This window comes from Melanostigma gelatinosum (genome assembly GCF_949748355.1).
Source record: "Melanostigma gelatinosum genome assembly, chromosome: 16".
Lineage (NCBI taxonomy): Eukaryota > Metazoa > Chordata > Actinopteri > Perciformes > Zoarcidae > Melanostigma > Melanostigma gelatinosum.
The window spans coordinates 19421775-19707417 of NC_136649.1; the positions used below are offsets into that span (position 1 = coordinate 19421775).

Here is a 285643-nt window from a genome sequence, read left to right on the forward strand (position 1 = left end):
AACTACAATCCTGTCCTCAAAAATGTAGCCTATTGGAGTGGGAGTATTAAGTAGCATCAAATGAAAATATTCTTCTTGGTAGAAAAATCTGTTCAAATGTGTCAGAAAGCCATCCTGTTATAAAGAGATTTTCTCATTATAATAATAAACTGAGCAGATTTATTTCTTACAGCGGCACTCATTCTACCTGCCACTGCTCTCAGTCTTCTTCAGCTGGCCCTTGCTTGGGCATTAACCACCCCTCATATGTTCCCCCCCAGGAAAAGAACGTCATTGACGGTCTCTCCAAACTGCATTTCTGCCCATTTCTCTGGCAGGTGCATCGGGTGCAGGTCTGGGCGGATCCATGGGCACGAGCTGTGTCGCCAGATCGATTCCCCAAATGTATTACTGCACAGTACTCAGACACACAGGTGCACTGCTGCAAAATCACCCTCCTTTAATTGTCACTGTGCTGCTTTAAAAAAAAAGGTTCAATCCTCTCCTTATTGTGCAATTTGGTGTACATTTTTAACAACAAACGTTTACAAACTATACTGTTCCCACACCAGACAACAATTTTCAAATCATGAATGAATAAATGAATATTTATTACAATAATGAACACTGATAACTCATATTTATTATGCACACACAGCCTTGTATTCTGGGGTTTGACGACAAGCAGGTACTGCCACCGTGTGGTGATCCGTGTAGTTGAAGTTGAGGCCCTGAAGAACACAATTTCAAATAATTAACCCTGTCGTGTTTTGCAACAAGTTTAACTCTTGCTTTTGGGAGGAGGAACCTTTCACCATCAATGTTTTCAGCACTGCATGACATGGATTTAGTCACTTTAAGGATTAATATGAGTTGATAAACTGTTCATATTAATCCATCAATACTTGTCAAGGAAAACACAGTTTACTCATTAGTTTTTTAACTTACATCTCTGACCCCCAAAACAATTATTGTATGTTTTTTTCCTCTGGACTTCCACCTTTTTCTATTCCAGACGTGCTGGCTGACCCTCTGGGCTACCCCCCTACAGGACCCTTCAGCTGCTCCCTTGCAGCCAACAACAGTGCAGTGTAAAATAAGTGTTTGCATAAATATTCACCCCCTTTAATTAATGCACGATCAAAATATTATAGTATAGATTTGTTTAAGTTTATCAATCGACTAATTGTTTCAGCTCAAACAAGTAGTTTAATTCATAAGAAAGCAACATATTTCATAAACTCTTAGTATGTTTGGAGAAGTCAATTGCAGGCTGTCAAATAAAAGTGGAGTAGAAGTATAAAGCAGAATGAAGACACAAGTACCGTAAATTTGCACAAACAGTACGTGAGCTGGTGTACTTCGTTACAGTCCAACAGCGCAGGTAAGAAACGCTCCTTAAAAATATGTTTCGGATACAAACTTTCCAAAAATGATAAAGCGCTCCACGAGGTACATCTGCATCAAGCTCTCAGGTCTGTCACCCGAGTTTGAATAGTCCACCAGCACAGAATATTAAAATGAAATGTATTAATTGAGTTTTTCATATACGGCATTGCTTGTTGTATTCTAGTCAACCACTAGCTTAGTTTCGATGCAAAGTTGAGATACATATCCAACAACTCTGTCAATAAGTTTAAATTATGTGTACTGAGATTCATTTGTAGTTGTAGCTTATTTGGTGTTTATTTGTGATAATTGCAAGAAAGAATGAACATCGGATCACAGATTTAACAGTTTGTGAAAACTTTATTCGGTTGAACTGCAAAACTTTAACATTTGAGTCAATCGAACCATATTCACAAAACATTAAAAAAAAATAAAATCATTGTTCTTTCTGAACATTACTAAAAAAATTAAATGACAATATGCAGTGAGAGTTTTATTAGTATCAAATTAATAGTTATTTAGAGACATTTCTTCCTGCTGTGTACAGACCCACAACACGCTTCAGACCGAGGCTGCAGTTCGTTCATAAAAAGCAAAGATGAATCACAACGCGAGACGAGGTCCTGATACAGCAGAACTGAATAAAATGAATGCCAGATTCCAACATCATTACACAAGAAAGCTGAAGTAAACTACAATCTGAGACGCTGCCATTATTCTGTTCACACAGCAGGGCAGTGAATGCAACACGTGTAGATCAACAGAAGCAGAATCACAGTTTCACGGCAATGCCAGGCGCTAGCGTTGCAAACAAAAAAAAAACACCCATCGACACTTTGGGGAACAAATACCATTCCCACCTAACCATTAACTGCTGTGAACACCCGCAGAGCACAGGGGAGCGGATGGAATCAGAACATGGGAGACAGCTATGACAGTATCATCACTAATCAAAAAGTCACTCTGCAAAATATAAAGGGGGTTTTATGAGGGGGCAAAAAAAATGAAGTAATAGGAACATAAACATTTTCCTGTCCTCCAGGAAAGTCATCCAAACTAACAAAACAACCTAAAATAAAAAAAATCGACGCCAATGAGGGCACAATAATGACTGAACATGGCGTTTCAAAAGAAGCCATGTAAATGGGGATTTCCTCCCCTTTATTAAAAGGAAACAATAAATCACATGCCACCATACAGGCCTGTGGTGAGCAACTATCAGTCTATTTTACGGCCAACAGGTGCACCGGTCTCAGTGCTTGCTGTCTGCAGATGCGGAGCGGGAGCGTGAACGAGAACGAGAGCGTGAACGAGAGCGAGAACGGGAGCGGGACTGCTTGTTCTGAGCAGGAACAGGTGAACGGGGGGAGCGGGATCTGGAGCGGGACTTGGAGCGAGACTTGGAGCGAGACTTGGACCTGGAGGGGGATCTGCCTGACGCCCTGCCCCCTCCGGATGTCTTCTTCTCTGGAGTGCGACTCATAGACCTGGAGCGGCTCCTGGAGCGGTTGCGGCTCCTGGAACGACTCTTTGAGCGCGAGTAGCTGCGGGAGCGGGAGCGGCTCTTGCTGTGGCTGTTGGAAAAGAGAAGTAATTTTAAAATGCATCCTGTGGACGTGCGTTTGTGGAGAGTCTGGTATTGACAGATCTCTACAACTGTTCTGGTTGGTGCGAATGGTTTGATTACTGGTGGGAAATACAAGCGATTAAGGGCAAACAAGAACTGGTCAAAATGATATCTTTAAAATATTCCCAACATATTGATCTGTTCCTGTACCAGCCCCTCAAGATGTCCAATTGTCCAGTTTTAGGTTTCAACATGATGGCACAAGAGTGCAAAAAAAAAAAATGTAGCACACGAGTCTTAAATAAAATGTGTAAAAACCAACTCACCTCCTGCTGTCCTCAAAGATCTTAAGCTTGCGTCCATTCAGCTCTGAGCCATCGAGCTTGGAGATGGCGTTCTTCAGGTCACTGCGGGATGCAAACTCAACCACTCTGCACAACAGAAACAATCGTTAGGCACCCGCACCAACCCCGAGGACAAAGACCATTTAAACAGTTTAATAGAAAAGCAACTCACCCTTCATTTTTGTTGGGCCTGTGTGCGTCCACAAAGGTAACTTCACCTGCTTTTCGCATCAGGTCTTTCAGGTCCTGTTTCAAAGCATAATGTCGGATTACTGACAAAGAACCAAACACGAGATGCCGGCGAAAGCCTGTTTAGACCTGGAGGGAGAGAAATGAGCAGGCAGCAAATAACCAGCACACACTGAAACTTGGGTTATCTAATGCTGACTTTTGTCACTCTGTGATAAGCTCAAATTTCAGTGGGGGGCATGTAAACAAAAGAGCCACTGGAAGTGTTGTGTGGACAAGTGTTGCCTTTACTCAAACAGTTTTAAAGCCCCATTAATTGGCTCCATGAAGTTACATCTGCAAACAAAGTCAACTCCATAGTGGAACGCCTGACAGGTTACAACAGCTAGGACTTTTATGTATTAAGTTTGAAACTTGATGCATTATTAGCGTACAATACTGGATTTGTGTCTGAGTATGTGAGATGAACCTGTGTATTACTTGGTGGTCGGATGACAATAGTACTCTGGGTAATTTGTTCATCTTTAAGTGTTTACATAGTAAAACTGCCTCCTTCTCATTTGAGACTGTAACTCTACACCCCTTTACCACCCGACCCTGAACAAACCCAATCACATGAGTTTTATGCTACTTACCGCTCCATACCCAGGAAGATATTATCATAGAGCCACTTGTCCAAATAGCAAATGGGAACCAATGCAGTGTTAAGCCCTTGAGAAACGACCTCGGCCTTGACCAGCATCCGGCCTCCACAAGTAAGGAACCACCAGAGAGCAAGTAGGGGGAGGGGTGTGCGCCCGATTCAACACCGCCCCCAGCTCCATCAGCAACAGAAAAAGACCCAAACGGGAGAGTGTAGGGACCGTGGATTTGAGGGGGGTTACAGCAGTCGGGGGTGCCAGCCCACAGAACCTCCAGACTGTGGCTACGGACCTCCTAAGGCTACCGTATCCTGCGCTAGACCACTTTCACCCGCTACGGGGCCCAGCCAAGACTTTAGACCGGCGGCAACTGCGTGTAAGGAGAGGCACCAAATGGACACTATTCAGAAAAACAACCAGGAGAGGGCGCTACACACTGCTGACACCTCCATGGAGGGTGTGCATTCACCTCTGCTATAAAGGAAACTATATCAGAGCAGCGGTTAAAAAAAAATATATATATAAAAATAAAAAATAAAAAAAAACTATAAAAAAAAACTAGTAAATGTTTTTGGTCAGAATACGTATCAGAAAAAAATATATAAAAAAGTATTTGGGGGACAAATAAACAAACTAAAATACTGAGGGTTCTATTGTAACTGGCCGTTTACCTAATGAGTTTTAAGTAATCTGACGAGAGAAAAATTGACCCGGCCTGATCAAAAGAATGCTGCTCCAATAAATAAAATAAAAAAACATGTCCTTATAACGTGATATCAACATTTCTTTTTATCTTGCGTTATAAGATAAATAAGAAAGTTTAGTTATCGCTTACCTGCCAGCTGATTCGTGAAGAGAGGTTCTCCACAATGAGTCTGTGATCTGTCCGCACAGGGGGGCCATACCTGTCCAGTCAGCGCAAACCAAAAAGAAAAGGCGTTAATACAATATTTTCAGTTCAGACAGGAGACCAATATACCCTCTCGTTTTGCTTCATGTTCACCTGTTGCATTTACGCATTGTCTAAGGAGCAGTGTCAATATTGAAATTTGATTAAGAGGTAAAATAACAGGTTCACATTAAACACCTGATCTTAGTTAAACCTGCTCAAGAGACTAACACTTCACCAGGCTTTGGCACAACCAGATGAAATTAAAGATATATAGCCTGAATGATGATTATTCAGAAACAAAGTAGAACTGAATGATGTTCTTTTAATATGAGGAGGAAAGATAGTCTTTTAATTGTTTTGTTTACTCATAGTTTACTTAGTTGGCTAATACAAGCCTGCTACTTAAATTTGGCTGGCTGGGTGTTTTCTTATGATAGTTCAGACAAGAACAACAACTTAACATGTGACCATATTCACTAGGGACCAATAACGGGATAAGAAACATGTAATACTAGTTTCACGAAAACTATTTTCCAGTTTGACTGAAACGCAACCTAAGTAGAAGCTTCAACTAACTAGTAACGGTTTCAGGAAGTTACCTGGATCCACTGCTGCGAGATGGACGATAGCCACCTCCGCCGCCACTGCTGCTTCCGCCGCCGCCTCCTCCGCCACCACCACCACCGCCGCCTCCGCCGCCACCGAAACGTCCTCCCATTCCTCCGGGGCCGCCACCTCTTCCTCTTCTGGAGCGAGCGTGCTCAATAGTGACCCTGAAAAGAACAGCGAGAAATTCTTAGGATAATACAGTGTGCCTAATAAACTCAATGTTTCTAATATGTCGATGAAGCAAGTCCATGATAGATATGAAGCTATGGTATTTACAATTCTGTGTGGGCTGACTTAGAATAAATAATTCAAAATCAATCCTACAATATTGTGGCAATATCACCATCAATATATTTGGTAAAAACCTTTTTACCAGATCTGGTTCTTACCTTTCACTGCACAACTCTTTGCCGTTCAACTCGTACACGGCATCATCTGCATCTCTGTGGTCATCAAATTCCTGAGAAGAGACATAATCAACGGTGATTCTCTAAAACACAAAAAACAGGATAGAAATGTTTATTTTGTAGTTACTGGTGAGTCACTCACCACGAAGCCAAAGCCATTCTTCAAGTTGATTTCCCGAATACGTCCGTATCCCTTGAAAAACTTCTCCACATCCCTCTCCCTGGCGTGTGGGCTCAAGCGGCCGATGAAGACACGACACCCGCTCATTGTATCCTGCTGAGATGGGAAAACACAAGACACATTAATCATTAAACCAGGCCAGGAGGAAAATTGCACAATGTTTGCGGCTAGGTATGTTGACTTCATTAACCAAAGGTTAATTATAGACATTTAACAGTGCAAGTTCCAAGCTAAATCAGTATTTACTGATTAGAATACAGACAAGAGTTTTGAAGTTGAGCATTACATTTTGCATCTAGAAGGATATAGTCACCAACACTCGCTGAACTGTGGTTCCTCAGACCTTAAAAAAAAAAAAAAAAGGAAATAAACCACGGTGTGTCACATTACCCCAGGTCTGGAATGAAAACTGCTCAGGTGAAACAGAGCACACCTGATCAAGATCAAAGACACGTGATAAGGCAGCTCTGGTCGATTAGTATGTTTACATTCAACAGTTGTTTTTAGTCAAATAACACGAAATGTATCGTACAAAATCTTGAAACATCAATTTCCCTGCCTATGTTATGTGCTAACAAAAAGTATTCTTACACAAAAGGTTATAATATTAAAGTCAAGACTGTTTCAGAGAGGCATTAATTCAACACAGTTTAAGGTTAGTTGTACAAACAAGTACTGCAATTTGAAATGTGTTACAATACGTTAACTTAGTTTATAACGTGGCATTTATCAAAACATCTGACGTTAGACACCTAGCTTAGTTATCTCGGTGGTAATAATCAATTGGGCCTAGCTACAGCGTGCTAACCTTAACTACGAGAACACACATGAAGCGTTGCTCAGCGAACAGTTAAAATGCTTTAATTACATCAATGTGTCGTTGAAAAGATGATATGTGAGAAGTAAAAATGCCCAAAACTCATAATTTAGCGGTCCAATATTAGTACAAAGGCTATCTTTAGCTAGCTTAAAAATAATTTCGCTTCTTGCATAACGGTTGTTAGCTGCCTCGAGGTCGATTACTGTTAGCATAGGCGAGCTAGCTACTGTTAAATTAGCTACAAAGACATCATTCTCTGTTCAGAAAACACCAGTTAGCTATTTGTAAAACAATCGTACAATGAATGCAATTATTTAACACCAAGTATATTACAGTCTCACCTTTTATAACTCAAGGAGTCTCCGGTTTCGATGTTTGCGTCAATGGTAAAGCTGCAATTTTGTGCCGTATGGTCTCAGCCCTGCTCGACTAAATCAAAATGGCGAGTGGGTCCAATGCCAGACCAGGGGACCGGAAATGCTGCTTCTTCTTCTTCTTTTGCTTTTTATGGCGGTTGGCAAACAGCTTTTGGGTGCATTACCGCAACCCACTCATCTGGAGTGTGGACTAAGGATACCCTCTCGAATACGACAAAAAACGGAAAGAAAAAAATATATATAGATATATAGTATTTATTTCTACTTTTTCAACCCAATTCTCTCTTTGATCTCAGCATTATATTATTGGCCAACATATACAATGACATTAGCTGATATATTGGCCCAGTTGATATATCTGTCGAGTTCTATTTTGAGATCTGGAATCTATAAATAGTTTATCTACAAACTAAAATGTCTGTTCTTTAAAAGTTAAACACCTGGTAAATCAAAGAACTTAAAATAAATCATATAATCACAGTTTACATCCTCAAATTGCCCAACCATAGGCTACAACAGAAGAACCCAAACATGTCTTTGTTATTCTGTCTCTTTATTCTAGTACTATAGAATCATTCTTGAAATTGTCCTGGGTTAGGAAAAGGGAAATACAGGGTTACGGTTGATACATAATGAAAACATTCCTGTCTGGTCTGCTTTATAGAAAGTGCAAAAGACTTCTGAGCATGGATAACTGATCCCTGCACAGCTCCTGTCGCCTCAAAATGGACTAAAAAGGTCTGAACGCAATACATTTGGTGAACTGTAAGACGACACCAAAAATAAATAGGAATATATTTAAGAACATGAAGAAGTACAATTTGCACATTCAACCCCATTTTAACAAGGTCAGCAGGAATGAGATGACCGCCACTGTTACGAGTCATGTGATTTCTTTCCTGAGAAAGGGTGTCCAAAAAAACACTACAGCAGGAGGGATGGGACAAGACTCAAATCACATGTGGCCTGGTTCACTGAGCTTTTGCTTTAAAAAAAAAAAGCAAGCAACATGTGTTAAAATTTGTAGAACTACCAGGAGCCGACGTTTGTCATCATCAATATTAGGGGTCTTTGTGTGGGTGGGTGGGGGGGGGGGGGGGGGGTACTTGCATGCTTAATACAAATAACTTCATGACATCATATTTTCCCTTCATGAGTATCTGCTCTTTTCCCTGCAACAAACCTCAGCAGTATGAGCAACTTCTTAAAAGGTTGGTTTATTACAATTAAAATGCTTTGTGTCTGTAAACATGTCATAGTTCAGGTCACAGTTTAAATAAATCAAACATAAAGTGGTCATAGTTTGATATTTTGGGAAATACACTTTATTAATAATACGTTTGATAAGCTTCATCTAGCATTCAGTTAGCTTAGCCTAGCATAAAGACTGGAAACAGCTAGCCTGGCAAAAAAACAACAACATACATCTGTCAAATTGTCGGTTTTCAACTTTTTTGTTTGAGTTAAACAAATAAGATATAATGTGTTCAGTGGGGAGTTTTCAGTCTGCTGGTGGGTGGATTTCTGCTATTTTTGGACAGGGTCAGGCTAGCTGTTTCCCCCTGCTTCAAGTCTTTATGCTAAGCTAAGCTAACCAGCTTCGGCTGCTCAATCATTTTTACAATCGACACATGAAAATGGTATTTATCTTCTCATCTAACTCTCGGCAAGAAAGCGAATAAGTATATTTCCCAAAATGTATAACCTATTTCTTTAAGGACTTCTGTAACTTCACGGAGAATACTGATTTTCTTCTTCTCTTTTCCATGGCTGCTTAATCTTCATGGGTTTAATGGTGAAAAAGGCGATAAGACCAGTATCACAGAGGAACATTCTCTGGGCGTAAATATACATTTCCTTGCCTTTAAGTATCGCATTGTTGTAATATAAAGACTATTTGGATATAAAAGCGTAGACAAATATTGTACTGGATCACAAAGTCAATAATTGTCAGTGTAGCAGCTTGAGTTTCTTTGTCTTTGTGTCTCTGAGATGTTCACACATAGTGATTGGGCCGCACAAGCGAGGCTGTATGAACAGCGACTGTTTAAACTGAACAGCATTTGCCCTTGATTGTTTACAACTGTCTAACAACTGGTTACACTGGCAGCTCACTGCCGGTTTATTGATTTAAACAAGCCCCAGGTTGTGTCATTCGTTTTACAAAAGGAAAAGGAGGAGAAATACTTGATAATATGATCAGAAGTCTGGCGTCTCAGTTTAGTTGGACGTTTTGTCCCAGTCTTTCAACATGCAACATTTTTACAAGTTCAGACTGAACTCGAGGAACAATCAAATCCTCTTTAAACCCTCTAAAATGGCCATCGGTAACTACTTAGGTTCCACAAAATGAAAGGCCACATAGAGGTTATTGAACGAGAACTTGTTGAAATTGAGCTAATAAGCAGTTTTCTGGTAATGCCACTATAAGTAGCCTCAGATGTCTATATAGTTATTCTACAAAAGCAGCTCTGAAGGCAGGGAACAAGGCTGACAAAGGTTTAAAAGTTCATGGAAAAGACCAATAATAATGTACTACAAACTTCAGATCTACAAGTGGTTGTGGTGGAGTCTGAGCCACGCTTCAGGGCTCTAGTCAAAGTTTGTCATCCTGTCGTCTGCAGGACAGACAGGGTCTCTGCAGGACTGATGTCTCTGGCATCTTTTCATGAAGAGTGGACTTCTTCTTTTCTCAGAGGACAAACAGTATGAGGTCAGCTGGTTGTTCAAGCCTTCTAATGCCACGGTCACGAGCAGAGGTGACAGGGGGGGGGGGGGTTCAGCGTATGTCGAGCAGTTCACACCCTCGTGTGGCGACAGCCGCGGGAGGAGCCGGTGGCGGCGGCTCCGGACGGGGACGAAGGGTCCTCGTCGCTCGACTCGTTATGCTCGTCTTTGTGGAGGCCGAGGCTGATGTGGCTCTGCAGGGCGGCCGGGGTTAACCACTCCTTGGGTAGGCAGCTCTGCAGGAAGGGGATGCAGGAGCTGAAGTACGCCAGTCTGTTGACCCAGCGAGGGATTTCACGTCCACACAGCAACTGAAAAAAAGTCGGAATACAAACATATTGCCTTTATTGTATTTCCATAAAAGTCAAAGCCCCTAGAACTGTTGATCCTACATTTCCCATAACTCTGAAGGGTCATTCTTTTGTTTCAGGCAAAATTTTTACAATGTTCAGCAATTAGCTTAGGATGTTAGCATGCTAACATTTAAGTGCAGCTGAGGCTGATGGGAATGTAACTAGTTTTGCAGGTATTTGGTTGTAAAGCAAAGCATTGGACAAGATGAAAATTCACTGATTATGGAGCAAGAGAAAAAGTTAAGCTGATATAACCCTGACGACATCAACAGTCATTTTTCCATTTTTGCCACAGAAGACATACAACTGTTTTCACACCTTCACATGTGAAATTGGTAGAAAGCCCCTTTAAGTCTCTGTACAAACTTTTATGTCATAGGATATGCATGTCTAACCTATGTAGCTATATCAGAACTGGTCTGTATCTTATGGTTTCTGTACAATACGTACATGTAGGAACAAAACAAACAAACAGTAGAAACCGTATCAGACGGACCTCAGACAGCGAGGAGGAGAAGTGGTTGCAGTTTTTGTGCATGAGATGGTAGGCGTTGCCTTTGAACTCTTTACCCAGCTCCTCCGTGATTTTATCAATGTCCTCCTCCGTGAAGTCGGTGGTGCCCAAAGCGATGGCCTCCCTGTTTGAAAGCAGCAACAGACCAATCAGCACATATTAACATTAACAACCTCTCAGAGCACTATCTGCTATAATTAAGCACGACTCACTTGAATTTGAATGTCTCTCCCAGTTCAGCGGCGTTCCCCGGAGTGATCTCAAAGATGCCACTGAAAGGGTACGGATGACCCCCGTATGCAAATTCTGTGTGGACGAAGACGCAAAATACAAATGAACTCCTTGAACCGAAGTACCAAACTACTGTAATTACAAAGAAACGAGCAATTAATCACTGACACACTGTGTTTAAATCATTAGGCCGGGCTGATTACAGACCTCTCTGCTCTGTATTTACAGCAGTACACCAGAAAACAGTGATGCATTCTGGGGCCACAGCATATTGAATAGAGCGCCTCACATTGTTAGCTGTGGATATACTGAATTCAATTAGAATTTATACATTTTGACAACAAACATATGGGAAATCAACAAATAAACATGGGGGACATAAACACAGTCATTTTATCAATAACATGTTAAAGTATATATTTTACTGAGATGTATAAGATGTTACTGTTGGAAAGTAACTCAGTACATTTAGGCAAGTGTTGTACTTAAGTACAAACTTGAGGTAAATCTACTTTTTATGTCTTCTTCATTACAATTCAGAGGGAAAACACGTATCTGGTTTTGTATGTTAGAGGTTGATTTGCAAGCTAACAAGTAACTAAAGCTGTCAAATACACGTGGAGTAAAAGAGTACAACATTTGCAATTGGACTGTAGCGTGTAAAATGATAAAATAGCAGAAAATGTTGCTTTTAATAACAGTACTTGAGTGCATTTATTTAGTTATATATCCCATCACTGTCTATGAGTTATGAAGTTACAGCAAACTCATGTATAAATCCCTTAAAAACTCCACTGAAGAAACACAAAGATGCTTGGTACTAAAGTCTTTTGATACAATCGACATTTAAAACATAACTCTTTCTGAAAAACCTGTGCCACCTACTGTATGTCCTTGTTGCTTTTAGCTCTCAAAACATCTGGAGTCAGAGTCTTGTACCTGACAGTGATCGTATATTAAATTCAACATGATTAAATCCACGCAGTCAAAATCACACGCTAAAATTACACAATGAGAAGTGATTTCTGGCCCTAGTAAGGAATGTTTTTTCACTATCATCATATTTCACAGAGACAATATTTCTGGTTGCAAGGGCATAATAGTATTCCCAGAGATCTAGTTTCACGCTGGTTTCTGCCTCTCATTCTTCATACAACACACACACACACACACAATACAGAGTGAGCTAATGGTGACTCAACCCAGACAAATGAGGTCATGTTATTAGGAACACGGTTCCATATTCCATTTTTAAAACCAGACTTCATTGGCGTCTGTGAAGGCCGCCTCGTTCAAACCTCACAATCAGGTCCGAGTGCGGCCCGCTGTGCTGTGATGGGATTTCACAGACATGAAGGAAACAAAAGAAAAGGTCTTACCTCTGCCATATATCTCAATGCCTGAGTGGAAGACTCCAATACCCAGATTGGAAGTGTATTCATTGATCCAGTACTGCAGAGAAAGAGAGGGAGAAGAAGAAGAGAGTAAAGAAGAGGGCTTCGTTTAGGATCAATATCAAGAGGTATTTGTGTTTTATCAGGAATTAAACAACACAAAATACCTGATTGCAAATTCAATTATATATTACAGGAAAGATGCTGATAACTCGGACTTTTAAGATGCCTCGACAGAGAAAAATAAACTCCCAGTTACATATGGCCATCATTTAATACATATTAGGCTGTGAAATGTGGGCATTAAAACACATAAAGGGATAGTTTGACATTTTGGGAAATACACTTATTTTGGTTATGTATGTGCATATGGGCAGACAAATATGCCAAATAAACGCAATGAATCTTACAATCCTTTGTTTGTAACTCATTGTTTTTCATTTCACCAGAACGACGAGGCTTTCCTGCTGAAATAAAAGTCAAATAAATAAAAACGTTTGATAACCTGCATTTTTAAGCAAATATTCAACAACTAGTTTCCTCTGTCAGTTTATTCCTTCTCAGGATTGTAACAGCGGTGGCGTCCCAGCATGCACTGGGCAGAAAAACAAGGGAAACACCCAAGACTGATCCATCGAAAGGGCAGATAAACAACCTGATCTGTTCGACCTGCAAGTCCTGAGATGGAGGAAAATTCACCCACGAGTGATCTATGAGCCACCGTGTCGCCCTTCACTGCAGACAATCGACACATAATTGATGGCAGGACCACAGCTCTACAAACCCCCAACGCCCACTGACACGAGACATCCCTGCGGAAACACGCTAAGAGCTCTGCACACTGCCCCAGCCGTCCCATATTAATAATGGAGCACATTTCCGGGCTCAGAGCGATACAATAAAAGCATATCCACCTCTTTACTTTGTGTCAACAGAGTCGTATTCCTACAGTGACTTCTACCCGATTCAGCTCTCTAGCGGTTGCTTTTTCTTTCACACCATGGGAAACTAATCTCAGCTTCCTGGAGGGAAACAATGCACAAGGACAAGTGAAATGAGATGATGACGAGCTGACTATCAAATTACATGGCTTCACTTTCGCCTCAGTACATAATCAAGAGAGTCCTGGCAACACTAGTGGAGCAGTCACAAATGTTGCAAAATCACAGTTCTCTGATGATGCGCCTCATCTCTCTCTTGTTGCATGCCAACAAATTGCTGCAACGATCCACGCAGTCTCCCCCTACAACATCCTGCCTATATGCGCGTGCAGCATCCACCGCTGCACGCATCAGTTACATTGGCTTCACATTGAAGACGATCGATTCATCATGTTTCTGCTCGCATGATTCACTCTTGCCGCCTTCTTCGTGTTTGATTCTCGGGTAAAAGTAGTTAAGGCTGGCTCCGACTGGCACCGGCACAGCAGAGCCACACTGGAATGAAGTGTTTGAGCAGCTGTCACTGAGGTCCACATCTGTGAGAACAGTTAAAGATACCAAAGAACGCCCCCTGGCTTTGTGACCGAGTGATTCAACAGTTATGTGTGTGAGTATTCTTACAAATCACATCTTTTGGCAGCATGACATTTGTACAATCTCTTAAAATATGGAGCAAGCTGACTCACGTCTGGGAAGCTAACAGATGAGCACTTCAGGTTATTATTCTTTTAACACTATCTGAACCCCCATCCACCCTTTTACCATGTATAAGCAGTATAGCTGGTGTAGTTGTAAGCACCTATAAGAACATTTTCAGTGTTGATTTGTCAACAACTATAACTCCTCTCCTGAAGCATCTGTAGCCGGTGTGTCAACAGGAAATGTTTGGTAATATAACACAGTTGTGATCATATACACTGGGGGAGATGGTGTTTGTCAAAGGCTGCTAAAAACATAAACACTGAATAAACAACTATATTAGACAGGTTGTTCAAAAAAAACGACCATCCTTATCCAAACACATGAAACAAGCCAAACGGCATATTGTTGGGAAAGACTCGTTCCACGGCTGTATTTGCAGTTGTTATAAATGTAAATGGGCTTTTGAATGAGTTTTCTTACTTCTGAAACAGAGCCAAGAAGTTCCGGCTTCACTTCTGCCCTCTATTATTTGTTTCTAGTGCCATTAAATGTATTTACACTCATTGGTTTCCTCTCGATATAGTAGTTTTCATTGTCAGTGGCGGGGTCCGCCATGCCCACACACGATTCAAATGACCACACAAAGTACTTCTACATTTGTACATGAAGTACTGATCATAATAACCAGCTCAGCATGTCTTTTGTACACAGCTTAATACACGTTTTATAGTAGTAGTGTGTCATCATATAATTAAATATGATTACAGCTATGTTATATCATTCATTATATATTACAGATAGGTTGTAATTGTTGACAAATACATTAATAAACGCTTATAACTTCTGTATATCTGCTTGCAACTACATTATTATAGTGTGTTCGTGTGTTGAATTTCTATGTACTGCTTAAAAATTCTAAATATGTGGATTTGAAGTAAAGTGTTACCAGTATGGATGCACTCCACAATATCACAACTGTTTTGGTGTAACTGGAGTATTTCTGTGGATTTACAGCAACATGTTGCATAATATTCACACAGGAGGCTGTTCAGCAGTACTGAGTGAAAAGACCAGGCACATGTCTGAATAAAGACCCTTGTCCTTTACTGGTATGTGTGGGTTCATGTGAGTGTGTGTGTGTGTGTGTGTGTGTGTGTGTGTGTGTGTGTGTGTGTGTGTGCGTGTGTTTTTGTATGAGTGTGCGTGCATCATGTGAGCTGTGTGCACAGTGACAGAGGTCAGAGGGAAGCTCTTGTTTCGAAGGAATTACAGAAGTTTCTTATCTACTTTGATTTCTTATGTTTTAAATGTCACTTGACCTTCTTACTTCCTCAGATAAGAGCATTAACACTGGACAGCTGTACATACCGCCCGATCTTTGAAGATGGGTGTGACTGCGCTCACCGAGTTCCATTGACAATTCTTTTAATTTAACACTCTTTAGACGTCCATGGGAGTAGAATTAAAGTACCATTTGTTAGCATTGGGAAATGATTCACGCACAACTGTGGATTTACACAAACAGTCTTATGCTGCAGGCAAAACACTACCTGTTTCTCATCTGCTATTTGAGTCGAACTGGACTCTTTCCAACATTAAAATAGCTGTGAAGTGCACTTGTGAAACAGGTGTGTAGTGGGCCTGCTATTTCTGGTGGTGGGTCCACTTCCTCTGCCGGTGTCAGATTACAAACTGCAACACGCACGCGCGCGCGCACGCACACACACACACCTGAGTAAAAAGTAAGCAAGTGGTTTAGATGATTCTTACCATATCATAGACGTTAAGGATGACAGGTTCATTGGCCATGGTTTAAACCTGAGCTGGAAAGGCAAACGTCCCTCACGATTGTCAGGACCACCCCTCTGAAGTCACAGGGCCACACGGTGGACAGCAGCAGCAGCAGCGGCAGCGGCAGCAGCGGCAGCGGACGGACGGACGTCTGCTGGAGGGGTGGTGGTGGAAGCTGCTCAGGGGAAACTACTGCATGGAGGCTGGAGAAAAGCGTCCCGAAAGAAACAGGACAAGTGAAGCTTATTCCCAGAGCCACTATGGCAAGTGAGGTTGGGCATGCATGAAACTCAGATCCCTGCAGGGCAAAGCGAGGTGCAGCAGTGGACGCGGTCCAAAAACACCCGTTGTAAGGGGGCAATCGAGGCTGTTTGACAAATATAAAAAGCAACCACAACAGCTCAAAATGTCAGGTTAGAGGTGATAAACATGATCCACAACGGACATAAAGGGGCCTATAACAAGGGTTGGAGTCTGAAGCAGGCGCCCCTCCTGTCATCAACGGGCCGAAAAAGGCGACAGCTCGGGCGGACCGATGTCGACGATGGAGGCGGAGAGCGGACACACATTGTTTTCTTTTTTTCACCCGGAGGATGTCGGAGCGGCTGCGGGAGAGGACGCCTGAGCCATGGCTGTTTAATTACGGCTGATGTGGAAGTGGGAGTCAAGTTCACCAGCAGCAGCATCTCCTACTGCACGTCCGCATCCAGCCTCCTCTTCTTCTTCAAACATCATCTTCGTGACTCCTCCAGCGACACGGAACCGTTTACCACAACCAGCTCAGATGGAGGTGAGATATTCATCCGTGTCGTGTCGGTTGTTCTCTGGCTATTCGCCCTCTCCCTCCTGTTGGGACTGAAGCTTTTAGATTACATCATATCTGCCTCCGAGGCAACATCCTCCACCATGGGAGCTGCTGGTGGGTGTGCAGGAGCACATATCGTTACATAAAGACCGGACAATTTCTATCAACCTGGGCCATGATGAAACCGACCGTTAGACACGTTACGACACATGAAACGACGTCATTTCAAAAAATCGGTTATAGCGTGAAATAAGTTTGTTTTGTTCGTCAAAGTGTATTTTTTTGTGACTGACTAACACTCAAATTGGGTAAGTCAAAAAGGTAAATGAATATATAAAAACTATAGCTAACGCAACAGGTTTCTAGGTTTATTTTGTGTTATCAAATTAGCAAAAAAATAAATAAATCTACACCATTATTTTCAGTCGTTCAGTTATTTATCATCAATTTATTTTTCCCCATGAAATTATGATACTGATAAGCAGTATTATTTATGTATATGGTAACATATATTGTACACAGGAAAATAGTTTGTCGCAATTATGTCCGGTTTCATGCTATCGTTTGCTAGCTTTGCAGATTCAGCTTTAGCCGGATCTACCATCAGTGGAACACATTCAATTTGGTATTATTGAGTTATGACATGTATTAAATCACAATTAATGTAATATCAAGAGAATATTTGTAATTATTGTCAAAAATATAAGATATACTTTTATCTCGTGTACATACTTCAAGATTTTGACTATTTTCTTAAAACCTCATATTTTGAAGTGGTAAATCTCAAATTTGACTTTGTATTTTATCTTTTTGATTTCATAGTTCATAATCTACACATTCTCAAACAATGTTGTACATCTCATTTTGACATAAACATCAATCATAAAAATGGTAAAACTTGACTTATAATTTTGGCTATTTCACAATTTCAATTAATTCTCATAATTATTTACCTTTTAACAACTTCATATCTCTGAGTATTTGTATTTTTAATATTTCTTAAATTGTCATCCAATTGATCATAAACTGGTATTTACAGATTCATATGAAATATTCTGCATTCCCTGCAACTAAATAGAAATAAAAAAGCCTAAAACAGGTTAATTGAAATGAGTTTTAATACAGTAGGTGCTTGGATGTAAAACACACAATATTTTACATAATTTATTAGTGCCTCTGATCTGCGTTGACTGGCTTCCTGCACATATTCACAATCCTATTCAGCAGAGCGACATGAAATGTATTTACAGACAACGAGAGCCACATAGTCAGAGACGATCGCCTGAGAGACGGCCTGACAAATGTGGACAAAGACACCGAGCAGCACAATTCACTCAGTCATCGGTTCTACGGAAGTTAGGAGTTCCATGATTGTGGCTAGTGCAAAAACAAACAAAAAAAAAAACATTGTTGACAGTAACTCATTTCAAAGAAAACTTTCATTTACTATTGAACTGGCTGAAATGGATTTTCAGTATAAAGCTGCTGATCCTTCACACAAATTAACTAAATTATACTCCAGATCTAATCAATCCCTTAGCAGAAGGTGCGATGTGACTATTAGCACTGACCTCAATGCAGAATTACGAAGAACGTCTGAAATAACTGAGACACACAACAAAGACTTCTTCAGCGGTGACTGAGCGATCAGAAAGGAGCTGCTCACCACACAACATTTAACTGAGGAATGATTTGTTTTTAAGATATAGATTTAATGGTTCACCCTGAGTGACCATGCGATGACTTGGTGATACTTTAAACAAGCGGATTTTGCTTTTAAGGATAAATCTGATGTTTTTCTAAGCGTCAGCGAATCACATTTAAAGACCCAAACCAACAAAGTCAGAAGTATCGTCGGATATATTAAAAACACATCACTGAGCCACACTGTTGCACTGGGTGACATGTTTCTTCATTACAACTAACACTAAAGTTTATTTTGACTCGGTCACACTTACACCACCCTGCTGCACCAAAACACTCACGAAAGCACTAGACATGTATTAATCCGCAGCTGTAAATAGTCCCCAACAAATGCACTATTTCCTTCTGTTTGAGTAACGCATGCTAAACACTACAGTGCCCAGGTGTTTGAGGAGCTCAGAGAGCCATTTTTCAAAGAGAAACTACATATTTGTGATGTGTTTTTTAAGGTTTATGTGTTGAACTAATGGGTTTGTGGCAACAAACAGGCAGAGGAAGTCGTAAAGTATTGAACGCAGTAGCTCACTGTTGGTTTGGGGCTTTGTAATGGTATTTGTTGACAATAAGAAAATACAGATTATTGCCAGCAACATCCTTTAATTTCATGTAATGGGTTGATTTTCATTTTGCTGACCATAAGGAGCAACAAGAAGCAACAAGAAGCAAGCACCGCCATTAAATGGCCATTCATGGCGGTGAAAAAAGGCACTCCGAAAGTCAATTCATCACGTTTAACGACACGCAGGTTTGCCACTCCTCCCATGATTCTGTGCAACGGGGCACAAAATGAAAATCAAACCAGGTCGCATTCATTTTTTTAAAACACGGAGGCCCTGAAGGTACAGTGGGTTCCTCAGACAGATCTGCACAGAGGCCTGCGAGTGACTGAACACAACACCGTCTTTAAGTGTGCTCATGGACCCTGAAGCTTGAGCCAGTCTGACTGGACCCGAGGATTTAATAGTGTTCTGCGTAGGTTTGTTTCTGCCCGGGCTCAGCCCAGCAGCAGGAATATACAACCGTCTGCTCCTCCCGACGCTCAGAGGTATCTATTAAAAGGTAACCTCTGTGGTAAAAGAGCATCCTTTTGCATAGGAAGGGTGTCAAGAAGCTGCCATTAATCACATGAACATGGAGAGACTCATCAGTGACACCTGCACCTACTAATAAAATAATAATAATAATAATAGCGTCAACTGTTTAGAGTTTCATCCCCCTTTTCTTTTCTTTGGCCTTTAGCAAAGTTTTTGATCTTAAAACAGACGTTGGCTTCGTTAAAAGTGCTTCCTGTGGAGCCTCATGTAAATAAATGCACCGAAAGCTGCAACTCCGGCTAAAGCGACCAGTATTTCCAGAGTAGACACCGAAGATTTGGACTCGGGTTGTGAGCCTGTAGGTCCGTTCACGTCATTGGGAAACTGCAAGACACAGATATGAAAACAAGAACAAACATTAAAGCTGCACGGGAGGTGATATTCATGTAGAAATGAGTGACGTTTGTTTACATTCTGGTGTTGGACATGTTTCACTTTCAATACATCTTCTAAGAAGTGATGAATCAAATTAAAAGCTTATGTAATGACCGTTCACAGCATAAAAGCATAACTTGTTGCAATAACAAGGTCACTTTTATAAGCATCGTGTAAAGGCTGAAGTATCATCCGACCAGGTCTTCAGTCATACAGAGAGGTGAGACACAATTATTCTTCAACTTTTTTTCCATACTTTCGTAAAGACTTTCCTAAAAGGCATTTCTACATAGTTTTGTGCACGGTTGCGCATGCAAAGAGTCACAGAAGTAAATGTGTAAGGACTGAAAACGAGAGCATTGAGAGAGATGGTTTTGGAAAAAGCTGTTGGCTGCAGCCTCACTTCTGCCACTGAGAAGATGCTGTTGGGACGATTTACCAACTCTCTCCTGAGAAAACTGAACCACTGTCATGACAAATCCATCTACTGTAAAACAAAAACAAATGCTGTGCTTTAGAAAACGGACAGCTAGAATTAAATAATACAACTTTTAATGGCTAAAACTGCCGGTAAGGAATCAAATACAAGCCTCTAAAGCAGCGGTTCCCAAACTTTTTAGGCCGCGCACCCCCTTCTACATCCCGACCGGGTTCGCGCACCCCCCCCCCCTTAATAAAAAAAATAAATAATAAGCAACAGAGCCTTTTAAGCCTTCATAGCCGCATAAGAATCGGACCAATGAGAGCACAGTTTGCTCGCGCGTGGCATTTGTTTACAATATTTAGTCCGCTGTTAAATGTTGCAGTGTGAACACAAACCGAACAAAGGCAACTGCAACATTGTATCATATTAATCCCTGAATCAGAACAAAGCAAACGAACTGAAGGTGTGAAAACGCCCTGAAACACTGCAACAAAGTTTCAATAACTTTCAGTTACACAAGGCGTCACTTTTAAAGAGCAATACGGATCGCGAGGGCACAGGCTCAGAGGCAGATTATCACATTTCATTTACAATTAATGAGCGACTAATGTAGCCAGGATGTCTTCGGACAAAGCATCGATGTGGCGCGACACAGTGTTGTTGGACACCGGGATCATGTCCAACTTTTTTGCTTCTTTCTCTCCAATCATACATTCCACCATCTCTCTGGCAGCTGGCAAGCTCACGTCTTCAGTGATTGTGTGCGGTAGCCCCTTTCTCGCTATTCTGTAACCAGATATGAAGCCCGTAGTGCGTCATTTATAGACCAACACATGAATGAGACTCCAGTTGTTTTTGGCTGTTTTGTAACTCCTCCAATTTCGATATAAACAATGTAAGGGGCTTTTGACTTGCACTGGCATGCTTGGTGTTCAGGTGGCGACGTAAATAAGAGCTTCAGACTGTTAGCCAGAACCTTACTGCACACCACGCACTGTGGCTTTGGGGAATCTGCGTTGCCAATCCAAGTGAAGCCCAGACACAGATACTTTTCATCATATTTCCTCTTGTTTTCCCAGTCTGATGCTCACTCTCGTTTCCTCTTTTTCACCTTGACTCCGCGATGGGCCGATGTGCTCCCGATTTGTCTGTGCTGCACCTCTCCGTTCCCCTCGCCTCCGATTCCTCTCTCTCTCTCTGTCCCTCTCCTCTTTTACGACTGATAGCTTCAGATGTCCCACCTGACAGCTTTTAAATTAAAATTACATTTTTTTTAAATATTTAATATTATTACACCATCAGACCGCCATTACACTTTTCCTCTCGCGCACCCCCTAGAGGCAGCTCGCGCACCCCCAGGGGTGCGCGCACCCCACTTTGGGAATCCCTGCTCTAAAGGAACAACGGTCCAACTACATGACTTCTTCTTTCTCAGTCTTAGTGATGTTATAGTCTATGTGGTAGAGTATATATTTGCTCAGGGCGTGGCAGCTGTAAACAAATTATCAGGTGATTTATTTGGTGGTAAAGCTGGTCAGAGGGACGCAGGACGTAGAGGAGGAACTACAGTGGAGCTGAACGTTGTCCGGACAAGACCTCCAATCCTGAGCAGGACATGGCTCACTGATGTTACATCGTTCATCTCAAGGCTTCTCCTTGTGGTTGATAGCGGTAGTGGGCCAACTCGCCTGAAACAAGACCATCGCCACTAAATTATAAAGTATCTCTTTGCTATTGTTCTGAGATGTATTTGATGGCGTTTCATTCCTGTGTTTGTTTAATATCGTGCGTTCTTGCGCTGCTTTTATGTTTCGGTGAGCTGAACACAATTTTCCATTGTGGTGGACAATGAGGCAACAAACAAAACAAAAACCCCCAACTGCTTACAAAATAAATACAAAAGCACAAAAACCAACAAACCACTCAAACATTTGAAAACAAGGAAGAGGTCATTTTAAAGCTTCACCTTCTTCAGAACACGGAGCTCCACGTCCTCCCCCGCTGTCCTGAACAGATCCACTGCAGCTCGGTGCATCAGATCCTCAAGCTGCACTCCGTTGATCTACACAAACAACAATGTTGATGTGCTTTTCCATTCACTTTCACTCCAAATCAAATGACTTTGACATTGACTTTGTACAGAGAAAATGTCAGAAAATAAACGTCATGACTTCGGACATTTTGCCTAAGTGTTTGTTTTGTCCGACGAGAACTCAAAATAGTTGCTAGTGTCAGTACATTTACTCAAGTACAAAAGTACAATGTTGAGGTGTAGTACAATCTAATAGTGCGCTTCTGCACAATAATCTCACCAAAGGCTACAGAGACGACACACACCAGTGTCTTCCAGGTGATTTTAAAGTTCCTTTACTTGTTTACAAGGCTCTGACTGGTCTGGAACCAGTCTGCTGTACTAATTATTTGTCATTTTGTAATCCTTCACAGCCTCTTCAGTCCTCTGCTCTTGGTTTTAAAAACTATAAACTATCACACAAATATCTGCATTTTTAAATGGTAATCTAAAATGTATGCACTTTAAAGCATTGCCTTTAACTAATTGTGCCTCATGCTTTGTTTTATTGTTATCTTTTATTCACATCTTTTACACATCCTGTCCTCACCAGACCTTGATATTTGTTGCCTCTTTTTTGTTTGTTTTGTAATGCACAAAGTTACTACACCCCCGTATGTACGGTGCTATTAAATAAAAGTGTATTATCATAATTGTTATTGTACACAAAACATTAAATAAATACCCTCCTCTACATCCTTCCCCCTGGATAAGAAGTCAACATGCATTACCGCCAGGATCTTGTCCCCCTCTTGGAGTCTTCCGTCCAATGCTGCAGCTCCATCTTCTTTGATTTTGCACACGTATATTCCGCTGTCATTCATCACATACTGCTGGTCCACACCCCCAACTATATTAAACCCCAAACCTAAAATAAAACAGACAGTGTGGTATGAGACAGATGTATGCGAGTAATATCCAATAGATACAAATCAAATTATTAAAGAAATGGTTAGTTAGCACCCAGCTCTGTCAGCACTAGAACGTAACGGCACCGTACTGTCCTCAATCTGTCCGTGTTGAACTTCCCTCCGTCTGTCTGCTGTCACCTGTCTGTCGTCACCTGTCTGTCTGTCGTCACCTGTCTGTCTGTCGTCACCTGTCTGTCTGTCTTGAAATTGCCAGTCAACCCTCATCTACCTGCATGTCTTTTATTGTTGTTTAGCTGTGTCTGACTGACTCATATATTTCACATACTCCGCATGCTTTTATGTTTTATGTGCCTCTGACATGGATGTTTTGTAGTGTCTCATAATGCAGCATAATCTTTAGTCAATGTTTATATTTACGGTAACATACCGTAGTTATCCCTCATTTGATTTGCTTTGTGTGTGTTGAATTTGAGAGCCTCTGTGTTGCATGTCTTGTTAGTACTTGACAGTATAAGAGTCCCCTCAATGATACTACTTCTGTTAATATTCTCACTTATTTCATTGTTTCTGCATGCATTGTAAAGGGTCAATATTGCATGACTTATATTCTGTTTTTAGGTTTACTTTGTAACATCTGCTTTGGGACTACAGATGAAAAACAGCCACTTGGCTTTAAGTCTGGCGCTTTTACAGCAATGTTTGTATTAATGTGCACTGTCCCTTATCAAATAAACAAATAACAATACCTGGACAGAAGTTGCTGATTCAATCACAACATTTATCTCAATGGAGCAAAGTACACAGTGAATCATCCTCAAGGCTGTAGCGTTTAGAAAGTTCACACAATGTTACGTAACAAGTGTAAAATACACATTACTCTCTCGTGATAAGCGAAATAAACTTTTCCTACCTGTCCAGCTCCGTTCGGCTTTAATAGAGACTGTCAGTTAGAAATCTGACAGGCAGAGGAGTCACGTTTTGCCGTTAATTATCCGTTAGCTTCAGGATACACACTAGCTTGACGTAGCTAACATAGCTTAGCATGGTTATACCACTACGTGCTAACTGTGCGTCAAATAAAGCAGTCCTCTTACCTGAAGAGCCTCGCTTCAGTTTTATGTCCACCACGTTGGGCGAGGAGTGCAGCGAACCGTTCATGTTGCCACGACGATTATAACACAGGTCTTCCGTGAAGAACGGACAAACTATTTATCTGAAGGTTGAACTCATTGAGGAGTTTCGATTTGCTTCCTTTTGGTGCGGTGTCGCTGGTCTGTGGTTGTGCTTTCCCCCTGGAGGCCTGAGGCGGAACTGCAGGGCCAACCTTTGACTCACAAGGCAAGGAGGCGAAACAGAAACGCAAAAAGATAAATACAAATTCAGAAGATCTAGGTGGCATTTAATGATGCTTTTAGAATCTTTGCTCAAGTTTCCAAGATGAACAAGTGCCAGTAACATGTTTGTGACTCGTAAGGTAACCCTAACCTTCCATGCTGTGTTGAGGATTCTTTCATTAACAAATGTCTGTGCTTTTTAAGTGACTTTTGAACTGCAATGATTATTCCTGCGTCTTGTATTGTATTTATTGATGCTTTTGTTGTTGTATTTGTTTTTATATGGACTTTTATGATTTTTTTGAATAAAATACTGCAGCTAAGTTGCTCCCACGACAATGTCCTGTACTTTTACTTTTAATGTTAAATCCTCAGCTCCACATGTACATGTTTCTAGATTGCACACTGGACTAGTTATTGCACCTTTAGTCATTGTGGTCCTACTCTCTGGAATTATCTTCCACATAAACTAAAATATGCTACAACAGAACAGTGTCTTCTTTTAGGCCCCTCTCTTATCTATCAAATTATTTTTTGCCCTGCTTTTTCATGTATTTTAACTTCTTATTGTTTTTTATCCATCTACTGTATCTTTATTCGAACTTAAGTCTTATTTTTGTTCCAAGCAATTTGCGCTATAGTCAAAGAATGAATTATCTTCCATCACTCCACTTTATTTCATCTTAGTCTTACTTTTAGTTTGAAGCATTTTGAGTTGTAGTCATAGTATATAATGAATTGTTATATAAATGAAATGATGTACTTTCTACCACTGTGCTATAAATTCACTGTTTATAGTCAGGCGTCAATCACCAAAATAAAGTCCTTATTTGTGTAACGTACTTGGCAATAAACCAGTTTCTGATTCTATATCAAATGCACAGAAGTACATCCTGTAAAAGACAATTCGCTTTCTCCACTTTGGGGTAAAACAAAGAATGGGAACAGGGAAACTAGTATTTATTATGTGCACAGGCAGAAAAGTGTACAATATTCTGAATCAAACAGCATTATCAGTCATTATTTGTTTGTCACCCTTTTATTCATAAGCATATAATCTGAAAATATTGTACCACTGTTATCTTTGGCAACAAATCAGAGATCCCATCCCTCTCCTATCCGACGATTTACTTTAAATTGAGCCTCATTTTTTTCACCATTCCATTTGACTTCAACATGAAATCATAATTTGTAAAACACCACCCTCCAGTCTCAGAGCTCAGGAGGATTCATACTGAAGAGAGAAGGAGCTCAAAGTCAAAGTATATAAATACTTTTTAAGAAACTTGGGGGGGGGGGATCGGCCAGCGCTGACGACAGAAGGGGAAAAGGAGACCAAGTTGATTTTCAGCATCACACTCTCATGCATTACAAGATGTTGATATGAAGGACAGGATAATAAACATACACGTACTGTAAACAAAATACAGCATACTAGTGGAAAATATGTTCCACTTGGCCTACAATCTTCTCATTAGGTTTGAATTAGTATTTCCTTAAAACGCCTGTTTTAGATGCACTTTATCTCATTCACTACTGTTATGTCGTTAATGGATTGTGAGCGGCAAAGAAAAGAAGAGATATCATCCAGCAAACAAAGAGAAAAGGATTATAACGTGCTGAGTTAATCTGCAATTTGTTCTGTAATAAATGACAAAGTGCCAGGTGGGCAAAGATTGCATTTTACTGACTATTGTGCCTCAAAAACTCCATCAAGGTATTTGAAAGGATTTCAGATACGGTGTCTCCTGTACAGCACGCGGTCTGGTAGCTGAGGTTCAGATCATGTTCGGGGCTACGCTGTAGAGGACGATGTCTCCAGTCACTCGCAGCAGGTTCACTTCCTCCAGCCCGCCCACTCTGTGCTCGTACTCCAGCAGGTGGTTCCCGTCCACCGCCACTTTAAACGAGTCCTCCTCCACAAGGATCTTCAGCTGCAGGGAGGGGGGGGCAAGAGAAAGTTTATGCAAAACATGCAAAGTGTTGACTCCAGACTGAACAATATCAGCTTGATAAAGTCAACCAGACAGGTGTACGGCATCAGGAACGAAAATGGGCTTCAGGTAAAACAAATGACTGTTTTGTCGTAGCTGCAGTTCCATCACTGAAACACTTTACCTCAAAACGACGTCCAGGAACAAAGGGGAAAAATGCATCCCGCTCCTCCGGACCCCAGCAGCCACCTAGGTTGGAGTTTCTGACAACTGTTTGCTCGTCAAATCGAGGATTTAAGTGAAAGACGACCTCTGGGCCTTTGAAGAAGTCAACTTGGAATCTGCAAGAAAAAGATCAGGACTGAGTGCTACTGGCAACTAATGGCTTGAACAAAAAAAAAGTAACAGTATTGATAATGAAGTGTTCTGTTCCTCAAACAGGAAGCAGAACTAGAACTAGAGGATGACTGTACCGGTCTGCTCCAGGAACAGGCTCCGCCTCTATCGTGATTACAAGTTGGGGCATAATTCCAGAATGAAGTGGGAGATCATATGGCACCATCTGTGAGATAGTCACATTTTTTGTAAATTGTGACAATACATTTAAAAACATGCTCCGTTTATTAAAAATCAAGTAAAAAAAAATGCATAGTGAGAAATGATTTACTGTGTTTATTCGGCAGATACACAAAAATAAACACCGTTTATCATGTTTATAATATCCCCAGGAACAGACGTAGACACATTTGATCACTAATACTATGAACTTGGTGATATACAGCAAAGTACTAAATATCACAAACTAGTGAGAGGATTGTTAGTTAAACATTATTCAAAACTTTGACCCTGCCCACATTCCTAATGAAAACACCCGATTGAGTCATCACCTATACTTAGTCAAACACTCTTATGTCATTCACAATGACTCGACAAGAACAGAAAAGTCAAAAAAGAAATAGAAAATCAGTTAACAGTTTTAAGACAGCAAGGCATCAACAGTAGAAACTGACTTCTGAGCAAAATGACAGAAGACAAAAAAATGAGTCATAAACATGTACAAAAGTGACCACACACGATTGAATCAAACTGTGATTTTATCAGAGAATATAAATGTGGCTTCATACAATAAACATGAGTTCTGTGTAAATATGTCATTATCAATCATATTGCACTTTAATTAACTTAATACATTGCCCAGGGAGACAGAACATATATCCTGACTCTATATTGTGTTTTATAGTCTTTCCACGTGTTCATGTTGCCTAATCAAACCATATGTTGATTCTGGAAGTGACGTCCTTGTCCGACTGAAAAGTTGAGTTCATTGCTTTCAATTATATGGTGGATTATATCTGGGCTGAAAGACAAGAACACATTTTTGATAACTACTTCTGAATATTTCTCGATTCGGCTTCATGTTTTGTTTTGCTTTGCACCCCAGCAGAGCCCAAGACACAGAAATAATCCAAACGCGGCCCTCACTGAAAATGCACCATCATGCAGTAAATCCCAACAAGGCAGGAAACTACCGGTAGCTGTCTTTCCCACCGTCAGCAGTAAAAGGAAGACACCACACCAGTCCATATTCTAGAAGAAACCCTGCTCTACAGTATAACTGAATATATGTGCAAGGTTAGCCGGAGACCTGCAAGAGAGGCCGGCAGTGTAGCTGGTAGTAAGTTCCCAACCTAAATCCCCAAAACTGCCACTGCGCACCAGAGCAGAAACCCATCAGCAAAGAAATGCAGAAAGCAAGCAACACAATGTAAACAGGATTAGTACTCACCAGCATGCCTCCTGGAGCGGCAGGCCCACCGTACGGACCCATAGGCCCAGGGCCAGGACCAAAGGCGCCAGGGGCAGGAGGGAAGCCTCCACCTGCAGGGGGTCCCCATGACCCAGTGGGCATGGGGGGAAAGCCTCCAGCGGGGTATGCAGGGAAACCACCAGGGCCAGCTAGAGGGGGGAATGCACCTGGACCACCAGGTCCGTACATCCCGTTGCCTCCTCCTGGCTGACTTCCTGGGTAAGGCACATTTGGATAAGGCCCAGGGGGAGCTCCAGGGCCAGAAGGAAATGGTCCAGTTGGGTAAGAAACAGGGCCTCCGGGTAGCTGTCCTGGAGCTCCTTCAGGTGGGTACTGCCCAGGAAACTGCCCAGGGTGCTGCCCAGGGTACTGCCCAGGGTGCTGCCCTGGGTGCTGCCCTGGGAACTGCCCAGGGGCTCCAGGGCTGGAGGGAAACTGCCCCGGAGCTCCCGGTGCAGGGGGGTATTGTGCAGATGGGTATTGTCCAGGTATCCCAGGACCAGGGGGGAACCCACCAGGTGCTGAAGGAGGTCCTGGGTATTGCCCTGGTGCCCCGTGACCAGAGGGATACGGGAACTGCCCCGGCGCCCCAGGGCCAGATCCACCAGCAAAGTCAGCCGGAGCGGAGGGCTGGGTGGGAGCTCCTGGGGCTGCACCCGGCCAGCCTGGATTTGCAAGAGGCTGAGGGTTACCGGCAGGAGCGGTCGGGTTATTTCCAATTTTCTTTGCCTTGCTTGGAGAGTCGTCTCCTAAGGCATCTGACAGCTAGAAGAGAACGAGAAAGTGACTCTCTGAACAGAACTGAAGCTTCTGTTTAACCACTAAAAGTGTGCGATCCTTTCAACTCACCGAGAAATCTGCCATGATCTAGAAAAAAGAAGAAGACACAACTTTCATTAGTGTTATGAGGAAGTTGTAACAACCGATCATTGTAAGCGGTCACACACAGAGGGCTCGTCACACAGAGGCTCTGAGTAATAATAGCACAGCAAATGTTTCCATCCCCGAATGATGACCAACTAAATCCATTCGGGCAGACTCGAAATATCTTCATCAGACTTAAATATCATTACGATAAGCTGTACAGATGCTACGCTGCATTTAGCTGCACTATTTACAGAGATATAGTCCTCACAATATCTAACTGCTAGTTAACTGATGTTACACAGTTGGCTACCGACCTAGCTAACAGCAGCTAGCTGTGAGTTAACGTTCAGGTGGATTAACTTAACGTTAGCTCGTTTGCTTATTTTAGCTCCTATTATTTTAGAATAAGTAGTAAAAACTTGATATGTCACGCTACCTCACCGGAAGATGAACTCTTCTCAAACGATATGTGGGTTACAGAGATAATTTATCCAGCAAGTTGGAGCCGAGTTAGCCAGCTAATTTAGCCTCTACCGAGGCATACAACTACAAGCTAACGTTGAGTCCGCTCCTCTCACAACTACAACTCTGGGGCAAGGAAGACAGAGCGCACACGCGCATTAATGATGACGTATTCTGAAGGGTGGGCACCTTCCGGAGCACACGCGCACAAACATGTACACGCACAGACACATATACACACACCCTAAACACAAGTTATATAAAAGTATAAGAAAATAAGAGCGTGATATTATATTTATATTTATTGATTTATATTTATTTATTTTTATTTATTTATACTTACCTATTTTAGAGGAGTTGATATTCAGTGGAATGATGAGATGAAAATTAGTTTTAGTGATAATAGTTTAATCAGGCTAAATTTGTTTTAATAAAGTACTGAGGCTGTAGGACAATACTGAGGAGAGACTTATGACCAACTTTTGGATGAGGGAGGCGCTTGTTTGATTGGTCCAACCAGTCACAAGATGATGTGAAGTAAAGAAAAAAACAACATTGGTGGCGTCTGTACCATTCAGAGCAGCAGCTTCAGCTTCAGGGATCTTTACTTAACTCTACGACAATGGTAAGTTATCGACCGTTGGTGCGACAGAGCTCTCCTCATTCACCGGTCTGCTCTTTAATCTCGTGCTCTTAACGGATGTGAAGTTCCGGACACTACTGAGGAAAAGTGAGACCGCAGATACACTGGCAGCGTTAGCCTGCTAGCCTAGCATGAGTTCCACCCTCTGTCCATTGTGTTAACGTCATGCTAGCGACAATAGAACGTTTGCTTATCCGGTTATGGATTTCACAATGAAATTCACACACCATTGACATTTTTTAAATGATTTGATGTGAATCACGAGTTTCAGTTAAAATATATTGTTTTATTTTATAATTATTTTGGACACAAATGCTGATACAATAAAAGCATCTTCAGGTAATATCTCACTCATAACTTATTAGATCGTTGCAGCATGTATGTCCGTCATTGCATTCTAGTCTATTACATTCTTACTACAGACACAATAAATCAAATAATGCTGTTAATTGCAAAGTAATTCTCATCAAAACAAGAGTGCGCCATAGTCATTTATTTTGAAGACCAAGCTGGCGAACTTCCTGTAACAGTATAGCTAAGTGTGGTTAGCTTGTCGTGTTTCTACACGTCTGGCTCGCTCCTCGCTTATCTTGATGAACAATGATTACCTCCGGGGGGGGGGGTTTGACAGCTGAACTGTCTTCAGTGTCAGCTGAGTCTTATTTCCTGGATGAACTATCAGCAAAACCCAGCGAGCTAGCTGTCAGTGACTGGAGGAATTTAAGCCACAAGTCAACCTGTGGCCTCCCACGGCTTTTTATTGTCGTGCCTCTTCCGCATTATCTTCCTTTGCATCCTCTCTCTCTCTCTCTCTCTCTCTCTCTCTCTCTCTCTCTCTCTCTCTCTCTCTCTCTCTCTCTCTCTCTCTCTCTCTCTCTCTCTCTCTCTCTCTCTCTCTCTCTCTCTCTCCCCTCAGGAAGGTGTAATTAAAGAATCCACAGACTCTTGAGGAGTTTATGTCTTTGTGCTGGAGTTATGTAACGACAGAGGTTCAGACCAATACAATCCTGTTCACACTGGTTTTATGTTCAAGTCTGTGGGTTAGGTTGCTTTTATATTCTCACGTTTATTTTTTTTGGGTAAACATGGAGATGGACTAGAGGGAATCTGAACATACGATGAATACATTTAAATGGGTGATGATGAGGACAAAAATACATAATTAATTACTCTTAAACACATACGAGCTTTGGTTTGTTCGCTATGTACAAAGACAGAACATAACAAATACAGAGGAGCTGAATCTGTGTGCTGTGCCGCTGGTTTTTGTTCATGAATTTGAAATATAAAGTTGATGTTTCGCCTGTTTGTTTTTTGTTACCAGAGTGTATCACTGGTGGTGTGTGATGTGGACGAAGAGCTGGTTCAAAAGGTGAAGAAGTTCCGTTTGCAGAAGGACTCTTATAATGCGGCCATCGTTAGTGAGTATTTGGAATGTGTTGAGGTCTCAAAACTCTTCCAGTTCCCTCATCACAAAGGCAATGTTTATTTTTCAATGTGTTTCTGGTTAAATGCCTGAAATAAGGTCTGTGGTTAACACATGCTGAAGACATTTTGTTCTACCATGTGCAATAAGTCAGTTCATGCTTTTATGTGTCTTAAAGGCAGTGGTTAATAAGTGGCTAAATGAGACGACAAAACATCATCACGCCGTCTTTACGGCCTCCTGTATTTGTCGTGCTCATGCGACTGCGGTGTGGTTCATTTACAGCCTCGTGTTGGCTGTTTACTTCTGGTGATTGCATTCAGGCTGCAAAAATCCTAAAAGTGGTGTTTATTCGTGACGATTGTCTTGCTGAGTATCTTAAACATTTGCCACAGAGCTTATGTTTTGCAAAAAATCCAATGGAAAATTCCCAATAGGCTTCAAAAATACATCATCCCTGCAGGTTCAAGTGGAAATACTGAACCTGCAGGCTGAACTCATGTGATGGTTTAATGTTTTCTTTCTTTTTACCCCTCAGTGAAGATCGACAAAGACAAGCAGCTGGTTATCCTTGAAGACGAACACGTGGTAAAAATAGTTATTAAATCATTATAATGTGTTGTACTTTATTCTTGTGTCTGAAGTTCATGTTCGACTTTCACTTTTAAAATGAATTCTGTGATGATGTGTAAAATGAGTGTCGGAGGTACAGCTGTTAAATACTTTTCTACATAAAGTGTAATTTAAGAAGATGCTCATTGCAAATGTGTCTTTTTTTTCAGGATATTTCTATTGATGACCTGAGGGACATACTGCCTGAGAGACAGCCCAGATATCCTCTGAATAAGTGTCTTATTTTAACCGTATTTAAATCATTTGTCATCGCTTTTTCCGTTGAATATCAGGAGTCTGTGATGTTGCAAAGTTTACGATTAACTGCTAATATATTCTTCCTGCAGCACGGCCTGTGTATGAAAGCTGGATTTCTACCTGAAGTCGACCATTTGATTTGAAATATCCTAAATCATTGTTTTGCACTTGACCAGTGAAATATGTTGACTGTCCTTAGCACCAGGAACATTTGTCGTCTACAGTTACAAATACCACCACGATGATGGACGCGTTTCCTACCCTCTGTGCTTCATCTTCTCCAGCCCAGTGGGTAAGAACTCCTGCAGAGCTGCTGCCTCACGAACGCCACACGTTCTTCACCGTGCCATCATCTCAGACATGTTATGTTAATGTTGCCGCATTTTGTGTTCGGCAGGTTGCAAACCAGAGCAGCAGATGATGTACGCGGGAAGCAAAACCCAACTGGTGCAAACCGTGGGGATGTCCAAGGTTAGCGAGCGGCTGCTAGCACTGATGCTACGTCATCGTTAAGCAGTGCTGACGTGTCATTACAGTACATTCCCATCAGCCTCAGCTGTATGTTGTGTTTAGTGCTGATTAGCAGCTATTAGCGTGCTAAAACGCTAAGCTAACATGCAGAACATGGTCAACTTTGTACCTGCTAAGCATCAGCGTTATAGGTTGCATTGTTTAATTATTCCAGATGTTTGCTTATTTAGATTAGATTTTGATCGATTTTCTTTTGTTAGTTTTATCATTTTTGTGCCTCACAGAGGTGCTAGCATTTGTTTTTTTTACTACATCATCGAACAGCTATTGCATTATCAGCTGGTAGCTGATAAACTGCCTCCTCAGACTTTTCCCTTCTTGTATAAAAAGAAAACGGCACATCTTTGCTCCTTTTGTTTGTTTTTACAGGTGTTTGAGATAAGAAACACGGAGGACCTAACGGAGGAATGGCTGAAGGAGAAACTTGTGATCTTTGGCTAAAGTAATCTCATCCGGTGGTCTGGGATGTGAGGAGGATCCAGATTGCACAATCTCTTGGGGAGAACACACCACAGTTAATGCTTCCCTCCTCCCTGTAGCAGACCTGATTTAAATAGTGTTTGAAAATACCTTCTGTACTCGGTTTCAGGCCTCTTTGGTAGAGTTCATGGCATATTACAGTTCAGTGTGGCACGAACTGAACCTCACCCATCTGGCAGCCTGAAACTGACAACACTATTTGATGCGGGTCTGCTTTAGCCTCCCATGAAATCAATCGATGTGCCAGTTATGTGTCTGTATTGAATTAACACTCCCGCAGCTCTTAAAGAGGATCGATAGTACGCATCCTCACTCCCTAGGCATGTTCATCCAGGAGAATTTACAGGCATTGTATCAGTAGTTCCTGCTACCTTCAGTAGTTTACACGCAGCAACTCGGAACCTCTTTAGTTTCACCTTTTTTACGTTTTAAGAATATTTTCATAATTTTTTTGTTTTGTTTCTGGTGTATGTCGGGTAATGTAAGCACATACTTTTTGCAGTGATTTCCTTTTCTTGTGAAAAACAAACTTCCTGCCAGAACATCTGAACAACCATAGTTACAATTCAGTGAACAATATAGAGTTCGGCTATTGTCTTTCCTTCAGTATTCATTTATTAGATTATAATTTAGGTAAAAAACTCTAATCACTCCAGTCTATAAATGACAACAACACTAAGACCAATCCTAAGACTTGTATGTGATGTGTTGTACCTTCTCCTGTGCACAAGAACCAGCTGGCAGAAGTCCTCGAGGTGCTCGTCACGCTGCACATTTAGCCCGCTAGTCCATCCTCAGATCACACCTTTTCATCTGTGTCGAGAGAAAACAGTGTGACTCTCGGGTGAAGCTCTATTCTGCATATTTGTTACGACGACATCACGCTCCTGTCAACAATATTTCCACTGAAACATTCCAGACTGAACACTTTATTACTGACAACAGACCGCCGTCTCCGGAGACCACGACAGTCTTGAAAACACGGCATAATCTACTGGGCTACTTTAGGGAGACTGTTATATATCATCTTAGCTTTTGCTGTTATTGGTGTTTCATGGCTGTTGTGCTTCATTCCGATTGCTTATTAGTGGTCGCAGCTTGACAATGATGGCTGTGACTTCTCCAAGATGCCAGTTGTGCTTAACATTTAGACTTGGCAGGTCACTCACATCTTCCATACAGAACAGGTATAGCTTTTTGAAGGCTGATATTGATATTTGCGTATTGAATGTGCCAGCAGCTTATATCTAATTCTATTTTAAGTTTAAATTGAAACACAAACATGACAAATTTTAGCTTTTCAAAATTAAAACATACATTTAGTCACTTTCCAAACACTTGTGGTATCTATTTCTCTGTATTTGGATATTTGTCATGCTCTTCCATGTTTCCTGCTGATCCTTTTAAAACAGCATTTAAACCAATCCAACACACCAAAACATTAAACCAGTTGCTAGTTCTTTAAGGATTAGTGGCTCTTAACAGCAGGGCGACCAGCCTCAGATAGTTAACGCTACAACAAAATGCACTTCAAATCTGTATTGCTGGTGCTACAGGCTGGTTTTGTGTGAGCAGTAAGAGAGAGAAACTTCCATTTTCTGGTTCTGATCCTTAATAAAAGTTTAATATCAGCTCTGTAATAAATTGGTCTGACCGTAATAAAGAATAATAGGCACAAATGATATGCACATGTTCGCCCATCAGTGTCAGCTCTTATTGAGAAACTTTGTAAAACAGATGAGGGAGTGTTGCTACCCAGAGTAATGTATGATGTCATACTGCTAAGTCTACCATACCAATGCCGTGTCTTAACTTGTTATTTTATCATATAAACGTCTATAAAAAAAAAAGGAAATAGAAGGTGATTCGCGAAGCTTTGTTGGGGGAATTATAATTATTTTTTTCTAACTTTATGTGTAAAATCAGACAATTGACGATATGTATCCACGATTACACCATTTCATATAAATATTTTATCATTACTGATTTAGATGTCAGGGCTGGCTTTAATCCCACAGGTACAGTGAGGTATAACTGTAATCATTGACACCATCAAAGCTAAGATGTACACTGTCAGCTTGACGGTCAAATTCTCAAAAATGCGCAGTCAGTCTGAAATCAAAGATGTCTGTCTTTATATATTTGAAACATGCAATGAACTGATATCTGAAACGAAATGTGGAGAGCTGTGATAGAAATGCATTGCTTTCACGTATGTCTGAACAGGTTTCCTAATGCCACATTCAAGACTGCTGCTCTGTTGCATGCATTTTACATTATTTAGTTAATTTGATTAGACGGGATTTATTTGCACATAAACATCTGGTCTCGGCTGTGCTCTTTATCTGAAATATTACTGACCGTACTTTCTTTTTTTTGTGCTATTTGTCATAGAAATGCGTTGTAATGGACTGTCCATTGATCATGTATCAATCAAAATCAATCCCCTCATATGGTCGAGTGAACTAAGTGTTCCCTTCTGAGCCATGTATCTGGTTATGTGGAGTCCAGCTTTCCCTCCTACGTGGTGAACATGTATTATTGAGCTTTTTGGGTCTTTTACTTTAAATTTCAAATGTGTCGTTGGGCTCTTGGTGTCCTCTCTAATCAAATGCTTACTATTCTATTTTCTTTCCTTTTTAATGAAAACATGTGTCATTACCAGCTGCCTCATGGTATCAGTGAAACTTGAGATATTTGTATTTTCCCATACTTTATAAAGTGTCTATTGTCCTATTGTTCAAATAAAATGACAGTGATGTTTACCCCTCTGGTTTCAGGAGAATGCTGTTTTCAAACTGACATGTATAACATGTATGTTTATATGCATTGACCAAATGTGGCAAAAGGAACCATTTTACAGCTGATGCATGCACATCAATGTACAGCTGCTTTTAATTATTATATGAAACTATAATTTGTAAGTACAGTAGATATTTGGGGATAAGAAGAACAAAATCCAATATGCTGTTAGCATTTCTGTAGTAGTTTATGGAGTCATAGGAGTGCCATAATTAATCTAAAAATAAGAAAATAAATGTGTAAATACAAAGAGGACTAAATGAAAGAACATAATGTTAAATACATAAAAAGATGTGGAAATTGTGGCACTTGATTACGGCCATTGTTAACAATTTAACAATGTACATGTTGTACAGTATCTCCACATGTTGCCTACATACAGTAAATAATCATCCAGTCCATGTATTTCCAGATATATATATATTTTCCATTTGTATTGTTTACAACACAGAACACCTAACTTGTATCGAGATGTTTTATTTCTTATTATTGTTGGTCATTGGTGCCTTTTTATTATATATTAATGTAACGTTAAAACACCTATTTCGCAATACTTCTGTACATGACAGTCTTGTCTATTGTCCAGCTTTTTTAAAATCAATGTTACTAGCTGTTATTTATTTTTCTGTCGGCCTACACAGACATCAAAAGAGATGAATAATAAATGAGTAAAATTCGTTATATGCTCTCCAACGTGGCAAATAAATTGTAGCTCAATTAGAATTGGTAGACCAGAACTGAAGGACATACGTTACTCCAGAAGATGGCAGTAATGAGCCAAACAGGATACGAGCCAGCTAGCTAAGCACTGACAGAAGAAGAAGACGAGCTGACAAATCTCAAATCGGGTGCGAAGCTGCCTGCATCATCTGCCTGCATCATCTGCCAACCGAGCCAGGAACCGACGAGCAGAACCCGAGAAAAAAATGGCGTTCACATTCGCGGCCTTTTGTTACATGCTCGCTCTGCTGCTCACGGCGGCGCTTATCTTCTTCGCTATCTGGCATGTAAGTACACATATATGGACAACTATACATAAGACGGTGGGCCTGTCAGTCCAACGGTGCTGGTATAATCAGGCGAAAGAGCAATGGCGGTTGGGAAAGACCCCGGGCTAATAACGCTAGGCGAGCTTTGTGGCTACATATGCCGTTTTTAACGGCTGGACAGAACGTATCCATGCCAACTCCATAGAAACGGCCGCGCGCTCAGTGCTCGGCATACGTAACGTGCAACGCATCCGTACTAGAATGAATGGTACACAACCAACCGTTAGCTAGGAGCTAAAGTTAGCTGACGAAAACAAATACTATTTTGTCGTATTGTCACAATCCTCCTCCATTGTTCACCTGTTATTGATCGTAGTCTGACTATAGTGAAACGTCAAGTAATCTATCAGGCTTGTCAAATGATCAGAGTCCAGCTATTAGCTGACCAGCTTGTTAGCAGGTTTAGCTAACATCAACGTCCAATCCCGGAACGACAAACGTCCCCTTCCCCATATTTCCCAACATGCAACATAGTTATGACCGTTCGTGTTATTGTCAAAATGTCAACATTATAAGTGCAGAATGTAAACTTTTAGGTAACGTAGCCATGACCCCGAAGAGTTGCATCGTTAACGTTACTCATTTTTACCCCATAGGTATAGTTACGAGAAGTATGTACTGTTGTCTAATTCAGAATATTACAAATGACATGGAACAAAACTGCCATACATTTTAAATACGATTACCTTGGTGTAACAGAAAACAATTGATGGGTAAACAACAGGACTACAAAGAGGGCATTGCTTTGTCAGTGAAGCTTTGACACGAACTTGATTAATCGATAAGTTAAATCAGTCAATTTTGATAAATCTTGTCCAAGAGTTTATTGAAATATGAGGATTTGCTGCTTGAGCTGGTTTGTGTCATTTTGAAAATAGCCGGGTTTTGGACTGTTGGTCAAACAAAACATACATTTTGAAGGGGGGGGGGATCAGTTGATCCATTGCATTTCTTGCATGTTAATAAAATGTACACTAACATTAAGCTGCTCTGTGTACGTTGTTACATTGTGGTCATCTTGTTCCCTCAGATAATAGCATTTGATGAGCTGAAGACTGATTACAAGAATCCTATAGATCAGTGTAACACTTTAAATCCGGTAAGTGACACCACCGACCCTCACACGCCCTCCTTGCCTCTTTGACTGCATGCAGAAATGATCTGTTGAAAGGTCTTTCATCTGTTTTTAGGATAACTTTGTCCGCCTATCTGTCTTTTTCAACCATTTCTCTGCACTGTTATGCTAAATAACCTGCCTGTTATGAATTCAGAGATCTTGTCAGCTGTCAAACTCTAACGCCTTTTGTTTTTTCCTAATCTGCTTTTTTTTTTTTTACACTTTAACGGCAAAAAGACAGTTGAAAAGGTCAAAAAGATTAAAAGAGTCAAAATTGCAATAAAGGTTTGTACCAATCTTTAAAATGCCCGCTCAGTCCAACTCAGTCTGCAGTCTTGTCATTTTGCACGGAGAAGTGTTTGCAAACGTCTTTTCAGTTAACTAATCTCAAGAGTTGAAGCCAGAGTTTAGCCTGGGATGAGACCACCTGCCACCTGGGCCTCAGGGTTTCTACTGTCATGGAGCATATTGTTTTAAAAACTAATCTTTTTTTTTTTTATATATATATATACTTTTGTGAGCATTTTTTGATTGTTGTGGATCAGTTAGAGTGCAGAGCGTAAACTGGAATATTCGTTTTGCCTTTTTATTGTTATTTTTATTACTCATCTAACCAATTAAATTGACTGCGTTAAGCTGCTCGTCTAGGTGTAGGAGCCACGGACAACATTAGCTGGGATTAGATGTTACTGATTATTGATAAAGTGTAGTTGTTAACTGAAAAGACTTGCAAATGCTCAAAACATGCATGATCTTTACTACAATCTACCCTTTGTTTTGCAAATAGTGTCAACGTTACTGGTGCAGTAAATTCCCAGTTAAACACAACAGTGACATGACACCAGGCACACGTACAACAGTATTCATGGTAATCATGTAAAGTCCGATCAGCTAACTGGATTCTGTAGCAGAGCTTTTTGAGTAGTGGGTACTTTGAGCTGTGGATCATGGTATCGGGTGTGGCTTGATTGGTTTTGGAGGAACATTTATTGAACGTTCGATCTTTAAATTACATTTAATAACGCAGTTTCAGATTCAGTCATCAGAACTGAGCTAGCGTATACATGAGCTCAGTGTTGGCTCTAAACCGACATCACCTGTGGTTTAGACCAGATGGCTGCAGAATCCTAACACAGTCCAGCTCAGCAATATTTGGGGCCCACTGATTGGTTTGTTATTTCAGTAGTAGGAGGAGTTATATTTGTGACTAAAAAGAGATTCCTCACGATGCACTCCACAGTAGTATCTGCAGTTTTGACCAAGGACGAGTCTTTTTGCGTGTGGATTGTCAGCTCAGTCAGCACATTTTGTGCTGAGATCAGTTGTTTTTTGTATTTGGCAGCACAGTGCAGGATTTCAATACATTATAGCCCCTCCCCCTCCTCACACATGCCCCTCACCTTTCCATCTGTGGGCTGTTGGTTGCCCCCCCCCCCCTCCCACACACACCCTTCTGCCCTCTGCTCTTTTTGAATGCATGGCTTCCATGTGGTGCCTCCATCTGCCCCCCCACCCCCACCACATCGAGCTCTGTCAACCTGAGGCAGGCTGCTGCATCAACACTGCTCGTGCTCACAGCATGGTCCGTCTCCAGTGTGTCTCCGTTTGTCAGGACGTGGTATGATCTGTAGGTTTGTCCCTCAAAGATGTTGACACGCCCAACTATTCTCCAGAGCAAGTTGTTGATGGATGACACAATAACCAGGGTGGGAAATTAACCTTTTCTATCCACTTGACACAATGTCTCATAGACTTCAAAATTTCAGCTCGCATTAATTTACAGCAATAAGTCCGTGGTGAAGGCTGACTGTGATGCATGTCGCACATTGTTTTGCCACATTAGACGGAGGACATCTGAAGGTATTGCTTAAGCCTCACTGTGGGGTCTTTCTTTCCTCAGGTTTATTTACATGTTGGTGTTCAAATCACTTAAATTCTGCTTAATTTGTCGCCCTGTTTATGGTTATCCACAGTGTGGGATCAGTGCATGATGAAGCACTGTTCACGTAGTACCAACAGCACGACGGCTTATATGTGACATTTCTCTGCACATGTAGTAATGTGTAGAGATTGGACATTAAACTGTGACACAATAGGCTTAATGTTTAGGAAAGGCATTGTTAAAATAAGCATCTCTCTGTAGCTAATTAGTATTTTATGCCTGTCTTTGACTCTGTGGAGCTGAGGGCAATTTTTTGACGTGCGTCTCTTTAAATAGCTCGGCTTTGTGTAAAAAAAAAAAAAAAAAAAGGCCTAATCATTGCCTTCAGGCTCTGTAACTTCATACTGTTCTGGCTCTAACCTCTCCATGTGGCTCCTTACTGGGTAATAATTAAGTATTCTGTGTGGACAGTTTAACAATTAGTACTGCATCTCACTGACAGTAAATCAGCAAACAGACTCACAAGAACATGAGCGTTGGACTGACTTTTTTGATTTTGTTCTTTCCAGCTGGTTCTCCCAGAATATCTCATCCATTTCTTCTTCTGTGTGATGTTCTTCTGTGCGGCAGAGTGGCTCACCCTCTGTCTCAACTTGCCGCTGCTGGCTTATCATGTCTGGAGGTAAGGACACATGTCAGTGCTTAGGCTATCAATAACATCTGTATTGCACGGAGTAATGAGGTTTAACGCACCGCTTTGTCTCTGTGATGCAGGTATATGAGCAGACCCGTGATGAGCTGTCCAGGACTCTACGACCCGACAACCATCATGAACGCTGACATCCTGGCGTTCTGTCAAAAAGAAGGCTGGTGCAAACTGGCTTTCTACCTCCTGTCCTTCTTCTACTATCTCTATGGGTACGCATTATCATTTCTGCTTTGTTTTGTTGTACATAAAACAATTAAAATAAACATTTCGCCCCCCCCCCAGTCTTTAAGCTAAACTATGCTACGCTAACAGTCTCTTGGCTGTAACTTCATATTTATTAGCAAGAAAGTAAAGTGTTTCAGACGTTAAACCCTGTAAAAGCAAACATGGCGACGCGTGATGTTACGGGTGTAAGTGTTTAACTCGTCCCCACTTTGTCGTCTCTTTGTAAACAGGATGATTTATGTTCTGGTGAGCTCTTAGACGGGCCGATGAAGGAAAAGGACCTGCATGTACAGTAGACGACCAGACACTGATCTTAGTGCTGGAGCACTGGACCTGCTGGAGACCACCGCTCGGCAACAAGACGCCAGTTCAAGCAGACAAACTCAACCCCCTCCCCCACACACACGTGTCATTTTGGAAACATTTAACCAGTTTTAAGAGACTCTCGGTCGCAGCCTTCCTCTCACAGCACTATAGTTTAAATTTGATCGAAAATGAGGACAAACCTAAATGGACTTTTTTTTTTTTTTTTTCCTGTTTCATTTCTAACGGTGCGATTCTGATGTTGGGGATTTAAATAGAATAGAATAGATTAAATAAATCCCAACATTTGAGCGTTTACAAATTTGGGTCGACAGTTTCAGCCGTTAGGCTGTGAGAGTCTGAGCTGTGCTGCTGAACTTCATTAGCTTCTCCTGTGAATTAGACTCTGGGCTTTAACAGCTCATGTGTTGCCTGCAGCGTGGTTCATTATCACTAAAACAAATGGTTAAATGCAAACTTCTGTTATTGCTCACGGTCTTTTACTGTTTTGTAGAGTACGGGCTGGAGTGCGTGGGTTGTTATCACTGAGTGGAACGTGTTGCACAGGAACAATCACAACCTGGTTGTGCGTCAGTTTCAGAACCATCTGATGTATTCCTTCCATCGCAGCATTTACATGATGTAATCCCTGTTGAACTCAATGGCAATATTTAAGTGTGAATCCAGAGTAGCCAGCAACGTGTGACCTGTGTTTCTGTAGAACCGCCCTCGCAGCTTTCAATAAACTAGAAGGTAGACTCAACAGTACAATAATATATATATATTGGAGTGTTGGGAAGCAACAGTACTTATTCTCCTTCTGAACTTTGGTGGGACACTGCGAGTATGCCATACTGTTGAATGTACCTTTAGAAATCTCTTAACACTGTCATTTGTGCATTTTCTTCATCTCGCCACCAAATATTCCACAGCATTTGGAAGTCCAATGTTTTTGAATTTTACTTTTTATGTTTCCAAGATATCAAGCACTCCACGCAGCGTCGAGTCATCTCCAGTCAACAAATCTAGAAAGTTTATTTTCTTCTCCGAATCAAAAGGCCATTAGACGAACACTCATAAATACTAAGAGTATTTATTGCCATTTTCAAATGTGGACATTTATCAGGGAAAGCTATGGTCATTTGTCACAGATAACATTTGTATGTATTAGATCCCGTCATGTCACAACTTGAGTTTATTTGAATCTAAATAAAACTATCCAACTGTTCTAATGGACTGGAATGTTGTTTTAACTCCACCTTTAAAAAAAAAGACATGAGTGGCAAAAACACTTATTAGCCATGCTAGCGAAGTGGCTAATAAAAACAAACGTTATGAGAAATAACGTGGAGCAGGAAAGTACTGATTTACGCTTGTACAGATTAAAGAAAATGCAGCTCATTGGACATAAAGTATCGATACATTTTCTCAGTTCACCTCAACCCTCGTGACAAACCTCTTTAAATGTAACAATGCAAACATGTTGTAAACTTGCTAATAAACACCCCACCAGCATATCAAGGCTTTAATTTGATTATGAGAAAAAGCAATATATTAAAGTATTCTGTTAAAGTGCAGTCATTAGAGAATAGAATTGTAAATCACACCATCGGGAGAGAAACGCTGACGAGTGAGATGAAGAGAAGTGATCACCGTGACACAGAGCGCTCTGTGGAAACCGCTCTGCTCTGCTGGTAGGCGGCATACTTTTCCCGAAACTCATGGAGGAAGTTGTATTGCTACGGAAAAGTTACATTAAGGTGTTGACATGTTTGTTTAGCAACGCACAGCACTTCTAAACAGTTGAAACTTGCGTGACATCACATCGGGTGTAATATTGTCACTTATATTTTTAGGATTTCATCAAAAGCTACGCTATCCATGCACGGTCAGTGGAAGACGCTCCTACATCCACTTCAGTCTGACCAATACTCACTTTATATACAAACTACAATATTGCTGTTTGAGATTTTCAAAGATCTCTGAAAATATGTCGCCCAATATTTGTTTTGTAACAAACAAAGTAACATTTTTAACAAGGACAACTTTAAATAACAGCCAATAATAATGAGTCTTTCAAGGTAATGTTCTCACAAAGTATTTGAATGCAATACTTGTAAGTCGCTCTCAAATCACTAACGTCAGAGCACTGTATTATCAATACTACGGTATTTATCAAACTAGGTCTAGTTTTCATAATGTGGACATTCTGACTTTGGGTCATGCCGACTGTAAACTTCCAAAAACACGTAAAACTTAAAATAATGTGAAGTAGCACCGAGTCCCTTCGTTTTGATGGTGGACCATATTTATCATTATTATGAACAACAATATACAGACGAGGAACGAAATAAAATGGAACATTTTTGGGAGTAACTTTCAAAAATAGTCTCAACTTACAACGTGATTACTCAACAATAATTGTTAACATATCTTGAGCATGTTTTGAGTAAGTGATGTGTATAAATGGCAGCCTAAATATCTACATGTGCAATGAGGCAAACAACAGAGTCTCACCTTCACGGTCTGTATGGCTCCTCCTCCTCGGTGCTCCCGGAGGATTTCGATGGCTTTGTTCGCCGTCATCGTCGGAGAGAGCTGGAGCAGCAGACAGGCGGCGACTGAAAATATGAGACATCCACGAGATCAGAGCAGTGAAAGAAAGGGATTTAAAAAAAAGGTCAAACTTTTCAACATAAACTGACATTTAAAGAAACAAACACATTGATGGATGACACAAAGAACAACTTTCAAAGTAAAAAGGAGAAGTAAAATATTCGTACTTAATCCGGAGCGTCCCAGGCCTCCATAACAGCTGAAGGGGGAAAAAGAAAGAAAGCGCAAAGTCCCATCAAATGCTGAAAGCTGGAAGAAAATCGCTCAGTTGTGTAATGCGGTGTCCCGAGGGTGTTACGGAAGATCGATGTCTTTGTGGTGAGACGTACCCTGGTTCTCCACTTCAGAACATTTAAAAATACTTCAAATATTACAAAAACACAAAAGGGTAGAACCGTTTGTATCGACGTCGATCTTTAACCTTCGCTTGCACGGTTTCTACGCTTGCATGTTTGGGTTGAAACATCGTGACACTCTCTCACACATTAGGAGAGTTCAGTACAACCAGTTCCATTCAGGAGCCTCTCGGGGGGCCTCGAGACGCATGAACCAGGATCCTTCCTCTTCCTGCTCTGGTCTGGTGAGGCTGCTGAGAGTGTTGCTGCCACCATGACACTAAAAATATTAAATCTCATGAAATCTGTGAAAAGATCTTGTTAGAACTTTTTCTAATTTTAACAAGATATCTTTCATGTCAAACGACATATTTTTGCATCACTTTTAGACAAATTATTACATTTTGACAAGAAACTTTTCTTGTCAAAATATCATTTAATGTCATATCACAAAACCGACTTGAGAAACATTTCTTGTTTTCCTGTCATGCTGCCATATCCAATAAAAACAAGACGGATCACAACTTGTCACGTAATCACTCTTTTTCATTACATTCTACTTCATGAGTCGTCTTGTTCATGCAGATCAGCTGAGGTGAGCTCGTTTATGATTTATGATCTCTCTCTCGCATCTTGCCAAAGAAAACGCATCTTTTGAACAAAGGGTGTGTCATATTTGGCTTACCTTCTGTTCAATAGTTTGTTGTAAGTATGAATGAAAATTACAATAAATAAAAAATGCGACCAAGAAAATAAGGTTCATCATCGACAGCCCACTGATTTTGGGAGTATTAACATGTATTGTTTCTGGGAAACATTTAAAAAAGTCTGTATCATACTGCTTTACTCGCCGTAACACGACCAGTAAGACTTCTTCGAACAACAACTTGAGACTGTTTAAATAAACTAAACACTTCAGAGTACTTCCATGTTAGAAGCCATTTCCTGTCCTGCTTTTATCCAGAAGAAAGAGGAAGATAAACTGGGAAATGTAAAACACGCTACGTGATTAGACGGTTTCTTTTTGTGCATGTTTAGTTTAACACTGATGCAACTTTTAGAGACTTTTTTTTTTTAATTCTCTTACTGGACCACAGTCCTCCTGTTGTTCTCGAGGCTGACCTGCAGCTCCTCCAGGATCTGGCAGCACTGTTCCAGCTCGGGAGCGTCTCCGTCTAGGAAGGGCGCGTGGTGGACTGTGAAGCCTCGCTGCCGGTAGACCTCCAGCAGGGAGGGAACCCGGTACTTGTTCAGCTCTCCTCTGGTGCAGAAAACAAACACTTCCTGCACCCCCTGGTTCTGGAGCTCTTCTGTTGACAAGAAGGAAGCAAAAAGATGTAAAACAGGGTTTTTTTTCTCCGACGAGGCCGGTTTATCATGAGATCGCTTTAGGGGAATATGTTACATGTACAGGTTAGCCAATGCCTCCGGTTGCTTATATTGCTGGAAAATGAGGATTTCACTCTTGCTGCAAACATGAGCTCTTTATTCCCAGTAAAGAGGGCTCACGCTCTGCCATCTCTGCATCTTCACAAACACAACAAAAAGAGTTGAAGCGCTTCTTCTGCCTTTGGACTAATCCTGATAATCAGACTGATATTACTGACATTACATTTCATTAATTTTCACTCATGAAATCTGAGAGAGAACTTAACCCTTTAGGAAATTGTGACAAATTGTACTGCTTCGCCATTTTATAGACCAAATGATTTAATAACTCAAATAAAAATGATCAATTGAATTGACAATGAAAACTATTATTATTAGTAGCAGCCTGCGGTTACAGGATGTGATTCTATAAAATCATGCTCACACACTACATTTCCCAAATCCACTGGAATGAGGTATTTCAAAAAGAAAGGCCAAATAAAAGATCTACATGTGAATGTTATTATGGTTGTATTTTATTATTTAATATTTTATTCAAGCGCCAATAAGGAAGAAGGTCGTCTTACCGACATCTCTTTCCAGACTCCTGCGGATGTCTTTGAATTTGCAACCTGAAGCCAAATGAGGAAAAAGTTGTTTTATTTTCAGTTTCACAAAACCTCACAATAAAGTAAAAACATCAACATGCAAAGACACAAACATATGATAAACTAGGACTTTACCTGGCAGTGCGCATATCCCAAGAACCTGTGAGCACTCCACTATGGACAGAGGTAACCTTAAAGCCAATCACAAACATATTCACATGTTTACGTTACTACATACATACAAGCAAACTGACTTTCACTGATGCACAAACCTTTTGGCCCCCAACAACTGCTAAAAACTTACCAGGAGATGTGGAAGGGCGTCAGCTGCTCCTCTCCAAAATCCTCCTCTTCAGATGAAGAGTCAAACTCACTCGTCCTCATGGCTCCAGCCCAGCAGACTGTTGAGACAACATGTTTGCTGTGATGGATCATTAAGTCTCTGCAAGCTGAGTTTAGGTGGAACACAATGGAAGGCAACCCAAACTACTGTATGGCAGTTATGTAAAGTGCAGGATGTCAAAATGTGTACATTATATCACAATGCAATGCTATAGCTCACCAATAAATACCTAAAGCCATGATGGGTTTGCTCCTTTAAATAAGCGACCATGTCAACAACTAACGTTAGCTAGTCTACACACCAACCTGCCCACTGTGAATAAACATGCTATAGTCGGGATAGGAGCTAGCTTTTTCTGCACTACTCAAGGTATTAAGATTCGGATAAAGGCAACAGAATATTCAGAATAATACATTTATTTGAATGTTGCTTGGAGAGATTTGTTACAGATAGCTAGCTAGCTAGCTAGCTAACGATCTGTCTCGCAACACGGCAAACAATTACCTAAAATCTTTTTGTAACCATTATTTGAACAAAAAGAAAAAGATAGAGAGATGTATTACATATATATATATATCGATATATATTTCTATATACCTATATTTGGCTTCATTTACGGTACGTCTTTGTCTCTTTTCTCACCAGTCACGTTGTCCTCCTGTCGGCTGTTTTGACAGCTCCATCAGCTGCTGCCTCGATTTTGAAAACTCACTGAGGCCCAGCAGCCAATCAGATTCAAGTACTGTCCCTTAACCACGCCCCTCTGCAAAACAAAGCAGGCACGTGTGCGCTCGATTTATACTGCGGACTGATACACGCGGGCGGAGTGAAGGAAATTATCGGTGACAACATCCATCGATTTTCAAAAAAAAAAAGAATTTGTATTCAAGGTGTTTTCATTTTTTTAATTGTACATGAATTAACCGAAACCTGTTGTAAATTTAAAATCAAACATATAAAATATAGTGTTATGTATAAAAATGTGTGTAAATGGTACTGCACATATGTTTCTATATATTTAAAGTTTAAATGTGTATGTATAATGTATGTGTTATTCATACATATAATTGCATTATGTAAGGCTATATGACACACATCATGGCAGCCGGAGTTACTTGATTTCTGGATTTATTTTCCAAAATGATTTCACTCATCATTGACATAATCGAAGGCATTGCACTGTGTATAATGCCATCTCTTATCTATTATTTTTTCTTTAATGCTATTAATATTTCTCTGCATAAGAAATCACAGTAATGTTTTGAAGGAAATTGCACAAAAAAGTCACATTTCCATATTGAAAAGCTTTCTGAGCATCATTTCAAGTGTTTCATTTCAAAAACATGTATTGGTAAAATAACAGCAGAGTAGAATATTGGTATCCTATAAAGATAAAATATTTATATCTGATAACTAGTAATACTTCCTTTGGGGCATTTACATGGTTCCACTGAAGCTGACTTCCTCAGTTAATCACAGAGCTGCTCACTGAGCGTCACGCGGGACATCTGCTGCCGGCACAGAGCAGTGCGCAGCTCAGCACCAGACACCTTCACGCACTGCAAATGACTGAAACCAAGTTCCCCCACAGGAAAGCAAACACTGGACATTTGAAGTCTTTTTGGAGTCACTGCATCTTTTCAGATGTCCGGAGACGCAATAGAGAGCTGTAACTGAGGTGAGTGTCCTTTGGCTTTCTTTTAATCCCTTTTGCTTCAGCAGTCACTGCTTTTCTCATGTTTTTTTTGTTGAATTCTTTGATATTTGGAAATCACTGATATGATGATTTTGTTTAAGAAATATTATAACATGCTTATAAGTAGCTATGATCGTCACAGTCTTGCAACCTCCAGTAAAAATGTGATTTCTGCATATTTTAAAAGTGTTATAAAATGACCTACGGAGATCTGTCATATTGGTTTGGAACAGATTTTATATGATGTATTTGTAGTTTAAAACATGAGGCTGTCACATATTCCAGTTTTTTTTTTGCTGATCCGTGCCTGCCCTTCTGTCAGCAGACTTATAAGGAGGGATCTTGGCTCCTGCAGCCATTTCCCCTGCAGGGCTGAGCTCTTTGGCTGGCTTGCCACTTCCTTAGCAGAGGGGCTGCTGGCAGGAGCGACATCTGAGCAGGTACCACAAACAAACAAGAATATGGACACGAAAGTCATTAAATCTGGTTAAGAATGTCATTCAACCTCTTCTGGTAAATGTATAGGCTTTAGTATATATAGGAGGAATAAATGATGTGCATTTGGTCAGGAAGAGGTTAAAGATTCACTTTTCGGAAAACAAAAACCAGGTTCACTTTCCTGCTTTGTCCCCATTGTGTGAATGCTGAATCTCTGTTTGGGGACAATTACACAGGAGATGGAATGACCAAATTCAACTGTTCTCTTTACAGTTCATCAGCTAGAAATATCAAACAGTCTGTGATGGTCTGTGCAGATTATTAACTGGGTGTTTGCAAACAGCCTTGTTTGTGTGTCTCTCTCTGTACAGGTCATGAAGCCTCAAGAGGCCGAGCTCGTCAATGAAATCTCCAAGGTATTCTGCACCTTCCCTCATCAGCCGGCCTGGCTTTGTTAAAGAGACAGCTCACTTTATATTTAAAGCTCTAATTATTTAAAAAAAAATAGCAGCAGATAGTACAAGTAAGTAAACAGTCAGTTTAGAATGATCACAACTCCATGAGTGTAAATGTCAGCGCTGTTGTGGTCTTGTTCATGCATCTAATTGTATGTTTGAACAATATATGACACCTGCTGTCCCCTCAGTTGCAATGCATGGTGTCGGAGCTGAAGACGGGGTTCACCAGCGCCGTCCTGGAGCTCAGTCAGATCCAACATGGAGACACGTACCTGCGGGAGGAGCTGGAGGAGAACCGGAGGAGCTGCCAGAAGAAAGCTCTCCGTCTGGAGGCGCTGGTCGAGACTCTGAGGGTGAGAATGCAGATTAGTTTAACTGTTGAGAAATATCGAGTGTTTGAAAGTTTGGTGACGGCGAAATTACACGTCCTCGTCTTTACCCGGAGTCTTGCCGTCCTGCAGGAAGAGCTTGGAGTGATGGGGGGTCAGATCTTGCAGCTGTACAGCAACAGACAGAGACCTCAGCAGGATGGAAAGAGCTCCACATCCAAACACAGGGAGAGGTGAAAACCAAACAGATATAAACTACAGAGCTTCACAGATAAGAAAGTAAAGTATGTGGAACATCGAAACAAATCAGATCTATTTATACTGTTATATATATATATAACAGGATAACTCTTTCCTGGTTTGTGCTGTAAATTTCAGTCAAATCAAAGTGTAAAATGCAGAATAGAACATGAAAGTCTTCTTAACTACGTTTGTTTGTTTACAGGGAATCAACGTGTATGCTTTCATATCAATGTTGTCACCATCTTCAGTGGCACACGGCGAACAATGACTCATAAAACAGCTGTTTACGCCCAGTCATCAGGCGATATGATGTTTTTTTTAATGACAGACATGTGAAAACCTGCAGAGAGACATTTTGCCATCTGTCCACTGTCGTGCAGCAGCGATCCAGCAGAACCGGCCTGTGAGCGGAGGCCGTGCGACTGTTCGTCTGCTCCACCGGCCGGTCTGTCCGGAGGGAAACTGCTCCTCCACTGCTTCCTGCAGGGCCTCAAAGCCGGACTGAGCGAAGGCACAGGTGAGCAACAACGTGCGAGCGACAAAAAAATGTTACCAGATGTTTTCAACTCGTGAAAACGGCAAACATGTTTTAAAACTCAACAACTTGAGTGAGTTTCTTTGTAGTTACTGAAGCCACTGGACGTTAAAGTGGCAATGCCTAAGATCGGGATGCTGCAAATACATTTATATTGCAATACTTGTGTTACCTCCTTTGGCCAAAGACAGTAAACACATTATATATTTAAATGAGAATCACTCTAGAGCACCTTATTTCTGTTAGCTATATTTAGATGATCAGATTGGAGATTAAACTTGATGCCCATTCATTTGTTGAAACATGAACATTACGAGTGATCTTTTTCGTCCAGATGCACGACATCAGGTGGCGATGCAACTTCTACATTCTGAGTGGGAGTACGTGTCAACCTTAAACCAGCTGTATGATAAATACAAGACACCGCCAGCTCACCAGATGACTGTGGAGCCGTAGTAAGTGCTACATGTTGACCAAACAGCAGCACAGGTCTGTCCTGTCTCAAAACAACAAGCAACTAATTCTTCCTTCTTGTAACGTCTGAACACAGTTGAACTGCACAGATCACGAATGGTTGCGTCCATGAATTCTTTAACAAGCGTTAAACTTCCATTTGTAATTAAAACCCTTGTTTTTTTTTGGTGTCGTGACCCAGTCAGACGTATCTGAAGTCTGTGGAGCAGCTTTTACAGCGACACCTGATCTTCAGAAACACCCTGCAGGAGCGGTTAACTGCTGAACACTGGAAATCTCTGGTGGGAGACATCCTGGTGCAGCTCATCGGACAAAACGATGTAAGTTGGTGCTTTTTTCTGAAAATGACGTCAGTCCATTACAATGAACAGTGAAGGTGCTCACGACTGCTTTGACTTGGGTCGTCCAGACAGCCTTTTCGGATATGTACCTTGGATACACAGCTACCCTGGCATCGTTCCTCTCGCTGGAGTTCAACAGACTAAAGCTTTCTGAGAAAATGCAGAAAATGCAGGTATTTTAATTGATAAGCGTCAACATTATTCATCTACAAAGTACCCGGGGAACCAGACATGCTGATGGATATCTCCTGCCTGCGTTTAATAGAGCGGCCAGATGGAGAAAGAGGAAATGAAGCTGCTCTACCTGCTGTTGGCTCCTGTCGCTCGCATCCACGGCTACCTGAGCCACATTCAGGTGAGTCAGCAGCCACAGGGAGTCCAGTGTGTGCAGGTCAACACTGACCCTATAATGCTGAGGAGGTCTAAAGTAAGAACATCTGAAAAACACAAAAACAACGATTCAGAGCAGGAAATAAAACCAATGAGGATGCTTCTTGAAGGATAAGGCCAGAGATGGATGACAAAACACACAAAACCTTCATAAATATTAAAGGCCTTATGAAAGTAGATTTAGAAACAATTTTAGAGGTACATCAGGTCAAAATACAAAAAGGCCAATAGGTTATGTTAAACTGACCCTAATCCTTGCTTCGTTGTTTAATATCTTTCCATTTTCATTCTCTAGAACTTGCTGCAGTGGACCAGTAAGGAGCATCCTGACTGCAGCCTCCTGCTGGGAACTGAGCGAGCCCTGAGGAGCATCTTGTCCCGTTGTCATGTGATCCTGGAGGAAGACGTCCGGTGGGAGGAAGCAGAAGGAGGTGGACAAAGGTCAGGACATCAAGAGGAGGATTAGCATTCACACATGATCTATGACAATCGAAACTCAGATTGATGCCATTTACATTCGGTTCGATGTTTATTGCCTGCGTGTTTTTGTCTTTGGCTCATTAACAAACGAATACATTCACATTCATTCTTTGCATGGCAGCAGCTGCTCTGATGCAGTGGCTGGTGGATCCTCTGCAAAGTGCTGCACCAGGAGGCAGCAGACCAGAGAGTCTCAGCGTCGGTCCAACACAGCAGCTCAGAGGTGAGTGTCGCCCTCTGCTGGCTGCAGTCAGTACAGCAACGCACGGGAGCACCTGCAGTGTGAAGAGGTGGAAGGAGCACTTCAATCCTTGAAGAGAAAGGATAAAAGGGTTGTCAGGAAAAGGAATTAAAATATCCTGATTTACATCAAAGAACATGTCAGTGTTCAGGTCATTGAAAGAAGAAAGAAAAGAATGGAAGGAGGAACAAAAGAAAGGAAAGAAATAATGACAGAAGGAAGACAGGAGGGAATGACAGGAAAAGGGAAAGCAATGAGGAAAAGGATGAAAAGAGTAAGAGGAGGTTAGACAACAATGAAAACAAGCAAATGTACATATCACGCCACTGTGCCTCACTGTCACAGCTCATGTGGGCGCCCTGCTAAAATACCTCTCCTTCCCACAGAGACGACCAGCAGCCCGTCAGTAACGGAGTGGACGTGTGTCACGCGATGCGCCTGGAGTGCTGGTCCTGCAGCCCGGTGAGGAGGAAGGGCTGTGGAGGAGACCTGGCCCTCCTGAACCAGCCGGCCCGAGACTGCGGACACGCCTGCTGCTCCCTCCTCACGCCCGACGCCGCAGCGTGGGGTGAGAACAGCGACTCGGGCCAGGGCACCTCCAGCCAGCTCACCGGGCAAGGCACCAACGGGCTGGAGGCCCCTCACGCCCACCACAGCCTCGAGGACTGCGAGACGGACCAGGACGACACCTCAGCCTTCGACTACTCCTCCGTCACCTCCTGCAGCCCCGACGCCACCCTGCGCAGGGAGACGACGGCCAGCAACAGCAGCGAGGATGAAGAGGAGGACAGCCAGGTGCCGGTGCTGTTGAAGCCCTCCTGCAGCCAGCAGCAGTCGAGGGAGGCGCCCAGAGAGAGGACCATGTGTCTGAGGTGGCAGATTCCCAGATTGACCCCTCACCCTCCTCTTCGCCGCGCCGCAGGGCCGTGTGTGGACGGGCCGACGCCGTGCCTCGTCAGCTCCTACGCAAAGAGGCTGGTCAACGTCAGGAAGGGGTCTCCTCCTTTACATCCAAACAGTGCCTTCAGGCCCATCTGGGATGATCCATCCAAACAGGTATTCAGATACTGTACGTGCATGAATACAACTCTGCATATAGTGGCTTTAATAAAATCAATTCAAATGAATTCAAACTAGACATCTCCAGTTTGTTATGCAAATGAAACACCAGGGTTATTTTCAGAGTCTTGACAAAGGACAACTGTTTCTACAGACCAAGTAGTCCCACCAACGACAAGTGAAATGGTCTTTGTGTGGAAACAAAATTGGTGGCGCATTCCTTCACTCAATTGAACCCATATTTTCCTGACAACTCCTTGCAAGTGCTGTTGAATGAAACTCACTCTGACCTGCTCTCTGTATTTATCCGCATCACTCCACGTACCAGGCGGACGCAGCTCCAGAGAAAGACAACAGACCAGGCTTCGTACCGATTCAAGCCCCAGCGAGGCAAAGCTTTCTGAGTTTCAACCCGAGTAGAGAACACCTGAGGTAAGAAGAGCCTTCATCAGGTAGAACTGTGACAGAGCGGTTACTCAGAGATGCACAAGCCGCTTGTACTAAAACATGGAAACAAAACAAAATCCACACTTGCATTGGTGCAATGCAGACACAACGTAAAGATAAAACTGGATGAATGAGATGAATATACTTTTACCCGTTACCGCTCATCTCTCCAGACCAGGCCCGTCTCAGCAGAGAGGCAACCCTGCAGCAGGTCTGAGCGGTGGAGGATTGTGGGACGACAGTGAGGACAGCGAGGGTCCCTGCAGCACCGTCTGACCCGGAGACGAGAGGACTGTCGACTGAAACTGTTGCACACTGACCGTTGAGGTTGCAAACGTTGAGATTTCTTTGATGGAGACATTTTCTGCATGAATGACGACTGCGAGACTCTGAAGTACGTCTTTGTTTCCCGGTTGAGACGGTTTTATTTGGCCGTTTGGTTCTTCTGCGGATCAGCTGTCGTTTTGTGGGATAAGAGAGATCAAAGAGCAACATTTATCTGAGAAACATGATCTCACTTTTGACACAAAGGGTTGACTGAAGAATTTCCTCGCAGATTTACATTCGAAAAATTAAATGTTCCAAAAGCATGTCGTTTGTTTTAAACTGGAGGTGGTGACATATGACACAATGTCTAACGTCAGCTTAAGAAAGCGGTTACGAATAAAATATTACATCATTTTAGTATACTTTAATATCCAGTGAAAGCAGTCAAGTGGCATTTTGGAAGATATGCTTCTTTTGCTTTCTGGTCGAGAGTTAACATCACTCTTGATTGTGTCGTAACACTTCTGCTCTATTAAATGACTAAATCAACCTCAGCACTTCTAAAACCCACTTATTAACGTGTTGTATATCGTTTATGTAACGTGTCCAAAAACAGAGGTAAAAAGGGCAATTGTTGGTTTACACTTTGTATTTTCTCGAATATAAAAAAGGACACACAACGTGTTCATGGGTGAACAACATTTTGGATTTTGTCACCTTTGGACCGAGCCAGGCTAACATTATGCTAAGCTAACCAGATGCTAATCGAGTCCAACAGACACGCATGAAAGCGGTTTTGAGTTATTTTGAAGATCCAACTCTCCGAACAGAAAGCAAATACTTTGTTTCCCCACAAATCTCAACCTACTCCTTTAAAAATTCAATCAACAGAAGTTCATGGGGAAAAAAAGCTGAATGTTCCGTAAAATTAAAAAAACGAGAGAAATGAGTAGTTCAGTACAAAATAAGACTGGGTGATTTATTAATCTCATGAAGACCATTAATACAAAGCAGTTAAAAGGCCACATACCATCAAATAAACCGACTGCTGGATCAAGCTGTTACAGTGCCACTGGAGGAAAACCAATCTGTTATTCGGTCCGGGCTCGGGATGAACAAAAACAACTAAACAAACAAACATAGAAAACAGAAGAGACAAATTTGGCAAAATGAACCCCACCAATACTGGTTTGGGAAACTTGGGAAAATGGACAGAACACGAGTGAAGACAGTGAAGTGATTTGACTTCGGCTTCGTCCTCCAACACTCCGCTTTTATCTCTAGTTTGATCGGAAGTTTACTCGTCCACCATCGTGCACAAAACACAGCAAGACCGAGAGCAGAAAGGGGCGCGAGAGACTGGTTTGTTTAATTTCGCTGAAACCTCGCGGTCGTCAGACATCCTCAGGTGTTTGTGTCTGCAGACATCGTGTGGATGAAAGAGAGGCGGTAGACTTGTTTTTTCTATGCTGATCCACGTAGAACGTGAGTTTGAACAGTTGCATAGGACCATTGCATTTACAAACATGACCCATCAACAACTGTGGCCCTTCAACAGTACAGCCTAAAGTGCACAAAGTGTGTTTCTCTGAAAAAAAAGAAAGAAATAAAATGTCCAAATTCTTCACTCTGCTCAAATACTTGCAACTGAATATCGGTCTTTGTGTATTCAACTGCAACTTTAATACAATCCCAACTGGTTTAATGAATGTCGGCATTAAAAAAAGAATCTTTGAAAAAGGCAATGAGTAGGATGTAGAAAGTGAAGCACGGGTCTAAGTGCTCGGCGTACTGAACTGTGTATTCTTTTCATTGCTTTCAAACAGCTACGGGGCAGGGAAGAAACAACGGCTTTCCTCAGTTAATACTCCCAGTGTCTCAACTGGAGATTGTCTGTAAGTAAGTTAGTGACAGTGACCTGTTTTTTTTCTGGGTTTTTTTATTTTTATTTTTTTATCCGACTGTAGCAGCATTGGATTATTAGGCAATATTGGACTGAACAGATGCGGATGAGGGTACAATACAACGGGAGGGGAAAAAACTTGCCACTTTATACAAATTATTTAGTTAGTGTATACATGTTATATATACACAGTATCCACAAACATGTACAATTGCATAGTGTATAGCTTTGTTCTAAACATTACATAGGCAACTTTATTTTTTTAGCATTTTAGACACCATTTGCTTAAGTAGAAAATAAAATAAAAGGCACATCTGAGCATGATGCATGGATTATTTCAGTCTTTCAAAAGTGAAACAAAAATGTTTTCAAGCAGGAAAAAAGAAAGAAAGAGACAGAAAGAAGAAGTTGGGTTTGAAAAGTTCCTCTTTTTCATGGGCTTTTAGGCATTTGGAGCAGCCACTGGGGGGAGCTGCCCTGGTAAGAGGATGCGTGCTTCCTGTGCCGAGTTTGAATACCAATGAAGAAGAGTTGGTCATGGGGGGGGGGGGACTTTTGGAGAAGAGCACAGTGTCAAGACAGCAGCGCACGTCTGTAAGGGGATCGGTTAAGACATCCGCTGTGGAAGCGTTGGGGAGAGAACGTACAGCGCTCCCCGTCTTCGTCCTGGATCGGAGCCGCTTTGATATCGAGGCAGACCTCCCGCTGTCGCACACCGCTCAGGGACATTGTCAATAGTCTGATGGAAACCTGCTGACTCGGCCCAAACTCGATGTGCAAATGGAGTGTTTTCTCGGCTCTCGCTGTCCCATCCGGGCCGAGAGGACTGGAGCCCGGGGTCAGAGGTCACCGGTGTTGGATTTTTAAATGGCAACAATTTTGTGGCTGCGGAGAGGCCTGTCTTCAGGTAAAAAAAACAACAAAAAAAACAAACAGTCAAGACAGTTTGACTCACGTCTATACAGTCACAGTGTACAGTTGAGATACAAGGTGGGGGATTCAGTGTCGCCTCTGCTATGCGTTTCTTTTGATGTCACATTTGTTTAAAAAAGAAAATCCCTTTTCCCCCTGCATAAAATAAGACTTTGGCAACTGTTTGTTTATCAGTTCGTAGGAAAAACATATCAATGGAAATGTTTGCTGCTCATAGCCACTGTGAAAGAGCTACGTCTGAGTGGATCACCGAGGAGGAGCGAGGTCTTAAAGATCTGTGAGCTGCAGCACGACTCCAGATCAGGTCAATGCCCAAAGAAACAAAGCATGACAGCAGACGCTACAAAGTCCAAGGCCCCCCCCACATTCACCCCCACCCTGACAGAGGAGTGGGACGTGGGGTAAGTTAAGAGTGTGAGGGGTGAGAACTTTCATCAGGAGCAACAGTCCCGCTCCATGTAGAACAAAAAGACAAACACTCAAACTCCTTGTTGTTTATTAGCTGGCACACCGGTGAGGGATTCTCATTGGCACAGAGGGTTTGTGATGAAGGCGGAGCTACTGATCCCCTGAGAGGCACAGCGGGGGGTGTGATTGGTCGATGCGGAGGGCGGGTGGGTGGAGTTAAGAGTGTGTGGAGCAGTGTTATTCTTTCTGATCAGTAGCTTTGAGTCCACTGTGTCGTAGTTTGCAGGAGACAGTTCGAAGTTTGCATTTCAAGATAACCTCTTGGTGTTTTTAAAAAACAAAAAAAAACAAAGCAGACTCACTGGCTGCCGTCGGTGTTCTCCACCAATGAGAGGCCTTGTAGCGGCAGCGGCGGCGGCTGCAGCAGCAGCAGCTCCCTTTTGTATGTCTTTGGTGGGAGTTTGGGGAGTTGTGGGCTGGAGTTGTGGCGTGGGGGGACAGGTGGAGCGGTGATGGGAACAGGAAGAGGGTACAGGCTGTTCTGGCTGGCGCTGAGCGGGCAGCTCCGCCTGGGGATGCGGGGCGACGGCGTGCTGGGCGGGGTGTTGGGGGAGCTGGGGGAGCTGCTGAAGTCCCAGTGGTATCGGCCCACGGGGGAAGGCTGCATGTTGAGGGGGTAGTTGATGAAGATCTCTGGGGGCCGCTGGGGCACCGGGGGAGGCGTGTCGGGCTGAGGGTCTCGGGGCGGCGGAGGAGGAGGGCTGGGCAGGGGGCCGTCCATGGGGGGGCCGTTGTAGACCAGCGGTCGAGGTTGGATCCGTGGCAGAGGAGGGGGCAGCCGGGGAGGGATGGCTGGGGGGCTGTCGGACCTGGAGCTCAGCTGAGACAGAGACACACGCAGATCAGAATGGTGTCAAAAGACGATTATATTAGGAAGAACTATTAAGCATTACTAAACACAAGGTTCGAATATCGTGTACGGCAGTGGTTCACCTCCTGGGGGTTGCGACCCCATGAGCTAAAATTGTAGTCCTTTAGAGTAATCTAATTGCGTAATGTGTGAGTACAGGTGGTTTTCATTACGACAGCCCTTTAACGGATATATATTTGAATAATTGTGAATCAAAACACACCTTAAAATAAATCTTCACTCCAAGTTGTCACCTCAAGGAATTCTATTGTTATTTGCACTTACCACAAATATGTTCAACCCTGTCAGAGCGAGTTAAAGCTGGAGCACGGGAACTTTAGTCACCAGGCTTAATCAGCAAACTCGCCTAAATGTAACGGACGTTCATTTATATGTAAAAGTGTCGCACTCCAGCTTTAAGGTGTCGTCATTATGGGTAGAAATGGTGAGAAATGACGCTCCGCTCTTACTTTGGCTTCAGATATTGCGTCTTTCCTCCGTGGCGGCAGAGGAGGAGGCTTCAGCAGCTCCTCCCCGAGCTGGTGGAGGCTGCCGCAAGACACGGACTGGAACTCTGAGAAAAAGGAAAAGACGCTCGTATACAGTACGGATAAGAGATCAAGAACAGGCCCCGGGTCACTGTCACTGCGCACTGATGACAGAGTGAGTGGAAGAGTGATTCATGGGATAGTCGGGCAGAAAGCAAATCAGGAATAAACGACTTCATTGACAACAGAAAAGCACACTCACTTGAAGGCGGCAGAAGAACAGGAGCAAATATGGAGTTGCTACCTGTAAAATTTAAAGACGGAAAAGATGATTGATTTCCCAAGAAAGGTGCATGCTCTTACTCAGCAATAGGACTGTACGCTGAGCCACAGTTAAAGTTTATTCTTTGCAATCATGAAAGTCAGCGGGACAAACTACTTCACTGTCGTGCATGGAAGTCAAGTAATGCGATGAATCTGTAACACACTGTAAACTCATTTAGATAGTTACGGACTTTTATAGACATGTTGAGAAACTTTCCCTCTCATGACCAAATGCAAAAAAAAAAAAAGAAAACACTTCCCGATTTTCAAGAAGGGGAAGAAAAGACGTCAGCTGAACTCACCGCCATACGAGCTGCAGAAGTCGTGATCCATGAAGACCGAGCTGAGGTCGGAGGAGGCCGACTGCGGAGGGGTCGGCGTGTTCGGGGAGGTGGGCACCGAGGCCGACGCCGGCATCTCCGGCTCGGTCTCGGCGATACTCCGGAAGGTGATCTTATGCGGGGGCTCCCGCTCCAGGGGGACGGGGTGGCCCTTCAGGGTGCCAGAGGTAGACGTTCGCACGGGCCGGATCCCCGGGGACTTCAGAGTGTACATGGTCTTCCTGGGCTGCAGGACGAGGAACAGGAAACTCATCAGCAACACAACAAACTCTCTTTCTCTGAAAGACAGAAGCCGGTGCTTCTGGGAAATGTCTTCAAATGTCTCCTTACCTCAAGAGATGTTTTACCTGAAATAATATGACTGACACCTCGAAAAACGTAATACTGAAGAAACAATCCGTAAGTGTGAGATCTGTGGATTATTTAGAGCGGTGGGACATTGTTCCTCGAAAGAGAAGTTGCTGTTGAATTCTTTGAACTCATGTTTTCAATGTTTTGAGCAACTGAAATCAAAATGACACCTCCATGCAGATGACTGAAAGTGAGTGAGAAAATACTTTTTTTGGGGAAACTAATATGTTGTCCTACGGGTATGAATCCTGTACAAAGATGAAGATCATTTTTCGTCACTTATCTACAGTAAATGTGTACTTGGGACTAAAACGGAGCACCGAACTGAACCTCAAGAGCTTCACTACGACAGAAACACTGCAGTCACACTTACGAATCGAGGAGCCTGCCTGCAGTTCCGTGGCTCAATATCCAGAGACATTTTGAACAGGTAGTCGTAAAACTCCTTCTCGCTCCTGTTGCCCATCGGGTTCAGGTTCTCGAAGAACCTCTGTGCAACGACAACAACAACAAAAGAGTTCTGACGTTTTGAGTTCAGGATCTGAGAAACACGTTGAAAGAGAAAACGGTCGGAGCGAGCGCTCACCCTGATCTCGTGCTCCACCTTCAGACAGTAGGGCTGGTTCTGATACTGCTGGATCTCTCCTGTGATTTCAGCCACTTTCCTCCTCTTGCTGAAGTTGATCAGCTCCTTGCCGTGGCGTTTGAGGATGTCTGGGTTGCCTTCCTCCGTCTTCAGGATGTTGGTTAAATAAATACCTGAGGATGAAGACGAGTTCGATGGTGTTCAGCAGAAGAATACAGGAATAAAGAAACTTGAAACTCCTACTGGGCTTAATTTAAATAATGGCCCTCGGGTCATTTCATACATAAAAACACAATAACAGACTTACCAAAAAAAGGCACACAGGGTGGGTTTATTGACTTGAGTTTAGCCAAGTATTTCTTAAAGTGGTCCTGGCTCAGTTCCACAGCCTCTTCCAGGATTTTCTTTTTCCTCTCTGGTATTGCCTGTGGAGCAGGAGGGCGGAACAGTCCCATTAATGATGTTCTGAGGTTCGTATTGGGTTAAAATGCATGTTAAAACTATAAAGATCAGATATTTCTCATTGAAAGATGAATAAAGCCAAATTACAGCATGTTTTAAATTCAAAAGAATGTAGCAACAAACAAAGGCATCGTAGTCATTAGAAGAAAGAAGAAACTATCTGATGAAGACAGTGTTTCTCCTGATTGCTTTCATGGCGTCACTCACCTCGAAGGTGTGGTCCAGCCTGTAGACTGGGACAGAGTTGATGGCACTGACCACCTCCAGCACGCCGTTGAAGTTGTTGAGCTCCTGGAAAACCTGCAGAATCTCAATGACCCGCGATAACACCGCCACCCTCTCTTCCAGGTTCAACGTCTCTACGATGCACCTGGGAACGACACACACAGAGTTACACACATACATATGCATTTCTTTGTCTTTCCTGCATTGTGTCGTGAATGAAACATTTTAATCCTCGGACTCACTTCTCGAACCACAGTGTGAGGTTGGTGGTGTGGCGGATCATGCGGAGCAAGTTCGGCGAGTTCTTCTCTTTGTCCTCTTTGGTCCAGACGCTGCCGACCAGCTCGGACGGCCGGACAGCTCTGTTGAGGAAGACAGTTTGTTTTCAGACAGCCAAGGAAACAACAATCTGATCCAAACCCGAATACGTTTGTACTTTCACTCTTTTTTGCGTTAAACTCATTCACTCTCTTCACTCTCCGTCCACGGCTCGGTCACCTGTACAGCTCTGACTCGAGCACAGTCAGCTGCCGGGCGATCTCTATGGGATGAAGGGTCATGAGGTCAAAGGAGTCCACTTGGCCCGCTCTGCAGATGTGCCACTCGATGGGAGGAGGCGGGCTCTCGAAGGTGATGTTGTGGCTAACTCCATTTGACTGCGTCTGCAGCTTCCTCCTGATGATCTTATTGATCGACTCAACCCACTTTCTCATCGACTTGCCTAAAAAGAAGACACAATGTGTAAAACGCATGTTGCATGTCCACAACGCTTCAGCAAAGTCATTTTAATGTGTGAACACGCGTGTAGTCCTGACCTCTCAGCTGGATCTTGCTGGAGATGTACTCCTCTAATCGACTCCTCAGCTCCGGATCGTTCTCAAAGTCGTAGAAATGATGCTCGACCCACTGACGGAAAACGTTGAGAACCCTGTGAGACAAAAACACGTTCGCAGTATTCATTAATCATATGCATCGTCCTGCACACCAACGTCACACACTTCAAATTGCAAGTATTTGTCGGGAACTTAAGGACAACATGTTCACCAAGAACATTTTTACTAAATTATTGTTTTACCCTTTGTGCCTTTATTGGACAGTTGGTGGGGAAAAGACAGACAGGAAAGAGGGCAGAGATCCAACATGTCCTCGGCTGCAATGCGCACCATAAATGTTGCGGTCGTTAAAAACATTAACTTCATAATAAATGTCAAATATATACATTCGGACATTAGGAGCCGGGGATCAAACTGCCACAGCCACCCCACAACTGAGTGGCATGCAGCCATTAAACTGCCAAGGAGCTCTACCAACCACATATTTATTTTAAATTAACCTAGAAATCCAAATAGAGTAACTGACAGAGAGGTTGGTAGAATAGAGACATTTAGCAAACAAAGTCCTTCACTGAACCGGTTCTGGCTGCTGGCCAGTGTTTATTCTTCAGCCTGTCAGTTCATTTTTTTTAAAGAGCAGAGTAAAACAGCAGGAACGTTTTTTTTGGTGATTTAAAGTGCCTGAAGAGGTATTTTCATGTACTTTGAGGACCCTGCTGGACCACATTGTAATGTTTATAACAATAGACCACCCAAACTCCAAGGAGAGCTCCTTTCATTTTTGTCCCGATCTATGCTCAAATACTGAAGGATTATGATCGTCAGTGTTCATAATGCATGTCTGTTCCCTAACGCAGACACTGCTGATGCAGAGTACATGTAGTATGCATGACCATCACAATGTGCAACACTTGTGTTTGAACTGTTTCTATGACTAAAGTTGACAGGATTTTATTGCAGCTGCTCTTAACTGCAGCAGCGGTGCAGTCTGATACCGAGGAGCTCGGAGTTTTTAAAATGGTACTTACGGGACTATTCCTGACTCTCTTGCTCCTTATAAGGACACAGAGTCTAATGCAAAAGTAATTCTGTGGCTCGCTGAGAACATTCAGGCCTTAACAGGAGAATGTGAAAGAGCCAAACAACAACAACAACAACAGGAGACAAAGACTCACGGAAGCTTTTGTGGCATTTTTTTTTGAAAGGCCTTGCTGGGAAATAAAACGAAAGCAGCTGAAGATGGAATACAGTTTGAAAAACAAAAACATTATTATGTAACCGATTGTATAACTCCACCTGTGAATTAAACTTTTAAAACTTCATTTCACCACCGCAGATTTAAGACGAGCCCAGAACGGACAAACCAAACACTGGCTCAAGTGAGCGGCTTTTGCGTTTTTACGTGACCTAAAGGCCACCGTAGTTCTCCAACACACTTGTGAAACTGCGGTAATGTTAGCTGCCAAGTGCAAGCCCGCGGTACGGTCAGCCGCCGTCTGTCGTACCTGAGTTGGACCGGCTGCACGTATTCCTTCCGGAATCTCTGGAGCTCGGCCGCCATTGGCTGGTCGCCGTTCCAGAGAGCCTGTCGGTCCTCCTCAGTCGGTTCTGGCTCAGGGATCTCAATCCTGAGGAAATGAACAATCAATCAGACATCTGATATTCCAAGATGTCAAAGCACCCCACACCACCACATCGCTGAGAGATATATTCTCCAAAAGAAGACAGATGGACGTATTCATATCTGAGCCATAAGAACAAACAGCCACAGCAATGAAAATAGCGCTGTGGTTAGATCGTACCTGTCTATCAGCAGGGCGAGCAGCTCTTGTGGTTTGCAGAATGATCGGTATGTTGTAAGAAACGTGCGCACAAAGTTAGGATCTACAAACAGATGAAAAGGATTAGCGAAACAATAATCATCATCAATGTATCTTCGCAAAAATAAAAGTTTGCAAAGTGAAAGAGAAAGATCTAAAATGTCTCTTAACTAGAAGATCTATTGCGGCAGCTTACCAGCATACATATGGTAGGTGAGCCTCTCTATAAGCTTGACCACTGTGCCGGCCTTAATGATGGGGATGCCCGTTTTGCTCTGCACTTTGTCCTCAAACACAATATTCTCCTCAGAGTCCTGGACGGCGAAGCGGTAAACCTCCGGGGAGGGCAGTCTTAGAGGATGCGCCTGCTCATCGTGCTGCAGCACCGTGTCCAACATGCGATCCAAAGTGGAGCGGTACTGCAGCGTCACCAGCCCGGCCATCCACGCCGCCTTCTCCTCTGCTGTCCGTGCACAGAAAACGGCACAGTTTTCATCCTTTCCTATCAGTTCAAAGGCGTGCCGCAGCTCCGCCGAGTCCTCGCGGTCCACGATGCGGATCTTCCTCAGCACGAACTTCTCCTTCAGACGGTACTCCGCCCCGCTGCCCGAGCCCGGGAGCCGCGAGCTCTGATTGGCCTTGCAACTTATCATCAGGCCGTCAAATAGGAAGTTGTGTCTCTCGTGCTTGGCGCCGGCTCGTGCAAGCGGCCCCTCCAGGATGAACTCGCTGCAGCACTGACCGATGTCTTTTCCCTCCCAGCCGTCGATGCTCTTCTGAATCTCGTTCATGCGTTTGATGGCGAGTTGTTTGCTACGAACCTGCCTGCTGTACAGGCGGTACATGGGCTCACTGTGAGGGACGAGAGACAAGCAAAGAGATCAACGCATGACATCAAACACTAAACCACTGATATATCTCAGAGGGTCTGAGCCCCTGCAGCTGCTGGAAGCAGGTTTGCGATACAACTGTTTAACTGAGAACTACTTTCAGCCATTTGGTCAACAACATGTAGACAGAATGAGTGAATGAATATGAATCATTATAAACGTTGGTAGAGGAGGCGTACCCAGGTTTACGGCGAGGCTGGTGCTTGGCATAGATGCGCTCCACGCTACACTGGAGATTCAGCAGCGCAGTGATCGCCTGTTTCAGACACTCTCGGTCATCTTGGTCTTGACTGCGCTCCTGAAGTTGCTGCAAAAAAATGCCAGAAAGCACACACATCAGATATGTAGCAGTGTTTCATAATGCAGAATCTATGGATGCGTCATAGCAGGGCCTGCACAGGTGTTACTGATAATATCATCAATGACGGCATTGTATTTAGCTGAGCCAACTTCAGAGTTGTGGTTTACAAAACGTCTTTCTGTGACAATAAATAGAGCCTTCTTTGATATCATCATTCACCCCTCTGCTTATCTTGCAGTAACAAGTCAACTGTGAAAAACATTTACACAAAAGCTGCATAACAACACATAAAATAAATAAAATCAACATGTTGAAATACAGGAAGAAAAGAGTAAACTTTGCTTTAAAAAAAAATGAATGTAACCTCAACTGAACTTAAATTGTGAGTCGACTTTTAGTCGGTTTTGTAAAATAGCGTTTCTCCACAAAGAATCACAAAAGCACCACTTTAAATGTTGTTCTGTTTAAATGTGCTCATAATTTATCGAACACGAAAAAGCATAAAAAACGACTCACTGACTTAAGATATCTCAGTCAACTAAGACCAACATGACGGATTAGTCGACTCATGAAATAAGAGCCCTATTGTAGTGATATTTAGAGGATATACAGAGACATAAATTGTAGCTTATCGAGCATTAAATATGCCACATTGTTGGATCAGCAGCTTTGAATCTGGCGTGATGATGCCACAAAACGTCAATCCAGTGCGTTTATCATGAAACACTAACCAGGGATGTGATCAGAAACAAAACAATAAAATGTAACAATTAGTCTGGAAAACAACTGAAACCACAGTGAACAACTGTCCGTGTGTCAGGACTCACCTGCAGCAGCTCAAAGTAGTGCATACAGTGGTATACTGGGACCATCATCAGCTGTGGGAGGACATACTGGACGGCTTCTTTGAAGCCTTCTGCAACTGACTGGAGACACGGAGACACAGAGGTACCGTTAGTGACGGACATTACTGACAGATTTTAACCAACCAGCAAGCGACAGAGAGACTCAGTCCGCTAAGGGATTCATGTTTTCGGTTTGGTTAGTTTGTCAGCGGGATTACGGAAAAACTTTTGTCCAGATTTGAATGAAACCTGGTGGACGGGTGTAGAATGGGCCGAGGAAAAACCCACTCAATTTTAGAGCGGATCCAAATCACGGATCTCATACACATTATGTTTCACTTATGAAGCGGCCGTGGCGAGGTCTGCGCTCTGAGTGCCTAAGCTAAGTAATGTTCCCATTTACAAATGTTATTGTGATTTATTAAAAAAAACATTTTAAATAGGGCTGTCACAATAACCGTGGCCAAAAGAATTCACAGTAACAATATCGATAGAAAACTTGATCATGCTGTCAGTCAAATTCATCTTTAAATTAGTTTATCGTGCGTTTTGGCTCTGTTCATTTCGCTCAAAATATGATATATATATATATATATATATATATATATATATATATATATATATGCACACACACGATAATTAAAGAGGCGCTTGATTATTTATTATTAGAATTTTGCGTCCAAAATCATTGATTTTCTCAGAAGCTGAAAACAAATGTCTTTTCTCATCAAAGATACAAACTAATTCATATGAAACTTTGAATGTTAAATCGCTGTGTTTGAACCTGTCTGTGTATTGTGGCCCCTGAAGGAGCCATTTCAAAAAGGTGTTTCTGGTTTTATTCACACGTTCACATCGTCCACCATGATGCTGCCAAAACACTGCACATGATAAAAGGACTGTGAAGATGAGGTTAACTAAAAAGCGGACGTTTCAGAACATAGATGAGGCTGCAGGCTGACGAGTGATGGAGGGAGAAGCGGCTGACCGAGTAAAGGCTTCAGGGTAACCGGAGAGGAGGCCGTCACAGCATCCATTTAAACCTCCCGTTCCCCTGATAGACGACTCGCAATCAATACGCTACTACTCAGACTCCACAGCAGCGGCCACGCCGTCTGTGCGGGGAGGAGATGAAGAGGCTCCGTGTGTGTGTGTGTGTGTGTGTGTGTGTGCGCACGGAAAAGAGAAAGACATCAGCTGCCTGACGCACGCTGATGGGCAGCCGGGGGAACAATGACCTAAGTTTAGATCACGTTATTGATACGTCAGCATCCTGCAGCTTTACAAATGGCCCGCGAGCTTCACAGCGGCACATTTAGATGCGTCACAATCAGCAGAATGTTTTTAGCTTGATTGGGTGCAATACCGGTACGATGCATTTTTAAAGTGTGCAACAAATCTCCTGATACACAAGTAAAGTACGGTAAGCATTTGTTTCAAACAGGCTGCGATTAACCCGAAAATATAGTTGTTTGTTTCAACTACAAAGGGAATAATATGAGAGGATGGTATTGATCTTCTCATCTAAACTCTCAAGAATCAGTACATTTCCAAAAACGTCCAACTACAGTTAGGATTGATTGACTACTGAATGAAATGAGTCCACGTAGAAAGTACGTTAACGTAAAGGTGGTGTTCTTTCAATTTGAAATAATCAAAACAATTGTGTTCCTCGAGATGGGAGAACATAGTGAAATCTAGATGTGCCGCTAATGACATGCGAGTCACTTTGTTAGCTTAAGCTAAGCTGCTTTGTGTTGCGTTTTGTTCTGAAGGTTTTAACAGCTAACTTTGAGTTATTCTTGCCCAAAATGGTGTTTGTGTACAAACTGCGTTATGAGCCAATGTAGCTTCTACTACACAACAATAATCTGCGTTAAGATCCAGAACTACACGGACATCTCAAAAGAGATCTCATGTGCTTCATGTGAAGGGCATCCGATGCGAACAGGTAAAGTGGAAATTAAGTTGATATTGAGTTGGATGACGTGTTAAAACGAGTCTCTACAGGAGCACGCATCCTTGTGACGGCAGCCTAAATATAAACACACGGTGCAGCAAGAATACGGTACAGAAGGACGAGGAGAACAACATGTTCCCGTTTCACAGAGGCACAGGGCTGCTTGAACCCAAGTCGTGGGTCTCCTGCCGTCTGAATTCAGAGCTTATTTTCAACATGAAAAGTGCCTTGGGCCCCCCCCCCCACCTCCTCTTCCTCTTCCCCAGGAGAAAAATGGCCCGCAGTGTGGCTGCCTGTTCTATTTTTAAAAAGGCGATGTAATTTACCCACAATACCAGACGCTGCAGAGTGCAGGGGCTGAGTGCTCGACAGACACATCCATCTGACAGAGAACGGGGAGGAAGTCGAGAAGGATGGAGTGAGGAAGATGAGGTACGTGCAAAGAGACAAAAGCTTGACGAGGCAGAGCAGAAGAGCCGATGATGATGATTCTACCAGGGGGTTCGATCTGCACTACAGCAAACCTGGTAGTATGGATGCATTTAGACCAGGTGCTGTGGAGGACAACGTGCACGTGACGCTGGCGAGACGAGGAGACGAGCAGCCGTCGGGTCAGAGATGAAACACAAAGTGAGAGAAGCTGAAATAAGACGAGCCGACGGTGCAGAAACACGGTCAGTTTGATGAAGAGGGTGGAAGGTGTGTGTGGGGTTAGAGGGGGGGGGAGGCTGGTGGACCAGCCAGAAACACACACACACACACTGGTGGTACTGCTTCTATCAAATTAATCCTTTAAGTGTTTCTTTAAAGAATAATGTATTTGGTCCTCTGAAATTTCCCTCATAATGACATAATGCGAGTGAACCTTCGTTTTGTTGTACTGTTGTTTGAGGAACAACTTCGACTGGTCACACAAAACAATGAATTAATCAACTAATTAATTCATCAGCTGCATCTAGAGTAAATTAATACATATTGGTGCTTCAAGACAATTCTACTGAGCCGACATGTCTACCGCAGGTTACACACCGTTGTGGCCTTCCAAGAAAAACAGCGAGTGAAACAATGCAAGGTGTTTCTAAACGAATACAGCGGCTCTGCACAAATAAAGCTGTATTTTTAACTCCTGCGCCCTTTCCCCCACTCTCTTACAATGAGTACATGAAAATAAACAGCGGGTGTGGGCAATCAGAGGACAGTGCCATCAGTGTTGATCTAACTGGGGTTAGAACGGTGGTTCGAGGGTAAACACAGCGAGGCCTCAGGACAGTCGGTCAGCAGCAGCGTTTGTGGCGTTGTATTGATGTTCGGTACGTCTGTCAAGAAAAGATCTTCATGTCCGTTCAAAAAGGCAGGTTGGCGTTAACAACCTGGAGAGGAGCAGCAGAAAACCACCGCATACAGTAAACTCTGCTTCACGTGAACGGTCGGACTCGCTGGTCTTTGGGCCTGAGAAAACACCAGCAAAATATTTCGTCTTCAAAGGCTGCCGAGCTGCACCCCATTGAGCATAATTCAATGCTATTCTTGTGAAGAATGTCCAAATAAAACAATGCGGCAGCAGTGAATAAACTGTACACAGGACGCTGGATATGTCATGACATGCCCTCAAACGATATCGGGAGGAATTCCACCAGGTTCACTTCAAAGCCAAACAGGAACAAATATCCAAGCGCCGTTTGCTTGGCGGAAACGCATAAATGACCCACTTCACTTGTGCCTTCGAAGTTAAAAACAAACCTCCTTCATGGCATTTGTTCCTTTATAAGAAAGTTTACGTTTGAGAACGACAGGAAAGAGCGGGACACATAACGGCTTTAATGGCTGTGGATTTAAAGTCATAGCATGGCAATTAAATGTTACAAATGATACCAAGACATATACTTTAATACTAAAATAATTAAACTTAATATCAACCACGTATTCAACAGAAGTGTTGAACGACATTGAGAGTTTCTAGACATTTTCTTTAAAATATTTTATGTCTTATTATTTTGATTTAAAAAAAACAAAAGTGACCAATTCTATATTATACTAATGCAGGATATGTGTATTTACTTAAAGTAAAAATACTTTTAAGTACTATTTAATACCTCTAGAAGGAAATCGACCAGCTAGACTACAGTTTACACCGTTTAGTTTTATTGAATTTGAATAACTATTTAATAATAACTAATAAAATATTCAGCGCACATTAGCAAACATAACTTCTCATTAACGACAATAAAACTGTAAGTGCAATGGACAAAATGACTAAATCAGGTTATTATTTTTACCCTTTTCTTCAGGATTACGCGTGCCATGTCCGCAAATGTGGAAAATCCTGATTTGAACACTTACTACCGTACTAATAACAAACTATCCACTTCTGTGTATTTCCTGAACGAGCCCAAACGACCGAACATCTTACCTGGAAGTAGAGGCCGGCGGTTGACCGGGCCATCAGGTTGTTGAAGTGCTCGTGGAAATCCTTACTGAGGATATCCTGAGACAGGGTCTCGTACGGGTCGAACGCCTGCTCCTACAGACGAGGACAGAATAACGCAACAGTCAACGTCTACTACACCCGACCGTGTTCTCGCACTACGATGAGGATGCTCGGCTGCTGGCGGTACGTCAGATACAAGCTAATGTCCCACGCGCAACATTAGCTTAAAGAGGTATTAGTTAATGAGCTGCTAGTTTACAGCAGTGAACATTTTGCGCTTAATGGAACGTAAACAGACTTTGGTGTCATCACAAATAAAATCTCAACCTGTGGAATCCAAGAGTCTGTTCAGATAAATTCAGATAAAAACATTTGGCAACACACATCTGGAACTAATGCATTTTAAGGTTTTTCAGGTGGTGGGATTCATACCTCTGCTAGGTCTTCAAAGCAGCTGCCCACCAGCGGATGAGGGCTGCCATCAGCCGTCATCTCCACGGCGTCCTCGATCAGTCCGAGCAGCTTCACCGTCAGCTCGTGGATGTCCAGGATGTTGCTGAAGAGCACCTCCACGTCCTGCACAACAACAGGAAAGTTAATTAAAGGGTTGGAGAGGTAGGACCCAATCCTGAAACCAGCTCGGAAGGTCTGCTGCCGGGAGAGGGATTAAGTACCCTACTTACCTCTTTCTACTCTTAAGGGGGAACTCCACCGAGTCTGTTTACAGGCTGATTTAAGTTGCATTGTGGGTAATGTAGGTGCCAGGATAAAGAAAAAGACTACATCTCTTACCTGCTGCACTAACCTGCTTCATTGTCATGAGTATGATCAAGAAGTTGTTCTAAAATCTTTCGTGCCCAATTTCAACAATTTGAGTCGTTCTTCTCAGAGTCATTACTTCAGTGAGACGCTCACTAATTATTGTCTCCAATATCTATCTGAGAAGTCCTTAAATCTGCTTAGAAATCAAAGAAGAAGAAGAAAAACGCTGCGTCTCAACAGACATAATTGAGGTTATTTTGGCGAGGGCTGCAGATGTTGTTCCTGTCTCAGCATAATTACATGTTCTGCATTCCACTGGGCCTCACAAAGGTTTATCCTCCTCACCCAAATCATACCGCAAATCACCCAACCCAAAATATGCAAAGCCACAGCGACCCATTACACTCAAACGCCCATTCACTTCCTCTCGGCCCATAGACCCGCCGTTCAACTCCTTACTCGTACGTTTTCCTTTCTGTTCCGGAGAACTCGGAGCACTTAATTGCCATATTAGACTAAATGTAATTGGTAATTTGTTTAACCTAAAAAAATGTTTGGGTAATTCAAAGTGCTTCCTGATGCTGATTACCAGTTAGCGGATTAGAGTTCCAGTTGTAATCTTTAAATGTTCTTACGCTGGATTTGGCAGAAATTGCTTTGTAATTAGGTTCACGGTTAGTTGTAAACTTGACGTTTATAAGCCGGCTTTAGAGTGAGCCGGCAGCAGCTACTGGGTTCAGCACGAGAGCTGGAGGACGTCTCTGAGATCAGCGTCCGGCACCTTTAGGTGAATAAATGTGCTATCCGTGCTAGCATCATTTCCTCGCTGCGGGACTAATAAAGGATGATTTTATCTTGTCGCCATTTCCTGTGGTTGTTTCACAGTAACCTACGTCTGCCTTCACAGATAAAAAAACCCACATTTATTACTAAATATACACCGAAAGTTTCACGTTATTATCGACAGTAGCTTCACAAGTCAACCGAAATGTATTGCAGCAATAGCATGGTGGAGTATGTGGGCTCCTACTGTGACACTAAAAAGGCAAAATTATGCATGAGGATCGACGTGGCACCACATCATGAATAAAAACTGAAAATATACTCTAAATATCCAGTGTAAATGGAAAGAAATGTGTGAAAATAGGATGGTAATGACTAAAGTTTAGTCTGTATTCCAGGTATTATAAAACCTATCGCAATTTTGACATCTTTGTAATTCACTGTGCAGGTCTTCCTCACCTGAGGCGTGAAGATTTTGGGGTTGGACAGGAAGTGCTGGCGGAACACTTTGATGATGAGGTCGAGCTCTCGCAGGTACTGCCGCTCCTCTGCGATTTCAAGCTTCACCAGGTCGTCATACGTGAGCTCCCCGGAGGACGACGGCTCCTCGGTGCACTGAGACATCAAGCCGATGTCCTCCTCCTGGTCAAACATGTCCATCAACACCTGGAAACGAGTGACGGGAAACGATGAATCAAGAGTCAAAGCCGTTGTCCCGTTTCACACACGGCCAAAACACGCATCCATCAACCTGGCCGTCAGCTTCCTCACGTATTCTCACCTTGTCTGCACACATGGACACCTTGATGTCCTGCTGGCTGATTTCATAGTGACGAATGTTGCCGACGTAGTTGCCCGCCAGTTTCAGTATGTCTGCTGATATGTATTCAAGCACAGCCACGATGTACAGGGAAACATGGTAGTCCACTTTATAGCCCAAAACCTCCTGTTGGTGGGAAAAAAAAGCAGAAAAACAACATAGTAAGTATTAAACATGGGTTGAACATCATTATTATATCGGTTCTGGGTTAAACAAAGAACATGCTGGTCGAATGATCGATCAGGTGAGTTACTAACGCGCACGTTAAAAGTATTCCCTGAATTACAAATATTTCCCAGCAACTGCCGGAACTTTCTGGCACTGGCGTCAGAGTCAACGACGTCTAATGAGATCGTGCACCTGGCTACCGTCCAGATTCTGTGAACCGAAACACGCCTTTCAACCGAAATAATGCGGCTGTAAAGATGCACGAGTGTTGAGCTCTATGTGACTGATTGCTGCGGTCTTTAGGAGTCTTTACCTTCAGCAGTGGGTGTATCTTGTCCACAGGGAGAAGTAAAGGGTTTCTCCTCTTGCGTTTCTCAATAGCTGACTGGGCGTCGGCAATCGCCCACTTATCTATCGGGTGGGGGAAAGTTTTCTGGACACGTTCCTGGAAAAGAAGGAAATTACTCTGTTAACACTTGATACATTTGGGAAGCATTAAGGTGATAATGAAAGCTGCAAGTACTCAATTAGTTATGTGGAATGCTGCTGTGGTAGCGCGTGTTTCCTAAATTGCATTTTGTCAATTTTCAATTGATTGTGAATCTATATTTAGACGCTTTACCTCTACGTCCTGCACGGAGCGAGGCTGGGCCACACACAGCATGCTGAGCAGCTGCAGGATCAGCTCCTCGATGTGCTGCAGGGCGTCCTCCCTCGCCATGAGGTTCGGGTGGACCTGCTTCTGAACCTGAATGTTGAGACACAAACGTATGAGAAGAGATGAGAGGCAGCGACAATGAGGCAGGAGCATCCTGTAACTCCACCAGTGGCGTGATTGGTTTTCATCGGCTTCACTAACTGCAATATGTGACACTGATCGATGCACCGAAACTAGGCTCAGGTCCCGTTTAATGACGTCACAGCAGCAAGTACAGGCAGCGACTGACAGCAAACAAACACCATATCGTGGATATGTTGGTGGTTTTCGCATGTTTCAGCCAATACTTACAAATCATAAATCATTTTCACAGCTGGTCGTTTTCTTGTCGTAGTGAGTAAAGTGAGTAAAAAGCGGCGGCCTGGAACTCAGGAAACTAAAGAAAACATATGAAACACATGAAGTTTGTTCTGCTGTAATATAAAGTATACAAGATTTGTCACTTTTGGGCCAAAGCCCACAAATCCCCCAGCACCTAATCTGGCTGCAGACAACCGATAAATCTACGGTACTCAAGGCAAATATTCAGCCTCAAATTAGGCTGAAAGACACTTCTAAAACAATAAATCTGTCAACAAATATTATCTCCATATGAACAGCATGAGATATGAGTTTAAAAAGGCCTCGTCGTGGGACTCCTGAGGGTGGAACCAGCCAAACAGAAGGTGTGGTTTTAGGTGCAGACAGCGGAGAAGGTGTGGCTTCACCAGGTCTACAAGTGGAAGACATGAACACCCCCCCCCTCCCAAACATTGTCGTCATTCGGGCCGTGCCCTCTCGCAGGAATGCGGTCAGTTGAGATACTATTATAGCACCCAAAGCAGAGGGGGAGAGAAGCTGTGAGAGAACGAGAGGAGAGAGAGAGCGGTGGATAGAGAGACATTTACTCTGCACTCACTAAAGCCCGGCCTGTTCACAGGCTAGTGATGGAATCACCCTGGCATATAGTAAAGCGGGGCATTGCGATGACAAAACGTTGCCCCCGGATTTAGGAATGTGAGAGGAGAGTTAAAAGGTCAACGCAGGCCGAGCTTCATGCATTCTTGTGCTCTGACATAAGAGATGCAGTGACGGGCAGGATGTCCCCTCGGGTCCATCGGTTGAATTTAAAAAGGTGAAATTCTCACTTAGGGGATTATAAAAAGACCCCCTAGCTCCCCGAGATCTGTTTTGGATTCAAATTATGATTCATTAACTACATTCAGATGCTTCTTAAAACAAGAAGATGGAAAATGTGAAGCCCCGGCTCCGGTCTCTCGTTTACGTCATTCCTGTTTTGATGCACGCTCACAAGACTTAACGGTTATAAATAAGCCACGAGTGTAAACTCTACGCGGAAATAATTAGACATCAAAGCAGAAGTAGGTTTCGAGATGCATTCTCTCGACCGCAAATAGGCACTTGCCCAAATTCCACAGGACACCAGGAGCGGTGAGTCTCCGCACTGAGAGTACGGGGGTTTCCCTCGACTCCATTCACAGAATAGTTGGCCCGTTTGTCAGGGGGCCCACGTCCAACAAGTGTCGTCTCGCTGCAACAATGTCAGGATGAGACAAACGCACAAATCTCAACGTAATTTGACTGAAAGCACAATTGAAAGTGAATTCAAATGCAATACATGCAACTGCTGTAAGGGTACCAAATGAGCTGCTGACACAAGACGGTACACACTTTGTTCCTGCTTGTAGAGCTCAAACAATTAGTAAACTAATAGAACAATCTGCAATAAGTGTGATCATGTTTGATTGTCTGAAGTCAAATTTCGACGCAAAAATGCCCCAAAATTCACTGGTTCCAGCTTCTAACATCTTCTATCTGGATTTCTTCGACAAAAATATTGACATTCATGTAATCAATCAAGTCTTTTTTGAGGGGAAATCTGACAAGAATTGAGTAGTTCCAGTTCCTAAAATGTAAATAATTTATCGTTGTCTTCGCCTTATACAATATTAAACTGAACATCTTTGTGTGTTGGACTGTTGGTTGAACAATAAGACATTTAAACATGTCACTTTCAACTGGAAATTGTATGTTTTTCTCGACCAGACTAATCGATAATAAAATAATTAGTTGCAGCCTTGCCTGCATGGATAATAAATTAGTTGCAGTTCTATAGAAAGCATTTAAAAATCATTTTTCCCGACTGACACTTTGAGCTGCTCTCGGTGAAGCTGTCAGTTGTGCTCGATGACGACGTCTAAATTGAGGACTGACTGCAGAGCGGCGCGGCCATGACTGCTGCTCAGAGTATTTACAGTACCACTGAAACGTGATGCTAATGGCTGATGGATGCAGCGTGCTCCAATATAGTTGGCGGCGGACACTGAAGTAAGCGCAAGCAAAGTGAAAGCAACCGAGAGGAAAAGCAGCAGGGGAACTCCTGAATGTAAAAAGCACTCAAAACATCAGAGAAACTACTTTTCTCCTGCAGAAGCACGATGGCAGGTGAATTCAAAACATCTTCCTTCATTACTGTGAATGTGCACCATTTATTTTCACGATTAGAAAATAATTTATTTATGAATCTTTAGTAGGAAAATCAATTTAGAGGTTTTTAAATACGTACCATATGAAATGTATATTTTTGTCTTAATCCAGCATATCAGATAGCTGACACATCAGAGCACCTCATCACAGTGATGCTCAAATCAAATGTTAAAATCAAATCAAATATTTTACATATAATGGTGAACTGAATACAGCTTATTTCACTCTTTTCTGATATTCTACCAAAAAGAGATGAACCGTTTAAATAAAGAAGATAATGGGCAAACTAATCAATAAATGAAGCCTGCTGGAGCAGACACATTTATTTTGTATATATGTAAAATAGTCTCATGGTATAAACGGTCACGGGGCTTTAGTTTTTCTGACTCATTATCAGACAAAACAAACAATTTAAAGAAACCCCCCTGGGGCTATTCTACAGATGAAACAATTGGTCCATTAAAATAAAAAGCGGATATATATATTTAATATTTCCCACTCTACCACTGCATGTATGCAAAGACATTAAAACGATCATATGTGAGCTTACATGCACATCCTCCTGTGCCATGTTGAGGTGTTCAGTTTCATGGGTCAGCTCCATTAAGAAGAGAAAGGCTAGTGTACAGGAAGTCCCATTGCTCACTCCCCCCCCCCTCTCACCCGTCCATCCATCCATCCATCCCTTCCCCCTCACCCGTCCATCCCTCCCCCCTCACCCGTCCATCCCTCCCCCCTCACCCGTCCATCCCTCCCTCCACCCCCCCCATGCCTTGCTCTCTACCCACACAGAGCGAAGCCCCCGGGGGAGAGCAGATCATAGCAGCAGACTGAGAGGTATCGATGTACTTGTAGCAGCAATACGCGTACTACACACCGACTGGAGAGGAGGCAGAACCAGGGGGAGGCAAAACCAGAAGGGGGCCAAAACCAGAGGACCCAGAACTAGGATCCACTAACAGACAGAAACTACCAGGGAAAAAGAAACCCACCTGGCTGATGTTTAACCTCAGAGTCTTATAGAAACATTCGTGTATCCATTTCTAGCAAGAAGACCACCTACTGAGCAGAAACTGATCCATGAATGAACTGCCAGTCAGTAAAATCACACACACTGGGCTGTCCTTAAAAAAAAAAGAAAAGAAAGGACCAGCAGCTCTGCACCATCAGCAGTTAAACAAGTGGTGAAACAATTAGCTGATTAATTGATCTGCTGATAACAACTTTGATGTTATTTACTTGTTAAAGTCATGCTTAGATACAGCTTCTCAAATGTGATAATTCAATATAGAGCTGTAACTTTGATCATTTTAACTATCAATAATCTGCAGAGTTGCTCGTTTTAGAGTGTTTTATGCCTTAAAAGCTTTGAATGCAAATTAGCAACAGTTGACTCATTGAATAATCAACTAATTATTGCAGCTTCAATTTGAGGCTTTTTTCAGTTTCATATTGTTGTGAATTAAATAAATCTAGTTTTTTGATTGACGATCAAGTATTTTAAAGACATCACCAGTCCATTTATTGATATATTTGTGGACATTTTATGAACGAAAGACTGAACAGAATATGAGGAAGAAACGGATCAACATGTTTGTGGATGATAAAGGTTTAATTGCCGTCCTGTACGAGTGTCTCCATTTGAAGCAGAGCAGAAAGGGTTAAATGTCATTATCTGAAAGTCAAAGAACTTACTAAAACACAGGACTCACTGCACCATATATCCACCTACAAAATAGAGTATTAAATGTATATTATCATGCACATTTTAGCCTTTTTATTCAAAGTGTTTAACCTGACGTGGGTCATGTATTAACAAATCAAGAATACCATTGTATTGGTTACTGCTACATTCACACAGTATCTTAAACATAACATTGAGCAACATGCTCCGCCACAACGCGCTGAAATAACGCACTCCGACAGAAAACAATGGAGCAGACTGTCGCTCTCAAGTCAAAGGGGAAAATCTAATCGTTGAAACGGAAAACGCACACGCAGCGTTTCTCCAAATCTCCGAACCGTGGACATTTTACCTCAAAAAGAAGATTTTATTACCCCAAAAGTGCGACATCATCAAAAGAGTTTGGCTCGTCATGGAAACTGTAGCAAGGAGCTGATGCATATATGAAGAAGTATTTCAGAAACTATGTAGTTACTCATGAAGAGATACAGGTCACCTTGTTACTCAGCTTGCACTGTAGTAAAACTAAAACCCTGCACGTCTCAGCTGTAACACACACACACACACACACACGACGGTGTTAATACAGGGTTAACATTTCTAATTCAATTGATTATTCTCCTGGCTGTGTATAAGGGGCTGCATCAGGCTCAGGTTGCAGGTAATGTGGCTTGCTTGTGTGTGTGTGTGTGTGTGTGGTGGCAAGGTGGGGGTGGGGCTTGTTATTATACCCGAGCATGTGTCACTGTTTGTGATTCATGCCATGACATCATCTGCCATTACAACCAGACTGTCTGGGGAACCATAGGCCAGCCAGAGATCAACTCTGAGACAACAGGCGCATGCGCACACACACAAAGAGGCATAAATACAGGTGATCTTTGGACACTCACAAACCGAAACACACACACACACGGTGGTTGACAAACATACATACATGAACACAACAAGGAAATAATAATTCAGAACACAGACACACACTTCAGCAGCCCTCCTCGCACTCACACCATGAACACAATGGCTGGTGGACGTGCCGTCGACAGCCATGACCCCAGTCTGACCCGACCCAGTGACCCCTGCCTGCCTTCATCCACCCATCCTCCGCCTGAGGACGGACTGACATTCGCCGACTTGATTCAATATTCGAGGAAGGTGGACAACGTGTGTATTAAATCGTCCCGACTCCGTCGACGGTGCACCGGGAGTGCAACCTGTTAGCAGGAGCGTCCTGGTAACTGTCCTATGAATTTAATATACATTATATATACATTCCCTGCTAGTTAAGGCACAGACCATGAAAGACAACATCTCCAGTTCGAGTCCAGCCGAAGGACCGTTGTTGCATTATATCAGACCTCAACTTTGTCATAAAAGCATTAGAATATAATACATATAGAAAATTAAATACAAATCTGCTCAAAAAATACATTCAGAAAAAGTGAGCTAATAGTTGCAGAGAGCATGTATGAAGTCACATTAGTTAGAATAACTATGCATTTACTTTCTGTAACTTGCAATGCTGTAGTGGACTTTATCTTTTAATGATCCAACTTAATGCATATATGGAGGACAGAGACAATGCTGCCATTTGTTTGTGGCAGCAGTAAAATACTGCAGAGTCGCTTCAGGTCACCGGGTCAGTCGCTCCTTTGAGTGAAAGTTCCTTTATCCCGCTTGACGACAGATCAACGATAAACTAGATATGAGGTAATACAAATAAAACACAAACATTTTATATGACAAGACCGGTTTCTGATACCAGACACTCATACAGCAGAGCGCCGCAGTGGAGGCTTATAATAAGTCTAATTCTGAAGTGACAGCAGCTCAGTGTAGGCTGGATGAAAGTAGAGGCAAGACCCACTGACTCAAATAAAAAAAGACCTCAGCTGTAAGTTTTGGCCGGTTGTGAAGTCACCCGGCCAGAATTTTAAGCAACTACTGAGAAGATTAAAGAGGCAACACACACACACAGAACAACAAAGCATGCTTGTAACCCGACCAATCTCAGCTTTAAATGTTGGCCCGTGAAGCCCTGTGAACTCAGCGCTGCGCTAACTCAACATGGCGATGGAATGAAACCACGGCCAGCAAAGCTCTGGCCTTCCTCCTGATGCCAGTGAAACAGCAGAGCAGGGGAATGCTCAGTTATTATCAACACCGGCATGTCGGGGGGGGGGGGGGGGGGGGCTAGATGACGCTCTTGCATATCACCGGGCACGAGCCGCAGTGATCATGAATAGCAGGGACACGCAGAGACAAACGTTGAAATGTCATGTTGAAGTTATAAAAGCCTTATTCTACTCCATGTGGTCATGCAAACGTATCTCTCTTCTTTTTTTTATTAAGACGATACAGAGACATAACAACAAGAGGATGACAAGAACAGTGGGATAAAAGCCAGCAAATATCATATCGTCAGAGTGTGTGTGTATGTGTGCGTGAGAATGTCCTTGAGCCTTTCGAGATGGAGGGGAAAAAAATAAAAAAAATTTACACACACACACACACACACACACACACACACACACACACACACACACACACACACACACACACACACACACACACACACACACACACACACACACACACACACACACACACACACACACACACACACACACACACACACACTGAGGGATGAGCAGGTGGAATGGTTTTCTGTTGTATTGTATATGATGGATGAGGTTAGATTTTCCATTGAAATATATTCTATCATTAAGTTTCTCCAGTGTGCGATGTGTGTGTTATTCCTTGATTTCCAGTTCATGAGGATAGTTTTCTTGGCGATAGTTCGGGCCACAAGGAGTAATTTGCGGTTTGTTTTACTCAGATGTATTGTTGAGATGTCTCCCTGTAAGCACAGTGAAGGGGATAAAGGGACGAGGCAGCCCAGGAAGACAGACAGTGACTCACTTATTTCTTCCCAAAAGTGATGAACTGGTGTGCAGTGCCAGGTGGCGTGAACAAAGCTACCCGGGCTGTTTTGAGTGCAATGTGGACAGATATCTGACGTGAATCCCATTTGAAACATGTTTTGCCCGGTGTAATGAATTCTGTGAAGTATTTTATACTGTATTAGTTGTAAATTGGCATTTTTAGTCATGAAGTAGATGTTATTGCAGATTTGGTTCCAGAAATCAGCATCAGGAGTGATGGATAGGTCCGATTCCCATTTTCTTGATGGTATGGATGTTTTGTCAGACTGTGATATTACTCTACATATTTTTGAGATTAACTTTTTTTAAGAGGGTGGTGCCTTTAGCGGACCATGTGTGGAGATTTAGAGGTGTCTTGTGACTTAGAAAATCAGGATTGTTCCAGATGAGAGTAAAATTTGAAGGTGCAAAAGTGATGCAAACGTATCTCTGCAGTGTCTTCATTTGACAGAGTTATGACAGGAAGCAGCCAAAATGGGACGTTGTGGTGAACGGTCGATGTATTAGCCGACTACGACTTCAAGTCTCAGGTGCTTCACATCCATAAAAATGTAAGAGGCCGCGGTCATCTGGTACAATGGCTACGGTGCACATAAACATGGCCGCCACTCTGACCATTCTGCTGCATTGATTTGAATGGAAATGTCTGTTCTACTCCTACTCTATTTCTATGTTCCCACCTTTGATAGGCAGTTCATCATTCCAGATGTGCAGTTAAGCTTACCTTTCTTAAAAGTAAAGAAATAACAGTGCTTAAGTAATGTCCTCCAGGCCCGTAACTAATCAGTAAGACTGTAAACTCAGAGGCAACGGTGACGTCTTCAAATTGCATTTTCTGTCAGGTTCTTTAATCTTTCCTCTGAACAATAATCCAGATCATTCTCGGGGAGTCATCCACCACGGCTCCTTCTGACAAGGAACCCCCCCCCCCCCCCCCCAGTGGACAGCTGTGAAAAACAGCGAGTCACAGTCCGTCAAAACCATAACAAACCTCTCTTGCGTCAATCTCTGACAGGCTTTCCCTCCGACAGTTGTGTAACAAGTTGAGACAATGAAACCCACCACCTGCTCGCTCAGTTTCACCTGATTCATCGGCCCATATCTACCGCGTAATGGATAACCGAGGGTGTGTGTTATTTATAAGACGCGCTGTTGCTACACGGCTAAAGCCACGACAGGTCTCTGTAGACACTTTGTGTTTCTAATATTAATGAATTAAAAGTCTACGTCATAACTGGCTACAAAAAGGGGGAAGGAAGAGCACATCGCTTGAGCCAATAACTGATCTCGGAGCAGAAGTCTAAAGCGGGCGCTTGATTAGCTGCACTTAAAACAAAGAGGGCAGTTAAACAACTTCATCAAAGCGCAGTTCAAGAAGTTAGAGACACTGAGAAATCTATTTTGGAGTACAGACATCTTTCATGCTTTGAAAATAAACTTGGTTCGCAGTACTTCTACATCCATTTCAGGGAACTCAAATATTGCAGCATATTCAACTGCATCTCTTTCCAAACATGCTGAGAAGTTCCTACCACAGCACTGTATTATAAAAGCATAACACATGGAGTCTTGTCTCAAGTTGCTGACAGGTAAAACCGTGTTAAAGAGACATTGATCAATAGTGATAAATGTGCATTTTCTAGTGTTTTTTTGTGTGTCAAAGGATACGTTTTGGGCATTAAGGGATGCATCACAGATGAAGAAACATGAACAGTGAACTGGTTGGATTACGAGCTGCAGGTCTTAAGTGCTTGCTGCCGTTTTGCTGAACTCAACCCTCCCTCAGGTCACCGAGCAGCACTTTTTACTGTGCCATCCTAACGTACCATTGCGTTACAGTATGGAAACTGAGCAAAAGATGTCCCGTCTCTACTTTGCACAACAACAACACAGCACTGTCACAACAGTCCATGTTCCTCTTTTCACCCATTAGGGTACTCTTTTGAGCTCCAAACACGTCAGGAAACAAACACATGAAGGAATCTAGACAGGACCTTGTGGGTTTCCACACACAGGCCGATTTCAAAGTGAAAGCAGTTTGCTGAGCTTTTAGCGTCTTCCAGTATCTAAACGGTGTGGCTCTCTGCATGTAACATATAGAACAGCAAGTCAAATAAGGTGACAATGAAACAAAAAGAGCTGTGATAACTTTGTGTTTTCACTTTCATGAGTTTGCAGAAAACAGGCTCTTTTGGGGGGGGGGGGGGGGGGGTCAGAATACAGAGAATAAACCTGGTCATGACAGGGAGAAGCCAATATGATGCAAGAAAAGAGAAAGAGAGGGACAGCCAAAAAGGAACCGATACGACTTAGTCCTGCTGACCAAGGACATTGAAATTTAAATGTTTCCTGTGCTGGAAGTTTCAATTAGGTTATGAGAATTAAGTCACATTTCTTTGGAAAAAGGGAGGGTCATTTGACATAAAAAGCTGGCTGAGGTCTCTACTCTGCGAGGATGAGACACCGTTGCTGTTCGAAGAAATGAGGAACAAATAAAGAGACTTCCAGTTACAAGGGTTTGAGGGCAGCTTCAGCTGTATTTAACTTAGAGGTAACATCAGCCTCCTGCAAGTTATTAGTGAAGGCTGTTTACCCTCAAAACTATGGAACACTATGAACAGATCAAGACACTGTGCAAACTGGTCAAAATTGAACAACTTCTTTCAAAAACACTGTGGCTTAAAGTCAATATGGGGAACTTGGGTGAGAGGATTAATACATTAACATACTGTAGACACGCCAACAGCAGTTTCCACATTTAGTAGGTAGAAGTACTCATAATTTTAATAATATGAAAATGTTTACAAACACCAAGTTCGCAACTTATGACAAAAGTTTGTGTTAGTAAGGAAACCATTACAGTAACGTTGCCTCCATGTCCCACACAAGTGAATGTATGGAGGGATACGTATTTTGAAAGGCAGTGTTCGTGACTTTGTGAGGAGCAGTTAGTGTAGTAATCGTATATGTTACCTTCCGCAAAGCTTGCACGAAGAGGCCTCTCCATTTGTGACTGTTCTCGTCACTTGAAAAGTCGTATATCTGCTGGGGCTGCATCGCTGTAGCGGCTCCTGGCGTTGCCGTGCTCCGGACTGAGCTGTCAGCATCGGCCCCGGAGAGAGAGTCCTTGTGGGTGGGTCAGTCCAAGGCAAGGCACGGCGGAGAAAAAAAAAGTCAAAACTGTCTCGCTTTGCAAATATGAAGAGTGTCACTAAACCACACTGCAGGTCCGGAGTCGAGTCGGGTTAAACTAGTTAGCTACAACGTAAAATAAGCACATGTAGCTGTAAAGTTAACTCGCTAGCTCGGTGAGCTAGTGAGGCTAGCCCTGCTGCGACTGTAAACACGGGACAGCGGCTAACTAAGAAGCTAACGGCTAACAACAATGTCGCCAAGTGTCATACTTGCTACTCGGCGTTTGCTAAAAAGCCTTTAATATGCACATTGAGTCCAGTGTTGACTCACGACACGTGAGCTCAGCTTGTTGTCAGCTAACTACAGCTACAAGTTACGTTTGGTTATTTGCTGCCTAAACACCTGTAACGTTAGCAGGCTAGCGTTAGCCGACGAGCTAACTAGTGCTACAGGCTGCTACTGGCCTTGATGCGCTCCGAGTTTTATGTTGTGGCACCACGACCCGTTCGGCTCCAAACAAGGCACACTTTCTCCTACGCTGTTTACTTCACGTTTAGGCATCTTTGTCCGGAGTGATTTAGACGCTAAATCCAATGTGAATCCCCCCCAAAAAACAGCGATGAGTCCGAGGCATTTCTTGTGGAGCAGCGCAGCTGAAGAGCAGTCGAGGTGTTTTTGGTTTTGAGAAGTCGAAGATGTTCGTACCAACTCCGCTGTCTGTCTGTCTGCTGCTGCTCTCTGCGCCGCGCGTCCGCTGTCATGCACGCACGCACGCTGCGTAATTTCACATTTTATTGGACAGGAGAAAAAAAAATCAAGGCCGGACTTCTGTCTCATTACATAGTGAGAGTCCCACAGTGTAGACAGAAGATTAATAGTGTTAAGAATAAAGAGATTATATAATCAACCAAGGCGTTCCTGGTGTCACAGTTTACAAAAGAACACAGTTGAAACAAATTAATTTAGATGCAAAAAATATACTTTATTTCCATCATTTCACTATAATTTCAGTAAAAACAATTAGCTTTAGCAATACCATGAAATGAATACATGTTTTGAATTTACATTGTGGCTCTTACAGAATGTTAGTTGCTGTGATTCTGCCTCCTTGTGGACAAATTTAATTAATGGCACTTCTTTAATCAAACAGTACCAAAAAAGGTACAGACGTGAAGTATTCGGGACAACAAAAATCTCAAAGTTTTATATTCACTATTTCACCTTTTACATTGGAATAAGAAGCTGTGCTAACAATCGTCTCTTCGGCAATATTTGAAAGTCAAATGGTACAAAGCACAAACATTGGTACGTTTGCTATTCAAAAATATGTAGTCATGATAAACAAAAATACTTTAACATTCATTTGTTACTAAAAGCCAGGCAATAACAGCTGTTTTATAGGCTCATAATCTGGACACATTTGAGCAATATGTGAAGCGATAAAATAAAGAGCAGCACCCACAAATCAGCACCCACACGCACAAACAACCGATAAAACATCTACGTAAATGGGACACAAGACTGAAGTATTTGCTGTCGATTTGATTTCAAATTGTTGTTTAATGTTTAAATTATTTGGCAGACAAAACTGTCCGAAGTCAAAAAAAATAACATATTCCTTCATAAATGACGTGCTCTGAGATTCAACTTTCTCAGACTGAACTATCAAAGATCCTCATCTTTTTACAGTTATTGATAAAATATTCTATTTTTGGGAAAACCTTTTTTTTTTACAATCTGTCAAAAGGGTTATGTTCACATTACAAACAGTATGTTGAAAATATAATTGTAACCAATTCTTTTTTGCATAAAAAGTATTTTACGATGCACTTCTTTAAACAGTAACGTAGTGCAGAAAAAATTATTTCATTACTTCGAATGTGGTGGCATGAAAATAAGATGCAACTTAAAAACAGCACCAAGTCAAATAAAACTTAAAAATGTAATCAAGCCAAAGTTATGTTACTTTTTAAGGCTTGACCTGAAATAAAATGTCTCCATGACGACACTGAAGCCGAGGCAGTGGCAGCTTGATACAGGACAGTTTCTCCTTTTTCCTTCTGCGATCGCAGTGTTGCTCTACAGCGCGAAGCGACTCTCCACCTCGTCTGCAACCATTTCGGCGATAGCGAGCGAGGAGGTGGCCGCCGGCGACGGCGCGTTACGCACATGGAGCACCCGGCTGCCCACGTCCCCGACGCCGCCGTCAAACACAAAGTCGTCCACGAGGTTTCCGTCTCGGTCGAGAGCCTGAGCTCGAACTCCTGCAGGACCCCTGCAGAGCAAACAACCAGGGTCACAGAAAAACAGCATTGAAATCATAACATTCATCCTCTTACTTGTGCTGGTAAACCATCACTGACTCATTTTACATTACATGCACCTGGTAACAAACAACCGATACATATTTTTTTTTTAGGTCTTGCATTATTGCTCTACCTGAGCACGTCGCTCAGCGAGAGTTCAGGGATGTACTTCTGCAGGATTTTAACCTGCGCACCAATGAAAATCCCTCTATACATTTCTCCAATCCCGTAGCTTAAGTTCTTCATTACCAGCCTCTGAAGGCCCCTGCAGGATACAAATACAAAGATTAAACACTCAGTTATCACCCACCATGCAGCACTTCAATTAGACGATTTCAGAATCTGTGTCTCTTTTCAAAATACAGTTCCAGGACACAGCACAATGACTGAAAAAGATCAGATAAAGTTCTCTGTGGTACCTGAATAAGAGTGCATCTGCAAAGTCTCGAACATTGAAGTCGTACACTTTGTAGCCCTCCCTTTTGAAGGCGAGGACTGCGTTGGGGCCGAGCCAAACACTTCCATCCATCCTCGGGGTGAAGTGAACTCCAAGGAAGGGGAACCGAGGGTCGGGGACCTAAACGTAAATAGTTTACAGAAACAGAATGAACATTAAAACCCTCATCAGGAGCAGATCGAGGTGATAGGAAACTAACATCAGCAGATGTGCCAGCTGATTGCTCAGTTGCTTCAATTAGTCTGTCTGTCAAATTTGACATGGATACATAAACACGCAACACTCTCAACGTCATGTAAACAACTTAGTTCTTAGTTACCTCGCCCTGCTTCTGATGATGATCTTAAAGTAAAAGCTTGAATGTTTTTAGTAACTCTACTCTTATAAGAGCAGTATTATATAACATTTTATAAATCTCTGTAGGGGAAGTTATATTTGCTGAAGCTTGCTGCAACGCCTGAGGTCTGGATTTGTTGAGTTCTTGACCCTTGAAGGGATTTTATCTGCAGCTTCAGGTTTGGGATGACCTTACACATCTTTAACACACATTAGGGGGAATCCCAATGTTATAACTGGCAGAGAATGGATGCCACGTCCAGACAAAGCTGGACTCAATGTACCAATAATGAAAAAAGAAAGAAATAGAAAGGCTGCTGCTTTCGGATCTCAAGTTACAGGATTCCTCGGTTGTGAATTCCGACAAACTTCTCAAGAAGAACTCAAAGAACCATTACTTTCTGCCACTTGGGGCCGCTACAGTTTGAAGCCGCATAGCACAGCTGTGAGGGAGCAGAGATATTACACAGTCCTGGAATGTGTTGACAAACATCTGCAGATCACATGGCTCCTGTGGATTACATAAAGAGTTGGGCATGTGGTTCTTCAGCAGACTTACAGGATAGATATTCCCTTTGACCAGATAGTGTTTCTCTGGCTTCAACACCAAATAATCTCCTCTGAAGGGGACGATCCGAGGCTCCCGACTGCATCCTGATATCTGAGACAGCCGGTCAGAGTACAGGCCGCCACAGGTCAGGACATAACGGCACCGCACCTCGTTACCCTGCAGAAACAACACCATGCAAACGATGGAATCAATAGAACACAGTCTAAAACGTTGTGACGCTTCTATCTGCTTGTGTCTTACCTTTTTGTCTCGGATTGCAATTGGATATTTCATTCCTGCAAATAAACAAAAAAAAGATCTATATTGAGTTGAACTTTAAATAAATCTACAGCTCTTGTTTAATCGTGACTGTGTTGCCACATTTATTACCTTCAGTCTTCCCAGCTGGGCTCTCCGTGACCATGGAAATGTCATTGACCTCAGATTCAGTAACCACCGTGCCGCCTGCCTCCTCAAAGTCTTGCCCGTACCGGAGAGCCACCATCCTCCAGTCCACAATGCCGGTGTAGGGCGAGTCCAAGGCCATTATGCCCTGCAAGGACGACGCATAGACAGACTATAGACCGTCGCAGCCATCTTTTATTTCGTAGGAACCACGACAGCGCCTCTGAGACTCTTACCCTGCAGAACGGCTCCCGCTCTCGGATTCCCTTGGCGTCGACAATACTGAGGTCACGCACGTTGTTCTTCATGCCGCGCTCGTATAGAGCTCGCAGTCTTGGTATCTCCTCCTGCTCTAAAGCCACGATAAGCTGCAGAAACACACAGATCAATACTGAGACAGACGCAACAAACAGCAGCTCCTACCAACAGGGTGTGTATTAAATGCGTACTGTAATGTTATGTGGTCGGAGTTTCATCTGGTTAAAATGCTAAGACGGACCTTTCCACATTTCTTGTAAGGGAGTCCTTTCTTGTCGCAGTACTCGTAGGCTAAAGTGGCTCCTCGCACACACAGACGGGCCTTCAGCGACCCCGGCGTGTAGTAGATCCCGCTGTGAATGACTCCACTGTTGTGCCCACTCTGGTGCACAGCTGGGAGACAGAAAGTGACCGAAAAAATAAAGAAGGAACAAGTAGAAGAAGAAGAAGAAAGACAGAAATATCATCAGGCTTTTCCACTGCGTTTCATCAACCTCGATATTCAATATATTCAAGGAAGCTTAGAATAGACATGTGCTTTGTTCCTGTTTCATATTGGTGCAAAATCAAGAGAAACTAACATTATTTTGGACTAAAGTTCTCAGTTTACAACTCACATTTATTCTTCGGTTTCAGATCAATGCAACACAAACTGTGTCACTTTCCAAATACTGACTTCACTGGTTTAAAAATCACTGCAAAAACATTTTTGCTCTTTACAAAGTTGATGTCTTCCTTCACAACAACAACTTTCAAGACTCTCCACCCACCGAGCTCTTTTTCTTTCTCCAGCAGGACGAAGCTGAGGGACGGGTGTCGCAGAATTAGCTCTCGGACTGTTGCGAGGCCGACGATGCCGGCCCCCACCACGGCCACATCATAGGTGCTGCAACACAGACGACAGCGGAGGTCACCGACGGTTACAATTTGAAATGGTTACCGATAAAGAAGCCAGCTTTAGAGGTTGCAAAATGTAGAACCCACAGCAGAATATTTAGGTCACTGGTTCAACGTCCAAGTGCGCTTGACTGTATTAAGAGGCGATGGACCTTTGAGACTGATCACCATAGTGTTGCAGTTCACAGACTATTTGCATCTATAAAGTCAATATCCACTTCTGTCACATCAAGCAAATCTCTTCACAAACCTCAGTACCACAGACGTCTGTCTCGTGGGTGAGTTTAGAGTGTAAACAGCAGTTTGTGGATATCAAACATGTCCACAGTTCACCACAAGACGTCAAATAAGGAAGCATTTGCAAAAAAAAAGAGTTGGAAGAACACAATGTTCAAGTTTGCTTGAACATTGTGTTCTTCCAACTCTTTTTTTGTGTCCGCACTGGGAGAAGGGAACATCTTGTTTTCATTTCTGTAAACTGGAGCCAGGCAAAATGTTCCATCGCTTCACAAGGGAGAGGAACCAATAAAAGTGAAGAAGAAAACATATTTGGAAGAGTCTTATCCGTGTCTGTCAATGTAATCTGTGACGGAAACTGGGTTGCTGGACTCATTTAACCTCGAGGACAAGTCAGCCAATTGTTACGAAACATCTCAAATTCACAGTTTACTTGAAGCACACTGGAGAGGGGTTACATAAGACGGGGGCCACTCCTCCTGTAGCAGAGGCGGTGTCTGATAGGAAACACATGGCTGTCTAAAAGAACAGCTCACACAAAACTAGTGACTGACAGCTGGAGTTCTGAAGATAAAGGTCAGACTACAGGTGCTTTGACAAAAGTTTAAAAAAGGTATGCAAATGTGGATGGAGCAACCACCTGACACACCACACACAGTGTGAGCAGGAGCATGCTTTCATTTTCTCTGTGTGTGAGACTTACCTGTGCAGCCGTCTCGTGGTAATAATGTCCTTTATCGGCTGTGCAGCCTTCAAAGTCGCCCCGCTGAGTGTCCGGATCATTGTCGCCGCGTTTATAAGAAACCTCACACTCGCTGCTTCATCGTGCGACTGTCAGAAATACTTCCTTGAGCTGTTTTCCGTGAGTTTCCTCCTCCCTGTGTTGCTGCTGCTAACCTCCCATCCTGCGCCATCGTATAAAATATAAAATGAACCGAGGCGTGACCGCGCCCCCCTGTGACGCTCCGTCCAGCCAATGAGAGGGCGCGTCTTCCCTTACGTCACCAGGTTAAAGGCTACAGCGATGGACGCGTCTCACATGTAAACAGACCAGGTCGTTGGAGGGCAGGTGAGATTATTTTATCTGATTCCGCTGCGTCGCAGTTTTTTTCCAGTTGTTTGTTTAACCGACTCAAACAGCAGTTTAAAGTAATATAACAGCAGTCTGACGCTATCATGTACCTTCAGATATGCGGCTTCTATCGAGGGCAGTGCAGTCTGCTGTGGGTCAGAGGGAGTGGAGCCGCAGACACTTCTGGGGCTGGCTCAACGCGGTCTTCAACAAGTGAGACACCATTGTTAATGGATAATGGTCTAAGTTAGCTACGTGTGCTGCTAATGGCTGCACAGCAATGCACGGACAGACATGTTAATAACAGTCATTGACAAAGCACTCCACACACACCTCATCTGACACACACATATAAACCGGGTCACATTTTTTTATACGTATGTTTATATGTAATATACGCTTTGCACTCAGTTGCCAGTGCAGAAGTTTTATTTGTTTTGTTAGTAATTATGAGAATATTTCATTTAGACTGTATTTTGTATGTATTCAAATTATGAAATACTTTGAAAATCAAGATTATCTCAGTATTGATAGATGCTTTACAGGCATTTTGTTTTGCTAAATAACCATTAATTATATGGGTGTGATATAGTAGTCGATACATTAATCATTTGACTGCAAAAATGTTCAGGAGGAAATGTACAACCATACCACTGTGTGCCGATACTTTTAAGTATTCTGGTCAAACAAGCAAATCCTTACATTCACCAAGTTACAACCAGCCATGATGGTATTTTACTTGATCAATGAACAAATAGTGGGCGATTTGCTTATTTTTTTAACAGTGCAACCCTCTTGTCCTCTCTCGTGTGACCCATCACTTTACGTGTCATGAACTTCTTTCGTACTTTTGAGTGTTAGTGATGTTCTTCACATTCAGGGTGGACTACGAAAGGATCAAAGCCGTTGGTCCGGACCGAGCCGCAGCGGAGTGGCTGCTGAGATGTGGCGCCAAAGTGAGGTTTCAAGGTTTCGATCGCTGGCAACACGACTACAACGGACTGCCAACTGGGCCTCTGGGCAGATACAAGATCCAGGCGATCGACGCCACTGAATCCTGCATCATGTACAGAGGGTTTGACCACCTGGGTCAGTGTTAGTGTGCAGAATATTGTCTTCCTGTCCTTTTGAATTGTTTCCATTTCCCTCCACATACTCATAGATTTAACAAGAGAAATTAATGGAAAGATGACGAGAAAACTTTGTTATTCTTAGGTCCTCACCACTAATGGGACAAAAAAGGGCCATATTCCTAACTAAATACGAAGGGTTTATCATCTTTACTGATGTCACACAGATTCAACTTTCAGGCTCATCTTAAAGTTACATTGTCAGCTTTAGAGCAACTTTAAGCAGTTTGGCTTCAGATCCACTTCCTGAGTCATACTTTACCCAGGCTGGTCTGTGCATTTAGCCGAGTCAGCATCTTAACATGAAACCATTAACAAACTAAAATATTTTAACCTAATAAGTATTTAAGAGCCTGTTTGACAACATATACGTACTAAGAAACCATTTTTATTGTCATACATTTTTTACACATACACGAAATTTGACTACTGCATTTGACCCATCCGTGTATATATGGAGCAGTGGGCTGCCGTTGATCGGCGCCCGGGGGTTCAGTGTATTGCTCAGGTACACTTCGACACGTCCCAGTCGGGGATCGAACCGTTGACCTTCCGGTTCCCAGACGACCCTCGTAACCCAGTGCGCCACGGTCGAGAGATTGGAGGGGACTGACTGGCATGTGATACGTTGTGAATTAGCATGTTAACAGCTAGCATGCAGGCAGGTTGCAGTAACTTGTTTGCGTTTACCATTTCAGTAGAACATGCTAACGTTAGCATATGCTAACAGTGTTACTCTTTAAAAATAGAGCTGGCTGTCAGATTCTGTAATTTTTATGGTTTAAAATGAATTTTTTTTTATACTCGTGCCTAACAGTGGCTTTACCAGAGTTTCGATATGACACAACATACTGTGTTTTCTGATTTCCTTATTTTAAGATAGTATCAGAATATTTATCTACAAAATCATGATTACTCTTAAACTATTTGATCAAAGAATAAGCAAACAACCATCTGACCAAACATTTGAGGTCAGCTTTCGATTCTTCGTATAAATATTGGTCAGAACCAAAACAGTATTAAGTTTCGATACCCGGGCCGATCAGTGTTGGATTACCAGACTCAAGAGCCTGCTCAAATCAAAGGTTAAAGCCGGGCTCAGAAAGTGTAAATGTTGCATTAAGTACGTTAACATGAGCTTGACCTGATAGTGATTCCCCCTCTTTGATAACAAGAAAGGAAAGTGCATCTCTCCTAGACTGATTGTCCAAAAGTGACGCAAGAGATTGTTTTACACAGTCGCTGACGACACTCACTTTGGTGCCAGCATCCACGCAGTTATTTTAGTGAAGTCTCTTCTCTCTCTGCCTCCGTTAATGTAACCAGTAAAGAGTGTGCTGATCTTGCGGTTTTTCTCTTTTTTCTCTCTAGATGGTTTGACACACGTGGAGGAAATCAAGTTCAACAAGTGCATCTACATCGAGGACACCTGCCTGGAGAGGCTGAGCTCGGTAGAGAATCTGCAGGAGAGTTTGCACATCATGGAGGTGGTGTCGTGTGGAAATGTGACAGACAAGGGCCTCGTCGCCCTGCACAAACTCCGGTGAGTCTTTACCATCGAAAAAGCGGTCAATTAAACATGTTCCGTTTCTCTGTCGCGGAATGTTTTTAAACGGAATCTATTTTGTTGGTTTAGTCACGAACGCTTTAATTCCACACAGGAATCTGGAGCGTCTGTTTCTCAGCGATCTTCCGGGGATCAAAGACAGACAGACGACAGCTGGCAGACTACAGACGGCACTCCCACGTCTGGAGATATCACTCGACCTGGACTGATTGCGAAACAACCCCCCCGTTAGTCATCGTAAAATATGGACGCCTTTTTCAAAGGGCCGAGGGTCTGAAGGGCTTCTATTGTCCAGCATTTATTTCGTGAAGAAAGAGTCCGGCGAAGAGGAAAGTTAAAGCACTTTATATTGTTGACAGCAGTTTCTCTTGATAACTTCAACTATTCTTTAGTTTATTATATTTTCAACATTCAAGGTATTAAAGTTACTTCGCATATGGGTTCAAAGAGAAACTATTTGTGAACACGCAAAGGACTTTGAGCCTTTTAAAACATTTGTCTTCAGATTAATTTGGCATTTGTACAATGGCTGTGAACACCCTTAGCACCAAAGTTCCAGAGATAATGAGTACGTGTGTATTGTTACTGCGTTACGCTAGTAAATGTGGTTAAAGGAATATTCACTCCCAACGTCAATAAATAGTTTCAGAAATGCTCACGAGTCAAAGTTCGTGTCTTACATTGTAACTTACTCGAGACATAAAACTCACTACCAAAAACATGTCGCACTCTTTAAATAGTTCGTTATATAAAAAATACATTTGGCAAACCAGGCAGTTCGTCGTAGTTTTACCTTCAGTCTACTCGGCGACTAAGAGCAGAGCAGCATCGCTCCTTGTCTTTATAAAATCAGCTTGAAACGCAGGCAACCAACATGTGTAGAGTCCACGTGTTGGGACATAGTGCATAGACTGACATCGGTATCAAGAGACGCCCGACACCACCCACGGGATGAACTACAACTTAAAAAAAAAAAAGTTGCTACGAGACTGTGCCGTTCTCAGGGAACGCTGCTTGTTGCCGGTGTTGGGAGGTTGGATCCAGCTCCAGTTTAGATGTTGGGTAGGTGATAGTTGAATTTGCGCACGTTGTTGTAGTACTTCTTATTGTCCAAAACTGGGAAGATGCTGCTGCTGGTCAGCTGTGGCAAATACTGCATGGAGGAAAGACACAATCGATAAGTATTACTGCTTTCCCACCTGCCTCACTCCTTTTCTATGACATGTTTTCACCAATGTTCTCAGACTCTGAAATGGATTATAATTCAATGGTAAATATGACTATTACAAGCTTTCAAGATAATCTGCCAAATTGCATAATTCTGAGAATTGTGGGTACAATATTGAAGCTTCCGATACCCGATATGTACACATACATCCATTGCTTATCCCAGAATTTTCTTTCAGAGAAAACAATATTTTGCTTTGGACTGCAGTATTTAAAAAACGCCGACATCAGCCCTGAATACGGCAGCTCATTGGTGTTTTAAGTCCAATCATTGCTCTCGGTGCCGAAGGGCCACTGACCCCGGGAGGAAGGTGTTTGCGAGGTAAACGCGTCCTCCTGTTGCTGGAGCGGTCTTGCTCTCGAGAGGTGCTGGAGCTCTTCTCTCGCAGGCTGTCGAAGTACGGCTGCTGGAGGAGCTGCTCGCAGGTCAGCCGCTCGGACGGGTCCATCCTCAGACAGCCCTAAACCATCAAAACCATCAACAGGAGACAGAGGGCGTCGTGAGATCTCGTTTTCTCAATGACCAGCGGCTGTCATGAAGGTTTTGTGAAATAAAAGTCTGGTTATAGTCAGAATTATGCAAGTAACTAAGCATCATGGAGTATTTACTCTGTTATTTGGGAACAACTTTGCACATATTTTCTGATGTGTTGTCCCAAACTGTATTCTAAAATCATACTTTTCCTGACACATATTTTTAGAACGATAAAATAAATCTAGTAAACAAATGCACATTTCAGTGGATTCAAATCCAAACGTTGATCTACAAAGCTTGTAATTTGTGTAAAGATTTAGGCAAAAAACAGGAAATAGATTCTAATACTGCATTCGTGACATCGTTACCTTCATGAGACTCAGAGCTTGATGTGAGAGATTTCGATATTTCTGCTCCAAAGGTTCCTAAAAGACAGATACAGTATTTGTTTTGTTATTTTGCTGCTTTTATGTTTATGTTGTAATCCCTAAACTGACTTATTTGTTAACATTTTCGTGCTGAGCTAACATTGGAGAAAACGCCCTCAAAAACAAATTTACATAAAGCACCATCAGAATACAGCTAATGTCGGCAGATGGGGCACATCTGTGCGTCTCACCTTCTCTTGTGGCTCTGGGATGGAAACTCCACAGAAGAACTGGTTGTTGCTGAAGACCTGCTGGTGTCGAGGGATCAGATCTCCTGCCGAGGACGACAAAGATCAACACACCGTGTCTCAAATTACTCCCGTGGATGTATTCAAGCTCGGTGTTATCATTTGATGAAGAGTTTGATGGATATTTTACAATTTCATCCTGTCCTGGGAAACATTTCCAACCTCCACCATAAACTTCACAAGAATGTCATGACATTTATCATGTTTTATTCTCACATACGTGACAATTTATGTGTCGATAATCCGTATTAATTACTTTAAAATTGACACATCTAATATATCCGTTAGGTTCCAGAACAGCAGCGGACCGACTGGTTTACCGAGAGTCTTTCTGATCAGGTACAGCTGATCCATGTCAGACTTCCCGGGCCACAGTGGCATCCCCGACAGCAGCTCGGCGAACACGCAACCGATCGCCCAAACGTCCACCGGAGGTCCGTACTGAGTGTCTCCCACCAGCAGCTCAGGAGCCCGGTACCAACGAGTCGCCACGTAGTCGGTGTAGTAGTCACATGGGCCGGCTGGAGGCAGGACACACACACACACACACACACACACACACACGACATTAGGTGTGTGTGTGAGATGTGTAATGACCTGACAAACTATTTACCTTTGACATAAGTACTCAGTTTACTTTTGCGTTGAAGATACAAAGATTAGTCTAATATACGGGGTAGTATTTGTTCAGTAGTTTACTTTAAGTGTCTCTTAAAGGAAAACCATTGTGTACTCAGGACTCCTTGTATCAGGGTACATACGACTGAGCAGTTAAACCTACGAGTGATTTTACCTTTGCACATTCTTACGTTTGAATATTTTTCTCTGGCTCGGAGAAGTTAAACTAAACATTCTTAGAAAAAGAAAGGACAGTAAACAAACTATGAACTTTTTTCTATGAGAAAATGTATTTAATAAATCAATATATCACTCTTAGACTCCATCTGCATACAGTGAACAACATGCGTGTCCAGACTGAGGTATTTCTAACCAAACAAGAAACTATTTCTTATTAAGTGTCTCATTAACTCTCGTGTCTTATTAACTCCAGTAGAGTAAAACCTTTGCACCCGAAACACAGCGTTTAATGATTGAGGCTTTAAATACTACACAGCCAGCACCACTGAATGAGACACGCAAGTGTCCACCAGGAGGCGCTGTTTGCAAAAGCTTAGCGGGTCTGGAAACTTACTGAGAATCCTTGCAAAGCCAAAGTCACAGAGTTTGATGACTTGGTGTTTGGTGATGAGAATATTTTCCGGCTTGACGTCTCTGTGAATGCACTGCAGGCACAGAAATGGTCAAATTAAATGAACTGAGCGCTGAGACACTTGTGGTTGTGAGATGTGGAGAACAACAGGGGGCCGTGTGAGGAACAGTGAAAGGAGAGCGGGACAGTGCTGTTAACTGGGGGGCCCTTGTAGCATTTGTTGTGTCTCGGTGATACATTAACTGCTGCTCAGCCAAGGGGAAGGAATTCTTGTGATAAAAAAGAGCCATAAAGCAGAGGGCTTGGTGGGAGGACACCGGAGGAATTACAAAAACAAGCTGAAGGGAAGCGTCGACAACTGAAACGCACACAAAGCTTCATGAAGAGACGGGTACGAGTAGAAGTAGACAGGAACGAGTCAAGTTACTTACATTTTGTTTGTGAAAGAAGTTGACAGCTTGAAGTGTCTGCCAGGTTATACTTTTTACAAAGTGCTCCGGGACTCTGGAAGACAAGAAGGAAGTCAACGTTTAATGAACCACTTAGCTGATCAATAGAAAATACAGGTTTCAAACTCAGTATTGACTTTGGAAATAGCAGCTTGACAAAAAGATCCACCGCCTGGAACCTTTTCCAACGGATTATTCTCCTCAACTGACAACCGAGCAGACGCTCTCTGTTGATGAAGGCCATGAAAGGTGGCTGAAAGCTCCAGAAAATGTCCAGTTCGAGAATATTGTTCTAAGATTTAAAGGCAGAATGAGTCGGATTATCCTAAAAAAAACAATGTATAGACCAAAATAATCTCAATCATCACTGATGTGTTGCAGTGTGCATGTCTGCAGAGACCACACCCTCTGACAGTATTGCCTTATTTGGGACGTTCAGCACGGTCAGGGGGCCTTTAAATTAGTTTAAAGTGAAATTATTTTGCCGTATTTTTTGATTGCTTATGTTTTTCTTGCTAACATGCTAATGCTTAGCAGGTAACGCGTAGCATGTCCATCTCAGTTTAGCACGTCAGTATTTGCTAATTGGCACTAAAGACAAATTGGCCTACAGCTGAGGACGATGGGGTCATCTCCATCAAACCATCCGACAATAACGATGTCATCTTGATCCTCATGATGGTGCAGAAGAAAAAAAGAGTCACAGGATCACCGAAGTTGTAACAGTTCATCCTGAGGAGAACATGAATGTCTGTACAATTTCAAGGCAATCCGTCTCATAGTTGTTGAGACATTTCACGAAAGAGGCACGAATGTCAACGTCATGGAAAACAGGATCACCAGTCAGTGGGATTCATCATCCGGGGGACATGAACGTGTGCGCAGAACTATTTCATGGCAACACATCTCGTATTTGTGGAGATATTTCAGTCTTGACGGACGAACACAACAACGTTACCGTCCTCAGATCTAAAAATGATGTTTGTTTGGGTTTCGAGGAACCTATCTAATAACAGAAGCATGGCTGGAAAGATAACTTCTCACACGACTTTTGCTGTCATGTCTGGTTTTTCAGACATCTGTTCTCCCTCAGACGGCTCTGTGGAGGACAGTGAGCGGTCCTGTTTCCACTGTTCAACACTGAGGCTTTGTTGGCTCAGGGACCGTCATCCATCCGTGTTGCCGGGGAAATGGCTAAATCGAGCCTTGCGACGGGCAATTAATGACAATCTCCGCCCCTTCTCCCCACTTTGTTGTCTCTTCTTTTGAACCCTCTGTGTCCAGGAGGCTACAGGCCAGGACCAGAAGGTGGAAACCAGACAGCGAAAACACTCCGTATAAAATGTGGCAGAGCCTAAAGAGTCCCGCCAGCAATGCATTCTGGGAGAGCATCACTGTAAACATTCCACAGCGAGCAGGTCAGCTTCCCGAGAGACGAGCGTTGTGCCCGTCAGAGCCGGACAAAGCACAGTGTACGGTGTGGTATGTAATGTAGAGATGATAGAAAGTACACAGCGCTTTGTTTCATCAACAGCCACCGTACTGAGATTTATGCTCCCCTTATCTCAGAGTTTATGTCTGTACAGTAAACGGAGCCGTGTGCTCATTTCATAGAAGAAAAAGTCCTTAAATAGCAAAATATGTTTTCATTGCATTAGTAAAACACGTTTCTAAAGCTTTTACTGCTGAGCGGTTGAAATCATTAATTCTATATCAGTAGGAATATTTGTTAACACCTCTATGACGTCCGTGTCTATAATGCATTACAAACATTTATAAATAGTCATTAAATGATGTATTAAGTATCATGATACTTTATAATTGCTGGTCACTCACTTTTACATCGTTTTGTGTTGTTGCGTATTTAATAATGTTCTTTAATGACTTATAACCAGCTTGTAATGTATTAAATATGTCTGTACCTCAGAAATATCATTACTTCACGTGTGCACCCAATGACCACCTAGAATAATCCCATAATAATGCATTCGACAGGGATTGTGATGCATTTTAAATGAATGTATAGACATGGGAGTCATCAGACATGGGAGTTACTGAATTTCTTTTTCCAAATATCAATATTAAGTTATTTCTGGAGTGGAATGTAACGAAGTATATTTATTGTCTTCTCATGCATGTTCTTCTTCATATTGTACTTTTTACTCCAATCTATTCATGTCACACCATTCATTACTTTACAATCTAAGATATTTGTACACAAAACAAATACAGCTAAAATGATTAATCGATGAATCTACTGGGAAAAAAAATTACTTTTTTAGTACTTTAACAATGTTGATCAGTTAAGTTATTTTTCATGCAAAAACATTTCAAACACACCCACCCTCGGGGATGTCGGTCCAGCTCGTTGAGCACCGTGTGGTCGCAGTACTCGAACACGAGGTGAAGCTTACGTTTACGGCGAAACACCTCGATCAGATTCACCAGGTTGGCGTGTTTCAGTTGCTGCAGAGAAACAAAACATAGAAGAAGAAGCATTTCAGAGAACTACAATAGCATCCACACAAACTATTAAACCGGCGAAGCCTGCTGGTTGGAGAGCCGCCCCATCTGTGGTTTGCTCTTATCAAACACTAAACTCTTAACAGATGGTAATAAACATGCTGCTGCCCCTGACAACCTGTCCCCATCCCGTCCTATTGAAGAGCTCCTGGTGTCCAGCGGGCCACTGACACGCCCACCCAGCGCATGACTAATTAAACCTCCAACAATTGTACAAGTGCATCTTTGATAATCATTAGGCAACGTAAAACAAACAGGCTTTAGCCTTTAGTTGAATCAAAATGGAAAGGAGACGAAGAACTGACTGTCGCCGATGTTTATTTCTAAGTTGATTAAGACTCTAATCACTTAATTATTTGAGACTAATTCACTGACATGAATATTTATCTTGCATCCAAAGTCTAAACCAGCATTTTATAGCCAAACAGCTAAAAACACACTTTGACAAACCTGAACAATTAACCTGGTGTTTCAGTCTTTTTTCTCATTTCCTGTTAAATTTTACAGACATTTCACTTCCTAATTTAGGTACTTCAGCCGGTCCGGACCCTGCAGGGCATTTGCTTCATTTGATTACAACCCTGTAAACTTCTCTTTTGAACGCTGCTCTTCTCTCTGTGCAGCAGCTACAAAAACGCTTCCCCTCTGTCTGCAGAATGAACTGCGTGCCGTCCCTCCTGCTGGCCGCTGGCAGAGAGGGATGACACTAAAAACAGCATTTGCATCTTTAAAAAGGTCAAATATATAAAATGTCTAAATAAAGTATTGCAGGTTTTTGTTTGGCTGTTCGTCATGATATTGAATTTCCAGAGTAGAGTATATCGTAGAAGGCAATAAAAATGATAACAGACCGAACTCTGACAGCAACAAAGAATAAAAGCTTGAAAGGTTAAAGGTCAGCTTCCTTAATAAATACAGACATGCTGTGATTTAGTGTCATAAAATATTTGTGTTAGAGTTTATATTTGGACTAGTTTGCATTGATCTAAAGGATGATAATAAACTGGTCTGGAAGCAAGAAAAAGGAAAAAGAATTACGGAAAAGCTAGTCGTGACTTTTCGATGAGACTTTTACTCTTTATATTTCATCGCTTTTACTTTCAATCCCATAATTCTGAATTATTATATCATAGTTTTTCTCACCATTTCATTATGTTTTACTTAGTAAGTTAAATGTGGGGAACAATATTGACATACTAAGTCAAAATCTTTGACTTCTTTCATGTCATAATTGTAACATACATTGAACATTTTATCTTTATTAAACCTTTCCAGGCAGAAATGTGCTTCCATTGACCGGTAAACCTGGATTCCTGCTTCATCAGTTTAATGTCAGTGAAGGGTTTTTGTGAGAAGACCAGGAGGATGTTATGGATATTAATGTGCCGTCACCTTGAGCATCCTGATCTCCCTCAGTGCAATCTTTTTGATAACCGGATCGTCCTCCGACTCCACAAACTTCTTGATGGCGACGATCTGCCCGTTGTCTTTGTTTCTGCACTTGAAGACGACGCCGTAGGAGCCCTCTCCGATCTTTCCAATCTTCTCGTACTTCTCCATCCTCAACCTGGACCGGCAGACATCCGAAGGTGAAGACACTTTTCCAGGAGGGTCCAAGGAGGCAAGGATGGTCTCTGCAGCCTCTGAAGGGACACAGGAAGGTTCCTCAGCGGGGATGCAGAGAAGAAGAGTGACCACCTGGTGCTTTTATGTCTAGTTCACTCAATTAAAGCGGAATAAATCCATAATACGCATCCAAATTGGGTCAAATGAGGGATGGGCATTTTCTGGAAAAGATAAAATTGATTTTGGTCTATTTTGGTGGCTTTTCATGTCGTGATATCAGACATTTGGATTAATCTCTGCATCATTATAATGAAAAACAGCTGATGGCACAGAGCATGCCATGCATAATTATCAGAATATACTGAAAAGCTAAAAGACATTTACATGCATCTACTAATTTTATCAAAACTATAAAATAAATTCAGTGTTTAAGATATCCAAAAATGTTAAGATTAATCTCTGAAACTGCTGCAACAGATAGATTTGAGTGCTTAAGAGGCAACACTACACCTGCAACAGCTGCGTAACGAAAACATTTGCAATGCACAGTATATTAGGTAATTTCCCTAAAGGGGGATATGGAGCGAAAACATACAGAGAAAGTGAACAGCCAGGGGAATAAAATCAAAGCGCTGCACTTATTTGCACATTAAATCATATTTCTTTGCTGCATGTTTGTAACAGACACCAGAAATGTGTTTGTAATGAAATAAATAGTTACAATCATCTTGCAGCATGAGCGAAGTCTCCCCGTTAAACAAGCTGATCATAAAAGTGGTCACATGTCATCATTTATACGAGACATAAGTCAGCAGAATCACTTCCTGTTCGTCATCAAATGCAAATGTACAAACTTACTTTGAGTGAAAATGTTCGCAGATGTTCGGTCAGAGGAGCTGCTGCTGCTTCACGACGAGTGGACGATCACAGCTCGACTGTCTGTGAGGACACGAGAAGCGTCAGGTTTTAAAGAGTCAAGGCAAATAGAATAAACCAGCACATCCGGCCAAGCCATTCAAAATAAAACGCAAAATGAGCAAATCCTGCTTTCAAAAATCTCAATTTCAGTAAAAAAGCATTGGCTGAATTAGTCATTGGTGCGTTAATGTGCAGCTGGTAAACGTGAAACTAGTTTTAATTATTTTAAATTCATTTTTACTGTGTAACTTGTTAAAAGCCCTCAGGGATCAATAAAGTTGTATTTTATATTACCTTATTTATTTGAATATATATATATCTCATATAATTAATCTCAAATCTGCAAAGTAACCAGTTATCAAATATTTTCTTTAGGGTGAAGAGTGAAATACTTGCATCTGATATAGAGTATGAGAACAGAATAAAGTGGCAGAAAATATACTCAAGTAAAGTACAAGAACCTCAAAATTGTATTTACGAACATTACTTGAGTAAACGTACTTTATTGTCCGCCACTGTTGAGAAGTCATTTTAAATGGAGTAGGTATAGTTCAGCACATAACAGGATAAGTTCAGAAGCTTTAAAATCCCAAAATTAGTTAACTGCTTGTTCAGGCGTTGGTGTTAAACCAAGCATGTTATATCAAAATTAAATGTAAAAGTAAACAAAATACAGATCGGAGACAAAACAAGGAACATAGCCGAAAGATAAAGAAAGAAGTTGGATAAATAGTGAAACTATTTGATCATGTTTTAGTGAATCAGCTCCATCAGAGCAAACATGGCAGGTTTGTTTCTTGATTTTATTGTGAAGGTGAAATCACCCCACATCCTGTACTATCCACTGACTCAACTTGACGCATTTTTATCTTTTCCACCTCAGTTCCCATAGGAACAGCTGCCTGAGTCCACCTCCATAAACTAAATGGAAAAAGCTTGTTGTTGTTTATACACCTTCAGAGTGTCAGAGATGTTTTTAAATACAGAGGCAGGTAAATGTCAGCCTCCTCCAGTCAGTTAGTCAGGTAAACCACCCACACAGGTAAACAACCCGCTACTCTCAGATGCTCCTGTCCTTACAAAACCTCAATCTGACATCACTTATAGCTGGTAGTAGATGACTTTGTGCTGCAGTTCTATCATTCTAGGATGTCTTTTCTTACACTTCTGAGTCCATCGTTGTGTTTTTGGTGATGATCACGACAAACCAAATCTGCCCGACCTCATGAAATGAGTAAAATGTAAACTCAGCATGTTGTTCTGTCGCAGTGGAACTAATTAATGCAGGTTGGTGAAGTCAGAGGACTGGCAGACTACACCGTGAAATGATGGAAACTAATACTCACCCGTGTTCCTCTGTTCCTCCGTTCCTCCCTTCAGACCCTCGTCATCTGCTCTGTTGCATTAATCCAATCACGTTATCTTGTTAACAGCTTTTTTTTATTCCAAAAAAAACAGCATACATTAAACATTTTGCGAAGGGAATGCAAAGATGTTAGCAAAACCTAGCATTGTCCCTCATTTTGTCATTTTAAATAAAAAAAAAATGTACAAAAGTGCTTACATGGTGCAAATAATGAGAAGTAAAAGGTCTATAAAAGAGGAAGGTAAAGACCAAAAAAAAAAAAAGTACATTACGGTATATCAGACTTCTAAAAACGCAGCAGAGCAGGAGAGATGAGACTATATTACATAGCAGTAGAAAATAACCCAAAGCTGCTGTTCACTAGGTAGTTAATCCTCACACAGCAGGACTGCACTGCCACTGGCTGTTAATCAAACATCACTTAGCACGAGGTTAATAAATATTGCTTAAATAACCCACAATGCTCTGGGGTTTCCGTTTAAACGGCGCTTTTAGTTTGACTTCAGAGTTTGTGAAATCTCCTCTCAAGCCTTCGAATGTGATTATGAGCGACATGTTACAGACAATAACACAATAAATCTCCCACCGTTTCGCAAATACAGTCACAAATTCTTGTGAATCTTAATGGCACTTAATAACACCTCTAGATAACTCGTTCGTAACTCGGTCCACAACGTCCACTGCAGCTTCTATCGGCGCTCCGCTTTCTGCTCGTGATGGTTTCCGTGTTGCTTGTGATGAGCGTGTTGCTGGTGTAAGGCTACTCATGAATCCAGACTGAAGAGGCTCCTCTCTCTCTCTACTGACCTGTCGATCCCGTGATCAGTAACAAACGCTCCCAGTAACTGTTAAATCAGACGTTTCCCTCGACACAGAACCTGAGGTGAAGGTCTGGAGTTTTCTCCCAATAAAAATCGAGGCATCTCCTCCACTTTCCTCTGGGGGAGGCTCAGTAACTATTCTCATGACCTGCTAAAATGTAGAGGTTGCTGTGGGCCGTGGGGTTGACTGTGGGCCGGCTCTGCAAAACCACCACCCTAGAAAAACAAAAACAAAAACACAGACACCACGGTTAGAACATCACAGAAATACTAAACGATGGCGGTCGTGGTACCTGGTGGAGCGTTAAACTATACATCACATGTACATTAAAGTAATACTTCAACATGTTGGGAAATTAACTTAATTGCATTCTTGCTGAGCGTTCGATGACAAGATGTATACAACCCATATATGGTCTTAGCTTAGCATAAAGACTGGAAACAGCTAGCATTGTTCTACCAGCAATTTAAAACCACAACTGTAAACAGTCAGCATCGTCAGACGCCATGTGGTCATGACAGCCGAGCAGCGAAGCTACAGTCCTTACTGTCCGTTCCATCAGATGGAATTACAGAGGCATGGAGAGACACTCAAACCAGGCTGGCAGTGGCAGCGGTGAATAAAACATGGGGGGGGGGGCCTTGCCCTGGTGCCACAGGCAGGACGGCTTCATCAGGAGTCATCACTGACTGAGCACGCTCTGTGTGTGTGTGTGTGTGTGTGTGTGTGAGAGAGAGAGCTAAACCACATCCTACTGTGTCTGCAGCTCAAACAAACAGCCATGACCTCGATCAATGAGTCGATTAACAGAAAACTAATCTGCAACTATTTTGATTGCTGTTAAATAATTGAAGACATTTTTGAAGCAAACTGTTTGTCCTGGTTTCTAAAACGTGAGGCTTTACTGCTTTTGTCTGATTGACACCATGAATGTATGAATTAGGAGAAAGGAATCGTCAGTTGCAGCCCTGCAGGAGTAAAGTTTCAGCTTCTGTGAGCTGTAGATTTGCTGTTTTGCTTCATCTCACGTGACGGTTAATTGATTAACTTTGGGTTTTGGACTATTGGTCAGACGAAACTAATTTGATGACATCTATTTGGACTTCAGGAAATGATAATAACTTCTCACTATCTTCTAACAAGAACGAGAGACAGACACAGAGAGACAGACAGACAGACAGAGACAGACAGAATTCAAGGATGATGTCGTGGTGCATTCAGGAACAGTTGGGGTTAGAGTCATCTGAAAGTAAAATCTAAGAACAAGAACAGATGAAAAGAATTGATAGAATAAATAGAGCGAGGAGAGACCGGTAGAGAGCTGTGGGCTCACAACACAGCAGGTGAGCGAGCTGTTTGGTGGTTTCCAGGTAATCAGACCTGAGGGAGGACAGCCACAACACGAGTGCCTGACAAACTACACCAACAGGGGTATTGATGAGAAGACAGATAGATAGGGCGAGTAGTCCTGTTTGCTTGTGAGGTGACGTCAAAGAAGTCCTTTGAGACTCGTTTTGATCACTCGTCTGCACCGATGACGCTCATGAGGGAAATCTCTCTGTACCAACCTGTCAGATCCGAGGAGGCGGAAGACTCTGCTTCGATCACAGATCTCCTGAGTCACCTGGGGAAGGACAAAACAACACTGAAACAGGTTTTCTGTGTATCTGACGTACTGCTGGTGCAGAGGGGGCGTTAAAACGCATGAATCAACAAATATCGTTATACTGAAGCCCGTTCTCACCAGACAGACCTCCACAAGAGCAGACTTCTAAATAGAAGGCATGAGAGGCTCCTGCCTTGGCAAACACTACGTTTGTTACCGATCTTACACGTCATGTTCACTGACACTGAACTTATTAGTTACCTTTAGCAGCCTCACAAAACATTACTATGATCTCGTTGTTTGGCGTCAGTCTGTATGTTGAAAGACCTGTCAATGTTGGTGGTTCGGTGAGCGTTTACATTGGGATCACTTATTGCATCTTCAGGTATACAACGTCTCTATGTTTTTGAACAGACTGCAGGTAACCGAGTGCCGTCTCTAGGGACTCTGTTATTGTGTACAATGCTGGAGCTCACGAGTCCGAGTCTCAAGATGTAGCCCGACACTGTGCAGCGTGAAGAACAAGGGGCCCCTTCAAACACACACCCTCACGTGTTGACATGCCACGAAAGGTTGTCGACAGACGCGAGATAGTCGGCGTGTGACACCTGCTAGGTGTAAGTCCTTGGCCTCGGAGAGATCTGATCTGTTGAGGTCTAAACGAGAACAAGGTCTCGGGTGTTCAGAGAAGCACCCACCGGAGCGGCTCAACAGGCCTGCCCCCCCCCCCCCCCCCGAACGCCTTCGCTCTTGAGAGGAATCATAACGAGACAAAGGCTGAATTATTTAGTGCCGCTGCGGGTTTCGTTTATGATTGAGCATGAATTTTGCATGGCAGCTGACATTTAAAAAAAATCCTTGCTGTGGCAGAACCGTGAAGCTGGGCTGGGATCAGACCGTCTGTTTCATCAGAGTGCCAGAGGACCACGTCTGACACGGCGAGCTTTCTAAAGGCTGGCCCCTCTCCCCGTATCGCTTTTCATAAAAACAGAATGCTTCACCTCCCTGTGATCTCTTGAACTTTTAACTCTGCTGCCGAGCGCCACTCGTGATCGGGTGAACACGGAATCCCTCCGTGAAAGGAGGACAAATTCATTACCTCGGCCCGACACAAAGACACTTTGTCTGGCTTCACCTGAGGTCTCATCTCCCGGGATCATCTGCAACGCGCCACCGCCCGTATAAACGGCAGGCACTCAGGGTCTTTGTGGACAAGAGCCAGAGGTGTTCTCATGTGGAGAACAGACAGGCTCGTATTCAGGAACAGTTTCTCCTCTTTAGTCACTGGCAACCCATGAAAATGGAGTCGGATATTTCGGTAAAAAATGTCTGCCATGCACTGGCCAATTTTGAAATTTTGGGCAATTTTGCTTCCATAACATGTCTTCTTTCAGACCAGTGGAAAGAAACATCCAAAATACACATTTAGGTTTTTATTTTACTACCGGGTCCATTTGACTCTGTAGAGTTCTCCTAAATTCATCAAAAGTTATAATTAGATATAATGCCTCATTTGCATAAGCAAACATAAAATTCCATAAAAACGTATATCAGAAATTATACGGTGGGGCGACCGTGGCGCACTGGGCAAAGAGGTCAACGGTTCGATCCCCGACTGGGACGTGTCACGCGTCGAAGTGTACCTGAGCAATACACTGAACCCAAGGCTCCCCGGGCGCCTGTCATTGGCAGCCCACTGCTCCCTATATACAGGGATGGGTCAAATGCTGAGAAAAATTTCCCCCTTAAAGGGATAAAGATAGTATAAATTCTATTCATTATACTTATTAAAGTAATCGACTGCGGAAGTTAGTTAAAAATATTTGACCCTATCCACCTGAGGTTCCTCCCCTGAAGACTGAAAAGCTTAGAGGTGATATATACTTGACTACTAGTAAACTACAGACTTGTGAATTTGTATTTCAATGTAATCGCCACCCAGCTGTCGTATATGGTCAGATGTTTACCTCATTAGACTTGAAGTTCTTTCCTTGCATGCCATGTTTCCAGAAGGCCAGGACGCTGTCCTGAAGGCACACTGTCAGAAAACAAAAAGGTAACGAGGCCACATGTCACTGAAACACTGCCAGCGTCATCAAGAGGAACGATGACATTCATTTTGAGTTTACATAAAGCTCTATTGTAAATGTAACATTTGTAGCTCTATTTCTTTACACAGCGTGTAAAATCACTGTCTCAAAGCTTACCAACAGATTCGATACAGAAATCGAAGCTGAGCTCAGACGCCAGCTTCTTGCTGGACTTCAGTCTGCCCTGGAGATTAACAATCTTCAGATTTTCTGGGGAGCGAAACAATGAAAAAGGTTGTAACAATGATGTGGCAGAACGTAGATGCTTACATCCACACCGTACATGAGCTGCTGGTCCGAGCTGATGAAAGAGATTGTACTTACTGTCTAAACACACCAACACGGTGTCTCTCTCCAGCTGGGTGACGTGGATTGCATCCACCTGCTGATGAGCTGTGGGAAGGAACGGTACAACATTAACAATCGTCATCACACCATAATCAATGTATTCATTACAAGTAATTAAAAGTTTAGTACAACTACTTTTTACTCTCCTTAGGGGTTCTTTGCTAAGTTATGAGCAGAAGAAGCACGCTTTAGAAAGTTAACAAAAAGCCATGTCATCACAGGTTATGTGCCTGGTTGTTCAAACTGCCCAAAAGCTCTTCACTAATAATAAATCCACAAAGACGTGAGGCTGCATTGCATTCTGGGGAGGTGACGGCCAATAGACAGCCAGTCTTTGTATTGTTTTCATGGTGTTCGTCTCCGCAACAGAGTACATGCTTGACCTACTTGTTCCAATCTCTGTGAACCAGGAGGAGCAGGAGTTGAGGTCGATGGTCTCAAAGCGGACCACCTGGTCCGGCTCGCTGCCCTTGCTGATGGCCACACACACCAGAGGATACTCGTGCTCCGGGACCACCAGCATCTCAAACACTTTCAGTGGGCTGGGGAGAGGGAAGTCAAAGTGCTGCAGCAGAAAGAGAGCACCAACACAGCGGGTTTGAGTCAATGTGTTCTGATGTGTAATGATAAATTAGAATTTTTTTTAAAAAAAATTTATAAATTGGAAAGAAATTATAAATTAGAAAAAATGTATAAATTACAAAAAACAAATGAAATTTATAAATTACAAAAAAATGAATTAAATTAAATTGATGAATTAGATAAGATAAAAATAGATAAGATATTGATAGATAGATAAAAATAGCCAATTTACCTTGATAAGCATGAACCTCTGCATGGGCTCATACCACTGTAACAAGACAATCCCAGACTGCAGCGCTCCACACAAGTACTTGTGGCCTGTATATGGATTTCTCACTGTGAAATACAGACGACTGTCACAAAGGGTCGCTCGATTGTTATAAACCTACGTTGCACAATTTACATCAAAGTATGTGGTTTAAAAAAAACCTATTTTTAACGTAAATTTATTCAAACCGCACTCGGATTAGTGTACAATGTGAATAGTCATGAGGGCTTAGAGAACACAAACATTGCAACAAAGCTAAGGGAGACATGCCCAGAACGGAGATGTTAATCATGTATTGACACAGTATAATATGATGGAAGAGTGAGTAAATAAACAGAGGGGTTGGGAGGCAAAGGCCACTCACCAATGCAGCACTTGTGACAGCCCTTTGTGTCGGGGATCTTAGTTGTCAGGGCGAACCTCCTGAGGAGAGAAAACAGTCAAGTTGTTGTGCCTTAAAAGAGCCGATAACGTCTAGAATCAGGGAAGTGGGCCAGTGCGTCTACCACTGCAGTAGTTCTTCATGATGGAAGACGGTGAGGAACAAAAAGACTGCCACACTCATGCTGGGGAACATGTTTAAAGCAAAAAAAAAAAAAAAGCCGAGTTGTGACCTTATCACAAAAGCGTCAGGAACGTGTGGTGAGAGAATGTTATATATGAGACCAAAGCCTCGGACACATGTTCTCACCTGGGTAACATTTTGTCTGGGAAGCGATGAGTCTGGAACTGAGCAGCCAGGCCGGGCTTCCTCAGCTGCTCAAACAGCCCGATGAGATTGTGAGAGTACAGCTGGAAGGTTCTCCCTGCAGCAGAATATTACGCGTCATATGTTATGACGTGACAGGGTCAACTTTTCTGATTTTCTGATTTTCCTTTACACATTCTGGATCCATAAAGCAGCTTTCACATGTAGAAAGGTTAGATGTGAGCAGGGGTAACAACAGCAGTGTGACGATGATGTGAAGCATGATTACCTTCTGATGAAGCCAGTTAGTAGAATATCAAATCAAGCCAGGCGAGAGGAGGAGGATGGACAGTGTCCAAGGGAAGAGGAGGAGAGAACAGAGGTCAGGTATACCATGAAGCAAACAGCTGAGGGTGAAACCCAAACTTCCTAATCCCATCCTCAACTGTTACGCTGAAAAAACAACAGCGACTCGGACATCCGTTTAAATATATGAAACAAACTGTCCTACATTGTAACCTACAGAGACCGACATGTCTCAGAGGAACAGGCTGTAAAGCCAGATGAGTCACTGCGCCACAAAGACAAAGTTCATAGAGGCTCTGATGACAAACACAAGACACAGTTATTGTCGGGCTGCACATGTAGAGGCAGCTCGGTACCACAGGACAACGAGGCAGCAGGTTATGACAGTGGTCAGTGAGGCAGCAGGTTATGACAGTGGTCAGTGACGCAGGAGGCGGTGAGAAGTCCATCACCTACCAGATAAAGACATCAGGATGTTGTTGATAACGTACAGCCATGTGCACTTCCTCGGGAACAGCTAAATGAGGAATCGAACAAAAGTGGTACAATCACCAACTAGTTGGACATTAGCCATCTGGTTTACTACCAGTAACAAGTCCTTACAAAAGGCCAAGGAATGCTTCATTTAATGGAGTTACATATGTTTAAAAAAAGCCCCATTTACTTAAAAGCAATATAAACCTCCCATACAAAGTAAGTAACACTGAACTAATCCGGGTTATAATCAGTGTTTGGAGCTCCCGTTACCTGCTCCATTGTGGCTTCATGCAGCTCGTTAAGGTTCAGCGTATAGATGCCATCCACCGTCCCAAAGATTAGGTACTGATCTAGAAGAGAAGCATTTGTTTTTAATTAAGCTTTGGCCAAAATAAAGAGGTTTGTGTAACACGCTTGTTAAAGGGAGCGGTACCTTTGGTGTCTGGATGAATCCATGATGTGGCACAGTTGATATTCAGTGGACAGCCATCAAACACTTTAGAGAAACAGGCTCCCATCTGAAATGAAAAAAAAAAAAAGCAACATGGCTCAGAACAGGCAGCCGCTGGCTCAGTGAAGCGCTGAAACGTCAGCCAGGGTTTAATGAGCTGAAGCAGCCACAAAGCAGAAAGCTCTGTGGACACAAAATATCTACAGAATGTAGAGCAGCAGCAGCTCAGACAACAGTTTGATGACAATGCCCACGAAACCAGGCCAGCAGGGAAAAGAGACAGCTGCGAGGGACAATGCAGAGGATTCACTCACCAGTACTTTAGGAGTGGGAGGAAGACCGTTGATGGCTGGTTTCTAACGAGGAGCAGAGGAAACAAAAATAATATACTGACCACACTGCAACAATTACGTTCTATTTAGCGGCTTCATTTAGCTTCAGCCTCAACAATGAGCCGAACAAACAACAACACGGAGAGTTTTCTTTTGTGCGTCTTCTGTCAAAGTGAATTAATGTTCGACATGTGTGGATGCAAACATTCCCTCTTTAACGGTTTGTGTTTGGATCGGACGAAGGGAAAAACATCATATTTGAGGTTTCAGTGTGAGGCCAGCCAGCTAGTTGGAGACGCTCCACAGATAAAATATCGGCTCTGAAACCACAGATGAAATTTTACTCCTGAAACCGACGACAAGGAGTGTGGCTGATCATGACTGGAATACATGTTGCAGCGTAATATGTTGTTCAGTATCTCCAGACTCACGGGGAAATCCTTCTTCTCCTTCCGGTGCTGTCGGTTGGGTGGCATCTTGGGACTGCCTCCATTCACGCTGTCATCCGAATCATTATCTGTCACGAGAGAGCAGGCAGATGAAAATGACATTTGTTATGAAGTTATTAATCATACCGGCAAACACCCGGAACCTAAATCCAACAATAAGACGCATTCACATCAGGCTGGCTTACCTTTCCATTCAGATTTACTGAGAGCTTGTAAAAATAAAACAAGTTCTCATTTAGACACCCGCTTGACTGAAGACGCATGAACAGGTTATTGCACATGAATAAAGTGTAAATTCAGACTAAGACTCACCAGGATCAGAGGCGTGAGACAAAAGGCCGGGGCTGCTGACGCTGACGGAGAGGAAATCCGGAGGCGAGTGCTCCACCTTGCTGCCCAGGTGCTCAGGGGTGCTCTGGATGCGACCCACCTGGCTCGGTCCGTTCTCAGAGTTGGGGAACCTCCGGACCGTCACAGAGCGCTCATCGTTAAGGCCGAGCTCCTCTGACGAGCTGTTTAATCGTGGCTGACGGGTAAAAAGAGTGAAAACAGTTTGATGTGAATGCAAAGCACTACATAAGATTCTAATGGCATAGAATCCACACAGTAAAACGTTATTTATAACTTTGGGGCTCACCTTCGGAGGAAGAGGAGGCGGAATGCCGGGCTTGAGAGTTGACCTGAAATGGAGTTTTTTTATTTTCAGAACGATGTCAACGACAGCAACGAATGTTTGGGTAGGACTTTCTATGACGGCCATGTCTATAATGCATTACAAACATACTTACAAGTCATCATAAAATCCTTTGTGTGTTATGATTATTGTAAAAAGGCCTCATGAATATTCATGACTGCGTATAACTGTAATTATACAGCGCTTTAGACATAATGTCTGTAATGCATCATAGACACGGGCGTCATAGAAAGTGTCACCAATGTTTTTGTGTAAATCACTCACAGCTCCACTTCTTCAAAGGCATCTTCGAGATGGGCGATGTGTCCCCTGCAGGAAACAAACAGCGATCAGTGTGGAACAGGACTGAGGAAATGAAGTGGGGCGCATTCGTTCTAACCAGAGAGAGCTTCAATTCAAACAAAAATCTCACTTAATGTTTACTACAGCGTTAGTTAAAAAAAAAAAAATCTATGCAGTCTCTTTATTATCCATAAAACTAGAGACAAAAACAAGTGATGCAACTTTAACAAAGTTCTTTGGACAGCGGAAGTAGAGGTGTTAAAACGGCAATGGACTTTATTCTACAGCTCCGTCCATGCAGGGTTAAGTCTGAGCAAACAAGTCTGTCTATTTGAATGCTGCAGTGTTTGTCTCTTTGTACATCACACTGTTCTACCTGCCTGGTTGTCTCAGATTAACGTATGCACAGTTTGGATATACAGCTATTATCACACCACGGATGGTGAATGGAGGGGTGTCACTGAAAAAAGGATCGGGACCAAGCGAGGGGTGAAGTGGATGACGTGGTTTAGGGTACGACAGCACACACAGTGTTAGGGTTACCGTTGGAACAATTCGTCCTCAACGCTTTTGAGAAGGCTCCTTCGTGGGACAAGACGAGAGAGAGAGCGAGAGAGAGCGCCAAAAGAGGACAGAGAGAAGTGGAGGGAGAAAAACAGTCAAAGCACATTGAACAAGTGAGAAGGAGCTTAAGAGGCCAAAGCAACATTTCAAAGTGCGGACGGGGGGAGCGAGTTCATGCACAGACACAGGTTAGCGCTGGTCAATAAGCAGGTCAACGGGGGAGGCAGCAAGGAGGTTACAGAGCATAACTTAGAAGCTTTAGTCTTTTCATCAGACGTCTTGCTTTCTTGAACTATACGTTCACTGCCACTAATATGTTGTGTCCCTGCATTTTGTTTTCAGTTTGAACAAACTCCTAAGACACAAAACTTTCCTTTCTCTGAATGAATCTAGGGATGCAACCATCCACTAAATAAGCCTGGGAGAGGGGGGAGCAGCTCCTGGGACAACAGTTTCCATGGATTACCTGGTTATTCCTCCCTCTGCAAAGGGACTCCAGGGGGAAGGGAAGTCATTGTCTTTACTCCCATCCTGTGGAAAGACGCACATGCACACAAATACAATTTCTAAAAACTGAATTTTCTTCATTTGTAGATATTGTTTTTCAACATGCACTTAAAAAAAAAATAATTGTTTACAAACAGAAGGTAGCACTTGAATACTGATTGACTAAAGTGAACATGATTATCACCATTTCAGAACGAGCCTCAGTTTCCTTCCGGAGAGGTGGTTCAAACTGGAGCTTGTCAACTGTAAATGACAGAAAGACGTGTTCAGTTTTGCGCACACACACACACACACACACACACACACACACACACACACACGGGAGTAGTACTCGTGTGCATTAGTAGCAGGAGCCTTAGAACACACGTGTAAGACAGACGGAACCAACAGCAGATCAACTGCTTCCATCACAATGAACCAGCCAAAACACCACAGAGCTCCTTCTCTGGTTTATTATGATAAGATAATATTTGGTCTGGAGCCCGAAGACTAGTCGGTCACCAGAGACAAACACGCATTACACTTCACCAGATCTGTTGACTTTGGGGACAAACTGGTGAGAGAGCACCAAATACAATGAGCTCACAGAACAGATTCCTTAGTTTAGGTTTGAGCAGTTGATCCCGTGGAGGAGAGTATAAACAGGAGTGATCCTGCTGTAGGTATGACGGCGAAAGGAATCAACCTAACCTGCCAATAAATACTCCCACATAATCGGCTTCTCATCAACAAAGAAACTTTGTATTCAAGAATTCAGACGACAGAGATTCCTAATGTGTTTTTCTGCTCGAGGTATGCAGACAATGTGGAGGTGCTGCAGCATTTAAAAAACACATAACGGCGAGGAGGTGAGTCACTAACACAGGGATCAGGTGAGGCGTATGAGTCAAACCTAACTTCCATGTTAGGATCGGATTAGTAATCTACAATGTCATTTCATTTGACAGGAACCAAGACATCACAACGTCCAAACTTTATTGAAACTAAAGAAACTGTAAGTCGCCGCCACATGCAGAGCAACTCACCTTATTAGTGCCACTTAAATCTCACACACAATGTTCTGTGCTACATTATCCCAATTCTCAGGAGGTTTTGGGAGTGAGCAAACACACACACCGTCTCACTACACTGTCACTGACCTGCGTCCACCCCGTGGCCCTCAGTGAAGCTAGGACTTGAGTACGGCCCTCCTTGGTCTTTCCCATTGTTTGCTTCATGTAGGAGGGAAAGTCAGACGTAATTGTGAGAAATATAGACACAACTAAACAGGAAGTGCATCTGGTACAGTCACAGTGAAGCACAGCACGTATCGCTACAGATAAATGAGACAAGCAACCAACAAAGACAGACATCTCGCCACTGAACTGTTACTACATCGACCCAAAATGATGAAATGACAAACTGTCACAACACAGCGTTCACTACTGACGACAACACAGATACACAACAACTTCCCTGAAGGGTTGCAAAATAATACATTTACAGAATATATTAATCCGGATTGTCTGCCGAATACACGTTGACTGAGAAGCACATTTTGTATGACCGCCTTCAGACAAGCCATTTCACATTATTCATTGGAATAAAGATGAGGGACAGTTAACGTAATGGACTGAACTACATCCACCCTCTCTGCCGTCAATGCCCAGGCTATTTTTAGACACACTACCACATGCTGTGGTCTGGAAGAGGGCCAGCCAGTTCTGCAGGATCAGTGAGATGACCCTCTGACGAGCCGACAGACCTCCATCAACCTACACAGCCGGGCCGACTGACATGCCGACCAATGACAGGACAGATGCACAGCAGGGGGTTGGCCTTTATCTTGGTGCTGGGTTTGGGCTTTTTGTTTACTTACAGTCTATCTCTGAGCGCGTCCTCTCAGCTCTGGCTTTTTTGTTGGTGGAGCGGATGATGTGTCTGACTGCAGAGAGGGGCTGAGGCAGGGAGGGCGACAAAGATTTAAAGATGAGAAAATAGGTTTTGACAGTGGGAGGCGCACTTGACAAGACAAGTGCAGAAAGTAGGGTAAAGTGCTGTCAAATCATACAACACCAACGCTGCATAGCCTGGAGTCATTGAGAACAATGACGACGTTTATCTTTTTAAAGATTCTGCAGAAACAAAACCTGAAACTTGCATGTGACTTAAGGAGAACTGAGAGCATCGTCACATTATTATGCATCCCAGAGACTGGTTGTTTGCAACAAGCTCCATTGCTCGCAGTCAATAGCCTTCAGGGCTTTTTTTCATTCATGGTGGCCAAGACAGTGCTCCTGCTGTCAGGGGGAGAGCAGCACAATGGTCCTTTAAAAAGGCACTCGTACCACCTCTTTGGCTGCCACGTAGATGTGATGTTGATTCCAGTTGGAATAACAATGTCGGTGGAGAGAATCAAGAAGAGGGGGAAGGGCGCTTTAGGGGAACATGAAAACAGACTTCAGCCAAGATCACCTTTTTTACTAAGTTGCTGAAAAAACAGTGCGCTAATATTTACATTCCCCGCTGATAGAGACTCCTACAGTGTTTGCATGAAAGTCTGTTTTACAACAAGGTCTGGGGAAATTGGACAAGGAGACAGTCAAAAACAACAACTGGGGCACATTTCTTTTATACTTTACCAACAATATATACTGTTGATAAAGTTGTCTATATCTTTCTTCTTTACTTCTTTGTAGACTTTAAATTCCCTTCTTAGTTTTTCAAAGCATTTGCAAATGTCTCACAGTGTCGGTGCTATTTTTAGTCGTTACCTCCAGGTCATCATCGTCCACCTCACTGTAATGCTGGTGGTTGTCTGGGTTGTTCATCTTATCTAGGAGATCAACAGCAAGTCTCCTCGTCAAACCCGTCTGGGCTACATACGCATGCTGCAGGAAAAAAAAAAGGACAAGAATGCCAGTTGTTATGAACCGGTGCATCATTTGAGAAGAATAGTTTAAATACTTGTGGTCCGACATCCTTAATCACACACACAAGGTCCAGTCTAACAGGGACACCAGTCCCTGATGAAATGGATATTTAAGTCCAAGTTTCGCTGTTATAAAGTAATTAAACCACCTGCGTTAATCATCAGATTCCTGGACACCTTTCCTCAGAGACGTGAATGGTATCTTTTAAGAAGCAGCAGGGCTGTGGGCTTCTTAAAAGATACCATAGTTTGTCGTGGAATATGCATACAGGCCGGAGCACCAGCCTTCTTCCTCTTGGCTGAGGCTTTGTTGACGATATTTAAGAATGTAATTTGTTAATAACTTAAGCCCTACGGGCCATGATCTGGCTCACAGAGCTATGAAATTCAGCCAAACCACATAGAAGCTCATTGGGACGACTGAGGTCCTTTTGGCTAACATGCTAAATTTCCATTGTGAATAGGTTCAGGCTAAAATAACTGCAATACAGCCTTTGTTGCAAACATTTCAATCTCCTACTGTATAATGTCTACCATACAGCATGCCGACGCGCCCAGTAGGGAACATTACCGATAGAAGTTTTTCTGCAGTGGGCCTCTTCTTTGGGTTCTTTGTCAGAGACATTTTGACAAAGTTATGGAAGGCGTTGGACCTGGGGAACAAGACGATTTTGTTTTGATGCAATGTTCGTCACTGCTATCCGTCTGAGACCAAAGTGTAAGGTTTCATAAAGCACACTGAATCTTCTGGGCAATCACCATTTGTTTTTGTCTTTTAGCTTCGGAGGCTGGAAGCTGCCCTTCGACATCAAAAACAAGGCCCTAAAGAATGAATGAAAAACTTGAATTGAGAGTGGTTTTGACAGACTTAAAGAGGGAACATACTGAAGTAGGCCTGCATCCTATTTCAATAACAGACTTAACGTATTCTGAATTAAACAGTATGACCATTTAAATGATGAAACAAGACAGAGAGACAAAAGGAGAAAAGTGGCTAAAGAATGGTCTGAGGAAGCTCTGGCTGATCATTCTTTGAGGAACAGCAAGACGTGCCTCATCGGGTGGAGGTCAAACATTGGAGGCTGCAGCTCGGCCAGCTCGATGGACGTGATGCCAACGGCCCAGATATCACACAGCTGGTTGTAGCCGCCGTTCTTCTCCACTGCTGCTACTTCTGGAGCCATCCTACACAGATTCAGGACAAGAATTCAGTGAGGACTCTCCAAAAAGAAGGATGAACGGTTGGGTCGGTTTACCTTTCCCCCTGTGACGGTGTGTTTAGAGCTCAGTGGTGAGGATTCACTGCCTTACTCAAAAACACTTCAGCTATTGTGAGAGTTTGAACTTTTATGTTTTAGGGGAAGCATCTATCTAACCACTTGCACATGTTGTCACCACAAACTAGATTCTGTTAGAGAACACATGACACAGACAGTTGACGAGAAAATGTTCTAGTATCTGATTAAAACGCTTCTCGGAATATAAAAACTTCCCATCGTTCTTCAAACTATTCAGCAAAGTCAAAGGCCCACTGGCTCATTTAATGACGGCGACACACTCACCAATAAGGTGTTCCGATGAAGGACTTCCTTTTGGCAATGGTGGCTGTTATTTTGGCTGCAACTCCAAAGTCAGCTGTAACGAGGATTGACAGGGTTATTTTTTCAGATTACGTCATCCACAGACAACTGAAAGCGACAGAGGCGTTCAAGTCCCTGAGAATTAAGATGCTAAAGAGCGACTTACCTAACTTCACATCTCCGTTGTCTGTAAGAAGTATGTTGGCACCCTGTTAAAAAAAAAATAAAAAAAAAAATCCCATAAACATTTATTTGACTTTAAAGAAAATACATTCAAGAGATCATAATAATATTTTAGCATCATGAGACTGAGGCTTAAAATACTGAGCTGCTGTGTTGCCAAACTGGTTCATAATAAAAGTGCCAATCATGTGTTATACATCGTCAGAAACATCTGGTGGAGTTGAAACATTAACTGCTGGTCTGGTACTGATCAGGCTGCCAGTAAAGGTGCACCAGTATCACCGCTTTCTGACGGCCCCACTGACTGTTTCTGTTGGCCGTGACTGACCGTCTCTCTGGTGGCATCCTGGGGTGAGAGGAGAGGAAACAGGAAGTGCTCGCTGCGTAGAGCAGAGTAAAGATAATAGGTCCAACCCTGACCTTCTGTGAGAACACATGAAACTGAGGCGGCAGTCTGTGTGCGTGATCAACTGATCACATGCTTTCGAGTGAGCTACACTTTTCCTGTGGCTTCATTTCACACCTCTGCAGCGCTGCAGCATCAGAGGGCAGTCAGACCTTTGGGCTGCTTGAGGGCCAACAGATGCAGTTACAGTGACGTTACGTGTTTTCAGGCTGCGCAACCTCTTTTTGTCAACCTCACACCTCTCCTTTTCCCCTCGTGTTTTGTTTGTTTGCATGAGGTAAAGTGTCTGTATGTGACAGAAGAATGGGCCTGACCCAGATAATTCTAAAGCTAGAAGAGAACAAAACAGAAAAGATACCTTAATGTCACGGTGCATCTTGCCCTTGTCGTGCAGATATCCCAAACCCTGTGAAGGGAAAGAATGTATTCAGTAACAAGTTCAACTAAAATCTTAAAAGGCATACATTTTCTTTTTTTAAATAGGTAAAAGTACAATTACCTGTATAGTCTCTCTGCAGACGTACGCTATCTGAAGCTCCGAGAGAGGTCCCGTCACTGTTACAACACAAATTCATTCCATTTTTACAGGTTAAGGATTTCACAATGTGCGTACAGTATTTAAAACCACTTTATGAGTTCAGCGTACTGGTTATGAATAAGACAAAAGCTCACCATGATAAATGTCCTGCATAGATCCTCCACCACAGTACTCCATACATATCCAAAGTTTCTCTCGACTGATGAAAGAGGGAAATAGGAATTTAGGAACTGCTGCTCTGCTAGTTAGTTATATGATAAATAACTATCCAAATATTTTGACAAGTGGTTAAACATAATTAAGCAGCAAAGGTGTCTTGTTGAACAAGTTAAGCTGTACAAATCAGCAAACCTTCCTGAAACAACTTGACCAACACATGTTAATAAACGTTATGCAGAAAGGTGAAAGAATAAACACTGTTTAGTGCTTCTGTTGGTGAACTGGAGATCTAAGAGCGCAGTGAGGAGAGAAATGATGTCAAGCCTTTGATAAGAAGCTAAAAATACCACCAGTGTGATCAAACTTGGCCACAGGAGACGAGGACACTCTACATGGAAATGATTTTAGGCCAGTAAACCGGTCTGAGCGGAAACTTATAATTGTGGTGCTTCTAATGCAATTAATCTAGTTCCATAATAATCAACGCATGGTGGCTTTGCTCATGAACAGTTCACAGTAACCATTTGTGCTGCACGTGGCGAGACTGTACAAGACGTGCCTGCTGTGATGAGACGTGCATCTCTCTGCACTAACAGCCACATAAAAACAGATCAGAGGCTCATATTCCAGTTAAACCTGCTGGAAGTCGGAGGCAGCGGCGGGCGGACCAGCCCGACTTCCTCTCAGAAAAACAGCCGCAGAACACAGGCTCCGTTAGAACAGAAGAGTCAGCACCAGTCGAAAGGTTTGAGTCACACTTTCACACACAGGCGTGACTAAGTTATGAAGACAGTTATGAATTTCACAAACGTTATACGTCGGGACTGGCTGCGAGAGGGGAGGAAATACCGAGGGAAAAATGACAAAGCAGGAGTATTTTAAGCCGGCTCTTACCAGAGGTAGCTCCCAAAGTAGGACACAATATTGTGGTGCATGCATTCCTTCACCATGAAGATCTCCTGCTGGATGATGGAAAAGTCATCCCCTGGAAACAGAGGGAGAAATCACACATGGACAAAAAGTCTGGGTTTTCATTTTCTGCTCAGAGAACCGTTTCATTTTAATGATCGTGGACATGATATTTAAATTTGTTTGGTTTATGACTCATCTACAAAGTCATGTTTTTTTTACACAAGAAAAGAACCTGAATTGGAAGTATTTTTCAGATGATACAAAAGGTTGTGCACACCATAAACATTATGTTTCAGAAAACACTTTCCACACCCGTTTGCCAAACTCAAAAACCACAGAACAAAATCTTCCCATATTTCACTCTGACGATATTAATCAATGTTTTATCTCTCTATAAGAACAGCACATTATTAAAGAGCCAATACCAATAGAAGGAACACCTTGTACTTTTAAAGTTTTTATGGTATGAGCCGATATCCAGGCTGCTTTCCAGTTCAGCAAAAGCACTCCAACACATCCGACGAGTAGGAAGCAAGAAGAATAAAATATGGACGCCCAGCTGCTCCCAATTGTGCAGAGACATGGTCCTGGAATACATCAACGGGAAGTTAAGCTCTCCCAGACTTTGCCAGCTTCAGCGCTCTATCAACAGACTGTCATCAAAGACATCTGTCCCGATTAAGCTCATTTAATGGATACAATCTCAGCCCCCCAAAAAAAGAAAATCGCACATTACTTGTAGTGGAAATTACAGTCAACAAACCATTTGTTTTCTGCATATGGTCAAGTGTTTAAACTCAACAGAATGCATGTCGACAAAAAGGTGTTTTGATGTCTAAATTCGGTTGAAAAAATCAGCTGTCTCAAAAATTGCGTCCAAGCTTTGACGAGTACCACCAGCTCCGTCCCTGGAGACGGAGAGAAGTTGTTGACCTGCACTGCAACACATCGCTCCAGACACCGTACCGGGACCACAGAGGCATTTCATGTGCACACAAACAACGTTTTTAACCCAGAGTAAAGAGCAGTCTTGTTTTTAGTCTGTCTGAGAGGTCAGGCCCTCTCACGGGACTGTCTGAATTAAATAGGCTGGAATGCCAACACGTGCATAACCATCCCGCTGATAGACAACAAACCAGTGACGTTCCATCATCTTTGAACTTACCCACGGCTACTAATTTGGGTATTTAGTTCCATCAGAAGGGTCGAGATGATACGACTATTGGCTGTCTGAAGTACATGAAACAACAACTGGTATGTGACTGTGAAGAGTTGAATACAAACATCACATGAAACAGACTCATCAGATTAATCTCTTCACACTCCCACAAAGACAACAAATCATGTGCAGAGACCATCATTGGTAATGAAATTGTTCCGACGAAGTATTTTACTTTTAACCAAACAAAACCTGATGGACTTCTCTCATTTCAATAGAGCTTCATCGTGGTCCATCGTTGGATATGTAGTTTATGTAACAAATACACTGTTTACTACCGTCTGAGTAACGTTTACAAGTAATAGTGTTGAGCTGTTTTAATAAAGTACTGAGCCTCTTCTTAACGCAACTATATAAGATTGATGTCTTTGGTATGACCCAACGGGCTTAAGGTTGAGTAGGAAACTGATGGATGATTTTGGTCTGAACCCAAACAACAAAAATTTAAAAAAAAGAATGTAAATAACCTTAAATCAAGGGAAGGCGACATGTCCCACATTTATTTTTGCACAGCTGAGCCATTGATTGTGCAAATGGAAGGGGAAAGTCACCAGTGTGTGTTTGAGTTCTTATTGCAGTGGGGAAAAAAACCCTTTAAAAACAGGATTTATTGTTGGAATGCTGTTAAGCATTCCAACAATAAATCCTGTCCAATAAATCCTGTTTTTAAAGGTTTTTTTTTTACAGCTACAGAAACCGTTCAACTATTAAAATGTTCAGCTCTTTCACCAGAGGGGTGCTATGACTTTTCATATTTCCAACCTTTAACCGCGATTGAGCCAATTAGTGATGTTGATAATCTCTCTCTCTCGCTCTCTCTCTCTCTTCACACGACAGTCTCCTCTTCTTGGTGAGTTGAGGCGTAAGAGTGTAGCCACTTCCTCTCAGACCGAGAGCTTCCCTCTGAATATACACAACCTCGCATAATGCTTCAAGTTTATATTCAGCAGGTTGGACTTACCGTATTCAATGTCAAGTCCTGCACAAGATGACATGTTTGAAGAAAATAAGTTTCTTTAAATTTAATCCCACTACAGCCGGATTTCTAATGGAAACTTCTCAGGGACAATTAACAACAAAATATGTCAAAATGAAGTGTCATAAGAGGGAAAGAGGAACAGTGAGGGATGTAATAATTGTGTTAAAAAATAACTGACGAGTTAATGCTTGTACACAGGAGGGGAAATTGAAAAAAAGAAGAAATCTCGCCTCACTCCGTGTTGACGGCCCAAACTAATTTGGTCTTAAATAGTTGTTTACCACGAACTAATCAGATTAACTTGCTCTGTGGCCAACAGAGGGCTTCAGCACTCCCATCTCTCCCTCCCTCTCTCTCTCCCTCCCTCCCTCTCTCTGCCCCTTACTTAATAGTGGCGTCACTCCTCCTGGTCAAACCTGTTTGAGTCTGCGCTCCGCCCAAAGCGGTTTACCTGAAGCACAGAGAGGAGTGACTCCAGCAAAGAAAAGAGAGTCCTGCTTAAACAGGACAACCTGAGCTGGATTAATCCTGGTTTCATCTAAAAAAAAAAAAAGATAAAGCCAGTATGAAGGGTGTTTAAAGATGCTTATAGGACAACCTGTGCAGGGCTATGCAACGGATAAATGTAACCGATAAAATCCTCTGTGTTAAGCTGCAACACTGCTCTCAACCAGTCTACCGTAAATCATGTTGAGGGGATTATAAAGGGCATTCTTCTTATTTTTGGACATTTTAAAGACAGAATAACTACCGGTAATCGATTACTCAAGAAAATAATGGGCAGATTCATGGAGAATGAAAATTACGGTAATTTGCAGCCTCAGAGTGAAGATTTACTTCAAATGTATTTATATTAAAAATAAAAGATTTATTTATATTCTTAAAAGTCAAAAGTCATGATGGCAACAAAGAATGCTCCCCTTTCCCTCTTTGGACTCAGGTTACAGCTAAGCCCCTGATCTTCTGCCCCCCACACACACACACTAATCCCCCCTCCTCCCATCTCCCAGCAGAAGACATCTATGCCTTAAATAAGAGTTTATCAGGTTGTTCGAAAAAAAAAAGTTTGAGCCATAATTTTGGACAATATGACACCTGAAGAAGTCGACGCGTGTAAACTTGAGATAAAAACATCCCCACATCCTCTCACTCACAGACTAACTAACAGCGACATGATGAATGAAAGAGAAAACAAACAGGAGTGAATGTCCTCCTCGTCCACTGACTGGTAATCATCTGAGCTCAGTCTGGTTGCTGGTGGTACAAAGCCCTCATTATAATCCCACGAATCTGGATCGCACCGACTCTGTCACTAGGTCATCCGCAGCACAGACAGCAGAGCGGGGACACAGACGTCCTCCTCCGCTTCACAGCAAACTGCTCGCATCACCTCGCTCTCCATATCGCTTCAAAACGGTTTTATTTGACCAATTCTGCACACCAGACAAGGCATGGAACGAAAAGCAAATAATAATAATGAATATTGCATTCATAAATCATATGCCCTCCTGCATGAATAAAATATACTATACTGTCCCACGCTTAAGCCAGAAGTCGGTTTGTGGTTCTGCACTCTACATAACGTTTTTGGATATTGACCAATGATCATGATTCACATTAAAATATGCAAAACAGCAATGGGCCATGAGTATTGGCACTGTACTACAATATTGTGATTTGTGGATTTTGTACATTCCATTCAAACCCCTGGAAAATACCGGACTTATCTTCCAGACTTTATTGTTATTATGGTGAACATCACTCTTACCTGGTTCCAACTTTATGATCTTCACAGCAGCGAGCTCCCCGGTTCGGATGTTTCGAGCCTGAAAGACACAAAAGCACAACGGTCAGCACGGCTCCAAATATCACAACGCAGTTATTACTACTGCTTTAATGAAAATAAGTCAGTTGCAACCTTGAACATTACATAACATGGGACTGTATTCTGTTGGGAAATCAGTCACAGGTTTGGCCCACATAAGCATCAAACCAATAAATGCCATTTGTATGATCCCCACCCCCACCTCCATCAGTCACAGTCAGCATCACTACACACTGGAGCACAATCAGACCGAGAGTCTACTTAAACACGCGCCATCCCTAGAGCTCACGCTGGACAGGGTCAACCTTTTCTTCTACATGTCTGTGCAGTACCATCTTCACAGTTTAATATCGTATTTTACCCACGGCTTCATCTCACTGGCATTAGATTTAAAAACACATCTATTTGTAGGAAATCTTAAAGTAGGTTGCACGGACTTCAAAATCCAGGTCGAGACGGGTTTCTCCCTAATCCGTGGGAGTGCAAGTGAGGGACTAGCAGCTAAATCACCCGTAAACCATGAAACCCACCAGCATGGCCACCTTTCAACACAGGGACTGTGCTGCTGATTCACACATCTACAGTACTTCTTCTGCAGCTGATAAGGCAAGTGCTAGGGCTGGGCGATATGGCCTAAAAAAAAAATCTCCGATTTTTTTACAAAAAATCCGATTCACGATTTAAATCGATTTTTTTCCCCCAAAATTTTTTGCAGATGACAGAAGCTGTTGAAAACAATTTTTTCTTTTATTTTGTGATGATTTTCCCAAGTAGGTTGATAAAAATAAAGTGCAAACAAAACCTGAACATTGTAGAAAGGTGCCTGTAGTATACAAAAAGTATTTGGTCACTCTTTTGTTTGCCTGAATCATTTAAATATAAAATTAAATTAAACATAACATTAAATGGCATTAAATAGTAGCCTTCCATTGTAAACAACTGTGCAAATGTAACTTTTTACAGTAAGCTTTTCTAACTGAATACACTGATACAAACACAGCATGAAATAAAATGTATATGACCCTTTAACATTCACATTTTCAAAAGTGCAACATCTGATCTAACATCAACATAACATATTTTGCACAGTAAATAAGTGCATGTAAACAAAATCAAGTGCATTCACAACATAACCAACAGTATTAAACAGTAGTGCATGTTTTTTCTAAATATTTTTTGCCAGGAAGACAAGCCTGTCTACTACCTCTGGCTTCAGGCATGCACGGTGGCATGTAACAATGCCCCCCCCCACACACTGAAAAGCCTCTCAGAGGGGGCACTTGTAGCTGGCACAGAGAGGTATTTCTTTGCTAAAGTACTTAGCCTTGGAAAGTTAAGTTGGTGACGCTTCCACCAGTCAAGTGGATCGGTGTCTGGGTCAACCTGCTGGACCACAGGTCAGTTGTTGCGGAGTAGAATGACATCCCCTCCAGCTCCGCAGAGATCCTTTGGCGTGTACTATTGTACAGCCGAGGCAAGGCAACGTCAGAAAAATGTTTACGGCTTGGTAGCACGTACCTGGGGTCCAAAGCTTTGAGACGGTGAATAAACCCCGGCTTTTCCACGGTGTATATGGGCACCATATCTTTTGCGATATACATCGCGACTGCATCCGTGATGGCTTTCCACCGGGCACTCTTCTTCTCATGCGGAGTACAGTTGGTGAATGTCTCCAAAATGCTGGGTTGTTTTTGTGAGGTGGCGGCGGCAGCAGTGAAGCTGCTGGCCGCCATTGTTTTAGTTTGTAAACAATGCGCGCGCACTCTACTACGGGAAAAAGGGGTGGGGGCGATTTTCTCGATTTTCAATAAAACACATCGCCTTAAAGCACACATTCGAATTAATCGATTAAATCGATTTATCGCCCAGCCCTAGCAAGTGCATCACAGACTTACAAATACCCGAAAACTATTCCACAAAAACTTGTTCTTCACGTGGGGCTCTGCAGCTTTAAAGCCCGTTAAAGTAATGATTAAATACTTGTTAACAACCTGCGAGTCTATCGTCACATTTCGAGAAGAAGCTAAAGTCAACCTGAGCACTAAACCCAGAAAGGGGAAGTTGGTTACTGACCGTTTAAATAGGTGATGCAGCAGACAACACAAGCTTGAACATCCTTAAACAACCTTTGACTGGAGGAAGAAGCAGTCTGGCATGTAACAAGAAAAACCCCCGTGTCCAGGGACTGGCCAGCTGTGCCTGACGTCTACACAGATCTCTGGTTCAGCTAACTGAAGTGAGAATGTTGACGCTGACGAACAAATAAACATGAAAATAGTTTCCGACATCCAACAACTTCAAGTTATTCTTGCACACACTGAAGGCCGACTGAAGGATAGCGTCTCTTAACACGCATTGTTTATGAGTATAAGTGAGCGGCAGTGTGCAGGATTCATTGGTTCCTTCTTTGTCATCAAACCTTGACACGAGCAACGGCAGAGACAGAGCTCGTATCAATGCACTGACCTACATTATTGACCTGTCGTAGATACTGTTACTGCCTTTCATAAACTCAAAAAACAAAACGTGCATACATTTCTCTCTGTACAGTAAGATTTTGGTACATAATGTTGAGTGAACCTTTAAGAAGTACTGATTCTAGACAAAATTTGGGCATTTATAGGAATATCATAACAACTAAATACACAGAGCTAAGTGTATGACATCATAATGAAGATAAATGACCAGCAATAACAAAGACATCAATATGTGGTTCTCAAATGAAAACAAACATGTAATAACTCATCCAAGGCCAGGATTTCTGTGTGCAGTAAAAGTCAGCAGAGCACAGCGGACCGAGGGAGGCCTTTTCACAATTTGAGGTGTTTCTGCCATCAGTGCCGCCCAGAACACACCCAGCAGAACGCGTGTTTAGACAGGGGCCCGATCATATTTCAGCGCGCTGCAGTGCTCAGCCTAAGAGCTGCGGGAGAATACCAGGCGCAGCATTCCACCGGTGGCCTGTCTGGGGGTGGGAGTTGGGGGGGGGGGGGGGGGGGGGGCTGGCTGGCTAGAGAGGCTGTGTGTGGACGACAGGCGGCCTGAACTATCACTCTCTGGATCAGATGGGTCGTCTGTTTATCTGTGGCTGATAAACAAGAACAGCTCCAGAATAACTCCCCACAGCCAACAGAGAGTGGGGAAATGTGGCTAAATCACCTCATTTTGCAGGACATTTTCTCACATCGCATTTCTTTGGTTCATTGCTGGAGCACGGTGTGATCTATTTCTGCAATACATACAATCGTTCCTACAGTAACTTTCCAAAACTGCAACCACTATATACTAATATAACCAGAAAGAAGTGTTTCCTTTGGATTCTATGCAGTAAAACTCTTCTAATAATCTGGTGATATGAATTTTCTTTGTGTCCTTCCTTTAAAACTTAACCGTTTTTAATATGGGACTGTTTCTGGCAGTGCAGTGACTCTGTTTGTTTGACTCATGAATGATTGATCATGTGTACAAAGATTGCTCTCTAACCCAGTTTCATACGAGTTATCTGAAAATAATTTGGTGAAAGCAGTAAAGCTTCTAAAGGCAGCAAATAGAGTCCATGAACGGTTCCTTCTTTTTCCTCTCTAGTAACACAAACATCACAGATGTTGTAGCTGACAGCAGATCTACAGATTAATTCAGTTTAATAAAAGTTAATCGATAACTGATAGTATCCAGTTTGAGGAAATACTACTGCTGTTATACTGCTGCTGCTTTGGACTAGGGATGGGTAACATGGCCTCCATCATAAAAAGAAAAAGGGATGTGGATAAATTAGACAAGCGGGTACAAGCTTTCACTGTTCATCTCACTCAGTCAGTCAAACGGGTTCAGGAAATTGTTTCAGTTAACTTGCACAACCAGGAAAACGATACTAGGGCTGCAACTATCATTTTATTACCGATTAATCTGCAGAAACAAAATAGAGAAAAATGCTCATCATAGCGTCTTCAAATTTCTTGTTTTGAATGACCAACAGTGCAAAACTCCAAGATATTTAATTCATATAAGACCAGAAAAATGTAGCAAATCCTCACATTTGAGACGCAGGAAGCAGCAAATGTGTCTTTTTGCAGATTCATTTTCTTTTGATCTACTAGTTGATTAATAAACGGACCATGGTCTTGCATCTCACAATGAATAGATGATGTAGATTGTTTCATGTGACAATACTGTTATTACTGCCAATAAAGTGTATTTTAGTAGCAGAAGAAGACTAACGTTATATGAAGGGATGCCGAACTTGGCCCTCATTCAACAGCTACTGCCAAACGTGTTGGCCACATGTTATTGTGACTCACAAAACAAACAACACTCTGGCTCTACTTGAATTAATAAGTCATGTGATGATGGTAAAGCCAGATTTGTGCAGCACTAATGACAGGCTGTGTGGGAACCAGTAGCGGCACTATACCTTGTACACGTCTCCATATGTGCCACTTCCCACCCTCTGGATGAGCTCAAAGTCATGCTGAGGGTTCCTCCTCTGGATTTCACCGCTTGGCCGGGGATAGATGTCCATGGTAGCTTGAACCAAACGACCCTTCTCCATTTAGTAGATCAAATCTAGTGGCGGAGGTTTGATGAAGCACAGGTCCTGAATGTATATTGAAGTCAATCCCTGTTACTCAGACGGTCCTCCTCTGTGCTCCATGTCCTGATCGAGAGAAGTATTGGAAGGAAAGTGTTAAAACGACACCAACGTTGACATTTCATCCAAGTTATGTGCGTCAATAGCCACAGAAAAGATTAGTCGATATTGTGTCACATACCGTGACATCTGTCACCAGACACCAATATAACCTCACGTTATGTATTTAATTTCTCTTAAACTTCCATTGAAAATGAAAGTTACTCACAGCTCGTTCTGACCACTAAAATAACATCGGCGCGTGTTTAACGGTTAGCAGGGACACTGGTGATTCCAGCAAATAGTCAGAGACACGTCTAACGTTGCATCCAGGCAGCTAACAGCTAATGCTAACTATCACACGTTAGCTTAGCATCGCTACTGGTTCTAGCTAACTTCAACCGTGCCTAAACTTACCTTTTACAATGCAAACACCGTGGACGAATACATCTTGCATTGCAAATCTTTTCGAGGCCTTCAACCCGCACGATGGCGTCGAATAATAGCACCAAAGAAGAAGAAAAGCGTCCCCCTTTGTTATCGAGGGACCAGTAATAAACTTCAGCTGGCTGTCGCTGTTCGCTCTGTCTCCTTCGCTCTGTCGCCTTCACTGTTATAGCCGAGTCCGGTTCTGCAGCAATACGTTTAATTAGCCGTTGACATGTCACTTCCCTCTGCTGACAGTTTAAGTAAGTTATTAATGTAGGAAATCTACATTAATAATGTCAAGAATTACTTTTACATTTATTTTAAAAATCAACCGAAAAAGCAACAGTCTGTTGCTAAGCTCTGAGGAGTCGCAGTTATACAGGATCCTGATGCTGCGTTCATGAGCTGCCTCGGAAAATCCAATACTCAACAGAAAAAAAAAAAAAAATAACAAAATAACAATGAAGTATAAAAACAGTGAAATAATTACAACATGGAGCACATTACAAAGGAAGTTAGCAAAAAAAAGTCCCCTTCCAGGATAAATAAAGTATCTATCTATCTATTAAGTATCAAGTCTTCGGTACTGGTACATGACTCGAGTGTTTTGATTTTCTGCTACATTATACTTTGACTACACTACATTTTAAAAGGTATGCTATAGGCCTTTTTGTCCACTTTAGTTACTTTACATAATAAAAAACTAGAATGGCCATATAAAATGTAGTACATTGTTGTACAATAAATGAAACCACCCAAACGCATATATAATCGCCCCAATCAGGTCCACTATGGCAGCTACAATATCAAAATTCTGCTGATTGTTGATGCATCAGTAGTATTAAGTATAATATAACTTTGACCTATCTTGCCTGCATAGTGGGAATTTATCTAAGTAAATATTTTGAATGCAGGGATTTTGCTTGTAAAACTGTACTTTTTACTCCCTTGCATTTATCTGACACTTCTAGTTACTAGATAAATTGCATTAAAAAACAAACAAACACGTGATATGCTTATAATTATTCTATTTCATTGGTATGTTTTTGACAGGACATGTAGGAATTTTCATATTAAAATAAAGTGCGAACTGATTCAGTGTATATAAGACTTCTAGCCATGGCTAATTTGCAGACTGCGTCCCTGGTTAGGCAAGTTTTTAAATGATATTATACTAATCTCCCTAGTATCAGTCACTGCTCGTCATCCTGTGTATAGGGTAATTTCTGTAAAAATATTTACGACAGCACGCGAAGGCAGCATGTGTTCCATTCTCTGTGTAAGTAGCGCCACCTACCGACGGGAGCTGTGAATGCGTTTTCATAGCAGGCTCAATGAAAGAAACTTGAATTTAATTGCAAAAGCCATACTTAACATACTCAATGGTTGCACTCACACAATGTCCGCTGAACCACATTCATTCGTTCCGCGTTATTAAGCTGCTACATTACACTGAGTAGGAACAACAGACAACAGCGTCCCCTGGCTGCACGTTCGAGTCCTGCATCACGCTGGGAATAAAAGCTCCATCATCCTCCTGCGATGCGAGCATCGTTTTTGGTCGAGATAGGGCATCCACCCAACCCTTCGACACTCATGACTACCGACTAGGGTCGCTCATTAACGGACAAACATAGGGATATAACGGCAGTATTATGGCGAAACACCGTAAAGACAGAGACAGCTGGGGTGAGTGTACGTACGCTATTTGATATTTCATGCTTTCCTTGACGCACATACATATTTTTCTGATTCCTTGTCGAGGCGAGGGTGTAAGCAATGCAGCCAATTAGATGTTTATTTCAGACTCCATCACGAAGGGCTTGCTCTTGTATCGACAATGTTGTGACCATTGTGCAATTATTTTATTCCGAATTTTATTTCGAATGTTACTGATGGTGGTGCGAAATATACGTTTTGTTCTATTTGTCACTGCATCGATGTCGGTAAATGAAGCATAAGCGAACATACATTTTCACCATTAAATCCTGTGGTGAATCCATTCATTTTTTTTCACGAATCAGCATACAGGAAATATTCTGTTGGGGCGGTCAAGGCTCCGAAAAGACCTGAAAATAACCTTCTGATTTTATTGTGTTTGTCACACTGTGAGGCATCTGGCATCAAATGATGTCATTTTGCATCAGTACATAGCTTGTCGCCACTATCACAATCATCTTTGTACTAATCATTATTGCTATCATCATTATCGTTTTCACCACCATGATTATGATGGTAACCAGCACCCTAATTGTCACTGACATCCCTCGCCGGCTCATGTTCACTTCAATACAGGCCTGCAAGGGGGGAGAAAAGGGGACTGCATGGCTGTTATAGGGGTGAGGAAAAGGGGAGGAAATGCTGCTGTTTGTCATTGGAGAGTTTATCTGGTTTGACCCACTTTAAGCAGACGGTGCTTCTGACGTCTTCGGTTTGTCTTAAGAGCAGCAGCAACAAGATCGGGTTAACCAGGCAAAGGCTCGTGCCGGGCCCGAGTGAGGCCTTTGCAGGAGACGTGAAGTCAAACTGACAGTCTTCCTCAGGTCTTGGCTGATTGTTCCTGAAATTATTCACCGTGCATTCTTAGCACCCTACATTAATCTTTTAGCACGCTCCCAAATTGTGCCTGCTACTCCTTAATCTATCACAGTGACCTTGTTTAATTTGCAGTTACATCCTCAAAACATCACAGCCACACATTGCATTGGGTGACTTGTGTGTGGATTTTCTTCTCTTCTTTTCTTTTTTTTTTTACATGAGAAATCCTTTTGTGCTACAAGGTCAGACACAAGTTTGTTGTAGCATAAAGCAGCATACATTACACCAAATCTGTGCATCGGGACGGTCATGCAGCTTGCACTGCATGACCGTCTCTACTTGAGGCTGCAGAGATTGGAAACACACTGAGTCACTGCCTGGAAAGCGCCAGAAACAGCTCTCGGTGCACATGATCTCATTGGACGCAAGCAGATGGGATGGACAGCATGGCACGATTCATTGTTAGTATTATCAAGCTTGCAGGCTATTGATCTGGTGCTAACAGGAAGGAGTAATGGACTCAACTTTCCTGTTTCCTCGCCTTAATGGACCACTAAATTTGCTTCTCGCCACTGTGAATAAGTTCTGGCTGATCACTCGCTCATATAATAACATTTATTTCACTCTAAAGAGCTTATAACAAGTAATCATGTGGGACAAAATTGCAGCAGCAGCAACATCATCATTTACCTGCATGCAACCATATTCAAAGATGTAAATATGTTGAGTTAAGGTTCATGTTTCCCTCTTATAGGGTCATTCTTCAGAGCACTACTCCATTATCGGAATCTTTCCCCCCTCTGTCTCGTCCTCCAGGGTCCCTCAGTGATAAAAATGTCTACGACTGGAGCTCAGAGGAGGAGGAGCCGGATGGACGAGCCCGGCCCATACAGGTGCTGCTGGTCAAAGACGACCACACCTTCGAGCTGGACGAGGCGGCGCTGAGCCGCATCCTGCTGGCGGAGGAGGTCAGGGACCGAGAGGTGGTGGCCATCTCTGTGGCCGGAGCTTTCCGCAAGGGCAAGTCCTTCCTCATGGACTTCATGCTGCGTTACATGTACAACCACGTAAGTGACTTCATGCTGCGTTACATGTACAACCACGTAAGTGACTTCATGCTGCGTTACATGTACAACCACGTAAGTGACTTCATGCTGCGTTACATGTACAACCACGTAAGTGACTTCATGCTGCGTTACATGTACAACCACGTAAGTGACTTCATGCTGCGTTACATGCACAACCACGTAAGTGACTTCATGCTGCGTTACATGCACAACCACGTAAGTGACTTCATGCTGCGTTACATGTACAACCACGTAAGTGACTTCATGCTGCGTTACATGCACAACCACGTAAGTGACTGGGTCTGTGCAGGTGATGGAGCTGAGCCTTTGATTGTGGAGTGTGACTTTATCAATAAAAGAAAAAGTAAATCCATTTAAAAAAAAAAGCACAAATATAGTTTGTAAATAAAGACAGAGATGCAACATAAAAAGGTAGATAAAACAGCAAATAAAACACTTCTGATCCCACTGTGCTCAGGCATCTGAAGGCTGGCTCGGAGATGCAGACGAGCCTCTGACCGGCTTCTCCTGGAGGGGGGGCTCCGAGAGGGAGACCACCGGGATCCAGATCTGGAGTGAGGTCTTCCTGGTGGACAAGCCAGACGGAAGAAAGGTGAAGTCCTGTGACTGTATACCAGTCTTTATTGTGATTACAATGATTATTACAATGCAACACGGTATTATGAGACATCATTTAATATGACACGGATACTTTATTCACCTTTTTAAAAAGGGCAACCGGTCTGCTCCTCACGTTTACAGTAACACACATTCGCACTTAAAGCTGCCCAGTAAAACAACACTTGAAGGAAGAGATTTTGACATAAATAGCTTCTTTGACACCTGCATCGGCCAAACGTCTCCCATCTTTCGTTTGCACAAGCAGCAAAAGCCAGAGTGCTGCTGGTTGCCAGCTTTAAATTGCATCTTCATTCATATATCTTTTTAAATTAGAGTAGATTTGGCCTTTTCAAGATCTTTTCTCCATTTTAATTTCTATTCAAAACCAGACCGACCAGCTGGCTCCTCACTCATTCTTTCTTGCAGCACAGGTCAGTGTCTTCGTCTGCTTCACTTCACAGGTGGCTGTATTGTTGATGGACACACAAGGCACGTTTGACAGCCAGTCGACGCTGAGGGACTCGGCCACTGTGTTTGCACTGAGCACCATGATCAGCTCCATGCAGGTACGCCGCTTCGCTTCAGTAAAGACTGTGCATACGGATGTGAATGGATGAAAGCAGGTTTGTTTATTTCGCCAAACTAGCAGCGTGGTTCTCGTGGCGATTCCTTTGGTTTCACAAAATGATTTTATTAAATATGTGAAAGAAATGATTCTATAAATGAATGATCTTTTTCAGGTTTACAACATCTCACAGAACGTACAAGAGGACGATCTTCAGCACTTGCAGGTAACACCGTCAAGTGTCGACACTAATAAGAGCGGAAAGAGAGAGTCCAGATTTGAAAGTTATTGCCAGTCAGACATGATGTATCAGTATCTGTTTCGCCGCCTTTTCTTACTCCCGAAACATAAACCTGTGAAAGAAAAACACTTGAACGTAACACTTGAATTGAATGTCTGAAGCATCCAAGTGCTCCAAATATTCCTGTTCATCTTTTATAAAAATTACGACAATTCACATCCTCACTCGTTTTGTCTTATCTGCCCTTTTCTTCCAGCTTTTCACTGAGTACGGCAGACTAGCTATGGAGGAGACTTTCCTCAAACCATTCCAGGTAAGGTCAACTTTACAGCAGCCCACAGCTCCTTCGTGCTCACGATGGGTGAGACGCAGAGGTCCAATTTCATTCATTCGTGTTTCTAAGTAAATTCATTTCACTCGCTGGATAGATTTGCCACGGTAAGATGACGGCGTCCAAATGTCAGGAAATGACGTTTACAACTTATTATTGGCGTTTGGTGAAAAGGACTGTCTGCTCCTAAAAATACTGTTTGAATATAATGTACAGTGCAAGATATCACTGACAAGAGTTGTTTATTTTGTCTTAGTCCATGATTTTCCTCGTCCGAGACTGGAGCTTTCCATATGAGTTTCCCTACGGACAAGAAGGAGGCATGAAGTTCCTCGAGAAGAGACTGAAGGTCAGGAATTGAAACAATCGCTGTACAGACCCACGCGAGGCGAATTAAACCAAACTAACATCTGACACACGTGGTCGTGTTTTCTGGTACAGATCTCAGAGAACCAGCACGAAGAGCTGCAGAACGTACGCAAACACATCCACTCCTGCTTCACCAACATCTCCTGTTTCCTGATGCCTCACCCCGGCCTCAAAGTGGCCACCAACCCACTCTTTGATGGAAGAATATTAGGTACACCTCCTCTGTCTCCATCTGTCGTGTTTGACATGGAGGCATTTACACCTCGCATGATAACGAGACATGAACAACAATTATTTTAGTCACGGTAGGGACGGCGGCAATGTCTGTCGATCGGTCGGTTCACCGCTTTGGTTCACAGTGAAATATCTTGACAGCTTTTGGATGGATTGCTGTGAAACTTTATACGGACATCCGTGTTCCCCAAAGGATGAATTCTGCTGACTTCGATGATCCTCTGACTTTTATTGTGAAATGTCTCAAGGAAATGTCTTGGAAGGATTGCAGAAGAATGTTCCTCCTATAACTTGACTTTTCCCCATATTTCATCTATTAGATCTAAATTTTAAATTGTCCACTACTAGCAAACAATGTTGAATCTCAGCACATACTGTGAACTCTCTCTGCTTCCCCTGTCTAGAGATTGACGGCGAGTTCATAAACAACCTGAAGGTTCTGGTCCCGTGGCTGCTCAGTCCTCGTAACATCGACGTGAAGGAGATCAACGGCAGCAAAATCACCTGCAGAGGCCTGGTGGAGTACTTCAAGGTGTGAAACACACAAACCTGTACTTTATTTTCAATGTTGTTTCAAACTCTACTTTCAAACAGTTTGTGCTGTCCCTGTTCACTGGACATAAAGTCATATTTACTTTTATTATGTGTCAGTCACTATTAAACTGAGCATGTTTGTAAATCCAACATATTTATTTCACTTAATTCCACCAGTTCTGTTGCTGTTCATGCTTTTTTGTCGTTTATTTTAGGCATACATCAAAATTTACCAAGGCGAGGAGCTTCCGCATCCAAAGTCCATGCTGCAGGTACATTTCCTCCGTCGTCCTAAAGGGCCAGTGTGTAGTATGTAGGATTATGGAATGGAATAGAACGTTAGTGTACAATCTTGCCCTGCGTGGGATCAACAAAGATCATCTTGTCTTATTTTATCTTCAATGAAATGATCTCTATATTCTCATCTGTTTCCTCTCAGGCCACAGCAGAGGCGAATAATTTGGCAGCAGTGGCGGCCGCGAAGGATCTGTACAACAAGAAAATGGAAGGGGTAGGTGACATTAGGATTTTCAAGTGGATCCCAAACGTGCTCATCCCTCACCTTTGAGCATCTCCATCCTGTTCCCCAGGTCTGCGGGGGTGACCGGCCTTTTCTGGCTCCCGGCGAGCTGCAGGCCCGACACGGCGCCATCAGAGAGGAGGCCCTGCAGGTGTTCCGGGGCGTGAAGAAGATGGGGGGCGAGGAGTTCAGCCGCCGCTACCTGCAGCAGCTGGAGGGAGAGGTCGACGAGGTGTTTGTCCAGTACATCAAGCACAATGACTCCAAGAACATTTTCCACGCGGCCCGGACGCCGGCCACCCTGTTCGTGGTCATCTTTGTCATGTACGTGGCCGCGGGCATCACAGGCTTTGTGGGCGTGGACATCATTGCCAGCTTGTGTAACATGATCCTGGGTCTGGCTCTGATCACCCTCTGCACCTGGGCCTACATCCGCTACTCCGGGGAATACCGGGAACTCGGCGCCGTCATCGACCAGGTGGCCGGTGCACTGTGGGACCAGGTAATTCAACCTTTAATGAAGTTAATAATACATCTGGCTGTCTAACTTAATCAATATCTCAATCAATAGTCACCAAGTTCAAGTTCACGTTGTTGATAATGCAAAAATCACCAGCAGGAGTCTTTGCACACAATACAGAATCATGAAAAAACAACTTGTTTTCAAGAGTTTCCTCAGACACAAAAACATGGAAATGAACAGAAATGCGTGAATAAGTGAAACCGGTTAGCTACCTGACATTAAAAAGAAGTTTACAGAAATACTGTATGTTTACTCGACTTACAGAGCAATGAAGCCGGTAAATATGATTTAATATCAGGTGCTGTTTAAACAACGGTTAGGGTTTTTGCAGTTCAGATTGAGATCTTTAAAATTACTTTTTTTTTGGGAGCTTAAAAAAACCATTGTGGTCAGCAGGCTGGCGGCTGCATTTTGAACCAAATAAAAAGTAAAGCGAAGTTTCAAGTTGTCATGAAAGGAAACAATGTTCTGGATATATACGGCTGGAACGAGCAATTATTTTCCTTATTGATGAATCCTGCCTGTTTATCATCGATGGAAGAAATCAGATTTACTCATAATGGATGACGAGGAATCAAACACTGTCAACAAATTGTAAATTGTCCGACTTGAAAATTAAATAATGGAGCTTTTAATTAAGTTTAATTCACAATTTCCCAAAGTCCAACTTGACTTCTTCAGATAATTCGTTTTTTCCAACCAGGATTCCAAAACAACAACATATTGCAGTACGTACAGTTATAGAAGATTAAACAAAATAGTAAATATTCCATTTTAGCGGCTCAGAACAATGAACCGTTGCAGGTTTTTCTGAAAAAAGTCTGAACTTTGATGAATATTTTGTTACTTGACTCATCAATTATTGAACTAGAACTATAAACCAGAAGGCCTTGTGTACAGCAGAGACTAATACTGTACGCATATTCATCAGTAAATGAGGCGATACAGCATCTTCAAACCACCAGAGGGCAACGGTCCCCTTTAAGACAATAAGGCCAGATCCATCGACAGCAAGAATAAATGTCAGTGAACATGCTTTATGTGACAAATGCATGTATGTGCTCACTTTACTTTTTGTCTTTTTCATGCCTCTGCAGGGGAGCACAAATGAGGTAAGTGGAGAAATCAAAGTGGGAATATTTACAAAAACTAGCAGGAGCATATTGTCAGGCTTCATTTTTCTCATATTTGTGGATCATCTATTTAGATACTCACAGTCACATATGCAAATATACACAATGGTAAACATTGAAATGTGTTTATGTCCCTTTCTTCGCTATTTTTGTCACCATTATCCATCCACTTTGCTCGCAAGTGTGCTCCACTGTATCTCTACTGGGTGGCTAAAATAGCTTACGTTTTCCCTCCATGCTGCCTCGGCCTACTTCTTTAAACTCTGGATAATACACTGACCATGGCCGTGTACCTCAAGATAAACCCGGTCGAGTTTAATCCTAATATGTCTTTCGTCTCTGCTCCACAGGCTCTCTACAAGCTGTACAATGTAGCGGCCAATCACAGGCACCTGTACCACCACGCCTTCCCCGGCGGGCCTCGGGCCTCGGAGGAGGAGGAGGAGGTGCCGGAGGAGCAGGACAATAAGGGAGACTGATTAGATAAGACAAGAGTACAGCAGGGACTTCCTGGTGATGGACAGGAGGAGGAGGGACATCCTCGCCCATCAGGCACTCTTTTATTCTGTTATTGGCTGGTGCTGCCCACCAATACATCCACTACTATTAAACGTAATAAGGGACTCTAGAATGTCCATGTATAGGCAGTGTCAGAGCATCTTCTCAGTGGGTGCCTGTCTTCAAGCGATGGGTGCCATTTAGTGTTGTCTCTCACTTTCTGTCCGTGATCAAATATCACCTGTGCAGATACTGCAGGCTCGGCATATCCGACCTTCAGTCAGCTGCTGGTTTCATTTCAGACGTTTTTTTCTTTCTTTCTCTCCATCGTTTGTCACCGACATTGATCCTCAAAGTATAGCCAAATCTGTGAAATCCCCATTTGTGGCGATTGTTCCGTTCTTTGAAGTTTAGTGCTGTTTATAAGAAACAATATCTATGATCTGCGATGTTTGAAAGCCAAAATATGTACGTGTTAAATAGTGAAGCGTTACACGCATCATCAGCATGGTAAGTGGTTAATGTCTGTCATCTTTAAGCTCTTGCAGGTATACTTTGTAAAAAATAAGAAGTTTTAATAGTTGTGACAAAGTGGTATTGTGCCATAATAACATGTAAAAATGATTTCACATGTACTGCAGCCTGGCGACATGCAGACACTCAACGGCACAGTTATTAGTTGTACAGTTTGTTCTGGAGGTAGATTTCTGCATCAGGGAGTTCGTGCTGGCATTTACTTTCAAAGGACAGCGCCGGGTGGAAAGAGAAAAACAGAATAGTTCAAAGTTCACACGCCATAGCTGACATGTATCTCTCACTTTGTAGTCTGCTTGCAGTGTTGTGATCGCGCGGTGGTCCTCCGTATGTGCGTTTGGTCTTCTAGGCTGAGGGGAAAGCGCGTGTTTTGGTTTTCATTGTGACGTAGAGGCGGCGGGCGAAAAAGCATTGTTGCGTTTCTCACTGAATGTTCGAGCAAATCCGAGGAATGTAGCTACTCTGTGGCCACTGAGGAATCAAACGTGTTGTTGTTGGGCGGGGCGAACAGGCCTGCTTTGAAAAAAAAAAAGAAGAATCCTCATTCCACATCTCTTTCATCATCTTCACACGCTTACGTTGATTCATCTGTGGAAACGCTGTTGCATAGTGAAAGAAGAAGCCAGGCTTTTCTGGTTTTTCTTTTGTTTCCAGAAAACAGCTCGCATTTGTAAAACAAAAGGCTCGTAATGTTGACAGCATTTCTTTGGTGTTTGAAAAGTTGGGCTTCGTAGACGGTTCCCGTACATTCGTGTAAACCGCGGCTGTTGTTTGTAGCTCACTGTAACACGTCTGCATCACATACAGCTGCAGCATTGAAATGTTTCAGTTTTTTCATTTCTTCTCTTCTGGTCACCAACAGTACAGGAACACTGTCATGCATATTTAGCAAGTTCATGCTGAGGTTTGACCTCAAGGGTTGACCTCAAGGGTTGTAAATGTAAAGGCGCTGCAGCAGAGCGGCCTCGAGTCTTCCACGATGTACAATCAGCGTCAGCGAGGCCTTCCACGCAAACAGCCATCGAAGTCCAGTTTAAGACTCGTGAGGTGATCAAAGCCCATTTCTTCTTGGCCGTTGTCCGTTCATGAGTCAGAAAAGTAGCATTATTGTGTTGCGCTCGCGCTCTTAAATTATAAATTGAAGATTTTATCTGTTAAAAAAGAAGCAAATGTATCACATGTTATTTTGGGGTTTAAGAATTCATTCCTGAAGCCGCCCCCATGGACACTTAAATCATCTCCGAAGTTTCCACACACGCAGTTACACGGAAATAACGAATAAAGTTGGACCAAATGAATGACATGGAGACGACTTATTTCTTTTTAAAATACTTGTCTGATGTTTGTTTACAGGATAGATATACGTATATATTTATTTTAGTTTCAGGCTCAAAGTGAAGGCGAACAGAGAACAAGAGGCAACAACTGTACATCCAGAAAGGTCGTTTTCTCCACTGCAGACTTTATTGCTTATGTTCTGTATTTGCAATCCACAAAATCAGAAATGTACAAAGTGATGCCACCGTTGGTGAAAAGAAGTGATTGAGACCTTCTTGCATAGTGAAAGACTCGTTCTTACAAACCTACTCCACTGCTGACTTATCAGAAACCATTCAGAAATGTAAATCACCGTCGTAAACAGATCCCCATCAAACCTTTTTATTTATTTCCTGTGAAGATATGTTTCTACTCGACAAACCCTGAAGCATAAACAAATTCGTAGTATCTTAAGACGGCTGATTGATTTGTGATCATTTCTTCCACAGAAGAGACGTGCGAGTCCATAAAAACAAGGCATTACCGAGGCAGGAAACATCCCATAGAACAGAACAAGGAGAAGCTGAATTACACTTGTTTGGCAAACTTGGTGTGTCTTCTGAAGTGTTTTTGTAAAGTTCCAGTAACTTATTTATGTTTCATTTTACACACATATTCCTGACTTACAGTGATGTCGAGAGCCACAAGATGCTCAAACCACTGCAGCAAATGTTATCCAACAAAACGTCTTGTTTCATATCAAAACTTAAATATCTGTTGAAAGTTTTGGTGGATTGTCTTATTATTAAGGATATGTCATGAAAAAAAAGAGAAAAAAAAAATGCAGTTTTTATTTAATGTAAGAGTGTGGTTTCATTTTATGAAGGTATCAAAGGAAAGAAAGTCATGAAGTATTTCATATCGAAACAAATTAGATTAAGCTGCCGGCCATTTTCTCCAAACGGAAATAATGACGGAGTAGCTGGTGGATTAAAATTGCTGCGTTTTATTTTATTTAAAAAAAAAGAAAAAAGGCACAATCTCAGGATGTTTTTGAACAAATATCCGTAGTTTTTCAGACTCTGTTCTCCTCAGTCTTAAAAGCAGAAACCCAGAACTCAGTTCTCAGGGCAGTGGCTGTCAACGGCACCACGAGTCTCCCCAGATGGAGCACATTATAGGTTATTCTTCTTCTTCATTGGAGTGTTTTTCAGTCACATGGTCATTCATAGATTGACTGTCACATGGAGGGGGAGGGGGGTTCCTGGCTGATATATTTGGATCAAGCGAAGGCACAGATGTGTTTGGTAAAGAGGCAATTAAGAGTCCATCGTGATTTCAAAGGAAACCCTGACCGCTACCAAACTGTGGCGACCTCAGAGAGGAGTGGCAGCGCGACGTCCCCCGCTGCACACACACACACACACACGCGCACACACACACATCACATGTTCCCAATGAAGTTCTTGTTGGGCTGCTGGGCGTACCACTGCTGCCGCTGTTTGCGAGCCTCCACCTCCGACAGCAGCGCCTGCCGGTACGCCTCGTAGGATTTGACGATGTGTTCCAGCTCCTTCATGAAGAGCAGCTTCAGCATGCCCTGATACGTGTCCAGATCTGCCAGCTGGAACAACTCCCACTTCAAGATGTGGTCATACCTGATGTAGAAGGGAAGATATTCATGCTACTTCAACAGGGTACTTTGGGAAGTGTTGGACGGCCCCCTATATCATTTGCACCTCTCATGTTACCAACTAGAGCCCATGGCTGAATACAACACACAATTTGCTAACCTCAATTCTAGGTGTCATAAAACACACTTCATTCAAACTCAAAAACAAGCGATGAAGTATGCAGGCAATCGGCTCGAAGTTATCTTAATATTTCATACAATGGTGCCTAAAACTAAATTAAACTCTCATAGCTGTGTACCCGCGTAGCAGATGTACTCAGCAGTGTGTGCGCTGGTAGCTCTGTTAGCTGCGTTAACACTGGCGTTGAGATGAGCCGTGGACAGACAGAGGTGCACACTCACTCACGGATTAGACGGACGCGACATATCGCATGATCCTCCTGGCGAAGAGGATAACAGTACTCACTTGAGAGGGGCCCGGGCGTACACCTGCAGCCAGTCTGGGATCTCTGCTGTGTGGTACGGGTTGGCGGGCACCAGCACCGGCTGGTTCCTCTCTGCAGGACGTGGCTGATAGGTCACAGGAGGTGGTAACGGTGGAGGCTGATCATAGCGAGGCACACTGGAACAGACAGAGGTTATGTTGTATTTATAGCATATTTCATCTGTGTGAAACCAATTTAGTCATCCTAAAAGACTGTGCAGACAACCCAGGTGAACAAGAGACACACAACATCTTTCTCTCTCCACTCCGACGACATACCTCGGAGCACAGGGGTGTCGGTACTGGGCCCTCTTGTTGATGTGATCCACGTAGTAGACCCCAAACTCAGCCGACTCCACCTTTTCCCAGCCCGGAGGGAGCCCTTCCCTCTCCAGAGGGTGGCTCCAGTGTGTAGTGTTGGTGTTGTGGTCGATGTAGTACTTCCTGCCACGGATGGTCCAGTCAACGGTCCAGCCGCCCGGAAGGGGGATGTCCTCTCCCGTTAGACAGGAGAGGTTCCCCAGGGACTTGGCCTGTATTCGACCTATGCCTGAGGAAAACAAACATTTCTTTTTAGAAACCGAGAGGGAGGGATTTCTGACCAACAGAGCAGCTGGACAGCTAACAGCGCTGCTGGGAAAAGTTCTTAAAAACAGCGTGTGTGGGAAAATGTCATTTAAGGGAGAGGGATGTGAAGCATTTAAAAAGGTCATTAAAATGTGGAAACTGAACATTGAGCGGGACAACGGAGGAAAGCAATGAGTCACTACTTAAAGCATGATGCAGTCAACAAGTATTGCAGTGATTGTGGACGGGGGTGCTCGATCGCTTTGACGGAGCATCTCGTTCTGGCCGACATCATTTGATGAATGGTAGGAAATGGGAGTGTTGTTCGGTTTGGACAGGAAGATCTCTGCACGGCCAAACATACGCAAAAGAAGAAACCACTGAACTCCCAAACAGCTGAGTGGGTTCACTCAACAGGTCCGCGCCTTCAAATTGGCAAATAATGTCAGCGAGGAATGTTGAGCCAACAGCTGTGTGTGTGGATGAGTTCGACTGAGTGAGAGCTACCGTGACTCAAAACCAAATGAGCCTGGAGAAGACTATTTTTACAACTGGTGATGGCGAGGTTTTACTCAAGAAATGAAGTAAACTCCTAACAATTGTCAGTGATCAGCCAGAGTATGAATCACCGACCACATATTTTGACAATAGGGTATTAGTGGTTTCCTGATTCTACATTGTTACCAACTTTTCTCCGAAAATATCCACAGATTTGTCTTTTTTGGAAAAAAGGACCAGATCAGTGTGAAATCGATCACATCTAATGTTTCCGTGCATCCAAGAGTAATTTCTGAAAGTTTGAAGTTTTTCCCTGCAGTGTCCCAAAACCGGGTTGTTTCCAATTATGAAAAGTAAACGGAAAATGGTGGAAACGATACAAATGAGATGCTGATCATGTGTCACAAATGATGATGATCAACAACAAAAGAACAAATGGTAAAACGATGTGGTGTCAAATGGTATTCGCCCATTTCTACTCAAAATAAACACGAGAAAATGGGCAGATATTTTAAATGAAAAATCAATATAAAAAGCACAATTTCAAACTGCATCTTATTTTGTTCCTCATTTTCTGTGAAAAATTACAATTTGTTACAGTACAAAATAATTCCATTCCTGTTAGTAAAGAGGCGTCAGCTGATGGTAGACGACTCCTTCAAAACAACTCTGCTCACTGCTCAGTGCATCACGCACGAACCTTACGTGTGCAGTTTAACTACACAGAGAACAGGACTACCGTACACAGATGATTCATAGAAGTGAGCCGCCTGAAGCTGAGACATTTGACTGGGGGCGGTCTGCAAATTGCTAGTTTGTTGGCAGAAGGAATCAGCAAACAGAGAGGTGAAAAATGCAGAACCCCTAAAGCGTGTTTAACTTCCCTCCAAACAAGGCTCTGTGATATGCGATAGGCGGGCCCGACATAATACTAAAGCATATACACGACGCTGACAAGGCAGCCACATAATAAGAGGCTCTCTATCGTTTGGAGTGGGTTGGAAAATTCCTGCGACCCCATAAACATTTAATCTTGTGGAAATTACACACTTACATCATCACTAATGTTTACAATGTAGAGGAGCAATTTAGAAATATTTCATCCCTCAGGAAGATTGAAATAAAATTGCTCTTTTGAGCTCTTCAGTAACAAGCAACGGCTTGCGTTCTTGTGTAAGGTCCAAAACCAATCCGCAATACTTTGATGTTTCAAAACAAGTCGTACAGAAGTACAGCTACGAACATTTTCTTGGGATGCTAAAGTTGATAATATTTTCTTAAAGTTTTCCCCAACAGACATATTTGAAACATTGTAGACTTCCTGTTGTGATCACACTCCTCAAAAATGACTGAATTTGCAGAAAACAGCCATGTTGTTGTTGTCCCTCAAGAGACTGTGACTGCTTGCCATGAACTTTCCAAAACTGGGTATGCTTCCAATTTCTTGTCACTGCCTCTTGTTTACTTTCCTATAAAGAGGAACTATTGAAATGAATACTGTAAAAAGTGAGATGCAAAAAACATGTCATGTTTACCTGAAGGGGGTCTGCTTGGAGCTGGGGGGGTGTGTTGTCGTGGAAGTCTTTGGAAGTTGTGTTCATTGTGCTCATAGTATCTATAGTCCTCAGGAAAGCGGTCCAGGACCCTCATGGGCTGGCGCTGCTGCTGCTGCTGCTGATGCTGCTGCTGTTGGTGCTGCTGGTTGTCATAGTAAGGTTCAGAGGGGTAGTAATACCGGGCAGCATCTCCGTTCTCAGACATGGGGATCACGTCTGTGAGAAAAGACTGTGAGGAGCCTCCGTACTCGTGAGGCAGGTCTCCCAGACTGCGAGGCAGGTACGGAGGTGCAGACATGCGGTGGCTCTCTCTGCGGGCCACCTCGTGAGGACGCCTCTGCACAGGGGCACGGAGAAAGCTCTTGTTGCGGGACACAACAGGCTCCCGGGTGGGTGGCACAGGGTATGAAGAGGGCCCCATATCTGGCAGAGGGACCTCTGTGCGTCTGGGAATAGTGGGTCCATGGCGGATGAATGATGGCATAAGATCTGCAACCAGGTAAACAAGGCAAGAGCATCCGTCAGTATCAGTCAACACAATAACACAGAAGTAGTATCAATACGCAGTGAGAGAATGTAAAGTACTATGTAAGGTAGTAATCAAATACTATGCTTACGTACAGTTTGAGGATATTCGCAATGTACTTGAGTACTTCTTTGCTCCACTACATTTCAGAGTGAAATATTGTACCTTTTACTCCACTACGATAGGTACATACTAGGGGTGTAACAATACGCGTACTCGTATTGAACCGCTCGGTACGAGGCTCACGGTTCGGTACGCATGACGAACCGAACAATACGTTTGAATAAAAAAATTAATTAAATTTTTTTTCTTTAAACCTTTATTTAACCAGGTAGTCCCATTGAGATTAAAAATCTCTTTTGCAAGATGTAAGTAACAATACTACATAACATTAAGGAGCAGTTTTTGTTTTTTATGCTTATGTGTCGCTAAGAAGACACCCCAGAAGATGAGTCACTCAGGTATAGTTCCATCATTGTTCAAAGTCAAAGACTAACTTCATGATGTTAGTTGTAATGAATAAATATATTTTAAAATCAAGTACATTTCTCTGGCATTTAGTTTTCTACTGTACCGAAACGTACCGAACCGTGGCTCCACTGTATCGTACCGAACCGTGAATATTGTGAACCGTTACACCCCTAGTACATACAAAATAAACGATTATGTTTAATAGTTTATTGTAATAGTGCAAATTGAACCACCCAACAGTACTACATACGGTAGAGTAAAATGAGTTCTACTTTGAACAACAATATTAAAGCTACTTGTACTTTAATGAATCAATAATAAAACACATTACTTTGTAATACAGACGACTAACGTGTACTTTTATTCATTTAGTTGCTTATCCAAAATATTAAAAAAATAGCCTTTACTTTCAATTAAGTATTTTACAGTGTATAGAATTGCTACTTGAAGTAAATGTGTATACTTCTTCCACCACTAAGTACAAAGTAATAAGACTAATGGATAAGCCACTCATGATAAAAGCTAAATTACATGTCAATTAAATGGCACCTGGAATGTTTTATCTCGAATAACAGACTATTTAACATCAAAGAACAAGTCAACGACACATGACAACTTCAATTGAATTACTACCTATGGACAAATATCAGCAACAAATCTGACTTTTCAGAAGACCACAGTTACAAATAAAGGAAATTAAAAGTAAAATACTTCTACTTTGAGTAGTTTTGTGTTCTCGCTATCAAGACGAGTAACGTTAGTTACTGTTCTCTCTAAACTTTCCTTTGACACTTCATCTGATGTTAATGGAGCTAGATGATTCTTTAGCTAGTTAGCTGGCGCTTAAACTACCAGATTAGCAGTTTGTTTACGTACAAAAAAGTTTGTTTACAAGATAACGAGCCATGTTAATGTGGCACTGTGTGTCCACACATACACTTGTGCGTGTCGGCTATTATTAGCGTGCTAGTTATTGCCAGTAAAGTTTGTCTGAACTGATGCTAACGTTAACTGCTAGCAGGCTAACTCTGAGCTAGCTGGCTAACTTGTTGCGCTTACTTCTCAGGAGCGGCGACGTTTCCTTCTTCACATATTTCCCGTGTACCTCGGCTGGTTTCGACGCTTCTTTTTTACTTTTCTTTCGTGAGAGCATAACTCAAGGCTTTTGGGAAACATCAACAGCGAACGTCATGGCCACAACCCGTCGACTCTGCAACCATCCCGGAGAGTAAACATGTTTTTTTTAAAAGCTTTAATAGATTAGCTAGCAGCAAGTTAGCCAGCTAACTTGAGCTACTGGACGAGTCTTTCCTCCCGGTGGTCCAGTCGGCTTTGAGCGGAGCGCCACTCCCACCGCTCGTCCTCACTGGGAATGGTTACTGTACAGTCCTGGTAGTCCTGCCCACCTAGCGGCTGCACAAACCATGTTCACATTCATCCCTATGACACTAAACATCTGTGCATCATAAATACACTGTGCAATGCTACAATCATTCTGTCTGTATATATAATATTGCAACACAACAATTATTGTCTGTTGGAGCAGGGCATCATATTTTATACATGTGTAAAAGATGAATGTACAAAAATAATCTAAGTAAATGCAGTGTAGTAAAACATACTTTAGAAATGTACAAGTGCCTTAAAATTGCACATAAATACAATACTAGTAAAATATACTTTTCAATTACCATCTATAGACTGATAGACCTGCACGGAGAAGATAATCTGCAAACAGCAGCACACACAACAAAATGAATCCAGTAAGAAATCAAACCAGACACGCATGTATTTTATTTATACCTTTAATACAAAAGATTACCCTGTTTTCAGCTTTAGTGCTCATGCTTCACTTTAAAGACACTTCATTTGAATATAAAACATTCATAATGGCACAGCTTATATGAAACTTTACATATTGCAACAGTTTATAGGCTTTTAATCAAATGTATTTAAATAGCAAGTGTTTCCACTTGACATTCACTCGAGTGACGTCAGGTCGTGTTACATGACAGCAAACACTGAAAAGGTCACCGGATTATTTGACTCTTCTGTACACATCGTTCTACCACAAACAGGTTTGTTTCTTCTTTACATAAGGGCTCGAGAAGCAAAGGAAAGACGGATGAACATAATTAATGTCTTTGCCAACATAGACAAAAGAACCCTTATATAAAAAGTGCACTTTAGTGTTGCTTTCCTTTTTCTCCAAAGAGAAATAGTGTCATCGTAAAATATTTACTGATTTACCAACAACAGTTACTGCTTTAAAAGATATTTAAAATGATAAATTAGTCAAATATTTTCTTTAGTCTAACTTCACATTTGGTTCTTCATTAGGTCCAACACAACATAAACTTAGAAAAAAACAAATACAAAATATTGCATATTTAAACTAACATTTTAGGCTTTAAAAGAGATAAAACATGCCAGAGGAAATGCAACGGAAAGACCTTTTCTTGTGCATTTGACTGCATCTATTGCACCAGGGTTCAAGCAATGACACGTATATTTAAAAAGACGTATGAGTAAATAAACTGCACTGTATGGTTGACGTTGGACAGCTTTGCGGGTACCCGTCGGTGTTTTAGGAGATATACTATGTGCATTTATAGTGGTACGGTGATGGAAGCGGCGAGGGGTTTAGGTCACGCACTATCTTGTTCAGGCTGGAGATCTTCTCTTCCAGCAGGTAGTTCTTCTTCTCTGTGATTTTCTGCCGCTGCTCAGTTCTGTCCAGAGCTTTCAGCAGCTCGGTGTTCTCCTCATACAGGTCTTTGATCAACACGTCCGCTTTGCCATTCCTGTGCAGCTAGAAAAGTGGAGAGAAAGTACACGATAAAGGCTTTGATTATTCCATGATGAATCTCATTTGATGTAGCCAGAAGGAAAAGCTGTGTGGCCATTGACACATAGCTTAGCCGATATGTAGCAAAGACATTGCAATACAAAAGGCCAAAGATGTGTCCCCATAATGTAGAATCAATGTCACTATTACATTGCTGGTTGTCCCTCTCAGTACATACAGTATCGTATCACAATTATTTACTAACCACATTTAAAGTCTTCTCTGTTTTGGTGGCTATGAGTAATTTATCTCCCTCCCGGAAGATAAAGTCCCGACAGAAAGCAACAAAACCGCTTTCTCGGCTGCAAAATATTGCTTTGTTCAATGATTTTACATTTGTGTGTATATGTTCTAATAAGTTGCAGTGTTTAATGTGAATTTGTTATCTTGTGATTTATCAGTTAGATTTTTTTGGTGTAATTATTAATGAATATGTAATTCAGTTTTGGCAATAATGTAACTAATGCCAGTGAAGCTTATTTGAATATGAGACGACAACAATGACGCACTTCTCAAGAAAAGGGAAACTTACTAGATCCACACTTTACTCTGAGAACTCATTCTTGTGATGTGTTGATGTCTTGTTGGGATGATCCCCATTTTCAAGTGTGCGTCCTCTTTTTAAATATGTCTTTTCTAATTTTGTATTCTTTTAGATTTAAGTTTTAAATATGTCAGATAATTTCTCTTGGTTTGATATTTTAACAATGTTATTTGTTTGAGGATGATGATTTTATCAATCGTTAACGTGACATTTGTTTCAGGTGTCTTTGGCTATTTGGCTGCGGGGTTTTAAGATTTTTGTTCTCCCTTTTTTATTGGTTGTTACAACCTGTGGCGTTAATGCAAAGTAGTGTTTCTTCACAGTGAATTTGATGCATGGCGGAGGTCCATGACTGAAATGTTGTCTTTTGATGACAGTGTGTGTGTGTTTTCAAAAACACTTTAGTTGTGAGAGGTTTCATAAAAAGTTAACATTGGGTCTAAATCTTATCGGATTTTAAAACTCAAATATGCATATCTTCCTCAGGAATACAGCACTAACTGTAAATCACAACTTCCCTTAGAAAACACAACTCCATGCTGCTTTTATCCACTTTAAGAAATGGAATAAAAATAAAAAATAAAAAAAAGGAGAAGTTATGTGGACATATATGAAAGACATTTCCAAGATGCATGATTTTGGCCCTCTTGAAAATTAATATTATACGTACGATATATATTTTTTAACAATTCTTTTAAGAGACAACACTGAGTTGTTGACGATTCTGAGTTTTTTTTAACTAACCTGGTCTTTCAGCTGAGCAACCTTCTCTTTGAGCAGCAGTTTGACGTTACGCAGCGACAGTTCTATTTCCCTCATACGCTCCTCCATATTCTTCATCTTCCACTCCCTTTCATCCTGGTGAGAAGACAGTGAGGGATGTCAATTTTCTGCAAATGTGATGAGGAAATTTGAATTTTCTTCCCTCTGAGCTGAAGTAAACTGAGAAAAATCAAAACAACATGTAGACCACATTCTAATGAGCTAGAGCTTTATTAGATTATTAAATTCAGCATTGAATGATTTCTGGTACATTTCTAAAGGAGAGGACTACAAAAATAACTAAAATATAAATAAGTATAAAATTACGCCATAAATTCCAGATAACTCTACAAAAATAATTTAATGCGTAAATAAAATAAATTTTAACATTTCTATTAAAATAAATAACAAAACAAATACATTTGAGTCGATACATGGTGCAAAAAAAGGAAGACTCACTAACTGACTCATAACACACATTTGACATTAACTGATCACTACTGGGGACAAACGATGATTTGGTTCATAATCATAAACACCAGAAAAACATTCAAAGTTGTGTGACGTGTTTGAACAAAATAAATAACCCAGACACATTGTGATTCACTTTGGTTGTGCAGCAACAGAAACAGCAACACAGACACAGTCCCAGAACACAAACAGGTAGCGTGAAGAAACATTCCACTATGTGTAGTGTCAGATAAGAAATACAGGCATAAACAGCAAAAGACAAACTGTGAAAACGTAGTACCTTCATTAAGAAATCTCATACTGGACGCAGACGTAACGTCAACTGACAATTACACGTTTCTTGATTGTTGCAAAAGGCTCAGAAGGCTGTCAGGTACTAATCTGACCTCAACTTAACACTCCTCGATGATCATAAGGCAAGATTTAGCCTCTGAGGATGTATACACCCTGTGACAATGATAAATGGTACAAGTGCACAACAGAACATTCCCAGAAAATACACCCTGCGTTAAAAAGATCCCCCGTAATAAAACTACAAAATGTTTTTAATGCACAAAAGGATTGGACCCTTATAAAAGTCAAATACGGTCAACAAACCGCTCTGTGTTTGCTGATGTTACATTGGATACGGCATGAAAAAAAATCTCAAGAGCCTCTTCTGTGTTTTCCTGCCACCTAGCAGCAGAGAAATACAATTACACATTCATGCCTTTTCAATCAGGCACCACATTTGTTCACAAATCTCCTATAAGGATGCAGAAAGGGTGGCATCGGGCACCACAGTCAGATTTTGGTTCCAAACATAGCAGAGGAAGAGGAGCCGGTATGAGAAAAGAGGAGCAGTCTTTGAGGTGAAAAAGAAAGACGCTGGTGTTACAATCCACCGATCCGCCGGTAGCTGTCTGCGTGAGCCGCCCGCTGCTCCGGCATCGGCCCCTGGAGAGAAAAGGCAGGTACACTTCACCACGGCTCCACCCTCTCCTCTAACCCTCTTTGAGACGTATTTAGAACACAGCGTGCAGTACAAACTGAGTTGTGGCCTTTGAGAGAAGTGGGCATTTCGGGGGCTACTGAAAGAAGCTCATCATTTGCATTATGGGAAATGCTTACAATACATACGATAGACTGAAAGTCAAGATATCCTGGCTTCTTCCGTTTTTACAGTTTTAGAATAGAATGAACTGAATCAGACATATAATGTTAACTGACATGAAATTTGCAAAAATGTTTTGTTTCCATTTGTTTGTGAGGCAGCGTTGAACATCATGTAAACTGTTCAAATTTGTATGAGGTCAATACATTGTGATGCTAGCTCTGGTAAGTATACGATTAATATGTTTTCTTACATTATGTATAAAACCAGACAACACAATAAAACTAATAAACTGACATGAACGTTAACGTCATAAATGTATAGTATACACAATCATAGTAAATGGGATCCACGACATTCATGGTAACCTTCTGATAACCAGTAGTGTCACGCTGCAGATGCAAATGACAACAAAGAGTCAGATGCTATTAAAACACAGTGTCGGTGGGATGACATCATTTACAGATAAACTGGAACAAACTACATCTATCTGGTTGGGGGTGAGACGAAGGCTTGTGCAATGTGACAAATGGAAAAACAGCCACCAGGACCACACCCAGATGATCACACCACTGCAGCTACTGGAGTCCCCAGACGGAAAAATTAAATAAAGACAGCGAGTTCAGAAACACACAGGCACCACAAGGTAAACACTCCACCCACACACACACACACACACACACACACACACACACACACACGATATAAGGAGGTGAAGACAGACGGGTGTTGACATGGATCCGTGACAAGCATCAAAGTAAAGAGCAACGCAAACTCAGCATTCAAACAAAAAGTAAACGAGGATTATAACAACAAATGACACTCAGCTCAGGTGAAATTATACACTTTTGAAGCAATTATATTAATATTCACTTGATATTCAATGAGGTATCAATTTTCTTTGAATTTCCTCGCATATTTAAAAAACATAAAATGTATTTTTGAGCACCTGAATTGAGTGACTTATTTGAGTGGGCACAGTTTCTACACCAAAGTGAGAGTGAAAGAAATACTATGGGTGTTTATATAGAACTCCCATTATATCCCAAAACAGCGCCAACATGACATTTGGTTCCCACATTAAAGATGAATTCATGGTAAAAGCAACAACAGATGGCTGTAATGTGACCAAAAAAAAAAAAAGACCGTGAAAGAAAAATGCCAGGAGATGAATGTAAAACCAAACCGTGCAATGACGCAATGGCACGAAACCTTCAGGTACTAAACTGCTTGTTCAGGTTGTTTGCTCTTTGTAAGATCTCAAAGCAGATTCTGGGAAAATGTAGTTTGAAAACGTACATCTGTTTATCCTGTAAGGGATCATTTAATTTGCAAGCCTACAAAGAGTTGAATGTAGAAAAGCAGTTTTTTTGTTTTCATGCATGTATTTGCCTGAGGCTGCTATCAGCTTGTAACGTACCTGCATGTTGTCCGGATCGTCACCTCGATGCTGTCCCCGAGGCATCCTGTGAGGTGATGGAGGCAGAAGTCCCACCAACTGAGCCTGAAATGTCTAAAGAAAGTAGAAACATACAGTCAGAACAGAAATACACAGTACAGTACCTCATATACAGTATGAGGTCATTTTATCTAACAATAATCTAATAACAACTCTAATTCAATTTTTCCAATATGAATCTGGCAAAACAGTTTCTTGTATGGTAGTTAACGAAAACTGACACTAAAACTAGTTTAAAAAAAAAGGAAATAAATAAAAAAAAACTACAATGAACAACGCAACACAAACTAACAAAATGTAAGTGTAATCGGTTTTGTTTTGTCGATTTGACTTCTTCATGACACAGTAACTAGTGTAACGCGGTGATGCTCCAGATGCCTGCTTCCATAAAACCCGATATTCTATTTTGATGTCATGCATTCTTTCATTCTACCTTTTTGTACCGTAAGTCATGGATTTTATTACAATACTTTAAACCAAATCAAAACCAAAATGAAAGACTTAATAAGAATGAATACAAATTTCAAAACGATAACTAGTGCAAAAGTTGCAACCAGAAAAAGAACATAAGCATAAAGAAAGCAAAGCACAAGTTCTCTTTATATATATAAAAATATATACTCAATGTAAAAAAAAACATAAACATATGTCTTAAAAACAACACGAGAACAAGAGGAGCAACGTTGGTACCTCGAGCAGCTGTCGAGCCATTTGGGCTCTGAGCGCTTCATTTTCTTGTTGAAGGTCTTCCAGCTCTGCGTGTCCTCGTCCTGTTTCACAGCCCTGAAACACCCAAAGCACACGTAATAAGAATTTAAGCCACATAATCGGCGTGTTTAGAAAACCAAAACAATCTGGTTAGATATATCCAGTTCACCTTGGTGAGCTCCTTTTGTGCCCCGAGCTCCTGCTTCAGAGAGGCGTTCTCCTGCTCCAAGGCCTTCACCAGGGAGCACTGAGTCAGTTTGTGCTGCTTCAGGGACAGGATGGCAGCGTCAAGCTGACGGACCTGCACACATAAGATAAAGGGCTTATAGATTAGCGACTGAGAGACTGGAACACATATACGACTGTAGATATTTAACGGTCGTCACAGTTTGCTGTAGGACTCGGCTCACCTTGTCTCTGGACTGCGCGAGGTCTCCTTTGACGTTGCGGACCTCAGCTTGAAGCCTCTCGTTGTCCTGCCTCAGCAGCTGCTGCTCCTGGCCCACCAGCCGAGACATCTCCTCTCTATACAGCTTCTTGCTCTTACTCTGGAGACCACTCGAGTGCAAGGCCATCTCCAAAACGTGGTTCTGTGATGAACAAACGGTAAAAAGGTCATGTCAGTGGAGTTTGTGGCTTTTGAAAAGAGCACAAACAACGAATTTAGTTCCCCGAAAGAAAGGGCTGTCTGATGGCAATGTAAAGCGGTGAAAATATTCTCAATATTGCATAAACTTATATCAATATTTTTAGTTGGCTTAAAGGTTTTTCCTACATTGCTTTGCTCTTGTGCTGGTACTCCCGTTTCTAATAACTGGGAGAGTGCCGACCGCCATCTACTGTCAGTAATACACTGGCTATGGAGAAGTACACTCACACAACCACCCTTCAAAACACCCAAACTACCCCATCAAGTCTATTTTTTCAAGTCTTCCTTTTTTTTTTGCCAATTATGCATACATAAATAGAAATGATTACCTTATCACTGACATTTTGCAGCTTCTTGTGTAGCATTGCAACGTCATGTTTAAGGGAATCCCTCTCCTTCTGCGAAACACGGAGCTCTGACTTGAGACGAGCACTTTGATGGTTCACAGCCTGAAGACTTTCATCCACTGTCTTGACCTAGAGTAGAGAAAGGGACGTATTAGATCCTGAAGAACACCGTTTTGGGGGGTTTAACTTGTTCCCAGTTGGTTACAAATCTGTTGAATTACTATGAATAGTACGTTAAACCAATTCTTAACATTGATTGATACAGATGATTCCGTGGGTTACAGCTGACTCTTACCCTCTCTTGAGCTTTGGCTAGCTGGCTGCAGAGACTCATCTGCTCCTCCACCAGGTGGCAGAGCTGAGTCTCCATCGAGTCTACTTTGACCGCCTGAGAACCAAAAGACAACTACAGTCGTCATTAAACTATCCTTTATGTGCACCTTCAATGCTCTAGCTAGACCACACACACACACACCACGATATCTCAGAAAATCATTGTTCAAACTATTCAGATACTTGTATTCAATTAGATTGTCCGAGTCATTTCTTGGCAAGAGTAGGAGGTGTTAATACTTTATAACTTGTGTGCCCGTGTCATGCTTTCATGGATCTCTCGTTAACCCCGTCAAAGAGTCGACGGCCTGGTGCTCACCTTCTCTCTGAGGCCAGAGAGCTGCTGTGACAGCTGGGTGTTCCTCTGCTCTGCTTGTGCAGAGTCCTCCAGAGCTTTGGTCAGCTCCGCCTCCAGAGCAGACACACAAGCTGCCAGCTAACACAAAACAGCCACCAATTAACTACCGGCTACGACCAGCACGACACCCATCGTCAGCCATAATAAAACCCTGTTTACCTTGTTTTTCTCTTCAGCGGTGAACCTCCTCTCGTTCTCCTTTATCAGCTCTGCCAGCTGCTGCCGTAGATTCTCCATGTCAGAAATGTTTTGGGCATTTTTCTCCGACAGCATCCCATTCTCATCCCTGAGTTGCTGGCTCTGCAGATGCAGCTCTGAAATCTGCAGAGAAGATAACATGTTATTGGCTGCTTCAGAATGAAAGACGGATTAATTGTGTGGAGACAAAATAGTTTGATGACTTTTCGATGGATGGCAATGTTGGCCAGTCAGTTGATCCACCACTGAAATATCTAAAATAAGCATTGATTGCCATTGAATTGTGTAAATACATTCACAGTTCCCAGAAGATGCATCCGAAGGACTTTGGTGATCCCCCGACTGTTCTTCTAGCACCACCATGAGGTCGTTGACAGTTGTTATTTACAGAAATGTCTCGACAACTACTGGATGCATTGTCATGAATTTGGTACAGACATTGATGCCCCCCTCAGAACAAATAAGCACGTTAGCAGGTCTTTGCCGACATTAGCATTTAGCTCCACTGTGCCTTACGTGCAGCCTCACGGATCTGATCGCATGACTGGACACTTAAAGTTACTTCAGTACCCGTTTCTCTGCCGCCTTTTCATCCGCAATCTTCCCTTTTTTCAGGTGCTCAAGTGTTTGTCTGAAATCAAACATGAAGACAATTTCAGTTTACATGACAAATTAACAATGATCATTGTCAAATACGCATTTAAATTAAATGGGTCGTTTCTTACATCAGCTCCTCCTGGACCTCTTTTACGTCCTCTTCCTTCAACGCAGCAATCGTCTTTCTGAGGACCACGTTTTCTCCAGCAAGACGACTGGCCTCAGAACTACAGACAGACAAAACCACTTTAAAAAAACAGATTCCAACTACAATAAAACCGAACATCTCAGAATGCACATTTATAATCCAGTGGGTAGATGTATACAGAGTCACTTGCTACGTATTGATTAAAGCATCTTATTCTGGCATCTACACACATTGAACTTGCAATTGGTTTTGCTACTCCACTGGTGATCTACAGGGATCAAAGCAGCACAAGAGCTGAAGATCTGTTGCATCTCATGAAGGAACCTAATCACAGGATGGACAGACAGCACGACGTTGAGCTCAAGAACAAAAGGAGGAGCGCTCTAAAAAACCAAAGCACCACGGGGACAGCGAGAAGCCACAGGAGGGACGGAGGGACGGGATCCTAGTTCTTCCTCCACGTTACCTTGTTTCATTTAACGACTGAGACTTGTCCTGTAGCTCTGTGATGGCTCTGCGAAGGTTGGTGTTCTGCTTCTCAAAGTCCTCGCAGCTGTCCTCCAGATCGGTCACTGTCTGAACTTTATCCCGGAGAGACTCCTCTGATTGTTCAGCGTCTGGGTGAGCGGCGGAAAGGATCTCACCCCGCCTCTCCATTTCACTGAACAACTTGGTCAGCTTCCTGTTCTCTGCTCTCAACCGGCTGATCTCATCCACCAGTGCAATCTGCTGATCTTGGAAATCATGGAAAACACCGATCTGACTTTCAAGGCTCCAAACTGTCTTTTCGAGTTCACCGTTTTGGTCCTTCAGTTTGGCATTTTCACACACGCAATCTTCATATCTAATCTGAACATCTGTCGTCTTTAAGGCCTTCACCTCCAGCTCTTTGACATCCTCCATTAAAAATAGCAGCTTAACTTCGAGGCTATAGTTTTCCTCCAGCATCTGGCGGCCAGTTTTGATCTTTTCTGTGTTATGAGCCAGAAGATTCTCGAGCATGTCTGTCTTCTGTTGAAGCAGAGAAATCTTGTCACGGAGGAGGACGTTCTCCTCGGTGGCAGTGTTATACAAAGCCTGTACCTTAAGGAGAGAACATTGACCGTCCTCCCAATCACCATCTTCATCCTGACAATCATGTGCGCATTCTTCCTGTATTTTATCGGTTAAATGTTCACAGTCTGAAACAAGTTCAACTTCCTGTGTACTGTAATAAGAGTTATTTGGTAAACACCCAACCTCAGCATCCGCTAGAGACAGTTCATCCGTCTCCTCCAGCACTGAGGGATCCACCACAGTCTCATGACATGGCTTATCTTCACGGAAAGGGATTTCATTGACCAAAGTCAGTACATCTGGAGGTTTGTTCTCCCGCTCACATGATTCTTTATTCCCACCGTCTTCATCAGCGTCGACACCGTCAGACGCCTCAGGGGATGAGGTCAACTCACACAGCATCTCTGGGGAAACGGCTTCATTCTGGGATTCAACAGTTGAATGATTTACAATGTGAACATCTGGGCTGAGGCCATCACATGACATTGATTCAGAGTCTTCATGTCCGATTTCTGCAGAGCAACAGTCTACTTCGGGGTCTCCTTCAACTTTCTTGGGAATTGAATCTCCAATTTGCAAATCTTCGGGAACAGCAACAGCTTGAGTAACGTCTGGCATGTCGTCTCCTTGATCATCACTGGTATCAGAGACTTTTTCATCGAATTCATTATCCTTTTTGATCATTGCATCATTGGTGAGATAGATTACAGAAGGTGCCAAACATGTTTCCTGTTTTTTACCAGAGAATGAAATACATTCTTCCTCCTTTAAAGTGCGCATTTCATTTGATTCTTCGATTCCTTCTTCCTTGGCCTTTTCCGCAGAAGACACAACCTGATTGAATATCAACTCTAGCTCTTTAATTCTGATTTTAAGCACATCTCTTTCTGCAAGCAGCTCTTCTCTGTCATTCTCTCGATTATCTTCTAACTTCTCCTCAAGGTTGGACGTATGTTCCTCTAGCTCTTTCCTCTCAAGCTCAAAGTCCACGGCTGCCCGTTGAAGCAGCATCTCAAGCTCCTCGATCGTCATCCTCAAATCATCGCGCTCGGTTAACAGTTCAATCCTCTCAATTATCTGCCTCTCAGAGATAGAAAGCAACTCCTTGTATTTTACCTGAAGTTCTGACTGACTGCTGAGAAGTTCTTCCCTCTCCTGTTTAAAATCTTCCACCGTTTGATTGAGCAGGAGCTCGGCCTCGAGCGCTTCCCTCTCAGACTGAGCGCGATGCTGGTCTTTGGTTTCCAGGCTCCCTTGAAGCCGGCTATGGAGGTCATTCAGCTGCCTGCTCAGCGCTATCTCTTTACTCTGAGCCGAACTGATGAAGTCATCCAGCTCATTTTGCAGTTGCTGTGTTTTCATCACAAGTTCTTCTATTTCCTGTTGATGAAGACTTTCTATCTCATGTAGTCGTTTGGTCCACTCTTGATCCACTCTCTCTTTTTCTTGCTCCATGGCCTCCTGCATTATTCGTCTTTCTTCCTCTGCGTTCTCCAGCGCCTCCTGTATTTGTGCCTCCCAGTGGAGCTTCTGCTCGACGTGCCATTCAGAAAGAGCCTTCAGCTCACTTTGGTAGTGCCGTTCAAGTTTCAAAAGATCAGCCTGGAAACGCTCTGCAAAAGACTCTTGATCACCTGAGAAACGACTCTCCACTTCCTTGATTCTCTGGGTGACGCTGATCTCGATTTCCCTCCTGTACATGGTTATGGAATGAATGTTACTGCAACTGTTTTGAACTCTTTCTAGTAAAAGTTAAAAAGAAAACATACATTTTTAGCATCTCAGATCATTTACAAGGACAGACGGGACAAAGCAAGTTTTATAGGTAAAGAAGTTACTATTATAAAAGCACAATTAAAAATCTCCAAAAGCCAAATATCTCACCTCTCCTGAGCGATGTCATCTCGTAGTTTATCCAACATGCTGCTGAGAGCGTCCCTCTCTCCGGTGTGCTTGACCGTCAGCTCCCTCATGGCCTCACAGTGGCTCTCCTCTAGACGAGCCCTCTCCTCTGCCATTGAGCATTCTACTCTCTTCTCCTCCTCCTCCCTCTCTTCGTTCAGCCTCTCCTGCAGCATCCCTTCATAATCCTCCTCCAGTTGCAGCCTCTCTGTCTCCCACTCCTCCCTCAGCTTTTTCTCCCTCTGCTCAAACGTCTCTTGTACCTGCAACCTTTCTTGAAGTACTCCATCGAGCAGCGCCTCCTCCTGACGCTGCTGAAGCTGGGCACATTCACTCTCCCACTGCTCCCTGAGCTTGCCCTCCTTCTCTTCGTGTTCCCTGACAAGTCTCAACATCTCTTCCTCCAGCACCACCTGCAGAGACTCATTGTTCTGCTCGTCCAGCTGAGCCCTCTCTTTCTGCCACTGCTCTGTCAGCCTCTGAACAATCTCCTCACGCTCTCCCTCAAACCTCACCTTTGCCTCCTCTAGTCTGGCCTTCAGTTCGTCCTCATGGCTTTGTTGCAAAAGCTCTTTCTCCCTTTTGCAATCATCCAACAATCTCTTCTCCAACTCAGCCTGTTCTTCCTGCGCTGTCTTTCCCTCCTCTTCCAGTCTTGCTTTAAAAAGCTCTTCCTGCTCTTCCCCCAGTTTCTTGATCTCAATGGCGTGTTGTTTCCTCAGATGGTCCATCTCTTTGACAAGAACTTCATCCATCTCTGTCTGCTGGACTTCGAGGGTCTTCAGCTGCTCCTCCAGGTCTGCAGCGTAGGTGTGGGCCTCTAGCAGTTGTTGTCTGAGATTTCCCACTTGCAGATTGTCGAGCTCTTCCCTCTCCTCGGCCTGCTTCTGCTCCAGACAAGTCTGCTCCAGCTCCGCCTGCTCTAGCTGACTCTGGAGCTCCTGCCTGTGGCTCTGAACGCCGGCCATCTCCTCCCTCAAAGCCTGGATCTCCTGCTGGTACTGGAGGGCTATGGCAGCCTTCTGGTCCTCATGCGTCACCCTCTGCTTACCTACCATCTCATCAAATTCATTGATCTGTGGTGATATAAAGAAGAGGAAGTAAATGAACAGTATGCCTTTTAATAAATACACCTTTTTACTTTGTGTACCGAGAGTAACACGAGACATGATCATCAATCGACATGTTTGTACGCTAAATGTGAAGCTACAGCCAGCAGCCGGTTAGCTTAGCTTACCTCCAAAATACTGGAAACGGCTATCATGGCTGTGTTCAAAAAGGTATCAAAATCTGCCAACCAGTTGTTAAATATAAGAAGATATTTACCACACTAACCTTGCTTTCCAGCTGGTTTTGCAAATCCTCCATTTCCTGAAGGTGTTGCTCCTTCAGCTGCTCCAGCATCATCTCTGCCTCAAGGCTGATGCTGAAGGGCTGAACCTCCTCTGAACCAATACCTTCAAAAAGTCAAGTTACACGTTGGTGAAGCTGGTGACATTTGACAAAAGGTTTCATTGTTTCTATGCAAAATGACTGTTGGGATTGTTGTTGTGGACAGATGTAGTTAGCTCTCCAGGGAATGTACAGCACATGTGTTACCTGGATCAGACTCCATGCCGGGGCTTTTACTCTCCAGTTCTTCAGAGAGAGGCTTGTTGTGGCAGGGCGGATGAACTCGTCCAAGACTGTGGAACTCCTGCAACTCTGACTGCAGCTCGTCAATGCGATCCTGCAGTTCCTACAAAATGAGAGCACTACGAGTTAAACGTCTACAAGTCGGCGAAGACAATATTACCGTCATCGCTTTTTGAATGTCTCTGCATGTGGAAAAAAAAAAGAATTCAATAAAAAAGTGGGCAGTTTGAGTGACTTAGATGCAATTACCCTGTGCTGAGCTTCGTAGCCGCTGCGTAGTTCTTTAATACGGTCCTCTTGGAGTAAGAAGTCTGCACTGCCAGGGTCTCCAAACTAAAGGAAATAGTGATCATTTGCAAGTTAATAATTTGTTTGCAAAGAAACAAAATAAAAACAGAAAGGCATGAAAAAAAGAGCAAGAAGAAGAGAAAGAACACACAAAAAAGTAAACAAACGTAAAGAAAAAGGGAAGCAGAAAAAAACACTAAAAACAAAATAACAACAATAGATGTGTGTGCAAGTAACAGAGAAAGTCAGTATTGAAATCATGGCCATAAAATGTCTCTGTACCTTTTCTTTCATAATGTTGTCCAAAATTGTCTGGAGTTTTGTGTTTTGGCTTTGTGCCTCCACGAGCGTGTCGGTCGTGTCGAGCAACTCCATTTCAAGGCGTCTGTTTTCCTGAAATAAAAAAAAATACAAATACGGACGACACAGAAATATTGAGTCAAGTCAAGGTTCACGAGTGCTTTTTGCGTTAAGAAACGATATAAAAACACATTAGAGAGAGAAAAACAACAAGAGGGTACCTTCACAGAGATGGAGAGGTGGTCTCTGAGAAAAGATTCATCCTCCCTGATCTTGTCCACCTCTGCTTCCAGTTCCTCTCGCTGCAGGCCGGCCTGCAGCTGCATCTGTTCCATCTCCTTCATCAGCTCCGATCGCACTGTTGTTAGCTTCTCTTTGTGGTCCTGTTCGAGCTTCCTGAAGACATTCAGGTAGACAGAAAACAGGATGCAACGCTTACAAAGAAGACTACAAAGAAATGACTGTGCCAAATGTTAGGAGGAAGCGGGATTCAGCAGGAACGGTGGGATGACTGAGTTTAGCAGGCTTCGGTGGTTAAAATAAATAAAATGTACTATTTTAATCCTTAAAATCAACCACGGTAAAATGTAGGTAAAGAGACAAACAGAAGTATATAAAACTGTATATATATATATACAGACGGCACAGTTAAACATTAATCATCTAATTATTCTGAAAAGAAAAACATTTCTCAGAGGGATAAATGACCTGAGATCGAGGTTGTTCATATGTTCAATCGCAGAGTGACGTTCATCCACCTCAGTGGCGAGTTGAGTTTTTAGTTTCTCTGCTTTTTCCAGGTCAGATCGTATTTTCTCTTTCTCCCTGACTTCTCTGTCTACACGCTCTCTGGAAAGAGAAAGAACAACAGAGACAATAACTGTACAAAGATTTACACATGACATGGAAAGAGAAACAAACCAACGATTATCCTGCAGGTTTTAACAGGTTAAAATGATCCCAAATGTATTTGTTGAATGTGAAAAAAAATGAGCGACTTATACTCACAGAAGATAACGGATCTCAGCTTTGAAACTCGCCAGTGCCGCCTGGTGAATCCCATTCTTAGTAAGGAGTAGCTCATTCTCAAGTGCCATGGTGAGATCACTGAGACTCAGTTTTCCATCTAGGCTGAAATTCAAAGCCTGCAAGAAACATCAGAATTACACATTTGTCCTTTTTGTGAATATCTCAGATTATGTTTTTTTTACCAAGTATTTTGAAGTTTTGTTTTCTAGCAAACTGCAATATTCCGATTTCCTTTATGTCATCGGCTGTCTGAATTGATGGATTTGTACATTTTGACACAATCAACACTAATGGCCAATAGGTACCTGCAGGATCTCAGTGCTGTTCTCTATGCCCTCATCTATCCAGGCATCCAGGAGGTATTCGACTGGAGTGAAACCGGTACCGTCATCAAGGGTGGAGAAGAGACGCATGCCGATGGTGCTGGTCAGAGCAGAAAGAGTAGCTATCCTCCGACCTCCCTCATCAAAGGGCTGTACGGGGGGGGAAACAGTTACCGGTAATCCTTTTTGTAGACCAAATGCAACCTGAGATCTGGTTTTAAATGACGATATTACAGGAACTATAAATGAAAAATGTTTTTGTCAACTAACAATTTGTCTTATGCATGATGACATGATGGGTCTTTTCTTTAACAAAGGCTAGGACAGAGAACAATAATACATCTAAAAAAAAAAAACATATTAAAAGAAATGAATTGACAAGGGAATTACCCCACATCCTGTGACCTGGTAGAGCTCAACAAACAGGTACCTGAGTGGAGTGGTGTCGTTTAAGCGGTCTGTAGGGCGTGGAGGCGGACGGTGTCGGGGGTTTGTTGTGGTTTACAACCCTGGAGACAAACTCCTGAACATTCATCACTCCATCGCCGGTCCGACTCTGGAGCATGTCCAAATTCATCTGAGAAATAAATGCATGTTCTTTTGTATCAACACTTGCTGGAGAAACTATATCATTAGTTTGTGAGTGAGTGAGTGATTTTTTTATCGTTTGATTCCCTCGGGTTGATTTGAAGGTTGTTAAGTGCACAATGTTTACATGTGTCTCGGGCTGTTATGATTAGTTATCGAAAGGAAATAAACCAGCAACAATTATGGTAATCAATTAATCATTAAATATTTTATTCCAACTAAGAAGCAAAGATTCAAGCATCAAAAATGGGGAAATGAATCATTGGGGGAGGGGGGGGATTTAAGTATTGGTTAAACAAAACATGTGCAGACATCACCTTACTCTCTGATCATTATCGTATTATAACCACATTCATTTAGAGCTATTAGCCTTTTCTATTTTTTTTTTGTTGCAAAAATGGATTTCTAATGTGCCACTCGATCAGAAAGCATTTAAATAAATAAAGTGCGATTTAAAAAAAAACAGGTCAAAGTGATTTAAAAACTTTTAACACATTGATCGTCTCCATTCACTTTTCAATCTCACCTCCAGGCCCAGGTGTTCACAGAGCTCGAGGAGTTCGGAGTGACCGGCACATCCGTCCCACGGTATCTCCAGCTCGTCACAGGCGTCACGCAGTCTCTCCTCCGAGCAGCCCGCCAGAGGACAGACGGCTCCCCGAGGTGTGCTCGGCTCGTCGGGGTTCCAGAGATGCATCTGGCCTGAAAACAAGGTACGAAGAGACCGTGATCATTCTGTGACGACATCTGTAGAGTTTTCTGGAAACACCGAGTCTTTGTCGTACCTTCTGCCTCGTACTCCTCTGTGCTTGTTTCGTGAACATTCCAGCGCTGTTAAGAGACAAAAACACTTAATATTGTACGTACATTAATATCACAAAGAGGCTATAAATAACATATCTAACATGTTTTGTTTTGTGTGGAAATAACAGGCTGATTGTCTCACGTGACAATCAGCTCTTTATAAGTCCAAGCATGTTTTTAAATTAGGAGGGGTTTTAGTCTGGATGCAAAGAGGAGGAGGGTGGGGGTGGGGGTGGGGGTGGGGGGGGTCACGGTGAGACACACTTTTCTCTATTTTCTTTAATCTTTTCAAACATGTTAAGAGTATGTTCCTGATGCCAATGTCCAACATATAAAAAATGAAGTCTTACATCACATGAATAAGATGTTGAGAAGTGAAAATGAAACGCTCACTCAGGAAAATATCATGTTTTTAAAATGCCTTTTGAAACTAAAAATCAGGACATTTCACAGTTTAAAATCCAAATGACTTTTTCTTACTCTTAAACCGTTATTGTACTACCAGTAGAGGTACGACTTTAACGTAAACACAGTTGCGTCTTTTGTGCCTGTCAAGGAATATGCGAGGAGGGCTTTATGTGGGCGTGACCCACCGTGCTCCAACCCGGTCCCAGCGTGACCATCTATTGTTTGGGAAGCAACCAGTGAGGGAATGAAGAACAGATGGGATTCGGCAAGTGGCGTTTTGATACATGGTGTATAGGCATCCACGAGGGTGGGGGTAGTGGGGCTCATTGTTCCCTCCGTCACAGTCCTTCACCCTCCTCCTCCCACAGCACCCGGCCTGCAGTCTCCGGTGCAGAGCCCCCTGACCCATTCCCATCTGCTGGTCCCCAGGCCGGACATTGCAGCAACTCAGATTATTCAACACCAAGACACGCTTCTGTTCAATGTCTCGAACAGTGTTTGTCTCGACGCTGGCAGGCATCTGGGGCGGAGTCAGGTCCAGAATATTAACACGTTCATCCGTGCACAAGCTGAACTGGCCATCGTTCTAGCATCTTGGTGACCAGTCGGGTGCTTTTCTTTGTAGTGATTTATTTTGCTGCAGCACATCAATGCTTAAACATTAGAATTAAAAAAAAAATCCACAGTGGTCAGTAAATACTTACCAAAACTTAAACATAGGGCTGCATCGAAACATTATTGTCCAATAATCTTTTGATAATTGTTTCAAATAATCAATTCCTCGTTTAATCTATAAAATGTCCGAGAATAAGAATCACACTTTCAAAGAGCCCTTGGTTGGCGTCTTTAAATTATTTGTTTTGTGCAACTAAATGGACCAAAATCCAAAGATATGCAATTTAAAAAAATGACATAAAGCAGAGAAAACTGCATGTTTTTCACATTTGAGAAGCTGGCACTAGTGAATGTTCAGCAGCTTGTGATAACTTATATAGACTAATACATTGACAGCACAGCCCCATTACTTACAGCCAAATACATTTTCAGGACAAAAAGTGGGACTGTTCATGTAAATTTCCCATCCTGAATTCCATTGCAGGCCACGGACATATGAAGTGGGAGTTTAGACCGCCGTACATAAGTCAAACCACTCTCCAAGTCAGCAGAGAGAGCAGGATAATCCATGAAAAGCATCGAGAAGATCAGCCAGAGGAACCATGCAGAGTGTTCAGCTGTGCGTGGCCACGACTGGACGGATGCTACACAACTCTGTGACACCGACGCATGTCGCATTCGAGCCACTACTGTCCTGTGCCGAGACAATGGGAGGCGCCTACTGTCGAGCTTAAATAATAAAAAAGGACTCGACAGCAAATGTGGGAAAAATAAATAAATCGACAGACATAAACGCTCCGGTCAGCTCCGGTCTCTCTTTTTATCTGCTGAAAACTCTGATGTGCTTGGACATGGAGATGTGCATTCCTAAAATCCCTGCGTTGTTGCCTTGACAGCCACATCACAGCCAGCATGTGCACTCAGGGCAAAGTTCAACTCACACATAATCTCATCATGACAGATTAAACTGACCACACGGTACAACATTACGCAAACATCGCAGTTACATCTGGACCACGGGCGGCTGTTTAAACAACAACTACGCTCACAGTCGTGTTTACAGACAGAGCTGCGTTGGTATGCGATGAACGAGGCCTTGTGAATCCTGCGTTAGAGCGTCTATATGACATTTCAGGATCTGCCCTGCGTGCCACTAAGCTGATTAGCTAAGAATAACGCCTCGCTGACGGCCTGTGGCTGCCAAGGAACACAGCACGCAGCGAGGACAGGAGGCGATAAGGACGACGTCTGAAGGTCCAGAGCGGCGCTCGAATAACTCAGAGAACATCATTACCTCACGCTTCCGGGGAACAGCAGAGTCATAGTTGTCCTCCAGATCTTCCTCCGCCACCGTGTTTGCATTTGTAACTTCAGAGAAGTCTGAAATGGGCTCCATGAACTCCGGCGTGGAGCGGCGGCCATAGCGTTTACTGCCCTTCACGAACTTCGGTTGGATCGCAGGAGATTCTGACGGGGTTTCAAAGACAACTCAAATAAGAAGTCATGATTACTTGCATAGGTCATAGTAATGCCTGCACAAGAGATGACGTTAAATACAGAAAGGAATACGATCAATGACTAATACGTGCCACAGCCTTCAGCAACTACTTCTCCAAAACTACTTCTCTAAAAGTGGTAAGAAAACTCTTTTAAAGCCACATGTTCCTACTTGTTTAAATGGAACCGAAATACAACTACAGGTCGACAGCGTTTTAGGTGAAAAGACTTTACGCTTCATTTGCTTTAGGACATAATAAATGTTGACAGTGAAGTATTTGCGCCGACGAAGATCAGACTTCATTTTTAATGATCGTAATGCAAATACTGCACAGAGGAATGACACACGGTATGTAATGCTTGGTTTGTTTATACACTTATGATCATACGGGGCGAGTCTGTCACTCCTCTGTGATCTCTCGTGTGAGATGTTACCTTCAAAGAAATAACTGAGCGGAAAAGATGTTGGTATTAACCAGGTGTCTGAAATATTCATTCACAAAAATATACTTGGGGAGTACAAACAAATGTTTCCAAGAAAGCCAGTTGTCCGACCATGACGGTGCAAATAGTTCAGCTGTCGGCTACTTGGCTTTGGGCCTTTCTCTTTTGGCTCTGTGCGTCGATATGTAGATTTACAGCTGAATCAGCAAGTGGGCTGTTCCTCTGACTCAGCCTCGACAGTCACCTTCTCCACTTAGTTGACTCGTTGAGTGGAAAAGGTCTCAATCTTAAACCGATGCCGTCATGAATTACAAATTCGGTTTTTATTTCGGCTTCACGCTTTCCGAATGGGCTGCATCCATAAAGGCGCTTCACAATATGCCTCTCGTTCACACATGTACACCATTCACACACCAAGCAGCCATGCACGGTATCGGCTCGTTCGTGCGGAGATCCTGAGCCGCAGTCAAACCTCGCGCTTGTTTTCAGACGGACATTCTAAAGACATCGTCAGTGTGAGAGATCTTTAAAATCAGAATCCAGACTTTACCTGCTTTTGACAATGTCTCCTGTTCTTCTTGTTGTGGCTCAAGAGTTGATAACACTAGAATCAGTGCATTTTTGAACTGGTCAAAGTCAACCTGAAAAAAGGAGTAGAGCTTACATAAAAGAGAGGAAATGCCAGCAATGCTTTAGTATGTGAGGCGCAATAAAAAACAAAGCAAAAGTGCATGAAATTCCTCAGACTGGATGTAATTCCCAGTGTGCCGGGTGCAGGCTGGGTGTCCCTGGGTGTCCGGGTGGAGGAGGGTTTGCTGAGCAGGAGCAGCGAGGTCACACTTCAAAAATCAACAGCTGCTAACCCTGAATATGTTGATTTTCTTTGTGCGTCGAGGCTGGCGGCTTTGCGTGGTTTTTCTTCTTCTTTTGACTTTATTGTTGAATGCCATGGGTATGCAATCAGTTCACTTGCCCTCTGCTAACATCCCCCCCCCCCTCCCACCCAAACATGCAAGACAATAGCATCCGTCTGTCCACACGCTTATATACAAACTCGACTTTATGCAAAAGTGTGGAGGTTCGCAACTTGAAATCTGTCTTATCCTCCTACTTTAGGGTGGAAAACCTCTGTATGTACAATCCATCGTATGCAAACTGAAGTCCAATTACACAGATCAGACCAGCGGTTTTTTTTCATTTCATACATTTCCACATGGAGCACCCTTAAAGAAATGCATTTGTGAATCGTGATTCGCCGGCTCGGTTGTCCTGACGACAGACACCTGGGACGAGGGCTGATGGGGGCACATTTTCTCCTCAACGAGACAGCTAACAAAGCACCAAAAAGCCTGGAGGACACAAAGACCTGAGAGCTGGAGTGGCTCAACACGGGGGTCTGGCAAATTCAAAGGATGCACAGGGAAAGCCGAAAGGCCAAGACTCACATGTGCATCAGAAAAGCAACACTGATAATTCTGCGAATACAAGTTTTCTGAACAAATGACTGCACAGCTGTCCACCTGTAAGACAATCAATGGAGGAGGAGTGAACTTACCCTGGCAGTGAGGCGGTCCTGGCTCTGCAGCAGCGTGTGGAGAAGAGCTGGTGTGGCATCATCCAGCTGCAGCGACAGGCAGAGGTCGGAGAGTTCCTCCGAGCACAGAGAGCCGGAGCCGCTGGCATCAAAACGGTTAAAAACTTCTTTTAGGCGCTCCTCGTAGTGGTCCTGCTCTTGGGTGTCATCCATCCCACAGGACAGCACCCTGCCCTGAAAGACAAGGAAGGGAAATACTCCTTTCATGACGCTTTCCATCACATTGTAGCTGATGAGTCTATAGAGTGAGAACAACAGCAGAATTCAACTTCAATCACTGTTACAAAGCAAAAACTCAAAACAAGGTCCTCATCTCTTCACCCTAAATGAAGAGTATTATAAATCCAATCACTGGGAAAAGATGCTCACACACACACACAGTGTGGAAACATCTATCTCAACAGCATGCCTTCCTAGCTGCTACTTCCTCCGAGAGTGCCGCTGAGCGACAGAGCTAACAACACATCGCTTCAGCGTCATTTGTGGCGAAGGCTTTGGCTAATCCAATCAGAATGATTCGACAATCAGGTAAACTGATCGACAAGTCTGACACTGACCATCGCTCTCTTTTTAACGCCTGTAGATGAGATGTTTCATGGCCCGTGTAGTATACAGTTCTATAAAAGTTTAAACACATTCAATGTTGTAATGACAATATCAAAATGTGAGGGGGTCTGATTATGCACGGGCTGAAACAAAAAGTCGTTTTTTTTAAGAATAAATACTTTAAACTGGTGATAAAGACGAAGGACAAAGACAGCAAAGTGTCTCTGAGCCAATCGGGAAGGTTTCAGTAAAAGCCTTCAGCCAACGTTTACTGTCAGGCAGCATCAGTTACAGAGACATGGACAAACTAGCTTTACTTTCTAATCGGATGCATCATTGCGTTACTTAAAAACAACAATAGGAACCCTTTGACAAGGCAAGAGTAGGTTTGTGGACCCAAACAGAAGTCTGTAGTCCAGTGCAGCACGATTTAGCCATGTTTGTCTCAAGCGATAATAGAAACGCAAACAATGGCTCTTGGGTAATTGTTTAGGAAGCTGGTCTTTCATTTAAAACAGATAAATGCGAGACGTAATCATGTGACCAACTTAAGCAACGTCATAACTCACAGACGGTCTTCCACCTGAGGCTTAAGGACCATACACACATCGTTGTATTCTGAATTGTGTACCGAGTACAACACTTTGAATGTCTTCAGATGTCTGACGTAGTTACGTTTCATGTTTTTCTTGCTGTAAAAAGAATTCCCTCTTGTGGGACAATAGATATCAGAAATTAACTTTGTTCGAACACAAACATGATACAAGTGCTGTCGATAAGAGTTTGTGAATGGATTTTCAAATTAAGAGCATACTACCCAGTTTGTGGCTAAATGTCTATACAAAGAGGACCTCCTGACCCCTGCTTTTCCAGCTGCTCGCAGTGAGATCAGCTAGCGCTCGGCCAGGTGTCCCCCACACCCCGGACTCCGGGTACCCATTCACCGCAGACAATAGAGACAAAAAAACAAATCAGTATTCTGCATCTGCACATTTGAGCTGCTTATGAAATGCAAGAAAATCATGGCTCAGCAGTACGACAGCTTGTCTTGAACTATCGTGGACATTTGAGAAACACACACACAAAAAAAAAAAGCATCAAAACAAATGTAGGAAATAAAATCACAGTGTTTTCGTTCCCAACAGCACTGGCCTGACCTTATTTCAATTCTTTACGAAGTAAGTTTCACGACACACACATTGCTTGTGTTGTCCAAGCAGCCTCTGAGCCAATTATCCCGGTAGCCGTCCTGCTCGGCTGACGGGGGCTGAGGTTTGGCAGCTGCTGCAGCCAAAGAATCCCTCTAGACCAGGTCGCAAGAAGGAGGTTAATCCTTCACACCGACCAGGCATTCACCGACACTGGCAATTACTACTCACAAATGTCAAGCTGGAAAAGTAAAATTGACAACAACTTGCTCTTCAACATCAGTGACGTTGAACACTGATGGGTATATTAAGGTTTTGTTGGGGCCCTTTTGGGTTCGGAGACGATGATAACTGTGGAACAAAAAGGAAGTTTCCTGCAACAACCTATTGTCTGTATGTAGAGGAAATCACATCAGGAAGAAACATCTTATCAGCTACAGTTAGAGATAATCATTGCAACTCCACAACATGAAGCGAATAAAGAGCTATCTGAAGCTGACTAAATGTAATCAGAAAATGTTTTCACGGGAATAATTATCCAATATTTCATTTGGCACATATTTTATATATTTATTGTGTCCATCGCCCACAAACACCATATTCTAACATAGAGTCCCTTCGGTCTGTGATCGCTTTATTTCACAATTTTTGTGCAAAATTCTGGTCCTCGTCTTGGACCCTTTACCCATCATGCAACATATTCTTCATCGCGATGCATTTAGATCATCTTTTGCTATATTTGGCACAGGCACAACAAAAACTGCATCGTACAAAGTCACTCATGAAATCCACATCACTTATTTATGTACAGGATGCTATTAACCTGCCACAACGTTCACCTGGCATCAAACTGCAAATCACATCGACTCACTTTGAACACTTTCGTAGTACGAGCTGATAGAATTGTAGCAAAGAGCGTAGAAGAATGTGTCACACAAAACAAAACGGGGCACCACAAAAATCTCATTCAGTACTATTTTTTTTAAGTAAAGACTGTCAAAGTGTCTTCTTAAGGATGTCAAAGCAATGTCTAAAAGTTAAAAATAAACCATTTTCAAGGCCACATTTAATTTATAAGAAAAGTTACAGGCTTTTTACGAACTATTACGGTTTTTCAAAGCAACTGTGACAAGACTGATCTGAAACGTAGCGGTTAAGTTACAAAGTAACGTTACACACAGTCTCCCACGAACAGTTACTTGGTAAATGAATGTTCATTTAGCTTCAGAAGAGGACGCAACCGTTTAAATGTTGCAAAACAAGCCAAAAACACTCACCAGAGTCTCCGAACTTGGACGGCAGTTGACTCCTTTCCCCCCCAAACTTAAGTTCGGTGGTTCTCGTTAACTTGTGGACCGCTGGTATGAAATACACTTTTACAACATTTCTCCCGGAGTCGCGTGGCGGTTTCCTCGCAGGTAAAATATCCTTTCCAGAACAATTAACGAGCCGTTAGTTTCACGACGTAGTCGGTTTTTGTCGGGACTTGCTGGAGACGTTTTATTCACCCCAAAAAAAGCCCCGGAGAGTGTGGTGGACGCTTTGTGTGCTCGCCCGTGTGTGACATCCTCCGCCGGCTCGTAGCGGATTTTGAAAAGAGGCTGGAAGAGGAAGGGGCGGTGACGGAGAGCCTGCGACGGTCTGACTGGCCACAGTTTGGCCCCCTATCGACCAAACCAACACACTAAATTCGATATAACGCTTCCCCGATTTGAAATACAACTATAATATCCCTTTATTATGGTATTATTCGAGTGTTGTGTTCGGTATTTAGTCCCGCACTCCTTCCGTTGGTTGCAGTTCAGACTAGCATCCACTCATCATTGGACAGAGTAACCAGTGATGAAGGAAGTGACTTCAGTAAGAATACACTGTAAAAATACTCTTTTGTGAGTTATGCATTGAACATGTGTATTAAGTAAAAATATGTAAGTAAAATCAGGAACATATAGGCTTGTTAAAGTTTTAAAATCCTACTATTTTGTATAGGAGTGCAACTAATGATTATTTTAATTACGGGTTAATCTGATTGATTTAATTTTATCTCCATTAATCGATTTATGGTAAGTTTGCAAAAATTCTCAAAATACTGAGAAAGGCTAATAAGAAAGTCCAAAGTGAGACCTATTGTTTTGTCGAACCAGCAGTCCAAACCTCAACATTATTAACAACTAAATTAAAGATAATCAAAAGTTAAAGCAGCACATCTTCACACGAAACTGGAATTAATACATGTTTTTTTACATGAAAAATTACAATCACATTAATTATTAAAAGTACCTACAATTTGTACTTTATTACAGTACTTGAGTAAATGTATGAATTTCACCACTGATAGCTGGCCCTGTGTTTTGCTAAATCCTGAACAAGGAAAGGAAATAATGATGTGGTCCCATGACAGAACAATGTTTACACTCTAAACAATTCTGCCCAAAAAAACTGAAGGCTGCTTACTCAAAACATTACACAATGCACAGAGTTGCATCTTTTGGGATAGGACAACCAACATACAACCAACAGAAAGCTTTTTTAAATTTCCCTCTTTAGAGACATTTTTATGTCCCTGGACCTTATGACCTGGGCACTATGTGTGCTGGTTGGTCTGTGAGGCTACAATAATACTCTAAACCCAGTGATGTAATGGCATTTAAAATATTTCCATCATCTACTCCACTGCTGTACATTTCAGAAAGAAAATGATTACTTTATACTCAACTTCATTCGATTGGCGGCTGCAGATACTTTGAAAGTAAAGCTTTTACACACAAGGCATCTGATCAACAAATGTATGCATCAGATTACCCAGAAGTATATAGAGTACTTCAAATGAACCCCACCACCACCAGCTATAATCACAATCAGAATACTCGCTGATCCTGGGGGGAGTTTCTCCCTTGCAGTTGCTCTTACAAAGAAATATATGAGGAAATATAAAGAAAGGACATTAAAATCTTGCTTAGCTGTATAGCAACGCACCAATAATATATAATCCCAAAATATAATAACATAACGCAATTAAGGGCCAGTACTTTCATTTTTTCCATTTTTACATGTGATATCACAAGTGCCACTGTTCAAAGAACTCCAATACCCACAATGCCTTGCCGTGCAGCGGTGGCCTGTCAGCTGGGTGTGTTCTTTAGCTTGGCGTGTTTGACCCACTGTATCAAATGTGAAGCACTAGCAGCAGAGGGGATTGTCAGTTTCACTTGAGCATTGACCTATTTTCTTCTGTGTTTCCCAACATTCATGCTGTCAGGACGAAAGCTCTGCTGCATTCTCTCTCAGTCCACCATTGAAACAAGGAAAGGGGAGCACACTGAAATTTGTTGCTACAGATAGGAAGTACTTTCTCCTGACGCAGGAATGAAGAGAGCTGCGTTGTTTCTGATCGCTGTCTACGCATCAGCGCCTGTCATCCTCTACCTGTTCCCCTGGATCCTGGGCCACATCATCTTCTCTCACCTGTGTAAGTAATGCGTGTTTCCAGTCACCACATGATCAATAGAAAAAAAAGCTCGAGCAACATAATGCTAATAAGGTAACCAAAGGGGTCATGCGCGGTGTTGCAGTTACATTGTTCAAGATAATGAATGTATGATGTTCCGATTCTAATGTCTGTGCAGAAACACGCAGGGTGTTCATCTGGAATAGCTTAAAGTTATGTGCTTTGGTTGCAGTGAAAATGACGTCAGTCTATCTATGTTATCACACTATTGCACACTGTACAGCAGGCGTGTGTGTGTGTGTGTGTGTGTGTGTGAAAGCGTGCATGATGACATGTAGTGTGAAGCGCTTTGAGTGGTTGGACTACAAAGGCACAACACGAAGTCCATTTAGCGTTTACTATTGTCATTGTGAAAATTGTACTATTTCATATGTGTAAAGGTTCAATAAATAGACAAGACCCATAAACCTACAAATATTCACAGTTTGATTTGATATGAAGTCACAAATATATTAATATTTTAAATATAGCTGAACAAGTGGTGGCCAGAGATTGGTCCTTACTTTTCCAAAATATTAAATTTCTGAAAATATTTATTTACGATAGTTAACACGATACAGTATAAATACAATGCAAAACGATATGATTCTTTGCGAAACTGTCTGATTATAAATATATTATGATACAGTGCAATAATATATGATTCAATACGATTACATTTGATAGACAGCAAGATGAGATGATGCAATCTGATACAATACAATGTGATACAATGAAACATGAAATGATTGGATACAACACAATACATTATTCTTTACGATACAATGCCAGACCATATGATGCAATATGATGCAATGTGATACGATTTAATGTGATACAATGCAATACAATATAACATGGATCATTAAATGACAATACAATGAAATATTATGTGATACACTTTGATAAAATACTCCCTGAATACCAAAAATCCTACTGACCTTGTGTGCTCTTGCCTGCTGCAGTGAGGTTTCCATTGTTTGTGGACCTTAGCAGACCTGAAGCCGTGCTGAACCACACATGCAACTTCTACCTGGACACAGAGGAGGGCGTCTCAGTGGGTGTCTGGTAGGTCATTTGCGGATTTCTGTTTCGTCCTTTGAATTGCATCAGTGCTTGAAAATACCACGAGCGAGTGCATATTCGGTACAAGTGGCTCCTGAGTGAATAGAACCGCAATCTGCTCATTAATCTGCACGAGATCGCAAAACGACTGTATGCTTGGAAACGCAAGCCTTTATTGTTTTTACTTTCTCCTCCCTCGCTCTCTGTCTTTGTTGTCTCATAGGCATACACTCCCTGCCAGCCAATGGGACGAGGCCATGGGGAGAAGCCCTGAGTGGTACCGGGAAACTCTGGGAGACGGCCGCCCTGTTATTATCTATCTCCATGGCAACTTAGGGACCAGGTGGGATGAGAGCGGCAGGATAGGGACTCTTGAATTGATCCTAATGGGTTTAGTGGGTGACACGTGACTGCTCAGGCCCCTGGGTTTATCCACCGGCACAATGCACACAATGCAGAGTGGGTCAAAGTAAATGAGTCTGAAAGCCACTTGTTTGTTTGTATTCATTGCTCTCATGTCATTTGTGCAGGGCCATACATCACAGAGTGGAACTGGTGAAGGTACCGTTTCTCTTTCAAAGCTTTTTTTCAGTTTTGATCAGTTTTGACTTTCAGCTTTGGATCAAATTCAGTGTTTTTGTGTGTTGCAGATTTTAAGTGCTGCAGGGTATCATGTCTTATCTTTAGACTACCGAGGTAAGACGCTGATGCTTCATGTGATCGTATTTCTGCTAAATAAAATGTGTTCACATGTGGATTTGTCCTAGTTTTATGAGGATTACTCGAAAACATTATTGACACATTACTTTTGCCATAAGAAGAGAAGAGAAAAATGCAATCTTTACTGTTATTATTACACACACTGGTAGTAGATTGTTTATTTAGGTCTAAAATAGAGTACATATGTTATTGGTGTCAGTTCATATATAGTATATCATTTTAAGGTTTGTATGTCTCCTAATAAAGGTTTTGGAGACTCCACCGGGGAGCCAAGTGAAGCTGGATTGACCAGTGACGCCCTCTTCCTGTTCCACTGGGTAAAGAAACACAGCAGAGGAGGCCCCGTCTGTCTGTGGGGACACTCACTCGGCACTGGGTCAGTAGCCCTTGAGCAACGTCCACTGTCCATGACGCCAACAGAGACATCTGGAAAGATGTGAAATGTGAAAGACATACTCCTTTTTTTTTTCTTGTAGGGTGGCAACCAATACTGCAGTGAAAGTCCAAGAACAAGGTGGGCTGAAGACTTTAACGGTCACAGTGATTTGAATCATTTAACACCTTATCCATCCATATTTTTGGTTTATTCGGTTTCTAATCATTTGTTACACTTTCTTAAACACATCAGGGTCTGTTGTTGATGCTTTAATCCTTCAAGCTCCGTTCACAACTATGGGAGAAGTTGTCGTCAACTATCCGCTCACTAAGGTGAGTTGTTACATTTGTGGCTGTCTGCAGCCGCTCCGGACGTTTACCACTCCATGAAAACACACTTTCTCTAGTTTCAGAAGAATGAGGACATTTGTAATTAGACAGTTGAGATTGTCCAGAGGCTGAGTGATAAGGAACACTGGGGATAGAGAAGCGGGATGACGTGCAATAAAAGTCAGAGGGCTTCATCTATTTAATCGATAAGTAAAGTAATAAGGCCTCAAATAAAAAATCTATTTAGATACCAATATATAAACATGTTTACCATGTTAAAATCACTTGACGCAGCTCGTTTAACACTTCTCATCACTGATTTGCAATTAAAGGTTTTCCGCTTATCTACATCCATACGGAGATACAGCCACAGAGTTGACGGATGTTAAACCACACAACTATTTCTGTTATGAAAGTATTTGTACGTTATTACAGTACACAGGAAATTGCTAAATATTTCAACACACTTTGTACCCCGTGTTCCTCCAGGTATACATGTTCCTTCCAGGATTTGAGAGCTTGCTTAGGAACATTGTGGCAATGAACAACATTGTGTTTGCTAGCGATAAAAAGTAAGTACACTTAAATAAAAGCCTAAACTTGTTGTATTCCTTTTGTAGGGTTTCCAACCTTCAAATAAATACAGATACCTGCAACAGAACATGATAAAATGGTGCTTAATATATATTTGACCCCAACATCTCCAGTGTAAAGACCCTGACCAGCCCTCTACTTATCCTGCATTCAGAGGATGATGATATTGTACCTCATCACATGGGCCTGAAGGTAAAGTCATTATGAACGCTTCCTTTGACCGTTTACTTCATTTCCTAGTGGGTGTTGCTGCTTCCTTGTTGAATTACTTTTTTGTCCCCAGCTGTACGAGATATCCCTCCAGGCTCAGAAAGAATACAACACAGCTGTTCAGGTTGAAATGATTTCCTACGGTGAAAATCTTGGATTCTCCCACAATAAGATCTACTTGGATCCCAATCTGGCAAATGTTGTCAGGTAGGTTGTTGTTTACTGTGTTTGTTTTTCCCTTCACCAAAATTCCTTTAGGCATCAACAGGAAATAAATGTAATATTCTGTTGCGGTTGCAGGAAATTTCTACAAAACCTGAGTCAATAGATCGTCTCTTCCTCCTCCAGAGAAGTAAATAATAGATTCCAACTTTATTTTTGTCACAAAATGCATGCATCTGCTCTAAAACAATGGCACTGTTTTACATTACGCTTTAATGAAAACACTGGAACAAAAATACTGCAGATCACAAATTAAGTAGGTTTGTATCTTTTATTAGCCAAGTTGTACTGATATGGACTCATATTTGTGTGTCAATCTGCCTGCTTTGTCTCGCAGAACTTGCAGCATGAAGTGGCAGGAATGTAATAAAGAAAATCTGTTTAGTCAGCTGCTCTGTTACAGACGTCCTACTGGATTCCTGAGATGTCAAATATGAAGGAATGATTTGACCTCGCACTCCACACTGACTCTGGATTTTCTGTATGTGTTGGTGCTGAAGGACTGTAACAGACATTTTGTGCAAGTACTTTCACAATAAAAAAAAAAAAGTGATCAGAAAATTTAAACTGGTGCAGATGTGATTTCTGAAACACCCACATTTCTTGAAAAACTAAATAATAATTCAGTGACTTGTAGGAAAAAAAGCCAGAAGGGGAAAGGAACAGGAAATGATTTGTAAACTTGAAGGCAGCTCGTGGTTGTGAGACAGCCTCATCTTTTCTTCAGAGCTCTGGCCGTTTCGTCGATGGCCTCTCTCGGCTCATTCGGCGGTGGGATCTTCAGGTCGGTCGGCTCGACGCCCCACACCTCGGTGGCGTACTCTGTGATGGTTCTGTCGCTGGAGAACTTCCCTGTGGCAGCGATGTTCCTGATCACCATCTTCGTCCACTCCGTTGGATTCTTTTAGAGAAGAATAAAATATATATTATAGGTTTTATATCTTCTGTAGGTTTGTAGTCTTTGTGATAATTCTTCATGCAATTGTTTTTTTTTCTTTTTCTTCCTGCTTGACCATTTTGTGTTTCTAGTTCATTTTGAGAATTTTATGTTGCCTTTTACAAAGTTCTTTGTAATAACTATTTAAATGCTACCAAAAAAAAAGAAATTAAATAAAATGTAAGTAAGTAAATCAGGAAAGGAAATAAATCAACAAAGTCAAAGAAAACAAAGTCAAAAAAAAAAGAAAGAAAGCAAAATATAATAAATATTCCTCCTGACAAGTTCGATTTAGTCCGTCTCTGGTCGGACTTGTTACCTGATAGAGCTGGCTGACTTTCTCCTGGCATGTAATGTAGTCCTCAAAGTCTGCAAACACTTTGAAACTGCGGCGAGAGACAAGGGAGAATAAATACGTCAAGTCTACAAGTCTACAAGGGTTTGACATCAATCATTAGAAGAAGAAAAAACAATCAGCAGTACTGTGACCTTTGTTTCTCATATAAAATGTTTAAAAAAAAAGTTGAATTAATTAACTTAAAGTGACTGGAACTGGAGTGGAAAGTGAAGAATATATATCAGCGTGTTGCTCACCGGTCAAATTTGAAGAGCATGTCAGTGAGGTCTTTGAAAAGATCTGGATTTTTGGGGCTGAAATATCCACTCGTGATCTGATCCATCACATGTTTCAGCTCTGGGATCCTATTGTAGTACAACATGGCATCATATCTAAAAAAAAAAAAGACCCAAGTTAATATTGTTTTGACAACATAAAAAGAGCCACAAAATGTAAAAAACTGACTCAGTTACCCCCTTTTGTCCATTTCAGCCACGTCCTCCACCCTCATGCCGAAGATGAACACGTTCTCCTCTCCGGCCTCCTCGGCCATCTCCACGTTGGCTCCGTCCATGGTGCCGATGGTCAGAGCTCCGTTCAGCATGAACTTCATGTTTCCTGTTCCTGAAGCTTCAGTGCCGGCAGTGGAGATCTGCTCCGACAGATCTGTGGCAGGTATCACTGAGGGAGAGCAGATCGGTCACGTTATTTGGTGAACTGTCCTTCTCTTTTAGGATTTATGAAATTTATCCCTTCAAATTGTGCGCTTGTTGCAGGTGTAAATGAAAGGCGACAGTACCTTTCTCTGCGAGAGAGACCCTGTAGTTCTCCAGGAAGATGACCTTCAGCTTGTTTCCCACCACAGGGTCATTATTCACCACATCACCCACTGAGGTGATGAGCCTGATGATCTTCTTCGCCATGTGATACCCAGGAGCAGCCTGCAGAGGGCGACAGGAGACAGACTTGCTGTAAAACATCACACCACTCTTGGCCTGGTTACTGGACTTCATCTGTGCTGCGACTGAGCGGGTACCTTTCCCCCGATGATCACCGTTCGTGGGACAAAGGGTGCAGTGGGGTTCATTCTGATGCCTTTGGAAACAAAGAAATGACACTTATTAAAAGTGACAAATCCACACATTACAGCACCATTTCTCACGTCTCTGCATCGACTACAAATAAGTCAGGGGATTGATTTTAACATACTATTACTTCTCAAATCACTACGTGGGTTACACAACACCAGGAAGTGGTATTTTGTACAGGCGTTCATGGTCTACAGAGGATGAATCCTACAGACTTTGGGGGGGGGGGAGAGATCTGCTGACTTTTCAATTATCACCACCAGCAGTTTGACATTTGTGTTTTTTTGGTCCTCCACGTCAAGGCATGTCAGATTGTGTCATGTAATTTAGCGCTCACAGCTGTTGCTGGTGAAACTGGTATACTGCTTCTGGCACTTAGTAATGAGTCGGTCACATACGGTTGTACATGGTGATGATGTGCAGGCAGTTGAGGACCTGCCGCTTGTACTCGTGGATTCTCTTCACGTGGACGTCGAACATGGACGACGGGTTTATCTTCACCCTGTACTCTTTCTCCAGGTACTGGGCGAATTTCACCTTGTTGTCCTGTGAGAAAAATCAGAACGACGTGACTTGACAAACAAAAAAAAAAAGGGGGGGGGGGTGTTTATTCATCGAGGCGGAGCTGCTGAATCACAGGTCTGGCCTGTACCGACACGTACTGACTCTAAAGCTGCGAAACACGACGCTGCTCTGAAAAAATACATCAGATCGTAGTCACTTTGCATGTAATGACTTGCAGGAATGATAAACAACGATACCCATGGTTTGTGCCACACACGGAAATGGCCCCTTGTTATTCATGTTCAATTGTTTAGATTCACGGTGTGACAGGACATTTAGGACAAAGCCTCCACTATGCATGTATGGCAACCTCATGCAATCATCAGTTACATAAAAACAGGAACCCCTATGCTAGGAGAGACTTATCAATACAGATGAACTACTTTCATACCAGACAAAGCTTCTAAATATATTGACACAGTGGAATAGAGGTATGCAACAACTGAAAATGGAAATAAGTAAAGTACTTAAAGATTGTACTTCGTTACCTGTTTCACTCTAGAGACATCTCGGATGAGGGCAACATCGTCAACAAAGTCATTCAGCTTCCGTAGCTGGCTGAGGTCCTTCACATAATCCTCCCCAATGACCTGAGAGAGACATTAAACCGTCACGATAATATGTGGGCAAAACAAACGGACAGCGTTTACTCCACTGCACCGCATATATACATCTGGACATTTGACTGTAAAAGCTAAGCAAAGATTCGATCACACGACAGCTGGAGAGTATATTATTGAGGATTCGCTACAGCGTCTCCTGGCACTAGATCATTTATTTACTGCTGAGGCAGCGCAAAGAGACCTCGGCTATGAGCTCAGCCAGTCCGGGGTTGCAGAGCAGCAGCCAGCGTCTGGGAGTGATGCCGTTGGTCTTGTTCTGAAACTTCTCCGGTTCGAGTTCACTGAAATGACGAAATCTGGAGAAGAAGAAAGTGAAATGTTCTTCAGGAAGAACCTAAAAGGAGACATGTTCTGCTAATTTCCAGGTTCATACAGTTTCACTGCCTGTCTGGACCTGAAGTCACCCTCAGTCTGAACCGCTGTGACATCACAACCGTACAGAAAGCCTGAGGACTCGTTTGAAAGACAGTTTCTGAGACAGTTTCTGAATAAGAGTGTATTTCTCCATGGATTGAGCATTTTGATACTTTTATAGTATTTATATAGCACATAGACCTGCTTTATAATTTTAAAAAAAATACACTATAATCTGGTCCATCATGGACAAAATAATGGAATGATCTAAATAGTGGATATATGAGTTTCAGGTAGTTAAAGAGGCATACCACCATGTTGGTTTTACCTCCTTATCCATAACATTTGCTGACCTTTGTAACTCACAATGGATTTAAAAAAATTAATAAAGACAACTGTGATGTAAATGTGATTTGCAGTAAATACACTAAAACATGCAAAAACACTGGTGGGGCTTTACCATAATAACAAAGATGGCCGACTCATCAGGTAATATGCATTTCTCACAGCTCTGGGAGGTTTTCAGCGGTTTGTTTGTTGTTGTTCCGTGTCTTTGCATCTTGGTTTCCTAACAGCAGTCCTGCCTTTCAAGCTCCCATCACACAGTTATTGTTCAGAGTGTGTAACGGAGGAGATGGCTCAATCCTGTGGTTATCTATGAGGTCGCACTCATGTGGTGTTCAGCAATTGTTTTAGCAGTCTGCTTCCTTAAGTCAGTACAGTCCATTATTTTGTACACAGATTTATGTTTTGAAGCGGTGTGTGTGTGTGTGTGTGTGTGTGTGTGTGAGAAAAGAGGCTTACACGTCAGTCTTGATGATGTTGGAGTGTATCTGGGCGACTCCGTTGACAGCGTGAGATCCCACGATGCACAGGTGCGCCATGTTCACCCTCTTGCATCCATCTTCTTCAATCAGAGACATTTTCCTCAGCTTCTCCATGTCGTCTGGATAGAGAGCCGCAATCCTCTGCAGAGAGAGATCAGAGTCACATGATGCGTCACAGGCCAGTTCAGTGAATAAAACGCAGCCTTTGTCTTTCTGCCGTGTCCGAGCCGCTGCACGTACATCGAGGTGGACCTGGTTGATGCGGTAGATGATCTGCAGGTGTCTGGGCAGCAGGTTCTCCAGCAGCTCCACAGGCCAGCGCTCCAGAGCCTCGGGGAGGACTGTGTGGTTGGTGTAGGCGAAGGTGCGTACAGTAAGGTCCCAGGCCTGCAGAGGAGGAGTTTATTTTCTCTGATTATACATCACACTTGAGCTTTGGAACGACTCGCAACCTAATCTAAGTCTACCGGTTTCCTGATATCGTCCCTTCCCGCCATGTCTGAGCTACTTTACAGAACAAATGTTGCATTAACAAACTACCTGGGTTTTTATGTCTTAACCTACCTGACTTTCTCCATTGTGCATGATCATTACGCAACACAGGAATATCCGTTTCACTTGTCATGCTGAGTTCTTTAACTTCCTCTGTATTACTTGCTAGGACTTCCTTATTTATTCCCGCGCTTGACCGACTCAGTGAGCAAACCAGTTGACTTCAAATCGACCAAATCGAACTGTCACCCACCGTGTCCCAGTCGAGTTTCTCAATGTCAATAAAGATCCTCATCAGCTCGGGGATGGCCATGGCAGGATGAGTGTCATTCAACTGGATGGCGACCTGGAAAACACGACATTCTGTACCGTCAGCTTATATCGTATTAATAACTTAAAACATTGAAAGGAAAAGCAGGCGTTTAATATCTCAAATACCTTTGAATTGAAGACACAAAATTATATCTACAGGGTTTCTCACGTGGCGCTACAAAACATCATGTCTGCCGTTATTGTAACGCATTCTGTTTTCAGTTGACAAAGCTGTGCAAATGACATGCTACTTTTCAGGGTAATGAATTATCTTTTTGTTTCTTTTGAGTGCATTTTACTCTTTTATTTTGAAAATGCAATTTCCTTGTTTGTGTAAGTTACAGGCCTTAAATCAGGAAGATGAGCTTGCGCCACAAATTTGTACAAGACAAAAAGATGTCAAGATCTTGCCGCAATTGCCACCAGTTTGCCTCTGGCCAATAGAGAAGAAGTTACGTAACCCATTTCCAAATACTTGACCCTCTCCACTCTTTTGTCTTTTGAAGCTTACTTTTTCCGGGAAGCTCTCGAAGGAGGTTCGGCCAGGACCGCCCTTCTTGGTGGTTTTGAAGCGGCGGATGATGTCTTGGAGTGTGGCCGCCACAACAAAGTACTCCTGCTTCAGACGAAGTTCTTTTCCTTCAAAGAACTACAACACGTAAAGACCACAGAGAGACCACGCCTTTAGCACAGCAGACATTTTTTGGACCGATTTTCAGTGTCAAACACTGGAGAAGATGATCTTGTGATGCAAAAATATTCAGGCAATCAATCAGTATCAACCTAAAATGTGTTTTGCATATATACACACGTCAATATATGTGCTTCATGGAAAAACAGTCAACTTACATTGTCATTGGGATAAAGAACACGGGAGATGTTCTCCGCCAGATTTCTGTCCAGAACAGCCTGGATGTAATCTCCAACATTGACTACAGACAGATGAAGTGCATTTTAGTTACACTGACGCTATAATATTTATATAAATAAGATGATATAAAGTCAAATTTAAACACCAGAAGCAAAGAAACCACAACATTTGAGCCATTTGGCAACACAGACATCTTCATGCAAGGCGCCAGTGTTGCAGCAGTTTCCTTCTTCCTTGTAAAGTGTGTGTTGAAAACTAAAAGGAAACACAAACCGTTTTGCAAAAGTGGGGTTTACATCAGAACTCACAGTCTCTCAAGTTGAAATCGTTGGGGGCACGGGCGGACCACAGCCTCATGGTGTTTACAGTGTTGTTCATGTAGCCGGGGATGGGCGTGTCGTAGGGCATCGCCAAAACTACCTGCATGAATGAAAAGGGAAAACAGTGAGTCAGCAGAATAAAAGCCTGTTATCTCACCCAGAGGCAGCTTTAGAGGCTTTTGAACGGAATAAAAGAAATGACAGTCAATGTGTGATAACATCAATGAATAGCTGCCATTTGTAACTCAAAATAGCATAAAGCCTCTTTGTAGATGCTTTGCACCTCTGCGTAGATATTTGTGTCTATTTTTGGTCATTTTTTGGAGTCGTCTAAACTCTTCTTCAGTACCTGAGTGTCGACCCATTTGGAGCCATCTTTTGTCTCCTCTACCCGTCCATAGTAGTGAACTGGCAACATGTACTCCGGACGGGCTTTCTCCCACGGGTTTCCATGCCTCAGCCAATCATCTGCCTCCTCCACCTACAATATGTCAGATAGAGTGAAGATAAACATGCTGTATACGATATTACATGATGGAGTAGCAGGCGTCCAGATAGAAAGAAGAGGTATTGAGCAAACCAATAATGTAGTGATGTCTACCTTATCCGACCTCTGACTGCAGCAGAGGGAGGGAAGAAAAACTTCCCTTTTGTGACTTAATCAAGTTACAAAGTTACATCGAGCCCAGTCAGGATCACATTACAGTAAAAAGCACCACCTTTCAATGCAGTTACTGTCCACTAGCAGCAGGGATTAAACAGGTTCATCCACCCCAGTGTTTAAATCCAGGTCAGTGTTCAGGAGTGCATGTTTACACTGAAGGTCTTGAACAGCAAATAAACAGGAGAATTCAAAAGGGCAAAAGTCTTTAGTTTGGGGGCTCTCTTATCACATGATATGCAATATGTATTTTCATTTAAAACCAACCAGCACCAGCTCTTGCACCACTGTAGTGCATGGAAGTTCCTGTTAATGATTAGCTTCTGATGTATTCTGACCTAATTGATGTCTACTTTGGCCCCGCTCCACTCGGACCACAAACAGCATGAACATGGGTCAACAACATAATCCTGAATTTTAAAGATAAGAAAGGATCTCTGAACTAGAACTATTAGAAGACTGTATTTTGAAGGTTAAAGAGTTGATCAATGGCGTTTTGATGAACTGACATTTGTAGAAAAACACATTATTCAGCTGCAGTTACCTGACAGCCGTCTCTTATCTTCTGGTTAAAGATTCCATATTCATATCGAATGCCATAACCGTACGCTGCAAGACCCAAGGTGGCCATCGAATCCAAGAAACAAGCTGTGTGCATAAAAATAAAAAACCCCACTTCATAATTAAACATAAAATCAAAAATACCAACTCTACAGGGCTGAATTGAGACACAGAATGACAGTTTGTTTGCGTAATGCTCATTTTGTTGCAACATGTCTGTGGCTGCAATTTGCATAAAACATTCAACAGGCACACAGAGGTATTTGACGGCAAACTGCCAACATAGCCTGAAAATGATAATGGAGTATTGTTACAAGAGAGATAACCTGTTTGCCTTTTTGTATTTGTTTTTGACTCATTCACTGTCAGTTTAAAAGCTATATTAAAAAGCCTTCTTTTCCATTTCTTTCCCTCTGCACAATTGTTTTACCTGCCAGTCTGCCCAGGCCTCCGTTCCCCAGACCGGCATCCTCCTCCATCTCCTCCAGCTCCTCCATGTCCAGGCCGAGCTACAGCAGAGGGGCACACACAAGCCTACTGTTGACTTTTTTTTTTTTTTTATGCAAAAGCAAAAGGTTATCAAGACTAGCAAAGTCATTATGAGTGTTGAATATGTGCGTTTGTGGTTGCCGATGGCCTCTATTTCCTGTTAACGTGAGTCTGACCTGGTAGATGGCTTCATCGCAGGCGTTCTGCAGCCCCAGGTTGATCATGGTGTTTTGGAGCGTCCTGCCCATGTAGAACTCCAGAGACAGATAATACACCCTCTGGACATGTGGAGAGAAGAAGACAAAAAAAACACACGTTTCTCAGCACAGGCTCAATCTTGTCAGAGATTGTGCGGATCAAAAATGAAACGACAAATGAATATTTGTGATATACTTTCTTTGGTTGTGACTTGAAGGGGCAGAAAATGCAGTTGAGAGCCGAGCAGTAACTCAATTAAACTGGAACAAGCAAACATTTTCCTAGCGGTGTAAACATGATGCAATGACTTAAAAACACTGAACCTCTTGTAATTCTGGAAAGTTTTTTTAGAACAGAAAAAAAAAAAAAAAAAAAAATTGCACAAGACTACTTCCCATAAATAAACAAAATATACACTCTTAAAAATAGGCTCTTAAGAAATATTACATGGTTTTCTTCCAAGACAAAATGCAGTGCAAATGAGCAGAATAGATTATATTTGTACTTTAAGATAGAACATGTATTATAAAAAGGTAGTTCAAATGTCATCTACATGAGAAATATTTACATTTTGGGACAGTCTGAAACATATCAAAGCCTAAAATATATTTGTAGGTTTCAGGATTCCTCAAACTCTTTCAAACGTACTTTACGTTACGTACGTAGTTTCTTTCTTTTTAGATTCCTTGTCGTGTTTCGCAGTTACATATACATATACTGTAGGTTTACAGTTTGAGATGTCGTTTAGCTGCATTTGACTTTTGTTTTTTTTTTACCTTTGGGTCTGCTTCATAGTAAAACTGCTGCGTTCTGATCCATCTCCCCACCAGGTGATCTCTCACTGTGTGAGCCAGGGCAAAGTAGTAATCCCTGGGTGTTGCAATGTTTCTGTCTTTCACCAGGGTGAAGTGCAGGTGACGATTGAATCCTTTCTTCAGCTCTGCAACATTCTCCACCCCCACAATCCCCCGAATGCTGATCTGCTTGCGCTTCTCCTGGTCGGTGAGTGGTGTCGCCATGCTCGGGCCAGCGGGTCTGTCCTGTGTCTTTCTGTCAAGCTGTCCTGGCTGGGAGTGAATTTGAAAGGTAAGATGGTGGCACATTTTCATGCAGCAGTCTCCTCCTTTTGCTGCTTTTCATTGGTGAGTGCAGGGGGAGGGTGTTTCCACCGGCCGGCCCCCGCTGAGCAGGAAGAGGTGTACAAAGAGACTACAGATAGAAGGACTGACAGCTTTATGCAGGTTAAGTAAGAACAAGTCCGTACAGTCATGTTGTATTGCATATTCTTATTATTTTTTGCCCACATTTATATATATACATACATATATAGATAGATAGATAGATAGATACAAGGATATATAGACCATAATTAGATAAAATGGGGATCACCTGTGTGTAGAAGGGGTTTCAACTGAAAAAAACACAATAAATCTACTTTGATTCGCTGTTGTGAGACAGTAAAATACAGACAGACAGACAAACTAGGACCTCGTTGACACCTATTTATTGAATATTCACACACACAAAAAAACACAGAGGCTCATTTTACACTTCAGTTCATCATAATAATAGCAGTAATATGGCAATGATAGACATATAATCATAATAATCCTGCTGTGTTCAAATAAAAGTTATAACAAGGTTCATTTCATGTTCATAAAATTCTCCATAGACATATTTCAGCATCATTGTAAATAATAATAGCGAGTGATGATATTCCACCTCGGATCAAACAGGTTAAAAAGAATCACTTTGGAGTTAAAATGAGGTTATAATGTAGGTAACACACACACACACACACTCACACACACCCATTTATGTATGTACATTTGGATATATAACACCCAGTGTCGCCCAGCGACTGTGTGTAATTTATAATTTATTCATAAAAGTTTGACGAGGCTGTATGATGGACTTTAAATGATCCCCATGTCGAAGTTTAATATCTATAAAGTGGATTTGGTTGGTTTAGAAATCATAAATGTTACAATCGAACACTTTTTAAAATCATCCCCGTCATATGTCCAGTGCAGAAACACACATTTATGTTATTTTTCAAAAGATATGACCACTTATTTGACAAGGAAAATGTTCAACGAGAAGATAATTTGCGTTGAAAAGTAACAGACGTGTGTGTCATCATGTGTAGAATCCCTTTGATGAACTATTTTGCTGAATCAAAGCCATTCTGTTTATTTGTCCTGGAATCTGAGGTTGTGTAATGCTGTGATAATGGCTGCACTTGTCTCTGAATGAATCAAAGTCTAGTGACCTTCTGCTGAATGGGCTGCTTTTGTAATTTTATTATTATAATTACGGCCGGAGAAAAGGCTCAAATTGAAAAACCACCAATTAAATGTCGCATAAATCAAAGCTTGAATCCAGCCTTGCAGCAAAGGCCGTGCAACTTGCTGAACGCTGAAGTCGTTTGGTTTATCACTGTCAGAACACATGCACATATCATACTGAAAATTATATAGTTTACTGTGTGCAGCCATACCTCACTACTAGATTATATACAATCAATATTAATCCAGGGGAAATAAAATCAGAGGATTTATAAAGTTAGGAAAGACACCTGACTGTAATCTCCCCTTCGATACTGTGGTTATTATATTCATAACAAACATGGTTATTGTTGAGTTTGCCCTTTTGCCGTTAGAAAAAATAAGTAGCAGCAGGTGAAGTCAGGCATCACAGATGTTACAGTTGACTCTGCTGAAGCAATGAATCGAGTTTGTCGCAAAGTTTCACATCTCTTGTTGGTACTGAAGAGGGGAAAAGGCACACCCATGAAGCTGAAACACAGGATAGCACCTTATGCGTTTGCTAGACATGTACGGTACTTCCCAGGGAGACGATGCACTGGGAAAAGTTTCTGGGCAACTCGAAGGGCAACAGTTCCCTCAAACTGACCTCTCAACAGTTTGACTTCAGTTACTTTTTTAGCCCTACTCCTGACAACTCTCTGGGGACCGCCATGTGAATCGGTCCACCACTTTGGTCCAGACTGAAATATCTCATCTCGTCCAACTATTGGATGGATTGCGATGAATTTTCGACAATTTACTTTCAATACTTTGATTTGTGATGAAATACCTTTCAAAACTAAAGACACTCAGCACCTTAGCTGTACTTTGTGTGCAACGCAAATTGTCAAATATTAGCACACTAACATGCGAAACTAAAATGATGAACATAGTAAACATTATACTTGCAAAACGTCATCAAGTAAGCGTTTCGGTCAAAGCACTGCTGTGCCAAAGTACAGCATCACAGAGCTGCTTGCATGGAGAAGTTGTTGCCTGTTGAGGAGGATGTTGCCCAAATGTGACGCCACAACAACATCCCAGTACATCATCACCTTTCCTGTTGCTTTAGTGGCACACAAACTGGTCCGAGAACAAACTCCAAACTACATTTTTAAAGCGACAAAAAAGATTTCTTTCCTTCTGTAATAACTATACATCAAATAAAGGAACAATAATGAATTCTCTTTGAAAAAACTCTGAACATCAACAACTTATTTAGCTATACACCTCTTTGCAATAGATCATTTCAATAACAATATTACAAAACTACCAGTATTCTGTCACCTACGGTAAAAAAGCCAGAATGAAGCGAAGCTGCTGTAGCACCTTATTCAAAGAGCTTCACAGTCATCATCTTTAAACCATTTACAACACACTTCAACGCACAGAATCGCCCATTTTTATGATACATTACACCGAAATCCATCCCTCCTGTGTTTAGAGCTGCACCGCAGAGAAAAGCTGCATGTTTCTTATTTTTTACAGACGATACAGAAGGATCACACGAGCTAAGCCACTGAGAAAAGCGTCTCATGTACACGGATGAGGATACGACAGTGACGCGGCTGAGAGTCGGACTATTGCTCTCGTCCAGGGATCATTGCAGCTGCTGACCAGTCCAGACCAATCCACCTCCACCTCACACACAATCACACAAACACGCAGGAGACGACCTCTCGTGGCCCCTCTGGTGTTTTAAATGTGTGAGAATGTTCATGGTTTATGGCTGGAAAAGCAACAAACAGGATACTGTGTAGAACAATAATGAAGAATAAGATGTATTGAGCTGAATGTTGATGGGCGGATGGGGAAATATTTCTCAAACTCAACTCATTCATAAAATAAACTACTTTCTTTAAAGGAATAGTTAAATCATTTTGGAAATATGCTTATTTTCTTTCTTGCTGAGAGTTACGGCTGTATGCTAAATATGAAGCTATAGCTAACAGACAGCTAGCTTAGCTAAATGACTGGAAACAGACAGAAACAGCTAGCCTGGCTCTCTCCAAAGCTAATAGAATCCATCTACCAGCATCTCTAAAGCTCACAAACTCACACATTATATCTTGTTTGTTTGAAATCTAAATGTAAAAACGAGACGTTGTGGTTTCATGGGCTGTTTTGTGACTAGTTGTGCCCTCAAAACCACAACATGTCGTTTTTACACTTCTGGTTTTGTACAGATCAAACAAAAGAGACACAATGGTTTCAGGGAAGTGTTGGTAGACATGTTTCTGAACTTTTGACAAAGCCAGGCTAACTGTTTCCCCCTGTTTCCAGTCTTTATGCTAAGCTAGCTGACTAACGGTTGCTTCACATTTCACTTACAAACATCAGAGTGCTGTCAATCTTCTCATCTGACTCTCGGCAAGAAAGCAAATTGCTGTAATTTCCGAAAAGTCAAACTATAGCTTGAAGCAGATATTATCACTGCACATAATTCCAGGTCTATGAGTGTGAGATTATTTTTCAACAGGATTTCCCCTCCACCAAATATCCGCAACAAGTCAAAAATACAAGGTACAGATCGCAAAGCAGGGCCCATTTTTGTCCTGCAGATGGGCCAAGTGTCCAAGGTTTCGGCATGATAAAGGCATGACTCAGCACTGGATGGGTCCTGTTACAGAGAGTCATGGGGTCAGTCGGTCAGGGGGACAAGAGGAGGTGGGGAGAGGAGGTGAAGGTTGGGTCATAGTTATTGACTGGCAGGATGAACCCTGGCAAATGCTGGAGAGGTTTCCCCCGGCCGGTGTGTGAGTCTTTAGCACACAGAGCCAGTGGGATCTGCCTCCCCGGTGGTGTAGAAATCAGGGATGGGTAGACCAGTGTGCAGTGTGATCTGCAGAAAAACACATTGACGTACACACATACGGGTTAATGAATATGGGTCAAAGAGGTTTGGTTTATTTTTCTGCCCACAGGTGGAGCTGTTGAACTATTTCCTCAGTTGTCTTGGAGGCACTCTGCTCTCTACACCCAGAGACAGCATTAAAAATTAGAAAACTAGCTGAGAGCAATGACAAATTCAAAGCTAATAACTGTAATTGAATCTTTCAAGCGTCCTCTTTCAAGGTTTAATCTTCTGAGCCCATATTTGTATCGCTCGGTGAAGAAGTTTTCATGAATAATAACTGCACTCATTTGGTATTTTGTTGATCTACAAGTAAAATCCTCTGTCTTGGCCTGCAGCACAGACCAGCTATAAAACTGCCCCCCCCCCCCCCCCCCCTGGAGTGAAGACAGATGTGTTTCATTCCTAAGAAAACCAAAGAGTAAAAAAAATGTTGCTGTTTTGTGCAGGACTCTCTCTTAGCTGCGACCAGTAACTTCCTGCAGTCTCCGCTGGTTGCCTGCTAACTGGTCCTGGTCAAGAGATAGTTGGCTGGCTCCCTGCACAGTTTTTTAACTCCAGTTTGTCGATCTTTGGCCAGAGTCTTAATGCTAAGCTAAGCTAACAAACACAGACATGAGAGTGGTATCAATCTTTATAAGGAAACTATTCTTTTAAAGCTTTTGACGGAAAACAAAAGCAGAAATTGGTATGTTATGGAATTAATTTCTCAATCTTCCAATTCAGAAATGGACGTAGTTGAAATTAAAGGTGTAGCCACAGTTCATATACAATATCATTCTGTACCTGGACATTTCGGTTGAGGCTGATAGCGGGGTAATAGACGCCCTCCAAGGCTTCAAAAGCCACTGGACCCTGCTGCTCATCATTAATGAGGAAGATGAGGATCCCGCGTGTGAAGTCCAGTAGAATTCCTATTGTTGCTCCTTTACCGATGCCGCCGTCCGTCCTGCACGACCACACAGAGAGAAACTAACTTGAGATATGACGGTTAATCTCGTGTTTCTAAAGTATCATCCTGCCAATTATTTGTCCTCCCATCCTGTAACTGTAATGTGTTAGCAGTGCTGAAAAAAATGTACGGTACTTGTAATTCTTGGCATTACAGAAACAAAAATTGTTCTTTTTATTCCTCTTCATTTATTTGACACCTTGAGTTGATAACTAGTTTTCAGGTTCAGACTTAAAAATATATTAAAAATGTCTGAAATACTAACACATTGTTAAAGATTAAACCAATGATTCCCAACCTTTTTGGGTCGTGACTTGTTAAAAAGAAGCTGTGTCATGTGCCAGAAGTCTATGAGTTGTTAGTAGTCAAACCAAAGAGACATTTACCCTCCAAACTTCTCAGATGATTTCATTTAAATATCTGTTGGAGTGTAAAACTGTCCATGTTTCACACAAAAGCAAAGGTTAGAGAAAAGTCTAATTTTGGGAGCAGAACTTTTTTCTTTTACCCCATTAATCCTGTTACGACCCCTCCGATTTATCAAGTGATCCTTTGGGGGGGGCGACCCCTAGGTTAGGAATCACTGGAGAAAGCTAATGAACTCTATATCAAATAGCTAAAATGCTAATTGAAATGTTGGAGCCTATTGGTTCTTTTACGGTTTGTGTTTTTATCGATACTTTTTGAATAAATTCTTAGTTTGGGTCAGTTCACCCAAAATACAAAAACAGAAACATCGTCGAGTTTATTCTTGACAATTGAAATAATCAAAAGTTTAAGCTCTCCAGCTGTTCCTGGAGCTTTCAGCTGCATCTAATGGTCTTCATTCGTGGATAACAAACACAAATCAATTCACATTCATTTATGTATTCAGTTGAATGCAGGACTTATGTTTGTGATGGAGTATTCTTAAATTGCTGTATTGGTACTTTTAAGTTTCATAAAGGATCTGAATAATTATTCCATCACTGTGACTGTGTTTCATATGCCTCTCACTCTAACCTCCGTGTTAGCAGTGGACATGGACACACTCTCTACCTGTTGGTGTGTGAGTTGTTGTGCATGAACCAGGAGCGGTTGTTGTCCACGTACATGGCCCAGGCCTTGTCGTCCTTCCCCAGCATCACGTCCTTCAGCACGTCGGCCCGAGCGACCCCGAAGGCCGGGTCCGGGTGGTTGTCATAGCGATCGACGGTCATTTCCCAGTAATGAACGCCGCGGGAGAAAGCGGAGTTACCCATGACCACCCTGTCGTCGTAGCTGTTGCAGGACACCGTCAGGTTGTCGTTGGAGAGGACGATGTCCTGGTGAGCGGAGGCCGGGTCAAAGGTGAACCAAGCGACTGTTCACGCACAAACACACACACACACACACATGGGAAGAGTTACACACATTGTTGTTTAGCATCAGTGACGTCACTGACTGGAACACCTGATGATCATGACTTCACAAAGGTGACATGAATCTAGAGGCTGGAGGTTAGATGAGGTGTGGTTACGCTGTAAAAACGTCATGAAAGGAGTAATAACTAGAAGAAAGGAGATAAGGAGAAGAAGATTCACTATCACTATTATGATTAATAATTCTTAGTACTCTATAACTTAACTTATAACTTAGTCCTACAATCTTAATAATATTTATTATAAAATCAAACCTGTGTCAGACAGTCTGCAAATGATAATTGGCATTTGTTTTCAACCGGCTTGGAACACCGCACGGGTGGGGTTTATGACATCTAGATAATAAGTCAATTGTTAAAGGATTGACTTTGAAATACGTCTATTATTTCTCTCTGATCATAAAGGATCAGTTCACCCGAAATACAAAAGAAAAACATTGTAAAAAAAACCTCCTTGGAGGTAAACATTTGACATGAAATAAGAAATCTTAACTCTTACTCCTAAAGTCTTTATGTGGTCGGTTGTGATGGATCTGCTTTCACCAGCTACAGAGTCAATTTAAACCTGATTATTTTTTAAGCACTGAACAACTAATACTAATGTGTTGGTTAATGCAAGTTGCTGTTTGTTTTAAGTCTGTTACTTGTCTCTCTTATGTGAAATAATTGTGATGTTTTTAACATTTTGCTGTTGTTTTGTTATGTGTGATTTTATGATAAACTTTCATGCTGCCGTCTTGGCCAGGACTCCTTTCGAAAATAGAATTTAAATCTCAATCCTCAATAAATTAAGGTTAAATTGAAACAATAAAAAATAAAAACCTGTAAACTCAACTCAAATAAATCATCTTGGTTCCGCTCAAGGTTTCTTTCAATTAAAGCAGTTTTTCCTTCGTGCTTGCTCATGGGGGAATGTTGGGTCTCTGTAAATTAAAGAGCACGGTCCGAACCTGCTTCAGATGAAAAGTACCATGAGGTAACGTCTGTTGGGATTTATACCTCAATAAAATGTACTTGACTTGAATGATGATGCTGTTCTATGTCTCCTGAAAGTGCTGATTGTTCACCACATAAACATTATAGGATGATAATATAATAATGAAATATAACATGTTGCGCTGCCCCCAAGTGGCAAATAACCACAACATTTAATACTGCTTTAATTTATGCACCACAAAAATTCCCTTCATGTTCATTATACGTATTGTAATTTGGGTGAGCTGACCCTAAAACGTCCTGTGAGATCTTGCAACACATCACACTGCCAGCCGGCGAAATCAAAGTCTCATAACTTTGCAAACTGTTTGACTGAGGGTTTTTAAAAGCTCTATACTCTACACAGAGAAATATGGGAGTCTAACAGATGAGATGTTTGTGCTCTATATGGGCTCCACAGGACTTGCTTGTCCACCATCGTTCACTGGTTTCGCTATGTGCAGTAGAGTTTCATTAGGCTTATTTCCCAAAGGAAATAAAACAAAGACATTTATTTGAAGCCTGTATTGAACGTTTAATAAGTGCAGCCCACAGAGCAGCAAACTGCCCACCTGCTGGTTTGAGCGTGAAGCACTGAACTGATGACACAGGCAATGGCAACGAGGGGGATTAGAGTGGAAACAGTCGCCCATACCTGTGCCTATAGACTGAATATCACATGGAGGGAGTCCAGCTGAAATGTGAAATAAAGGGGAGGAGGAAGAGGAAGAGGGGAGAAAGAAAAGAGGGGAGAAGGGGGAGAGCGTAGCGAATTTGACAGTGTCGAGCGGGTCGGGGAGGGATGGAGAGAGGAGAGGGTAAAAACCAGGTTTGTTTGGGGAAGCTGGTTCAACTCAGCGGCCAAAACACCACAGAAGAGATCCTCAAAAGAGAAGTTCCTAGAAACATATCAGGGTAGAAAATAACAAGCGTGGTGACAAAGATGATGGAGGAACTTCCTTCGCTCCAGGCAGGAAATAAAACAGAAAAATCAAAGCACAGTCCGGTCTGGGTGAAGGATGTCAGAACTCTGCAAAAACACTGAGTGGTTAGATATCTTTGTGCAGAACCCCAACAGCTGCCGAGTGCTCTGTCTGCAGGTAGGGAGGCTGTCTGCCTTTCAGGTCCACTTATGGATGACAAGCGTCCCTGTGTTCAGAGCAGCATTTAACTAATGGGAAAGCAAGCACATGAGTGGATTATACACGAAGCAGCTGCTACGGGATGTACCTGGTTCACAAGCTCCAACACACCCTCAAGCAGAATTCACTTCCTGCTGCTGCTTTTGGGTTAAAACCTTGCGTTTGACATTTTTGAGGCTTTTATTGTTATTATTTGTGTGTTACATGAGAGATAAAAGAGGAGGAGGAAGTTGGATGTCAGGTCAATTGAAATCCTTTTGAAACATAATTCAAAACTCAAACTGCATAGTTTTAAATCTGAAGTAAGAAATTGCAGAAGAAGGGACCAAGTATAAGGTCTCCGTTCCTTTACATTTTTAAAAAGTTGTCTTTCTGAAGATGCAAGGTTTTGTTTTGGCAGCAACTATGTATTATTCTTAAGATCTTGATGAGCTCAGTCAAGATGTATTGCCGTGAATGAGTGCTTCACTCCCAAAAGAAGAAGGCAACTGAACCTTTCCTCAAGTCTGTGATCTCATGAAGTGAAGATAAGCTCTATTATTAACCGTTATTAGCCCTGTGATAAAACACCTGCCAGCTGTTTGCTACAACACAACATCATGGCAAATCAGATTGGATTCATCACGATAGAAATATAACCAAGAAACCTTTTGCGGATCTGATCATGCAAAAACTAAACAAAAGAGCTGAAACTACCTGGGACACACATGGACACAGTAGCAAACATGTGGCAGGCATTTGGAGAAGCTAATTTTACAAGTAAAAAAAACCCGATAATGATATATAAGCCAACTAGTCTTGATTGAGATTCCTTAGATTTGTTATTTCAAATAATTGTGCCTGAGATAAATAGCAAGCGTGATATTTTACAGTGCAAAGATAAGCGCGTCAGCACTCTCGTGAAGACAAACTATCTTATCGGCAGATATGTCGGCAACACAGACCCGAGTCTCCGCTCTTTCTGGATTCCAACTTCGTGGAAACTGACAATTTTAATCCCAATACTGACTGAATGATCCAAGATCAGATGAACAAATGAATGAATTCTGTTTCGAGAGTGTATTGTCCATAAAGACAAACAGTCATCAGCAGCAAAAGGAGGAGACGATGCTTCACGTACTCTCAGAGGTCTGCATGATCAGTGTCTTGCTGTACTGGCCCAGTCCACTGGCATTAAAGGCCTTCACTCTGGACTTGTATGTGCTGTTGAAGTGGAGCCCGTCCACTGTGCAGATGGTCTCCGTGCCCACGTACACTTCCTGTAAAGACACACAGTGCTTCCTGTTAAACTGGCAGATACATCAAGTGCGTAACTGTGACACAGAGGGCCCTGCTTCTTTTTCAACCCGCACAGCTCTGCCTCTGAAGGAGCGTCCCGTTTGGGTCCGTGGCGGTGAGTGAAATAAGCGAGAGTATGAGTTTATACAACGGAGCGTGGGCGAGGCAGCCCACACCGGAGTATAAATAGACACGGGGACATACAACTCGCCAGGCTCAGTGTGGCCCTGCGTTGGCGAGCCTCAATGAGTCAGAGGAGAAATAGAAAATTTGGAAGGGAAATAGTTGTTTGGCAAAATGTAGCTCCATAGTTACAATTTCGGTCAAATGTCTCCAGACTCAATTGAACTGCCTTTATATTGCGCCTTTCTCGTCTTCCGACTGTTTAAAGAGCTTTACACGAAATGCCAAACTGTTCAGGGAACTATAATGCTCTTTCACACACTGATGGGCTTAAGGAGCATTTACAGGTTCAGTATCGTTACGTAGACATGCAGCCAGGAGGGTGTGATACTCCAACAGCTCAACCACAACAAGTCACTGGAAACTTCTATCTGTCAAGACAATCTATGTGTGATAGTCTATGTACTTCACAAGTCACATAATTAGATTAAAATATCCACTTTCTACCAGGAGTGGGGTTTGAACCCACGAGGACGACGTCCATTGGATCTTAAGACCAACGCCTTAACCACTCGGCCATCCTGGTACATTCCTCAATATTGACAAGTTGTGATCGAATGCGCACAATCAGCGTTCAGCGGCTGCAGCTGGTGAATCCGTAGGCAGATTGGATGTAAACGATCACTCTCCAATGCAGCAGTTGTGATTGAGACGGAGGATGAAGGCTCCCACAAACAGACAGCTGGCTTCAGAGACGACAGACTGAAGGTCAATGGCTGCTTTTTCTAAATTAAAACATAGGATGCCTCTACGAACAGCTGCTGGACCATTCACTTTAAACAGGAGAGTATCTAACTGATGCTCTGAGTCTAGAGGAGTGTTAGCATCTGTTGTCCCATTTCAGCCTCCTCACAAAGCACTAAAGTTGACATTTATTTACTGTTCTATAAAGTGTAAAAGTCAATAAGACGGTTATTCAAACAGAACTGTACACCATCAACCAAAAAGTCCATTATTTCGATTATTATCTTGTGTTTTGGCATCTTTTAGTGAAAGCATCTGGTTGCTACTGTTGGAAGTGTGTGCATGTGTGTGTGTTTGTGTGTGTGTGTGTGTGCGCGTGTGTGTTTGTGCCCATTGAGCATTCAAATAAAATCAACCACTTTAATCATGTGCCACCAGCTGTTAACAGGAATGTGATGGACAGGTTTAGGAGCTTTGAGAAGATGGCAACAGTTTGGGAGAAGGCTGAGATTGGAATATGGGGGCTCAATTAGGATTCCGGTGTGTTTCAGGGCTCTATTAACCCTTTAAACCCCAAGCTGTTTTTCTGAGATCATCTAAACTCCTTGGCAGGGAGTTTAACACCACTTTAAGAAAGTGGAACGATCTTCCATATTGTTATGAGAGGCAACGGGCCTGCTGTACTGTATGTAGGAACAGGTTTAGGGGACGGACACAGATATCCTCTGCCATTGTACTGAAGGTATTGTTCAGGGGGTTTAAGTTGCCATTGTAACAAAGCGGTGGCCTCAATGTATAGAGAACTGGGGAGAGTCTTAGCTGGATGGATTACATGGTGAACCTCTGAGAGGGTATAAATACTGCTTTGATCCCAGATCACACTTCCTGTGGGATCATCCCAGCTGGCAGCTGCATTACGGACCCTTTCTCTTGCCGTTGTGTCATTTAATGCCTCCCTACAGTGCGTCACATGACCTGCTCTCATCTCACTCAGAGCTGTGCGGTACGAGAGAGCAATCGAGGGATTTCAGCGACAAAGCGCTGCTTTCACATTCTCATGGCTGAGCTGGTGTCCACGCTGGCGCCAAATGAAGGCGTCTTTGTTGAGAAAGGGGCGGGCGGTGCTCTGTAAAGGTGAATTATTACTCTAACTGGTCCTGTTTTTCACTTTGTGTCTTGTAATCTAAATGTAAGTCCAACAAAGACCTCCCTTGTTGAGCTTTCACAAGTAACAAGTTTGTCGTCTAATAAAGTTGGGAGATAAATCCCAACTGGCGGAGACAAAAGAGTACCTGCGGAGGGGAACCTACCCTGAAAAGCCCCATGTTTCCATCGTCCAGCTCCAGGATGTATCCGTCCACGACGATGGTGGAGAGCGGTGGCTGTTTCCATGACAGCGTGGCGCTGTTGTTCTGGGTGCAGCATTCCTCCAGCTGGAGCATGGGAGCAGCTGGGACTGAGGAGGGGAGAGACACAGACAAAATTACAGCCCGGTGAGATATGAAAGGACAGCCGCTCATGCACGAAAACACACACGCGTGATATGACTCTGCTGTGCACGGAGACCTGTTCAATATTCATCATTTATAAATTCAATTATGAATATATGAATCCAGAATCAAAAGCTTCCGAATCATAAATATAAACCCACCAAACGTACAGAATATTTTAGCGGTGTCAGAGATATCATGCTGTGTGAAGTTTATCAGGTGCCAAACACAAACACAAACGTCAAAGCACACATGCAGCAAGTTCCCCAACTCAAACTGCTTCTGTATATATGTTTACTCGTAAAGTAGTGATTTTAAAAGATAAAAAGGTCGAATGCAAAACAAGCGGTCTTGAAATTGCTTCATGCAAATTATTAGTGTCCAGAAATACATTTTAGAAAGCTACTGCATACTAACATATTACAGGTACAATAAGGTTTTATCATTACTTTTTTTAACAATTCTCTTGGTAAAATGAGTACAGAACCTTTACTATAAACCAACTATTCAGAACTACAAACACTGGCGGTATATTATAGTGATTTTTCACAACAGAAATCACTCTGGCCAGAGAGAATCTCCTTCACAGGGTGCTAGGGATTGACTGTCTTCAGTAGAGAAGACATTAGCCCTCATGAGGGCTTGAACTTGCCTCTCTGAGTTTATAAACAGTAGCTGTGCCGGCTCTCCTTCAGCCCACTCTTGTATAAATCCCTCAGGTGTCTGTACCTGTTATCTCCTCTCTTATACCTTTCATCTGGACAAAGTCCAGCTGGTGGATCGTCTGCAGGAGGGGTCCGCTGTCCAGAGTGAGGTCAAAGTCGCTGTTCATCCTGGGGGTGAGGGTTCCCTTCCCCCACTGGCCCTCTGTCACGTGGACCCTCCGGATCAAAGCATCGGAGATCTGAGGACAACAAATTAACTAACTGTGACTCATCGATAACAAAAACTGTATCTGGAACCAGAAAACCCTGACAGATTTCACCCAAAAAACTCGAACAGCAGATCAGCTGGAGATGCAAAGATGTGAAAGAAGATATAAAGATGGCTGCAAGCAAAGAAAGTAAAGAAATCAAAGAAAGAGCATTTTCTTGAATGCCTTTTCCCAGGAAACGTCCAAGGACATGATCATGAAATTATTAGGATAACTTGTTTAAAATAAACGTTTCTGACATAAACACCAAACTTGCATTTCCACTATGAATATTTTACCATCATGGGTGAAAAATGCTTTTGGGTCATTCTAAAAAGGTAAATAAGTAAAATCCCTATCCGAAAAGGTCTCTCCACTCATGCCACCACCAAGCACATACATTGATAGACTGTGATACTGTGTTTGCTCATCAGAGTCAGTCACAAAAAGAAAACATGGAGGCCATAAAACTGTTGAACTGGAAGATGTCAAGTGAGTTTGATTTTAACAAGGTGAAATTGCTCAGCAAAGGCAGTGAAAACGTCTCCTGTCAACAGACAAACTGTAACTCGACGTCATCTATCAGTTCAGATTCGGTTGAAGTTATTTTTCACTTTGAAGTAAAGTCAAATGTATCGAAAGGGATTGGGTCTGAGTCAAATTCACAGCGAGCAATTTACCAGTTTTTAGGAGGAATTTCTCTCTCTTTTTTAAACTTACGTTTTCCTCCCTAGAGACATGTCACCAGACTTACCACCACAAGTGGCACAATGGGTGAAAATGCAGATTCAAAAGAGCAAAATTCTAAACAGATCACTTTACATTTACTTCACATCAAGTTTTCTGTGAGTTTGTTCCAGATATGTGGTGCATAAAAACCAAATGTTGCGACCCCATGTTTCGTTTTTGACGACCACCTGAGAGGTCTGGATGGTTCATGTTGAAGCAGCAGATCAGACTTGTGTGTTTGGCCCTCAACCAATCAGTGCTTTACAAGCCAGTAGAATAAACAGCAGAATTTCAAAGTTAATTCAGAAGCCAGGCTTCCATCCAAAACACGTAAAAAAAAGCTGTAGCTGTAGCTTCTAGCAGAATCAGAGACTTGTCGTGCGTCGTACCTGCAGGAAACCACTGGGGTCATTCTCCTTGATGACCTCCATACAGTACTCCATCAGCCCCGTGGTCTGACGCAGCTTCACCGTACAGTGGGAGATCTGATCCCGAACCACCTGGGGAAAAAGAGGATGAAAAAAAGAAGAAGAAGAGAGGATTATAAGGGAGAAAAGAAGAAACACCCACGAGGAAATCAAGTTTTGCAAGTGTAATATCAACAACAACAACAACAACAAGCATACATGGAAGATAATCATATGTTAATCATCACCCTTTTCGTGTAATCACTCTCGAGTGGAACATGAATAAAATGCACAGAGAGGGTTTAATAAACTGTGCGAGTGCTGTAGTATAAATAGGGTAAAAAAAAGAGGAAAGATTGGAGATGCAGAGAAATTACAGGGGAGTAAATATGCAGAAGGTGACAGAAATGTTGATAAACGAGGGAAGAAGAGAGACAAAGGAGAGTAGAGGAGAAGAAAGATGGATACAGAGAGAGCTTAAGGCAAAATAAATATAACGACAATGGAGGGAAGGACAGAGAAAGGAAAGAGGGAGGATGGAAGGAGGAGGCTGGAGAACACAGATTAAATAAGGCCGTTAACGGATGAAGAGAAGCAGCAGGAATACCAACAATGAGATTAGCAGCAGGATTGTCAAAGTGATTGATTGAGTAATGTTTCCTTCTTCAGACTCGCACACAGGTTGAGGGAGGAAGAGGAGGCCGAAGGGACACCGGCAACTTGTTATTGACGTTAACGGAAGGAAAGTGACATTTTGCTTTCACGCGTTCAAACATCACCGGCTACATCAGAGACGAGACGAGCGCGCCTGAGCAGCCACACGCTAACAACATGCAGAAGTTTTTGAATTCTCTGCTGTCAGTCGTAGATTTTTCTGCCTCAGAAAACGCAGAGAAATCCGTCCTTAAATCGTTTTGTATTGCAGCCCTCCCCCACATTCATAATTGATCTTCCTTGAACATGATCTGAATGAAAGGGAGCCGTTTCAACAAATCAATAAGAAAAAAACGCTCTTCATCGCACACACACCAAGATATTCTGTTGATTTGATGGGATATTTGATAAGACTTGGGAGATTCCCTCTCCCCTGCTGACACCACTGATGTCCACAGAGCCTCCTCGCAACGGTGGGAAATAAACGGGGGTGCTGGACCAAAGGGTTGCTAGGCAACAGAAACTTCACTGTTGCTATCTGAGGGGCTGAGCGGAGAGGAAAATCCTTTCTGCAGACCGACCGAGTACATAAAGATGATTTACTGACGACTGCAGTCACAGCATCAATATGCAAGTATTGCAGCACTGACACTCAACAAACAGCAAAGACTTTCATACAGTGACAGATTATTCAATATCTTGTATGTGGCATTAAGACACATAAGAGAAGTATGGGTGGGCAATGTAGATACAATACAGTATATACTTCTTTATATTACAGTGGCGATATATATTATGATTTTTCTGGAAATTCAATCAGGAAACCGATGTGAATGCCGCTTTTTGGCCGATTCACTGAAATAAGAACGTGACAAATCAAAGCACTTAATTACATTTGACACAAAAATCCCTTTTACCGAATATACAGATGAAGCAGTCCTGCATACTGAAAGTCTGAATCAACCACAAATACTTAAAGCATATCGATCTCAACATTCAGCAAAATTTGACAAATCTGTGTCGTATTGCAAATATAACATTGATTGTGGCCAAAAATGGCAGCATCATCTTTCGGCTACCAGTGTCACCAGCACAGTGTGATGCATGTTTTAACCACTTAACGGTCAGTTTACCTTGTTTGGCTGCACAGCGTGAGTTTGTAAGGAGGTGTGATAATCACTTTCAGTTTGTGGTGGAGGGCACCACATCATGTTTGACGTGCTTCATTCAAAACCTCAGAGAACTGAAAACTTCTGTTCCCAGTTTGGTTTGTTTGGGCAGCTGAAAAAAACATTTTAACCGACCGGAGGCGCCTTCAAACTAACTGAACGGAGACACTTGAAAATAAAGATTTTACTTCTGAACCACTAAAGACCTTCTCGTCTCCTCTTCATCAGCTGTTTCCTCATGACCAAATAAAACAAATTGCGGGTCTGATTGGACTCTGAGAGGATTAAATATCAACTGCAAAAAGAATAATTTCAAGTAAATTAATATTTACAGAGCACAACTAATCATGTTCTAATTACTCCCCCTTTTAATGCGGTAATCAATCAGAGGAGGACCGTGTTTAACCTCTCTTCCCATACAGCGAGGGGAGGAAATCTCATTCCGGCTCTGATGATTGGGTTTATATTTCTCCGGCTGGGGGCAAAACCCTCCCTGCTGTGTCAAGCCTGGAACATCCTCACCCCTGCAGTGGCCTGGCGTGGATCCAGGAAGAGTTTCTCACTGCTGTCGCTGCCTGTTTAACAATCAGACTTTCTGTCACTCCTCCAAACGCAGCTGGAATCACAATCTCTTAATTCACGGAGGACAATACGTGTGGAGGGATTTTGCAGACAGCTTTTTACCAAATCTTGTCCTTTTCCCCCCCGCTCCTTCCTTCGACTCTCACTGCCTACTGAGCAGCTCCTCTCAGCATTCCAGTCATCTTCTCCTGAAATCTGCTGTTATTCAGCTTTGGAATAAGATACAAAAAAAAGCTGCCAGCGGCAACAACGCTGATCGGTGGATAATCAGTGTGAGGAAGATTCGTACACCTGAATCAAACACAAAAAGAAGGGACGGCAGCAACTTGAGGTGGGAGGAAACTAAGCATCCGGAGAGAGAGAAGATGTGGGAGTAATGAATTAAAAGGGGGAGAGAGAGAGGGGTGAGTGCAGGACAGTGGAAGTGGGCCATAGTTTCTGCAGAAGCAGAGATGAACGAGCGGAAACAAACTCTGTCCTCTGATGACATATGTAGCTGTCATGGTAAGGTGATTGAACCAGTAGCTCCATAGCGATGCCAAAACGACCCCAAACAACAAGAAGGCAAAATACTGCTGAAAGGACGCTTTACTTTACAGATATTATGTTTGGAACAGCAGGTTTTTCGTTACATTTCTTCATCCGAGGACTCAGATGAGAAGTGTATTCTTACTCATAAAAGCATGTTACTACTCTTGTTATAAAAGGAGCTGCTAAAACATGACAATTTTTCTATTTAAAACCGACCGTAACCAAACATTTGGTAGGCCACCTGGGGGCAGTGGACACAACATTGACATACTATCAATATTTAAGTTGACATGGAAAACTTGTTAGCAAAACAGAGCAGCATAATCTTTCATTTGGAGGTTTTTTTCTGGCAACCATGATGCTAAAAGGAGACTAAATATTGGTAAATCCAATATTTAGTCTCCTTTTAGCTCAGTTTTTGGTCTCCACCAACTCCAGAGGGAAGTATCTGACTATTTAGCTGCTTAATGCTCCACTATGTTCACCAGCTAGTCTCTAACTGTGTCTGTTTACCTCTTGACGCTGAGCAGGTAGTGTAAAAAGCGGTTGCCTGCTGGGGCCGAAAACTCGATGAGACTGAACCAATGCAGTAAAGTTGTGGGTCGTAAAATCTAGAGGTAGGGGTAATCAAATGCGTGCACCGGCACTGACAACAACCAAACGTGGCAGGATATTTCAAAAAGGGGCCAATAGTATCCAGTATCTAATCAGCTACACATATTGTACTGTGAGTCAGCAGGCCCTGCTGCCTCTTTGTGAAATAAATTAACTCCTATCTTTTTCTGTGTCACTGCGGCACATTTGGCCTTGTAAGATACTGAGGCTGCAGTCACCTGACCTAACCTGTCCCTTTACAGCAGCAGCACAGGCTGGATTACAGTCAGCCAGGACCCTGACATGAAATATACGAGACTTTGACTTTGTGTGCATGAGGATGATTTGATGAAATGAACCTGACATGTGGCAACAGGAGGAGAGGAAAGTGAAGAGGAAGATGAGAAGGGAAATGGACGGAGGCAAAAGAGGAGAGGATGAAAGGAGGTTGAGGAAAGAGGGAACAGCAAGAGAGGAGAGGAGGAAGACAAGAAGAGAGACAAGAGGGATTGTGATGGGAAACATTAAATCAAACTGTTACAAGATGAAAGGAAGAAGAGCAAAGTGATTCCAATCACTTCCTGCGTTGCTTCCTGTATGTTACACGCCGCAGTGACGGTCAGAGAAAGTGACAAGGGCCACTTCCACAAACGCTCAGCTGTCAGCGGGGATCGAGGCGCTTCTCGCGCGGCATGAATGCGTCTCTTACTCAGACGGAGGCACAGAAAATGCAACAGAAAGATGAGCTTCACCTCGGAAATGTCAGACGTGTCAGGTTCATCAGCGTCAATGATAAGTTAAATGAATTGTTTCATCGTTTAGTCTATAAAATGTCATAAAATGGTTGTAGAATTTACAATAATATAAAACGAAGACAAGCAGCAAATTTACATTGTAGAAGCTTGAACTGAAGAATGGTTTGCATTTTTAGCTCAATAACAAATTATTAGAGCTGAAACAATTGATGTCAATCGACAAAAGAATCAGTAACTATTCCAACTATTTAATTACACGGAAATCACCAGTATTTTCTGCTTTTATTTGTTTTGTATAGTTATAGTACAGACAGAAAATACGACGATGAAGACGTTGAAGTCTAGTAAAACTGGGATGCACACGGATTATCATTATGAAGACTAAACTATTAATTATAAATCAATGATGTAGGTGCATAATCATTCTGTATTTTAAAAAATAATAATTCCCGAGTTCGTCTCGGTGCAGTCCAAACCGTTCCCCGTGTTTGAGTGCTTGAATCCGGGTAGCAGGGATCCCCTGGAGCAACACACTTAGTCAGATGACGAGGAGTCAACAGAGAGGTCAGCAAATCACTAGTGGAAATACAAATAGCCTCAATGCAGCCGTACTCATTAAACGACCCGCGCTGGGTGTGCGGAGCACGAAGCATCCGGTGGCAAACGCAGACGACGCTTAGTTTCTGATTCACTTTGTGTTCCTCTAATAAGCCCTCAGAAGAATTCCTCATCAGTTCACTGCTGACTCCCAGGTGACATACAGTGAAAGTGTTTAAAACATTCTCCACAATAAAACACTGTACTGGTGGTTAGCTTAGCATAAAGACTGGAAACGGCGGGAAACAGGTATCCTGGCGCCGTCCAAGGGCAACAAAATCTGCCGACTAATATCTCTGAAGCTCGAATTAATATGTTTGTTTGTGTAATCTACACAAAAGAAACAAGAATGAATCTTAGAAGCTAGCTGTTTCCCTCTGCTCCCAGTCGTGATGCTTATAAGTTTCCTCATCTGCTGAACTAATGCTGAACTATTTACTTATATATTACTTTAAAGGCTCTTAATGTTGGTGCATTCAAGTGCTTGTGGAAAGCTCAGACATCTGAGACGTCTGCTGCTGAATGACTTTAAAATGTCAAAATGTTTCCTCAGTGTTATTATTACGTGCTTGGTTTAAGGGACAGTTTGTGATTCCGAAGCTCTTCTGATTCCAACGTGCTCCTGAATGTCGCCTGCAAAACGTTCACAGTGATGGATTATTAATTCAACAAGCTCACTGAGATAAAGTGAGAATAATGGCTGCCTGAAAAGAAGAAAATCAGTCGAAAAACCTGGAAAATTGCTCCCAGTATAAAATGAGCTATGAACGGGGCTACAGATATTAAAGGAGGTTGCTTTCTTTTCTCCATGTTTGAAATATTAAGATGTGACGCATGGAAGTGCCTCATAAATCACTGACAAAATGAAAAACTCATTCTCATTTAAGTCACATTTAGTTGAGTACAAGGAGGACCGGCCCTTTTTCTAATTAACACATTGAAGTGAAGGAGGTTCTCAGTATAGTATGTCCCCAGAAACGGTTGCTGGTGGTTTGCCTTGGCTATAAATTGCAAAGCACCGCTGTACAGATGTTTGAGCGAAGGAGCTTTTGTAACCGCTCAGTGTGACAAACTGCCATGAAAGCACCTTCCGCCTCTGCCGTCTCTCTCTGAACAAACACACGGGTCAGTCCTCCTGATGTGCAGGAGACAAAAACTGAAGCTGACTCACGTTATTAAGGACCACTTCTCTCGCCTCCACAGCTTTCAAATAACGAGCTCACCTCGTCCCGGTCCCCATGGCGACTGGGCTTTGGCGTCAGCGTGCAGTACCAGAGGAGAGCAGCAGGAAGGAGACGCCGAGTCAGCCGCAGCAGTTTAGATTGTCATTAATTGAGTTTGTTTTAATGGGTTCCTCACATAAAAAGAGCGTCGTGCGACTGAATCAGCAGGATTAATCAGGGCACTTCGTGCGTTTCTTAATTGGACACGTATAAGATGCATAGCTGGCATTTTGTTTTATGCAACAATCTGCTTTTCACGTGTAAATAAATCATATCTGAGATGCTACATCTGGAAAATACAGAAAGGGCTACATTAACATCAGGAGTGCAGCGGGACAGAAATGTGTCTCGTTGGATTACGGCTGCAGGACGACTCCCGCATGCTGAGCTCATGAAGCAGACAGCGTCCCGTTGACCGGCCATGTCCAATTACTGGAGGTGCACTCCAGAGCAACAGGCGGTGCCTCCTCTGATCTCCCGCAGTGTTACTGCTGCTGATATCGACCTCAAACGATCAGCTCTGCCCTCCAGGAGCACAGAACACGTGAAAGTGAGAGTTTCTTGCATCAATTGTAATTGTTGCTTTAATGTTACGCCCAGTTTGTAAATGTTTAAAGAGAAAAAATGAATACAATTCAGTTATAAAACTTCTCAACAGACAAAATGTAAACTTAAAAACACGCAAAGAAAAGGGGCCGGTCCTCCTTGTAGAGAACTAAATGTGACTTAAATGAGAATGCGTCACAGCTTAATATTTCACACATGGAGAAAAGAAAGCAAAATATGTGTCAGTGCATGAGCGTGCTCACATGAAGCCATGCACAGGCTGTGTTTCTCAAACCACCTACACGTGTGAAACCTTGATTCTACAGAGCGTCCAAGCGTGAAATTGGATGCTGTACAGCACAAATGTATCTCTCCCTCCTCCCCCTCCTCCTCCTCCTCCTCCTCCTCCTCTCCTGTTGACTCCCTCTCTCAGTTATGTCCTCCCGTTCAATGTGTTGAAGATGGTGAAAATCATATTTTCCAAATCAAAAGAATATGCGTTTGAATCTTAAACATGCATTGAGGAAATCTTCAAAATGCAAAACAGCTTACCATTTTTAAAACGTTAACATTAATATTTAAATGAATTTCCGTCCTCGCGGGCAGCAAACGGTTTCAGTTCAGTTCAGCAGAGCCAGTGTTGATGTGATTTTCTTACCAATCGAGAAGCCACCAGTTGTCTGAAATACATCATTCATCCCAAATATTGTCGCATCTATTTTTGTCAGGTCCAAGTTGTTGGTTGCAGACTGTTTATCCGATCTGAAAATCCAGCTCCACTTCCCAAATGTTTAATGCAAACACAGCCACATTCACATTACACCACGACACACCACCCCCATACATCTCTGACAGTTTGAGATGAACTGGATGTTACTTTGTGTGGTCGTGCCCGCTCACCTTCAGCTTGTGTTCGTGCTCTTTATTCACTCGAGACAGCAGCTGGGCCTTGCGTCGGTTCAGGGCGTCGATGAGGGCGTCGCACTGCGCCACCAAACAGGCCTCAAACTCCACTCCGTTCTCCTGCAAGACAACAGGCAAAGGCTGAAAAGAATAACGCACCGAAAAGACGAAATATATATATACAGTATATATATATATATATATATATATATATATATATATATATATATCGGGACTTTCAATTCAAAATATACCGTACACAAAACCAAAAGCAGAGGAGATACTAAATGAGTGAAACCCTTAGGCAATCCAATTAGCAGCACACTGAAATATATAGAGATAATAAGATTTCATTCACACGTCTCCTCCAGCAGCTCGTCATCGAACGAGGTGGGTGGATCAAGTCATCATGAAGTGAGTAGTGTACGTACAATTATGCCTCGTAGAGCTTGTTTTCCCACATCACAACTAGCTCCTCCTCCTTCGCCTCCTTTCCTATCCTGCATCTCCCACCGTGACGGGTTTCCCTGGAGCCGCATCTGAGTGTGTGTGCCGATAATCAGCGAGGGCTTTTAATCCCACCTTCCTCCTCTAATCGGCCTCTACAGCTGACGGCGTGCAGCTTTTGTCTCCACACACACAGCAGAAGGTTGTCCAGCATGTGAATCTATTCCCGGTCAATATAATGTGCTGACACTAAGTACTGTACATGTGATACCACTGACTGTACACTCAAATCAATACCCTCGCTCACACCTTCAAAAGACCTGAAACCTGCAGCCGAGGAATGCTCCGCTGGCGTCATATGGTGACGCATAAGTTTCATTGAATCGAGCAATCTGTATTGATTACAGTGGCAGTCTGTGTCCACATATGAAACCATTTTCAGCATGAATATATTTAGTACAACTTGAGAATCGATCATACGAAAACATTCACCACTTAACTGACTCTAATTTAAGGGTTGATGTGTTCTAAATGCACGTAAAAGAGAGGACTTTGATGTCCTACTGTAGATGTAAACAGTGTCATTTTCCACCTCTCATATGCAGCACGATGGCTGGACAATGACCAAACTCCAGGCAGTGAAATAATACGTGAAGCCTTTTTGTTTCTGTTGAGTACTGCAGTGACGTGCCGTGGTGGACAGCCTGGGATCAGACTGGGGGGGAGGGGTGAGAGACAGGTAACATTGCTCCTGGTCGAGAAAGAGTGCGCAAAGCCTGCGAGTCTTTGTGTGTATTTACGTACCTGGATGTGCTGCACCATGTTTCTCAGCTGAACCAGGAACTCTTTGGCCTCGGTGGCTCGGTCCGACAGCACGGTGAGAGCTTGAGACAGCTGACCCTGTGGAGAGCACAGAGAGAGGACGTTAGAGATGAAGCAGCAGCAGCGATGGAGTGATACTGGTTTGTACTGCATTTAAATAAGAATAAATCAACACTCCATTATACATAGATAGGTGCTGAATCCTCAGGAACAAACGTCATCAGTAGGACAAGATTTACTCATGCGTGGACGTTTCTTTCTGCAGGGTTCAAACGGGCAGCAGTGTTCGTCAAGCTATGTGACACACTGCAACAGGAATATAGCCAACAGGAAGTGTTGGCTATACCCAATGAATAAAACAATTAGAAAAAGAGATTTTCCATGTCATAAATAAATATCTATGAGCTTATAGTTCTGCTATTTATTGCAAAACAAAAATACATTTAATTTATGTGACAGTAAGCTGAAGAACTCTGGGATTTGGACTGCTGGTTGGTCAAAACCAGTTTAGGAAAGTAATCTCGGCTTTTTTTCACACAATGTTTCGACCAAACAATTAATAATAACATCAATAAGTCAATCAAGATCATAATAATCTGCAAATGAATCGCGAATCGCCCATGCTTTGTAAGTGGTGAAGGAGGTTTTTGTAGTTTTGACGATTTAACTCTCAACTCAAGTCCTCCTAAATAAACCCCACATCTTGTTTCATGCATGTGTAGGAGACATTTATTAAATGAGACCTTTGCGATTGACAGGAAAGACACACGGAGGCAGCACAGAAGGACATTCCAAGCAGCTTAAGTTATTTTAGATGCAGATTCCCAGACCAGTGTGGCCTAAAGTTAAATGTTAGACGTATAAACATCATACATACAGCCGTCATGCTGTGAAAATCACCGAACTCTGACTTTGTCAATTTTGAAGTTTTGGATGAACTCAAATTCACAAACAAAGCTGCTTTTCATCGCTGCTGAGAAACTGACATTTTGAAGAGTCAAAGTTTTCGCCCCTGAGACCAAATGAACTGTCGGCTTTATTCTCACACACAAAATGACATTTCCAACTAAAACTAAGACGATTTATGTGCAATAAAGCCCTTGACTATGGTTATTGGATTACAGTCCCTGGTCATGTGGAGCAGAGCTCTGTACATGTGATGGGAAATACCACCGCTTTGGATGTGTGCGATGACACACAAATGCTCCTGTTTGGATATCGGGGAACAGACAAGAGGGTGTTCATGTATGTGAAGCGAGGTTGTGTGAACAAAGAGGTGACGGAGCGAGAGGACGCGGCCTGACCCTGTGGGAACCTTGAACGGTTGAGTGAACAACCGTCAACGTGGGGAGGATATTGTCTCCTGGGAGGAAAAAAGGGTATTTGGGCAAAAAGAAAACAGAAAAAATCATTCCCACTCCGGAAGAGAGCAATAAAACCTGGAACTAGCTGATACAGTGAAAAACACTGTGAAAACAAGTCTGTGTCAACGCAGCTCCTGGCATCTGACGTAAGCTGGTCGAATGGGAATCTGCCAACAGCTGACCTTTGACCTCAGAGTTTGGGAAACCATGACAGCTGCCGCTAACACGAGTCTACTGCACCAAGGGACGGTCTGAGCCGGTAACAGCTGAGCAAAGACTGCAATGTAAACCTTTCTGGAAGAAACTTGCTCTTTGTTAACTTGGGACTCTTATTTCAACATCTCCAGAGACCTCCAAGAATGAAAAGATATGAACTGTACGTTCGGTTGTTTGTCACAAAGACATCTCAAAAGCCTATGTACAGACTTCAGAGGGCAAATAGGCCTTTATGGAGATGGGTTTTAAAGCGAATGAGGTATTCACTATCAAATCATTTAAATGTAAAATAATAATGAAAAATGTCTGTCACAAGCACCCGGAGATCAGGGTGATGTCTTTTAATTGCTTGTTTTGTCTGACCGACCAAATTTGAGCCAGGCTAGCAGTTTCCCCCTGTTTCCAGTCGTTATGCTAAGCTACGCTAACTGGCTGCTGGCTTCATATTTAAAGTAAAGAGTGGTATCTATCTTCTCACCTAACTCTCGGCAAGAAAAGAAATGAGTGTATTTCCCCAAAGGGCGCACTATTCTTTTATCATGTTCTATATTTTACCTGAGAGGATAAACATGTGAATGGAAGACATTTTAAAAGCACACAAATCGCATCCATCTCCTTCTGAGTTGAGACCACTTCTGAGTCTCCATTTCACTTCATCGTTTTGACCCTGCAAATCAAACTCAAGTCATCCCTCAGACTCTGGCGGTTTCATTACATAGCAGCCGAGTCACTCACACCTGCCCTTTCAGTTTGTCCTAAATTGGAGTTCATTTTCTCGGTCAGCTTTCTCATTTTCCTCTCTGTGATACAGCGATGGACGTCGAGGGAGCTCCTGCCTTCGCCTCGCCCAGTTAACAAGTCAGTATGCGTGCAGTGACAGAGCAGATGAAATGAAAAGCACTCGATTGTCTGGAGGCGTTTTTCCGCAGTCTGTCGGAGAGCCTGCAGAGCTCTGTCCTCAAAACCAGGTCAAAACGTGCCATGAGAACAGAGGCTGTTTTTTTTCTTCTGCACAGCTCACGGCTGCTTCCTGCCTGGTGGGGACAACAGTGCCATGGCCGGAAGGTCGGCATATGGAAAGACAGACTTCAGCAACAAATGGGATGAACAGCACTATGGGACAGACACCAAAAGCTTCCCAGTTTGACAGATTTGACAGGCGTAGTTTCTTTTCTCACGCAACACAGTGATAATCATTGAAGGTATAACCCTAAAAATTCATAGTCATTTTTGAAACAATGAGTTCTTGATTGCAGACACAGGTAGAAAATCCAGCTTCTCCTTACTCTTCCATTAATACTGCATTTATACTGTACATTTCAAGATATTCTCATTTGTTTGCTTGTTTGCACTGGTTGTATGTTGTATATCTTTGATGCCCATATTCCTTATACTTCTCATTCTAAATTTAGCATGATTAACTTATGTTCTCTTCATATAATATGTTATATATTGTAGCATTATGTACATAATTTACATTTTACGTAGCCCTTTGTTTCTATTTAATTCTATATTTATTTGTGCCTATAAGATCGACGGTAACTTAACAAATATCCTGTAGAAATTACAATAAAGCAGAGTATGCGTTAGGGTGGGTTAACCAATGGTCATAATCAAAGATGGCGACGGCCAAATCGCCAAACTCAAGGCTTCAAAACTAGGGTTGGGTATCGTTTTGTTTTTTTCCGATACCGGTGCTAAAACGATACTTTTAAAACGATACCGGTGCCTAAACGGTGCCTGAACCGATACTTTTTTCTTCAAATTGAACAACATATTAACTGTTTGAAGTATACTATAAATATAAATAAATACAAAACACTTTGCTTCAAACTACAGCGTCAAACTTTTTAACTATGAACAATATGTTAACTGTTAACAGTTTACAGTATACTTAAATCAATATAAATACAAAACACACACACACTCTGTACACACACTACAGCTTCAAACTTCAGCAATTATTTTTCAGAAATATGAGCATATTTTTTCGGTACCCAACCCTATTCAAAACAGCAGTCCACAAACCAATGAATGACGTCACGATGAGTACGTCCACTTCTTATATACAGTCTATGGTGTGAATGGGTGAATGACATGTAGTGTTAAAGCACTTTGAGTGGTCGGAATTTAGCTTCTGACAATTCAGTTGACTGAAAACTCAATCCAGCGGCCGCATCCTTCGGAGGACGCTAGTTATCTGGACATGCTAAAGACCGCAGTTTACGTTAGCAAAACACACAGTCAATCCATTCCTTATGATACTGATTTTGTGTTTTTAGAATTGGTAAGACTGAAAACACAAGACACTATACCACTCTTATACATTGGGCCGAAAGTTGGGCTTTAGGCCCAATGTATGATCTCGCTTTGCTAAGCTAGTTAGCCGAGCATGCTAATGTTTGCTTTCCGAGTGATTTCCGAGTGACTGATGAGAACTATTACGAGGCTTATCAGAGTTTGTGCTCAACAACACTTACATCAATGCAAAGCACATTCAAGCTTGTTCAGGGACGGTCGAAATAAAAGCATCATGCAACATTAACGTAGAGAGGATGCTGGAATGTTTGCAATGAGCTGTGGAGGATTTGTTGAGGTGGGGGGGGGGGGGCCGGGGTTTAGGATGTCGCTGCTATTTGGAGGCGCACTAATCATCTCAGTAATTAAGCTGAGTGGGAACACGTGCACGTCATGAATAATTCACAAGCGGCTTCAGGGCCATTCGGCGCGTTTCATTTTCTCTCTCTGCGGCCGAGCAAACTCACCAATCTGTCACAGGAATGCGCGGATGTCAGAGAGGCATCAGAGCCAATTTGGATGAAAGCCCCCACCAGGAAGTGGGAAGTGCAAGGAAAGAGGGCGGTAGGTGTAATGTCACTGCTAAGCTCTGAAAGTCGCAGCGGAGGAAAAGCATTACTCCTCCAGCTAATTAAAAAACACACACATATAAATATATATATATATACATATATATATATGTATATATATATATATATATATATATGTATATATATACATATATATATATATATATATATATATATACATAAAATGTGTCTAGATAGAACAGAATAGAATAAAGTTCGATTTTGAGTTCCCATAATCTACTTTCAAAAAGCTGCGTTACCTCTCAGAGAAATGTTTTAAGTGTCCTGCTCTTTTCTCAGAGCTTCAGGGTTAAGTACCTTCTCTGGTGTTCTGTCAACAGTCTCTTTAGCCTCATTTAATCCTGTGTGTAGCCTATAGTACACAGTCTGTTGGTTACACACCGTAAACAGAGGCCGAGGTCAACTTCTTGTGACAGAAGACATCAAACACACAACTTACACCGAAACCCTACGATCAAATAAAATGTAAATGAATGTTATTTTGCACAGCTTGATAACTGATTGTGTTTCCCCAGTAACCAGAGACTCCAACATGAAAGGTTGCGGTTGTTTACACGCACTGTCAGCCCTCAGAGACAACAGTTTGAAATATTAAGCAGGCGACTTGATGATATTTACCGTCTTGGGAACCTTTCTGTTGTTAAAAATGAAGCTCTTACATTCTCCAACACGCTGGAAGAGTTACGATTTGGCCAGATTGTGATACTCCTCCGTGTTTAACAAGTTCCCACATGAAACCCATCTTCCACAAGCAGAACCTAAGTGGCTGGTGCATTATTCATCGCTTATATCTGCCGTCATCAATAATGCAGAAGTCGTTAACTATCCACACACACACACACATAAGGAAAGGCAACGAAACTAGGATATTAAAAAGTTGCCACAGTTCTATCATGTCAGAAACAGAGTCCTTATTTGACGGACACCTGGGACAGCACAGCAGGATATGGGGCAGAAGTGATCTATTCTTGTCGGCACTGGATTCACCAGGCGACGGCGGCGTCTTCTGCAGATCATTTAGTCGCCTGTACATGTTGATCTTGTCTCAATGTGTCAAATAGAAGCAATCAAGTACAGCGAAAGAGTGAAATGGAGATTGTAAACTGTTATGTTGTAGCTGTGGGGGAGGAGGAGGGAGAGGAAGGTGTTTTAAAGATCAGGTCATTCAGTCAGTTATTCTCCTCTTTGACGACAGCATCTATTTAGTAAAAGCAACGTTTCTGGGTCGGAAACAGCAACATTTGACGTCCGTCCGGGCAGCTTTGTAAAATGTAATTTCTCCCTATATTTTTCTCTTCTGTTGGCTGAAACATCACTTTAAAAATGGTTGTTTTTGCCACTTTTGGGATTCAACATTTGGGCTTTACAACTTTAAATTTCTGCGATCCTCGTCGTAAGTAGATTTGTTGATTTTTCCACCATATTTCCACCGCTGTTTGTTCAGAGAAGAGGTCTAATCAGGCAACAAAAGTCAAAACACCTGTGTGGATGGATGAGGCGTGTCTGTGTGAGCTTTGAAGGTCTGAGGCTGCAGGCTACATAGCGGCTAACAAGCTGGTATTTTTTATGGCCAGGCAAATCAATCCGTGGAGAACAGGTTACATTAGAAGGAACGCACTATTAATAAATATAATTATTGACAGATTTCAGCCCGATATATGTCCAAACACAAGACAAGTTGCCTCAATTTAAGAAATGAATGACCACGGTGGACACCTTTTAGCCATTATGTTCAGAATCCATTTTCATGCTCAAACCATGGTCACTTTTATGAAAACAAAACTAAATATCTTGTTTAACCATCATTAACTGTAAGGTAACTGTGTCAGTATTGTAGCTGGATACCTGCAGTCTAATACAAAGGGGGGAGCTGAGTGTTAAATTAGATAGTAACAATGATTGAGGTGTCCCAATATGCACTTTTAAAAGATTCCTGTCAGCCAATCAGAAACAGGAGTTTTCTGCTACATTATTTAACCGTCCATCTGACACACGCTTTTTTTTAAATGTCTGTCAATATTCTTTGTGGTGTCCTGGATTTTGACCTCGCCCAACAACATTTACCTCAATAAGATGCGGCTCTGATCATTTTGGCTCAAATCAGATTTTCTGCTCCGTAAAGCCTTTAAGTCACAAACGCTGAGAACAGACTGAGGAGAATGACATCAGTTCTTCTTCTACATTTCTATCCTCATCCTCCAAATCCAAACGATGTCGCTGACGATGATTATCCTGAGGATAATTATGTTGATGATGAAAACAGGGTCACTGCAGGCTGTAACCTGTCCTCATCATCTGCTGCACAGACCTCAGGATGAGCCTGATTTCTTACTTTATGTCCTCATTTAATGTGGGCTGACTGTGTTAAGGCAGCCAGATGTGACTGAGCATAATGAATTATTCTGTGTTAAAATCACCCTACAAATCTGATAACTTACTTTTGGTTTGGACTCATTTATGTCGAGAAAAGAAGAAGAAGAAGAAGAAGAAGGAGAAAACGTCCTTTCTTTCGGTCCCAGTCGGGCCACAGAGGGAAACTGGCACATTGGAGTTTTGAGGCATTTATCTCTCTCCAGTTCCACGTCTGGAGCAAGTTGAAATGTTCAGCTGGTCTGTGTTCCCACCCGGAAAAAGCTATATAATATGTCAAAATAAAAAATGCCTTCAGTGCATAAGCTTTCTGTGTGGACCCAGGACGACAAGATGACTCAGACTAGAAGTATTCTGTTAAGTATCTCGTCAAACTGGAGACGTTCAGCATCGCTCTGCCGCTCTTTCCTGCTCGGTCCCTGTTTCACTTCCTCTCTTCGGGCATTCTGGGTCATTCTGCCGCTCTCATTTTCCTCTTCTTTATCTCCCTCCTTCATTAACATTTACACAGCTAATCTCTTTACATGGCAGCTCGAGGGGTAAATATCACCGCCTGTAATGGAGCAGCGTCAACCCAAATGGCTTTGAGACCCCACTGTGAAATTTCATTCTCTACAGACCTCTGTCCTCCGCCTCATCCCCATATCAATGAATCACAGCCTGCTGTCATAAACAAACGAGCAAACGTGTCTTTTATCTGCACACAATCACTTATACTGCAGTGATGCCCAAACGGCGGCTCACGTACCACTGGTGCTACGCAAGAGCCTTTCTAAAAGGCCGAACAACTGCACTCCGACTGGCCGCCGCACCACATGTTGCACCACTTCTTCTAGCGAAATGAAAAGACGTTACCCGGCTCGCTACATAAATCTGGGCGGAGGCAGTATAGGCGAGTTTGTTGGTATCTGCAATGGGAAGTTGTAATTTTCAGGGATGTCGGAGATCAGATCTCCTCTGCAGCCTCTGATTTATCTCTCCATTCGTGGCAAGTGGGTAAATTGCTAATTTCCTGCTGCAATCTGCTACTTATTTTCTGCACACCCACGCATCTCGTACATAAGCTTCTACGTGATAAATCGCCTCTAATTGCCTCTAAACACACTGAGGCGACAGGGGTTGACCTAGATTGCATTCGGGGTCCTGGGCGACCTCCGTAGTGACATCCGTGAAGAGCCGAGGACCACTCGCCATGTCGGGGTTCAACGCTGTTGACGATGCCCCTTGACTCTTTTTAATGTGATTTACGGAGATTAACACGGACATCCTGTCGCCACATAAAACCCTCTGACACAAATCTGAAGAGGCAGACGTGGTACGGGGCGATACACACGATGGAGCTCTTCGATTTCTTCTGGTCTTTCGTCACTGAAATTGACTTTGGAGACATGAAATTGATTTCCATCGCGGTTTAGACACGGTCACGCGGCCCAAAAGGGAGGGTTAGAGATAAAAGCACAGTCGTTTTTATTGCCTGCGAGGCCAGCGGAGAAGTTGAGAAGACGTCTGAGTATGAAGCGAGAGTAATGATCTGTAGTCACGTTCATTTAAGACACAAATGTACTGTAGAGGGAGGAGGGAAAGGCTTAAAGTAGGGGTGTAACGGTACGCGTATTCGTATTGAACCGTTCGGTACGAGGCTCACGGTTCGGTACGCATGACGAACTGAATACGTTTGGAAAAAAAATATATATATATATTTTTTATTTATTTTTAAAACCTTTATTTAACCAGGTAGTCCCATTGAGATTAAAAATCTCTTTTGCAAGATGTAAGTAACAATACTACATGACATTAAGGAGCAGTTTTTGTTTTTTATGCTTATGTGTTGCTAAGAAGACACCCCAGAAGATGAGTCACTCAGGTATAGTTCCATCATTGTTCAAAGTCAAAGAATAACTTCATGATGTTAGTTTTAATGAATAAATATATTTTAAAATCAAGTACATTTCTCTGGCATTTATAGTTTTCTACTGTACCGAAACGTACCAAACCGTGGCTCCACTGTATCGTACCAAACCGTGAATTTTGTGAACCGTTACACCCCGAGCTTAAAGCATCTGGGATGGATCCCTCGTGGGGTCCGGTATCTTGGAGACCTCTGCTGCTCTGCACAACATCAAGAGTGGATGTCGTTGCCATGACGGCAGGTGGTTCAACTCTGTCTCCATGAAGAGAGAAATGGTTGAGAGAGAGAGTAGAGAGAGAGAGAGAGAGAGAGAGAGAGAGAGAGAGAGAGAGAGAGAGAGAGAGAACAGTTTGTCCCAGCGAAACAAGACGACGACGATGACGGTGCAGATTAAAAAACACCTTGAAGTAAATCGAAGAGATCTTATTAAATGATATCAGCGAGCGTGTTTTCTGCTCGCTAATGTAAATGCTACAGGTGTGGATTTAAGATTTTCTCGCAAAGTAACAAGGTTCAAGTTACTTCGCGTTGTACTTTCTGCAACAACATGAGACAGTGATGCTGAAACATGCGGAAACCCAGACACAATATCAGACAACCAACAGCGTTGATCAGTTTGAAGGGAAAAGGAAGATGTTTGTGTTTATGTGCATTTATTTTCTGGTTGTATGAGTATATCTGAGAGAGAATGTGTATCAGAATACCATATGGTTTTGCATACGGCCAAAGCCAAAACTTAAAGCTGCACTGGCTTTTATTTTTATACATATAAAATGTTAAAAGAAACGTGTGATGGACTTGTTAGGTGACACAGGCTTGTTAGGCTTGAACTGTTTTTTGTGGGGTCCAGCTTCTCAAATGTGACGACTTGCTGCTTTTCTCTGTTTCATAGCTTGTTTGTGCTGATATTTTCGAGTTTTGGACTGATAGCCCACTTAAAAAAACCATATATATTATACTTCAGATCATTTCAATGTCAATCAGAGTTGAACTCAACGCAACTGAGAAAGTAGTGACCAATCAGATTTCAGAGGAAGCCACTTCCCCGAGTTTCTACACGATGTGCATTACACTGAAGTATCTACAGTGTATCTGTAGGACATGGAAAACTGTTTCATTTCTCCCCTGATGAATTATGTGAGGAACACCCCGAAGCATCTGAAAGATGCCCATCCTCAACGCTGCCAGCTCCGAACTCCACGCCATCTGTTCCAGTTCTGCAGGCAGCAGCTTCAGATAACAGGTCACAAATAAGCAGGTGCCGTGATAGAAGCCGAAAAACAGGACGCCAGGCTGCATGTTGACACCAATATCACTGGGGCCATCGATTGGTTTCTAAAAATGTTCCCATTTTGACAGTTTGGATACAAGAAAGGGTCGGCAACTTCTCAAGTGATGGCAATTTGATGGGAGTGAAATGATCAACCCCCCTCTGATTTTTCCATCAATTTCACAATTGCCTCATACATCTGAGGTGACACGCTATCTTCACACCATCGAGAGGAGATGATTGCACTGGAGGTCTGTTCAATGGCTGTTTTTGGAGACATAGTACACCAATCTTGAGTGCAATGAGGACAGCTGATACGCCTGCAGGGAGGCAACGGTGTGTGAGTTTCTCGAGCACAAAAACTCACCATATTTTCTGGTTTTCTCATGGAAACCAGGCAACACCATCACTACATATCACCATTCCTGTGTGTGTGAGTATTGAAAAGCATCTATATCCAGCTCCACATCCTCCCTCGCCACTGGAATCTGAGGAGTGTGGAGGTGAGGGTTGCAGCTGCAGAGGCGTAGATGCACTGCAGCTCTCTGAAACGCCTCCCTGCCCACAACAACTCGGCTTCCAAAATAGCACCTCAATCCACACCGAAGGCCTGCTGCATCTGTGCTTCACTGCCGGCTCCTATTAAAGCGTAGCTCCAATATTAGCCGTCCCTAATGATCTCTGGGCGCCTGTTGAGCTGTCAGAGCACAGGGGGGAGTGGAACATATACATACAGTATATATATATATATATATATATGTATATATATCTATATATTGAGAGTGAAGGAATCTGCTGTGTGGAAGCTCAGGAGACAAATGGTCAAGAGCTGAAATCATGCCAGAATCCCTGCACAACTTCAGTTCATAATTTGAAGAAGAAGCAGTTTCCTGTTGATAAAGGATGCCTGCTCCTGGGTTTCCACTCGTGAACAGAATGTCTAATAGAGCTGCTTCCTGACAGCGTTGCGCACCAAAAGACAGCAGAGTTCCCAATTTGGAGACGTGCGTATTTCACGAATCTGACCGAAATGTGAGATGCAGGATTGTCAGGGAGGGCAAATTCTTCTACTTACTTTTATTGTAAAGCGTTCATTTAAATCCATTGTGACTGAGAATAAATCCCCACCGCTCTGTATATCTGCTGGATGCGAAGCGGAACTGGCAAGATACAGCCTACAATATTTCCAATGCGGACTTGTTGCTCAGCTCAGAGGCTGATGAATCATTGTGAATAAAAGCTACGCACACACATATACACACACACAGCGAAAAGACGCACCCGTACAACAGCACATAAAGATTTTGCAGCTTGTTATATTTTCTGTTACGCACGTACCTTGTGCAGTTTCCACATCGCGCCCAGAGCTTTGACTTCATGTGTGCCGTGTTTGCCCTCCTCCAAACACTGATAGCACACGGGCATCTTACACTGCACACAGTACATGCTTAGATTCTCCAGTTCGTGCTCTGTGCAAGTGGATGTTTTGCGGGGACTCGCGCGGCGACTTATCCGCCCCTGCGCTGGCGGCACCAGGCGATGCTTGGCGAGGGGACCGCGGGGAGGATGGCACCGGAGGCGGCACGGGTCGCAGTAGAAGACGTCGCACTGCTCGCACATCACGGTGGCCTCCTTCGGACTCTTCTCGCAGAGCTGGCACTTGAGAGCGGCCGCTTTGCTCTGCTGATACCTGTCCACGACCCCCTCCAGCACCCGGTTCTTGGGAAATCCGCGGAGCCCCCGCTCGTCCAGGATGAGGCTGCGGTGACACTGCGGGCAAGTGATGCAGGAGTTGCGGGGGATTGGGGGCAGAGAGCCGGGCTGCGGTAGCAGGTGATGTTCCGGTTGAGGATGCGGGGCGGACGGGGGGAAAACCCGCACCCCGTTCGGTGATTTTTGACAAGGGGTGGTCGGAGTGCTGACGAAGCCCCCATAGGAACCGTATCCACTGTCCGCCTCGCTGTACAAACTCATTTTATCCAAATCCAAGTAATCATAGTCAGAGACGCCGGATCCGGACGCTCGGCTGCTCTGCGGGGACTCAGCGTCGGGGGTCTGCACGAGAATATTCCGGGCACACGCCTGGCAAATGTTGTGGGTGCACGGCAGTATGATGGGCTCCCGGAAAAAAGAGCCGCACACGGGGCATTTTAACTCTTCCTCCATCTCATCCATGGCTGCTCTCGGGGAGGTGAGAGATTCCTCGGCGGCGTGCGAACGCAGGCGGGAGAAGTTACAGCAGAGTGTCGGGCTGATGAGTCTGTCTGCTTGTTTGCGCGTAAACGGAGCTCCGGTCGCGTCCTACTGCGATTCTCACTGCCAGTGCAACCTTGACCAAGAGGAAAAGGCATCGCGCTGAACCGTCACACGCGTCTTCACCAATAGGCGAGCAGCATCGGCTCTGAAAGGGCTGCCATTGGATAACCGGTGGATTCCGAACAACCATTGGATGACTCAGCTGTCAGTGAGGAGTTAATGCGCTTTACAGCGAGATGGATCAACAGATATCATTTCCTACATTACTGAACATGTAACCTAGTTGTTTATGGGATTATAAGGAGATGCGAGACGATCCGTTCAACGCAGGGCAATAAATACAATGTGATCATATAATAACTCATTTATATCAGTTATATGAAGACAACCACAGACAACAGTGGGATGTACAACAATGCAAACATATTCAGTTATAAGTTCAAACTGTTACTCAAGAAATAATATATCTTGATGATCTGTATGAAAAGTAAAATCACTCATGATTATATATTTTAATATTTTTACTGACACATTAAAGTGATTTGTAGGTAATTCGTCCATGGCAATGCATCTGTTTGTTTTGTTTAGGCTCATCACATGTTTTATGCCAAATCTTACTCTGCAAAGTCACTTGCACCGCAGTGTTGCAACTAATGCCGCGTTGTATTAGCATCCTACAGTATTGATTTATCAGTTGGTTGTTTTGTCGATAGGATGTCAACAAATAATGAAAAATGTCCAACACAAGATCAAAACCCAGGCTTAATGAACTTCATCACACATTTAAATAGAATATACAAGAGAGAAATTAGCAGCAAATCTTCATATTTGACAAATGTTTTGCATTTCAGCATTATAGAGTTGTCAAATTGTAGTAAAAATAACATGCAGTAAAGTTTTTAAGTGAAAGTATACTTTCTGTACCGATACGCAACTGTACTTCATTACTTTCCACATGATTTTTTCTGACTGACAAACAGGACAGACAATCTTAAGATTTCTTAAGCCAGGATCTGAATAATAGAACCCGTGCAGCTTTGCAGAGCGGCTGTACCGTATAAACTCGCAGGATTTGGTTCGTTTGTTGTTTGCAAAGCTTCTCCTCTCAGCTGCTGAAAGAGCAAAGATCACTGCTGGGAGATTGAAAACATGGAAACTGACACCTTGTGAGATAAGATAAAGCAGCAGCTCTCAAAAGAGGGCTTTCTTCCAGTATCCAGAGCCTCTCCATTTCTGTGGCCAAATACCTCCGTCTTCTCCGAGACGTCCATGGCAACGTGAGCTCCCAGCGAGGCTGTTGACGGGGGAAATTAAATGAAATAATCCCATTTTACGGAAGGCTTTCTCAGACCCACAGAGGGCAACGTGAGGCCACTCAGTGTGAACATTTGCATATTGGTGTAGAGAATGGGTAGATCATTCAAATAGACGTCTTTGTCTTATGAAGAGAATCACTCAGCAATGTGTCCAATGCATCACAGGCTGACTGATACACATGTCAAAGTGGACACGTGAATAATCTCATTGAGATCCACAATATTTAAAGCAAATGAAGGAAATAAAAACATACAATTGCAACACACATTTATATGTATTCATAGCATGATCATTCATATTTCCACCATCATATAATAATAATCTAAACTCAAGTTGTGCTCCTCATTCTCATTTCTGTAACATAATAAAGATGTACGCGTTAAACTATCAGAGCCTTCTGTGCAGACGATGCTTCTGCTCCTAATTCTGTGAAGATTTGAGGAAATATATAACAAATGGCAAGTTTATCCATGTAAATATTCCCCCGGATTTCACCAAATACAGCGTTGATCCAAACCAAATGTTTGTAACCCATCAGCTATTTTTGGATGCATGCTTGCCGCCGCCTCCAGCATGATGAGATTGTTCTCTGCAATCTCCTCCGTTTGGGGCCACACTGCATCTTCCTGTTTACCGCCTTCGAGTAGAAAAGTGGCCTGAATCTGTATTTCATCTTTTATTTTTGTGTAAGTGCCAACTCTCTCCTGCTGCCAGGGCAGACACACCAGGCGGCTCTGAGTGGAAAATCTTCACAGATTTCTTTTTGCTTTTCCGTGATCACGTCCCAGAATGTTCCTGAAGTCTGTGATTAAGTTGTTTTTTGGTGACCCGTTGTGCACTAACACAGAAGAGGCGTCATGAGGACAAATGTAAGAGCTGCTGATTGGGCAACAGTATCAGCAAACAAATTAAAGGAAGACTTAACTGGCTATACTTTTAAGAGGGGCTTATATTCTTTATATTCACATAATGCAGTTTATAATGACAATGAGGCATTTACTCAAAGTAATTTTTCCGCAGAAGTATACATTTGCAGACATATCTGCTCTTGAAATGCTCATGAAGGCGTCACAAAAACCTTCAATGGATCTCTTACACACCAGAGGGAAAACAATGCCCCGTTGTCAGTTAAAGGGGTATTCACCTCACAGTTCCATCGTCCCGCCAAGAGCTCACGTGATTTATTGGAGTCCTCCCCTCCATCGATAAGGGATCAAGTCTCCTTTGTGTGTCGCACTGAGTCTATTAACTCTCGTCAGCACAGGCTTCCTCTGCAGCCCAAGAGGCATCAGGCCGCTTGTGTAAAGAAGTGCACAGACTGCAGGAGCTTTGCAGCACACAACTCAGGCTAGATATGAATCTCCACGGGACACAGCGCTGATATCGCCGAGATATGAACGGAAAAGTGCTTTTGTGTCTGAGCTCTGGCTTAAGAAAAGTTCTGTAACTCTTTTAAGGACGAAGCTAGTTTGGAGATTGGATGGTTATACTGGCTCCCAGATGACATGGTGAAGGAAACGTACTTTCACAAGCTATGATGTCTCTTTTGTTTTGAGTTAAAGATAAAGAAGTTGAACTGAAATAGCTTTTAGTCAATGAGAACTGTCAGCAGCATCCTGCTACGAATGCATGTTAACTCTTTACGTCTTCTCACTTCCTGCAATATCTGAGCATGGCAATAAAGTATGGTTAAAGTTTATGCACAGAGGTGTTTTCTGAGCTGATGCCTGTATTAACAGGACAACATCATGTCTCTCTGCTTCTCAAAACTCTTACAAAATCACTTCCGCTGGAGGTCTTTGTCACTGGAACGTAAACGTTTGTCTTTGTTGAAAAGAACGATGCGGTCTCCGTGAATGAAATATGAGGTTCTGGTTGGGAAACCGAACCACTTGGTTAAGATTTGAGAAAGATCACGGTTATGGTTAACAAACACGGAAATGGTAATGGCAGTTCTGTGGTGTCCTGCATGTCAGACTTGCTTAACATCCATCCAGCAACTCGGCATACACAACCTTACTGTTTGCCACTCGGTCACACCTCGCACTGGACATCGTGATGTGCAGAATCGTCCGATACGGACATAATCCCCAGGGATATTGGGCTTTTTATGTAGCTCATTTGCAGTTGACAGAGTTCGTGGCTTTATCTAACCTTCAGAAAGTGAATCACTTGCTCATTCACCTCCAGTAACCTCTCCTTATACAGTTCTCACATTATCGCCATCTGCTATTACGGCTCTCTGTAGCAGAACGAGCAACTTGGCTTACAAAAGCCCAAAGTCACTCCGCTGACTTCCTGACAGAATCTCACACAACCTCAAATGAACTCGTTTATGGATTCAGCACCATCTGTGCCCTTCACGGTGACCTGAAACATGCATTTTTCTGATGCAATATCTGTAAATTAGGCCTTCAGGCAGAAATTGGGAGAGGTGCCTCGTATTCTTGATTATTATTTCTAAACTCAATGTGCTCCAGAATGAATGATAGTAAACACAACATTGAGATGTTTTTTGTTGTTGCTGTGGTTGTTAAAGGGTCATTTTCATCTCAAGATGGATATGTATCCTGAAGAAAGAAGGTAAAGAGAGTGAATGTAAAAGACATGATTCACAAACATGGCCTAAAGGAAAACAAAGGTCACATGGGTAGTATTACAGCTAGTTGTGTGTATTTGTTAAGAAAACTTCTTCAATTCTCAATTTGTACAGAAGATTTTTCAGTCCTTCATTTTCTTTCCCTCAGAACTCTGATGCAAGTAAAATAAAAATAGAATCAGGGACCACAATATAGATGTGTTTGTTATTTTGGGGAATGCACAAAACAAATTTGAAATTCTTACAGCCAAGACATGCAGAACAACTGATATGAGGGAATGACTGTTCGAGTGAAAGAAAGTAGTGCATTGGCCTGTTTGTTCATCTTCTTGCATGCTGAGTTTCAGTATTGCAGTCTTCTGCAGGGAATCAGCACGAGAGGAATGCCATAATGATGTGTTTCTTAGCCACGGACTTGGATTGCCTCTCAGTGCCGCGCTGTCAGTGAAGATGCAACGGCCACAGCAGCTGAAACTGCAACTGAAATACATTTAAGCGCTCCATTGTGTGCTGGGTGGCTCTTTCTCTCTGCACACAGCCTTCCTATAAGAGGCCAGGGTCAGAGTTATCGTGAATTCTTACAAAACAAGCAGCAGAACATGCTCTGCTGCATCGCTAATAGAGAGCATTAACAAAAGTGCAACAGTCACTTTACTGTATGTTGGCTGCCTGAAGAGACATGTGAGAAGGGAAAGGCCTCCACGAGCAGCATCACGTTCAGGCTCTGCAGGGAATTTGTGCTGCAATTAACAGCCTAATGATTTTTATTTTTATTTTATATCAGTAGGATGGGGATTTGCTACTAAAACCCAGCTCTGCTGTTGTGTGGGGACTCACACAATGTTCTCCAGAGGGTTTGTAGAATATTGATTCAAGAGTGCTGGTGGGATGATGTATTTTTGTCGGCCAACCAGGAAGTTCCCTCGACAGAAATCCAATGGAAATTTGGCATTATTATTGCAGAAAATATGCTTCTGTGGCAAACAAAGGTTTATGATACTTACACGTTTCATCCAGCAAGATAATCGTCACATATGAACACCGCTTTTGAAGCGCGAATGCAATCGTCAGAAGTCAAAAGCTAACGCTCGGCTGTAAACCAGCTACAACCTGGTCTGTGTGGTGACGTTTTAGTCTCATTTCGCCACTTGTTAGCAACCGTCCTTTTTCAGACACGTAGCAGCTTCAAAATTCACTTGTGGGGAGTTGTTTTTTTATCGTAGAACAAAACGTTAGTCTCTTTTTTTGCCACAGACTATAATTGGGCCATAAATTAAAGAAACGCAACGATTTTAAGACAAGGAAACCGGAAGTGCTTACATGCTGTCTCATTTCTTTGTTTTAGGTCTCATTCCTGCAGCGCTCTATTTCCAGTGTCTATAAACATGCATTCAGTCAGATTTAGAGCTCTAGTAGATCTTTCGGGCTCATATTAGAATAATATTGTGCAGCTCAACAAGGCATCAGACTGTGTAGAGCCCTTTTCATTCAACAGATCCACCTCTCCCCGTCTCCTCCAAAGACTTACTCCGACTAAATACTCTCAATAACCCAGAAATGTCAGGGAAATTAAGAGTTATAGTGTTTGGGCAATGCACAAATGGATTTCCTATTGTTGCAATGTGCTTCACAAGCCTCCATCCATACATTCAGTCCCCCTCCCAACCCCCACCCGGCATCCAGCAGGGACGCCCCACTAATGGAGTCAGCTCATGTTACTGCAGGCTTTGTTACTGGCCTGAGGACTTCTGTTTACCTCCGATTTAATGAAAACAGAACAGGTGCAGAAAAATGGAGTAAAATAATAGAAAACAAAAACACTGATGTTCCAGCCAATGCTAGCACGGTACGGTATGCTGCTCTTACTGTGATTTTAAAAACATATACATTCTGGTGCAATGAAAGTCTGACAGTGATATCCATCAGTGGTCATGAAGCATGGGAAGTCCATTGGGAGGTGTGGAGAACAAAGGAACAGCCCTCAAGCTACAGAGCCAAGAGATTCCAACCCATTAAACATCTTTATCAAATATGAAGAGCCATTTACAGCAGCTGGTGAAAGACGACTCCCCTCTTGCTCCACACAGTACAACCTCAGGGATTACAACTAGTGATTTCAAATCCCAATGTGATGGAGGAGGAGGCGGTTTCACCGTTTACGAAAAGTTATTGAACATGAAATGTAATATAAAGTCCAAACTGTTCTGTATACACCTATATGCCCACCCTCCGGCTCAGGTAAATAATGTTAGCTCTGTCATCACTGGTGCCATTGTTAGCACCGTTGTCACCCTATTTAGAGTGTGGAGGCAATCGCTCAATCATAGATATGCTCTGTATTTTGGAATTCAGCACATTTTAAAGCTCTTCAGCATTTGTCTCGTGAAACAGGACATTTAAGTCAGTGTTTTAGTAAAAAATTGAAAATATTTATACGTTTTTCAAAATATCTTGTGCTGTGGATTCATTTATTTTCCCAATCTTGTTTCCCTCGTCTTCCTTCCATCTTCCCTGAAATTCCTCTCCCAGCCACACCCAGGTGTCCTTGTAAATCCTTTGTCCTTTCTGCCATTGAGAGTTGACCTCCCACAGGCACTAGGTTGGCTTGGTGACCATTGATCCACTAGTCTTCTCATTGATGCCTCCCCCATCTCAGCAGCAGCAGCAGCCCCCCCCGGGGAGCAATAAGCTGGTGGTGAACACCAGCTCCGACAGCAAAGGACATTAGACAGGCCCGGTGTCACGACCCGGCTCATGAGCCATGACAAAAACGTTAGACACACGGGTGGTTTAGACGGAAAAGGTCCACAGCAGGCCCTGCGTAAAGCCAGAGGCCGTCACACCCGGGCATTGGCCTTGCTGGATAAATCACACTGAAGGGTCCTGATTGAATGGTTGAATTCGATTTTTCTTGGAAATTTGTTTTATGTAAATGCTCACACAGAAAAAACATTTTGAGTACACGAAGACATGAATTACATTGCAATCGCATTTTGAGCTTTAAATCCAGAGCCATTGTATTTATTCATTGCTATGTCGCTAGCAGACGTGAACAGCTTTTCTAGCACTCAGAAACACAATCTGAACGATATACCGAGGTTGAAAAATACTGGAATGTTCCTTTAAACCACTGAGCCACACAGGCAGAGTTCACCTTTACACACAAGGTGCTTTTCCCGGCCTTTTTGAGAGGCAAAGTGTGCAACAATAGTTCAAATTGGGCCAAAGGCGGCAGAGTTTGTTGGAAAACCTCTCTGATAATGCAGTTCTAACTACAACACAGACCATCACTGAAAGCTTTAAAATGCCATCGCACAATAGGTCTCCCCTGATCTAATATTAGACCCCTCATACTGTACTACAGGGAGACGGTGAAGAACAAGAAATAACAGTGTTTATACATTATACCTCTACAGGCTGCGAGGTTTCTTTTAACGGAAGTAAACTATTCTCATTTATATTTCACTCATCTGGCTGTTTTTAAAAATTTTGCTTTGATGTTATTTCATAAGACTTAAAAGAAAAGTGTAAAGGAACAGTTGATGTGCTTACTTGTATAGATCTGCATATAAATTCCTGTAGCACACCTGCATATGTACATTGTCATTTTCTTAGACCGGCAGCTCAAGCTTTCAAGAGGGCACTTTTGCTGTGCGCGATAAATTATATCCTTTCCAAATGGCAGAACTATTAACATCTAGAAACCATAAAGAAAATACTGGATGGTGTTAAAAAAAGAAGCTCTGTTGCCTGAGAATGACACCAGTAAAAAACAAAACATAACAAACATATTAACAAGGTATCGTGAAGGTAATTTAAATCACAATAAGTCTGAAGTCATTCCTCGATTGGTATCTATTAGCTGCACCAACTTTCTGCTCGGGCAGTACTTCCATTTCTTCTGCCCTGTCTACCACAACAGTAGCAGAAACAGTTCGTTGAGATGCACTGGCAGGCTCATCTGTTTTGGTTTTCATAAATTATTTCGGAATCTTTTGACACGAGCTCATGATTAATTTGGAAGCTGGTTGGCTCAAGCGTTAAAGTCTTCATATTTGGGGATTTTCTGAAAAGTCTGTGGAGAAAAAAAACAAATGTGCCGTTATCTTCCACAAAGCCAGTGTTTTTACGAATCAATGAAATACGTTGTGTGTAAATGCTTTTGCCATCTTTACAGCGATGTTAACGCTCAGTATACTGAGTATGCCTTTTACGTCACATCCGAACGACGTGTCTGTTTCATGTTTATTTTTGTGAAGGAATAGGATATACTCATGTACTCTGCTCCGGGCAGGAAGCTTGTTACATAAATATATTTTTAAAGGTTTTAGATGAGTGTGTGTGTGTGTGTGTGTGAATGATACGCCATTGAGTGCTTCCCACCCCTTGCTTCCCAGGCTGTTTCCTCCCACTTCTCCGTCCTGTCCTCCCACTGCTTCTGACAATCCTTGCTACATCTCAGACACCATAGAGGCCTGCGTGAGCATCACTTGTCAGTGAGTCATGAATGACTTTACTTACATGGGCATTAGGCATTCTTAGTGACAAGGAAATCCACCTTATGTAAGCGCCTCGCTCTGGTTATATATGAATATGAGCAGGATTGATGGTATTTTAGCAGCACAGGCCCGCCGCAGGGAGAACAAACAACGTAAGAGAGAGCATTGACATCTGAAAGCAGTATTTATAGGAATGTAAAAATACTTCATTACAATATGAGTCCAAGTCCTGCCTGAAAAATGGTAGTAGTGGAGTAAAAACAAATTGATTTCCTTCTGAAATGTAGTAAAAGGCAATTACAATTACTTGAGAAAATGTCCTTTCCACCATTGATTACACCTGAAATAATAACTTTGAAGTCACTGCAGGATCTGGAAGATTTCATCCACAAATGTAATTTCACTCCAGGAAAGGAAAGCCTGTAAGTCTGACCAATCAAATAACCTGATAGGAGCAGAACTGTATCAACTGAATCAATAGACTGGAGGCTGCACCATGGTGTACATACACATTACAATCATCCCTCACAGACACAAAGCAGCATCTTGTTTTAAACCTAATTTTGAAGGAGACTGAGTTTGTCAGCTCCATTATGCCTCGACAGACGAAACCGTCTTCTGTGTGTTTTCTGATGCCTCGTCATTAAATATGCCATTAGCAGCAAATGACAGCCCGGATGATGCCATTTGTTTCACTGATTATGAATGTGTCACACATGTTCAACACGTCTCGCCTTCACCTTCAGATCGGCGCAGAGGAGCGCCTGCATTAATGTGAGCATGTGTGCAGTTAATGGCCTCCTCGGGGCTCTTAGTGTTGAAGCGTTTGAACTGAAGTTTCGAGGAAGGCAGGAAGCTGTGCTCCTTAATATCTGGAGTTTCTGTTGTAATCTCGGCTGCTTTTAAATTAGATTGGATGAATGTTCAGGTACACTGTGAGCAAAGATATAAGGGGGTTATTTGGTGTTTTGTTGCCTGTCTCCTCCTCAGGGGATCACAGAGTATTCAGGTAAAAATAGCATTTTACCAAAACAAAATGAGGAGAGGCGAATCAGTTGAGCCACAGCACATTCAAAATAAAACCTACTGTGCTCTGATGTGCAGGCAGAGAGGAGTGGCGAGTGCTTTGCTTTTATGTTTGTTTCCATGTTTCTTGTTCCGTGCAATTCTTTGAGAGAATCAAAATGTTTTTTCAGGGAATACAAATAACAGGCCTGAGAGTCCAGCGCTACGCTAGCAGCTCTGTGAGGCTGGACGTGGACACAGTAGTGCTTGGTGCTAACATTAGCATGCTAACATGCTCACAGTGGGAACGCTAACATGCTGATGGTTGGCAGGTAATATTTACCAGGTTCGCCATTTTAGTTGAGCGTGTTAGCATGCTAGCATTTGCTAATTAACACCAAACAAAGCACCGCTGACGAGAATGTCATTGGTTTTGAAGGTTTTGGTCATAAAACAAAGTGCTGCACCCGTTGGTGGCGCTACAGAAAAAGTTATGGGATCGCCAAAGTTATTATATTTTTTTGGGGGACATTAATATCTGTACCAAATTTCATGACCATTCATCCAACAGCTGTTGAGATATTTCAGTCTGGACTAAAGTGGTGGACCAACCAACTGACCATCCCTTGAGCAATGCTAGCATGGCTAAAAAGGGCTGCTGTTTTGGATGTAAACACCCCTTCAAAGCTGAGGGTCTGCACTTGTTTCCTTCTAATAAAATGTGCAGGCGTACAAAGCCAACACAATAAAAATGTGTCAGTGTTGATTGCATGGGGATGCTCTGACAGCCTCTATATCGCAGTGGGGGCTTCATCCTGTATGCACATGCCTAATAATATAAACTTTCCGTGGGTGGTGATCAACCTTCTTGCTTGTATTCTTACAAATGTCAGAACCATCTCTAATATTGGCTCTTTGTTGATTTTTCCTTCATGCTGCAGAGTTCGTCACAACTACACTGTCCTCTTCCTGACATGTTTATCAAAACGAGCTGAGCCCATCCTTGGCAAAGTCTTTTCTTCCAAACGAATCCCGGCCTTCTTGCACACGTGCAAATCCAATTAGAGGGACCAGAAGAGTTGGCTTTCCCCTGCTGCTGCCTGACACATTTAGAGAGCCTCACAAAGAGGCATCCAAGGCGCCACACTGTTAACCACGAATGCTCCTGAACTAATCGACAGCATGCAAAACCCCAGTGAACGTGTCCCTGCTGCTTTGCAAAAAGCAAACAGAATATGAAAAAAATGCACGTGTGTGTTTTTCATTAAATGACAATGTGTCATTGCAGCTTTTCTTTAAATTTAGCACACTTGCTCTCCACACAGTGAAATAAAACAAATACAAGCAGGGCAACAGATGAAGTCAATCTCATTTGAATATCGCTGACCTCTTTCCTCCCCCTGCTCGACATGGAAAGTGTTTTTCAGCACCAGATGGGCTCTATGTTACTCAACTATAACAGAACAATGTTAAGAACTGGGGAATATTCTCAAGTTTTCAGCATCAAAAAAGCCCATGAAGCAAATCATCAGATGATACAAGCTGTCAAACATAATGGAATTAAAGTTAATTCAGTCTAAAGAACCCACCGAGTTAAACTTGAGACACATTTCATTACTTGTGAAGCAGTTATTTATGGCCTTCACGGCCTAAGTGGAAGTCATGAATTGTCAATACAGATTAGGACTCTTAAATCTGAATACTGTTTCTCCCATGATGAGTCAAGAGTATAAGCTGAGCTCAGCAGAATCAGCGGCCCAGTGACCCACTGTCCGACTGATCCAGTTTCAACCACCACACCGCCCTCTCTTACGTCGCTCAATGCATCCCCTCCTCCCTTTCCTTTCCTTCGCACGGCTCACTGCGACACTTTGCTGCTCATAAACCTCAGAGCTCCTCAGTGACAAGCTGGGTGAATCACTCATTGCAGAGACTCACTGGACCCGGACACACACACATACATAAAAAAACAAGACAATACCACTATTTATACGATGAATAATAAAAATAATGACTTTGTAGAAAAAATGCATGGACAAAGAGGCTTGAACAGACAAATGCACACGTGCAAACAGCCAAAAGGAGATTCTAAGACGCATGAAAGAAATGCGTTATAAGCCAGCTATTGCATGTAACTTACATTTTCCACCACGAGACAGCATTTAATACTGTTGGGGAGGATTAAACTAAACCTTTTAAGGAAATCAAATATAACACTGACCTATGCTCAGCTGTGGCAGCGACCTACAGTGAAGACTTTCTCAGCTAATCTCACTGTAGCCAAAATGATGTTAGAGTGTTGGTAAAACTTTATTTTCTTCCCCGATGATGGATTCCTCCATCCTCGTCTCTGCCTGCGTGGCTTGCAGTGTAATATAAATTCATTTCACATATTGCACTAACGCGTTCACCATCTTGCATGGTTTTTTTAGCTCCTGAATTTATGGTTGTACATCACGTTTAGGAACAGTTTTTTTTTGACTGTGCAGCATTGGGTTACACCAGCCATCCGTAAATCCATCCTTAAGATTGTGTGTCAAGTCTTTCCTAAATTCTTATAACTACTGGATTAAAAAAAAAAGGTTTACTAAAGTGGGTTGAACATCGGGAATCTCAATACCAAAAACGGGGCTGATCTATTTAATGCAATTCTATGTTTATGTATTATATACTGGAATATTAATTCCTGTAAAATGTTTGACTAATTTGTTGCTGATCAATAAGATAATAATTTAGTATACTTATATCTATGTATATATTTGTTACATTATGTTTACCAGAGCTAATGTTTATGTTAAACCGGATGTTGCCTTAAACATTATTGACTAATCCCAGTTATTCCCAGTGAGGCATACAGCTTATTAATTAAACACTGGTAAAGCAGGTATTTGTTTCTCATTTGCTGCATTTGAGACCGTTTTTTTAGGGGTTAACCACGTTGGCGTTGATGAATTCTGCTTTTTGTTGCATTTGAGCAAAGCTTGTTTTTCAGAGAAGTGTTTGGTAATTACTTGTGTGTATCTAAGTGCCTATCTGAGGAGCATAATCAATGCATACTATCAGGAAACAAACCATTTTTCATCCAGAAAGAAAAACATCCAAACGCGGCATACGGGTTGAATCCAACATCGTCCCCTCAGGTGACTCAGACAAGAACACAAATGACAACTCGTGGCACCTTTAAGAGTGCTGAGGGAGGAGGGAGACTCATTAATCAGTGGCCAGAGGGTGCAATAGCTTGACACTGTGACAGGTCTGCAGGCTGCTGAGCTGAAGACTGCAGATACTGTTTGTACTAACTTCACAAATGAGAAAAGGCATTATGTTGCAGAATCCCTAATGTGGTTTGGTGGTGCAGAGTGATTTATAGTTTTTATGAGACATGAAGGAGGTCTCGCTTCTGTTACAGAGGCAATTACCGAAGTTTGGATTTTACACTGGAGACAAAACCCATAACAGCGTAATGTAGAAGGAGAGAAGATTGGTAGAAAGCAATAAAATACTGAACATTTCTGTAAAGATCAACCTTTTACATCCTTACAAGGTTTTGGATTTTAAAAAATATAGATTTTTTAAGGTGGTATATGCAGATCCCAGGTTTTCCTGTTTTAATTGAAACTGTCCCAGAAAATCTGACTTCAAATCAATCAACGCTTAAAAATGCATTAAATGAATCAACATAAGACATATTATCACACAATTAATTTCAAATGTAGTTATCCACACTGAATGAAGTTGTTATGATGCTGTGTGTTACAGCAACAGATGGACAGTAAACTGAAGCTGGCAATGTGTGAGCAGTTGGCAGTGAATCTCTCTGGAGAGTGTGAACCACAGGAAGCCCTCATTGTGAGAAAGAGTAAGACGTATGAGAGGACACAGGGCAAAAAAGAGGAAATCTCACAGGTAACGAGGACCGCTCCGCTGGCTCCAGATGTTGACGGGGATCCTGCACAGCTGGTGTTTAGCTGTTAATGCCACGCTGGGCTTTTCTCGGGTGTGTCTGGTGTAGTTTGTCGCTCCACTGGAGGAAACATCTTGTCTGCGTCACACAGCTTCCTCACCTGATTCTGCTGACACAACACAATTTTAAATAGATTGACATGTGCAAGTTAATCTTAAAGTTGCTTCAATCAAATTATGGCCACTAGGGCCACTATTGATAAAGATGTTATGGTTAATGCACTAAAGACCAGTTACTTGGTTCAACGTATCCTCAAAGTGTTGATAGCAGTTTGAATCGATCACACTCAAAGGCAGGAGAGGTGTAAAGCTGTCATCGTACCAACAAACTTAAAAATGAGAGACGGTTAGAGAAGTTTAAATTCAAAAATAATTTCTCACCTCAACACACTCTTCAAAATCTTCTTGTGTGGAGTGGGTGTCCAAGACAGATTGTAGGATTTGGAAACGTACAACATTGTAAAATACAGCCAAAGTCCTTGTTGTCCATCTGACAAGGACGTTTTGGTTGCAGCATAACTGTTCTCTTCGCATCCCATCGGAGCTTTCTGACAGATAAATCCAACATTCGCTCTTCCTTTAGCTCTGTTTTGGTCTCCACCAATTGCAGAGAAAAATACCTGTCTCTTTAGCTGCTTGATGTATTTCCTTTTTTCCCCAGCAAGTTTCTAATTTTGTCAGCTGTTTGATGCTGGACAGGTAGTGTGTATTCATTGTGTTTATCATAGATTAATCTCTTAAGAACAACTGCCTGCTGCTGGTGGAAAGGAGGGCGATCGAGCATCTTATCACTTGGTAAAACAAAAAGGGACGATAGGAACAAGAAACTGTATGTTAGAGAGAAAGACAATGAGATCAAGAGAAACAAACAGGAGAATTGCATTTCTATGCAACACTATTCTGTTCTATACTATCACTACAGTATGTGTGTCTAAGGGATTAGGGACAAAAACAAGTGGAAAGCACAGAGAAACTGATTGTACAGTGTTGTGTTGTGCAGCCCCTGTTTGAAAGGCTCCTCTGTGATTGGAGTGCATGCTTCACTCCCACGTTGTGCCACTTCTCACTCTTGAAATCACCATCAGCTGTCACGTGGATGCTAACAGTCTCTGAGAGCTGCACGACAACATCACGGTCTTCACCTTCATGCAGAGATGCAGCTGCGGCTCTGCTGTGAGTGACACAGTGTCGGGTCTTTGAGCTGTGGTGAGGCAAGTAACCTTGAAACAAGAACATATATGTTTGAGCAGGAAATATTTATTGCTGCCGGAAAAACAAGCATCCACACCGGTCGTGCTACACAGAGTGTGCCGAAGTGTAACCAAACGCAATTATGGAGCATTTTAGCATCTCTCAGCTCATTGTTTTGGATTTACGGTCTGCAACTTTACTATTTTGGTTCAGTTTCTGCATATCAATTCATCTTGTTTGCAGCAAGAAGGCAGATAAACTAACTGTACGATAACTGCTCAGGGCCAGACAGCAACAGTGACTGACAGTGCTGCAAATTAACTCCACCTTCTCACACCTGTGTGCCTACTTTAAAGGCAAATCAACACCACTTCTTGTTAAGAGCTGAGTCAACTCTGCTGTGCTGCTTCGTTTGGGGTGAGACTTTCAAGCATTCTGGCGTCAGCTTAATCAGTGAAGTCACATCAGGTGTGTTTCCAAAGACCTTTAATGGAAAACACCTGCTGTGGCATCAATGAGGCGCAACAATATCTTCAACTATTCTTGTGCTGCTCTAAAGACCCTTGCTGTACTTTGTGCTTCTACAATAATCGCCCTGATGGATTTTATTTTTCGCAGTAATTACTGTGAATCTCAACATTATCCCAATCATGGCTACACACCAACGCACGATTTATAAAGTGGACTTATTCCATTGGATTTAATGCACTGGACTCATTTCTTGGACTTATTTTCCTGAACATCTTGCATTGGATTTGTTACATTAGTGTTGCACCAACTGCAGTGTAATCCTATTGTTGCATTGTAATTCCATTGTTATATTCGTTCTTTGAATTTCCTATCCTGAAGTTTCTACACTGTCCTTCCTTTTGAGCTGTGAGTTTTGTCTTCTAAGAGAGATTAAAGTGGATTTTGTCGAGATGTTTTATGTGATATTGGGTTCACTTGATTTGACATTTGGAATGTTATATGTTTGAGATGATCATATTACAAGTTATATATATATATATATTTATTTATAGGAGATTTGCAGATTGTGTGAGCTAACAGGGTGAAACTCCACTATGTCTTTACATTGTTTGCTAAATCTGAATCCTTTAAGCAATGTATAAACTCAAAAAGAAAGATTGTTTTACGTTACTGTCTGTAACTGGCTGCACTGTAGCAGTAACCATGGCAACAATCAGCCTCTGGCCAGCCATCGACAGTTTAATCAGCAGCAAATTAAATGTAAAATTAGAAAAATGTTGCACAGCAGAGTGCTTGTTTGTGGATGGGAGCAAACATCTTATCACATCAGATAAACTCTTAACAGGAGCCCACTTGAAGGCACCGTCAGTGCTAGAGGCATGACAAATGTGATGAGAAGTCAAAGTGTTATCGATGAAGAAATCACACAGGGCGGTGAATGTCTGCGCCAAATTTCATGGCTATTCATCCAGTGATTGTCGAGATATTACTCTTTGGCCTTATAGGTGTTGAACCGACTGATTGACTAAAAAAAGGAGAGAAAATGTCACAGTCCTCCTGCTTCCAACCAGCAGCAGCCTCAGCACAGTCATGGAGTTTGAAATAACAACACCTAACAGCACTACAACTCCCCAAAGCCACTTATTTTCCTCACTGCCACATTATGTTGAAGGAGGAGAGCAGATGAGTGCCGAGCAGGAAGGAGATTCATTTTGCGCTGTAAGTGGAGCAGAGCTGATGGCTGGAGAAAGGGGGCGATGGTAGGGGCACAAAAGGATGTCATCTGCAGGGTATTTTTAGAGTGTGAGGTGCACTGATAACCGGCTGCCATTGCAATCTGCCTGCAGGTTCCCAGCAATAATAACTGCTCTCATTCTGCAGATTTACTCAGAGTGAAGCCCTCTCACACAGAGAAACACAGGCAGGATGATTTGGCTCTCTCACTCTCTTACACAAAAATATGGAAGCTCGTGAGTGCCAAAGTAAGTGAGCACAAGAACGAATCAAGCTCTCAACCTGCAAGTCAAGATATGAGAGTGAACACATGATTTGTAGGTACACAGAATGTTTTGCCCTGCTCTGTGTTAGTATATTCTCTCAAAAAAAGATCCTGAGATACCCTGGGACCCTCCCGGGAAAGAAGCTTATTGAGGTCAATTTAAGTTTAGCTGTCAGTTGTGTTTAGATCTTTCAGGCTTTTTGCAGGGTGTCTGCAGAGTTATTCACAGCTGTTATTATTCTTACATTCCTTTTTTAAAGAACTTCACTGTAAAAATATTTTAGGCCAAATCTAGTCCTTGTTCTGTCAAGAAAAATCGATTCCAAAGTTAAAATGAGGCTTCAACAGGAGAACTTCTATGTGGAAAAAGCACAAGTTAACCCACCACTCTTTCACATTTAGTGGTTCAAGCAACCCAGAAATGTCGCAGGAAATGAATGGACTGATGGATGGATCTGGCAGCGAGGGTATTTTCTTAACAGTTGAGGAGAATAGCTTGACATTACTTAGAAGGCGGGGTCTTAATAGGATTGCACTTCACCTCGAGGTCAAATCAAATGGATTTCACTCGGCTCTCCGTGGGCTTTTTGCATGTGCAGATGCGAAATGCAAAACACTTTGATCATGCAGCTTTGAAGATACTGAGCCGAGGACACAGTTCCTCTTGGATCACATCATTGATTACTACTTGCTATCAGGGTTTTTCAGGAGCATAAACCTATTAATATGCACTTTGAAACCTTGACTTACAGATTGATTAATGGTCAAATTTGATAAGTTTCTTCAAGCAAAAATTCCCAATATTCTCCGGTTACAGCATCTCAAATGAAAATTTGCTGCTTTTCTCTGTTTTATCGGTGTGAACTGAATCTCTTTTGGTTTTTGACTGTTGATAAACAAGACATTTGAAGATGTCACCTTCAGCTCTCAGACGTTGTAATGGGCGGTAAATGGTTATTTTTCCCTTTTTTAACATGTAGTTGCAGCAATACTCTTCTTTCCTGCTACTTTACATGTCTAATCCACAACATTTATAGCTTTAGCTAATTACTTTGCAGATTCCTATTATCAATACAAAAATATAAATCAACTCATGAATGATGATGTATTATTATAGGTTATGCTAACCAGCAGTATATAATGTAAATTAAACTACCCCCAACTTTACCAGCTGCAACATTTAAGTACACATTAATGCATAAATAATTATAATACAATAATATAATTTACGCTATTCTGAAATGGGCCATTCTGCAGAATGAACACTTTAACTTTTTGAAGTACATTTTAATGCTAATACTTGATGAAAGCAGGACTTTTACTTGTAACAGAGTATTTCAACATTGTAGCATTGCTACTTTTGCTGAAGTAAAATATCTGAAAACTGTTTCCATCATTGTCTGTAACATATTACATATACATTCATTAACCTAGGGCTAGGCCTACGTTTTCTCTCAGGTGCAACAGCTTTATCTACCTCCTCTCTGGGCTATTTTTGGACGACAGCACCATCTGCTGGTCAAACACGTGTACAATAAATAAGAATAAAATATGGAATACTTCATATTTTATAGACTTGACAAGCTACATTATTTTACTCTATTGCCTTTGGTTCGTTTCAATAATTCAGCCTTCAACAGGAAAAACCTGTCTAAGTTCATGTGCATGTCTGCCATTAATCAGCATTACTTGCACACCTTTATGCTGACATTTGCATCTCTAATTTTGCTTTATTTTCTGTGCAACGACTTAGCAAACAACACTTGATAACTGCTCATTTCATATTTGTATTTTCTAAAGATAATTTCTGACTTTTCCACCAGTTAAACACTAACAGTTGTGACGCCGACGTTAGGGCGCACACCGGAAGTGAGCAGGGGTTGCTTTAGGGCGCACACCGGAAGTGAGCGGGAGTTGTCTCTGAACAGCTCTGAACAGCTCTGAACAGACGTGTTTGCTAGCTAGTTGCAACACAGGCTCAACAATGTTTTTCTTAACACGGCAAACGAAACACCGCTCGTGGATATGCTGTTTTTTTCTTGCGGTATATTTAACTTCGCCGCCGGTCTCGGCAAAACATGACAGCCTCAGAGAAGTGACGGACGAGGCGTGGGAGGAGATCCTGACCGGAGAATGGATGATTGAATTGTCAGTGTACTGCTAACGGCTAACCGGATATAGCTAGCTTGTCATTTACCTTACCTTAGCATTAGCTATTTTGAGCTCGTACAAACGGGGCATGATTCCCGGTGTCCGGTCATATTCAAGCCTTAATGCCCTGTCCTATCTGATTATTATCTTATCCAACCCAATGTAGTCCTGACACGTTGCTAAATGTCTAGCTAGCTAAGCTAACAGCTAACCAGCTTACTACAGAGTTGTATGCTTGTCATTTAGCTGAGGAACTCACTAATAAAGTACACAGTCAGGTCCGTCAGTACATTTCAACTTGTACTCAGAAAATAACGTTATCTATACGGAGACATGTAACGTGATTGTGCAGTTTATCTGAGAGTCTTTGCTTGTGAAACTTGATACCCCCGCAGCTACGCACCCTGGTGTCCCGCATGTCAGCAGCTCCAGGTGGTGTGGAAGGAGTTCGCGGACTGGGGGGAGGACATGGGGGTCAACATCGCCAAGGTGGACGTGACTGAACAACCCGGTAGGAATAAGCGACCTCTGCTCCACTGACTCATGCATGCAGCACAACACATAGCTGTCACAAAATATATAATACCTCAGAGCAGCTCTGCAGTAAACACCATGCAGATGTAACCTGTAATGTCCTTTTTGTTGTTGAAATTGTCAAAGAAGTGTCGATTCAGTTGTGCTTAATTTAGCTATAGTTCAACAAATATGAGACCGTGTCTAATGTAATTTCACATACAACTGTATATTGTAGGAGATGTTTCTAATACTTTGTCTCGACTTAATATTAGGAAGACCGCTGTATGTGGCAATACAATTCAACAGCATTACAAACTAGAGCCTCTAACATGGCCTTAACGCTGAGTCGACGTGTCTCTGAGTCAACAAAAAGCTGTAACCTTCATGAAGCTGGGGTTTGTGGCAAAGATGTGGACTTAATAAACATGCAAGTGAGTGTAATTTTGCAGCATTTGCTAAAGATGAACCAAAAATTGGATGCACAAATTCAATATTGTCCTGCTCATTGATTTTGCAACATTGTCCACAATTATGGAAGGCAACATATGGCCACTTACTGAGGTACGAGATAGTTGCTACCAGATTCGTAGATGCGTCAGTTTTAATTCAGTGCCAAGTTGTGTGATTCATTTTAGAATTGTCTCAAAATACCTGAAGGAACAGTGGTCACACCCCGACTCTCAAAGTAGTGACTCGAAGACCGGTTATTTTGGTTAATAACGCAGCAAACTACATCCTTAAAAATGACAGAAAGATCTGTATGAGCTTTAACAAAGTTGTATTCACCTCAGGGCTATTTTATTTCACAGTGTATCTTGTGTTAATGTTTCTTTTTCAGCTCTCTGTGAAATATTCATGTAAGCCAGTGGCAGTGGAGCTGCTGTCAATCATTAATTCGGCCCGTCAGCCAAGTGTGAAGCGTCTCTCAGTTTAGTTTTGAGTCAAACAGGTCCTTCCTGCACACTGACTGTACTCTGTCTCCTCTTTCTGTAAGGTCTGAGCGGGCGATTCATCATTACTTCACTTCCTACCATTTACCAGTAAGTTCTTAGCTTAGTTTTTTCTTTTTTTTTTGCTTCCTCTTGTGTGGCTGCTTGTGGTTTATGCAACACGGATGTGCATCATCATCATTATCATCGTGGGTTGAACTAAGTTTAGAATGTCATGTACTTTTAGCTCATCAGATGTCACATTGACAAGACTACATCTTGTTGTTTTCTTCAACATAATCATAAAGGGAAAACAAGTCTAATTTGTTAGCATGAATACAATGTGCGTTTCTGAAATATGCCACACTTGGGGTTAGCATAATATATATTAATATATATATATATATCAGTCAAGGGATGCAACTAATCTCTATGGAGTCATCTATCTATGATTTATTCTGATTACCCATTCAATTTATATCAAGACATGGTGAAAAATAATGAGAATTCCAAGTTGCAAAATAAAAAGATACAATAAATAAAAGATTGTTATCGGTGATGTTTTATAAATCAGGGTGGCGGTGAAGCAGGCCCTTTGGGTCTCCTTCAGGTTCTCTGAGTGAAAACACTGAATGTTCCTCAAATGTTTTGTGTCGTTGATTGTGTTCTAGCTGTAAAGATGGCGTCTTCAGGAAGTACCAGGGCGCTCGCACTAAAGACGACTTCCTCAGCTTTGTCGATGAGCAGAAATGGAAAGCGGTCGAGCCGATTTCATCTTGGTTCGGGCCATCTTCGGTTCTGTGAGTATTCACAGCTTTTATCTGATCATGGCGATGATGAAGTTTGATAATAGGGTTATGCATCAATACCAAAAATAGAAGCACTTCTGGTTATCGTAAAATGTATTAAGATTGATATTGCCAAAGACCCTAAGGACACACGCAGTGATACCAAAGAAAACCTCTTTTTGAAATATCAGAAAACAGCATGAGATACCAGCCCTGTTTGTTCTATTCTTAGTGTCTTCTCTGTTGGTTTAGAAGCAGAACCACAAACACCCCCTCCCGTCTCCTACTTGTTATTTTTTAAGATTAGGCTTTGTAAGTGATGTCACAGTTTGACTAATCCGTGTTAAATTACATGCTGTCGTTTTCCTCCTCTTTTGGGCAGAATGAATTCAATGTCTGCTCTGTTCAAGCTCTCCATGTTTATCCGGGTAAGTGAGGATTTTACTCTCTGGTCGTGCTGTCTGTCAACATGTAGGTTGTTATATGTGAGAAGGTGAGAAGAATGCAGCTCAGTGTGAAATTGCATGAGGGAGGACTGGCTTTCACATGAAAACAACAACACCTGTGTTTTACAGGATACATACAGGGTTGACACATTTAGCGCAGACATTACCCGACATTGTCACAAAGAAGACTAAACTTACAGGAAACAAAGCTGTTAAAATTAATCATCTGTTTATTTTTAGTTTTTTTTTAACAAAGCCAAATACTTGTTTAGTCTATTCTGGTCGATATTGTTATTTCTAATTTAAAAAAATGTCTAATACTTCTATTTGAAAAATGTACTTTCTTTTTGCAAACATTACACAAAACAGGAGGAAATTATTGGACTATTTTCAGTTGCGGATTAATACACACTTTGTTCTCTACTCAGTATTTCTGGCAGCTGGACGATGTGTGATATATGTGAGATCGAGGCAGAACAAACTACAGTGCAGATGTTTTTGTATTTTCCAGCGTTGTCATAACTACATGACGGAGCAGCTGGGGATTCCTGTTTGGGGGTCTTACGTTATCTTTGGCTTGGCCACTCTGTTCTCTGGCCTGGCTCTGGGACTGGTGAGTACTTGTGCAGCACATATTCATGATTTGTAAAAACGGGGAAACTGTAGTGAGCGCTCATACAGCGTTCATCAAGTACAAACACACGTGTTTCCAGTGAATTAATGGTTCTTGTTGTATTGTCTCTGCAGTTACTGGTGTTCATAGCAGATTTTGCCTTCCCCTCACGACGCTTTTCCTCTTCAGATTACCACCAGAGTGAGTTTTTTTATGAGATCATAATGAATACCGCTTTACTATACATTTATTTTACATGCATAAAATACTCAGGTTTACTGGTTGTTGGTCACCGACTGTTCTACGCGTTATTCTGCAGAAAAACAGACAATGGAGCAGGCGAGGTTAATCCAACGACAAGAGGACGAGCAGGAGGCTGACGGCGAGGCTGACGGCGAGGAAGATGACGATGAAGACGACGACGACGGGGTCTGGAGGCGGGGGAGGAGAGGGTCCCCAGAGGGCCGCCCAGAACCTAAGGGACAGGGTTTCGACGAAGCTCTGAGGAAGAGGGTGGTGGGCAACCGTGAGCAGCAGGAGGAGGATGATGAAGAGGACACCTAGAGACTCAGATGGTTCCTACTCCTTTGAGAAGAGCATCATGGAGTCAGCAGAGCGGGAGGAGCTTCGGTCCCGAGCAGCAGCAGTGTTTACAGCAGGGAGCCTTTAAACCCCCTCCTCCTCACCTCCCCTTCTCCTCCTCTGGGCCCCCAGAAACGGCTCGCTTCTTTTCTTCTCCCTCCCTTGTTTTTTAACAGGAGCGCTTTAGACTCTCTCTCCGCCTGAGCAGCAAAGCTCCACCTGGAAAAAGCAAAACAAGAAAAACACTCCTGACACCCGTTTCCACTTGTGGTGACAAATCGCCCGGCTGAGGTTTAGGTATGAAGTGCAGTAGAGCTGGATTTTGCAATGTTGTTTATGCATCATTTTTTAAAGAGATGTTTATTATATGTTAATCTCAGATTTATTATACCAGGCTTGTGTTTAAGTTTTTTTTTTTTTGTTAAATGTTATTACTTCACAGCTCATGTGTACATGTTATTTTATGTTTGTTGTATATTTTACAAACCCTTACAGGTCAACCCAACGTACCAGTGTTCTCCCACCGTTCCTCATGTCGGTGTGTAATCGAGGGAAGCGTGAAAAAGAAAACGTCTCCAAGTGTTTGTTATAATTCTTAAGATTTCCCTCCTGGTCCGTTTTGCGACACCCGTGGTTAACAGCAAGCTCACAGCCTGTTGCATTACTACTAAGACTGACCCGGTAGTGAAACATGAAAAACAAAATGCGTTTTTCGTCAACAATAGCTGTCAGACGAATGCATTGCATCTCCTGTGACTCCTCCACAATAAAGCCACCCTGACTTTCTCCACTTGAATGCTTTCAATGTGAAGTCACGGTAGTAGGACAGCAACTGAATACAGCTCAGATGTAGGAGAATAAGCAGCGAGGCTGATATCAGTGAAGGCAATGGCGGACTCTGCCACAAATAATACAAAAAACTACTACATGGAAAGATCTGTCTAAATACATTGAATGGTAAATGCAGAACAATTGCAGACAATAAAAGATTAACAACCTGAGTTTAATTTCATGGGAATCTTGAACTGTACCTTTAAATGTCCGCCCAGTGGTTTTCCGCCAGTATGTGTGGAGTGTGCATCCAGGCGGTACAGGTACGTTGTGGGGCAGGAACCGGTACTCGGCAATCACACCAAAATGTTGACTTTAACTGAGCAGCACGCTTGTCCGTTTGTAGAAACGCGAGGTAGATACTGATGTTTAAAAAGGAAGCATATTCACGCCAAATAAAAGGCCTGAATCCTCTGTAGATACTGCAAGTCCCCGTCATGTATCACGCAGCCAATGGGATGTTCTACTTTACTTTGTGTTACTAATGTCTACTTGTGATGCTCTAATTATTAGGGGGCGTTTACTGAAATTACCCAGATGTGTTGTCGACTTGACAGCGGGTCTGCAGAACAGTATTTGCATGCTGTAATATAATTAAAGAGAGGAACAGTTTGGGGACGCCCTAAACCAGTACGAATACCAGAAAGAAGCTCCGCCCGACAAATGGAGGCGTAACTCGGCCTTCTGTTGTGGACTCAAAATCAACCTGAACTTTTGAGGTTAATTCACCTAAATTACATATTTTGTGTCAATAGGTTTCTCATTGAGATCTGGAGCAAATGATCACTCGTATGCGTATTCTTCAAATAGTCATTCCACTCTCTGCTCAGCCTATCTTGTAAAGCAAAAAGGGTAAAAGTGTGTGACCAGTCTTTTTAATACACATTTCACTCTGTTTTGATCAGGCTTATGACAGGCTTATGGCTGTTTATTCCAAAAATAAAGCCGATTACTCATTTCCCCCCCTCACCGTTAACGGCTTGCATCGTTCACTCTTTACTCGGAGCTCCTTTTTATTGTTTGAACATTCTTTTGAATAAACGGTTAACTCTGAAAAAAGTCTCACTTGTGTTGCTTACAATAGTTAAACATCCTGAAAAACAATCAAATATCAAACATTTGGAGAAACACTTGCCAAAACATGTCATAGTAGTACACAGAACATACTGCAGCAGTGGTGGGAGAAGTATTCAGATGAAAATACTAAGAAGACAATGTAACAGTACCCCGAGTAGAAGTCATCATGTCATTACTAATACAAGTAAACGTCCTGGAATCAAATCCTACTTTGGTAAAAGTATGTAATACAAATGAACTGCCACACTAATACATATATATTTTTAAATATGACAATTATTCATACATATTAGATTGTATCCAACATTGATGCATCACTGTGTCGGCAGTATTTTACTGTTGTAACAAACTCAAATTCAGATTTTGTTTTATAAACATTCATTAAGTTGTACGCAAGTTTGATCATTCAGAATTTTAAAGACAATATTAATAACACAGACTATTGTTAAAGACAACAGTCTGTGCCAGCAGATGTCACTCTTGCACTCTTTTTAGCTGAAGTTCAAACTCGAAACAATACAATAAATTAGAAGGCAAGTTTATTGTGTTGCAAGTTTCAACAACAAAGCAATTCAAAGTGCTTTTACATAAGACATGAAAAGGCATTAAGAGAAGAAACATCAGGCAACATCAAAAGACATTTCGATGTTTTGTCTGTCACAATATGAGCCCCAGCTTATTTTCTGCTGTGGAGAAGAGGCCGGTCAGTGACAAAAAGGCCTTCACACAACCCAGCCGGCATGACGAATAAACAGCACGAAACCTTTCTCTCATTTCTTTAGACTTTACAAATGAAGACATCAGCACATTAAAAAACGTGGTGAATTAGTGTTGTAGTGTTAGTACAACTTATTTAACAGCTTTTAAGCTACATACAGGGAAATGAAAAGAGAAAACCGTCTGCATATTGAGGAGTTAAGGTTTCCTCGAGGCCCGTTAGATGGAAATGAAGAACTCTCCCACTCTGGAGCTCGATGACAATATCAGGTAGAAGTTCAGTCAGGAGTGGAAGAAGTATTCACATCCTTTACTTCAGTGAAAGTAGCAATAGGACAATAAAAAAGGTACTGCGTTGTCTTTGGAGAGCTCCTGTCAGTTTCCCTCTCTTACCTGTGCAGGTGCTGGTCCTTTAATCTCTTGACCTTCTCTTGCAGCAGACACAGAAAAGCGCCGGTGATGATGTTAACGATGGCTCCGTTCCTGTGAGTGTCCCAGTAAACTATCAGCGAGCCAGCACCCACAATACCAGCAATCAGTGGAATGCAGCACACTCAGTGTTAAATTAAATCTATTCTGATGCTTCAAATTCTTTAAACGAAGCCTGTGTTTAATTGTAAAAACGGGGAAACTTGTAACTATCTAAAAAGTACAATATTTATCTCTGAATAGCAGCTGTTAATTCCACTTCTTGAATGCATTTGACTTTATAATGTTATTATATGCTGTTTTAATGTTAAATCTTAATCTGAAAAGTAACAACAGCTGCAGAATGTGTGGAGTAACATTCCCTCCAAATGGAGAAGAGTAGAAGCACAAAGAAGCATACAATAGAGATACTCAAGTAAAGTAGAAGTACCTTAAAACTGTACTGATGTGCAGTATGAATACTTGTACGTCGTTACTGTCCACTGTCTGTGGTAGAGACATGACATGAGTCTTCTTATCTGCTGTCATATTTTCCACCTCAGCGGTGTGCAGCCTGCTTTCCCACACTTCTGTTTCCAAATCCATCTGCTTCCCAGCATGCATCAATTGGATTTCTATTTTGGCAAACGTCATGTTTTGTTAAATCTCATAATGGTAATTGGGGGGGCGTACTCAACTTGATTGGCAAAATGCCTTATCTGCTTGAAAGTTGTATTGCATAAGAATCGAGCGACTCTTCAGTATGCAGGACGAGGCTGAGACATTTTTGGATTGAGGTACTTTAAAAAAAATGATTATTCAAATCCTCGGGCCAGTGGTCGAGAGGGTTTTTCCTCAAACCACAAAAATCCATGAGAAAAACAAGGCAGTGTTATATGATCCTGCCTCGCTCACTGAGCTACTGGACGCCAGCGAGGTGCGAGTTTGAGCGTTCAACAAGGCAGCGCTTGTTCTCTGAGCTGCTGTGTCCCCTCAGTGTCCTCCGTGTGGTTAGACCATTCAAACCTATGAAGGAGATGAAGAGATTGAGATTCCTCTGTTTGGGCTTGGAACGATGCTTTATTCATCAGTCTGAGATACTGCTGGAGATAACCAGGAGACTGACAATGACTTTTGTTCTGTCTGCCTTCCTTCTAGAACTTTCCTTCTCATGAACAAGAACTCACAACATTTAGCAGATCAGTCGGTCTCAAATTATGTGTTAAATATTAAGCTGCAGTTCAAATCCTTCATATGTTCAGCAGTCATAAGGAGAATCTTTCATGCATTGCAAGCAAATAAAATCATGTGAATCGCCCTGTTTTTAAACTAATTTAAAAGAAAGTTTGTTCATAATTTCAAAGATATTGTACACCATCGTTTGACCGGGACCAACTCATCTTTCAGAAAGTCTAAATCTACTTGTATGTTGCTATGAGTTCTTGCAGAATATTTGAATTGTGTCCAGATTTTATGATATAAATGAAAGAGCAAATGCAGGAGAAAATGTTTACACAGCAAACGGATTACAAATCAATGAATTAAAAAATGTTTTAAACACTATTTGGCACACACTTGTGTTTCTGCAAACTTGATCTTTTGACTTGACTTGAACTTTGATCATTTGTATCTTTCTAAATTTATTTTCTTTTTCTTTTTTATTGATCAAATATTTTCTCTATCAAACATAAACTACATGCCCTTCCAATGTAAATGCGTCAAACTTGGCGGAATAGTTGAGTCACATTCAAAGTGATTCCGAAGAAGCAACAAATTGGAAACCTGTGAATTCACCTTTTTTTAACCTTCATGACTAATGTAGACGTCTGGTGCCGTAATGCAGCCACAACACCTCTTTCTTCATGTGTCCATCCATCAGACTGTGACTATTCAGTGACTAATTGTTTCTCCGCCATGATTACAGTCCACCAAAATGATTTTTTTTCTTCCACAAACACCACCCTCTGCTCATCCCTATTTACATCTATGAGCAGTGTGTCACTTCCTCGCAGGTCAGATAAATACATGATAAGTATATGATAAGTACCAGAGAGAGAAAACCCCGTCTCCTGTCTTCGCCTGGATGCAGACGTCTTTCTTTCACTGTATGCAGGATACTAAAATAGCAGCACACGCTCCCTGAAGTATAAACAGGAGAACATACTGGCTGGGTTTGCAGTGTGTCGGCTAGTTCAGGATAAGGGCCGAAGCAGAGAGAGATCCAACACACTGAGGGCCATTTAAAGAATATTACATTTACATTTTGACTCATGAAGAAATGAAATTAACCCTAAAAAGATTTCCTCTGGTTGAATAAAACCATCTAAAACAGCCTGCTTCAAATCAAAAAATAAATAATGATAACTGCATGTATAAGCTATAACGAAGGGGGCTTTCTCAACTTGCTTAATCAAATAACCATTCGTTAAAGTTGGAGATCGATCACATTTATTGGGCTTCATGTTTATGTGTGTGCTTTGTGGTTTGCATCGGTGTGAAGACAGAAGTCCTCTGGTCAGGAGGAGGTTCACTCGAATCTCAACACTTTAGACTGAGCTCAATGAGCGGTGCAGCCGTTTCCATGGATCTCACGGTTTGTTTTAGAGTGCGAAACACACATCCGATCCTAAAAAGTCCCCAAACTAACACATGAAACACACCCACCAGTTTCAACATTGGGAGTGAGTGTGTGTGTGTGTGTGTTTAAATTCAGTTTTGTACATATTAAATCTCCTCACAGGACATGGATGAATGGAAAAAGGAAGGGACGGGATGTGGGTTTGCCTAAAATGTGACGAGTGATAACTTGAAGCTGCAAATGAATCCTCGTGTGCAGCCGTAGTTTGTCATGCTGTTAGCTCCAGTGGTGTAAGAAGTACTCAGATCCTTTACTGAAGTCAGTGTTGATATGAGATTGTATAAATAATTAATTACAAGTATAAGTCACAATCTTTACTTTCTCAAAGAAAGGGGTCGTGAGATGATGAATGGGGTAGGAAAGAAAAAACAAAGTTTTGATACAGAACTGTATATATTGCAATTAAAAGTCCTACATTCAAAAGTAAAATGGAATGGATGATTGTTGTTATAGATGCCTGAACATGGAAGCAACATTTTAACTTTGAACTCACTTTGTTTGCTGTTGGACAGTTTAGTCTGTAACAAACCATCATAATGTGTTATGTTAAATAATAATGAATCCCCAAAGTGACTAACTATAGCTCCCAGATAGATGTAGTAGAAGCACAATATTTCCCTCAGAAATGTAGTGGAGTGGAAGTATAATGTGGCATAAAATGGAAATTGTACAGTACTTGGTGACGTTCCATCTCTGGTGAGGTCCTGTCAGGTATCTGGGAGTCTTCAAAGCTGATCCAGAGACGGACACTGTGTCAGTTTGACAGAAGCTGCATGTCCGACCCATTAAAGGCTGATATCTGAGGCTCTTGAAGAACAGCAGCTCACTACAAACAGCCAGATAACAGCCGGGTCAGAGCCTGGAGCATCGAGCCCGGCAAGACTCCGTGAGGGTGAAGTCTCTGCTGTCGGTCAGGGTTAACATGTTTCCTTTCAGATCATCATATGGCAATGAAAACAAACTGACTTCACTGCTGCAGTTCTCCGTTGGATTGTACATCATTTCATTAAATGAAGCGTTAACTCCATTAACTGGAGTAAATCATCCATCCTTCCATTATATAGTAACAGTTGGGATGGGGCAGCCCATACACCACCTATCCCTTTCTGCACAGGTGCCATCACATATTTGGGAATACATATTTCCCCCAGGCTGTCAGAGCTGTTCACACTCAACTTCACTCCATTACTTAAAACAATAAATGACGACCTCCTCCGCTGGATGAACCGACCATTATCACTCATGGGCAGAATAGCTACAGTTAAAAGGACAATACTTCCTAAAATAAATGACCTATTCACAATGATACCATCTCAACCCACCCACTCCTGGTTCAATATACTAACAATAACAGAAACTCTGACAGCCTGGTGGAAATTCCACAAAATCACGAACATCACTTTTGCACCTTCAAATTTTACTCCCATCTGGAACAATCCTGATTTTCTAAGTCACAAGACACCTCTAAATCTCCACACATGGTCCGCTAAAGGCATCACTCATCTGAAACACATCTTCAATAATAACGCCATGGTTTCATTCCCTCACTTGGTTCAGAAGTACGGCATCAGGAGCAATCAATGTTTGGAATATCTGCAACTCAAGTCATCCGTTCAATCCAAACTTAACATTAAGGCCACGAACCTAGAATTACCCCCCTCAACCTCAGAATTAATTAATATCCCCTCTTCAAAAAAGTTAATCTCAAAAATATGTAGAGTAATATCACAGTCTGACAAAACATCATCCATACCATCAAGAAAATGGGAATCAGACCTATCCATCACTCCTGATGCTGATTTCTGGAACCAAATCTGCAATAACATCTACTTCATGACTAAAAATGCCAATTTACAACTAATACAGTATAAAATACTTCACAGAATTCATTACACCGGGCAAAACATGTTTCAAATGGGATTCACGTCAGATATCTGTCTACATTGCACTCAAAACAGCCCGGGTAGCTTTGTTCACGCCACCTGGCACTGCACACCAGTTCATCACTTTTGGGAAGAAATAAGTGAGTCACTGTCTGTCTTCCTGGGCTGCCTCGTCCCTTTGTCCCCTTCACTGTGCTTACTAGGAGGCATCTCAACAATACATCTGAGTAAAACAAACCGCAAATTACTCCTTGTGGCCCTAACTATCGCCAAGAAAACTATCCTCATGAAGTGGAAATCAAGGAATAACACACACATCGCACACTGGAGAAACTTAATGATGGAATATATTTCAATGGAAAATCTAACCTCATCCATCATATACAATACAACAGAACACCATTCCACCTGCTCAGCCCTCACTGTGTTTCTGCAAACGTGACACCACCCATTCTATTAATATTGAAATATGTATAGTATATATACCGGTGTGTGTATATATATTTTATTTTGTGTATTTCTTTTACTATTGTTGATTTCTGTTTTGTTTTTCTTGCCGGACAACCAATTGAAACCCACGTACATGCATACATGAACATCCATATGCACACATACTTACCTGTTTTTCATTTTTTTTTTGGTTTTGTTTTTTAAATTATTGTTATATATATATATATATATATATATATATATATATATATATATATATATATATATATATATATATATGTTTTTTTTTTTTTTTCCTCCATCTCGAAAGGCTCAAGGACATTCTCACACACACACACGCACACATACACACACACTGACTATATGATATTTGCTGGCTATTATCCCACTGTTCTTGTCATCCTCTTGTTGTTATGTCTCTGTATTGTCTTAATATTGTCTCGTGTCTTTCAATAAAAAATAAAAAAATAAAAAAATGAAGAGTTATTGAAGAGGGAAAAAGGTTATTTGAGCAAGTGAGCTTGCTAACTGTCAGTTTAACCCAGTTAATAAGTTAGCTCACGAGCTAACGAGACTAAACAGTTCACAGTTTATTCAAAAGACGTATTTGTTCTTCTATCTAACAAGGATGCTTTTCTATTTGCCAATGACTTCTTCTTCAAAGGTTTAATGTTAAAATACCCATTTTCTTTTGCAGATTTGCAAAATCCAGCAAAGTGTACATGTACAGGACTTATCTCATTCAATTTGAAAGTATTAGGTACACTAATTGCGGGTAAAAAGACTTGCCAGGATCTTGTAGTACATCCAAACGGGCAACCGTCCAGATGTAAAACCCCCTCTGTAACCTGCTGCTGGTCAATCAGGTCGATGCAGAGACCATTTCTCTGACAATCCACATCTCTTTCGATGATGTTCAAAAGAATAAACGACTATAACAACATCTCTATTACCCACTTATCCAGCATGCAGAACAGCCAAATCCTCTGATCCTGACTTCATCAAGACGGCCTCGACACTTCCCCTCAGCTTTACAACACACTTCCTGCCGCAATTTCTGCCATGCAGCTCTCATTTCCTGTTTACGTTTGAGACATAGTGTCAGGAAAAGGTCTTGAGTGGCAGAGCAGGACCATGACTCTGGTGTCTCTCTGGAGAGCTGCAGCTGTTGGAGGAGGAGGAGGAGGAGGAGGAGGAGGACAGACGCACTATTTCTGCACAGTCCTGACATCATCGCGGAGAGAAGACGCCTTCATCACCATGAGGTAATTACAAGGTTTATATGACAGGGGAACAATTACTGAACTTGGTCAGCAGTCACTGTGTCTCCGAGGCCCTTTAATTGCAGGTCTCTGGTGTTTGTCAACATGTATTTCTAGTGGAAGGCTCAGGAACAATAGAGGGGTTCATGTGACTCTATCGGATGTTTAAAATCCATAACTTGTTGACCCCCTGCGCATCAGAAGACACTGCCTGTGTCCTTTTCTGTCACTCGTGTCTTTACAGTGATTATTCAGCAGATAGTCAGCAGATCTGAGGTCAGATGTACCGCAATGAACCTCTGAGGGGCTCATGCATAAAGAGTCCTTCGCTGCATGTGAACCAAAAACACGTCACGCCGGGTCACTCATCAGCAACACAAACTGCTGTCAGCTGTCACAAATCGGATTCATTTCAAGTGTAACACACTGCACACCATCGCTTTTTCGCACTCAGGTCACAAATAGTGCATAGGATCGTGAATGAATGAATGCTTTTCTTCTCCTGTTACGTGTCGTGTTTTTTCCCCGTGCTGATGGAGACCATGCGATGCAGTTGAATGATCTGGGACAAGCTGGTTAATTATCAGATCACAAGTCAACCTTATTTGTCAAACGACTGTTTCCAAGGTAAATAAACCAAACACAGAATAATATCTGAGGTTTACGGTGAGTCTGAGCAGGACACTGTGAGATAGTTGGACGAAACACGATGAAATGTGATTACATGTGCAATAATATTATGTTAAAATGTCCACTGGCCGACAAGCTGAGACTGTCTGACTTTGAAGGGAGGTTGGAGTCCACAGACGAAAAGAAGGACATTATGAATCAGTCGTCCCAGAACACGAGGGAGGACAGATTTTATGACCTCCTAATCATAATTCAGGACACGAACACAAGCCTTAAATCACCTCAGTAATGAACTTATCAGAGGCTGCGCTCATGTTTCATGTTGTCTGAACTCTACTGCAAGCAGTCAGCTGATGAATATTAAAATGAACCCATTCTGTCTTGTGACATGTTCATTGCTTTCCAGCCATCGAGTCTGGCTTGAACCCTGTGCGAACACGAGAATGGGTCGTCTTTAAATCTGTCGAGTCGTGGTTTGTCCGCTGAAGGACGCGGCGTCTCTCAGTTAATCAGTCGGTAGGCGTCGCACACTGATGTCCTTTGGAGGATGATGTTAATCAGGTGGCAGTTAGCGAGCTATTCAGTTTAACTGTAAGATTATTTACAAGCAATTTTCACTCCTGGAAATGTTTAATCAGCAAAATGTAATCAAAAGTAAAACTACTCGTTATGCTGTAAAAGTTGAGTCCAGTGGGTCGTGAGATGATTAATGGGAGAGGAAAGAAGACCATTAAGGTTTTATACTATCTGTTTTGGGACTTTTCTCTCATCTTTGATTTTTAGTGAAATGTTGGATCATTTGAACAGTTATTAAAATCAAGTTTACAGGGGAAATGTCGCTTTGGTGGAACTACTAACGAGTCATAGACAGCCGAAGTAATACGAGGAAAATACACTGATTCAGCGCCAGGAAAATGATTCAGCCGAACATTATGGATGATATAACACTGTAGGATACTGTACAGACTGTGCTTATAGCAGAGAGATGTGAGAACACAGTGTGACTGCAGCGGGGAAAGATTTTTTTGGAAGTTTGAAAAATATAATGATTCATACCTGCACCATTTGATTTGTGGTTAGTGTAAATATTTGTATATTTTAACCCGGTATACTTGATATGGTGAACATCTTAGCAAATAATGGCTCTCCTTGTAGCTGTTTTTGGTCTCCACCGACTCCTGAGTGAAACATCTGGCTGTTAAGCTGCTAAATGCTCCACGATGTTCACCAGTTTGTTGCTGAGCAGGTAGTGTACAGCAGGTTTTTAGAGCCCCCCCCCCCCCCCCTCTAAAAGCAGCCGTTCGTTGTGTTTGAGTGCATTCAACTGTTTCTGCAGAGACCTTTTCTGTCTCTGTTGTCATTCATGAAGTGGAGCCACGCTGCTTCAAAGGTTTTGCACAGACCGATTATGAAATGTGACACCAACACGTTGCCCGGGCTGCAGGCACAGTTGACACTGATTCGACTGTGCAGCACATCAAAAGGGTCCAGTTTTGTCGTCCTGTGAAGTTCACAGACTCTCCTCTTTATATTCCAGCCACTGTTCTAATATGAAAAAGAACGACTCTCGTCTGAGGGCGCTGAAACTCTGCTGTGGTGTTTGATGTGGTTTATAAGGTGTTTTAAAAGATCCCGTGTGTTTTATGTAACACTTGTGCCTTTCATCGCGTCTCACACGTTCATTCATTTACACTCACTTACATTTCATTGATGGACACGTACTTACATTTGTTCTCTTTTAAAACTGTTCCAGACCGAAATAATTCACAGCAGCTTCAAATATATGTTGAATGTGTTGAATGTGTTTTGGTGTTTTTTAGTCGTGGTACATGTAGCAGCTTGGTTCTATGGATAGAAAAGTCGGTTGTTCGGTCACCCGACTGATACATCTCAACAACTGTTGGCTGGATTGTGCTGTATACATAAATCCTACAGAAACCCTTGTTTTTTTTTTCTCTCGCGCCAACATGAGGTGCACATTTGTGATTTTAAGCGAAATAGAAATTAAGAGTTTATATGCAAGGCTGGGATATGTGTATGCTAATCATTCACAGGCTAATTGAAATGGCAAGCGTACACATACAGCCTCACAGAGCTGCTAGCATGGCTGCAACTAGTTTGTGATACAAGGTGATGAAAACTTAACTCAACTCTTCCCTGTGTTACATTCAGTCGCTGTTCGCTGAAAGCAATTCACATCCATTTTAAACTGAGAGAGAAAAACTTCAAACAAATGGTGAGAAGGTGGTTTTTACAGCTGCTGAACACCAAACACACAGAAAACCTCTTTGATTTGTCTTTCACTCGCATGAAAGACAAATCAAACATCTTCCTATTCTCTTCTGGAGGTAGAGAATTAGGAGGGTTGATGCCTCCCCTGAAGAGATTAAAGGGAATTTCACAGGTGCCCGAATTCCTAAACTCCCAAGGGGCAACTCCGGACTGTCTGGACCGTGACATTCCTCCTGCTGCATGCGGAGAATTCATTTCTCCTGCCTAAAGGGGTTCGCCTCCAGCCCTCTGATACCACAATCGACTCCACAGCCGCCGCTGAGGGTCAGTCAGGAGGTGAGAGGTGGAGTCCCAGGCAGCCGAGGTCAGGAGGGTTCACGCCACGATGACTGCTGTTCGTCTGTCTCGAAGGATTCCCTTCCCGTCTGATGGGAAGAGCAACTTTTACACTGAATCCGTTTGAGAGAGAGATTTAACATACAGAAAGAAAACGTACGTAAACTACTATATATTACTTTACATTCATTTTACTTCCACATATAGATACAATATCCATTTTGAAAACTAAAACTGTCAATACATATATTGAGTTTGGTTTTAGTTTCTTACTTGTGAGCTTGTGATCATAATGATTTAAGTGCTATTTCACACCTGCAACCTGTTCTCCTGATGAAGCGTTCAAAACATGATGCCCGCCCCTCAACTTACAGAAAATGTTCATGTTTCAAGTTGTGAGTTTTTTGTAAAATGATCCTATGAAGCAGATGATTATGACTATGATTTGTAGTATTTGTGGTGAAACTCTGAGTATATAATATAGTAAATATAGTACATATCTGCTTATGCAACTGTGAAAGTTTCAGTGGAATTTTTGATATGTTTTAACCGTATTTAATGAAAACAGGAAATCTACAAATGACAACAGCAAATGAATAAATCCAACTCAAACAACATATTGTGAAGAGAGCCATAAACTTTCAGTTGAACGAATCCGGGCCTGAATCTTTGAGAAACATCTGTTCAAAATCTCACACTGCCATCTGTTTATTGTTCTCTTTCAACATACCTGGAATTCAACTACCAACAGTCACAATATTACTACTTAAAACTTCAATTTGAGCTCTTCAAGCCACACAAATCGAGACTTTTAAAAAACATCTTTTGGTCGTCGTGTTTGAGCTGTCAGATCAGATTGCATCGCAGTGATTTCACGCTCGATATGGAGACACATTCCTTCATGTCAGCTTGGATCCAGCGCTCTAAATGCAGGACAGGCCGTAACCTGCTCACAGCTCCCCTGACATTCTGCTACCTCCCTCACAGCAGCGTAACCCAATCACCCACCTATGCTCTTTTTACTTTACACTGGTCACACCAAACTGGCCTTGTTCCACACAAAAAAAAAAACAATTATGAGATGCATAAATTCCTCTTCTGAACTTTGACCCTTTATCTTGTCTAGTTCTTCAGCATACCATTGGTTTTTTGTTGTTGTTTTTTGATACTTGTAAAAGAGCATCAAAAGCATTTAAAGACGCTCTACTTCCTCCCAAATATCTTACAAAAGAGTCACGAGACAGAACCTCAGATTAATTTATAGGTTTGTCAGAGTGCCTGTGTTTGAGGATGCGGCTGCGGCTGCGGCTGCGTTCACTCCTTCAGTAAAAAGTCACCTGCAGGTCCGGACATGTCGAGTCAACATACAGGTTAAGCAGCGCGCCGGATTTGAAAGATGCACTTTGACAACAGTAGAGTGTTTGTCTGACAAATATCAATCGTATTGTCTGTGTGTCACTGACACGTCTCTGCACAAACATTTACTGGCTTAAACGAAGCCTGGGTCAGCATTCACACAACAGGAATGTTCTTCCAGGTTAAGAAACAGTTTGGTTTGAGGCGGAATGTGAATTATGTTTTCACTGAAAGGCATGCTCCTTCCTACCCTGAGAACTTGGGCATCACTTTAGCCAGCAGCAGAGATTCTTATCCCATCTCAATGCTTAATTAAAGGAACAGTGTGTAACATTTAGGGGGACTTATGGACAGAAATGGAATATAATATTGTTACCGTAGGTATGTTTTCCTTGGTGTCTAATCACCTAAAAATAAACTTTGAAAACACAGAAAGCCTTTGTTGGTCTTGAGGAGCTGCATCATTTATTTCTGCAAAAACTGCAACTTCCACTGTACATTCACTTCATTCACTGATATCCTACGAGAAGATATTCCTCAAGAGTTTTCCTACAAAACTCTTCTCGTCTTCTTGTAAAACATCCAAACCGAATAACTAGAGAAGAAGACGCAACTCAGAAAACAGTGTAAACATCCTTCTGACACGAAATATAAAATGGAAATCTTCCCTTTCTGACCACTTTGTTTTTACCAATGTCATATGTTTATGTGCATTCCCACGTTAAATGACATGTGGGGAGTTCCCACTACTGCGTCTCCTCAACAGAGTGCAAATTTAAACGCATCATCTACTTTAACAGCCGGCTATTTTGAGAAAGGGAATCTGGTTCTCTCTGCGGGCGACTCAGAAACTATCAAAGCCTCAGCATGGACGACAGATGCATGAGATGTTTGGGACGACTCTTGTTATTTTTGTTGTTCTGTGGGCCGTGCCAGCGCGTTGGAACGATAACAGACGGTGATTCGAAGATTTATACGCCAACTAGTTTGGTTGGAGCGTTATCACAGCACAGTGGGGTTTGTACAAGGCTAATTATTTGGCATGAGATTTGCATTCTGGCCTTTCAGCTCATGGCTGATGACAGACATATTGGCTGTGGTGGGGAACAAGCTCGTGACCCCTCTTGATGTGGGACGATGTACAGTATCAGCGGTGCCGCAGCTATACGACTTCACTTGAGCGTTGTTATTGGTGGTCTGTGCCTTAACGATTAAGGGAGAACGTGGTGAGGACAAATGGAGGACAGCGTTGAAACTGCGGGAGGCTCACATTCCTTCACTGCACTTATAGCTTGGCTTGTAGGACTCTCTATTTGACACAAGATACGCCATCAAAAGCTGATTTCCCACAGTAACCATAACCACACCTTCCCTTGCATTGCTTTGGTGTCAAACTTCTAACAAATTTCACACTTCCTGGAAACTCATAAAGCTGCGCAGTTGTCACATGTCATCCAGACGTCTCTCTCCGTTTGGAAACCTCTGTACATTATACACAAGTTCAATAAAGTCAGTGAAGGGAAAGCAAGCCTTGGTAACTTTGCTGTACAGCCGGTGTATTGCTCAGGTACACTTCGACACGTGACACGCGGCACCCGGGGATTCTTTAGCTAAAACTCCCTAAACCGTTTCCCATTCATTTTCAATGGTAGTCCTAAACCAGTACGGATGTAATATATCTTTGGCCACCAGCACCAGCAGCGCTGTGGTGCCGTTTTGCGAGAGAAAGATTTTCTCCGGTGTTTGTCAGTCAGTCGGAGCCTGGAAAGAGCATCGACAGCCCGCATTTTCCGGATCTATTCGCTGGGTGGACACTACGTTGAACGGTAAGTCATTAAGATGAATAACAATGAATTAAAATGTCATGACAATTAGTCTGGGCTGTCTGACATTCACTTGAAAGCTTCAAAGATAAAGTTAGTTGTGTTTTTTTTGTGTTATTGTGTCGAAGGCGGACTTCTGTATGAGTTCGTTACCTTACAACGTAACGTAATCTGGAGCCGTTAACGGTTCATATCGGTTAATTCATGTCCGACTTTGATGCGTTTTTGTGACCAAAAGTATCACAAGTTAACACGAACGTGCATTCAAATAAAATGAGTTGCCGTTTACGACGCATGTCAGTGAACACAGAGGCTGAGCAGCGGCCGGTTGAGGTTGTGGTGAACGTAAGATATACTCTGTTACTTTACGGACACGTAACAAAAGAACAACAAGCTGTGACCGGACCCGGTGGTTCATGTGAATCACGTTAACGTTAAATAAACACGCACGTCTCCGTTGTATCACGTCACGTATCGTCATTAATGCATGTAGTTCATAGTTATGTACATTAACTGCTCCACGTGTGTTTGACAGCATTAGTTACTAACGTTAGTTACTTGGCAGATTCAGGATATCAGACAAAATATACTCAACTAATAAATGATGTGTTATTACAGATTAAACTACCAGCAGTATATAAAGTCATTAAAGTGATGAACACATGCTTTTTTGTACTTTTACTGAAGTCAGACTTTGAGTAAGTAAGATTTGAATGCAGGACTTTCACTTAAAGAGTATTTACACCATGTGGTGGTATTAATACCTATTTTCTTACTGAAGTACAAGATGTGTAGACTTTCTCCATCACTGTTAAAATAATGTTTATGTACAAGAAGTGCAAGAAGATATTCATTTAATGACGTTCTAATTCTCGTCTGTTTGCATCTCAGTGATGGATGAAGATGAAGAGCTGGAGAGAGGGATGCTGAGTATCTCCTTCAAAGCCACATGTGCAGAGCTGAGAGTAAACATTTGATGTCTTTCATTTCTACCACCTGAAGATTTAAAATCAGTTACAGTTCAGCCGGTTTGCTGACCGGTTAATCGTGTGTTCTATTCAGTGTATATGATATGTTTTTTGTTTGTTTACCAGCTGTTTCTGCATCATCAAACAGCCAGATAACAACAGGCTCCGGGAACAGAAAGAGGTTTTTCACCAAAAACGTTCTGCCATCAACAGACAAGCCTGGGACCATGACTTCTTATCCCACGTGAAGCATTGAACCGTTCTGTCTCATGTTTAGGTGTTCTGCTTGTTGTCCTTGTGACTATGAATTGATACCAGTCATGATGAGGGTACGTATCACTCTTTGTTTCCTTATATGGATAAAAAGAAACAATATGCATGTCTGAAACTGCTGTGTTACTAACACCTGAATGCATGTGTTTGAAGTGTGCCATGTTGCTTCACCTGCCTAGGTTACATCACAATGACTGGCCACTGAATATTAACCCATTGAAAGACAAACACACGTGTATGAATGAAGTATATTCTTTATATATTAATGTGAGAAACAGTCTGTCATTGGATACGGCTGAGAAAGGTGACGTAACGATACGAACAGTTGTGTTTCTTTGTCAAAATATAAATTACTGACAAGGTGTTTTCCATTGTAGAACCATCTGCTACACTGGCTGCACCAACTCATCTGAAGGGTTCACAAGTAGATGGTAAATACATCCAACATGTAAACACATCTGTCATATTCACTGTGCTCATATCTGTTATAAACCGTTGATTGTGTTTTGTGATCCTTCTCTCCTTGCAGCTGTAACTGTAAGGAGACCAGTGCCTGTTCCTCAGGAGCTCACGTGTCTGCTGCCAGAAGGAGCGGGTCGTCCAGCAACAGAGGCAACTGTCACAGTCCCTGGTGTGTGTTATTTGACCTGTATTTGCATCTTAAAAATATACTTCATGTAGTGTTCATCAAAACTGTTGTTAATTCTATACAGTTGCTGCTGCACTGTATTCAGACAATAGGTAGGCAGCACTCCAGTGTCCAGCTTGCTGAGTTTCACAGACTACAGTGTAGATGTCATGTTACATCCTTGCTTCATCTTACTGTCAATAATAATGACAACATGTTTAATATTCTCTGTAGTGTCAGAGGCCCCCCTGATTTCTCCTGAGACGTCTGCAGAGCCCGCTCAACTGTCACCTGCACAGAGAGATCAAAGTTAGTGTGAGAAGGTTTTTCATGTCAAAAGATTAAATCAAGACGCACCCAGAATCGTACTAATTTGCTCCGTTTATTCTTGTCTGACTAGGTGAGCAATCACCCAGGCCGTTAGCTGTCCCCACCCGTCCTCCTCCACAGCTCCCTGGCTACGAGCATGAAGTCAGCCAGTGGACCTGTTCACAGCAGCAGAGGATCTGGATGAAGACAGAGCTGGAATCCACGGCTCTCTGGCCAGGCTCCTTTCCTGTGCGCAACCTCATGAAGATGGTGTCATTGTGACGTCTCCCTCCCCAGCCAGAATGAATCCACAGCATCTCTGATCTTCCTCCTCCAAAGTTCTTTCAGCTGGAACTGGATGCTACAAGGAAAAGGGTGGAGGACAGAGGACAGCAGAAGAGGAAGAGGACTGAATCCCAGCCCACAGGTCGCAAGTGTCGATTCTGTCAGATGGATCTGAAGCAGGATCCAAACAGTCCTCACATTCACACGGGGTTCCCTGGACTAACAGGGAAGTACATTTACTGCCCTGGTAAAGTCTTTTCCTTTTACAAAGACCAGGGCATGGAGAAGCAGACGACCTGCTTTTTATGAGACAGAAAAAAAGAGATGGGAGGTTGAAAAGGGAAAGTAAGAGAAAAGGGGAGTGTTTTGTCATTATTATATTTGTTTAACATATTTGTGTTGTGTATTTGTGACCTTGCATTATTGGCTCTGTGTTCAATATTCACTGTCCCTGTTGTGTTTAATAAATATATTTCATTCACTAATGTTCACATGTCTCATTAATACGTGAATCATTATAGTCAACAGTAAAAACTGCAATATAATAGGTTTATAGCCAAAAATAAGTCAAGTACTTGATAATCTATCTGCCACTACAATCTAGTGATAATCAGTAAAAGGTAAAGCTGGATAAACATTTCTTGATTTATGAATAGCTCTTTGTCATTGATGAGTGGCTTTGCCCCAGTGAGACTCGAATCTGCGTCCAGGAGCTGAAACCAGCGATATGAAATGCTGCAATTTCATTGGCTGTCAGCGTATGCCAACTATACACGGCTTGCCCCCGCGTCCCAGTCGGGGATCGAACCGTTGACCTTCCGGTTCCCAGACGACCCGCTTAACCCAGTGAGCCACGGTCGCCCCGTATGCGGCTGTACTTAGCTTCACCCTCTTGTGTCAAGATGGTGACCGCCGAAAACCACGTTTGCGACACCAAAAATGGCAAACTCAAGGCTTCAAAGCTGGAGTCCAGAAACCAACGGGTGACGTCAGTGACTACGTCCACTTTTTATGTACAATCTTTTCGAGGGAATGAATGTGAACTTGGAAAATCTATTCCGTCTATCCATTCCATATGAAGTACATGTGGCATGAATGTACGAAACGGAAAAAATAAAATATGATTGCTACACAGCCACATGTATGAGTCACAGGGTTTTTCTTTTACTGAGAGCTGATTCTTCATCATTTACTGTAGCATGACAAAGCTAAAGTTGTTTTTTTTTTTACTGTAACTCAAATGGAATTCTGTACCACAAGCACAAATGAACGGCTTCATTTCGAGTCTAATAGATAGTCTGTGGGTTTGGAGGCTGAGGTTTGACCTGCGGAAAGTGCTGCGTATGTAGTTAACATCATCATGTCCGCATGCTGCTTTCCAACCCACCGGTTGTGTAACAGCAAGCTCGAAGCTGCGGCTCTAAATCTCAATTTGAAGGGAATGAAGGCGGTTTCCTCCCAAAGAACGAGAGTGGATCCAGTCAAGTCAGTACAAACTGGATGTTTGCTTTATTTCAAAACTTCATCCTGGGAACAGAAAAAAAAAAAAGAAGCCAGACTCCACCCAAGAGGAACATAATTTGCATCATCTAATCATCATCTAATGCTTGTCAGATGAATAAATGATGCTGCGGAATGTGAAAATCTGTTGTTTTCAGTGAAAATATACATGGGCCATGGAGACTAATCCCACAAGGTTGTTGCCGCTCCAAACTTCCCCAACCCAAGTTTTAAGTTACAACAAAAGCATGTTTCCTCTGCCAAGAAAGCCATCAAGGTTTTCATCTCAAATCTCGTATAGACTGTCATTACAGCCTCCGGTTCACAGTCTTATAAAATATCAAGGGCCTTGTTGTCTCCTTAAGACAATAACAACTTTAAACTCCTACCAACCCTGTCTCCCAGAAACATTTAAATACTACGAGGAAACTTTGACTCCTTGAGTACATTGGTCGTTTTATCAAGTCCATAATCATCTGCCAAAAACAATCAAATATTGACATTCTCAAAAATTTATATTGAAACGAACTCAAGATCCTCCTCTCACCATAACTAATTCATTTGAGTTGACTCAACACATTAACACCCTAAATAATGCTTCAGTTAAGCATAATAAGTGAGCATAAGTTAAATATGTTTTCACCTTAACTGACTGGATGACAAACTCAGGTTGGTCGGGCCTCAACTTTGGACCAGACTGAAGTATCTCAGTAATGGCTGGATTGCCATGATATTATACGTGTCTCCTTAAGGAAGGATTTAAATAACTTCAACATTTCCTCTAGCGCCACCAGCAGGTCAAATGTTGTTTATTTATATGTCCGTTGCTTTATGACCAAATACCTGCAGAACTCGACATTCCCACCAGCCTCAGTTATACTTTGTGTTTAGCGGTAACTAGCAAATGTTAGCAATGCTAACACGCTAAACTAAGATGGTGAATATTGAAAACAGCCTGCCTGCACCGGTCTTTAGCATCATGGGCGTGTTAGCATGCTAATGTTAGCATTTCGCTGAATGCACCACTGTGCCTCACTGTGCCTGGTTGTAGACTCGTAGTCTCCTTTCTTTCATTTGTGCGTAGGTTATAATCTGAGTTTGTCATCCAGCAAATAGGCCGGACCAAGTAAAACAAATAATTGGAGACCACAGCTCAGGCCACTTAAAGGCTAGTTACGCACTTCTACTGAAGTAACAGACCCTGCAGTCAACAGGTCACTTCAAAGACGCCACTTCAGTCGCTCACAGCATTAATATCCTCGAAATGAAATGCATACATCGCAGAATAAAGGGCCTCAGAATAGGAATAGTTGCTCCTGTGAGGCACAGGAAGAGACCTGTTTTGCTAAGGCCTAAAGCTGGAGCTGGTTTGCCTCGGTGACGCTGGGGAACAGCCCAACCCAGAGCCGGATCACAGCGCCCTCCGCTTCATAGCTGGAGGAACATCTGGTTCTGTTTAGGAGCAGTGTTTATTCCACGCGTCCTTCCAGGGGCTGTTTGTAAGGCGTTCATGTGTCTGTGGAGTCAGCGAGGTCCCAAAGACGGGAGTTCAGCCATGAGATAGCAAATGTGATGCAGGATTGTGCCTGAGCCTGGGTTGAAATGGAGTTAGTCTGCTCAATCCTTGACCGTCGGATAAGATCCCGTCCTTTCTACCCTCAGTCTGCAGTTTTTCCCTATTGTCTTGTGGCTGTGTTTAGCTTACAGGCAGGTGGTTTCATTCTGCATTTAGACGGGGAATTTCCTCATTCAGCCAAGCAATCAGGACCACCAGCAGATAACGCTGCCATTTAAAAGCAGGCTTTCATTTTAGGAGGAGAAAATTGCACCGTTAAAGCTCTGAAATAGAAAGTGGACGGCGTGATACATCCGTTTGCTCAAAGCCTATTTTCTGTTGGCTTCAAAAAAATAAAGTTACAGAGCCATAAAAAGAGCTGCACAAGGAAACCAGCAACATTCCCAGTGCTATTACCACCATCTCCAACACCATGATCATTTCCACCTCCAGGCCTATAACCATATTCCCAGTCTCCCCGTTGGCTCCAGCTCCACTCAGAACTCCCCGTCGACCAGTTTCCTGTCCCAGTTTATCACGACCACCACACTGATCTCCCTGACAATTAGCAGGAAGTGGATGACCTCAGTGGATGACCTCAGCCGGCTTCAGATCAGGCATTGCGACCTGATTATCAGGAGCAGCACGGATACAATGAAGTGTGTTGTTGTTGTTTTCTGAGGAAAAACCTGAAAACGTATCTACAGGCGAGGATTGTTTACAGAACCCTGTGGCCTCCAGATTTGGTGCAGACCGGCTGAAGAAAAACCTCGACTCGTGTTGCCTGGAGCAAATAAACAATACTCTTCACCACATATTGAGTTGAAGTGATTGAAAGGAACCATTACAGGCAACAGCAGCTAAACTGGTTCATTATTCATGGGCCTGTAATGTTCCAGTAATCTACTACAAATGTCCTGGACAGAACAATGTAATCTGGTCGCCTACTTATTTAAGGGAAAAGAGGGAAAAGAGTCCAAAAGATTGGAAAACTTCTAATTTATTAATTCGAATTAATTACCAGCAAGCGAGTCTTTTAGTCGGATCATGGCCAATCAGTTTAAGGCATCTCTTTTAAGAGATTCTTCTGGAAATCAACGATACAATACAACTATGTCCCCTACAATTAATGGAATATTAAATCAAAATTATGTAAATTACAAACAAACATTACCGGTCATTTTCATTTCTATCTTTCCTTCCTTCTGTCCTTTCATGTCCTCCCTTTCCTTCTTTATCTGATCTGAAATTATGCAAATCCTCAAAGAGAAGCTTTTTTCACTCCTCTTCACATTGAGAACTTTTGCTTTGATACATCAATACATTTAGCTGCTTATACGTGTTTAAATCATCATTTGAATGCATGGCTTTTTTTTGAAACGGATGGTCTTCCACGTGTGTTAAAGGTTACTGAAAACAAAAATGGAAGTAGATTTTAAGAAACTGTTGATCAGCGTGACAGTAGGTTGTAGATGTAGACATCAAAGGAAACAAGGCCCAAGTTAATCATTGCCTATTGTCTTTAAAGAGGAGACACTACAACAGGCCCTTCGAGTGACGAATCACAAGTAAATATTCTGCCCTCGCATCGAATGGCAAGGTGCTTTGTCAGTGACCTCAGGTGTTTAAATTCATGTCTGGTTCAATTCAACTTGAAAAACAATGTTTGAACAACTTCCCAAAATTCCACTGAAGTAATTCACTTTTGGACAAGACGAATACATTTAACCAGAACTAACAGAGAAAGAAATGAAAGAGTATTTTGGCAGATACACAGAGTGTTCGTCCTCCTGTCTTCTGATATTGTCACACAAACATTCCTGCAAAAATAAAGATGATTTTAACAAATGTCTACAGAATCAGTAATGACGACAGTGACAATGATGTTACACTGTAAATAATATCCAGACATTCTCCGGATTTAACAATAAATTACACTTCTATGACTTCACAGGCTTAAAACAATCTTTTCTCATAAATTTTGACTTTTGTTAATTAACATAAATTAACCCATTTAAACTGAGATCATCCTTTCCTAGTGGCTTATAATCAATCAAGATTCTTTTGGAAATCTGGCCGAGCAGTTTGTTCAACATCATCAACATTAAAAAAAGAAAAGTCTTTGAAGCATACCTCACAATATAGACAACAGGTATGGTTCACACAAGGTGGGTGGCGCTCCCGTGGGTTTCTGTTGTCCTTAATTAGCCCATTGTGACAGAGAAACAGGCCGACCTGCAGGGGATTAATAGCTCACAAACTTCCCTTTGTTGATCTTTGTATCCCACCAACAACCAGCCTGCCAGATACCGTAAAGCACATTTACAATGGAGGACAAAGCTGTAAAAAAAACACGCCTTTAAAATGAAATAAACAGTTACCGGGACTGTAATTACAGCCTGCCACACACCTAAACTGTGGTGTGTGGCATAGATGCTTGCTTAAGAAGCATGATTGATCAGCAAGGCTGGTAAACATCCTTATCACCTGCTTCATCATAAACTTCATACCACGCAGGAGTAACTGATTCAAGTGGAAACAAGAATGCGTTGTCTTCTCATGTCTTGTCATGTTGATATTAAGTCAGAGGAAGGACACTCAAAGCGGCGTCACTGGGTCAAATAACCTGGAGAGCCAATCAAAAGCCAGCTTTTGGTGATAAACACCTGACGAGCCTGCAGCGCTGACTCAACGGCAGGATGCTGTTTCATCACGTACGGGGAATGTCCCCTCAGGTGTGTTTTTCTGTTTTGGACCTTCCTTTGGTGCTTTGCTTCATCGTAACTCCGTCGTGTGCCAGGGTTGTCCCAAAGTTTAGACTTGTTTTAATGGGAAAGGAGAGGATTTACCACTGTAATAAACTCTTAGAAAGTCTTAAAGCCTGCGATCGATGCTCTGAAAAAGTTTCTCTGGCTTCTTGATACACAAATCAAAATAGTTTTTCTTGTGGTGAGGTTGCAGATTGCAACCAACTGAAACTTCTTCTGTGTGAGTGTAAGACGACAGGGGCCTGCACAAAAACGTGAAAGGCTCTCTCTAAAGCTGGTGTTTAGTTTGTCCATTCTGGGCTACTGTAGAAACATGGCGGTGAAAAATGGCGGACCCGCTCCCTATGTAGATATGAAGGGCTCATGCTATGCTAACGAAAACACAGCAAGTCTAACTTTCAGCTGATTATACACTGAAGAATATTCTTATTAAAATGATATTCCATTTCTCTCAATAGATAGCTTAAATGCTACACTGGCGGTTTGAGAGAAAAAAACCCATTTGTATGAATATGTAACTCATCCTCTGAAAACACTACAAGACAATTTCCCTCCCAAGGAGTTTTTGGAAAGTCGGAGCTAATCTGCAGGCCGACGATATGTCTTCCTGATGGATTTTAAAAACATAAGCAGTTTGTGGTTGCGTACAGTGTGTTATAAATGTTGTTTCGACAGAGAGACAAGCAGCTGCTGTGCCGGGCGAGCCTCCTGCTGGCTTCACTTATGGAGGCAGAGTCACAGCATGAGTCACGCAAAGCTCATTTCATTCACTTGGAGAATCATAACTCTTCACTTTGCTCATTGCGTCTGACGAGCAGCCAGGAAACTTCCACTCATGACTTTCTTAATCACGCTCTGTTGTCATGAGCGCCTCCGCTCTCTTCTTCTGAAGCCTGCTGCTCATTTGTTCCGAGCACAAAACCTCCGAGAGATCAAGTCGATCAATGCGAAGGTCTTTAGATGGGACGTGACATTGAGTTTCTTTCAAACAGGCCTTTTGGGAAATTTGAGTAAACAGGGTCATAATGAGGGTGAGATCAATGGCTTTAAAAATCAAGTCCGGATTTATTTCCGAGGCACTTTAAACAAACATCAAAATGTGTTTTTACAATGAACAAAGGCTGCAAAAGAGATCAAGACCAGCAATAAAACCACAAGACAGAACAGGACCATCACAAACTCTCAAGTAGGAAGTGCCAGTGTGTGTGTGTGTGTGTGTGTGTGTGTGTGTGTGTGTGTGTGTGTGTGTGTCTCTAAATGAATGAAAAGGCAATCTTTTCCCATCATTAGCTCTGGTTTTTTTTTTTGTTCTAATAGAGGCATCTGGTGATGGAAATGCAGATTTAACAGGGAATTCTATTTGTGAGGGTAATGACAGGTGAAATGAGAACAATGTCATCCCACGTAGAGACACAGACCATCTGGAACAAAGAAAAGTGTGCTGTTCCCCTTCCTGCGTCTCTACCATTTTGTTTTTCCAAAAGGCTAAAGAGGCTTCTGAAAGCCGACTGTGAATAATTTAAAAAAGCGATTTCTCGATTCTAGTACTTTCATTGTTTGATGACATTTACTGCAAATGATATGAACGCAATTATCTGCCCACACTGAACCGTATAAACCAAATTAAAGGACCTAAACGGGATGATGAATTATTTTATTCCCTCAAAAATTTCAAGCTGACAAAACAGAGAATCCCTGTGTAAGAAAATAACAAAATAAGTTATGCTGAAGATGAAGTTGTAGTAAAAAAACATCAATGGCCGCAGCTGTAAAATATTCCGTTTCAACAGACAAAGCTGTTGAACCGCTCAAGGCAGAATAACTTGACTCTGCAATCTCACAATTAGCAAGTGCAGTGTTTGGCTGAACAGTGGAGCTCCAGTCTGACTCGTTGCATACAAAGTGCCTGTTTATGCTTCATTCTGTTCCTACAAAAAAATCCCCATTTCATTGTCTGGTCTGATAGTATGTGCATTAGCTGTACAGCAAAGCCATTCCTTTCTCCAATTAAAATAGAAACTACCGTAATCATGGCCAGCGTGGGATAAACGCTCTCGTGTACATTTTCAGCGAAGAATTAATTTTTTGACTGCTAGTTAAACAAACCTAAATGTTACAGTGTTGTCATGTGTTTAAAGATAAGGTTGGTGTCCCCAAAAAATGTCCATCTCTCAACACTTTCTGACTTCCCTACTCTGTCTGCTGCACTGAACCCAAAGCCCTTTTGTTCATGCTGATGATGTAAATCTATAAAGACAAATATGTCGTTTCATTTAACTCAAAATAAATGTTGGTAGCCCTGTTGGTGTCTCTGAAAGAACATTCGACCCACTCGGTCTGGGTCCCCGATGTGTTTTTAGCCATGCTAGCGGTGTGGTCAAGTCTGCTTTATCTCAATATCTATTTCCCACTAAATTCTCAGTGCTCAGACATTCATGATCCCCAGAGGATGAAGCCTACCGACTTTGATGATCCCCTAAATGATCCTGTTGTCCCACCACGAGGTTTGGAGATTGTGAATGTCTCAAACTACTCGATTGCCTTGAAACATTTTTATTACCTTACCTTTGGCTTCTGACCAAATACCTGCAAACCACCTGCACAATAACACACTCGGCTGAACACCAGAATGTTAACCCTGTCTGACATGACATCTAAGCACCTTTCAAAACCAACAAGCATCAATAAAAAGCAGCTTCATTGATAATGACGTTAATCATGCTCAGATGACCCGTCCGTCACCGTAGCGAAACACTCTGGGCGATGATTTGAGCTTATTTCATCCCACTTAAGTAGGTGAAACCTTACCTGGAGGGTAAAAACAGGCTCAAAACTACGAGACACATGATCAAAGCTCGGCTTCTTTAACCATTCTTGTATGTCATTGCTTCAGTCAATCTTAAGATTACTGTCTGCAAGTTAAAGCCGTTAACTTTGACTGAACTCTCTTGCAGTGATGTTGAATTTTAACGGAGACAGTGGGAGATACAGACGGACTCAGAGACAACAATGGAGGGGGAGGTCTTTGCCTTTTCACAAAAGCTCCACAGTTTATCTCACGGCAGCTTGGACTGCGGCATGGACAGGACGCCACAGCAGAGGACCAATCACGAGCAGATGCTGGGATGTCTCACCAGTCCCAGTGGGAGATGATGTAAGCGGGAGGGGGGTGGGGGGTCCACAGTGTAAACGTTAAGCCCCACCACCACGCCCTGACGTCAGATGTGAATGAACCTGCACTCTGTCAATGTCACATCGCCTACAATTGCTGACTGTAACAAGCCATCAAGTCTTTACCTCACTAAGTGTTTAGACGGTGATGACCTGACTTATTTATCCACTCAGTGTTACGCCACATGAAATTCCCAGTGAAATGTGAAAGCCACTAAACCTGCCGTGGGAGAGATTTAAATTCTTTATAGTTAGATGTAGTTTTGACACATGGCAGGAAAAGCACAGGTGTAATGAGTAACATTAACAGCGGCTCCATTCCATTCAAGAATAAGGCAGCAGCAACCTGCAGGAACTGGTAAACGCAGTTGTTATTAAATGTATTCATTTTACTTGTGTTGTAAAAAAAAAGCGTATTTGCGTGTAAAAAGTAAGTCATTAATTAAAGACATGATTTTGTTGTGATTTTCTTCTGTTTGTATCTATTTGTTGTTGGGTTTGATGAACTTGAAATCAATAAGAAGAAGACCTGCAGAATGTCTCGCTTGCTGCTGAAACATCATTAACTTAAAATGACAATTTACTAATTTTCCAAAGCATATCTTAATCTTTTTTAGAAATAATTCCCCTAATTCTAGGCAGCCATTGATTCTCATTTTATTTCAACCTAGAATGGAAATCAACTTGGAGATACTCAGACATGATTTGTCATCTTTATTAGCGATGCTTTTTAAATGTTTTCCTTTTTGAACCTATCGGAGCCCTTGAACACACAAAGCAGGAGGTAAGTTCTACATTGTTCCCGCTCACAACTGCATTAGCGTACTGAATAATTTAAATAACTACAGCTGAATCATGTTTGCTTAAATTAATAACTTTATCTAATAAGGTTTGAAATTAAATTCCATGCTAAATATACATAAACAGAACATAATGCCTGCCTGGAAGGAAAGAAATCAATCTGCAATTTGTTAATTAAAGTATGGAAAAAAACATTTGTACTCATTCACCTCAGTGGTAAAGCTGTTCTTCTTCTTGTCCTTGTTTTAAGCTCTACACAGTGTTCCTCACATTATTGCTGTTTCATGGGAAAATAAATAGTACAAACCTTTAAACCTTTAACAAGGAGCGCAACGTGCCTCTCTCGCACAACCCCGAGGGCCTTGAAACATTTCATGCAGCCTGCTGTTCTTAGCTTCTCTGTGGACAGAGGGATGCATGAGGTGCAAACATTGAGCCTTTGTGTGAGCACACGATGCTGCAGAGAGCAGACCGGACAGGACGGACCCGTCACTCAATACGTCCACTGTCAACCTCCGCTGCCATTTCTTCTGTTGAAATGTCCAATAAACCACAGAATATCTTCAGAGTTAGTTATTATTAGTGTAGTATTATAGATATAATGCAGACATTATCGTTTACAGTAACTTATTGTATTTATTATATTGCCTTACTAAACTCCCTACCCTCCCTCTCTCAGTGTTTAAAGTGTTTTTTATCCTGCACTTTATTGGATTACGGTGAAGTTTACACTCCAGCAAACCCAAGCCAACATTAGCCATTAAGTTTACCAAAACAAACCAGTTCTAGTCCTCATCCTCAAAGCCTTTTCCCTTTGTTGGGGTTCATAGAAAACACACTGTTGTAGAATAGGAACAACTATCTAAGCTTATGGGTTATGTTACAACAAAATATGACTCTGCGTTTACATTTTCTTCCCTCAACCTTATTAAATCATGAATAACTTTCACCTTGATTCATTCATGCACTAAAGATTAAAAGCACTAATATTTCCACTTCGGTGTCATATAAATATGACAAGTCGAGCTGTTATATAAATAGAGCGCGGTGGTATTAACACCAGCACTTAAGAGTTGTCTTGTATCAGTAATTGTGCTGATTCATTGTGTAATCCTTGAAAACTTCACACACCCACACGAGCTCGTCCCAGTGAATTTAATCCAGCTGGCAGTGCCGCTATCTCTGCCTGTGGAGACACAACACACAGGGAGTCCAACATGTGGGAGGACAGCGGGCCCGTCTATATATCGGCTTGCGTCGCATTTCTGAGAGGGAGACGGTGGAGAAGCTTTCCCAGCCTTGACGACATGTGTCAACAGGATTTATAATCCTCCCTGCAGACAGTCCAGGCATCATAATCTGTCTTCATTCTAGCAACAAAAATGACACGCATGCATAGGAATCCAAGGTCAAACAACACCTGTGGGGCCAGACTTCTCACTCTGGGCTTTTGTTGACACTCGCTGGTATTGCCTGTTTCGGTTTCGACTGGCAGAGAGAGTTTGGGGAAGTGAAGTTTTAGGTTTCTGGACTTTGGACGAGGTGCCCGAAACCCAAACAGCGAGGGTTAATATTTGCCTTTACTCTTTTTCCTTTTCCTCTACACAGTATTCTGTCTACAGCCTCTTTGTCTATTTACCACAGCAACATATCCTCTATTTCATCCTGTTTGGTCCTGTAGCGTAGATTGTGTTATACTAAAGCTTTTACAGTTTACAGGATACAGTCAAGGCCTCTGATTTAGACTCAACACAGATAATAAAAGCCCCCGTGCTCAAGGATGTTGTGCCGTACGAGGCCTTCTTCTGTCGTAGTACCCCGGCCGTGACCCCGCGCTCTCGGCTCAGCGTAAGCGAGTTACGACACGAAGACGACACAACGGGATTTCAGCTTCTCTTTTGATGTTGTGCAAATCATGTCAGCTTTGCTACTGCAGCGGAATACAACGGGACAGATGGAAGCGAAGGGAGACAGAAAGAGACAGAGCTGGAAGCGTCAGATCTGATCTGATATTGTAGTGTAATGTGGGAAAAAAGCACACAGCCTGTTCTTTTCATTTTTGATCTGATCTCATGTGCTTTAGATCACTGTTATCTGAATTCTGCATTTTGAACAGGAAAACATAAATAAACTTTAGCCACGATAAGCAAAACGTCAGAGATGGTTTCAGGATCATAGTCGTGAAATGTCTTTGGCTGTTTTCATAACCTAAAATATGAGTGGCCTGAGTTTCAGATGACACATATGTCACTCCATAAACTCCACCTATAATTATTATGCAAGCAGTTAACAGTTTGTTCTGTTTCACCCAAGTCACCAACACAGATTCAGCCATGCTACAGACTACATTTACATTCATGTGCATCAGACAGCATACATCTTTAGTTTTGACATATTTCCACGGTTCTTGTATTTAGCCTGAGGCTTTGGATTATCCAGTCACCTGTAAAATTGTTTTGGTCTCGATCACTCCAACCGATAACCCAAACAAATGCCCTCTGAGTCCTGCCAGACTGCCATGAGCAACGTAAAACATTCGGGACAGGGTTTGCACATTTGTAACCCAAAATACTGGCGCTGCTGTTCAGGTGTACAGTTCTGTCTTTCCGTCCCCACTTTGCACTCAACCCCCAACTCACATATTCAGAGAATGTGTTTATTGCAGTCGTAAGAGTGTGTGTGTGTGTGTGGGGGGGGGGGGGGGGGGGTCACGCTTCAATATCCTGCAGATACTACAGAGCACTACTGACCTACCTATGTTCAGACCCTGAGAGTTAACAACGGGGGGGCCGGAGCAAACATACATGCACATTCCATGCAGTGGGGGTGGGGAGATGAAAGGGCGTGGGGGGGGGGGGGGGGGGGGTTGTTTTGTTGCCTCTGCTCGGCCTCCTGCTCTGTGACCTCTACGGCCGCCGGGAAGGATCAGTGATTACGATCAACACTAATCCCCGACACACACAAACAACAGATATTCCAGTCCTCGCTGTGACGATACTGGTGCGAGATGTTGGACGAGGCGATTTATGACCCGGGAACAACCAGTGACCTGTGTTGGGACAAGACAACAACCCGCTGACGGAGAGCTGCTGATTCCACCAAAAGGTAAACATCTTAATTCACGTTAACGGCCTCCGGATGTGCAGCTCAGATGAGGAAGTATACAATCACGTCTCGTCTTTCAGAGAGCAGCTCATCGCCCGTGTCTTGGGTAACGGTAGCTGAGGAAAAAAGGCTTTTCAAGGTGTGCTGTGTTTCAGTCACAAGGCAACTGCTTGCTCAGGAGCTTTTCACTGACCCGCTTTAACCTTGACTGCCAGACAATACATCGTTTTAATATATGGTCGTTATTAATAGCACAAGTCACGCCCTGTACACCCGCCCCAGGTGTTGAGATCCCATCGTTCAGATGTGTGCTGTTTCTATACTTCTGTTCAATGCATTTTTACAATAACGACATGCTGCAAGGACTCATATTGACATGGAGGGAATTTATTACCAGCCCAAGCAGAAGGGAAAATCTGGTTTTGTCCATAAACTCTGTTAAACTGAGCTTGAATTTTGCCAGAGGAAAGCCACCGATCCATCCGTTCCTTCACTGACCTTGCTCAAAGGCACAAAGACCAGCTGTGACGGACTAGCATCAAGTCCTCGATCTCTGGCTCTGACTAATCACAGCAAAGTTGAACCAGCACTGACAGGCGGAGAAAATCAATAATTGTTTTACGATTGTTATAAAAAGGTCCATTAGCCATCTATCTCAACAGCTCAATACTCTCCTGTCCTACTCGCTTAGTGGTCAGAGAGGCCACACATTGGGCAAAGCACATATACATCTTCCATCACGCAATACTAAGAATACGAATTGCATTACCTGCACATAAACCAGTCAGTGATCTGGTCCCAGTGCCAAGTTCCAATCAATGTTTGATTGTTTGAGATCTGAGAATGTGTCACCTACTCTGACAAACTGAACCGTGGCGAAAAAATAAAGGCAAATGTTACAAACGGTTGTTAAATACACTGTTAGAAGTTTAAGTGAGCGTCTTATTCTTCCAACTACAGACTGGATTGAGACTTCAGAAGCATTCGATTAAAAATCTATAAAAATAGGAAGTTTTGTCCATTAAGACAGTTTGAGTTTTGGACCTAAAGTAGCACTATGGAGCACAGCGTCCAAGACTGCATCTCAGGATTCCTGCTACTGCTTCCACTGATCTGAACAGCACTGAAGCGTTGGTGCGCCTGCGAAGACTGTGAAGAAACCAGAAAAGATGTCTGTAAACACCGTATGCTGCAGGACTTTAAAACAAATCTCTTTTTAAATGTGTTATGAGGATGGAACTGTCTTCAAAAAATGTTTGTTAGAATTCAATGAATACACACAAGTCTCTGGGAAATGCAGTGCAAGAACACCATGGTTTTACTTCAGTGAGTAAAGATGTCTCCAGAACTGATTTCTTTAAATTAAGAACATGTAGCGATCTTCTTTGAAATAGACTTTGACTCTACGAGGGATGCAGTGTTCCCCAGCGGAGCTGACAAAGTGCCAGGTGGCTGTGTGACTGCACGGGGCCGAGGCCAGGTATGACAGCTGGTGCTTGGATCTGGCCCGTATTGACTCACAGCACCTATAGCGCGACCCCGTGTTGCTACATGAGCCACGTGGATGGCATTTCAAAACAAAGCAACATGCCTTTGCACGCAAAACACGCACAAGACATTTACTTTGTGCTGCATCCTGGCTCATATTTCTCACTTCAGGGCACACGGTGAGATGAAACACTCAGATGATTCTCAGTGATGACAGTCGGCAAATGTACAACGTGGCGTCGGTCTGAGGACAAGGTAGGAAATGTGTCTCTTTTGTATCAGTGGGTTGGATGCCGACAAATGTTTCATCCTGACGTGTTTAGATTGTATCATTCAGTGCAGTAGAATATAAACAGAAAACCTCATGTCATGTCTCAGCATTGTAGACCAATCACCATGAAGACCCACGACAGAGACCCTCTAAACGAAAACTGATAAAGGAACATAGGCTAGCTAAAAGAAACTCTCTTTTTGCCGTATTTCTGATATGCATTTGTTAATATGTATGTCTTTATGAAAAGTGAGAAAGAGTTCAACATTTGAAACATGCCTATCTAAAGATAACTGAAGGATCATCCTTGTTTGTTACTTGGATTTTACTCCTTTGTGTTCGGCCATCTTTTCTATGTCCGTGACGACGTACTCACCAAGTTCATCGCTGAGCATCACGACGGCATCACATGAAGAAAACGTACCAATCATGGTCAGATTATTGGTTTTGAATAAAGATCCAGCTTGTCCAAACTTAATTGGAGGTGACAGAAAAGATGAGCGGAAGCTTTATTACCCAGTGTCTGACTGTTCCCAACGTCTGTTAACGTTTACAGAGCGACCTTCTGTTTAAACTCACTGTACTGTGCCCACCATACGAACTAGAGTTGCACTTTCTCTTTTTGCTGCGTGTTCTATTGCGTGTTCTTACATAAACACATGTGAATGAAGCCAGTGTAGTGTTACCATTGTGTATTCTTTTCACTGTACCATCTGGTGACTCACACTCCTCCACCCGGCCCGTCCTTTACTCTCTCACTCTCTTCCTTTGTTTATGTTTTCCTCTCTCTCTCTCTCTCTCTCTCTCTCTCTCGCTGCCTGTGCATTGAGAAACAAGCTGGTGACCGTGCAGACGTGCGTGTGACTTGAACGTTGTAGCGGCGAACACTTGGCCTTGTCAGCAAATACAGCCGCTATTGTTTCTGCTAAACAAGGAGACAAATGAATAAATAAATACAAGTGCTGTTTGGTGAATCACATTTTATTAACAATGAGAACAAACAATGTTCAAATCTAGAGGGAAATGGGGGAAAAATTCTCAGGGAGTTACTGACATTTGTTATCAAAAGCTGCATAGCAACAGTTTTTGTGTGTATGACAATTAATTAAACAATAGAACAAGCTGTCGAATCACTGCTCCATTATTTCTGCTCACTATGCCATTTCTGGTGCCACAGAGGAATTAATGGATTCTCAGACCGTATGTGAAGAGGGCTCTGGCACAATAACTCAGATCAATGCCCTCATCTATCTGCCTGCCTGCCACGGTACTGTTCTTCAGATAGCTTTATGGAGCACCAGGGCTTCAGAATTACGACTGCCCTTTCCTGACAATATTGCAAGATGAGGAAGTTCATTCTAAAAAGTTTTAAGTGACCTGTTTCATTATTGCTCTGCAACAGAATGACTGTACTCTGGAGTGTACCTTAGACCTCCTCTAACTGTAACACTTTGTAATTCACCCTTCCCCCGATTCCCTGATATTTCCCTCAGGGGTGAGAATATTGAATCATGCAACTGACCAGCCATCTGCCTTCATGGCCTCAGAATGGATCTACATTTAAACTCGTTCAAAGAAACGACATAAAAGCAACATGACCAGCAACATCGCACGGATACTGTGGCACTTTTTAATCGCTCAAAACCGAGACGCTTCCACCTCTCTCGGCCCGACATTGCTCAGTAAGATTGGTATTTATTCTTAACAGAGCACCAAATGAGCGCAATCAGACAACATCTGCCGCGCTTTGACTGAATGCACGGCTTCTTAGGTTTCACATCCAATCTCCTGTAGGACACTCAAGAACACATGCTTGTTGTCAGATTTAAACTTTAGCAATTTACACGCATTCTTTTGAAGGCAAAGAAAGAAAATAAAGTTTCCAGTATATCTGAGGAAGGCATTATTTCTGACAACACTTTCCGAAATACAGTAATTGTCGCCACAATTAAGTTTGAAATGAATCGATGGCGGGCTGCAAAGGTTGCAACATGCTCACTGTGATCTCTGCAGTCGGGTTCCAAAATCGTGTGAAAAGCAGAAACCAGAACAGTGAAAACTGCAGCAGCACACCAGTGCTTCTTGCAATGAAACACTCAACACAAATATATACATGGGTATAATGTTTGGGTGTCCATGTGCTTTTGACTGTATAGTATACGCTGTTTCATTGAAAAATATGTACAATTTCTAAGGCGGTGAGCCACAAAATCCTTGCTGCTGTGTAACATAGAATATTTCCTCTCTGGTTGTTTACAGCTTTTGTACATCAATGGTTTTAACGACTTCCGTGTTTCATCATTCAGTGTTGAAGTGCAGCAAAACAGGAAAAGTGTTGTTTTTACCTCGCTTTGGGGGGTTGGAGTAGCTGCATGCGCCACATTAAGCTAAGAGAAAGGGCTGATGGCAAGGACTCTCCATGATGACTGAGGTCTGGTGAGGGGAGGGGGGAGGGAGGGGGGGGGCTACTCATCTTCCCCTGGGGAGACAGAAACACAGAGGGAGTTATTTCAATTAGTCAGATACTGCCACAACCAAAAGCCCAACCTGCTCCCCGCTGCACCTCCACCACCGGCCAGAGACAACGAATCAAATCAAGGATAGGGAGATGCAGACAAAAGACTGGAAGCACTCTGCGGTATGAGAGGGAGGAAGAGGGGGAGGGGGGGGGGGGGGGTGTAAGCTGTACAACAAGTCACATGTGTCAAATTTGGAGTGGCATTCGTTACAGTGGTTTGGGGTTGTGTTGAGAAAAGCTTTTTTGTGAATTTTAGCAGACAAAGAGTCTTTATTTGAACAATCCACAAGGAAGTGGTGGGCAGAGGGAGAGAGAGAGCGGAGAAAACTGCTCAAGTATCCAAAATGATGAATGATACTGTTTTGAATACGATGCATTAACTTGAAGCCACTCCCAATTATCCACTGAGATTTAAATTTTGACTTTTTTCTGAGCTTCAAACATGACAGTGACGTGATCAGTTCGGTGTCTGATTCATGGATTGGGGATTTGTGGACTGCAGTTTCTTTTTTTGAAGATAATGGTCTCCGGGTAAAGCTTTGTTGTTCACGGGTCCCTTTCTGATGTCACTTCAAAGCCATGTGCAATGCCGGCCAGAGGGGGTTTATCCTGACTTGTCCAGGCACACTTCTGTGCCCCTTTTCATGTTTGGCAATCCATTTCTCTCTCTGACAAGCAGTTTTGAGCAGAGTCCCGGCCCCCGAGCACTAATTACAGGTCACCATGTCAACTAAGAGGGGCGCTCCCCGCTTTTAAACCAATGGCTGACATCATGAATAGGGAGGACGGGGCTTTAGGGAGAAACATAAAGGTCCACTCTGATTCATCTTAATAAACATGGAGATGAGGCATGGAACAGCGGGTGTCCACTCAGAGCCTTAAGGTTGGCAGCACTTTAATATCATAGCATCCTCTTGGATTCCCACATTCCTGGTTTAACTTGCTGGCTGACTACAGGTTTTGATTAGAAGACACAAAAACACAGTCTGCAATCGCTTGTTTATTCTAGACCATCAAAGATTCAGTGGCCTTGATGTTGTAATACGGTACAAACCTGTAAACTTTTACAACTTCTTCATTTGTAGTGCTTGCTTTTTCTTCTTAATATGTTCATTGTTGCAGCAAAATACAAAATCCTTGTATCTGAAGCACACTTGGCAATAAACCTGATTCTGAAATAAGCCAATCAATAACAGCAGATATGATGTGCATATCATTGTGAACTCGTCTCTTAATTGATGCTATTAGACTATTAGCATTTAATTAGACTGACATTTGGTTTAGTCAATTTGACTTTGACCCAACAAAAATCACTTAACCTGCTACAATATTTAGGCCTTCATAGGCAGTTCAACTTTTACTTCTGCATGATGATAATTGTATGTCTTATGATATCATATGATTGGGTATTTTATAATGGGGACTTGGTATCCTTCCTTTACCCTTGTTAAACGATTTATTACAGAGGTTACTACATTTTTCATCATGGTCCCGGTCAAAAAATGGCATATTAAAGAAAGCCAGCTGCGGTGTGTAAAAGTAAACTGCCCTACATCTCAAAACTTCTAAAATGATATACGCATACGTTCGACGCCGTCATTATTTCTCCCCGCCGACTTCCAAAATGAATGCGGCAGAGTTCCAGTCCAGCACGGTCGGGAGGAATGGAATGAGAGGCAGCCGTGGGCGATACCAAGTGTGGATTTCTTGAGGGAGGGTGCAAGGCTATTCTCTAGATTAGAGGGCATAAACACACACACTAACAGGGTGAAGTATACTAATGAGGAAGTTGGGGGTTTATTTAACTATTTTCTTTGCCTTTAACTGTTTTGTATCAGCGTCGGTGATCAAAAAATCTTCCTCTTAATCCTGGTTCCCCCTCCCTCGCTTCCACCCACCGCACATGTATTCCTATCGACTTGTTACGGCTCCAGCGGGGACAGAATGTGGCTCCAGTCGAAAAGGCGACACTCATCCGAGAGTTGTAGAGCTATTTCCAATCTGTGGATTTCCGTTCATCCGGTTTTGTCTGAAAGAACGCCAAAGTAAACAGTTCGGATTAACACTTTTAAAAGGAATAGTTTGTTTTCTCATTAAAAAAAAGGTGAGTCTTGCTTCACTGGTTTGATACTTTTTATCCCGTTTTTTAAAAATCCTTCACACTCTATTAGTCTTAATGGTTACGATCGGGAATGTTGCCGTGAAATATGATACATTGTTTTATTCTGCTAGTTGAGGCATTCTGCTCTTTGCATGATGTGACACAAACATGTTTAACGGGTAAGCGAGTTACAACTTTAAATGTTTGCACACTTCTTTCTTTTTTTATCGTGTTCCCTGCGGACTTCAGCAAATACATTTTGCCCCAAAACTAACCTGGTGCCCTCGTGGGAAGAAAAGCGAAGGATGTCGTGTTAGGGTTAACACCATGGTAAAAAGCTAAAGTAAGGAATTCGTTAAGAAACGTGCCATGTTATTGTTGTGTTATTACCATGCCAGCAATGCCCTGCTCATCCACCACGTCAGCTTCATGTCTTGATTGGCACAAAATGATGCGTAACTCATGCAAAACGATCCTGTTTGGAGCTGCAAATCCCCCCTTTTCGTTTCCTTTGAGAAAACTGCAAAGCTGTTTTCTTAGCACTCAGGAATGTCAATCATTTCCCCTCTTGTTTAATATTAGACCAGAGAGCAATCAAGAAAAAGGGGGAATGGGACTCCTCACGTTTTCTACAAAGTTTCATCTTATTTTGGGGAATTGTTTGGGTCTACCTCTTTTCTATAAGATTGGGTTGACCCATGCTGTGCATTATCACAATACCTTTACTCTCATGGAAATGTATTCTCTCTCCAGAGATGTCAAAGGGCAGGTGTTAAGCACTCCTTGGGGCTATAGGAGACGCTGTGTCTTGCTCAAGGGCACTTCAACAGAGAGGATGCATTGCTGTCTTGACTTGTGTCTCGTGGATTCTTGTTTTAATTACCATGTCACTCATATGCCCGTTGCCAAGTCATAAAGAGGTTAATAATATAATATAGCAATATAATAAGAGTTGGACACTACATAGATGTTGCCATGATGTGTTTTTGCTGTTTACAAATGAAATGAAAAGAATTGTCCAGCCCGATCAGTCGAGGGATCCCCCTGTATGGATTGCTCACACTTGAAGCTCATCCAGTACACATGGTAGGCTAATCAGCTACCTTGTGTGGCTCATTCTCACAGCATACAGTGTGTGCGATGTCAGCCGGGTCTCTGCTCCAGCTGTGCGGGAAAAAACAGAAGAAAAACAACTTGTGTCTTGGAGATTGCGACGCTGTCTTGGCTCTGTGTTGAAACAAAGTGAATGGGAGGGAGAGGGAGATGGTGCAGGTGTTGTCTGGACAGGAAGAACACTGCCTGAATAGGAAACAAAAAGGAAACGTGTGAACAAAGATGGTTGGTATGTCGGTGACTCATTCCGATGCATCTGTGTTGGAATGCCCGATGGGATAGCCCATAATTGCACAAGGCAATCCCCCCCCCCGTCCCACTTAAAACTTAATGTGAGTAAGGACTGTGTTTTGGTGTCTTGTTCTTGCACTTTTTACCTTCATTTAATTGTACTTTCACTCTTGAAACCCCACATGACATGATTACTTGTTACGTCCACGTTTCAGTGAGCGCTGGTTCTGTTGTTCTTCTGAATTTATCAGACTTCCTCTATTAGACTCTGCATCAAAAGCTCAACTGAATCCCTAGCCCGGGGGCTGGCTTTCTCTGATGCTGGAAGAACTACGCCGTGAATACAAAAACAGTTCGACACGGTACCTGAGCTGACGGAGAAAGCATCTGTGGTGCTTTACGACTGGAGATAACCCGTTATATTCCTTCCACATACGATTTTCACATCGTTTCAGATCTTGTTTATAAAATGCTCTCTCCTGTGAATTTATCGCTCAATCTGCCATGCTGCTAGAAGATAACGTGTGAGAGGAAACATATTAAGAGTAGCGGGGCAGTGTCACAGAGGAATGGCGATGGATGAGATTACTGTTATTGCCATAAAGAAGGAGAAACTCTATCTCCTCCCTTCCGATTGCACGCGTTATCTCCACTGTGTCTACAGTGTGTGGGTGTGTACACACACTCTTAGTGTAAGGTATACAGGTGCCCTGGGCTCGCCACTCGTATCACTCCACGCTATCGAGTCCACGTAGCTGCGTTTGGATGCAAAACCTTGTTTCTCAGGAAAGTCGGCTTCTAAATAGTCGAGGGAAAACATGCACATTTCCAGAGAGGTGGCCGTGTGTATTTAGAGATTAACCGTGTGTTTTTATGAGTGGACTGCACAACATCATTGCTGCATGCCCCCCCCCCCCCTGCTAACTTGGCCTTCTTAGTGAAGCTTGAGTCCTTTCAAGGAAGCGGACCAAAGAGATTTAACCTGCCAGCTTCCCCCTTAAGGAAATGATGGGCTTATCTTGCGCTTCTTACTTCAGCTCTCGGTGCTTCCTGTGGGATATTTTGTTGATTTTGGTCAGATTGGTCACAGGTAGGCGTG

At 42.3% G+C, this 285643-nt stretch overlaps 19 protein-coding genes and 1 long non-coding RNA gene across 37 annotated transcripts in view; 8 read left to right on the forward strand and 12 right to left on the reverse strand.

The window, feature by feature from the left end:
• Window positions 1-1708: 1708 nt before the first annotated feature.
• Window positions 1709-7459, reverse strand: srsf5a (serine and arginine rich splicing factor 5a). The gene is made up of 9 exons (XM_079286358.1): window positions 7360-7459; window positions 6485-6541; window positions 6160-6294; window positions 6000-6070; window positions 5601-5774; window positions 4945-5023; window positions 3452-3525; window positions 3262-3366; window positions 1709-2942 (listed from the first exon to the last, which is right to left on the reverse strand). The coding sequence occupies exons 2-9, from the start codon at window positions 6491-6493 to the stop codon at window positions 2621-2623; spliced, it is 969 nt and encodes a 322-aa protein (XP_079142484.1). The 5' UTR covers window positions 6494-6541; window positions 7360-7459; the 3' UTR covers window positions 1709-2620.
• Window positions 7460-8746: 1287 nt separating this feature from the next.
• On the reverse strand, window positions 8747-24613 carry LOC306790218 (deubiquitinase DESI2-like). The gene is made up of 7 exons (XM_079286365.1): window positions 24428-24613; window positions 23193-23329; window positions 22357-22452; window positions 12600-12672; window positions 11202-11295; window positions 10972-11113; window positions 8747-10433 (listed from the first exon to the last, which is right to left on the reverse strand). Exons 1-7 carry the CDS (start codon window positions 24489-24491, stop codon window positions 10194-10196), a joined length of 846 nt encoding a protein of 281 aa, XP_079142491.1. The 5' UTR covers window positions 24492-24613; the 3' UTR covers window positions 8747-10193.
• A 1006-nt stretch (window positions 24614-25619) lies between these two features.
• On the reverse strand, window positions 25620-29856 carry lgals3a (lectin, galactoside binding soluble 3a). 2 transcript variants are annotated; one of them, XM_079286353.1, is made up of 6 exons: window positions 29717-29856; window positions 29258-29275; window positions 28388-29173; window positions 27075-27163; window positions 26786-26942; window positions 25620-26601 (listed from the first exon to the last, which is right to left on the reverse strand). In XM_079286353.1, the coding sequence occupies exons 2-6, from the start codon at window positions 29270-29272 to the stop codon at window positions 26446-26448; spliced, it is 1203 nt and encodes a 400-aa protein (XP_079142479.1). In that variant the 5' UTR covers window positions 29273-29275; window positions 29717-29856; the 3' UTR covers window positions 25620-26445. The 2 variants fall into 2 exon arrangements, with proteins under 2 accessions (XP_079142479.1, XP_079142478.1); XM_079286352.1 differs by having other exon boundaries at window positions 29712-29856.
• A 279-nt stretch (window positions 29857-30135) lies between these two features.
• gmfb (glia maturation factor, beta) lies at window positions 30136-36452 on the forward strand. The gene is made up of 7 exons (XM_079286363.1): window positions 30136-30362; window positions 31705-31801; window positions 32345-32394; window positions 32589-32638; window positions 32886-32968; window positions 33074-33147; window positions 33577-36452. The coding sequence occupies exons 1-7, from the start codon at window positions 30360-30362 to the stop codon at window positions 33646-33648; spliced, it is 429 nt and encodes a 142-aa protein (XP_079142489.1). The 5' UTR covers window positions 30136-30359; the 3' UTR covers window positions 33649-36452.
• Window positions 36453-37335: 883 nt separating this feature from the next.
• On the forward strand, window positions 37336-43380 carry cnih1 (cornichon family member 1). Its single transcript, XM_079286362.1, has 5 exons — window positions 37336-37496; window positions 38569-38637; window positions 41107-41219; window positions 41312-41455; window positions 41702-43380. The coding sequence occupies exons 1-5, from the start codon at window positions 37416-37418 to the stop codon at window positions 41727-41729; spliced, it is 435 nt and encodes a 144-aa protein (XP_079142488.1). The 5' UTR covers window positions 37336-37415; the 3' UTR covers window positions 41730-43380.
• Window positions 43375-47744, reverse strand: cdkn3 (cyclin dependent kinase inhibitor 3). 3 transcript variants are annotated; one of them, XM_079286360.1, is made up of 8 exons: window positions 47687-47744; window positions 47006-47102; window positions 46837-46892; window positions 46681-46725; window positions 45813-46035; window positions 44558-44589; window positions 44292-44395; window positions 43375-43513 (listed from the first exon to the last, which is right to left on the reverse strand). In XM_079286360.1, exons 2-8 carry the CDS (start codon window positions 47083-47085, stop codon window positions 43424-43426), a joined length of 630 nt encoding a protein of 209 aa, XP_079142486.1. In that variant the 5' UTR covers window positions 47086-47102; window positions 47687-47744; the 3' UTR covers window positions 43375-43423. The 3 variants fall into 3 exon arrangements, with proteins under 3 accessions (XP_079142486.1, XP_079142487.1, XP_079142485.1); XM_079286361.1 differs by having other exon boundaries at window positions 45848-46035; window positions 47642-47705; XM_079286359.1 differs by having other exon boundaries at window positions 47642-47705.
• Window positions 47745-55406: 7662 nt separating this feature from the next.
• On the reverse strand, window positions 55407-84182 carry sos2 (son of sevenless homolog 2). The gene is made up of 24 exons (XM_079286345.1): window positions 83788-84182; window positions 73606-73731; window positions 73297-73428; window positions 72777-72941; window positions 72455-72661; window positions 70883-71026; window positions 70433-70543; window positions 66045-66143; window positions 65096-65223; window positions 64223-64878; window positions 64009-64090; window positions 63712-63834; window positions 62189-62301; window positions 61872-62094; window positions 61616-61735; window positions 61356-61518; window positions 60994-61111; window positions 60687-60859; window positions 60474-60590; window positions 59711-59975; window positions 59347-59388; window positions 59067-59170; window positions 58049-58566; window positions 55407-57246 (listed from the first exon to the last, which is right to left on the reverse strand). Exons 1-24 carry the CDS (start codon window positions 83869-83871, stop codon window positions 57192-57194), a joined length of 4068 nt encoding a protein of 1355 aa, XP_079142471.1. The 5' UTR covers window positions 83872-84182; the 3' UTR covers window positions 55407-57191.
• Window positions 84183-84912: 730 nt separating this feature from the next.
• l2hgdh (L-2-hydroxyglutarate dehydrogenase) lies at window positions 84913-90293 on the reverse strand. Its single transcript, XM_079287166.1, has 10 exons — window positions 90099-90293; window positions 89032-89147; window positions 88503-88654; window positions 88240-88371; window positions 87989-88151; window positions 87860-87894; window positions 87608-87775; window positions 86675-86832; window positions 86389-86520; window positions 84913-86224 (listed from the first exon to the last, which is right to left on the reverse strand). Exons 1-10 carry the CDS (start codon window positions 90176-90178, stop codon window positions 86029-86031), a joined length of 1332 nt encoding a protein of 443 aa, XP_079143292.1. The 5' UTR covers window positions 90179-90293; the 3' UTR covers window positions 84913-86028.
• Window positions 90294-90405: 112 nt separating this feature from the next.
• Window positions 90406-93818, forward strand: dmac2l (distal membrane arm assembly component 2 like). The gene is made up of 5 exons (XM_079286667.1): window positions 90406-90464; window positions 90584-90680; window positions 91348-91556; window positions 92969-93140; window positions 93259-93818. Exons 2-5 carry the CDS (start codon window positions 90586-90588, stop codon window positions 93371-93373), a joined length of 591 nt encoding a protein of 196 aa, XP_079142793.1. The 5' UTR covers window positions 90406-90464; window positions 90584-90585; the 3' UTR covers window positions 93374-93818.
• A 151-nt stretch (window positions 93819-93969) lies between these two features.
• cdkl1 (cyclin dependent kinase like 1 (CDC2 related kinase)) lies at window positions 93970-102191 on the reverse strand. Its single transcript, XM_079286666.1, has 10 exons — window positions 102149-102191; window positions 101117-101367; window positions 99546-99667; window positions 97184-97256; window positions 96735-96825; window positions 95863-96063; window positions 95486-95568; window positions 95235-95291; window positions 94691-94852; window positions 93970-94317 (listed from the first exon to the last, which is right to left on the reverse strand). The coding sequence occupies exons 2-10, from the start codon at window positions 101282-101284 to the stop codon at window positions 94216-94218; spliced, it is 1059 nt and encodes a 352-aa protein (XP_079142792.1). The 5' UTR covers window positions 101285-101367; window positions 102149-102191; the 3' UTR covers window positions 93970-94215.
• Window positions 102192-103635: 1444 nt separating this feature from the next.
• Window positions 103636-130175, reverse strand: map4k5 (mitogen-activated protein kinase kinase kinase kinase 5). Of its 4 annotated transcripts, XM_079286575.1 has the most exons (35): window positions 129797-130175; window positions 129164-129406; window positions 124696-124753; window positions 120712-120802; window positions 119793-119857; window positions 119620-119675; window positions 119479-119526; window positions 118698-118740; window positions 118514-118586; window positions 118005-118136; window positions 117711-117773; window positions 117523-117604; window positions 116794-116910; window positions 115899-115977; window positions 115180-115251; window positions 114225-114283; window positions 114000-114064; window positions 112952-112996; window positions 112631-112673; window positions 112306-112519; window positions 112179-112202; window positions 111976-112061; window positions 111527-111568; window positions 111195-111279; window positions 111032-111111; window positions 110741-110801; window positions 109982-110096; window positions 109655-109713; window positions 109255-109358; window positions 108828-109005; window positions 108417-108485; window positions 108210-108302; window positions 107970-108040; window positions 105965-106020; window positions 103636-104611 (listed from the first exon to the last, which is right to left on the reverse strand). In XM_079286575.1, the coding sequence occupies exons 2-35, from the start codon at window positions 129299-129301 to the stop codon at window positions 104524-104526; spliced, it is 2754 nt and encodes a 917-aa protein (XP_079142701.1). In that variant the 5' UTR covers window positions 129302-129406; window positions 129797-130175; the 3' UTR covers window positions 103636-104523. The 4 variants fall into 4 exon arrangements, with proteins under 4 accessions (XP_079142701.1, XP_079142703.1, XP_079142702.1 ...); XM_079286577.1 differs by lacking the exon at window positions 115180-115251; XM_079286576.1 differs by lacking the exon at window positions 112179-112202.
• A 1216-nt stretch (window positions 130176-131391) lies between these two features.
• Window positions 131392-139064, forward strand: atl1 (atlastin GTPase 1; the record flags this gene model as incomplete). 2 transcript variants are annotated; one of them, XM_079287161.1, is made up of 14 exons in its annotated part: window positions 131392-131497; window positions 133163-133413; window positions 133892-134026; window positions 134496-134600; window positions 134775-134825; window positions 135097-135153; window positions 135428-135520; window positions 135613-135751; window positions 136179-136306; window positions 136524-136580; window positions 136748-136819; window positions 136899-137330; window positions 138449-138463; window positions 138835-139064. In XM_079287161.1, the coding sequence occupies 14 exons, from the start codon at window positions 131464-131466 to the stop codon at window positions 138961-138963; spliced, it is 1698 nt and encodes a 565-aa protein (XP_079143287.1). In that variant the 3' UTR covers window positions 138964-139064. The 2 variants fall into 2 exon arrangements, with proteins under 2 accessions (XP_079143287.1, XP_079143288.1); XM_079287162.1 differs by having other exon boundaries at window positions 131464-131503.
• A 1887-nt stretch (window positions 139065-140951) lies between these two features.
• On the reverse strand, window positions 140952-147844 carry sav1 (salvador family WW domain containing protein 1). The gene is made up of 5 exons (XM_079287163.1): window positions 147568-147844; window positions 145491-146000; window positions 143170-143440; window positions 142873-143028; window positions 140952-142431 (listed from the first exon to the last, which is right to left on the reverse strand). Exons 1-5 carry the CDS (start codon window positions 147659-147661, stop codon window positions 142218-142220), a joined length of 1245 nt encoding a protein of 414 aa, XP_079143289.1. The 5' UTR covers window positions 147662-147844; the 3' UTR covers window positions 140952-142217.
• Window positions 147845-148338: 494 nt separating this feature from the next.
• On the reverse strand, window positions 148339-172588 carry nin (ninein (GSK3B interacting protein)). Of its 4 annotated transcripts, none has more exons than XM_079286010.1 (28): window positions 172478-172588; window positions 169468-169680; window positions 168463-168553; window positions 167266-167438; window positions 164930-164975; window positions 164671-164846; window positions 163987-164133; window positions 163539-163706; window positions 163213-163349; window positions 162913-163053; window positions 162426-162600; window positions 162187-162297; window positions 161866-161949; window positions 161581-161719; window positions 161317-161438; window positions 159964-161057; window positions 157004-157102; window positions 156849-156909; window positions 156240-156401; window positions 156042-156158; window positions 155685-155777; window positions 155372-155518; window positions 154804-154983; window positions 154563-154694; window positions 154376-154468; window positions 153647-153739; window positions 150645-150758; window positions 148339-149320 (listed from the first exon to the last, which is right to left on the reverse strand). In XM_079286010.1, the coding sequence occupies exons 2-28, from the start codon at window positions 169657-169659 to the stop codon at window positions 149108-149110; spliced, it is 4500 nt and encodes a 1499-aa protein (XP_079142136.1). In that variant the 5' UTR covers window positions 169660-169680; window positions 172478-172588; the 3' UTR covers window positions 148339-149107. The 4 variants fall into 4 exon arrangements, with proteins under 4 accessions (XP_079142136.1, XP_079142135.1, XP_079142137.1 ...); XM_079286009.1 differs by having other exon boundaries at window positions 155685-155795; XM_079286011.1 differs by lacking the exon at window positions 156042-156158.
• A 1795-nt stretch (window positions 172589-174383) lies between these two features.
• LOC306790476 (lysophosphatidylserine lipase ABHD12-like) lies at window positions 174384-178414 on the forward strand. Its single transcript, XM_079286763.1, has 12 exons — window positions 174384-174669; window positions 175653-175755; window positions 175976-176095; window positions 176283-176313; window positions 176403-176448; window positions 176719-176848; window positions 176949-176986; window positions 177101-177180; window positions 177667-177749; window positions 177885-177963; window positions 178055-178188; window positions 178282-178414. The coding sequence occupies exons 1-12, from the start codon at window positions 174567-174569 to the stop codon at window positions 178307-178309; spliced, it is 975 nt and encodes a 324-aa protein (XP_079142889.1). The 5' UTR covers window positions 174384-174566; the 3' UTR covers window positions 178310-178414.
• Window positions 178415-178448: 34 nt separating this feature from the next.
• pygl (phosphorylase, glycogen, liver) lies at window positions 178449-187896 on the reverse strand. The gene is made up of 20 exons (XM_079286753.1): window positions 187614-187896; window positions 186816-186917; window positions 186581-186659; window positions 186134-186237; window positions 185278-185409; window positions 184917-185028; window positions 184587-184669; window positions 184249-184386; window positions 183679-183771; window positions 183174-183320; window positions 182911-183074; window positions 181934-182048; window positions 181618-181719; window positions 180964-181111; window positions 180514-180572; window positions 180277-180418; window positions 179951-180158; window positions 179735-179869; window positions 179460-179526; window positions 178449-179104 (listed from the first exon to the last, which is right to left on the reverse strand). The coding sequence occupies exons 1-20, from the start codon at window positions 187854-187856 to the stop codon at window positions 178916-178918; spliced, it is 2562 nt and encodes an 853-aa protein (XP_079142879.1). The 5' UTR covers window positions 187857-187896; the 3' UTR covers window positions 178449-178915.
• A 2065-nt stretch (window positions 187897-189961) lies between these two features.
• trim9 (tripartite motif containing 9) lies at window positions 189962-223167 on the reverse strand (the record flags this gene model as incomplete). Of its 8 annotated transcripts, XM_079286755.1 has the most annotated exons (11): window positions 189962-191988; window positions 192787-192949; window positions 193991-194294; window positions 195982-196020; window positions 197589-197727; window positions 199924-200069; window positions 200854-201007; window positions 202135-202245; window positions 209704-209826; window positions 210958-211053; window positions 222331-223167. In XM_079286755.1, the coding sequence occupies 11 exons, from the start codon at window positions 223165-223167 to the stop codon at window positions 191911-191913; spliced, it is 2190 nt and encodes a 729-aa protein (XP_079142881.1). In that variant the 3' UTR covers window positions 189962-191910. The 8 variants fall into 8 exon arrangements, with proteins under 8 accessions (XP_079142881.1, XP_079142882.1, XP_079142883.1 ...); XM_079286756.1 differs by lacking the exon at window positions 195982-196020 and having other exon boundaries at window positions 209704-209823; XM_079286757.1 differs by lacking the exon at window positions 195982-196020 and having other exon boundaries at window positions 194045-194294.
• An 18562-nt stretch (window positions 223168-241729) lies between these two features.
• Window positions 241730-247696, forward strand: tmx1 (thioredoxin-related transmembrane protein 1). Its single transcript, XM_079286482.1, has 8 exons — window positions 241730-241939; window positions 242338-242453; window positions 243453-243498; window positions 244059-244187; window positions 244558-244603; window positions 245133-245234; window positions 245369-245435; window positions 245554-247696. The coding sequence occupies exons 1-8, from the start codon at window positions 241776-241778 to the stop codon at window positions 245796-245798; spliced, it is 915 nt and encodes a 304-aa protein (XP_079142608.1). The 5' UTR covers window positions 241730-241775; the 3' UTR covers window positions 245799-247696.
• Window positions 247697-262860: 15164 nt separating this feature from the next.
• LOC306790682 lies at window positions 262861-263623 on the forward strand. The gene is made up of 3 exons (XR_013772717.1): window positions 262861-263131; window positions 263230-263331; window positions 263563-263623. It is a non-coding gene; the product is annotated as an uncharacterized lncRNA (long non-coding RNA).
• A 19437-nt stretch (window positions 263624-283060) lies between these two features.
• frmd6 (FERM domain containing 6) overlaps window positions 283061-285643 on the forward strand; it is a 23525-nt gene continuing 20942 nt past the window's right edge. Inside the window, exon 1 of the mRNA XM_079286236.1 lies at window positions 283061-283203. The gene's annotated coding sequence lies outside the window, so the exon portion shown is untranslated. The remainder of the gene's footprint in view (window positions 283204-285643) is intronic.

Coding starts and splice junctions, on each gene's coding strand:
- map4k5 (XM_079286575.1), bottom strand. CDS start 129,301: ATGGAGAAGGGTCGTTTGGTTCAAGCTACCATGGACATCTATCCCCGG. Junction 117,774..118,004: donor TTTGACCTCCACCCGATGAG/GCACGTCTTGCT, acceptor TTCATTCTTTAG/GGCCTTGTTTTTGATGTCGA. Junction 104,612..105,964: donor CGCCTCCTCGGATCTGACAG/GTTGGTACAGAG, acceptor TTGTTTTTCTAG/GGTGGTGGTTTTGCAGAGCC.
- l2hgdh (XM_079287166.1), bottom strand. CDS start 90,178: ATGATCCGGACACTCAGCGGGGCGACTTTGAAGGCTGCACAGCCGATA. Junction 88,152..88,239: donor AGCGGGAGCCGTTCTGCAGG/GTAAGAGTCTCA, acceptor TCGTCCTTGCAG/GGCATAATGGCCTTGGACTC. Junction 86,225..86,388: donor TCGCTGAGCGACGTGCTCAG/GTAGAGCAATAA, acceptor TTTGCTCTGCAG/GGGTCCTGCAGGAGTTCGAG.
- pygl (XM_079286753.1), bottom strand. CDS start 187,856: ATGGCGACACCACTCACCGACCAGGAGAAGCGCAAGCAGATCAGCATT. Junction 186,238..186,580: donor AGGCCTGGGCAGACTGGCAG/GTAAAACAATTG, acceptor TTATGCACACAG/CTTGTTTCTTGGATTCGATG. Junction 180,419..180,513: donor CGGTGATCATCGGGGGAAAG/GTACCCGCTCAG, acceptor CGCCCTCTGCAG/GCTGCTCCTGGGTATCACAT.
- sav1 (XM_079287163.1), bottom strand. CDS start 147,661: ATGCTCTCACGAAAGAAAAGTAAAAAAGAAGCGTCGAAACCAGCCGAG. Junction 143,441..145,490: donor TCCAAGCAGACCCCCTTCAG/GTAAACATGACA, acceptor TGTTTTCCTCAG/GCATAGGTCGAATACAGGCC. Junction 142,432..142,872: donor TACGCCCGGGCCCCTCTCAA/GTGAGTACTGTT, acceptor CTTCTACATCAG/GTATGACCACATCTTGAAGT.
- gmfb (XM_079286363.1), top strand. Junction 32,639..32,885: donor CTGCCTGAGAGACAGCCCAG/ATATCCTCTGAA, acceptor AGCACCAGGAAC/ATTTGTCGTCTACAGTTACA. Junction 33,148..33,576: donor AAACCGTGGGGATGTCCAAG/GTTAGCGAGCGG, acceptor TTGTTTTTACAG/GTGTTTGAGATAAGAAACAC.
- sos2 (XM_079286345.1), bottom strand. CDS start 83,871: ATGCAGCCCCAGCAGATATACGACTTTTCAAGTGACGAGAACAGTCAC. Junction 72,942..73,296: donor AGATACACCCACTGCTGAAG/GTAAAGACTCCT, acceptor TCCCACCAACAG/GAGGTTTTGGGCTATAAAGT. Junction 72,662..72,776: donor TGTCCATGTGTGCAGACAAG/GTGAGAATACGT, acceptor ACTCGTTTCCAG/GTGTTGATGGACATGTTTGA.
- cdkn3 (XM_079286359.1), bottom strand. Junction 46,893..47,005: donor ACGCCCTTCCACATCTCCTG/GTAAGTTTTTAG, acceptor ATTGGCTTTAAG/GTTACCTCTGTCCATAGTGG. Junction 44,590..45,812: donor AACAGGAGGACTGTGGTCCA/GTAAGAGAATTA, acceptor TTCCCCCTTCAG/CTGTTATGGAGGCCTGGGAC.
- cnih1 (XM_079286362.1), top strand. CDS start 37,416: ATGGCGTTCACATTCGCGGCCTTTTGTTACATGCTCGCTCTGCTGCTC. Junction 37,497..38,568: donor TCTTCTTCGCTATCTGGCAT/GTAAGTACACAT, acceptor TTGTTCCCTCAG/ATAATAGCATTTGATGAGCT. Junction 41,456..41,701: donor TTCTTCTACTATCTCTATGG/GTACGCATTATC, acceptor CTTTGTAAACAG/GATGATTTATGTTCTGGTGA.
- dmac2l (XM_079286667.1), top strand. CDS start 90,586: ATGCGGCTTCTATCGAGGGCAGTGCAGTCTGCTGTGGGTCAGAGGGAG. Junction 91,557..92,968: donor CAGAGGGTTTGACCACCTGG/GTCAGTGTTAGT, acceptor TTTTCTCTCTAG/ATGGTTTGACACACGTGGAG. Junction 93,141..93,258: donor GTCGCCCTGCACAAACTCCG/GTGAGTCTTTAC, acceptor AATTCCACACAG/GAATCTGGAGCGTCTGTTTC.
- LOC306790476 (XM_079286763.1), top strand. CDS start 174,567: ATGAAGAGAGCTGCGTTGTTTCTGATCGCTGTCTACGCATCAGCGCCT. Junction 176,449..176,718: donor CTTATCTTTAGACTACCGAG/GTAAGACGCTGA, acceptor CTCCTAATAAAG/GTTTTGGAGACTCCACCGGG. Junction 177,964..178,054: donor CTCATCACATGGGCCTGAAG/GTAAAGTCATTA, acceptor TTTTGTCCCCAG/CTGTACGAGATATCCCTCCA.
- srsf5a (XM_079286358.1), bottom strand. Junction 6,071..6,159: donor AGAATGGCTTTGGCTTCGTG/GTGAGTGACTCA, acceptor GTCTCTTCTCAG/GAATTTGATGACCACAGAGA. Junction 2,943..3,261: donor ATCTTTGAGGACAGCAGGAG/GTGAGTTGGTTT, acceptor CTTTTCCAACAG/CCACAGCAAGAGCCGCTCCC.
- nin (XM_079286009.1), bottom strand. CDS start 169,659: ATGGATGACACCCAAGAGCAGGACCACTACGAGGAGCGCCTAAAAGAA. Junction 164,976..167,265: donor CTGTTCCCCGGAAGCGTGAG/GTAATGATGTTC, acceptor GTCTCTTAACAG/CGCTGGAATGTTCACGAAAC. Junction 157,103..159,963: donor GATGACATCGCTCAGGAGAG/GTGAGATATTTG, acceptor GTCTGTCTGTAG/TTCTGAGGCCAGTCGTCTTG.
- lgals3a (XM_079286353.1), bottom strand. Junction 27,164..28,387: donor CCGCTCCAGGAGGCATGCTG/GTGAGTACTAAT, acceptor ACTATCTCACAG/ATGGTGCCATATGATCTCCC. Junction 26,602..26,785: donor TTCCTGGACGTCGTTTTGAG/GTAAAGTGTTTC, acceptor CCCTCCCTGCAG/CTGAAGATCCTTGTGGAGGA.
- LOC306790218 (XM_079286365.1), bottom strand. CDS start 24,491: ATGAACGGTTCGCTGCACTCCTCGCCCAACGTGGTGGACATAAAACTG. Junction 11,296..12,599: donor CATTGAGATATATGGCAGAG/GTAAGACCTTTT, acceptor TCGTCCACACAG/AATTTGCATACGGGGGTCAT. Junction 11,114..11,201: donor GGAGAGACATTCAAATTCAA/GTGAGTCGTGCT, acceptor GCTTTCAAACAG/GGAGGCCATCGCTTTGGGCA.
- tmx1 (XM_079286482.1), top strand. CDS start 241,776: ATGTTTTTCTTAACACGGCAAACGAAACACCGCTCGTGGATATGCTGT. Junction 245,235..245,368: donor CTGGCCTGGCTCTGGGACTG/GTGAGTACTTGT, acceptor TTGTCTCTGCAG/TTACTGGTGTTCATAGCAGA. Junction 245,436..245,553: donor CTCTTCAGATTACCACCAGA/GTGAGTTTTTTT, acceptor GTTATTCTGCAG/AAAAACAGACAATGGAGCAG.
- cdkl1 (XM_079286666.1), bottom strand. CDS start 101,284: ATGGAGAAGTACGAGAAGATTGGAAAGATCGGAGAGGGCTCCTACGGC. Junction 94,853..95,234: donor AAGCTCTGAGTCTCATGAAG/GTAACGATGTCA, acceptor TTGATGGTTTAG/GGCTGTCTGAGGATGGACCC. Junction 94,318..94,690: donor GCAAACACCTTCCTCCCGGG/GTCAGTGGCCCT, acceptor TCCTCCATGCAG/TATTTGCCACAGCTGACCAG.